The sequence below is a fragment of the Cyprinus carpio genome, chromosome B17 (genome assembly GCF_018340385.1).
Source record: "Cyprinus carpio isolate SPL01 chromosome B17, ASM1834038v1, whole genome shotgun sequence".
Classification (NCBI taxonomy): domain Eukaryota; kingdom Metazoa; phylum Chordata; class Actinopteri; order Cypriniformes; family Cyprinidae; genus Cyprinus; species Cyprinus carpio.
Genome location: NC_056613.1, coordinates 10,054,160 through 10,342,517, shown reverse-complemented (window position 1 = coordinate 10,342,517; position 288,358 = coordinate 10,054,160). Strand labels below are relative to the sequence as shown.

General features: G+C 36.4%; 11 protein-coding genes across 50 annotated transcripts; 8 read left to right on the top strand and 3 right to left on the bottom strand.

Moving 5' to 3' along the window:
• Positions 1–1,046: 1,046 nt before the first annotated feature.
• Positions 1,047–3,949, top strand: vsx1 (visual system homeobox 1 homolog, chx10-like). 2 transcript variants are annotated; one of them, XM_042742148.1, is made up of 5 exons: positions 1,047–1,501; positions 1,920–1,998; positions 2,090–2,213; positions 2,305–2,497; positions 2,715–3,949. In XM_042742148.1, exons 1-5 carry the CDS (start codon positions 1,117–1,119, stop codon positions 2,966–2,968), a joined length of 1,035 nt encoding a protein of 344 aa, XP_042598082.1. In that variant the 5' UTR covers positions 1,047–1,116; the 3' UTR covers positions 2,969–3,949. The 2 variants fall into 2 exon arrangements, with proteins under 2 accessions (XP_042598082.1, XP_042598083.1); XM_042742149.1 differs by having other exon boundaries at positions 2,305–2,485; positions 2,715–3,946.
• Positions 3,950–8,582: 4,633 nt separating this feature from the next.
• On the top strand, positions 8,583–11,074 carry LOC122140147 (ubiquitin-conjugating enzyme E2 D4-like). Its single transcript, XM_042742147.1, has 7 exons — positions 8,583–8,700; positions 9,670–9,733; positions 9,824–9,855; positions 9,937–10,014; positions 10,099–10,204; positions 10,337–10,430; positions 10,667–11,074. Exons 1-7 carry the CDS (start codon positions 8,614–8,616, stop codon positions 10,710–10,712), a joined length of 507 nt encoding a protein of 168 aa, XP_042598081.1. The 5' UTR covers positions 8,583–8,613; the 3' UTR covers positions 10,713–11,074.
• A 1,055-nt stretch (positions 11,075–12,129) lies between these two features.
• Positions 12,130–45,065, top strand: LOC109080364 (protein bicaudal C homolog 1-B-like). Its single transcript, XM_042743107.1, is given in 23 exon segments — positions 12,130–12,236; positions 12,455–12,605; positions 20,581–20,627; positions 27,246–27,315; positions 30,462–30,541; positions 32,427–32,585; positions 33,567–33,620; positions 34,444–34,485; positions 34,488–34,631; positions 35,614–35,925; positions 36,986–37,069; positions 37,145–37,346; positions 38,687–38,911; positions 38,988–39,148; positions 39,346–39,469; positions 40,836–40,989; positions 41,141–41,246; positions 41,340–41,379; positions 41,504–41,658; positions 41,773–41,947; positions 42,044–42,204; positions 42,374–42,473; positions 42,867–45,065. Coding segments are annotated over 23 exon segments (2,931 nt in total). The 5' UTR covers positions 12,130–12,182; the 3' UTR covers positions 42,998–45,065.
• Positions 45,066–46,621: 1,556 nt separating this feature from the next.
• phyhipla (phytanoyl-CoA 2-hydroxylase interacting protein-like a) lies at positions 46,622–57,993 on the top strand. Of its 2 annotated transcripts, none has more exons than XM_042742145.1 (5): positions 46,622–47,262; positions 54,476–54,666; positions 54,901–55,075; positions 55,407–55,524; positions 56,129–57,993. In XM_042742145.1, the coding sequence occupies exons 1-5, from the start codon at positions 47,157–47,159 to the stop codon at positions 56,664–56,666; spliced, it is 1,128 nt and encodes a 375-aa protein (XP_042598079.1). In that variant the 5' UTR covers positions 46,622–47,156; the 3' UTR covers positions 56,667–57,993. The 2 variants fall into 2 exon arrangements, with proteins under 2 accessions (XP_042598079.1, XP_042598080.1); XM_042742146.1 differs by lacking the exon at positions 46,622–47,262 and adding an exon at positions 52,947–53,207.
• Positions 57,994–60,680: 2,687 nt separating this feature from the next.
• LOC109074249 (transmembrane protein 26-like) lies at positions 60,681–69,915 on the top strand. The gene is made up of 6 exons (XM_019090309.2): positions 60,681–61,138; positions 61,635–61,731; positions 62,485–62,562; positions 65,670–65,878; positions 68,181–68,260; positions 69,365–69,915. The coding sequence occupies exons 1-6, from the start codon at positions 60,948–60,950 to the stop codon at positions 69,667–69,669; spliced, it is 960 nt and encodes a 319-aa protein (XP_018945854.2). The 5' UTR covers positions 60,681–60,947; the 3' UTR covers positions 69,670–69,915.
• A 3,607-nt stretch (positions 69,916–73,522) lies between these two features.
• On the bottom strand, positions 73,523–78,843 carry cdk1 (cyclin-dependent kinase 1). The gene is made up of 9 exons (XM_042742144.1): positions 78,694–78,843; positions 78,019–78,065; positions 77,701–77,857; positions 77,275–77,398; positions 75,698–75,868; positions 75,460–75,610; positions 74,522–74,537; positions 73,993–74,134; positions 73,523–73,892 (listed from the first exon to the last, which is right to left on the bottom strand). Exons 2-9 carry the CDS (start codon positions 78,053–78,055, stop codon positions 73,779–73,781), a joined length of 912 nt encoding a protein of 303 aa, XP_042598078.1. The 5' UTR covers positions 78,056–78,065; positions 78,694–78,843; the 3' UTR covers positions 73,523–73,778.
• Positions 78,844–95,256: 16,413 nt separating this feature from the next.
• Positions 95,257–197,684, top strand: LOC109053737 (ankyrin-3-like). 37 transcript variants are annotated; one of them, XM_042742106.1, is made up of 51 exons: positions 113,237–113,944; positions 132,319–132,420; positions 133,885–133,983; positions 134,327–134,425; positions 136,112–136,210; positions 136,886–137,071; positions 137,401–137,424; positions 139,557–139,655; positions 140,362–140,460; positions 141,637–141,735; positions 142,544–142,741; positions 143,184–143,282; positions 143,457–143,555; positions 144,280–144,378; positions 144,531–144,728; positions 146,297–146,395; positions 147,987–148,085; positions 149,119–149,316; positions 149,411–149,509; positions 149,621–149,719; positions 149,813–149,911; positions 150,250–150,345; positions 150,954–151,026; positions 151,377–151,415; positions 156,109–156,232; positions 160,140–160,151; positions 162,852–162,939; positions 164,699–164,743; positions 165,076–165,185; positions 166,981–167,013; positions 168,575–168,799; positions 169,048–169,202; positions 169,317–169,528; positions 170,315–170,522; positions 170,780–170,876; positions 171,665–171,893; positions 172,228–172,353; positions 174,485–174,607; positions 174,903–174,929; positions 175,522–175,600; positions 176,934–184,130; positions 184,835–184,909; positions 185,594–185,725; positions 185,857–186,000; positions 188,725–189,778; positions 191,632–191,812; positions 192,068–192,148; positions 192,584–192,667; positions 192,939–193,094; positions 195,120–195,206; positions 195,625–197,684. In XM_042742106.1, the coding sequence occupies exons 1-50, from the start codon at positions 113,828–113,830 to the stop codon at positions 195,180–195,182; spliced, it is 13,677 nt and encodes a 4,558-aa protein (XP_042598040.1). In that variant the 5' UTR covers positions 113,237–113,827; the 3' UTR covers positions 195,183–195,206; positions 195,625–197,684. The 37 variants fall into 37 exon arrangements, with proteins under 37 accessions (XP_042598052.1, XP_042598072.1, XP_042598073.1 ...); XM_042742118.1 differs by lacking the exons at positions 113,237–113,944; positions 160,140–160,151 and adding an exon at positions 95,257–95,523 and having other exon boundaries at positions 162,837–162,939; XM_042742132.1 differs by lacking the exon at positions 160,140–160,151 and having other exon boundaries at positions 113,233–113,944; positions 162,837–162,939; positions 176,934–182,816.
• Positions 197,685–199,239: 1,555 nt separating this feature from the next.
• On the top strand, positions 199,240–210,148 carry LOC109053731 (coiled-coil domain-containing protein 6-like). Its single transcript, XM_042742143.1, has 9 exons — positions 199,240–199,767; positions 200,764–200,913; positions 202,107–202,235; positions 202,545–202,648; positions 202,768–202,928; positions 203,566–203,722; positions 204,049–204,149; positions 205,224–205,345; positions 209,158–210,148. Exons 1-9 carry the CDS (start codon positions 199,468–199,470, stop codon positions 209,335–209,337), a joined length of 1,404 nt encoding a protein of 467 aa, XP_042598077.1. The 5' UTR covers positions 199,240–199,467; the 3' UTR covers positions 209,338–210,148.
• Positions 210,149–218,160: 8,012 nt separating this feature from the next.
• LOC109053642 (monocarboxylate transporter 9-like) lies at positions 218,161–225,646 on the top strand. 2 transcript variants are annotated; one of them, XM_042742103.1, is made up of 7 exons: positions 218,161–218,291; positions 218,400–218,756; positions 219,156–219,402; positions 221,653–221,796; positions 222,541–222,636; positions 222,871–223,749; positions 223,944–225,646. In XM_042742103.1, the coding sequence occupies exons 3-7, from the start codon at positions 219,198–219,200 to the stop codon at positions 224,147–224,149; spliced, it is 1,530 nt and encodes a 509-aa protein (XP_042598037.1). In that variant the 5' UTR covers positions 218,161–218,291; positions 218,400–218,756; positions 219,156–219,197; the 3' UTR covers positions 224,150–225,646. The 2 variants fall into 2 exon arrangements, with proteins under 2 accessions (XP_042598037.1, XP_042598038.1); XM_042742104.1 differs by having other exon boundaries at positions 218,266–218,756.
• A 3,932-nt stretch (positions 225,647–229,578) lies between these two features.
• On the bottom strand, positions 229,579–236,307 carry LOC109071330 (neuropeptide Y receptor type 1-like). Its single transcript, XM_019087790.2, has 2 exons — positions 235,773–236,307; positions 229,579–232,508 (listed from the first exon to the last, which is right to left on the bottom strand). The coding sequence occupies exon 2, from the start codon at positions 232,462–232,464 to the stop codon at positions 231,331–231,333; it is 1,134 nt and encodes a 377-aa protein (XP_018943335.1). The 5' UTR covers positions 232,465–232,508; positions 235,773–236,307; the 3' UTR covers positions 229,579–231,330.
• Positions 236,308–256,982: 20,675 nt separating this feature from the next.
• LOC109080526 (uncharacterized protein C6orf15 homolog) lies at positions 256,983–272,547 on the bottom strand. Its single transcript, XM_042743106.1, has 13 exons — positions 272,448–272,547; positions 271,972–272,068; positions 270,645–270,747; positions 267,164–267,190; positions 266,934–266,963; positions 266,703–266,729; positions 261,821–261,847; positions 260,256–260,282; positions 259,984–260,010; positions 259,628–259,654; positions 259,370–259,396; positions 257,365–257,412; positions 256,983–257,097 (listed from the first exon to the last, which is right to left on the bottom strand). Exons 1-13 carry the CDS (start codon positions 272,502–272,504, stop codon positions 256,983–256,985), a joined length of 639 nt encoding a protein of 212 aa, XP_042599040.1. The 5' UTR covers positions 272,505–272,547.
• Positions 272,548–288,358: the final 15,811 nt, after the last annotated feature.

Below are 288,358 nucleotides of genomic sequence, written 5' to 3'. Positions count from 1 at the left end.
AGCTCGAATACGTTATTGGTTTAAATTTCTCAATATTAAAACAACATTTAAGTTCAAATATAGCCTACTAAAATAGTCTAATTAAGTAAAAAATAAAGTAATAAGTTGATAGATGGTACATTATAGTTTATATTTTTATTATAGTAATTATAAGTCTTATATACATATAAAATAATTAATAAAAGTGTAGGCAATGTTATTATAAATATAATAATAATAATACTAGCCTACTACTACTACTACTAGGCAATACTACTACTACTACTACTAATTATTATTATTATAATTATTATTATTATTATTCACCAACCTAAATTCATGGTCTTTAATGTTGTTGTTGTTGTTGTTTTGCCTTATGAAAATAACTGGCTCGTTTTTAATGCATTTTTTAAGTAAATAATTTTAAGGAAATAATTTCTTCAAATAGCAAAGACGGCAAAATGAGAATAGTTTTTTTTTTATTATTTATTTTATTTTATTTACAAGTAAACTAGGCTAGACTAGTGCAAGCTTGGCAATAATAATTAGTTTTTTTAATGATTTAAATGAATAGTTATGGTTATATTTAGAGGAGAAATTACGTTTTTATTACCGAGAATATAATTTTCTGTCTCAAGTAGTAGCAAGTAGTAATTCAGACATTATTTAGAATTAGATTACGGCTATCGAATGATAAAGAAATAATCACGAAAGACTACATGGTAGCCTAAGTCACTAAAATTTTAAATATTGATCTCGTTCTGGTTTTTCGTTACTGATTAATTTAGCCTATATTCTGACTCCAAGTGAAATGTCACGCTTTAAACATTTTCAATAACCAACAACTCCTCGCGTAACAGTCGGCGCATGTGAGTGAAAATCTTCCATCCAAAGGGGAAAAAACTACTTAGGACCAATTCAAATAGAAAATCCTTATCGGATTAAAGGGAAAATTGGTGGCAATTAATCCTTTGTGATTGAAAAAGGGAAACGCCTCTTCATGGTAGACATATCTGACGTTGAATCTGATTGGACAGTGCTGGATTGGACAGACGGATAAATGGTCCCGCCAGAGCGCGTAACTGTCCCACTGGAACGACCTCCTCAGAGAGAAAGTGAATTAAACAAACTGCCACCATGACGGGTAGAGAAGAGGCTATAGACGAAAAACCTAAGGTTAAACTGTATCCCTCATTCGGAATCGACAAATCACGTCTAAATGGATCTGGATTTAGGTCCAAAGGGTTCGCGATCACAGACCTGCTCGGTCTGGAGTCGGATCTCCAGCCGCATCAGTCCGGTTCTGGTGCAGGGGCCAACGGAGAGGGGCAGAGCGCGGCGCTCGGAGGATTTGCTTTCCCGGGAGGCTCTTTGCCGCTCGGCTTGGGTTTTCTCTGCAGTTTGGCGGCTCAACAACCCCCCGGGGCCCCGTGTTTTCTCCCGAGCCACATCCCGCTCCTACAGCCACGGACAGAGAGCCACTTCATTCAGAATCTAGAACAGCAACGGGACGCCTATTCCGGTACGAATGACTTTATTTGATTATTGAATGAGCGGAAGAGCTGTTCACAGAAGTTGGTGCTGAAACTGATCCTCAAATCGGTTTTCTCTATTTGCAATGGAAACTTTTTAATTAACGGATAATTTTGTGATTTTATTTACTGATTTGATGGAAACAGAAATAATAGTATAATAGGCTACTCTTATAAATAGTATAAAAATAAGCTTTAGATTTAGTCGTATTATATTTGGACTTAAATAAAACCAGTTATTTTAATGTTTATTTTTTTTGTGTAGTTTTTGTTTCTTTTTGTTATTTTTTTATTTCTTACATATTTGTATTTATTAATTTGCATTGTGTTCCCTTGACCCAATTTATGAATTCTGTTTTAATCTCTCAAGGATTGTAATTTTTATTAACATACATTTTTTTATTACAGATGATGATTGTCTTTCTGGGGATCGCAATGATGGGAAAAACTCAGGGAACTCACAAAAGAGGAAGAAGCGAAGGCACAGGTATGTACTGAAATCAAATGTTACGTTAAATGTTTAATCTGTGGATTTAGTGATTTGTTTTATCAACCATACATCTCGTTTTGATTTTCAGGACAGTTTTTACCTCGCATCAGCTCGAGGAGCTGGAGAAAGCCTTCCATGAAGCACACTATCCAGATGTTTACGCAAGAGAAATGCTGGCCATGAAGACAGAGCTACCAGAGGACAGAATACAGGTTGGATAATTTTCACAGTTTTTCCCTCTCTTTTTCTTTCTTGGTCTTTCTTTCTTTCCAGTAGCTAATGCCCAGGTTTGTTTTTGTCCAGGTATGGTTTCAGAACCGCCGTGCTAAGTGGAGGAAAAGGGAGAAGTGCTGGGGCCGCAGCAGTGTCATGGCAGAATATGGGCTGTATGGTGCCATGGTCCGTCACTCCATTCCACTTCCAGAATCCATCATCAACTCGGCCAAGAATGGCATGATGGGCTCCTGCGCTCCCTGGCTTCTAGGTGAGCCAGCAGGTGGTTTTTCTATTTTGTACTCAAAGACTCAAATATGTATTTGATCACTTGAATACATAGCTGAGGTGTCTTGTGAATGTCTGTCGGCTGTTGCCCATATTTTACACTTAAAAGTATAGACTTAAATGTACACAAATTGGGCTGTTTTGTAATCCAGCTATAAATATTCAGCTGTTTAAGGTCAGTTTTTAATTGCATTTGCATTTTATTCTTTCAGGAATGCATAAAAAGTCTCTGGAAATTGCAAAAAAACCTCCTGGCACACCTGAATCAACACACTCTGATTCGTATTCGGAGGAACATAAGGTGAAAGACAGCGACACGACATGGTCGAGTGGAGCCAATGGAGCAGACGACTCAGAAGACATGGCAATAGATTTGTCCAGCACTTCAAAACAAGAGAGTAAAAGCACTTTGAAAAGATCACCACCTCGCACAGAAAACAGCAGTGATTCTGAGACTGAGAGTTAAATATGCAAATGAAAACGGACAATTTTAAAGACCACATATGGTATAAAGGACTATCGGTTTATACAGTATCACACCTTTTGACAATGGTTTTGTTTGTCAGCTTTCCTGTGGATTTTTTGTAGTGGTTTATCAAATATTTGAATACTAGAGACTGTTTTATTCTTAACTATTTATCTTTCATGTGTAAAAATGATTCATGTAAAAAGTGTTAAATAATGTTTTATGTTATATGTTCATGGGAATTATCCATAAATCTGATTCACAATAAGTTACCCTATTTTTCTTGAACATTTTCTTTCTTTTTCTCTGTTAAAATATCTGCAGGGTGACCTTGTTCACCACTATTGTGAATGTCATAATATTTCCCTATTGTAATACGGTATGTGTCTGGGGAACAGGAAGGATTCTAAAGCACTTTACCTGCTGTGATGATGAATGTTTTGCATTGATCAGTCTCATCAACAGAGCAATATAATACCAGCAAAAACAAACCCACATCATGACAAAAAAATAAAACATATTTTATGCTTTTGATTCCTGCCTTCTGTTTCTTTGTTTCAGCACTCCAGATCGAAAAATATGTCATTGAAAATTAACTTGACTTGTCACACAGAAGGAAGAAGTTTAAGAAATCGGCTCATTTCTTCACTGGTCCCAGTCTTCTTGCTGTCAAAGACATGAGAACAGTATACAGATGTCTTCTAGTTAAGATATTGCTGACCTGTTAGGTGGCCTGTTAACAATTCTACCATCTGGAAAAAAGGTGTATTTAAGCCAAACAACAACAAGGTTAAGCAGTTTGTTTCCCAGAAACTGTCACACTACTCAACAGCCCAATCATCTTTAATTCATGTCAGCCTGCTTTTATAATCCATGCCCAGACATTTTTATTTAAACAAGCTCAACAAAGGTTCTGCAGATATACACCATTGCAAGAACATCACCTGCAGATCTACAAAATCATGGTCGTTTTTTAAAATTCTATTCTAGACAGTTATTGCTTAGAAGGAAACCGACAAATGCAGTGTTTTATTACTATTTTGTTTATCATTATACATTATGAAATCACTTCATTATCCAATTGTTTACTGCAAAGGCTTAACTCTAATATCGTAGCATAATCATCATAATTCATATTCTATCATTTTACACAAATGTCTTTGTTTTAAAAGCAACCATTTACAAGTCAGCAAATCTGGAATAATCTATATAAACAGAAATAATTGTAAACAAACAAAAAAATATTTGTATTATTGTATTGACATTATTATTACATGCATTCACATGTATTGGCATGTTATAAAAGTATCCACCTTATTTTGCAACGCGGAAATAAGTTATTTTTCTATGAATGTGCGAGACTTCCGATTCAATATAGTCGCATAAATAACTGGAGGAAAAAGTGAAAGAAAGAAAGAAAGAAAGAAAGAAAGAAAGAAAGAAAGAACAAAAAAACTAAACGGTCTGTGATACAAACCAATGTGTTTATGATTACGATGATACATTTAAATAATATGATAATAAGTTAGCAATATAAAACAGCTTAACGGACTGTATTTGTACATAGATTTTATAGATATCTAGCCTATGTTTTTGTACAGTTAAAAATATGTTGGATAAAGTTTATATGAAATTTACTGTAATTTGGTAATGTGTACGCTATATAAACAATTTGATAGTATATATTGTTTTTTAAAGGTAATCTCAATAATATTACATTAGGAAAAGCAATTGTTTTGTTAGGGGTTTAAAGAGAATAATAGAAAAACAGATTAGCAGAGGAGAGGGGCATGAAAACAGAGATTAAAAACACTTCAGCCTGAGACAAGCTCAGGACTATAGGAATTAAATTATTAAAATATTATCAATCACTGCTGATCCCAATAATCTTTCGTGCCAACTGCCCTTAACAAAATAACAATTATAGATGATGGGTCCTTTTTAAACTATTATGCCCAGGGTTAAGATTATCCTGTTAAAAAATGGCCTTTAATGAAAAACAAAATTGAAAAACCTGATTTTAGGGAATACCAAAGAAGAGTTACATAAACATCTGTAAGCACAGGGTGTGACTTATGACAGGGTGTGATTGTTTGTTTTTTTCCTAACAGTAGCCCCCATTACTTTTTGAATAATTTTGTAAGTGCAACATCTGATAGACCGCTGAATGTCGCAATTGCCCAATCAGAGTCAAGTATTCCAGAAAGCCGCATAATAAATGACTAACAACATCCACGTTTTAGCATTCCAAGAGATCTACAGAATACAAAATAATAATAAAAATAATAATAAAAATCCAATCTCAACATCTGTTCTTGTTATAGGCTTAACCACACACAGGAGATTTTATGACGCTTCGGAGCCAAGCACCAGCTGTAAAAATTAGCCCTGTTTGTTGTAGCTACTTTCCGTGTGTGCATGTGTGTGTAAGCTGTGGTGTTATTGATAATGATGAAGAGAAAATATTATGTCCACTGCTAATTTGTAAGTAGCTTAGCGGTGCAGAGAGCTCCAAACATGCAGATGTGCATTTGGCACGCAGCAGTCGTTTGGCAAGCTCTGTGGAATCACTGAACAAAGCTGATTTGGTTCAGAGTTTCCTTGATGAAGTTGACATGATGAAGCGAGACCAGTTGGCATTTTAATGCAGAGGCTAACTAAAGCACCTGCTCACTGGCTGCTAACTTTCTCTAATGTCAGACAGAATCACCTCTGCATAGGCCACTCACCTCAACTGGTAAACAAATACACTCTATAGTAATATTGTTTTGTGTTTGCGATCAATGGGGTTACATATATTAGCCTATATATAACTTACTTTATATTGTTTTGGTGTCCTGAATCTTAAGGTGATAAAATACAAAATATCTATAAAGAGCTACAATGCAATAACAGGTGAACATGTTTTGTTCGTGTAGTGCTTCCATCTAGTGGCCATATGAAAGAAGGCTGCAAGCTGCAATAAATCCAATAAATCACACCTAAACCCTTTGCTTCATAATCTGAGAATGTTTGTATAATATATAATGTATTAAATACAATTTACAATAAAATTCTAATTTATATTATATATTAATAATATAATAATATATAATCATAATACATGTAAAAAGAATAATATTATATTATATATATATTGTAATTACAAACGATACATCATATTAAATAATATTTTAAATAAATAGTAAAAAAATGAAATTTGCTACAGAAACTATATAATATAATATAATATAATATAATATAATATAATATAATATAATATAATATAATATAATATAATATATATAATATAATATAATGATAATTTAACATGATCTTATTAGGAATAATTTATCACAAACAAAAATGTTTAAAATTATCCAGTCTCTCCCATATAACTGTGTGTGTATACAACATAATATTATAGTAATATAAATATAATATAAAATAAAAAATATGGAACAATTATGGTGTATGAATTATATGTGTCACATCAAAGTATATCTCAACAGGTGTGATATGAAAGATATGAACACAAAACCACAAACAAGCAGATTATTTTCAGCAAGTAAACATGTAACTCACACACCAGTGAAGTGGAGCCCACTGCAGATGATGCAGGCAGTAATTCTGTCTGATATGTTGTTTATTGGGATTAGCTCTAATTTGCGATTAGCACACAGAACATCTGCATCCTGCATCAAAAATGAATTACAGTAATCCCTCGGCACCCATCCACTAAACACTCTGCCCTTCCAGCCCCCTTCCCTTCCTGCTTAGTACATTTGGGGCTATGTTTACATGTATATTTACATTCATTCAGGTGCTTTTAATCACATCATTGAGTCTGTTTGGTTTGGCTCAGCTATCAAATCAGACATCAGGAGATTAGACGGACAGGACTGCTGAGAGGATTATTGGTGACCCCTGCCCAGCCTCCAAGATCTTTACAAAGTGAGGAAAAGGACTGGTAAAATCACTCTCTGGACCCCTCACACCCAGCACACTTCCTCTTTGAACTGTTCCTTCTGGCCAGCGCTACATCGCACTGAGCACCAAAACAGCCAGACACAAGAACAGTATTTCCCCCATATCTGAACAACACATAACACACCTCAGTACTGTAAATAACTCATCAAAATATATCTGTAAACAGCACATATACACATTCACAATTCTGTCTAATGACATTTTATTTTTCTCTATATTTTCATCGTCAATTCTCTTTATTATTAGTGTTTTTATTATCTTTTTTTCTCTATATTTTCATTGTCAATTCTCTTTATTGCTTTGTAAAAACTTCCTGTGTGGTAAACACTTGGACACTAAATTATATGTATGTCTGCTCTATGTTTGTACTTTCTGTACTGGAAGCTCCTGACACTTCTGATTCTGATTCATTCCATGAGAACATACAAGTTTCCAATGACCTTATTTCTTTGAGATAAGGGCACATTCACCTGAACTTCTTAATGAACAGACGTGTGTGTCTGTGCGTGTTCTCCGTTTAGAAGAGCATGAAACAATTGAACATTTATTTTTTTCTTGTCCAGTCACACTGCAGTTCTGGCAAGATCTTTACAGCTGGCTAAATATTGATATTGATACTGATATTCTGTCACTAAATTTATTTCAGGTTTTGGTTTATGCAGATCATCTTTCAAAAAAGATGTCATTGATGTTAAACATTATTATTAAATGGGTAAATATCATACACATGAAAGTGGAATTACACTAAACCCTCTTTAAATCTTTTTAAAAATAAATGCAAAAATTACTTAGAATCTTTAAAACACTTATCCAAAGATAATAAACCCCTTGGTGAATTGTACAAAACCATGTATGAGCCTCTTTCCTTTTAAGACTGGTAAGATTTTAATTTATTTTAACTTAATTTAATTTAATTTAATTTAATTTAATTTAATTTAATTTAATTTAATTTAATTTGATTTGATTTATTTTAACTTAATTTAAGAAGTTTTATTTCTAAATGGAATAAATGTCTAAAAAGTAGAATAGCATTACGGCTATCCAAATAAATAAAATCTAAAGATTATTTTTCTATTCTGTCTGTTTTATTTTTATTTATTATATTATTTAAAAAGCCCTTGCTATGTGTACTGCGTTAAGCTAACTGGGACTTGTTATAGCACTTATATATTGCTCTTTTGTTGATTTTGATTGCTTCCATTGTCATCATTTTTAAGTCGTTTTGGATGAAAGTGTCTGCTTAATGACTAAATGTAAATGTAAGATTTTGTACCTACTTTTTTTTTCTGGCAACCCCTTGAAATGTTTAAAGAATGTTATATGTGTGTGTGTGTGTGTGTGTGTGTGTGTGTGTGTGTGTGTGTTGTGTATGACTGAGTGTGATGGTGTGTGGTGTGTGTTACACATTTATGTATGACTGGAGATGATGATTATGATAAAAGTGATTATGTAATTATGATAAAAGTGTGTATATTTTACTGTGTGTTTTATTGTTAAATAACACAAAAAACAATTTATAAATTATTATTTAGAGTCATAGTGATCCTAAACAAAATCTAAATAATTCGCATCATGAACCTCACAGAACGAACCGTCCCACACATTGCTTTATTTTGCTATTTTGAGCACATGTTTATGACAGTGCAAAGACTTTTATTTTGAAATAAACTACCCTCATGTCCGCCCTTACATTGTTGTTCACTTCACATCCTCAGGCGGAGAAAAGAAGCGGAGATCTGATGGCTTTGAAAAGGATCCAGAAGGTAATATTTTTAATTTCTAAACAGAATAAATCTCTTGAAAGTAGAATAGCATTACGGCTATCCAAAAGATCTTCATATGGCTGATAGAGTGAGCCATCTCTCGGTCCACATTACTATATAAAGTCGGAAGGTTGGAAGAATTTATTTTTCGGCCAGATGAAAAGAGCTTGATGTCGAGAACAAAGCGGACTGAAGTCTTACAGGACATCAAAAATATGACATTATAATTGTAATAGGTATGCCATTGCATTGATTTAGATTGTCGACGAATGTTATAGCAGCTGTAGTTAAAAAGGTTATCCTTCTTTAAACAGAAGGTTCTTTATAAAATAATTCACAATATGTACAATATATAACGTTAATGTGAATGTCCTAAGAACATTGATTATATAGTATATAGTGTGCGTATATCTATACACGCACACACACACACACACACACACACACACACACACACACACACACACACACATACATACATACATACATACATATATATATGTATGTATGTATGTATGTATGTATGTGTGGGTGTGTGTGTTAGATTTAAATGTATAAAAATGTTTTCGTTAATTAAAATAAGGCTAGAATGAAATGTACATATGAAATAAAAAAATGCAATGTTGCCTAAATAAATTAAATATTTAAAGTAATTAAAATAAAAAAGTAACAAATATTTAAAAACAGCAACCAATAAAGATGACCAAAGCATGTAACAATGTTTACTAAAAAGGTATAACTGGAACATTTAAAAATGAAAATGAATAAACAATAAGCTATTAATAAATACTATAAAACACATTCTTTATGAGAAACCTTGCATTTATAAGTCACGGGTTTCAGCTCATGAACTTTTTTTATAATATATCAAAACTTGATATTGTGTTCTTTCACTCGGAATTTTCAGCAATATGCAAGTGTGTTTTTGGAGCAAAGAAATGTACATGTGCATTTATACTGTGTTTGTAGGAGCTACAGGACTTGCAACGGGATCCACCCTCGCAGTGCTCAGCTGGACCACTCGGAGAAGACTGTAAGTGTGTCTACTAACTGTGTACTTAATACTGGCCTTTTAATATTTTGACAGGATAGTTTACTTAACATATTATATTTACAATTTCAGTGTTTCACTGGCAGGCGACAATAATGGGCCCAGTAAGTACACATGAATAATTTCAGCTCAATTTTCTGAAATAAGTTATTGGCTCAGTAAAACAAAGGAATTATCTCCCCTAGAGTGATAGTCCATATCAGGGAGGGGTTTTCTTCCTCACAATCCATTTCCCGACTGATTATCCCTTTAAACCACCAAAGGTGAGTGGAGAATTACATCTGTTCTTACCTTTTCCATAAACGATTTGTTATTATTATAGATATTTGACTCCATTTTGCTGACAGGTTGCCTTCACAACAAAAATCTACCACCCGAATATCAACAGTAATGGAAGCATCTGTTTGGACATTCTGCGCTCCCAGTGGTCACCCGCCCTCACGGTGTCCAAAGGTTAGAGAGCACAAATATGGTCTTTTCATCATAAACATGACCTTAGCATTGTGGCACATGAAGTGACTTCAATATGGTACTTTTACAAACACCCCTAAAATGATTCAGCTGTTTTCTATTGCTGTTTTTCAGTTTTATTATCCATATGCTCCCTCCTTTGTGACCCGAATCCAGATGACCCTTTAGTTCCAGATATTGCACACATCTACAAATCGGACAAAGATAAGTAAGTGACCTTATGTAAATGTCTCTCTTTCGCTCTTTTATTTATAAAATAGCTACATCTGTATGAACCTTCTTCTTCAGTCTAGTGTAATCAAAGCTTCATTTCCATATATTTTCTACATTCTCTTCTTTTATTACTATCAAGCAATATTTAATATGTATGAGTATCAAATGACTCTGAATGCTTCATCAAAAGTGCTATTCTTTTGAATGAAAGTGTCTATTCTTGTCTTTTAGGTATAACAGACTGGCAAGGGAATGGACTCAGAAGTATGCAATGTAACTGGATGGCAAGATTTTGAAATGGTTGCACATGGACACTATTACTGCACACAACCCTGCAACACAACTGTACAGAGACAAGACGTTTACCAACAGATGAACCTCCCCCAACACAAGCACCCACACATATATACATATATACACGCACAACTTTACAGAAAAAAGAAAAACAAACTTGTTCAGGAGACTGAGTCACTTGTCCCTGTTCAAAGAGACATCCTGGAACAACCTGTCAGTTAACACATAACAAAAAAACATTGTTTTATTTTCCAATGAATTAGTTACATTTTAGTAATTTTATTGTATAGAAATAAATACAATACTGTATCATTTTTATTGTTTTTGCATTAAAAGGTGTTATTATAAATATGTGTCTCGCTGCAGCTGTTTTATGATATTGTTTGAGAATTATGGTTTCCATATCTGTGTGATTAGGGATGAAACTACTCGCTGTGCTCACATTTAATTTTGTGCCACTAGATGGCGATATTCATCCGTTTTATCCCCACCATAAGGTTTTTAGTACTCTGTACTAATACTAGTACTCAACACTGGTATTTAATACTTTGACAGGACGGTCTGCTCAGTATATTTTATTTGCATTTTAAGTGTTTCACTGGCAAGCGACAATAATGGGCAAAGTAAGTACACATTAATAATTCCAGGTTGATGTTTATTTCATGAAATTAGTTTTTGGCTCAATAATACAAAGGAACTCGCTTCTGTCATACACAAATTCTCTCTTCCCATCTTCCCACAACTAAAGTAAGGTTAGTAAAACTAAATATTTGGTTTAAAATAAACGTGAGAATTTCCTACAAATGTAAACATCTTTGTCAATGTTCATACATTTGGAAAGAACTTGTTTTCGACAAAAAGTTTGATTTGTTGACTTAAAATGTAAAGTAATGTCCTTATGAAATAAACAGTTTATCTTACATAAAATATCCTAAAAATACAAAGGAATTGAAGTCATTTTTTAAGTGAATTACCTTTTCTTAGCGTTTGCTCCATTTAATCAAGATAAAATGAGATCTTAAGAAAAAGGTTTTGCTGAATTTTCTGCGCTCTCTCTCGCTTTTTTAAGGTTTTCATGTCACATGACAACAAATGGCTCCCTGTATGATAGTTTCTAAGATCTATCTCTCTGTCTGTCAGTCTGTATGTATGTATGTATGTATGCATGTTTTCCTAGAGAGTTGCAGTAACTGGACATTTTTAACTGTAAGGTAAAAAAGTGAAGAAAAAAAAATTAAAGAAATAAATACATTTCTATAAAACACTTTTAGTTCCGGAGTTGAAAACGTGAATCACAGAAACAAAGAAAATGTGCATGCAAGTCGTTTTGTAAATTTTGTGGCGCGTGCAGGGTAAACTGAATATGATGATGAGAAAGTTTTGGGAGGAGAGTGGGCGGTGATCCTCCTGACACGTGAATGCTCCCGCAGGACCATAATCCATCCATGCATCCATGTCCTCCAACTATAGTGTGTTCTGGTCCTGGAGCCAGAGGAAAAGTGGAGGGGTGAGGAATCTAGGGGCAGATAGATTTTCTCGGGGGCAGTAACTGGCCGGAGGGGCTTCAAAGGCAGGATTGGAAAAACTTGCCTGGAAATCGGAATGTTTTTCTCCTAATGTTGACTTGCCGTTTGCCTCTTTCACACATAAACCCCGTTTAGTAAGTTTGAAACACTTTTAAGGCGCAAAATGGCTGAGCCGCTGAGTTTCATGCATCATGATCAGGGCTCCAGCAGCGAGCGGAGTGACGACTCACCGTCTGCCGTGTCTGAGGATGACTCTAGCGGCCACTGCGGCCACATCTCCCCGCCTGACCCAGACTGGACCGAGGAAAGGTTTCGAGTTGACCGCAAGAAACTAGAAACTATGTTACTGGGTATGTTAACATTTTCTTAAACATTTTTATAAAGAACTGGGAACACAATTTGATATCTTGACAATACTTTTAGCTAACCTCGCAGTGTTGTTTGGCGTCGAAAAGCATAAATAGTTATTTCTAAAAATATCACAATAATGTTTCCTCGAAGTCCATCTTGAAAGAGATGTGTTGAGGACACTGCTTGTTGTGTAGGACATGAAAACCAACACTGGGATGTTATTTAGTAGCCAAGTTCTTCAGGCATTCACATGAACTAGCAACAATTTTTGGGTAACTTTGCACTGAATCTAATAATAAGCTTAGGATGATGCGTGGACTCTGTATGTGAAATATTTAAGCTTCTTATGTTCATTTAGTACAAATATGTGGATGTTAGACATTCATAAACACACCATGGTTAAGAAAAAAAAGTTTATTATTGAAGTGTCATAAAAGTTTTACATGAATACCTGACAAATTTCAATCATTTCAATCCATTCAGCAGGATCACAATAAAATGTCAGATGTAAGTTATGAATATGAGATCAATATTACTGATCCATCAAAATCATCACTGTCACAGTTGCACACATACTGGTTTCACTATACCAGTGAGGAGATCTCATAGATGCCCTGGTTTTTATACAGAGGTGATCAAGTTTGCTCTACTCTAAATTTAAAGGGATAGTTCATGCAAAAATGAAAATTCTGGCATCGTTTACTCATCCTAATATCATACCAGAACTGTATGAATTTCTCCTGTGAAACACAAAATATATTTTTAAAAACCAAACAGCTTTGGTTACTATTGACTTAACATTGTATGGACAAAAAAAACAAAACAAAAAAAACAAACAAACAATGAGACATTTCTTAATATATGTTCTTTTATGTTCCACATAAAAAAAAGTCATACAGGTTTGGAATGACATGAGGGTGAATAAATTATGACTTTTAAGTTTTGGTTGAACTGTCCCTCATAAAACCTGTTTATTTCTTTAGATTTTGAAGCAATCAAAATTTCACTGTATTTGTAAGACTATTTTTAAATATTTGCATTCATACAAACAGTTATACTAGTGAGGAACTCTAGACACAGTGTTTTTCATACTAGGATAATGATATTTATTATCTAACCCTAAACCAAATCTTCATGCAAACCTTTCGACATTACATTTGTAAAATATAATTTACCTGATGTATGAGCATTTCAGATCATAAAGACCACTTCACAAGATGGTTTTTGCCATGTTTAACTAAATTTGTGAGGGCATTTTCACAAATTTGGCCTTCACAAGTACAGCCAAACCTGTACACAAACACACACAAACATTTTTTAAGCAACATCATCTGGTTAAAGCTTATAATTCAACACTTGCATCATATTTTACAGTCAGTCTGTCAGCAGTGGACAGTTTACTTCACTGCAGAATAATGTTCAGTTCGTTTTGTTTTTCTTTTGTTGTAACTTCAGCAGAGGAGAATTTTAAACAAGTTTAAATATTTCAAGTTGAGGTCAGTGGTTTGGTATGGGCATATTCTAAACATGTACAAAATGTTTGGTGTTTTATAGCAGGCCCTCTAGTTTACAAAGTCCCTGCCTTTGTTACCATACCTTCAAACCAACCAAAATCAAGATAGTTATATAGACATTGACTTCATAAATGGTATATACATGTAAATGCATTCCTTTGTGAGTATTTTATCAAAAGAATAAATGATGACAGAGTTTTCATTTTTGGATAAACTATCCCTCACAAAAACGGTTTATGTCTATAGATTCGAAGTAAAACAACTACTTAAAGTGCCCTCACAAGTCAAAAATATCACTGTATTTGTGTAAATATTTTCAAATCTCTCATCACACGTATATCCAAACCTGTACATGAATACAAACACAGACTTTTGAAGTTATGTAAGTAAGGACGTCTCATGAACGCAATGTTTTTTTTTGTACTAGCATAATGATATCTATTATATTCTAGTATTTTGTTTAGCATTTTACATAGATATGCATTGTAAAAATTGTAAAAGCTGAGACCCTCAGTCCCCTTCCACCACCTTTATGTCTTCATGCATGCGATTGAATGAGTGAAGGCTTCCTTGATATTTGGACCCCAAGGTCAAAGGTCAGTTCAGCATGAGAGAGCTTAAGAGCACCAGGAAAACTTCCATAACCAGGCTACCACATTTTCAAGACGAAGACAACATCTTTCACATCACACACACTCATATACTTACTCTACAATCATTGTTGTAGTGATGTGGGCATTTTTTCCCACACCTATGATTCAGTGACTCGTAATCATCTCTTTGCTCCAGATGACGTGCAACATCTGGAGGTGTTTTGAACGGCTGTTGTTTTGATTGGTCGGATACAGCAGTAGGCGTGATCATAAATCCAGCGACGTGTTTTTTGTGTGAAGGTTTATTGTGTGGCACAATTTTGCTCCCCTTTTCCAGGAAATGGGAGAGTGAGTGAGAGAAACGGAACCGAGAGAGTTACAATTAAAATCATTTTTCTTAAAAATAACTTTGAAGAACGTGGTGAGGGAGAGACAGAGGGGAGACCCACTCTTGTACTTTTCCCCTTCGGCCAGACCTTGACTAAGTCAGCTCATTTTTATAGGATTATTCAGAAAGACTAATGGAGAAAAGTGGATCACCTATGATTCATGTTCACGTAAGGGAATCTGAGCGGCTTTAGGGTTCCACTGGAAAGCACAAAAGTACTCATACTTTTACAGAGAAGTAATTATTAAAACAAGTGACGATTTGGAGGGAAAGGCTCGCAGACATACTGTAATACTGCATTGACTCTCTTGCACTATCTGTCTTTCTCACTAACTTTTATGGGAATAGTTTGTGTGTTAGGATTTAGTTTTTTCTTCATCCAAATGGCTGTTACATCATATGTCTGGTTTTGATTAAAAACAAAGGAATGTGTGCTGGCCTGACCCTATATTCCGTGTGATAAGAAATTCTGAAAAGAATGCGGTATTTGTTGAGCAGAGTTTATTCCGGTGCTTTATGGAAATCATATGTCCCCCAGTGGCTTTTTGATCAAGATGTGTATTTCTGTAGGTTTTTCTCTGTCGTGAAACTATATATTAAGATCTAAATCTCACACCTGCTAGTTAAAGGAATAGTTCACCCCTACCCCAAATATACCTATATACCCTCAGGCCATCCAAGATGAAGATGAGTTTGTTTCTTCACAGTTTTGGAGAATTTTTACATCACATGCTCACTGATGGTTCCTCTGGAGTGAATGGGTTCCATCAGAATGAGAGTCCAAACAGCTTATAAAACATCACAAGAACCATCACAACTCCAGTCCAACAATTAATGTGTCGTGAAGTGAAAACCTGTGTATTTGTAAGAAACAAGTCCATCATTAAGATATTTTCATTTTCAAACGGTTGATTCTGGCTAAAATACAAGTCCTCTGTTTATAATATTGCTTTCTCCAGTGAAAAGGTCTGAATCAGGAGAGAAATATGCACAGATCAAGCACTGTTTACAAGCAAAAACAATCCAATGTTGGTGGATTTTAATGTGAGAGGACAACAGAAGCTAGACTCTTTCACCAGAGGAAATGTTATGATTGATTATGGATTCTTATTTTGTCCAGAAGTCACAGTTTAATGTTAAAACACTTTAACGATGGATTTGTTTCTTATAAACACACAGCTTTTCACTTCACAAGACATTCATTGATGGACTGGAGTTGTGTGGATTACTTGTGTGTTATTGTGATGTTTTTATTAGCTGTTTGGATTGTCATGCTGACGGCACCCATTCACTGCAGAGTATTTACTGGTGAGCAAATGATGCAATGATACATTTCTCCAAATCTGTTCCAATTATGGACATAAACTCCTCAACAGCTTGGATGACCTGAGGTTGAGTAATTTTCCATTTCATTCTGTTTTTTGTGTGTGAATGTGTTTGTGGGTCAGGCTTGATACCAAGAAACGTGTGCGGTGTGTTTTATTAATTTTCTTACGCGTGCAGAGTGTTTTCTGACGTGGGTTTTATTTATTGACTAATTTAGTCTGGGTACATGTTCACTGCATGATTCTTAACGTGCTGCATGTGTCTGGGTTGGTGAGTGAAGCAACAGGAAGTGCGTTGTGTTTTGGGAATGTGCTCATGGCTCAGCACACTGTTGCCAGGGAAACACAGGTCTTTAGCCTTGGATTTAGATTTTTTATGTGCATACATGTACAGTTTGAATATTAAAGGCACACTTGTGTCTTAATTTAGAAATTTGAGCAATAAATCAATATATCAGATATAGATGTGTATTTACGAATTATAAATCACATGTTGTAGTATTAAAATTAATTTTGAAGTAGTGTTGTCTTGGTAACAAGAGTTTTATGGTTTGACAGATGCAACAACAATATGCTGATTTTTTATTTATTTTTATATTGTTTTATTCATTTTTGTCAGTTTCAACTGGCAGGCCATTTTTTACTAGTGCTATAAATGCCTACACTGCCAATATTGCTGCAGTTTTCTTCCAAGTAGACTTCTGTTTGTATGTTTACAAATATAAATCTATTTTTTGGGTTTAATACATCAGGTTTTACGTTGTTTTTACGAAATACTTCAGACTTGAGTAATAAATCTTAAAGAACTGATGTATTGGATTACTAAGATGAGTGTTTGGCAGACATACTCCAAATGTTGGGAGAGTTTTAGTTTGGCTGAAAACTCATCTGTGTTCATAACCTGTCAGACAGGGATACAGTTCCTTATTGTCATGGAGAGATGAGATTCACATTATTTAAATCACATTACAGACAAATCCTTTTCACTCAGTACCTTTGGAGAGGTCGTGAGTGTGTCTTCAGCACATCTGTAATTTATAATCCCAAATAGTTCTGCAGTTCATATTGCTTGATTATTGCCCTATTTTTCCATCGTATGTTAAATAGTTTCACAGACTTGTGCCGACCTTTTAGTGGTGGTAAGCATTGTTTTTGAGAGGCATTCGGGCCTAAGTGTTAGTTTCCCACAACCAGATGTTTCACTTGAGCTCTACATTTTGAGTTTCCTTTCATACAGACTGCTTGCTTTCAGAAGTTGCAAAAGAAAATGTTACAGGAGATTGTACAACCAGTCTGCCATAGATGTGTCAGCGGGATGTGTGTGTAATCTCAAGTTTTGACATGGCACATAAACTGTCTGAGAAGATAAAAGCTCTGAATCATTTGCACAAGTAGCTAAGTAATTTTGTTTGGGCATTGACAGGGTTGTGATTATGTGTAGCGTGATTTATTTTTCCTGTCATAAGAGGTTGATGTAACCAATCACATAACACCATGAACTACAAAAAGTTTGGTAAGATTTTTGAAAGAAGTCTCTTCTGCTCATCAAGGCTGCATTTATATGTTAAAAAAAAAATAATAATAAAGGAAGAATACACTGTGAAACGTTATTACATTTTAATATAGCTGATTTCAATTTTCATGTATTTTGAAATGCAATTTATTCCAGTGATAGCAACCCTGCATAGCAGCCTTTATTTTTTCAGTTTCACATGATACTTCAGAAATCATTCTATTATGCTGATTTGGTGATGAAGGAAATTAGTTTTTTTTTTTTGTCAATGTTAAAAACATTTGTGTTTTTGTGGAAGTCTTTGATAAATATAACATTTTAAAAAAGCGGCATCTTAGTTTAGGTTGTGACATCACTTCAGAACAGATGGCTTCAAATCTTAATAGTGAAGAATAAGATTTGAATCCAGATGCTGGTCATGGGTAAGTTTCTGTGATGTCTCGCCCACTCACTGAGCTCTGGAGTCGAAGGGAAGTTCCAGGATTATCCAGGAGAAATGCACTCAAATTATATAGTTTTGTTCTTACACTCGCTTATTCATCACATTCCTAACACACACATAGTTTACAGGAGCTGTGCTATAATCAAACATCTACTCTGGACGTGTGTGTGAAGCAGTATCTTTCAGAAACTCAAAAGCTGTGGAGTTTTTCTGACCCACATCCTAAATAGAGCACATGAAAAGCCTGAAATCAACACACACACACACACACACACGCTGCATTTAACATTCTGTCTGGTTTGAGGCTTGCTATTTTCATATTTGTCTCTGTGTGAGCTTGAGTATGTACATGTTTTCTACTGGATGTGTTTCAGTTGTTTTTGTGAGTATGAGAAAAAGAGTATCAAGAGTATTTTGAAGTAACATTTTTGAATTTAACAGAATTATAAGCATTTATGTGCTAGTGTGTGAGTAGCGGGGACAGGTTTAGTTCAGAGGTGTTAATCTGTTGCATGCTGTACTCATTACAGATGAATGAGCACATATGTATCCGTGCTACAGAGATACGACATCATCCAAACATCTCACGAAACTGTTGATTCAATTTACAGCATCTGATAGGAGAGATGTGAAGTGAGCTCTCACTGATTTCACAACTTCAGAGAGTGAACTCAGTCTTCCTCTGTCCTCACTTCACCCAAAATCAGACTTGTGTGAGCTACAGTGATGTGATTGGCAAGAAAAGTCAGTGATGTGACTAATCACATTTAAAGTGTGATTGATTGTGACTTAAATTGTGAAGTGGTTTTCTGACTATCTATCTATCTATCTATCTATCTATCTATCTATCTATCTATCTATTAAAGTTTTGTGTTTGGTTGATTGTGATTTAAAGTGTGAAGTGGTATCTGTCTATCTATCTAATTGATTTATTTATTTTTTATTGTGATAATAAAATCATAAGTGTTTCTGCTTAAATGCATATAAAATGTATCAAAGATGAAACCACTTCTCTGTCTATCAAATTTTAGTCTTTAAGAAGTTTTAGTAATTGTGTGTATATTTCTTTTTTTTTATTTTGAGAAATTGTGAGGATTTGTTTTGTTACCATTTTTTTTTTTTTTTTTTATGAGAATGACTTGTTGATAAGGGTTCAAATCAAACCAAACTTTGGTGTAATGAGATGGGCACTTCTTGTAATTGTAGCTCTTCCTCTCCTTGTTTGGATCTGGAAATGAAGTGAATTTCATGGAGAGATGGGTGGATGTGTTTTTTTTTTGTGATTTTAGGGTCATTAAAAAGTTTAGATGACAAGATTGTCCCATTTCCAAATCGTTTATTTCCTCCCATTTTGGGGTTTGTTGTTCTGACCTCTCAATGAAATCCATATTTCAACTTTAAAGGTAAAGCAGGAGAGGGCTTGGCTCTATTAGATGAATCGCCCTCTATGTATACACATATGCGAGAATGTTTCATTTTATGTGATAGGACAATCTCAACCAAACATCTGGAGACCCAGCGTCCCACCAAAGCAAACAAATTCTTAGATTTTCCTGTGAACCCAGTGTTTTCATCACACCTGATTGGGAGTCTTTGCATGTTTTCCTTTTTCAACGTCACACTTTAATTTCATATTTGAGTGATCTTAAGTCTGATAATGGCTGGAAAAATGATTTAGATCATTGTACTAGTTTAAATGGACCTTTTCTAGTGTCAAAGAGCTGTTTTGACACATGCTGTACATGTATAAGTCATATGCAAGCATCATACCCTGTGTGGGATTCTGTGAGTGTGTTTATTAAGATTTATGAACTGTTTTTTGTCATCTATAACTTAAGTGCATGAGTCTGAGCTTGCATACAGCTGCTTGCACGTGTAATAGACAAGCATGTGCCTGACATATGAAATGCATTTAGTTTCAGCAAGTTGTGAGAATGCTGTCTGATTCTTATATGTGTGTGTTTTGTGGTTGTCTTTAAATACATCTTGAGTATGTGAATCTGGCATTAAATCTTTAATATTGTCCCTGACAGCAACCTTAAAATGTTATCCATTCAAATATAGCATGGCTTCTCACACCTTATTGCTTAAATATCATTCGTTTAGGAAGTTAAACATTTTAGTGAACAGAAATAATTGTAAAATAAAAGTGTCTCTTGCTAATGGTAATGTAAATGTCTCTCTCTTTCTCTCACATAGCGGCCAGTGAGGGGAGGATAAATGGAGGAGAGGATTTTTTTCAGAAGGTAAGAATTTACATACTTTATATATTTATTTATTTATTGACTTTGGGGTCAGTAAGATTTCACTTTTTAAAAAGAAATCAATACTTTTATTAGAAATCATTTTTTAAAATATTTAAAATATTTTATTTAAAAGTGACAGTGACTGTGACACTAAAGACTGGAGTATAATTCAGCTTTGCCAGAAATAGATTACATTTGAAAACATGTTATAATAGAAAACAGTTATTTTAAATTGTAATAATATTTCACAGTATTAATGTTTTTACTTGATTTTTTAATCAGATAAATGCAGCCTTGGTGAGCGTAAGAGACATCTTTCAAACACATTTGAAAATCTCACTTACCCTAAAATTCTAAACAGTAGTTTTTGATGTCTTGATGTCCCACTTTATCTGTATATACATTGTTTGGTGCGCCAGCAGTTTAAGCTTCACTGTATTATTTTTAAATGATTAGAACTTGGTTGTTGTGAGCAATTTCAGCATTAGTTTCAAAGCAGGATGGAAGTAGATCTCCCATCTCCAGCATCACACTCTGTAGATTTTGAACACACAAACTCTTTCACATCTATCATCCATATTCCAGTAGCATGCTGCTCTCTCCAGCGTTGTGTGTGTGTGTGTGTGTGTGTGTGTGTGTGTGAGAGAGAGAGAGAGAGAGAGAGAGAGAGAGAGTTTGTGGTGTGTTCTTCAAACACACAGTAAATCTAACCAAAGATGCTAGATGAAGGAGCCAATTCAGAAGTTTGATTGATTTGATCCAAACAATTATCCCTGCTTAGGTTTCTAATAAACAGAGATAACAAGGGCCAGTGAAATTGTCAAAATGTCCTTGGTTTGGCTCAGATGATTGTGGTTTGTGTGTAGTCTATGAACAGCGCTTCTCTGGTTGCAGTATTGATATGATCACTGTTTTCTGTCCTCACTTGCACTATTGCTGTCTTTCCATGGTTGATCCAGAAGGCCTTTGTGGTTATCTTTTTTAGTGAATGCCAGTTCTCAGGCAGTTCAGAGTGGTACATTTAGACATTTTTATGCCTCTGAATATATTTTCTTGTATTCATCTTTGTTAAGAGATTAAATTACAGCAGATTTGATGATTCAGCCCTTCATGTATGATATATAAACAATACAGATGCAGAGCTCTCTGTCTTAGTTGTTTGCAGCTGTTTGCAGATTATTTTATGTGTATTTGACTTTTTTTTTAGTTTACATGAAATGGTAATGAAACTGGAGTAGCAACAGATCTTTTCTTCTTCACTAAACTATCAAGACATTTTGATAAAAAAATGATGAGCTTCCAAAAAAGTAACACATGTACAGATTTATTATTATTGTCATCATCATCATAATAATAATATATTGTATATATATATATATATATATATATATATATATATATATATATATATATATATATATATATATATATATATATATATATATATTTAGAAAATAGATAAGGAATTAATAGAATTTTAATTTCATGTTAACATTCAGTGTGTAAGAACTGGAATTTCTGTGTCTCATCTACTTTTGCCTAAATGATTGTGATGTCTTTTTTTTGTAATTTTGTACTGTTTTGTTCTGTCTGACACAGTCCATGTTTTAATCTTCTGAGAATCAGCCACTAGTAAAGATAAATGGAGAGAGAGAAAGACAAAAGTCTGATGGTTTTTTGATAGTGGTGACATGGGTTTTCTGGGAGGCAGGCAGTAGAGAGTCATCATTTCAGTGATTAAACCTTTTGCTGAGTTTTCCTTCCCTGCCGTGAAAGGGTTGGAATTATGCCTGTTGCTCATTCTTGCTTTTCAGCCATTCTTTTTGTCTCTGTTTCCATATCTTTATCATTATTATTATCTTGAACATCACCACAGCGGTAGTCTCTTCCAATTTCTTCACTGTTGTTTTACCATTGTTTCACACAATTCCTCAACATTTTCTCAAAAGTTACTCAAAAAAATTTAAAAATAAACAACATTATACTGCAGCCATAGTTTTTATTTCTTTTCTTTTGTTTTTTCTTTGTTTTTCACATATATATATATATATATATACACACAGTATAGTTAAAAACACATTATATATATGTGTGTAAAAATGAAATAACACAATTTTAAATAAATTAGTTAAAATAAAATAATGATAATAAAATAGATTTTTTTATTTTAGTATATTGTAAAAAGTAATTTATTCCTTTGATACAGTAATACTATTACAAATGGTAATTAAAAGTTTTTTATTTGTATATTTGTTTTTATGTAATATAATATGCTGATTTGCTGCTTATGTCTTATTATTATCAACGTTGAAAATAGTTGTGCTGCTTAATATATTTTTGTGGAAACTGTTTTAAATGTCTTCTGTCACTTTTGATCAATTTGAGTAAATGATGACAGAAGTTTCATTTTTGGGTGGCGTATCCCTTGAGTTCCTATCATCTCATATTATGGAGTAGTTAAAGGGGTCATATGATGCGATTTCAAATTTTCCTTTCTCTTTGGAGTGTTACAAGCTCTTGGTGAATGAAGAAGATATGTGAAGTTGCAAAGACTAAAGTCTCAAATCCAAAGAGATATTCTTACACAAGATAATGTTCTTTTTAGCAGCATCATATGACCCCTTTAATATACTATAGACAGAGTTTGTAATGGATTAATTTTATTGTTTCCCAGCCCTTTCTCCTTCCCTCGTTCCGTTTCCCTCCTTTTCTCCTCCTCACGCCTCTTTTCTTCGCTCGTTCTTCTAAGTGCTCCTCAGCTGAATCAACAAAGGAAACAGGAAGCAGATCTCTATACACATGCTCTTGCACATCCACTCTCTCATGCACATCATTTGTCAAGTATAAACACTCTGTTCTCCATCACGGTGCCCATTTTTAATGACTTAATGAAGATCACAGTTTGTGTGACTCCGGTACTTTGAAGTCACTGCCTTTTTAAACTTTCTCTCCTTTTAATGGTGAGTGTATACATTTCTGTGACAGGATGCTATTGGGTGTGGGGGAAAAGAAAAGGACATTTTCAAATGTATAGTTAACCCAATTTTTCTGAAATCGTCTGACCCATTTGAGAGGTATGTGCTGGTCCGTCACAAAAATAAACCACAAACCCCAAAACTGCTGTGTGGTCTGTCAGAAATCTCTCTCATCTGCAGATTGGAGCCAAAGAAAGCAGTCAAGAGAGAAAGTGAGAGCAGGTCGGGAATAAAGACCTATAGAACGCACAGCAGCACGGCAGCACAACGCAAACACACAGAATGGAAATGGGAACTGGCGCTCTGCCTGGACAAACTGTTCACCTTTTCATGCCATCTGAAATGTTCGGGTTTCCTTCAGGCATGTTTGATTGTGTCTTCGCTTGGTTCAAGGTCATCAGTGTAGAGTGCTCTGACATTAACATGTCTTAACAGAAACACCATATTAAAACTAAACTGAAGAGAATGTAGCAAATATTACAGAATTACTTTTCCTATTGCTGCTATAATAAAGTTACTTCGTGTTTAGCTTACAAGTCTTGTTTCTAGTGTGTGCAAGTGACTGATGTTTTGTGCAATAGATAGTAATACAGAGGATTTAAAAATTAAATTGTAAAATATATTAGAATAATTTTTTTTTATTTTAAATTGTAATTTTTTTTCACAATATTACTGTTTTTACTGTACGCACCTATATGTGTGTGCGTACATATAGGTGCCTCTTAAAATCACAAAATATTGGAAGATCGATCAAAAAAATATATATATATAAATTATATATTTAATTTATGCACTCAATACTTGGTCGGGGCTCTTTAAGCACAAATGACTCAGACTGAGGTGTGGCATGGGTGCGATCAGCCTGTGGCACTGCTGAGGCACTGTTTAGCCTTCAGCTTGTCTGTATTGTTGCATACTGTTTCTCATCTTCTCTTGAAAATATCCCATAGACTCCATTTGGGGTTCAGGTCACACAATCAAGCAACACATCATGGTCAGCAAACCACTGTGGGCAGGTGCTAAACACTGGAAAAGGAACTCAGCAAATAAAGCCTGTCAAAGATGACAGCAAAAGTGCTCCAAAAAGAAATTGCATTGACTTACAATTGATAAAATACAATAGACAAAACCAGCAGACGTCACAGCACCCCAAATATCACTGACTTCAGAAACTTCACACTGGACTTTCGAGCATGTGGATTGTTCCCTCTCCAGTCTGCCTCCAGACCTTGATTTCCAAATGAAATGCAAAATTTACTTTTATCTGCTAAGAGAACTTTGGGTCACTGAGCAACAGTCCAGTTCTTTTTCTCCTTAGCCCCCAGGTAAGATGCTTCTGATGTTGTTTGTGTTTCAGAAGTGGCTTAGTAGCCCTTTTCCTGAAGACGTCTGAGCGTGGTGACTCTTGATGCTCTGACTCCAGCTTTACTCCACTCCTTGTGAAGCTCTCCCAAGTGTTTAAATCGGCTTTGCTTGACAGTATTCTCAAGATTGCAGTCATCCCTGTTGCTTGTGCACCTTTTCCTATCCAGTTTCTTCCTTCCAGTCAACTTAATATGCTTTGATACAGCACTCTGTGAACAGCCACCCCTTTTAGTAATGACCTTCTGTGGAGGGTCAATGATTGTCTTCTGGACCATTGCCAAGTCAGTAGTCTTCCCCATTATCGTGGTTTCATAGAACAAGAGATATCCGGAATTTATATTACAGGGATGGTCATTTAATGAAACTCAAATGTAAATATTCTAATATTTTGAGATACTGGATTTTTGACTTTCATGAGCTGTAAGCTCTAATAATTTTTTTTTTTTTTTTTAAATGTTTTACTTTATATGTAATGAATCTAGAATATATGAAAGTTTCACTTTTTGAAATAAGTTTAAAAAAAAAGATTCACGGTATTCTATTTTTTTGAGATGCCAAAAATATGTGTATAGTTAATGCAATTTTGCTTGTTACATGTTGTGACATTGGTGTCATTCAAATCAGCAGAATGGTACAGTATGTGCAAAAAATTAAAATACTTATGTTTTCAGTACATAAAAACACAGTTCAGTAAACATAAAATGTAGTTTTTTAATCACATATGCAGAAGGATTGAGAACAAAGCATGAATTTTGGACTCTTTTAAAAAATGTGTAATTGCTGATGTGCATTTTGGGAAAGTTGTTTTTCCTTGTTTTAAAAGTTTGTAAAGTTTTGCTTGTTATAACATGGAAGGAAACTTGATTCAGGCTCACTGTAGAAAGGGTGTGTAGATTGTTGTTTTATTGTAGCCTTGCTAAACTTTGCTGTTTCCAAGCCATAATTTCACAAATCTAAATCACAGGATGCGTCACAGCTGTGCGTATGATTTACAGACTTAAGAAGATCTGGGGAGATTAATAAACATGTTCCCTAAAGTTAAAAAAAAAAATGTTCTCATGTTTTTTGTCCTTTAGGGTGTCAAAACAATATATAAACTGAAGCCCGCTGTTGAACCACAGATCCAAGACTAATGAAACCTGGAACCGTACGGGCCGTAAAATTTAGCAGAGCATGCGGGACTGAATGTTTCCAGTTTATGAACAAGCACGTGCAGCCTGGGCTGTAAACAAGCAATAAGTGAAATACTGAAGTATTTACACTGCATGACCATAACTGTCATGATCACTCACTGCTGGCCATCTTATCCAAGCTTCTCTGTAGAGATGACGCTAAATGACTACTTGTTTTATTCAGTCAATCTGTCAGACACAGGCAGGTGCAAATCTGTGTCATGTTTAACTAAAATAAATGTAATTCTAGTTAGTATTAGCCCAGAGGATGAAATTCTTCTAAAGGTCATATGGGATTTTTTTTTTTTTTTAATTTGCTGTAGTTTCATGCTCTGATATTTTTTTTCCTGAAAGAAATTGGGTTTGTTGCCAAAACTTCTCATGAGAACTTCTGTACAGTAAAGCCTCGCTGACCATGAAAGCCGAGAGGTTTTATAGGGAAGAAGATAGAAAGTGTGCCACAAAACGGGAACAGAAATCTGTTTTCTATAGAGACAAAGGAGTGTGTTGCCAAAGTTGTGGTTTGCTCTAAAAAATGAATTTACATGAAAGACAAAACCACTAAAAATAGTGAAGAGCTCTGCCTTCTTGCAGAGGAGGATTGAGCTCCAGGCAAAATCACGGCAGAGTTTTAATATACATTGAACCTGTGTATTCATGTAGCTGCAAATTACCATAAGTTTCTCTTTTGTGTATTTTATATGCACACAAAACACATTACCATTCTTGTTTTCTCTCTCTTTTCCTTCACATATGCTACTGGTTAGCAGACTAGGCCTGTCAAAGACTCTCTGCCAACTGGCTGTTACATGTTTCACGGGTTTTTGAGCCAGCTGTGTGTATATGTGTGTGAGAATGAGAAAGTGGGGCATGTTTTAGCCAGAGAGATGATTGTAAGACTTCTATTGAAACAGCCTGAACATTTCTATCAGTGAGAATATTTTAGCATAAGTGAAATATGAGTTCTTGTGTGTTTGTGTTTTGAGAACCAAATCGACCAAACATGGATTTGCTAATATTATTGTAGCAGGCTTATGTGTCTTTGAATTCATACTTGGATTAACATGCATTTGCATCCACTTATGCCAGTGGTTTTTGTGTTTAAGGTCATGGATGAAACCAACACTCAGATCGCCTGGCCGTCCAAACTGAAGATTGGAGCAAAGTCCAAAAAAGGTATACGCAACACACAAACAAGTTATGACTAGTTATGGCAGAAGTCACTGTGGTAGTGTACTATGCAAACCTACAGTCTGCTCACAAGCGGCTGCCTCTGATGGAAAATTGAGTTGTATGCTTTCTTTCTCAGTTTGTCTTTGTCTGTCTCACAGCTTTATAAAGGTAGTTCATGTTAAAGATGAAAATTCTGTCATTTACTCACGTTCATGTTGTTCCTAAACCTGTATGACTTTCTTTTATATGTGGAATACAGATATATTGACAAATACCTTTTTTTTTTGTTCAGTGAGTACATATTGGACCGCAATAGCTTTCCTAATATGGACAAAAAACTTTTTTAAAAATTATTTTTGTTTTATGTTCCACAGAAGAAAGAATTTCATACATACATTGATAATAAAATTGGTACCGTCAAACGATTAATCACATCCAAAATAAATGTTTTTGTTTACATAATATATGTGTGTGTACTGTATATAGTTATTATGTATGTATATATGTATGTATGTATATATGTATATGTATATATATGTATATATATATATATATATATATATATATATATATATATATATATATATATATATATATATATATATTATATATATATATAAATTGACAAATGAATAATAAATTGACAATATGCACACATAATGTAAACAAAAACTTATTTTGGATGTGATTAATCATGATTAATCATTTTGATAGCACTAATAAGAAATGTTTCTTGAATATCAAATCAGCATATTAGTTTGATTTCTGAAGGATCATGTGACACTGAAAACCAGTAATGACTGCTGAAAATTCAGCTTTGACATCAAAATATATTAAAATAGAAAACATATTTCAGTTTGTAATAATATTTCTTATAATCACAGTTCTACTATATTTTTGATCAAATAAATGCAGGCTTGGTGGGCCTAAGAGACTTCTTTCAGCAACATAAAAAAAATTCAGAGCCAAATGTTTAAATGGTGGTGTATATAAAACGGAAATGTTAATTAGCATCTGATTTTGTAGAGGAGATTAGGTGGAGCAAGTTTCTGTGGCAATAGTTCATACCAAAATGTTGGCTTTCAAAAGCCATAGAACATAATCAGGCCCTTAAGGCTTTTTCCTAAATGATTAATGTGAGAGGATCTGGCAACACTAAACACAACTGAATCTAGTGTGGGTGAAGAGTGACATGAAACTGGATGGATTAGTAGTCTTAAAAGAATTTAGTGTTTTTTGCTACCTTTAATGTTCCTTATGAGTTTAAAAGACAGAGGCCAGATTGCTGTAAATCTCATAAGTCTCTTTCAAAAGATGACAGGCTCTTAATTTGTGCTTTTCCATGTAACTGATGATGAATGTACATATGAATGTTCTTTTGAGGCTAATATTTCATGAATCTGTTTTTGTGCTTATCTATTTGACTGTAGATGTTTGCACATATTTTTGTGTATATGGCTCATTGCCCCGTGACTGAAAGACTCAAAGAGTGTGTTTTATGAGGTTCGGATCTCCTTACACTCAGTCATTTTTCTATTTAAAACCCCTAAAGAAATTAATCATAATAATAATCCTGCTTAAAATCACGTAACCCTCATAAGATGAAGACAGTCCTATCAGTAGGCTCATGCTGATTAAGTTCACAGGGTGCGGGTCACCCAGCCAAATCACTCATCTAAATTGATCATGGCTGACTTGTTTTCAACATTTCTAAAATGATATTGGTAACTGCAATTTTTCATTTTTGTCTGATGCAATATTCATGCCGGTAAGTCCAGCTGCCATATTGTCTAGTGCAACAAACAAACAAAAATACTGAGTGCATGCCTTGCACCTGCTAAAATCAGTTAATACAGATCTTTTTTTGGTAACTCGTTGTAAATTCAAAAAATTTAAATGTACATATCATTCTGTTTTTTTTTTTTTGTTTCTGACCTTAAAATACCATGTTGCTCAACAGTCATTTAGCACAGTTTATTCAGAATCAGTCAATCTTTTCCCTCTCATATGTTCTTCTTGATGGTGAGCCTAAGATCTCTCTTTTCTTTGTTTTTGTTTTTTTCATGCTTTCTGTATCTTCTTTAAAGTCCCCTCTTCATCTTGTTGTAAATAATGGTCAGTGTTTGTGACTCACATTCTAAACTATATTTTACTCTGCCTGGTCTCAAACGGTTTTCTCATTTTCTCTCTATTTGTTCCTTCTTTCGTTTTTCAGCCTCTGTAACAGATGTTATCAATCCGAGAGATTTCTGTTCCACTCTGTCCTGTGTGAGTCAGTAAAGCACTTTTAAATTAGGCTGTCTGTCGGACAAAAAAAATCACTCTCAACTGGTGTGCAGAAAGGCCAGACAGTTTGGTTGAGAACAGAAATAAATGACTTGATTGAAGCCGTGTACAAGATACTAACATTCATGATGCTTCATCAGCAAAAAACAAAAAAAATCCCTCTATGTGTGTGTATTTTATATGCATATACCAGCTCAGTCTCATCTATATGTTGGGCACTTCAAATGAAAGACAGACATTGGCCTTGATATCTTAACCTCATATATGCACGCATGAACTATTACATTCCTCAAAGACATGCATAGACGTTCTCCATTCATAAACATGCTGGCCACACATGCAACCCCACACACACACACGTGCTGGAGTTGATGACTACCACATGGCAGGAAGAGGATAGTGTTGTGGGCTGGACAAGGAGACCCCTACTGGTGTTACTCTAATACCTCCCCCGATAAAAATGTACTTTGTGTGTGTGTGTGTGTGTGTGACTAAGACAGTGATCCTTCCTGTTTGATTTCCCCTCTGCTCCTCTAGGCCCAATCCTGAAGTTCGTGGGAGTGTTTTAGGGAGAGTGAGACAGTCAGAGAATATGTGTAGAGAAAAACAGAATTCCAAGAAGCTACATTACACAAGCTATTTTTAGAGAGTAGCAGTAAAACAACTTTCTTTCTCATGATGTATGTAAGGGGGTTGTCTATGTGGTGAACTGACAGACAAAAGTGTTTGAAACTCTTGAAACCACTGGTGTTGAGACCGCAGTTGTAGTTGATTTCATCAAACTGAATGTAAGCATCTTTATTAATGTATGACTTTGTTCTCTTGTCCTGTACTCATCTGCTTTCTTCCTCTCCTTCTCACAGATCCACATATTAAGGTCAGCGGAAAAAGGGAAGATGTGCGAGAGGCAAAAGAGAAAATAATGTCTGTTCTTGACACAAAGGTAACTGTTAAGCTTATGAATGTCATGGAAAAGTCTGGTCTGTATGGGTTTGCTACAAAAACCTGCTCATCTAAACCAGTATATTTTATTTTTCAGAATAAAATCTAAACATCTTTAAAAGTTGAATTGTATAAGAATTTGTGAGAGAATGCTTATTTTTCTTACTCCACCGAGAAATATTCTTTTTCCTGTTTTAAGCATAAATATTTCTTGTTTTAAGAATAAATCTGGAAAAATGTCTAGAAAATATGCTATGAAATATGACACAGCCAATCAGTACATTATATGAAGAGTTTGGTTCCAAAACGTGATAAATGCCTTTTTTTTTTAAATTGAGTTTCCACCAAAATCAGTATTGTTTCTGGTGGTTATTGAAAAGTAAATTTTTAATTTTACGCAAAATGCGTTATTCGCATTTTATTATTAGGTCATGTTTCCTCCCTTTTTTTCCAAACTGCGACAAGCGCCAGTCTCCCTTTTTTGCAGAATGCGATACATCCGCTCAACCAATCAGAGCGCACCATTCCACGAACTGTAAACAGTATCAACCAATCACAGTGCACCATTCCATGCACTCTGGACAGTAATGGCGGCACTTTGAATACACTCCGTTTAGTTTTACTTCTCTACTTTGTACTTTGTTCTGTGATTAATAGTACCGGTAAATCTCCATCACGTGTTTTTAGATGGATCGACATTTATTACACAGAGCCATAGATCATCTATTATTGTTGTAATTAATTTATAGAAAACAAGATGACCCGTTGAATTCATTTTGGAAGCGATGACTGATGGATGTATATTTATTCCAGTGCCTGTGTATAAGTATTGATTATGATATAATATAATTAGTATTGACCAAGTTCAGAGGCTGTCATATGTGGATCAACTTACTATGTTGTGTATTTTCATCAGTTTCAATATGAAAAATAACTTTCATATTGATTCGGTGGATTTATTGCATTTTTGGACAAAAATAGTATAAAATTTTATAATAAATCTTTGAAAATAAAATCATGGATTTTATTTTTTTTTTTTATTTTATTATAAAGTTGAGATGCTATGTGAAAGTTTGAAACAGAAAATAGTTTTTTTCTTCTTGCTACTTTCTTGGTAAAGAAAACACATTTTACAAATTAATCAAAATGGATTAATTGCATTTTGGAACCAAACTCTTCATATGTAATGTTATAGTTACGTGGAGAGAAATGTTTGGCAAGTAAGATTTAAGGCAGAACTAACCAGGCTGTAGAAATTGAAAATACACATTTACATGGAAGATCTTAAGTCTTTGAAAAACCAGCCAAAGGTTTTTGAAGAAGTCTCTTCTGCTCACCAAGCCTGCATTTATTTGATTCAAAGTACTGCAAAAACAGTAACACTGTAAAATATTTTTACTATTTAAAATAACTGTTTTCTATTTGAAAATATTTAAAAATGTAATTTATTCCTGTGACTTCAAAGTTGTAATTTTAGCATCATTACTCCAGTCACATGATCCTTCAGAAATCATTCTAATATCCTGATTTGCTGCTCAAAAAACATTTATTAAAAACTTATGAATAGAAAATTCAGAAGAATGTCATTTATCTGAAATATAAATCTTTTGTAACATTATAAATCTCTTTATCATATTTTTTGATCAATGTAAAGCATCCTTGCTAAATAAAAGTATTAATTTCTATAACCCCCCCCCCACTCTTGATGAATTGAAGTAGTCATTTCTTTTATAAAAATCTTTCTGACCCCAAACTTTTAAGTGGTAGTGTATCTGAATGCAATCTTCTTAGAGTTTGTAGCAGGATTAAAGGATTTGAATTCAGCTGTAATAGATTTCCATGAATGCTCTGTTGTTTTTCTAAATTATGACCTTTGGCACCTATAGAGTAATCGTGTGACCCTGAAGATGGACGTATCACACACAGAGCACTCGCATGTTATTGGGAAAGGAGGGAATAACATCAAACGAGTGATGGAAGAGACGGGCTGTCACATACACTTTCCTGACTCCAATAGGCACAGCCTGGGGGAGAAGAGCAACCAGGTACAGACACATACACTTTACATCATATCTATTTTCTAGATGTTTGTTTTTATTTTAGCAAAAGTTCACCCTAAAATGAAAAATCTTTCTGTTGCTTTTGTTTTTCAAACTGGTTCTTGCATGTATTGAGACCAATCGTGATGCAGTTCCGGCAAATAATTACTTACATTTCCTCACAAAAAAGTAAAAGAAACATAGTGCACAAGTCATAACAATTTATAGCACTTTTTGGTGTTTTAATGTGCAAAAGTAATGGCTTTTATGTTCTATGGATGAAAGAAATTTAGGTTTTAAAAGACATGAGAGTGAATACATGACAGAATTTGTAATTTTGTGTGAATTATCCTTGCTATGGGAATATGTTTATTTTTTTTTGTGGAAATTTAGCGAAAAGCACAGCAAATCTCTTCCATTTACTATCCAGCAGTGGCTGAACTCTAGCTGAATCATTTTATTGGCTGAGGGACATGAAGCAGTTTGTATTGGCTGGAGGATGAGAACGGTTTGGAGTATGATGGATCTGATTGGCTGTTGGACGGCTCTCAGGTTTAAATAGACTGCTGAGTGGTCTGACGAGGCGTGCAGACAGTTTGGATTGTTAGTAACGTATACAAGCGCACGCATGGACAAACACGACTTCAGAGCCAAACCAGATGGACTCTCTGAACTGGGCCGAATCACCTGGTTCCAAACCAGGATTAATTCTCGCAGGGCGTGATTAAACGTGTGTGTGTCGGGATGAAATGATGGGAACAAAAAAAGAAAACTAGCTGGACTTTAATTAAGGTTTTTTGACTGGCACACTGCCACACACATACTACAATTTAACGTAATAAATCAGGTTTCTGGACCTGGCACTGTGTCTTATTTAAGCTTAACAAAAATTCTTACAGGATGAGAGAAAGGAATAAACATCTGCACATGTTATGAAGAAAGATCATGAAGTACAATCATTTCTTTGTTTCTGTATTTTTCTCTCAGGTGTCAATAGCAGGGCAGCCGACTGGCGTAGAAGCAGCGAGAGTTAAAATACGGGTGAGAATATGTTTACCTGTGCTTTACATGCTCTTTCTTCTTTTTCTGAGTGTATATTAGCGGTAGGCTATTTTAGTAAGGAGCATTATGGAAAAGAGGAATTAGGAAGAATCAATAAATGATGAATGATTCATTACTATTGTGTGAATAATATGAAATCATGTAATCAGTATAAAAGTAACTGTAGTCTGATTACGAGTATTTTAAAATGTAATTTAATCAAATTATCAGTACTTAATTTTTGGAATCTAATTACATAATCCAGATTACATGTATACAGTTGCTACCCAGCTCTGGCTACACTGTATATTTTCAGGTATAAATGACCATTGTTGCAGGGATTATATTATAAAAACAGTGTCTCCAATATTAAATAATTGTCTTTTATTTGTGCTTGTACTACATCCCACACAATTTAAAATATTATCTGTCAAATATTTACTTGTAAATATGCATTTCTTTTTCTAGATGTAAAACCTGAAGAGAAACTCTTTGTTAAATTTGAATTAAATTTTACTGAGAATTTTGCCTTAAACCTTCTTTTGAACAATATAAAGGCAAAAGATACACTTATAAAATACTTGAATATTTTCACAAACCTACAGTTTATAAATATATTAGGCTATTTAATTAAAAACCTTAACCCAGAATGCTTAAAATGCACTGTTTTTCCGCTAGCGCCCCTTTGTGGTCCAGTTTTAAGGAGCCAACCATAGATTAGGAGCTTTATGTGCTGCACCCTAGTGGTTGAAATGTCACCATCATTTGTTCTATGTGTTGTTTTTCCTCAAAAGCATCATTCTTCTTCCCATCCTCTCTGTAGGAGCTGTTTGTTTTGATTGTTGTTTTTGTTTGAATTGGTTTGTTTTGTGGAGTGTGTGGTGTGTATCTGGTGTAGTTCAGCATATCTCCCACACTTACAACGTCTCAATCTCCTTCAAACCTCCCTCCCGTCTCTATGGCAACACTGCCATCGTCCGTGGCAACCAGAACAATGCCAGTGGCATTAAGGTGAGGCATGAAGTGATAGACTTATAAATGAATACTGCTATTGAAAGAGCTGGATTGTTGTTTTTATTAGCATAATTTAAGCATTTTGTTTAATCTGTTTTATTAACATTTGTATTAATGTAACATTATACATGATTATGCTTGCATTATTTAAGCAGTGAACTATATATTATTACATATTAAAAACTTATTTAATTTTACAATTAAGTTAAAATTATTTAAATTTACAATTTTAAATAACTGTCTTCTATTTTGATATATTTTATCATTTATTTTATATCTGAATTTTAAGCAGCCATTACTCCAGTTTTCAGTGTCACATGATCCTTCAGAAATCATTCTTATATGATGATTTGCTGCTCAAGCAACATTATTATTATTATTATCAGTGTTGAAAACAGTTTTTGTGGATGCATATTTTTAAAGAATTCTTAGATGAATAAAAAGTTCAAAAGAACAACATAATATATAATTCAGAATTTACAATACTGTATATAATTTGATGACAATTTTAAGTCTTTGCTTTCACTTTTAGATCTTACTGAAACCAAACTTTGCAAACGATAGTGTGAAAACCATTTCAAGTGAAAAAATTACTTATAAATGCTTGGTAAAAAGTTAATATGATGATCTTCAAAATAAAATGGTAATTAAAAGTAATCTCCAAAGTGCATGTATTTGACCCAAAAACAATCAGAACCTCCTACTGAAGTTGCATTCATTAGCAGATATGAAATGAGTAGCAGAAGTACTGAAACTAGGTCATTTCATGAAATGGAGAGATTGAGTTTTCGTATGGAGCTGCCAGAAATTAAACCAAAAACAGCAGCCTCCACCACATAATGTAAGACGTTACAGGAGATGGGTGATGGTTTTATTAGTGTGTGTATGTGTAAGCTCACATGCTGGGATCCCTGTGTGTGTGTTTGTGCAACTGCAGATCTATATCAAGTGTGTGCTAACATATTTGTGTGTGTTTCAGCGTGGTACGGCTTTGTTATTGGAGCACCTCGCTGGGTCTTTGGCCAGCTCAGTGCTGGTCAGCACACAACTGGACATCGCACCCCAGCACCACAACTTCCTTCTGGGCCGCAACGGAGCCAATGTCAAGAACATCTCCCAGCGCACTGGAGCCCACATACACTTCCCCGAGCTCAACACTCACAACACACACACTAGCCGCTCAGCCGTCTACATACAGGGCAGCATTGATGCTGTATGTGCGGCTAGACAGCAGCTAATGGTATGTATGGCAACAGTTTGTCTGTATTTTCTCATTCAGGATTATGCTCTTTAATTTACTATCTCTCTCCATGTTTGTGGCCAATCTGTGAAACAGAACACGTTATGTTGAAAGAGATGAAACTGAGAGAGATGTTTGGATGAGAGTCTCTGTAAGTACTGACAGATGATGAGACTCATGCTGGGCTGTCTGAAGACATTGAGGCTTTAGCAACTTGCCCGACCAGAGGGATTTCTAGACACATGCCAAATTTATTTTTCTCCTCTGCTATTATTTTTTTCAAAACAGGAAATGTAGATTTAGCCACGCTGCCACTGCAGACTATAATCTAACCTTAGATAATAGACGTGCAAAATTACATATTTTTAAAATCAATTAGTCGGTGAATTGCTTCTAGCACTAGCAGACTAATCAGCATTTTATTTTAGTCTTATTTATATACTATTGTATAAAATTATATTCAGTTTTCATTTTAGTTTAAGTTTTAATTTTATTTTTTAAAGATTTTGATTTAATTTCTTTTTCTGTTTTAGTAATTTTAGTATTTGAGCTTAATGTTATTTCATTTAGTTGCCAGGTCAAATTTATAATTTCCATTTAAGCTTTTTTTTTTTAAATGTAATATTTATTTTTTATTTTACTGCAGCTTTATTTCAATTTATTAAAATGATTTAAAAGAATACTCTGATTTCAAAAGTTATGCTCAGTCAACAGTAATTGAAGACAAAATAATTCCCTCGTTCCCTTTATTGGAAAAGCAAAATAAATAAATTAATTAATTAATTAAATATAAAATTATATGTGTGTGTGTATGTCATTTAATATTATAAGTAATATTAATTTAAATAAAAATGTTATACATAATAATTATAATAGTCATAAATAATTATAGTGTATTAAATTATAACAATTATAAATAATATTACATTTAAAAAAAAAAAAAGCTACTGAATCTGGAACATACCTTTAAAGAAATTTGGTGTAATTAGGCTAGTTTTAGGTTTATAACATACAAAGATGTGTTTTGTGTGTTTGCTGTGTTTTTGTGTATGTATGTTTTTGTGTTTTTTTATATTTTATGTTTGTGTTTGATTTTTGTTGGTGTATGGAGGTGGCATCTCAGGTCGTCACTACACTTATGGAGCAGCTGGATGTCTTCATCAGTATTAAACCCAAACCAAAACAGCCCAGCAAGGTAATAAATACCCAGCTCTTTTGTGGATATGTGGTACATTTAGTCTCGGTCACTGACAGTATGTCTTTTTCTCAGTCTGTGATAGTTAAGAGTGTTGAAAGGAATGCTGGGAGTATGTATGAGGTACGCCGGATCCTGCTGGGACTGGAGTCCAGCTGTGTGCCTCCTCCCATCAACCATGTGGCTGTTAACGGACATGCTCCTGCCTCCCCTCCCCTGATTGGCTCCATTGGACTGGACACCCTAGCTTCAGCTGGACTGAGGCTAAGCACTCTGGGTAATGTAGTTGTATATTTAGATATTTTTTAGATATATTTTATGGCTTGTGTAAGGTACATTTATGATCTAAAAGTAATTCCTTGAATGTATATTCTAAGCAAGGCCCGTTTATATCAATACAACATACACAGTCCTGCTTTAGCTCTGCAGTCACTATAATTACTACTGTCTGTGTTGGTAGATTACAACTCACGCTGCCAAGCAGATCCATAATTAACTACAGCTGTGTGTGTGAGTGTGTGTGTATTCGTGTTTGCCTGTGTTCCACATTCACTCACACAGTATTAGTGTGACTTAAAACAGTCCCCTCTTTTGTTTTCAAGACTCAAGCCTTGTTGTTCTCATGCACAAATTGTGCATATTTGCAGTACTGTTATATTAAGGATTCATGCCATAATAGTGATTAAAAGCTAACAGTCTTGCTGGTAACAATAGCTTTGTTTCAAAACCTAGCAAGCTTTTTATCTAGGTAAATTTTAGGTATTGAAGGTTAAATTATGTTTCCTTGTAATAAATCTATTTTTAGCCTAATCAAGCTTGCATCACTATAAGATAAAACTTTTTTACAAAAAAAAGTTAAAATTAAAAATATAAAAAATAAATTGCATAATTGTTATTCTTTTAAATCAACCTGTGTGTATGTGTATGTGTATGTGTAAATGTGTGTATATGTGTGTGTTTTTGTGTTTAGAGCAAACTAGTCGTATCATATATATATATATATATATATATATATACTGTATATATATAATTTGTTTCATCCAACATTTGTGTTATACACTATTAAGAGTATCAAATTATTAACTTTTCAAAGCAATAATAAAGTCAGAAAACAATGGTATTTAGCTAAGTCATGTAACAATTTTTTTTTCAATCAGGTCCAATGAGACTTATCATTAAATAAAACCTAAAGAGCATTTTTTTGTTACTGGACATAAACATTAACTGAAATAAAATAAAATACCTTTCTGAAAAATGTAAAATTTCTCATTTTAGTTTAGTTTAGGGTTAGGCTTAAAATAAAAGTAAATAAACTAAAACAAATAAATAAAAATTAATATAGGCATATAAAAATGATTAAAAACACAACAAAATTACTAAACCATTACTTACTAAAAAAATTGAAATATTAGCAAAAAGTAAATCAATGATACTAAAATAACACTGGGTCTAACTGGTATGCTAATTGTTGGCTCTCGACATTTCTGGTGCTGTTTCATTTTTTGAAAGTTACATCGGAGCAAAACAATTGAATAATAACTGAATTGTAAACACATTATGGACAAAAATGTTTTTGGTATTTACGTTGCACTCTTTCTTTTCTCTCTCTTTCATCAGCTGGTCTTCTAAGGTCGTCTGTCAGCCCCATTCCTAATGGTTCCCCAAACCCAAACTGTGTTCATAATGGGCACGGCTCTGTGTTAAACATTCAGAACGGAGCAGGGAACAGCTCACAGCACATTTATACACCCTCACATACACCTGCTCACACACATTCACATGCTACTGGTCACACAGCTTCACTTTGGGCCAGTGCGCTCAGTTCAACAGCTAACACAGGAGGTGAGTGTGTGCTCTTTTCAACCACATATTTTATATATGTGTGTTACATAATCCTCTCTCTCTGTCCCTGGCTCAGGGTTTTCCACAGACTTGATGCTGCAGTCAGTGTCACAGTCGACTCTCAGTGGTCTTCTGCTCTCTGGGGTCCAGAGTCAAGCACACGTTCACACGCCATCCCCTCCACCTGGACTCGCACCAATACACAAACCAGCCAGTGCAGAACATCTCAACGGACATGTGAGAAACTTCATCAAAGTTACTAAACTGTATACGTAGGCAACATTTTTAGGCATTATAGATTGAAATATGCTGGCTTTTAAGATAAGTCTTTTTGGCCAAAATCAAGGCAGTATCATATGTGTCCCAAAATGAGTGCATCTGTTTTATTTTAAACTAATTATTCTTCCCTCGTGTGTTTCTGCTGGATGTTGCAGCTTGCCAGTTCTATGTACAGTCGAATCTCCTCTGTATCGCTGAACTCCGCCCACTGTGACACATCCCAGGAAGTCATTGGACACTCCCAATCAGAATCCATTTCCAATAAATCTGCAGATGAAGGTATAAAACAAACTTTGTATACATGATGTGGACAAAAGTATTGGCACACCTGACATTGCACCAACTTTAATGACATCACATTCTAAATACATAGATATTAATAATGTAGCGGCCATAATAAGGCCCTATGAAAACAGTTTTATTTTTTCCAAATTCTGCTTTTTCAGTTTTAATTTTTCTTTTATTCTGTGTTTTCGATTAATTTTCTGGATTCCATTTTAATGATTATATACATTTTTTTTTTCATAATCAAAAGCATATCTAAATAATTGATTTTATATTTCAATTTAAAATATATTTTTTTCTTTGTTTTCAGAAATATTATGTTGTGCATTTACATTTTGTGGTAAATATTTTTTCTGGTAAATATTCCTTTAAAATAATGTTTTAATAATATATTTTTTAGTAGTAGTAGTAGTAGTACTGTCATTACTTTAAATAATATATTTATGTCAGTTTCTTCAAGTTAAACCAAGCTTTTATTTTGACTGGTTGTTATGAAGACCTTCAAGTTTCTCAGTTTATATGATATGATGATAGTTTTTCTCGAAAGAAATGGTAAAATGCTCATGAAGTGACTCTCAGAGCAGTTCTAGAGATTATGTTTATGTGTTCATGAACTCATATACTGAGGCAGCAGAGGCTGAAAACACTGCAAGCGTCATGCACGCTTCAGTATGTGTGTAGTAAACAAAACCGCACATCTGCGCCATTCATTTACACAGAGACACGCAGAACATGCAGGATTCATATTTAAATAGTACTCTATGGCTTAATATTCACTAACACTAGTTCAGATCGCATTTTGATTTAAGTGTACTGACCTACTTTTGATTTATTTATCTTATATTTAGCAAAAACCCATGACATTCCCCATTATACAGTAAAATTCTGATTCTATAACTGGATTCTGTGATTTTTCCCCATCGCAGAAATCATAGGGCCTTAATATAACAGCTTCCACTTTTCCACTTAGAGTGTTTCTGTGGAAATTTTTGCCTATTCATCCAGCAGAGCTTTTGTGAGGTCAGACACAAGATGTCCTGGCTCACAGTGTTTAAAGGGGTTGAGGTCAGGGCTCTGTGTGGCCCAGTCAAGTTATTCCACATAAGACTCATCCAATAGTTTACGGCACAGTTCCCACAAAGTTGGAAGCATAGCATTGTCCAAAATGTTTTTTGAAATGTTCTGAAGCATTAACATTTCCTAGCACAACCCCTGAGAAACAGCCCCATACCATTATCCCTCCTCTATTAAACTTATAGTTGGCCCAGTACAGTATGTAATGACATTTTCTGCAACCCTAATTCTCTGTGCACAGTATTAGTGCATTATACTGTTATTCCACTATATATCTGTGTATCAGGCTCAGATACATTTGTTGAAGTGGGCATGCCCAGGAGCCCGTCTCACTCAGCCAATGGGAGTGAGCTGAAGCAGATGCTGGCCTCTTGCACCATGTCATCAGGAAAACGACAAACGGTGGAACTTCTGCAGAGAACCAAGAACTCACTTCTTCAGTATGTTTAATCATAAAATGACCTTACATCATCATGGCAATTCAGTTATGTTTTTTCATTTAAGGTTACATTGCAGCTGTAAATTGCTCCTTAAATTTCCTTTGTGTGTGTGTGTGTGTGTGTGTGTGTGTGTGTGTGTGTGTGTGTGCAGTGTTGAGTGTGTGTTGGCCGATTCTGATAGTGAGAATCCAGTGGCTGACAAAAGAGCACCAGGAAGCGAGAGAGCTGCAGAAAGACGACTTGCACCACATATGCAGGTTTATATACTCATACACACACGTTGCACTCACAGACAAGTGTACACAAACTAAAACATATTCACACCGTCATTGTTTATCAATGTTTTTCAGGCTTTTGACTATGAGAAAAAGAAGCTACTGGCCACTAAAGGTGAGCATAGACTTGATCTCTTAATTTAACATCATAATGTGAAAATAGTCATAAAATAACATCTGAATATACAGTGAGATCACTAGTTAGGTTGTGGTTAAACAGTTGTGTTGTTTTTGTATAGCCATGCTGAAGAAGCCAGTTGTGACGGAGATTCGGACCCCCACAAATACCTGGAGCGGGTTGGGTTTCTCTAAATCAATGCCAGCGGAGAGCATAAAAGAGCTGCGCAGGGCACACCATGTGCCGTATAAACCCAGCATAAGCACTACTTATGAGGTACAAACTCACCGGTGCAGTATAAATCTAGTTCAGTATATATGAAGCTGTTCTCTTCAAAAATGATTTGAAAAAGCAGGGTTTCAAAGTTGCTTTTTATGTATATGGTTTCAGAACTCTCATCTCTCTGTCTCACACTCTGGAAGTCAGGAGGGTTTGGGTAATGACACCAAATCCGGTAATTGGGGGGATTTGAATGGGAACATTAACATCAATGGAAACGGACTGCCAGGAAATTCTGAATTTTCCCCTGCTGTCAGCAGCCCAAAGAGAATCAAGAACAAATCTTGTAAGACTAAAGATTTTGCACTTCGAAACACAAAGCAATACATTTACTGCCAACTCATTAGTTGTGTCTTAAACTTTATCCGTGTGTTTGGCTCAGTAGGTGAGCAGTATCTCAGCAGCAGTAATTATATGGACAGTATCTCTATGTCTGGCAGCAATGGCTGCTCTCTCAGTTCATCTCTCAAAGGAACAGATCTCCCTGAGCTGTTCAGCAAACTCGGTCTCGGAAAATACACAGACATCTTCCAGCAGCAGGAGGTAATTCATTAATTCATTATTTGCATTGCATAAACATTTCAAATCTATAAGTAAGGAAATAAAGTAAGAGGCTTTGCTAGTTCACCTTACAAGCACTGTAATAGGAAAATTGTGGATGCTTATTGTAAATGTTGATTTATATGAGTATGTCTGTGTTATGGTTTAATAGATTGATCTGCAAACATTTGTCACACTAACGGATCCAGACCTAAAGGAACTGGGAATCACAACATTTGGTGCTCGTCGGAAAATGTTACTGGCGATCTCAGGTCAGTAAATTTTGTGTTTATATGTGAGCTACAGATCAACAGGAAAAAAGAGATAAACCAAAATAAAGGATGTGGAAAGAATAGGATGTGAAGTCACTGCTTTCTAAAGTAAGCAATTTCTTCCCCGATGACCTTTCATAGATTCAGAGTCTATATAAAATTGGAATACTAAATAGTATCTAGTGAGCAGCCTACCTAGACATCACTGTGTGTTGGTGACTGTTAAAAGAGTATCTACCTATGCAGAGTGTTTCAAATATTAACTTATATAGTTCCACTTTAGTTAGGATGCTGCATTAGAATACAGCTGCCTGTATGTAGGGAGAGAGGCAGCTCATTAGGTTTAGGAACAAAGCTCATGTGTTTACTGATGATATTTGAATGTCTCCTCAGAGCTGAATAAGAGCAGGAGGAAGCTCTTTGAAACACCCAACATTCGCTCCTCCTTCCTAGAAGGCGGGGCCAGCGGTCGTCTGTCGCGCCAGTTCCACTCGGACATGGCGAGCATCAGTGGTCGCTGGTAATGGGAATGTGGACCACAAACCACTTCATACTGGACTGGACTGATTGATACAGAAAGGCATAAAGCGATGCAGACTCTCGCATCTAAAAAAAAAATGTGGGGAGATGTTATTAAGTTTGCTTTTTATGCCTAAAATATATGGAAGGGAATTTATTCATTATTGTTAAGGCAGTAATTTTGTCTTGCATTTACCCTGGGTGAACAGGCAAAGCACAGAGTTAAAAACTAACCGTACTGTTAGCAAGAGCGCTTCAGTATTGGTGTCTTGCACTTTAATCTGTAAACTCTGCTGTTTTTGCCAGTAGGTTGTATGCAGTGTCTGTCTTTTGTAACATCGGACTGTCCAGTGTCAAAGCCAAACACATGCACTTATTTAGCAGGTATTTCCAGATCACACACAAAGGTCATCTGCTTGGTAATCACAACCAGCTGATGCTCATGTTGTTTACCAGACTGTTATATTCATCTTCAGTTTAATTACTCATTGGTCATTGTGGTATTGTCGTATTTTAAATCTATTTTATTTTATAGTGTCATTATGTTCTCATATTTTATGTTAATCTTTTAAAAGGCATTATCAGTTTACTTTTTTATTGTGTTGGTTCTTTTTTGATAACTTTTTTTTTTTTTTTTTTTTAATCTTTGGTCTGATTTGACAGAACGTGTAATAGTCATCTCAACTAGATGTCAGCCATTTTTTTGGTGTAAATGAAGTCTTTTCTGAAGGAATAGGTTTGGAAATATTATCTATAAAATTCCACTGATTTGTTTTGCAAAATCTGTTTAATCAGTATTTACATTTTATGTGTAGCACAGACATCAGATTTAAGCTGCATTAGGTACTTTTCTAGTCTAATGGGGGTGTTTGTTGAAAGTTTGATGTTTGCATGTACAGTATAATGGGATATGTTGCCTTCGTATGTGCAAATGTTATGTACCTGGCAGGTGTTTTTCAGGTTTGTGTGCATAAGTATGTATGTGTGTTTGTACTTATCCTTTACTCATAGCTCAAAGCCATAAATTAAACTCGAGGGCTACTGTTGATAAATTTCAGATTTTTCAAATACTTGTTTTTGACCAGCAATTACTTTTTTTAATCATTCTATACAGTTTTTTTTTTTGTTGTTGTTGTTCTTTTTCAACCTGACTGTGTATATCAATAGAAGCATTCACAGTAAATCAGTGTTACCTGGTCTTTCATTTGTTTACATTTATGTTAGATTTGTAGTGTATTCACGGTACAGCCATACTAAGAAGAATGTATAACGCATTGAAAGAGCTTTTTGAAACCATCTATTGGTAAATATATAAGAAACCATGCTAATCTCCTTTTTTGTTTGTTAGTTGTTTTTTTTTTTAATGGAAGGAAAATAATGACAGTTTCTGAAATATTGCACAGAATGCTGGTGGTACTCTTGTATTATTGCTCAGTGATATTATTAACTGTGTGATTGTAGGTCCGAAGTGAAAATCTCATAAGATTCATGTGCAAAATATGGACTTTTCAGAGATACATGGTACGGCGATAAAATTCCTCACCGCTGTGGAACCAGTGTATATGGTTAATGAGCTGTGTTTGTAATCAAGATTCATACTGTTTTCTTTGCATCTGTCAAATCATGTGTGTTCATTCAGTTATCGCCACACTTCACCTGAAATAACTTCACTGTTTAAAGAGTGTCATTCATTTTTTATTTTTTTTGTCTTTTCTGAGGGAACAACTGTGTTGTTCGGTCATTCTAATTGCGCTTCCTTCTGGAGTGGAGCATTATGGGAGAAATGTTTTTGTTTTGGATGTGACACTGGCATTTGTATCACATTTAAATCTTTGACAAAGGGAACAATGTTCATGTTTTTGCCTTGTAAGAATGTTCTGTAAATCCAAATCAGTGTCTCTTAAAATGGATAGAAACCATTTGCTGACTCTGATTTTGAGTGTTGCCAGAGTATTCCTCTCTGAAAGTAACAAAAAAGAAATTTAAAGTAAAAGTGAAAAAACAAAAATATTTGAAATGTTCGCCACTGATTTGTGGTTTTGTTCTAGAAAATAAAAATGTTTGCAAGCCAAATCAAATTTGTTTTATATTATGTATTATAAATCCATAGTAGTTTAACATAAGCTATAATTTCTTTAGGTACACAATCAAATCAAAGAGAGGGAGTAAATGTGTGGTTGTTGTCTGATGAATGCAGATAAAATGAGACTAACTGACTGTACGAGCACATTTAGGGTTGGTGATAATAGCAATCTACAGTTGCACTGTGAGACCGAAAATTCACTATACGTTTCACACATCTCAAAGGACACAGACAGGCACTTCTCTTTTGAAAGTAATAGCAAAGACATGGGTATTATGTGTGGTTTTATGGTGTGTTTTGCATATCAATGACCATCTGCGTCTAAATAGGGAAACCGCAGGAACTAAGTGTGTATGTGTGTGTGAGAGAGAAAGAGAGACCAGGGAGGGTGAAGCTGTCAGCATGATGAGAAAGAGTGCAATGCAAAAATAAAAGTGAGTAATTAACAAATAACAAAGCTTTGAACTGTCAAGCTGTACTATTTTTGAACTAGCTAATTTAGTGGCATGAGACATAAACGACCCTGACCTATTGAAACTGGTAGATCTGATGCATGTTCTATATTGTGTTGGTTAGTTTGAGTTTGAATTGTTTGTATCCAAGAAGAGAAATACATGGAGCCTTTTAATGTTAAAACAGAAAAATTCTGGTAGCAAATGTGAGTGCATTTTGGCAGTCATATCAAATGGCTGTAATATTTGTTATGTGTTTGTGGTACCTTCTATTTGGATTTGTACACAGTAGGGGGTGCCATTTGCTTTATTTCTAGCTAGATTATTGAATCGTACATTAATAAGATATGTAAATTTGGTAAAAGCCTTTTGGGAAAAAAATGTTAATGAATCTTAACCTTTGATTTGTATCTAAATCTTATTTAATGCAAAATACCAAACGTGACTTTAATTTCTAGCCCGCAGGACTACTACTGGGAAACATCTATTAATTAACATTTAATAATTATGTGGGTCCCCCTCCCCCCCAAAACTTTCCCACAAGTGGTCTAAGTAATCCATCAGTTTGTACAGTTTTAGCAAAACTGTGAAGCCGCCTAATAATAAGCAAAAGCAGTGCCGGGTTTTTGAACGAATCATCTAAGTGAATGACTTATTCTCGTGCACTTAAAATGCAGAGAGTAATATTTTTCTATGTAAAAATGACTGATGATAATACGCAATATAGAAAAGCATTTTAAGAAGGCTTCGGTCGTGATTCTTGAATTAGGGCTACAGGTATGAGTGAGTTATTGATTTACTCATAACACGCCACCTACTGGTGTAAATGACTAATACACAATTGTAAACGAATTTTAATCAAAGATAGGCCTAATAGAAGTTGTATCAGTCGTGAATGACACTCTCAGTGTTTTTTTTTTTTTTTTTATGGAATAATTTACTCGTTATCTGATGAAAAGGTCCACTGACTGGACGAACCACTGAAAGAATCTGAACGAATCTTTTTGGTGCACGAATTCAAAAGATTCGAATCACTGGGATGAATCAATATCCCCACCCTGTTCATGCAGGGGCTGGTTCGGTACCAAATAAGGACATGAGCTCGACCGTTTGAAGTGACGTCAGTGAGATGGCTGGCGGAATAAAGGAGTCTTTCGCTCAGAGGCGGGAGTAACGTTAGAGGTACAGGGGTACGCACAGAGTCTGCTGAAATTGAGAATTAACTGTAGTGTAGACCGTAATCTCGTTACATAACCCATCGCTGAACGCGCCGTTCGTCCGTTCACTCGCGTTAATCCGTTTCTCCTCAGAGCGAAAACACTTGTGGCGTTTGTCAGCGCGAGGGAACTCAGATAAATTTCTGTTTTCTCAAAATGAGGACAACCACATTAATGTTACAGAGCCACTAGAATAAAATAATCTTCCTTATAGTGTATATGCTTCTGTCCTTGTATCTATGTCCAGCAGTGTGGTGATGACGACCCGCTGACGCGGTTTCCACCACAGCGCCAAGGAAGAGAGAGAGAGAAAGAGAGACATCAAGGCGACAGACCACAAGACTCACCTTGTTTGGGTTTCAAAGCCGAAGCTGAAGAATATTTTCAAAGATATCCAAGCGCCTCTGCAGACATGGAGGCGGCGAGTTTGGCACACGGGGTCGCGAGCCCATTAAGCCCGCGCGAGGGCATGATCAAGAACGTGAGCCTGGAGTCGCTCCAGCTGTGCGAGAGAGACGGTAAGAAACCGCTGCAACACAGTGACTGACTATAAACTTGACAGGTTTTATCCACGCCTTTTCTCCCCTTAGCAAACCTTTTTAAAGGACCATGTTTATTTTGAAGTGTGTTGAGCGCTTAAAGACTGTAGTAAAAAGGGATTATTCATTGCTGCAGAAAAAAATCTCCTGTCACGTCCATGAAAAGCAGAAAATGAGACATGGCAGGCTGCCTTTGTGTGTGCTGGCTGTGGTTTCTGATAGTGAAATCTCTGCTGTCTGTGCGAGGCTTTCGTTTCAGCACCATGGACACTACCCTCTTCCAGTCAGCTACCTTTTTTCTTGCAGTCTCGTTTAATTGTCTTGCGGTCAGTTAAGATGAAACCAACAAACTGGTATTGTAAACCAGTAGAGAAAATAATATAAATATCAAAATAAAATAATCATAATTTCAAGAGCCCTAAAGCAGTAAAGGAGGCTGATGTAGCAGGGGGTGAGGCTTTTTGACAGTGAAAGAGCTTCTATATATATTTGTTCATTTTTATATTTTATAGACATGTATTATGCAAAATATGTAAACATATCTAAATAACTGTTAACTATAAGAATAACTCATAATATAAACATATCTGTCTATTGCACTCATATTTTGCAATAATATATGTTACTTTTTGTTTTTCCCATATATATATATATATATATATATATATATATATATATATATATATATATATATATATATATATATATAGATAGATAGATAGATAGATAGATAGTACAACATAACTCATAATATGTTTTGCAATATATATTATGGTTTGTATAGATAAATATATTTACAATACAATACATAAACACATTTCTTGAATCAGTACGGATTACTTAGTGTACACTAAATGTATTTAGATGTTCACAAGGAGCATCAGACATTTTTAACAGCTTCATGTTGGCAGAAGGTGAAGTCAGGTGCTTGCACACACACACACACACACACACACTGAGCAGGACACACATTGGGAGGAACCTGCTGTGGCTTTTAAAGGTATACAGGCTTTATGTAGAGGCTTACTTGAGGATACAGTGTTTACCTTTCACCTGTTTCCATCTCATTTTATTTGAGTGGAATTGTAGGCCTATAAATGCAAATCCATTTTAACTGGCGGAGTCACCTTTGTCTTTTTAATAAGCGTTACAACCATCAGTGTTTCAATAGTGAGTGTATGTTTGAAAATGTCAAAATGTGTCATCCTCTTTAAGAATGACTGAAGCAACAAACTGCAAATACGCAATTTGGCAGGCTTCAGAAGAATGCAGCATTCCTTAAGGCTAGCACAATGACTCACCAGGTTTTTGAGAGGGAGGCAGAGTTTTTTTATCTTCCCTACATGAATGTATTTGAATCAGCATTAAAGAGCCTGAATATATTGCTGTGCTGGCAGCAGAGTGCCTCTTATCTCTTTGAGTTACCACATTTAAACATCACTGCTCATTTCATTTTGTTTAATTGCAACAAACTGAGGGAGTGCATAATGCACTGTTTTTGAGGTACTAATTGAAGTCTCTAATTAGTTAGCATGAGTGTGCTTCTCAGACATGAAGGAAAACATTCTCTTTAAACTTGGACCAGACTTCTCATCTGTTCAGCTGTTCTAACAAGACACAGGTGTATCTGCTTTTTAACACCCTTATTTAAGATTTTTGCAAGATGATGTTTTGGATATTTTTGTCTAAAAACTGATTTCGGTTAAAGTGCATTCAGATGATGATTGAAACTGCTAGCGCTGGCTAATGCTAACCCATCAGCTGAGTGCCGGTGTAAATATCTACAGTAAATCAGATTAGCTAGAAACCTGAATCTGTTCCATGCAGGACTTTGAACAACCTTGGGGATTCCTGTCTGCGGCCTGTGACACCTCAACAAATATATTTAGAGAAATGTTGCACAAATAACATAAACGGTTTAAGATGTTGGAGTGAGCCTTTTTAGTAAGGACCTGGATTTGTAATGAAGCGGATGTAGATTTGATCCCAGTCAGAGGCAACCAGTGAACTGTAAACTTTCAGTGCCCTTGAGCAAGGGATATGAGTATACAGATACAATATGAAGGCTAGACTATGATGTATGCGATGAGTGAAAAATAAGAGAATTAGCAAATGTTAAACTCTATAAACAATTCACAACTATTTAAAAACAAAAAACTCACATTCCCAGCTAAGGAAAGACACTTGTTTTTAATTGATGTTGAATTACGGACAGCACATGCTTAATTAATAGTTAGACTGCTTGTATAATATCATCCCTAATTAAATGCAAATATTTCATTCTGTATGATTAAGTGCTGTAATGATTATATGTTGCTTGAGGCTTGACTTAAGTTAATTTTCCCTCCCCCTAGAGAAGCTGTGGGTTCATAAACTAGAAAACAGCAGCCTGCTGTACCATTTTATTATGTGCACAGTGCTCGTTGTGAGCTCTGCAGCTCATCTTAGCAAAACTTAATTGCAAAGTAAATGTGTTGTCTTATTGCAGGCGGAGAGAACCAGATTATGCTCTGAGCAAATTTTCCCACACACATTTGGAGCTCAGATGCCAAGAGAATCATGTAGAAATATGATTTGATTTGATTTTTTATTCTTATTAGGTAAATAAAATTGCATACAGTCTATAGCAGGCTTTTGTGGTAATTTTTGAATGGTTTGCTTTAGATTAACATTAATATCCTTTTAGGTTAAAAGTACAGTTATTTAGTGTAGATCGATATTTATAATAATAAATAACCAAGCTTGTTTGTGTTAGTTTGGTGGCAGGTTATGTCAATCTTGCAGTAGAGATCATAAAATGTATAAAGCCTGGCATATAAAATAAGTCAGAAAAAAATATTCAGAAAAATACATTTTTAAACCAAACTGCAATCTTCAATTCTATTGATTATGAATAACAATATAAATAAATAAATATGAAAGTCATTGTTATAGTGAAGATTTATCAGTGCTCAATATATAGATATATGCATATCTCTTTGATTTTTACTATAACCATGTTCTTGCTTCCATAATTTTTTTTACATATATAAAGTTTTAAACTATATATGACACCATAATTTGTAATTAGCCTGGGACTGAAAGCTGTTAAAAATGTAAATTTACTGTCATGCACAGCCTGTTGTTCTGCAAATGACAAAAATGTGTATTAATATGCAATTCTGTGTGCATTTTGGAGTGGATCCAGAGCTCATTAAACAAACTCTAAACCCTGCTAAACTAGCATTCTGCCACAATTCAGAGACCTTTGCAGTTTGAACCTGCAATCTCTCTCTGTTTTGGAGCTCATACAGAAGAAAAGTATTGTTTTCATGCACAGGGACCAATATTATTTTGTAGTCACATGTTGCAGTGCTGTTTGCCCACATAAAGACTTCACTGTAGTTTTGGATTTGTGAGTGTGTGGTTTGATTTGCAGTCTGTAGATTCTGTACAGTCTGGACATTTCTGTTTTTTTATGTTAAGTAATACTGCAGTTTTCTGGCAAAGCTGTTCCCCTAATGGATATTCTTGGTTGTTTAGGTGTTTGTGAAGGAAATATTTGGAATGGAGTTTATTTGAAATGTCTGATTTTTCAGTTGGTTCTTCTGTGTGTGCGTGGCTTTAAATAGACTGTGGTCCCACAGGAGGCTTTTAGCCATTATTAGAGTCGATATAGAACCAGACGCTCCATGCTTTTCCTTCTTCGACTCTTACCCTCCCTTGATTCAGCAGGTAGTTCTCTGTCTGTGCTTTCCGACATGTTTTGAGTCTCACATTGTCTATATACAGCGTGTAAAATAAGTATTGAACACATCACCGTTTTTCTCAGTAAATATATTTCTTAAGGTGCTGTTGACATGAAAGTTTCACCAGATGTCACTAACAACCCAAGTAATCCACACATAAAAAGAAAGCAAAACAAATAAGTTCAGAAATTAAGTTCTGTGTAATAAAGTAGAATCACACAGGGATGGAGTGTTGAAGGCATGAAGAAAGTGAGGTGCAAAAAGGCATGGAAAGCCAATACACCAGCTGAAATCTATCAGTAAATAGAAAACAATCCTGCCCTTTGTCAGTGGAAATTAATATTAGTTGGTTCAGTCCCAGCTGATGGCCCATAAAAAGGTGTCTCATGACCAACATGTCACACAGAAAACAAAGCAAAGAGCTTTTTCAAAACCTTTGCAACCTTATTGTTGCAAAACATAGCGATGGCATTGGTTACAAAAGGTTTTCTATACTTCTGAATGTTCCAGTGAGCACTGTTTGGGCCATAATCTGGAAGTGGAAAGAACATATTTTCACCATAAACCAGCCACGACCAGGTGCTCCTCGCAAGATTTCTGATAGAGGAGTGAAAATAATTATCATAAGGGTTGTCCAAGAGCCAAGGATCACTTGTGGAGAGCTTCAGAAAGACCTAGAATTAGCATGTACAATTGTTTCAAAGAAAATAATAAGTACAATAAGTAATGCACTCGACTGCAGTGTCCTGTATGCGCGCAAGGCTCTAATGCTGAAGAAAAAGCATGTTGAAGGTCATTTAAAGATTGCTGCACAACATTTAGACAAGCCTGTGAAATATTGGGAGAATATAGAAAAATCGTGTCATAATACATACCATGTTTGGAGGTCAAATGGCATTGCACTTCACCCCAAAACATCATGGTGTAGCACTGGCAAAATTCATATAATTGAAGGAAGGATGAATGGAAAAATGTACCAAGACATTCTTGATGAATATCTGCTGCCATCTACCAGGATGATGAAGATGAAATGAGGATGGACATTCCAGCGAGACAATGATCCCAAACACACAGCCAAGGACACTCTCATTTGGTTTCAGAGAAAGAAAGTAAAGCTGCTAGAATGGCCCAGCCAATCACCTGACTTGAATCCAATAGAAAATCTATGGAAAGAACTAAAGATTAGAGTTCATAGAAGAGGCCCATGGAACCTTCAAGATTTAAAGACCATTTGTGTGGAAAAACGGGCCAAAATCACACCTGAGCAATGCATATGACTAGTTTCTCCATACAGGAGGCATCTTGAAGCTATCATTACCAACAAAGGCTCTTGTACGAAGTATTGAATAAATTTCGGTGTTCAATATTTTTTTCCTTGGGTCATTCCATTTTATTACACAGAACTTAATTTCTGAACTTATTTGTATTGTTTTCTTTGTATGGATGGATTTCTTGGATTGTTACCGACATCTGGTGAAAATTTAATGTCAACAGCAACTTTAGAAATATATTTACTGAGAAAAATGGTGATGTGTGCAATACTTATTTTACCCGCTGTATACCCTTTGTGGTTGGTTCAATATTTGTCTTAAGGCTGCATATATTTGATTAACTGTTTCTCAAAACTTCCAACAGTAATGCACGATAAATAAAAGGTTTTATCTGTCAGCTTCTCTGAGAATCTTCCTCTTTAAATTACGCTTCATTGATTAATGGCCTTGATTTGTTTCCATGGAAACTGCCGTCTTTGTTAAAGCGTGTCGAAAGACCTGTGGGTGTGTTTTGAAGCTGGCACTTTAGTAGAGATGCATACTGCTGGTTTAGTACTTGTTTTTAGGTACAAATAAAGTAATCACATTTTTACAGACTTGCTTTATGATTTTGTTGATTTTTTTTTTTTAATGATTCTTTGACCAAAGCTTGGATAAGATTACATCAACATTTGCTGGAAGTACAACTTATTGTGTATGCTAAACGTATGCAGCATCAAACCAGTTTCTTAAAGCGTGAAGGAAAGCAGATTCTGTAGTGAGAATATATCAGAAAAAAGCAGAAGTTGGTAAACAGACATCTGTTGTTTGTGTAAGGGAGGCTGTTGGCAGAGGCGGGGTTCGGAGGGCTTCTTCTGCCAGACCCAGAGTTGTTGTGGGAGGGCTAGTGTTGCACAGGAATATATCTATAACTCAACTGAACGTTGTGAGTACTATTATTTTTCAATAAGACATTTTGCTGTTTTGTTTGTGCATTTACCTTCTTGTGCATTTGTCTTCTTTCTTTTTTTTATTTTATATTTCACAAGTGCAACTTTATTTCTTGTAATTGTCACTTTAATTTCTATAATTACGACTAAACTTACGACACAGTGTGACTTTTATTTACAAATTATGACTTTATTTCTCATAATATTGACTTTAATTTCTTATTTTGAACTTTATTTGTTGTAATTAAAACTATTTCCCATAATTGTGACACACTGTGACTTTCTCACAATTTTTTTTTTTTTTTTTTTTTTTTTTTTTTTTTTTACATTTTTTGTTTTATCTCACAATTACATTTTGTATTTTATATTCAAAGACAGAAACAGGCTTTCACGGATTGTTCTGTGGTAAATAAAGCAGAAGAGTTCTGTATCAAAAATACAATAAAATAGCAATATTGTAAAACTTTATTATAATTTAAAATATCTGTTTTCTATTTCAATATAGAAATTTTATTACAATTTATTTCTGTGATGGCAAAGCTGGCTTTTCTCTGTTACTCCAGTCTTCAGTTTCGCAGAATAAAAAGAATAATCTTTCAGAAATCATTTTATTATGCTGATTTGATGCTCAAGACACATTTCTTCTTATTATCAAAGTTTAAAACATTTGCTTATTCTTTTATGGAAACTGTGATAAACAGAAATAGAATTTGTTTTTGTTTTTGTTTTTTTATCAATTTAATGTCCAACCTTTTGAATTTTAGTATAACCTCCTGTTTACCTGTTCAGTAATTCATAATATTCAGATATTTATCCTCCAATAAACATGGATCTTTTGTGCTGATTTTTCAGTAATACTCTTAAGTCCATATTAGAGTAATTTCTTTCCAGAGGAATATATCAGCAGTAGTAATTCAAGAATTCAGTTTAGGAGAGAAAGGGCTCAGTGTTTAGTGAAATGTGAGCTGTGGGTGCTTATTGTACAGTAAAGCTTTATCATGACCCTATTCATGGTTTCAAGAGGCGGTTCAATGTTCACTGTGTTTTGTGTGTGTGTGTGTGTGTGTGCCATTCAGGAACCTCACATTCCTGTTGTTCATTTCTAGACACTAAGATAACACAGTCCCACACTGTAGCCAACAAAGCACATTTCCAACTCTGTGATTGTGTATGTGAGTCAGTGTAGCAGTGTTTATAGAGAAAAACTTAATATTTCAAACAAAACAAAGGATTTTTGACAGTATGCTTTCTTTCTTTCTTTCAGGTAAGGCTGAGGACCCCGGAGTGGTAGGAATGGAGTTACCCGTTGCTCGCAACATCAAGATCAGTAACATCACCTGCGACTCCTTTAAGATCTGCTGGGATATGGACCCTCATACCACAGAGAAGATCACACATTACTTCATTGACCTTAACAAGAAGGAGAACAAGAACTCCAACAAATTCAAACACAAGGTACTCAATGATTCAGTTCACAACACAAATTATTTAAATTATTCTGCATAGTCTTGAGTATTGCCTGGGGTTTCAAAGTTTGTAATAGGTTATAATACAAATGGGCTTTTTTGCCTATTTATGAGAGAGTGTTTTAGCGAAATTTCATTCTGTTGTTTGTCATCATAAAAAAGATTAAATTGATTAAATGTCATTAATTAGTATATTCATTCCTTGATGACTCTCTGTCTTTAGGATGTGCCTACAAAGCTTGTTGCTAAGGCAGTCCCGTTGCCCATGACAGTGCGAGGCCATTGGTTCCTGAGTCCACGGACAGAATACACAGTTGCTGTGCAAATAGCATCCAAACAGACTGATGGAGACTATGCTGTATCAGAATGGAGTGACATTGTTGAATTTTGTACAGCAGGTAAATAACCCAAACACACACATACAGATAAAAAAGAATGTAAGACAAGATTGTACAGCACATTTGATTCACACAGGTAATTAAAAAAGTTCTTTAAACTGGCATTAAATGAGAGAAAAAATACAATTTGAAAAAAAAAAAGTGATAAAAATAATATGTAAAATCGCATAGGAATATAAAATGATTGAGGAAAAATGCTTTAAATACCTAAATCCTAATAGGAGAATAAAGACATGGATCTTAATTGTTGTGCTGCTGATCAGCTTTATATGTGGTTAACAAGACTAAAGAAAATTGATGACAAATAAAAACATTTCCTTCAATTTTCTAGATTATTCCTCGGTGCATTTGACGCAGCTGTTGCAGAAGGCTGAAGTCATTGCTGGCAGGATGCTCAAGTTCTCTGTCTTTTACCGGAATCAGCATGAGGAATACTTCCAACACTGCAGGTGATTCAGAAAAAAAAAAAACCTCAGTAAAAAATGCTTAGTATATGAAATAGGGAGGAAAAAGAGAATGTAATGTTGGTTGAGGAAGATAATGACAATCTTTCTTTTCTTTCTAAAGTAAACTGCTCCCTCTTGTGGAATAATTTCCTCGTTAATTAGCTGGGTTTACTTTCTTCTTCTTGTGAACTGCATTTATATTTTCTCTTACATTAATGTTCAAAAATTTGGGGTCAGAATTCTCTGAGTTGGATTCTCATGCTAAACATGGCCAAAGTTTCAAAACAATTTGGACGTATAACTGAGTATTTCTGTGCCAAATGCACTCCTTCCGGGGTTCATAAAAGTTTCAGAAAGTTCATATTCAAATCATAAGAAATGTTTCTTGAGCACCAAATCATGTATAGAAAACATTTATTTTAAATTGTAGTAATATTTAACAATAATACTGTTTTACTGCATTTTTTAAACAAATACTGCCTTAGTGAGCATGAGACTTCTTTCAAAAAACGTTTAAAAATCTAATTTACCACAAATGTTTGAACAGTAGTATAATTAAAATATACATGTGATTAAAGGATTTTAGAAATGTCTTTTTCTCACACAGAGATGTTCTTGGCGGTCGAATGATGCCCTCGGTAAAGGATAACAGCGGTAGTCACGGCTCACCTCTCAGCGGTAAACTGGAGGGGATCTTCTTCAGCTGTAACACTGAGTTTAACACTGGTCAGCCGCCCCAGGATTCCCCATATGGCCGCTTCCGCATCCAGATACCCGCAGAGGTTCTGTTCGCCCCTGATACGCGCCTCTACTTCGGGGACTTCTACTGCATGTACACTGCCTATCATTATGTTATCCTCGTCCTGGCTCCCCGGGGCTCGCGCGGAGATCTTTACTGTAAAGATCGCCTTCCGGAGCTGGATGTGACGAACAACCGCTTCCTGACACGTGTCTGTGGGGAGGATGGGCAGGTGGTGTTTCAGCATGCACAGGATGTGATTCTGGAGCTGATTTATACTGAGCCGGTGCCACTGGCACAGGGGACTGTCTCTCAGATCAGCGGCCACCAGTTGATGAGCTTGTCAACTGTGAATGCTAAGAAAGACCCCAGCTGCAAGACCTGCAACATCAGCGTTGGGCGCTAACTTGGGCAAACATTCACACACAGACCCAATTGGGCATATGACAAGAAGACCTCCTGAACAACCTTTAAATGCTATGTAACAAAACAAGATACAGATGAACTCCAAGAAAAATGACCCCAGAATCCTTCAGATATGCCCATGTGGCACTCAAACCACTTTGGGGGGCCTCACAAACCCCCAGCTAATGCTAGAAAATTATATCTTTGCTCAATGAACTGAAAAGTGTTACAAAAAGTGCAACAGGAAAAATAGAAGAGTAAGACAAAAAAAAAAAAAAATCAAGATTTGAATTAAGAAAAAAATTGAGAACGAAGAGTAAAGCTAAATTTCCAAAACCTTCAATCCCACTGTGAATTTTTCATGTGTTTTTGGTGCTTTTACTGATTGATATTCAGACCCCAGCTCTGTTTATCTCCAAACCATTTGTGACTTTATTTTTTTTTTAAACACAGTGACTCAAACAGGGATGTCTTGCTCAGTTTCCGCTGAGGCTGTCAAGCTGCCCGTCTCTCTTATGTTGGACTTGTGCTGCATGAAGTTTGATCCTTTAAGCATCTACATACCACCTCAGCCTTTAAACCTTCTATATGGGGATTTTCTTCATTTACACAGATCCTGTGGTCTGCGTGTCCACTGAGCCTCTATTCACACTTGCCATTCGCCTCGGAGGACTTCTACTGCATGTATACTGGCTAGCATTACATTACCCAGATGGATGTGACAAAAAACAAATGCTTTAAGAGTTTTACGCCAACTGATCCTTTAAGCACCTACATGCCACCTCAGCCTTTTAAACCTTCTCCTTTACCCTTAGTCTTTTCATGTTCTACTCTGATCGCAGTTCTCCTTTAACCTTTCTTCCCATTAAACGTGGTTATTTTGATGTTCTTGTTTCATTGTTCTTGTTTTGTTTTTAGAGACTGTGTGATGCAGTATTGATGGTGTATGATGATTCCTGATAGAACATCAAGCAGTAAGTAGAAATGATTTGTATAAAACATATCCTAAACATATCCACTGGACATATGTCCAGGTTCTTGAGGAGTTTGCACTGTTTTATCAGAGACTGATGGTTTCGTACTTGCACTCTCTGGTGGTGAAAAAGTCAAATTTCACAGATGCATGCCTAGAAATTTGTGCTGTTCTGTATCTGAACTTGTTACTTACTCCTTAAGATCCAAAAATAGAAGCCAATCACAGCAGACATGGATGCACACTATTTATTTTTAATTTTTTTGAGAACTTTTAGCTGCCAGTATCCTAAAATCTAAAGTCAACATGTAGCTTTTGCTCAAAAAAAAAAAGAAAAAAAAAAAAAAATTGTTAACTATGATAAATTCTAGACTGTATGTACTCATACTGTTCAAACGTTTGGGGGCATACCAATGCTCTGTTTTATTAGATTGACAATACTGCAATATTGTAATACAGTAATATTATGAAACATTATTACAATTTAAAATCACAGTTTTTTTATCTGAATATATTTTAAAATGTAATTTATTCCTGTGATGGCAAAGTAGAATTTTCAGCATCCATTACTTCAGTTTTCAGTGTCACATGGTCTTTCAGAAATCAGAAGAAGCATTTATTATTATGATCAATGTTGAAAACAGTTGTGGAAACAGTGATGCATTTTTTTCAGGATTTTCAGAATTTTTCAGCATTTATTTGAAATAGAAATCTATTTAAAATTATCAGTTTAATTATTGTCATTTTAAAGTATTAATTTATTTTTAAAAAATTCTAACTAACCCAAACTTTTGAACAGTAGTGGAAAAAAGTAAAGCCCAGTCAGTGTGTTTTGTGTTTTCTAGGAGTTCTGATTATATATGAGGGTGTGTGATTGTGTTTCTCTGCATGTTTTGTCTGTATAAGTAAGTGTGTGAGCTGTTTAGATTCGAGTGTGGTGTGTCAGCTGGAAATATGACTGTTTGACTGATAAAGCAAGCACCTGTTTTCTCAGTTCTAAAATAGAGGAAGTCTGTCATACTTCTGTGCACTTCATTAGTGAAGAAGGGATGAAAAAAAATCTGTTTATTCCCTCTCTACACATTCATGACTTTTATTGCCTTACTCTAATACGCTGTAGAAAAATGTTAGTTCAAATTTGGACTTACGCACAGGACAGTATCCCAAATCAAGTTCTCGCTGTGTGAATGTGCCTCAGAATGACAGACATGTTGAGTAAATATTGTTTTTCTTGTTGCCATGTTTATGAATACCAAATGTGACTGTTCATTAAAGATCATTCAGATTGAGACTACTGTGTGTGTTTAGTGAGCCAGTCTTTGGGAAGTCTTTCTATAAAAATGATCATGTGTATGCTTTTATATTTTATAGGCTTTAAATATTTATAGATTGTAGTTTTTAGGTTTCCACTTTTATTTAGCTGATCAAATAAAAGCATTTTAAAAACTGGTTTTAAAGCAAAACAAAATATACAGACATATACAATTAAATGCAAAAAAAAAAAAAGACATTAAATAAATACCCCTAATCTCCATTATGGAATACTGTGTAAGTACATACACATATTCTTGTTAAACAAGCACAAAAATATACGAAATGACCAAGACCACCATTTTTATAAATTCCCTAAAAATATCTATACAGTTATTCATGCCTTTTTCTGTCCTTTCAGGTTTTGTGGATAAAATATTCAGACCAAAGAAAGATGATACTGTTGGCTATTACTGACATGAGTACTGATTTCTATGGGTGCCTACACACTGCAAAATTTGTTAGTGTCTTAGAAAAGATAATAATGAGAAGAGAATTTGAAAATCTTACAATGAAAATATTTTACATTTATTTTCTACTGTTTTGCTCTTGCCTTGTCAGCTATGAGGCAGCTAGCATGTGAAAGTGGTTCTGTGTTGAAGGTGAGTAGCAGAGGGGGAGTCTGGGAAAGTGGCTGAGAGGAGCAGAAAGTTGAGTAGCCTTCTTGATTTTAAGATGAACTTGATCCTTATTATAAACATCTAACTTGCTATCCCTTACGAAATATATATATATATATATATATATATATATATATATATAGTATATATATATAATATATATGGGAAATATATATATATATATATATATATATATGGGAATATATACTGCAAAATATAATGTTATATATTACATAACACATTTCCATATATGGGAAACTAGTGCTTATATTTTATACTGCAATATATCAATTGACCAATTATGACTATGATACATTAATAATTTAGAAATGAAGAAAAAATAGCATTACATGTAATATTCATAAAGCTTTATCCTTTATTGTATACATATATTGCACATACATGTTTCCACACACTCTGCACACATCACACACGCACACACATATTGTGATAAAAGTTCATATTTTCCACATCTATTTTAGATTCACACACACACACACACACACACACACACATCCGACCAATAAAAGAAAAGTGTTTATAATGTAATGTGTTTCTAAATTGCCACTGCTTTGTCGCTGTATAGCGGTAAGTAGTGTTGGGTATAATGTAATGTGTTCTAAATTGCCATTTTTTCTGTTTTGTTATATGAATAGTGATAATTTATAAATTTGCTGCATTCTTACTGTTCTCATTTAATTTTTGATATTATTTTAAAATGTTAATATTAATATTAAAGTAAACACACACACACACATACACACAAACAGCAAATTAGAATCAATTTGACGACTTATGGTTGAATAAAAGGTGTTATGTTTTTCCAGTGGTTGTGTATGTGATGGCCATCACCACAGACAAATGGACACAGTCTTTGGGGTGTATTTATTTAAATAACAGTAATAAACAGTGTAGAATTGAAACTATATTCTCGCTATCCTACACTCTGCTAAATGATATAGATCAATAATCGTATTTTACCATAATTTACAGAAAACGCAATATTTTTGTGATTTTTTTTGTAGGAATTGAGATATTTGTTAATTACGCTTTTTTTTGGCATACAGAGGTAATTTATGGTTTCTGACGTTTACTTTTTAATTGAAGTTACTTAAAAACGTTTTGCTAAGTTTTGCTAAACTGTAAAAAAAGAGTGTCCAGATATACAATAAACGTACGTTTAAACGGCACGGTCTTGTATATATAAGCTCTTTCAGGCTTCCTCCAGCTTTGTCTTCAGGACAAACATTTCACCTCTGTCAATGATTTCACACACTGACGCTGGTGGGAGGATTCAACAGGATTCAAACTGGGGACTTAACGGGACTCTACAAGCGCACTTTACACCGCTCAAACCCGGGACACCTTTGCCTCTACCATGAGTTTAGTTAAATTCGTGTGCGCCATCATAACCAGGTCGTTATTTTTTCTGGTCTCTCTCATCGGCGTCTGGAGAGTGAAAACAGTGAAAAATGACAACATGTACTGGTTACTGACTGTCCTTTACCTTCCTCTGGTCGTGGAGATGATCATCACTTTAACACGAAGGAAAGGTAAAGACTACAAATGGTGAGTGACACACTTTTCATTTACATTTCAACAAATGAATATACACGATTTACAGTATTGTCAGATTCACTGATTTTGACAGCAGCTGTTGATCATTTTATGCTGGATGACTCACTCTTCTTGGTCCAAAATAACTTGTATTCAGCATAATTTCGGTGTTTATGTGGCTTTTATTTGACTTCTTTAGTGGTAGCTTGTTCTTAGCTTTCAGTTACATTTTAAATTCAATTTTCCTAAGAAGTTATGGACATTCCTCTCTCCCCACCCCTCACCCCCTCACCCCCTCACCAACATCCTGCTAGACCTTTTGTTACTGCTGACACAGTAATACACAGGGTGTGTGAAAAATACTAGTGGTCTAGTATAATGTGAGTGGTCTCCAGCAGTGACCCTAAAGGTGGCCCCGAAAGGAACATTCAAAAAAATAACATTTATTATTTAGTTGTTCAGTGTATCTTCTATAAAAGTGATTTAACCATCTTCTGTCCTCTTTTAGGTTTTCTCCAGCCATCCTCTTCTTCCTCATCAGCATTATTCCATCCATATGGTTTCTGGAGTTACATCATCAAGAGAACAAAGCCAGTGATCCTCAGGTAGTATTCTGTATTCACTCTCATGTCATTCCAAACCTGTATGACCTTGCACTTTCTGTTTTTTTTTTTTATAGAAATATAATGGAAAATGTGTCTCAAGCTTACTACGGCTGCTTTTATTTGATCAAAAATACAGTAAAAAAAAAAAAAAAAAAACCAGTAATATTGTAATACTTTACCATTTGGAATATTATAATTATTTCTGAAGGATCATGTGACAGTGAAGACTGGAGTAATTGCTGCTGGAAATTTAGCTTTGCTATCACAAAAAAAAAATTACATTTTAAAATATATTTAAACAGAAATGGGTTATGTCAAAATTCTTGTTCTTACTATATTTTTTGATCAAATAAATGCAGCCTTGGTAAGCATAAGAGACTAAAAAAACGTAAATAAAAATGAATTGCTCTGGACTTTTGTCCTGCAGCTTTTATTGTTTATCGTTGTGTATATTGTTTTTATCTGTGTCTTCTTATTTTATTATTATTATTTTTTTCTCTGTACTGGGAGCTTCCCAAATACAAATTCATTGTGTGTGTAAGCATGCTTGTCAGAAAAATTCAGATTTATTTTAAGATGAGGACAGCCTTTTTAATGTCCCATGACTGTTATTTGTCAGCAAAATGTTGTGATTATGCATATGTTTTTCTGAAGTTAGTATAGCCCTGTTATGCTCTTATATAAGCTGATCTTCCTTCTCAGTGTCTTTTCCACTCATTAAGTTCTTCTCTGTGCTTTTTTTGTATCTGGCAGTGTAGGAAACTGGACTCTTGGGACAATGTCAAGAGCATATTGGCTACAAACGGCACAATGGGTGAGGAAACACTAAAGGTAATCTTGAAAATTATTATGTGTTTATTTTTAAGTTTTAATTTGTGATTCGGTGTGTTGCTGTACAAAAATGACTAATGCTCTGACTGTGATGCATCTGCTAAATACATATGCACAAATCACACATGCTTCCAATTTGTGATGTCATTCATTTCCTGTGCTCCTCCAACACAGACAGATTTCCTCATAATGTAGTATGCAGAAGGATAGACTTTTGGAGACTTTTGTCTTGCTTTCGTTTCCTCTTCAGATAGTCATATGGGATCATATGATGCGATTTCAATTTTTCCTTTCTTTTTGGAGTGTTACAAGCTCTTGGTGCATAATGAAGATCTGTAAAGTTGCAAAGACAAAAGCAGGGGTCTCCAACCTTTTTGTGAGTGAGGGCTCCCTGAAGGGATAAAATAGTCTTAAGGGCTACTTGTTTGATATATTCCCTATATATATATATATATATATATATATATATATATATATATATATATATATATATATATATATATATAATATCTTGCCATTAATAAACATTAATGATTTCTCACAAGCATTTTTTTTTTTTATCAATCCAGGAAAATATTCCAGATAAATTTATAAAAATAGGCTATCATACAATATTGTTATCATGATATTCATTTACTATTAATGGGAAAGTAAATGCTTTCCACATGTTTGTTAGACCAGGAGAATGAAGGTAAACATAACTAATAATTAAATTCCACAGAGGAACTACGTTTTTATTTAACGTTTTTTTTTTTTTTTAAAAAGGTGTCATAGAATGCATTGATACAATATTTTAAATTGTTCTCTGATGTCCCCAAAGTGTATATGTGAAGTTTTATCTCAAAATACCCCACAGATCATTTCTTATAGCTTGTTATAATTGCCACTTTTAGGGTATGAACCAAAACACGCTGTTTTTTGTGTTTGTTCCCTTTAAATGAAAATTAGCAGATGCTCCAGCCTCCCTTTTCAGAAGAGGGCAGAGCTTCAAGAGCTCATGCTCGCGGGCAATGCATACCGGTGTTATGGTTTAACTGGTGGTGACTGAGTTACTGACCTCACATTGCTTCCAAATGCAATTTTTAACTACCACATTCCTATTTACGATCATTCTGGTAGCACGTGAAGGCAGCATTAGTGAAAACAGGCAGAGACGATGGTAGCTTTAGCAACATTAGCCTTACAGAGAACCAAGAAGCTCTTTTGGAAAACAAAATATGACGCGTGATGCTTACAGTACTTTGTCTGAAGTCTGGACGTATGCACATGAAGCGTTGGTATTGATCCCTTTTTCAGAAGCAATCTTTGCACAACTCCAGCACTGAACTGAACCTCGTTTATGAGGCAGTCTGGTGTAAAATGTTAGCACAAACGTATAGGACTTTTCAATTTTTTTCAGGGACATTTCCTTCGAAAATGAAATTTAACCACTGTGTCCTCAGCAGTATATGGAGACTCCTATGTTCGTTGGGGCATCCCAACACACTACACTTTTAATGGCTCTTTGGCGCTGACATTGTACCTCCAGCTAGCTACAGCAAAAAAACAGTAATGGCGGACCGCAGCTTCTCACTCAGAGCTGTGTATATGCTAATAGGGCACAGAGCATCAAAAATCGGCGGGACTTTCCCCGACTGTGGCATCATAGTAGTGAGAAATCTGGAACTGCTAGTGTGGAGAGACTGTTTTTGATTTATTTGGATTATAAAACAGTGAGTGGGTGGATTTTTACCATTATAGGTTGGTTGTTTTCACACACTGCGGCCACACAACTTTATTAAGGCCCCATGGAATGCATTTTATTTTTCCCTAAATTCTGTGTTTTCCATTTGATTTCTTATAGATTCTATCTTTTATGATTCAGCGCAAATTTATCATAAAAAATGGTGTCTACTGAAATTATTTAATAAAACTTTAACAATTTAATTAATCTTTTAAAATGTAATCAACTGAAAATCAATTGCAAAACATTGCATTTTTATTTTTTTTATTTTATCAGACATGATGCTGCACAACAGAACTATATAAATGAATAATAATAAAAACTTGATTGTATTATATTCCTTAAAAATAATAATATTATTATTTCTTTGAGAATTGCATTGTAGTATAATATATTTACAGTATTAATATATTCAGTCATTATTTCAAATTAAACCACTTTTATTTTGACGGTTTGTTGTGAAGGTCTTTCAGCTTTAATTTCAGTGTGTATTTGACGGTACTTTTTCTCATAAAGCTGGTGAAGTCTCTCAGATGATGAAAACACAGCGAGTCATGTGTCTTTGAGTTTGTGTATCAGATGAAACTACTCCATGCATTCACACAGACGCACAGAACATGAAGACTTATTAGCTACATGCACTGACTGGTTGCTGTAACATTTATTTCTGTTGTGTGATAGGATGTTAGATTAATCCATATTGAGTAAAAATGTCCAGAGCTTATCATCATTAACATAAATTTTATCATAATCTCGATATGATATTTTTTGAACCTTAAACCACATAAACACATTGCATTACACCAAATACACCAAATAATGTTCTTTTTAGCAACGTCATATGACCCCTTTAAACAGAAGAAATCATGATATATCAGTAATATTTTGCTATTACACCCCAGCCATCCCATCACCCTCTGCTCTGGTTTTGGGGAAGGGGTTCTTTGAAACATTTCCATTGTTATGTTTCATGGAGGATGTCCAAGATGCATTTTGACACTCATAGGAATTCAAAGGTTCTAGCAAGAAGTCTTTATTATACTGCTTATTTCATTCAGCATCTATTTCTATGATGAGCTATTATTTTTAGACCTTATTTCCCACATTCTGTGGGTCTAGAAACCAGGAAAACATGATCTTTGCTTATTTATCTTCGTAAATTTGACCACTTTGAAGCTTTTATCCAAAGTATCTTGCAGTTCACTCATAACGGGCAGCCAAAAGTGCTGAATCTTTGTGGTAAATAAGATGATTGATGCTCTTGTGAATCTCATTCCTCATTCTCATTCTTGGGAATGAAGAGACTGTTCCTCTTTCTTGTCAGTGGTGTAATGTGTTCAACAAGTTATAAATATCTGTGTGTGTAAATTATTGTGTCTTTCAGCATTTGGAGCGCATGCTCACTTCCGTGTGTCCGAATGACTGGATCCTTGGTCTTCATCAGGTTCTGCTCATTCTTCTCATCCTCGGAAAGTGGCTCCTCCCATTAGGAGGAGGAGTGACACGTGACCAGCTGTCTCAGCTTTTACTCATCTTCGTTGGCACGGCAGCAGATATTCTGGAATTCACCAGTGAAACACTTTCTGATGTCAAGTGGGTACTTCCTGTTCTCAGCCATTAAACAAAAGCTTGACTCAATCAATGCCCGTTCATAAGCTTTTGTTGATGTACAATGCTGTATTTCTCAATTTGATTGATGATTATTGTTCGGCCCTCAGGTGCATTTTATGCCTGAAAAGATCAGCAATTTTTAATTGTTTTATTTTAAACGTTGTTACTGCTGAATGTTCAGCAAATTGTGCTCAAAATAAATTACAGAATACTAATAATGAATACTAAAAACCAATGACATTTCTCTTTCAGATTGTATTTTGTGTAATTAAATGTCAACCCTGTTACATTTAAAATGTGAGGTTAATGTTACTGGCATTTACTAGGAAATATCATCACACCACACAACATTATTCAATATTTTTGTACAGTACATTTCTGAGGGACCAAGAGAAAATTGGCTTTTTGTCAAAAATCTCTAAAGCATTTTAGAAAACAAACAAACACAAGGCACAAACAAAGCATATGAAGTATTTAAAAAGGCAGACTTTTTTTAATTTATTTATATTTAATCAACTAAAATTTATAATAAATGGTGAAGTGCAAATATGTGACCCTGGAGCACAAAACCAGTCATAAGTAACACGGGTATATTTGTAGCAACAGCCAACAACACATTGTATGGGTCAAAATTATAAATTTTTTTAATGCCAAAAATCATTAGGATATTAAAGGGATAGTTCACCCAAAAATTAAAATTTGATGTTTATCTTCTTATCCACAGGGCATCCAAGATGTAGGTGAATTTGTTTCTTCAGTAGAACACAAACAAAGATTTTTTACTCAAACTGTGCAGTCTGTCAGTCATGTAATGGAAGTGGATGGGAATTACGGCTTTAAGAGTCAAAAAAACATACACAAACAAAACCAAATTAAACCCTGCGGCTCGTAACGATACATTGATGTGTAAAGACACGAAACGATCGGTCGGTGCAAGAAACTGAATCTACACTCTATCTACAGTCTCAATTAGTAGTATCAATGGTCCATTTGAGAGATAGGTGGCAGTAATGCACCTATAAGTCTGCGGTCTGCCATAAAGCAAGAAGAAGAAGACGCGTCACGTGCCGGCTGTTGAGAATGCGCCCAGGACAGTTCAGACATTGTGGTAAATAAGAGGTTAAAAACTATATAAATACTGTTCAGTTTCTTGCACTATCCGATCGTTTCGTGTCTTTACACATCAATTTATCATCACAAAGCGCAGGGTTTAATTTGGTTTTGTTTGTGAATTTTTTGGGACTCTCAAATCCGTGATTCTCATTCACTTCCATTATATGACTGACAGACTGCAACGGTTTGAGTTAAAAATCCTCGTTTGTGATCTACTGAAGAAACAAAGTCACCTACATCTTGGATGGCATGGGGGTAAGCAGATAAACATAAAATTTTCATTTTTGGGTGAACTATCCCTTTATGTAAAGATCATGTTCCATGAAGATATTTTGTCAATTTCCTACCGTAAATATATCAAAACATTTTTTTTGTAATATGCATTGCTAAGAACTTAATTTGGACAACTTTAAAGGTGATTTTCTAAATATTTAGATTTTTTTTTTGCACCCTCAGATTTCCAGATTTTCAAATATCAGAATCAGAAAGAGGTTTATTGCCAAGTATGCTTGCGCATACAAGGAATTTGTTTTAGTGACATAAGCTTCCAGTAAACAGAGACAACAACACACAGACAAAAAAAAAAAAAAAAAAAATTGTATAAACAGTTGTGCTATAGATGATAATTGAATAGAATTGAGTAAGATGCAGTGATGTACTAGGATGGAGGGGTAACAAATAAATATAAGGATATTGCACATTTTTATTGCATAATTCCAAATATTGTCCTATCCTAACAAACCATACATGAATGGAAAGCTTATTTATTCAGTTTTCAATGTCAAAAAATTGACTGGTATGACTGATTTTGTGGTCCTGAGTCACAATTACACAATTACATTTTTTTATTTTTATTTTTTTTTTTTTTTATTAAATAATTACAGTCAAATAATTAATATTATGTTGTTACGTTAAGTTCATGTTTGGTTTTTCCTGTCAGTGATATCAGTAGTAACACAAATGGCCCCTTTCCTGAGAATGGGTCGTCAAGAGTGGATTTTTTTGTGTCGGTTGGTAAAAACAGACATAAGTATTGGTGTTTGAGAATCTGCTCTCCATTATGCCAGCCATAATGCCTTCCTGATTTTCAAATTCAGAAAGATTCATATATAAATTCTAATGCATTATTAGATGCAGATCTGCATAACAAGTTCTTTACTGTGTGTTATAGGGAGAGGAACAATAAACTGGTGTATGTAATCTTGGCAGTGTGGACATGGAGTATGTTGCAGTTTCCTTTTCACCTTTCAGGTTTGTGATCACCTATTTGTGTTTCTTTAACATCCCACCATCAAATGTCACAGATGTTGCTTTGAAAAGCAGCAAAATGATGTATAAAACAGTTCAGGCTCCCTCAAGTGACTGGAGGAGGACCCTGCTGTTCTGTGAAATTTCAGTTTGACGCTCAGATATCGTAAACGTTTCATCCTGCTCCATCAAAAGTATTATACTTACCCTTGGAGCTCACATAAACTAGAGGTTTGGGATACAACTCAATGTAGTATATCAGTGCTCCAGTCATTTGTAGATCAACAGCATGTGTTTTTGTTGCGTTATGCTCTATGCATGCTGTCCTTTGTGGAATGAGAGCTTTGGCAGCTGCATGAATTTAAACGTTACCAAACCCCATAGGAAGAGGAGAGGGGTGGATTTTTTGGGATCTTTTCAGCCATTTGCTGAAAGTTCAACTGACTGTTCACTTCTGCAAATCTACCCTGCTGACTGGTCTGTAAACTATGGAACCTTATTTCTGCCATGAAATAAAAAATTGAAAATGTAAATACAAATTTACATCTCACAATTCAGACTTTTTTAGATTTGTGAGTTTTGTAAGTCTTAAACTCAAGATTGCAAGTTCATATAGAGACATTTAATTCTGAATTGAGAAACTCGCAATTGCAAGGGAAAAAGTCAAAATTGTGAGATACTGTATACTCAGAATTCTGAGGGGGAAGAAGCAGCTCTTAGCTCAGATTTCTGAAGAAAAACAAAAAAAAAAAAAACACACACACATTTAGAGTCACTGATTTCCCCTAGTTTATGGAGCAAAGTGCAAAGTGCTCATAGTGGCCCTCTGCCAAAACTAAAGAGATCACCATTTAAACTCTAGTAAAACTCTTCAACTTCAACTTTATTAAAAACAAACACTTTTACAAATTAACCCTTTATTGAAACAATTAAAACACGATTTGAAACATAAAATTTCCTGCAAAATAAAAAAAGAAAACTGAACAGTTAGCTTTGTCTAAACTTGGCTAGTGTAACATGCAAATAGATTTTGTTTGGCTTGGAGTTATAATATTCATATCTCTGTGTCTGTGTTGTTTTTATTTCTCTCTTTCATGTATGTTACAGTTGTGACGTCCCAGCCGCAGAACTCAGATGAGCCGAAGGGTGGAGACGGCTGTTGTAACTTGGTCTTGTCAAGACACAGTACAGATATTTGGAACATCGTGGAGAGTTTGTTTATCCAGGATGGGCCCTTTCTCGTGGTACGTCTTATTGTGATGATAAACTTTGATGTGTTCCACCAGATGTTGGTCTTCTTCGCTATTAAGAACTTTCTAGTGGTCGTCCTCAACCTCTACAGGCTCATAGTTATCTGTCAAGACTTTAAACCACCATCATCACCACCACCATCTACATCTTTCCCAATATGAAGGAAGCAAAGAAAATAAGATTAAAATGAAAATTTAGCTTCTTCAATATAAATACATTCCATTAACTGTGCCAGATGGTTTACATCAAACTGGGCCGGGGATCTATCTATCGTTCATTACTTAGCTATTATTTTTTTATTTGGTTTTTAGTAAGTAGTTTTCAAATAAACAACAACTATTTAAAATAAGTTATATGGGGTCAGTGGAAAAGTTTATAAATAAAAACTGATAAAAATAAATTGTTTTAAAAATAGATTTAAACAAATAATAAAAAATAAATAAAATCTAATTATATTCTAAATATAATCTAAAATAAAAAATAATGAATCTAACAGTAGAGTACTATTTTATATCATAATAAAACTAAATATTTTCCAAATAACCTTTTGCACAAAACTGAATATTATTTATACATTAAAAATGTTAAGCTACATTTTAAATTTAGGATGGGGGGGGGTCAGGCTAGCACCAGGATGATTATATTTGAGGGTCAGTGGCATCTAAAATCTAAAAAAAATTGAAAACCCCTTGCTTGTACCGCTTAAAAACACATTTATGGGTGACAACAATTTTAGAAATGTATTCTGAATGTGTTTGAATATGTTATGTACAACCAAACTCGGACCAATAGTAGATGTTATATTACAGCATTCATTATTTGGTTCCTAATTTTAAAATATTACTTTTATTGAGCTTTTTTAATGTTTTACAATTCTTGTATGTCAGACAGTGTTGTGAAGCAAGATCAAACACAGTAGGAGAACTCTAGTTTTTTTTGTATTATGAAATGTCAGAGGCAAACACACATATATCTTTTGCGTGCATGTGTTAAAAGGGGTCTGCTCATGCATGATTACTCTCACAGTGCGCATTCAGATATGACTCTATGATATCTGACTATTTGAGTCACTCTGACATGCGAACAGGCTGAGAGGATCTGTAGCTGATCTACAGCAGTTCCTAGATCAGCCTTTTCAAAGGACCATGCATTTTAATCAGAAATATATACAGCTCCTGAACACAGCTGTAACCAGTATTTGTCTAGTAATCTCCTCTTGTGAACCTATTGAAATAAATGTTTTTGTCTAGTTTCTATCTATCTGGATTCTATGTATTTTTGTATAAGGGATGATCTATTCTTGTCATCTGACCTTTGGGTTTTCATTGCTATTTTAACATTGTGGAAAAAGATGAGAAATATCACCATGTCGTCTTTCTCTTCTTCTTGTTTTCTTTCATACTGTACATTCACACATTATCTCTCAGTTTCCTGCATGTCTTCAAAGTACAAACACTGGGTTGGTTGATTGGTTGTATCTGTTTATGTCTGTCCCCATCTGTTTCTGAAACACACACACATCCCTAAAGCAGGAAAACACACATGACTTCATTAAACATTTCATAAGAGATTTTCAAACTTTTGTGTTTTTACCCAGTAGATGAAACAGGAAATAGTCACACAGGAATAAACCGGGGTACCAACAAAGAAAGTTGGATTTAAATGGACAACATGTGCAGTTTGACTTACAGTACTACACATGCTTGCTTAGATCTGTACTGTGACCTTTGAGTTACAGTAGATCAACACCGTTTTGTTAGGTAAATATTAACCAATAGATGCAGTTTAACTAAACAACCTCCCCAATACATTGCATTAATACACTGATTAAATGGGACATGTTGATGAAGGTAATGCAAGATATTTTACACATTTTTAATGCTTTGATGATTTTCAGTGTTCTTAAATGGTTTCAATGGTTGATTGTTTTTGATAAACCATACTTCGATTTTTACATTTCTGCAAGTACCCTGCATTAAAGGAATAGTTCACCTAAAACTGAAAATTGTCCACGCAGACAAGCAATGATTGTCAGAGGTCAATTTTAGATGAAGGAATAACAAATTTATTAAGAAAGAAGGAGATGAAAGAGTAAAGGCAACCTCTTCACTGCAAAGTATGCATTGGTGAACAAGTGATGAAATGTTTTATTTCTCCAAATCTGATCTGATGAAGAAACGCACTCATTTACATCTTGAATGACCTGAGGCTGAGTACATTATCATTTTTGGGTGAACTGTTCCTTTTACAAGACGAGCATTTTCATAAAGTGCCTACGGGCTAATGATTTGTAATACAAAATTTTTTCCTTGTGCTGTAAACCAAAAAGGCAGTTTACAGTACAGTGTGCTCTCAATCTTATAAATATTCATGACTGTGTGAGAGTCTTATCTCTATAGCACCATTTGTGAAGTCATTATATTCCAGAACTCTTAGAAGTCAAAAATACTAGTAGGACTGACCAAAAAATATACAGATAATACACAAAATACATCAGTTTCATAGAGTATAACTGATGTTAAGATATGATAATAAACTTTGGTACTGTCGTGTACTGAAGAATAAATTGGTTAGTTAAAATAGTGAATCATTCTTTTTATTCTCAAAGTTTTTTTGTGTCCTGTGTTATTCAAAAAGAGGATAGGTTATGTATACACAGTCATTTAGAGCTTGCTGTGCAATTACATTTAGAGAGCTATCTTTGGAGTGAGTATAAAGCAAACTTACACACAATCAATCACTCGTTCACTGTTTAAACAAAGTAAGGATCTATTTCAGAAAAAAACATCATTAATATTATATTAAACATGATGTGATCTGCAAAGAAATCGTATTTAACTGTTTACAGAGTAGACATGGAGAAGGAAAAGAAATCATGAAGCAATAGTACCAAATGCCTTGGATGACATTTTCTTTGTATTTTTCTGGCAAACACTATGGGAAACTTACTGGAAAACACGGAAAGCAAGAGAATAGTATGCTTTCATGCTGAAAGAAGAATGAATGGGGTGACTGTTTGTTGTCCGACACTTTCTTTCACTGCAGTGCAGAATGCTAGTTTATTACTAATGATCAAACAGTGTTGGACATCAAACACTGAGCTCATTACATCAGATGAAGTTTTTTTTTTTATAAGACCAGACTCTCAAAGTTCGGACTTTTCTACATTTACAATAATTCAAGACACATACTTTGTTTTTTTTTATGGAAATAAATAAATTCTTTGTCCACAGAATTGTCTCACTTACTGGTTATTTTATGTTCCTGTAGCAGAAAAAAGTAAATCATGGTGCTAATAGCACCAAACTTATGGGTTCAATTCCAGTGAAATGCATGAACAAGTAAAATGTGCACATCAAAAGATTATTTTATCCAAAAATTAAAATTTGCTTTGAATTTACTGACCCTCAGGCCATCCAATCAAGATTACTTTCATCATCCCTTACTTACTACTGGGAGTGAATGGGTGCCGTCAGACTCCAGTCCATCAACTAACATCTCATAAACTGCATGTGTGTGATAAAGTTCATCATTAAGGCCTTTTAACTTTAAACTGTTGCTTCTGGTTAAAAATCCATCCATAATATTGCTTTATATTGTTTTATAAGTTGTATTTAGTCATCTTTGTCTGAATCAGGAGAAATAGGCACAGATCAACACGGTTTACAAGCAAAAAAAAAAAAATCATTCTTAAATTTCATTTGGATTTTGATGTGAAAGGAAAATAGGGGCAGATTTAATCACTGGAAGATGCGTTATTATGGACTAGTATTTTGGCCAGAAATTACAGTTTAGGAGTTAAAATGCCTTAATGGTATATTTGTTTTTTTTTTATAAACAGCATTTTACTTTAGAAAATGTTAATTGATGGACTGTCGTGTCAATTACGTGTGTATTATTGTGATGTTTTTATCAGCTGTTTGGACTCTCATTCTGGCGGCACCCATTCACTGCAGAGGATACAATTAATATAATGTATTAATGTACATGAAAACAGAAGACATCAGTCCATGATGGGATTCTACAAAGTGCTCTTTATTATGAACAGTTAATCTTTGTAATATGCCACTTCAGGTCCACAAAAAATATATACGTTTTATTTACAAACGGGTGTTTGATGTAACAAAACAGGATAGGAAAAAGACATACAAAAAGACAAAACAAAAGTAAAAAAAGTAGAAAAGTACAAAAGCCACCCAATAAACAAGTGAGCAAAAGGTTAATTATTGCGTGTCAAAAGACTAAGCTTCCACTGCTTTAGAACTGAAGTTTATATCTTCAGGTTACTGGCTGGAAGAGTGCTCTTGTCTAAATCATCAAAATATGGATGTGTCATTGCTTGCCGTGCTGAGATCCGCTTAGGAGGGTCATAAATCAGCATTTTCTAAACGAAAAGACACAATAAAAATAAATATGTGAGGAGAGGAAGAGAGACAAAACCAAACAGATAAGTAGGGCACCAGTATGTTAGGACGCTCTTTTACCGTGAGCAGGTCAATGCCGTTCTTGTCCAGGTTTTTCACAGTATTGGCCAGATTCCCAGATTTCCACTTTGGGAAGGTATTCTTATAATCTGGTAGCGACTCAACATCTGGCCAGACCTCATTGTTAGGGGTTCCAAGAGTCCTAGATATAAATAAAAAATAAAAATAAAAAAATCACAGAAAATGTCTCATTTGCTTGCAAGTAGCTGGTTGTAGCTTTCACAGTATTGTAGCAGTACACTTTATCTTGGGATTACTGATATTAATATTCTGAGTTATGCTGAAGTTTTTTATTTAGCAAGGACCCATTAAATTTACCAAAAGTGACAATGAAATTTATAATGTTACAAAAGACTTCTATTTCAAATCAGCATATCAGACTTATTTCTGAAGGATCATGTAACATCGATGACTAGAGTCATTTCTGTTTTGACATCACAGAAAAAAAAATGACATTTAGATACACTGAAATACAAAAGTTCTTTTTTAAAATTTTAAATAAATGCTGCCCTGGTGAGCACCACAGCACTTAAAAATGTAAAAACCTACCAACCACAAAACCTATGAACGGTAGTGTAGTTATTTTCATGTTATTGCCAATATTACAACATTTTAAATGGATCTACCCAATATACAGTATCAGAAGAATAGATGTCAATAGATCACAAAACAAACATCTATCAGTCCTCTTAAATTATAATTTTAGTGACTTAAAGTCAAATGGCAAATATAATTAAATAAAAGTAAAAATAGGGGAAAAGAACAAGCATAAGTATCTAATATTTATACATTAAGATGCCAATACAATAAAAAATCTTTAGGGATGCACCGAAATTAAAATTCTGGATGCACTTAGCTGAAAACCGAAAGTGAAAATGCTTTATAATGATTATTTATTATTTTATTAAATAAAAGTAATTTTGTAATACTTTTAAATTTAACTAAATTTTAATGATACTGAATATGCTAATCAATGCTTATACTGAATTAAAAAAACAACAACATACTTTTTACTGAAAGTAACAATAAAATTGGACAATTTATAATAACACATTACAATAGGGTTCGTTAGTTAACTACTTTAGTTAACATCTTAACTTCAACATTTACTATTAAAATCAACAATTGTGCTTGTTAACAGTTAATGCACTCTGAATTAACATGAACTAACAGTGAACAACTATTCTCATGAGCTAACATTAGGAAAGATGAATAAATACTGTAATAAATGTATTGTTCATGTTAGTTAATAGTTAACTAAATAATGGAACCTTATTGTAAAGTGTTACCTTAATATTAAATATCAATATATTATTTTTATTCAGTTCCATGCAACAAAATATAACTTTCTTTAAACTAATATTAAGATCCCTGAAAATCTTTAATACTGTCCAACAGCTGATGGAACCTATACATTATGGAAGTCTTAGGATACTTAGGATAGTCTTGTGTTGCTGATGTTAAAACTGTTCCGGTCTATTTCTGAGTCTCCATGGAAGAGCGGTTTCTTTGTAGCGAGTTCGGCAAAGATGGTACCAATACTCCAGACGTCTACGGGTGTGGAATAACGTGAGGCCCCCAGCAAGACTTCTGGAGCTCTGTACCAGAGAGTGACCACCTGTGCAATCAGACAGTGAGAATAAACACGTCAGCGTGATTGTTTACTGAACGCTTTGCGAAAGAAGGAGAAATTACTCTGATGTACCTCATGTGTGTACACTCTGACCGGGACTCCAAAGGCACGTGCCAGCCCAAAGTCTGCCAGCTTAATCACACCTTTATTATCAATCAGCAGGTTCTGGGGCTTTAGGTCACGATGCAGAACCCTGCGACAGTGGCAGAACAGAATCCCCTCAAGGATCTGATACAGGTAACTCTACAGAGAGGACACACAAAGCTACAGTTACTTCCAGGGAAAGACTCTATACTTGGGACCTACTGCACAATCCAGACGTAAATCAATACAAAACATCTGGTAAAGCAGTAGAATTTATACATTTGAACATAAAAAAGTAATCTGAATAGTGTTGTATGTACACTATCATTAAAAAAAATAAATTGTAAAAATATTATTACAACTGTTTCAGTCTTCAGTGTCACAAGATGATTTGGAAATCTTTCTAGTATGCCGATTTGGTGCTCAAGTAATTTCTTATTTTTTAAGTGTTAAAAAAAACACAGAAAAAGAGAAGGAATCTTTATTTTATGAATAGAACATTTAAACTAAAATGTAGAAACAAAATATTTGTAACATTATAAAAGTCTTTACTGTTATTTTTGATCAATTTAATGCATCCAAAAAAAAAAAAAAAAAAAAAAAAATTCAAACAGTAGTGCATTATAGAAACAGACCCATTAAGCACTACAAAGGTTTCAAAGGTCTAAGCTGGTAAAAAGGGAATTTAAAATAAGATTTGAATACTGAGGGTCTTTTTTAATTTTAAATGTTGTGATATAAATAAAGGAAATATTTAAAATTCTGCACCATTTATTAATCAAATAAGCTAAGGTTGTATGTTTTAATTTTTGAAAATAGGCTCATTTTCCAACTCCCCTAGAGTTAAACAGTTGAGTTTTACAGTTTTTGAATCCATTCAGCCGATCTCTGGGTCCGGCGGTAACACTTTTAGCATAGATCATTGAATCTGTTTAGACCGTTAGCATCTCACTCAAATATGACCAAAGAGTTTCTATATTTTTCCTATTTAAAACTTGACTCTTCTGCAGTTACATCGTGTACTAAGACCGACGGAAAATGAAAAGTTGCGATTTTCTAGGCCTATATGGCTAGGAACGATACTCTCATTCCAGCGTAATAATCAAGGAACTTTGCAATGATATTACGCAGCGCCTGAAAATAGGCTTATTAGAAGTTACCTAGCTGGGACTATTTTCAGGCGCTGCATAATATCATTGCAAAGTTCCTTGATTATTACGCTGGAATAAGAGTATCGTTCCTAGCCATACAGGCATAGAAAATCACAACTTTTCATTTTCCGTCGGTCTTAGTACACAATGTAACTACAGAAGTAAATAGGAAACTACAGTTTTAAATAGGAAAAATATAGAAACTCTTCGGTCATTTTTGAGCGAGATACTAACAGTCTAATCAGATTCAATGATCTATGCTAAAAGCTAAAAGTGTTACCGCCGGACCCAGAGATCGGCTGAATGGATTCGAAAACGGTAAAACAACTGTTTAACTCTAGGGGAGTTGGAAAATGAGCCTATTTTTTAAAAAAAGTGGAGTGTTCCTTTAATATTGTACAACATTTAATGCACCTTGACCAGCATGGGATCCATGAACTGGCCTGATGGGATGGAGTCCAAGTACTTCTTCAGATCCATGGACAGAAATTCAAACACCAGGTATAACTTTGACTCCTGCATCAATACATCCAGCAGGCTGTAAAAAGGGAACAGAGGAAAAAATACAGAGTTGAGTCCACACATAAAGCAGTAAGAAACCGGAAACCATCATTTCCCAAAGCAGCTGTTTGTTACATTTACATTTTAAAATATAGTAAAATAGAAAACAGTTATTATGAGATGTAATAATTTCACAATACTACTGTTTTTACCGCATTTAATAAATAAATGCAGCACCCGGTGAGCATAAGAAATGTCTTTTAAAAACATTACTACAAAAAAAACAACAACTATTGAACAGTAGTGTACATATGTCATTTTGATAAATGTGTCTCTTACCGAACAACGTTGGGATGCTGGAGCTCCTTGAGTAGTGAGATTTCTCTGACAGCGGTGCTGGGAACCCCCTCCTCCTCACTCTCCAGGCGGATCTTCTTCATAGCAACCACTTGTCCAGTGGTTTTATTCCTGCCCTTATATACCACACCATATGTACCTAAGGAACAGACATACATATAGATTTCCATTAGACATCGACAGAAAAAAACAAGGACTCTCATATTCTGTCTCGAAACAAACTCTAAGAGAGACACACTGAGAAAGAGGCCAGGAGACAACACTAGACAGCTGACTCTACACCAAGAAAATTCAACTTACCTTCACCAATTTTCTCTATCTTCAGATAGTCATCCATTTTCTCAATATTTTGAGGTGGAAAAAAGATTGAAAAAGAATATTTAGTACAGCTGAACATACTGATACTACAAAAAGAACATTATTTAAAAAATCTAGATGCGTCAAACAAACTTGTCTTTTTCTTTTCAACACACTCGCTCAGGTTTATGTTGTTTTGAACATAAGTTATTCTCTATGTAAGATGTGCTATGTATGTACTGTAAATTAAATACATAGACATGAGGTATGAAAGACTGAATATTTCTGACCTTTACAACTTTTAAGTCATCGCAAACATTATCATAAACAGAGTGAAATTTCTGATGATTCATAATTTTCTGCTTATAAAAACAGTCACATTTTTATATCCATGTTTTGCTAAAGAAACAATGTGGCCACTTTAAATCAAGACGCATCAGAAACGTGTTAACACCAAGGAAAAGCGATAAAGACACTGATCTGCTTTTATTCAGGACCTATGTTTGTAAATCATATTAATCAAGCGATTATTCTGAAATTTAGAATTCAGTATAAAGTACATGTTGAAGTTAAATGACTCAGGAGTTTTTTCCCAGTGGGGCCTGAGCAAACTGAAAACGTTCAACGATCAGAATCAGATTGGATAACAGTCAATCATTTCCATATATTAAAACTCACCTTCTCTGTAACTATATCGAATCTGGATGAATAACCAAACTCTTCTATTTTCCTCCAATATCTTGATGAAAGTCTTTGAGAACAGAGAGAGCGTGCGGATGTTGTGTATCTCGCTGAGCTGCGAGTTCCTTGATTCAAACTGGCCGCCGCAGACGTAATTCAAAAGCAGCCAATCGGAGTGCTCGGTGGACTTCAAACTAACCAATCAGATGATAGGTCGGTTAGAAAAGGGAGCATGGTGTCTGTTCGAGTGTGAGTGCGCCTGCGCGGTTTGTTCATTTAATATTGTACAGGTACAGTAATTTTTCACGTTTTTCCACTATGTTCATTGCTACAGAATCACTGGTAGTGTGTTCAAAAAACATTTTCTCGTTTCACTGTATATGTTGTCCTAAAAGACCCTACTGAAGCAGCCTTCCAGTTCATGATGTTCAGTGCTACTGACATGTGAGTGTTTTTAATTCCACAAACTTTCCAATATTCGACACATACAGTACGTATAATTACATTTGTATGTACCAAACGTGTTTATTTTGTGTGTGGTCTCCTGTCAGGGTCTGTAGACACGTGCACATACATAGATGCAATACTCTGTTTCACCACGTGTCTACGCTGTCGGACTGCTGTATATAGTGAGTGTAATTCAGATGTTCACCAGTGAGGGCGCTGTTGTGCACGTCAGTGTGGTGACGTCATTATTTTACTCGCCCTCCAGACATTATAAAGAGAGACAAAAGTGTGGTGTACAAAAAGTACCGTAATAGATGCTATTCAAATGCGCATATATTACTAGTCTCTTTAGCGTTGTCTGTAGAGAAAAATCTGATGTTCGATCACAAAGTGAAAACAAAAATTATTATAAAGTTTGTTTTTTTATTCAACTCAAAAGAACTATTAAAATAAAAGCTCTCAAAAGGCCAATGAAGCATAACCAGGCTGTCTAATTACAGAGAAATAAAGGAGGCCTAGCCCCCCGGATAAAATCTCAATTCTAACCCAAATCCTCAGAGGTAGACACTTTAATTAAAGAAGTGATTAGTGGCAAATTATTAAGATGCACATTTGAGCCGCCCTGATTGGGTGAAGGAATGAACACTTTAAGTTGAATGGAAGAACTCACATGGAAGAACTCTTGATGGTTGTTGTTGCCATTTTTCTTATATAATGTAAGTGTACATGTATATCTGTTACATATATATGTAAGTAATAATGTATCCTGTTTTAGTCCAGGTTTTTATCCTGTTGGGGTGTATTTTATGATAATGACCATCATCCCTCTTATTATATGGCTACTTAACAAATAAATAATAAATTGAGTTTAAATATTGATTTGAGTTTAAATTATTTTATTATAAGAGTGATATGACAAACATACATGTAGGATTATGTGGTCAATGATGCATTCTAGTGATAATTGTACATTGTGACTCATTTAGATACTGTTTAGATTGTTTTTATTATTATTTTGAAATGGATTTAATTTTTAAAATATTTTTTTCTATTTTTATTTTCATTTTAGCTCAAATGTCAATTTTTTTGTGTGGTTTTGTCATTTTATATGATTTTTGTTTTTAAATATGTATATAGTTATTATTAATTATTAGTACTGTGAAACGATTAATCACAATTAATCACATCCAAAATAAAAGTTTTGTTTGCATAATATATGTGTGTGTTTTGTGTATATTTATTATATATAATATAAATACACACACATACATATATATTTTGAAAATATTTACATGTCTATATTTATATTAACATAATTTTTATAATAAATAAATATATTGAAAATATAAACAAAATATTTTTCTGATATATACATGCATGTGTGTGTATTTATATATACATAATAAATGTACAAAGCACACAGACATATATTATGTAAACAAAAACTTATTTTGGATGCAATTAATCTAGATTAATCGTTTAATTATTAATGTATTTTAATTTTAGTACTTTTATTACATCAAGTTTATTACATCAAAACTAAAAAATTAAACTAGCTGAAATGAGATAGCTAAGTTTTCATTTGAAATATAAAAAAAAATTAATGTATATTTTATTTAAAATATCAAATAAAATCCTTGATTTGTTTTATTTTTTATTTTAGTTCAGTTAATGTTTATTTTATTTAAAGTAAAGTTTTTTTTTTTTATAGTTTTAGTTAACTTTAATAATAAGCCATAACACATTATTATCAATTTCTTTGTCTGTTAATACACTAGAGTCTAGTCTGATGTCTGTGAGAGAGACAGAGATATTGAAACACACACACACAGACACTGTCTTTCCAGTCCAGCTGTGAGAGACTCCTGCCTCTGAGCCATATACTCAGCAGGAGTCTTCAGGGAGGAAGATGAACCTTGTGTTACTGTGTGAGAGAGAGACAGGATGTGTTTGTGTGTGTATGTTTACATGAGTGTGTTTTTGAGAGAAAGGTGTGCTGAAAAAGAATGAGGTCATGATGAGGGGGGTTGAGAGTGGGGTACTGAACTAGAGACGGAGGAGTGGGCAAATGCTACAAATAGTTTTTAGGACACTGAGATTTTGGGGCAAGGGAGGGCTGTTGTGTGTCTGAGTGACTGTATTTGTGTGTGTGTCTGTGTGTATGTCATATGTAGGACAAATTCAGGACCAAAGAGGATTTCCTCACCTAGATTTCATGTTTCATTTGACCTTCATGTGTGATGTACAGCTGTCTGATTAAAATTGTCTGATTGATCAGATTATGTCAAAACCTTCACTTCAAAACATTTACATTAAACTGTTTATATGACTTATTGACCATTTCAAAAATACCAGTACATTCATTCCTTCAATTTACCAGTAATGGAAGTTGTAACATGACCGGTAAATTACCGGTATTATTTCGGTGTGTGAACGCCGAAAGAAGTTAACTGGTATGAGCATGTACGAGATCAGAACGCACTGACGTAAGACGTCTACCAAAGTCCCTTTCAAGGGTTGAGTCTGAAAGCCTAGCTGACTTGCTGCCTTGCTGCCTTATGAGGCAATGAGTTTGCAGGCAGTGTTTTTGCACGAAGACACCTCATGAAACTTATTTCGGACAGGCTTCTGAGGCAGCATAACGGTTTAATGATCTACAACAAAATAGAACAAGTTTTGGTGATAACTAAACAAATATGTAATTACTATATTACTGATTTTTTTCTAGAAATAACATCAAAAGTGCAAAAAGTCAGAAATATACATTTACACACAAACTGACCACCAAACGCAACTTTCAGATTCCATCTTTATTTTTTAGCTCAACCGTCACGGAATGGAACGCACAGGATTGTGGGATATCAAAGACAGCGAAGGATACAACTATGCTGTCTTTAAAATTAGTTCTGAAGAAGGTACGTCCGGAGACAGGAAGTGAAGCAGAATTTAGATTCGGATGTGCCTTGATGCCTTCCTGCCGGTATAGTTTCTCACATTCATAAGTAAAGGAGTGAACTTTCTTTGTATTTCTATAGTCTTTGCGTCTCGGCCAATCACAACATTTTGATGCAGATGACGCATTTACACTGTGTTGTGTAGTTCCGTTTGAAGTCGTCTGATATGATGTCTCTTTGCCAAAAGTGCTGCATGAATGTGAAAACATCAACAAAAACACTGACCGGGTATACCACTCAATGGTTACAAACACGACACCGGGAGGTACAGCCGTTTAGAGGTCATTTCTGGTTAATGATGTCACAGAATTTACCAGTATTTTGAAATGGATGTGAATGGTGCTTTACCAGTAAAAAAGATGGAACACTGTTTCTTGTGTGAACAGCAGATTTTCGTTTTTACGGCAATTTACTATTATTACTGTGCAAAATGCATTTTATGACTGAAAACATCATTATACATGTATAAATGTATATATAAATCCATCTCTCTCTCCCTTCGCTCAACAGACTCTCTGACATTAGCATTCCTACCCAGGCTTTGTTACCATGGTGAAAGCATGTGGTTTCCTGGCGTTGCCATGGGGATTTCCTCCTTGAACATTTCTTCAGCAATCATACGCTTGTCTTTTCATGATTTATTCCTTTTCTCTCTCTCATTCACTCTGCCTTCTTTCTTTCCCTGTGATTGTTGGTCTCCCCCGCTGAGGATCCTGGGTGACCGTGTGACTGTGTAAAGGACAGCTGATGAGTCTTGATTCCCTTGTAATGAGGATGAAGGTTTTCTCAGGGTGACCTTGAGCAAGTGTGACCTCAATGGCTTTCTGTTTCCTATCACATATGGATACAGATTTGCACAAATGAGCAAAAATGATCAGCTAACGGGCATATTATAGCACCCACTCTCTCTCCACCCCCACACACACATTATATGAGTTTCTGGTGCTTGCATTTATCAGCAGGTTCCCGAGGTAAACATGCTGTAGTGCTAACGAGCCTCATTATGGCAGCGGTCTTATTAAATGGCCTCTGGGTTAAACAACATGAGATTTGCTGTGATGTTTAATCTCTCTGCCGCTATTTCTTATTAAAGGGGTCCTATTATGCTCTTTTACAGTCTTGATTTTGTTTTGGGGGTGTACTAGAACAGGCTCTCATACTAGGTTGTTCGAAAAACACATTATCTTTCACATATTTTACATTATTACATCACCTCTCTCCCCAGTCTGGCATGAACGGCTCGAACAGTTTCTGTATCAAATGAAGGCCCGCCTTCTGAAAACTAAATGTGCTGTGATTGGTTAGCTGGGCCAGTGTGTGTTGCGATTGACAGCACTCGGTGCCTGGTCGGGAAATGTCATACCCATTATCATAGCCGCCTGCCAGTTTCAGTGTAAATATTGCATCAAAATCAAATCAATTTGAGCACAATTTAAACCTGGATTATTGTAACCACTCTAAGTTCGTCTGTCTTGGGAAAGCTAGCGTGTCTTTGACATAGTGATAACACTCGTTGCCTTCTCTAGTGCTAGTTGTTGTACAAATGATAAAATTTGTGCCGTGATTATTTTTGTGCTCTTCTTTTTTATTAAATAAAAATATTGTTTTTATTACCAAATGATCAATACACTCAAATTGAGTAATCTCTCATTTTATTTAATTTATGCATTTGATAGATGATTTTTCTGCATTTAAGGTCTTGTTCTAAACAATATTGTAATTTTCTTGATTTTTATTTATTTATGAGAATTTCAAAATCCGTTCCCTGCATGGAAAAACTAATTTTCTTATTGATTATTTTTGTCATGGAAAAAGTATTTTTTTTACTTTTATTATTATTTTGTCTTTTTTCCCCCAGTAAAATATTTAGACTGTGTAAATATTTTAGAAAATATGTAATGGTGTGTTTTTCTTTTTCTATTTGTTTTATTGGTAATTATTGAAAAATTTATTTTTGAAAATCTTAAATCTAATTTTTAAGTCAAGAAAATGGACTAATATTATTCAGAACAAGTTTATATACAGTAATTTGTAATTGGGCCAATATCACTGTAGGGTGCCTTTTGGTGTCCTGTACATAAATAACTAATTTGCCATGATAACTTAACAAAATATTGACTATGAAAGAGTGTGTTATATTAGGCTTGGTTTTTATATTCATAACAAAAGCATTATTTGGCTCTTTAGGTACATTTTCTAGATTTTGTTTTTAGTTTTGTGTAAGAGGATGCATGCTATTTTGCTATGTCCCATGCACTGATCACTAAATTTGAATGATAGTAGAATACTGTCAAATCATAAAATGTAAACATTTTGTTCTCCTATAAATATATTGTTAAATAAGAGATTACTCAATTTGAGTGTATTGATCATTTGGTAATAAAAACTCTTGTCCATGTCCCTTGAATGGTTGTCCACCCTGTCGTCCAGTAATATAGTAATATATATGTCCATGACAGAGTAGACATATCTTATGGTTTATGCTTCGAATAATGGCCCATAATTATCTAAAACAGGGGTGCCCAAACTCGGTCCTGGAGGGCTGGTGTCCTGCAGAGTTTAGCTTCAACACCAATTAGACACACCTGAACCAGCTAATCAAGCTCTTAGGCATACTAGAAACCTCTAGGCAGGTGTGTTGAGGCAGGTTGGAGCTAAACTCTCCAGGACCTTAAAAATCCTGCTTTATGGCTGTTGAAACATATAACATAATTTGAGTGAGCTATGTGTTAATTGGCTTTATAAATAATTTCTCAATGCCTGCAGATTCAATTTATACATTCTGAAAGACACTAGCAGGCAGACTCTGCTCTGGTAATTTCCAGCCCTGTAATTCTGTCCTTTAGCATGTATGTTTGTGTGTGTGATTTTTAAAGGCTCTTCACAGCAGGTGTTCTTACATAATATTGTTTCTATTGAGGAAACGCTATCATGCTTGGAACTAATTCATTAGTCTCTAAATCAGTGTTGTTTATCTTTTTTCAGCTCAACCAGATTCTTCTCGTGAGACAGTTTCTGTCACAAGACAGTTCAAGGTCTAAATGTGTTGACAAATACCTCTGATCATTGAACAGCCTTTCTAGTTGGTGTATATTTGTGTATTGAGTATGTTGTTTATGGTTTGGAGTATATGTGAAGCCCCTGACTATGCCAGATCAGCGGAAGTCCTTTCAACACCTCTATCAACACATTACTTTCTCTCCTCCTCTCTTTCTGTCTCGGTTTGTTTATTTGACCTCTAATAAAGGTCACTTCCTCTTCAGTAATCCCATAGTATGCAGTCTATGTGGGCTCAGGTTTTGTTTGCGTGTATGAGTGTTTCCCTGCTGTGTGTACATGTGTAAATATGCATTTGGAAACAGTGACTGTGAGAGTCAACAGTGAGGGCATAGATTTAAATTTGAAAAGGCAGGCAATGTATGTCATTTTCATGTATGTCTTAGAATGGCTTACGATGTCTACTGTATTATTTATTTAACGGATTGTTCTGGTAGTGTATGCTGATTGGTCAATATAGTGTTCATAGTAAAACAGACATTTTTAAATGGATGTTTTGACTTTAAATTTTGATTAGATGTTGATGAGATGACTCCTTCATTGTAAAATGACTATAAACACACAATGTATAATATGAAAAGTTGTTACTTTGGTTAGCATAATGAGCTAAGATATTTGGCAGAAGAATTGTTTATTGCAATACTTATTTAGAAAAATACACTGTTTTATTTATTTATTTATTTGTAAAGAAATAGATACTTATATCAATGCAAGGATGCACTCAACTGATCAAAGTGGCAGAAAAGACATTTAGAGTGTTACAAATTATAATACTTTTAAATAAATTGTTTTTTTTTTTACTTTATTGAGCAAAGAAAGCTAAATTTTAACACACAAAAAAGGAGAAAAAAAGAAAAGAAAGCATAACTGTTTCTTTGAACACCAAACCAAATCTGCACATTATTTCTAAAGGATCATGTGACACTGAAGACTGGAGCAATGGCTACTAAAAAATTAGCTTTGCCATCACAGAATTACATTATATTTTAAAGTATATTAAAAAAAGAAAGCTTATTTAAATTTTTCACAATAATACTGTTTTTTACTGTAGAGACTAAAAATTGTACCCAAACTTTTAGTACGTTATCCTTATTAATTGTGAATTTTAGAATACACAAACACTAGGAAACTATAAAACAGATTGCTTTCCTGTCTGTGACTATATCCTCAAGAATTGTACTAAATTAATTTGCTTAATAATTTTTTTTTCTAAAATCTTGTATTTTATTACTCCGTACCTCTCATATGTTAATGATTTTTTGCAAATAGGCTAACTAAGCATGCACTATAGATGAGAGATGTTGTCCCCTATTTTTCTCTATTTCATGTCTGTCTACTGTTTTGCATTCCTTTCCTCCTGCTAAACATTTGTCTGTGCATGTAGGCCTTAACCCTGCTCTCTGACCTGACCAAACACATTTGGCTAGCACACATTAATCAGACTTGCTTTAGCTGACTCTTTCTCTCTCTCCATCTCTCTCGCTCTCTGACAGAACAGACCAATGGATTTCATTCTGTGTTCTGCTGTGGTCAGCTGCTCTGTTTTATCTACCTGGCCGTTGTCATGCACACTTACACAGTCCTTTATTAGGTTGTTCGGAGCTGTGAGAGAGTTGTGTTGCATTAGCTTCGGGTCAGCAGGTTGGAAAGGCTTTGTTAGGGTTCTCATACTGACTTCCCACTCTTTCCCTTAAAGTGCCGCTCTGAAAACTTCCCTGCCCACAGAGAGTTGGCCAGCTTTATCATTTCTGCTCTGATTTTTGCACCTCATATTTATGATGAATTTAAAAGGGTTTAATTAGCCTGCTAAAAGAGAGAGGAACGGCTGAGGTAGCAGAATCCAGTGTTTGGACATTGATTATGAGAAATGCTTGAGCTAATAACATGCTAAGTATGGTAGCACAGAGGTCACTGCCACTGGAAACATTATTAGTTGCAACTTAACAAAATGGACATTAAAAAATAATGGGCTGCTCATCCCTAGTCTCATTTTAGAGACAATATAGAGTCAATCTCATTAAATGAATTGGATGTTGTGTTGAACATCTTAATGTATATGCATCAACACACTCTCATGGCAATTTGTAGCTATTTTACATTTTGGCCAAATGGTGTTATTTGTGCATTTTTTTTAAAGTCTAGGTTTAGGAGTGAACTAATTTTCGAGGCTTGTTCGAATTGCATCGGCACTGCACAGACCGATCTGCGTTGCATCAAAGTACCTCGAGAGCAATTCTGTCATACACAGATCGGTCTTGAACCATGCATCTCAAATGATGCATGTTTACAAAGATACTTGCAAAGACGGGCATTCTGACATATACAAGTATGTATTTAACTGTTTAAGGCAGCGTCAAAAATAACTCCGTCCAATACTCCCGCGCTCTACGGGCACCATCTTCACGTGCTCAGTGCACGCATATAGCAAAATTAATTCTCTTTCGATGATGATTGCATTTCAGCAGCTTAAAATCACTTGTTTTCAAACCGCAATACTTAAAAATGCATGCACTATGTGGGCAAGTAACCATGATAGAGACAATAGTCCAAAATCTCTACCAAATGACAAATTTCTACTGGTTAATCGTCTCTACTGGTATGACTCCGGTAAACTTTGGCTGTGCTTCAACAGGACTGTGGTGAATGGGATCAAAGTTGAAATTGTTGCGATTGATTGCATTGATTTCAGTGATTTAGGAAATGTTATTGTGAGTCATTAGAAAGGGTCTTAATAGCTAACGTTACCATGGTAGTGAACTATGTATATCATGGCATTTACACCAGTGTGGTTTTAGTATTATTTATATACAATTATAGTATTTATTGATATTTTGAGTTAGCATTTATACCATTGCTGAAACACCATGGTCATTTTATTAGTGCTTTCAGGGGGTCCCGAGGTTGCATTCTATATACAATCCCACAAAGACCTTTTATTTCACAGCAAAGCATCATACTACAGATCAGCATGTACACACCAAAAGTCTGTATGAACAAAAATAGTGATCACAGTGCTGGCTAAACCTGCTGACAGCATGAGCAGCAGCTCTGATGTGAGGCAACCAGTGGAACTAAAAAGAGCTTCTCACCACTGTCTATTAGTGATGTCTGTTGCCATGGTTACCCATGACATCTCTTTTCCTGGAAATGCACAAGCACAGTCACTGGTTTCTTTCTTTTTTAACTCTCTTTCTTGCAGCATCAGATCTTCCAAAGGAGGTAAGAGCCATCTCTTGTTCACCCTGACACTCTTTATGCGACTGTCTCTCTCTCTCTCTGTCTCTCTTACTGGCTGATGGTGCTAAGGGAGATTCACACATTATTCACAGGTTCCCAAAAGCGTACAAGTGGGCTGGCAAGAGAGTGTAACCATGGTGATCGGGTAATGGAGTGATCACTGTAGCAGCATGGCTTGACAGGTGGATGGAAGAATTAACAAGACTTGTGATTATGTCTCTCTCTCTTTCTTTCTCTCTCTGTCTGTAATTGGCCAATCCATGTCTCCCACTTAATCAGAGACTGCTATATTTTTAAACAAAATTAGCAGCACAAAAGGAAATGAGACCATCAGCACTGCTTATACCCTCAAGACACTACATGAATACGAAAGTACACTGTAATTTTGAACCCACGGTTATAGTCATCATAGCCCCACTATAACAGCTCATCGTACTTATGATATTTAATATAGTGGTATCCAAATTGCAGCTGTTATCACATAATAAAGATCTATAATATTCAGTGGTTGAATATTAGATATTTGCTGGAAAGATAAACAGAGAAATAGCAAGATTATAAGTAAAAGCGATATATATATATATATATATGTGTGTGTGTGTATGTGTTTGTGTGTGTGTGTGTGTGTGTGTGTGTGTGTGTGTGTGTTTGTGTGTTTTAGAGAGTCCGTGTGTTTCAGAGCTGACAGGGCACTTGAGCACTGAGGCAGAGCCAGACGGTCACTTTGGAAAATAAGCTCTGGATACCCACACTCCCAGAGAAGGAGTGATAAAAGCTGAATCAAATATAGACGTTCACCGGAAAAGAAGTGGGCAGTGCAGACAGACCCTGAGATCTGGTGCTTATTGGTGTAATGCAAATCTTGGACTCCCCATGGGAATCGTGAAGCAAGGCATCATGAAATATTGCTTATGAATTAGGACATTACTTTTTTTTTTTTTTTTTTGCTAAAATATTTTTATTGCAAGTTTGGTAGCACTTTAGTATAGAGACCAATTCTCACTATTAACTAGCTGCTTATTTGAATGCCTATTATTAACGTTTCTCAGTACTTATAAAGCACATGTTCTGCAGGATCATATTCTACATCCCTAATACTACCCAATACTTGAACTTAACTACCTTACTACAGTAACTATTAATATTAGTAGTTTATTCAGGCAAAATTTGTAGGTAATGGTTTGTTAATAGCGAGAATTGGACCTTAAAATGGGTGACCAGTTACTAAAAATGTTCTTGTATTTTTTTTTTTTTAAATGATGTATTTTTTATTTTCTTTTTAATTTAATATAATTAACATTGTCCATTTAGCAGTCATCCACCACAACATGAAAATAATTATTAGTTTTTTGGTGACAACTAGAATTTTAACTGGAGCTAGAATCACATCCCTTCTGCTTAGGTGGTCTTTTCAGAAGAAATAATTTTTTAATGTTTTAGAAAGAAGTCCATTATGCTCACCAAGTCTGCATTTATTAATCTAAAATACAGTAGAACTGTAATATTGTGAAGTATTAGAATTTCAAATAACTGTTTTCTGTTTGGAAATATTTTAAAATGTAATTTATTCCTGTGATGGCAAAGCAGAATTATTCTAATATGCTATTTTTTTTAGCTCAAGAATAATTAAATATTACTATCTCATTTGAAAACAGTTGTACTACATAAAGTGCACTCTTAAAAATAAAGGTTCTTTATTAGTACTGATAAAAAACTTTCCATTCCACAAAAGGTTCTTTACAGTGACCAAGGTTCTTTTTTGAACCGTTCACTGAAAGTTTTGTTGGGGAACCAAAACATGGTTCTTCTATAGCATCACTGCAAAACCCTATACTTTTTGAACCTTTACTTTCAAGTGTGTGCTATTTGTAGAAACCACAATACATTTTTGTTAAACTTAATTTAATTTAATGTGTCCTTGTTGAATAAAAGTAATAATTCTAATTTATAATAATAATAATAATAATAATAATAATAATAATAATAATATTTTTTTCTTCTTAAAAAAAACTGACTGGCATAGAAATTCTGTGTAAACACATGGTATATTTGCCACTTTAATGAAGCTTCTATGCAGTGTAAATCATTCCATAATATAACTAACCATAATGTAACTGAGAAATAGTGCCATGAGAGGGTCCTAAAAAAAGAAAAAAAAAGAAACCTCTTAACATTTGATCAAGAGGATCATTCCAGATCATGAGGCATGGAGATGTATCTGTAGACTGAAAAACTCAGAAACATTTAGATGTAGTCTAGTGTTCTGAAAAGCTACAGTAGTGTGCAGTTGTCAAGCACTATGATAGACTGGGCTTCTTTGTGTTGTGGCGTTATGCTTTTAAAAGCAGCTAAGCTGATTTATATCTGATGTTTTGCTTTGACCTCTATTGTTGGAGACAGGACCGAGACTCACTATGTCCCGATTTGCCATGGTGCCAATTAATTTTTCCTGTTTGAGCAAGATAATGTCACAAAGTTCATTTTAAATAAAGTTATTTCCAACTGTAATGAAATGTAATGGGACCTTTTCAGGACGCATGAGCTTTTTATGGCTTTGTACAATTGAATATGTTCAAAAATGCAATTACAGTATCTGGAGTCAAATTCAGTCCCAGTTTCATATATATTAGTCATATTTGTACTGACTCTTAAGGCCAGTGAACAACAGAAATAAGTGTCACTTATTTCTCTGATTAGTCACGTTGTCACGGCAACTGTCGATTGGGATGCCCAGGTGGCCGCACTGAGTGGGCTGAAATTCATGAAGCATTTACATACTGCAAAGCTTCCTAAGGTTGGTATGAAAAGATGTGAACAGGATTAGAGTGTCTAAATGAAGGTTTTATTTTAACAGAGCTCAGCCAACCACAGCACAAGCTATGCAAAAGCACACACTAAGTGTGCATAACTGGCTTGGCTATGTCAACACTTATGAATGACAGACAGGAGTGTAATACTTTTTAAACACCCCATGTTCATCCAGCTTGAGACTCTTTTGTGTGACTTTCACACGATGAGAACCACATGGATAAATACGAGTATTTTAACACACTGGTCACGTAATTATATTTACTTTCTTCCATTGGCCTCTTACAACTCCTGCTCCTTCTATTTGTTCTGTCCCTCTGTCTCATTTTATTCTCTCCTCTCCTCTCATTCTTTTTTTTCTTTCTTTTTTTGATCGCAGATGTTCACATTTGGTTCAACAGCACTGGGAATTTTCACTGTCAGTATCACTTTTTGCTTATTTGTGTATGAGGTGTATAAACAGAGTGCATTAGTGGGATTTTTCAGTGAATCTCTCTGTATTCCCTCATTATGCCAGTAGGTGGCAACATCTGACAGTCTTAGTAAGTGAGTAATAAATTCATTCATTCAACTGATTCGATCAACAACACTGATTCATTCTGGAATGTCTATGGAGTGTCAGAAAGATCTCAGATTTCATCATTTTAATCATTATCTCAACTGATTCGTGCAAAAACATTGATTAATTCAGGAATGAAAAAGTACTGTTTTTATGAGTGAGTCATTTAAATATTATTCATTCAACCGATTTGTTGATTAATTTATAATCGACTCATTGAATCATTTACTTAACCGAGTCATTGAATCATTTACTCAACTGATTCATTCAGAAACACATATTCATTCAGTAACAATGCACTGCTGCTGCTTTGCTAGAAGCAACTATTGTACTATTTTTGTTGGCTCTGCAAAAATAAACAAAATAATATTGTGTCTAAAATGTAAGTTGGACTTCTTATATTCTACATTAACTATTACCTTATTGTACTGTTGTGTAAAATCAATAGCACACATGCAATCATGTTGATCTGCATATCAGCGTGGCTGTGATAAGGCCAAATTACTCGTGATATTTCTTATTTTATAGTGTGTATTGTAAAATCATTATGTTAAATCATTCATTACAGGAACCATTTGATAGATTGTCATCTGGCTGGTCTAGAAAGTTCCTGAATGTTAATACTGTAATGGACTGGCAGAATGTCGCTACACCACACGTTTCAACAAAAGAAAAAATCAACTCACGTGATCATTAATTATACATTTAAGTTGCTGTTTGGGAGCTACACCCTGTAATTTGTGGCAGGTTTATTCAAAACCGCAGAGACACCTGAAGAGCAAATATTTGCATCTGCACACGGCAGTGTTTGTTCATGTATTGTCACATTTTTAATTAAAATGACATGTTTTGTCAGAAACGTATTGCATGTTACGGGAATGCATGACACTTTGACGCTGGTCACCATGATTCTGCACGTTCAGTCTTTAAGTCCTAAAACAACATTACTGTCAAACAAACCCTAATGATTTTTAGCCCTAAACCCCAGAACATAAACTAAACCTGACCCTTTCAATGTCCCTGATGTTTTTCATGTTCAGTTTCTCACTGTCAGATATGGCTTAGTTGGGATTGTAAATACATACCGAGATGATATTGTATTCTATCTTTGTTTATATTTTACAGTTACAATCCACAGATGGGATGTCTGGGTTTGAAGTCCATAAAACAGCTGGGGAGCTGTTGTAGACTGCAGATCAGTGCTTATACACTTGTGTCGACATAGAATGAAAGTCTCTGAAGCCATTTCAAGCTCCTCTACAGCTTGTCAAACTGTAGGACAGGTCAGTCTCAAAGAACACTTATTTTTAATGGTGCTTACCACTAGAAGGCAGAACAAAGAGACACCAAATTTGTGGGCGCTGAGTTTTTGAGAGCAGAATCGATCACTGCCGACTAGAGGTAGTCCCTCATGTCCCAGCAATAAGCTGTGTACAGTACAACACACACACAGATACAAAGACACGGAGACACACATACACACATTATGAATTATTCATGAGAAAGGTGTAAGTCAGTCACAGTGACATGCAAAATCACTGACTAATGCTAAGAGTCTTACAGAAAGACAGAGCTTGTTTTATTTGGATGGTGGCAATCATTGATGTGTGTGTGAAACTGTGGGTGGAGCGTCTGTGTGTGTGTGTTGAGTGTGTGTTGTCAGTGATGTACTGTATAGTGCTAGAAGCTTTTGCTTGGCCAAGCCCAGCAGTCTGTGACCAGATTACTGTCTCTCTCCTCATCCCCCTCCATTCCTCCCTCTTTTTTTCACACTCGCTTACTCTCTTCTTCAATTTCCCTCCTCCCGCTCCCTCTCTCTTCTCTTTCCCTGTATTCATCACTCTGTGTTGGTGATTCCGTTATCCAAATGGAGAGGAACAGAAAGAAAGCTGGCTGTGGGGCCGCCATGTCTGTGCGCTCTCATATCATACGCTGAAGAGCTTTATATCACAAACCCCTTGAGAAAGACACACGCCATCTGACGGCATTGCATGTTTTTCTAACAAATAAAACAGGGATGTAACCACCATCCACTAAATATTCCAATTCTTAGAGGGATAGTTTGTTCAATAATTAAAATTATGATGTTCCAGATAATTAAGCTCATGCTATTCCAACAATGTGAATGCTTCTGTTTTCTGTGGAACACAAAAGAAGATATTCTGCAGTATGTTCACGCTGCTCTTTTCATTGCAATGTAAGCGAATGGTGTCCAGGGACTGTCAATAAAGATAATAGTAATTTCCTTTATTAAACATGCTAGAGACTGAAACCTGTGTGAGTATGGTATATTTTTTATTTGAAAATAGTTGGATATGTGTTGCCAATATAAATACACACCTAAAAGTGAAAGAAAAAAGAATAATATTCTGTTAAATAATAAAAATAAAATTGAAACATTTAAAAGTGATTTCAAGTTTTTGGACCTCATTATACACAAATTTATGCACAAACACTACCTTTCAAAAGTTTGCTGTAAGACATTTTGTTTTTGAATTAATTTATCATAATTTCAGCAATTTGTTTTTTAAATTCTTATAATTAGAAATGTTTCTTGAGCACCAAATCAGCATATTAATGATCTGAATGGTAATGTAAAAATTGTATTTTAACATATGCTAAAAAATATATATTAAAACAGAAATAAGTTATTTGAAAATGTAATAATGTTTCAAAATATTACAGTCTTTACTGATTTTTTTATCAAATAAATGCAGTCTTGCTGACTTTAAACATTATTTTTACCAACCCAGAACTTTTGAACGATAGTATCTACAATAAAATAAAAAGATAATTCTATTAATAAATTAAACGTTAAACAGTTTATGTTTCACTACACAAATGTTTCCAATATCTCTCTCCCTCTCTGTTCCCTGTCTCTCTCCCTGTTAGTAAGCTGATCTCTTGGCACCGTGCTGGAGGAGTCTTCCTTTTCTGGAAGGACCTGATGCATGCTGGTCGAGCCCTGCACATACACACACGTACACACACAGCACAGAGGTGTCACATTTAATATTTCACTCTGTGCACACTTGCAAGCGCACACACATTCTCAGAGAGCATATGAGCAGAGTATTGGCAGCAATCTGAATATATCTCTGTTTACTGTGTGAGAATAAGAGTTTCTTTGTCATTTTACAGCTATTGTTCTTTCTTGTCATTTAATTGTTCCTCTACACCTCCTCGTTTTGTTTCACTCTTGTTTAACGTGTTCTCTCTACCATGTCTCTCTCTCTCTCTTTCTCTATGAATATTAGGATCATCTGTGTGGGTGTGCTTAACAGATCAAAGCAGGTAGGCTATTCAACAGGATTACGCTCCTCTGCTTTTCTCCTTTCTCTGTTTTAAATTAATCTGTCCATCAACATCTCATTTCTCTATCCCTGTCTCTCCGTGTCCCCTCCTTCTCTCTCTCTCTCTCTCTCTCTCTCTCTCTCTCTCTCTCTCTCTCTCTCTTTCGCTGCACTATCTCTCCACACCCTTTCTGGGGAACACCAGACAGAAGAAGGCGAGTCTTCTGGAACACAGAGGGAGAGAGTTCACACGAGAGAGCGTGTGCATGTCTCTCAGCATCTCTCCCATCAACAAACACCATCAGCGGAGCTTTAATGGACTTCTCTGTCTGGTCCACGTTGATCCGAGTGGATGTTGGAATAAGGAGGATCGCTCAGGGAGTCTGATTGGATCAGCTTTCCCAAAATGAGTGAAGAAGCCAAAGAAAAAAGTAGCTCCAAACCAGCGCACCGTAAAAAGAAAGGCAAGAAGGTAAGGTAGAATGTTGTGTTATAGTGGTTTTGGCTGTTGTTTGTTTGCTCAAGGGCTCGTGATGGATTGATGAAGATGCTTTAAAGCCACTGAGAGCTAGAAAAGCCAATAAGGGAGGTGTATGCCAGGCATTTGATTGGAAACTATGGGTTTTGATTTTTTTTGTATTGATCTGAAGGCTGCTATCCCAATGCATTGACTCTGATGTCATTTGTGTTGGCTGTCAATCACAGCATATTTCTAATTTAAATCCTTTAATAATAAAATATATATTTTATTTTTATTTAAATATTTTTCTAAACTTTACTTTTTGAAACTATTTTGCTTTGTAATAATAAAACATAATATTGAAAAAAAAATTGTGTGCGTGTTTAACCATGAGGCATATTTTGCTTGATGATTTCTTGGTATGTCAGAAGATGGTTTTTAGTGGGTGTGGTTTAGGTCAATAGGTCGATATGCCTTTTCTGACAGTTAAACAATTTGAACCAATTTTTTTGGAATTAATTTAAATGACTTTTTGGAGGCATGTGTGTGAGTGAGATGAAAAGAGGACGTGCAAACGGTCATGCATTCATGACCGCATGTCCATCTTATGAAGCTGTGTATGTGCTGAGCTGGATGCCGTGTTTTTGTTTATATGTGATTTTATCAGACTCATTTTGTTTGTGATGTTATCAGACTTTTAGAACACTTTTATTGTGTGTGTGACCGTGTGTGCTCTCCGCAGAAGTGTATGTTTAGGATTTTTGTGCATGTGTGTGTAAGCACAAGTTTGTGCATCTGTGCGGTTGTGTTTCTGAATTTGCATGTTGCGGAATGCTGAGTGATTGATAGGTCTTGTCATGCAGGTATTTGGGAATTTGCAGAAAAACAAAAACATCTATTTTGTCAAGAGTTATGTATGCCACATACACACAGAATGAAATATTGAAATGGAAAAAACATTTTAATATCATATACAAATCTGATTTTCAGCAGTGCCTGGCTGTTAGTATCAAATGTGTGTGAAGTCTGATGTTTGACACAAATACTATAAAGCAGTTGCTCTCCTTTGACTTTGAGGCTGATGGTATCTTTGAGCCCTCAAGGGACAAAATACCCCCTCCAACACACACCTAAACAATTAAAGGATTTTCACCTATTGCCAATGGCCCCTCCATTTTTGGCTGTGCTTCTGTGTGTGTGTGTGTGTGTGTGTGTGTGTGTGTGTGTGTGTGTGTGTGTGTGTGTGTGTGTGTGTGTGTTTGTGTGTGTATGAGTGTGTACCTGTTTTTTATGAGTCATGCCATGTGGTATGTAGAGATTCTTCTGTTGAACTAACTAACACACACACACATAATAATGTTCTTGGTACACAAACAAATGTTGAACGATATGTAGTCTTTGTAGTTGTAGTTTGGGTGAAGACCAAAATGAAGCTATCACACCACAAAAATATTTAGGTAATCAATGTTTTTGTCTTGTTTCCAATTTGCATCTTTAAAAGAAGATTTGAATTTCAGATATTAAAGATATTAACACTTATCTTGGATGTATTTGTGTATTTGTAATGTATTATTTTATTTTATTTTTATTTGATTATTTTTACCTTACTGGTAATAGATTTTTACGACTAACAAAATAGTTTTATTGTAGTGTAGTACGGGTTCCAAGGATATTTCATTACCCCTCAGGCAGGCATCATTTACCTCAGCCATTAGTAAAAGGTTTTGGCAAGGAAGGCATTTTGTCAGCATTTTAATGGTTTGCGCCTGTGCGTGCATGTGTCTTGGCTTGCTTTGTTACTACACTGTGAGATAACCATGTGTTAATGATTGTAGTCATGGAAACAAGAGAAAGAAGGAGAGATTTAGACAAGACAGACCAACACAAAAAAGTACAAAAGCTGTGATCAGAACTGTATCTTTAAATAACATACACTGACGTCATAGGAAACATTTTGCATTTGAAAATTCGAGATTGATCTCAGATACATTTTTTTTTCTTCATCGGCCCAATCAACAGACAGCATCACACGTGTAACAGCTCTCATGTCACTTGTCGCTATGGTGCTATCCAAGAGCATTGAGTGTCTAAAAGGGAGTGAGAGAGATGCTGTCTGCTGTCAAATCAAAATAAATATCATATACTTGAAATCTTTTCAAAAATATTTTTCTTTCCTCCGTTTGTGTGATTTCAATATGTATTACTACTAATTTCCTTAATGGATGGTTCCTGAGTTCCTCATTTGCTCTGACTCCATCTCTTTTGGTCACATACAACTTTTCTCACATGCTATGTTTGCTTTGACATTTGTGCGGCCATAGATGTGAATGTGTGTGTGTGATGCTGACATGGGGCGTGGTGCTCCATTATAGCCCCTCTGCCACCATCATGTCCTTCTGGCTGACACACACAGACACACATTTACAGGACTCATGAGCATTGCTGAAGAAATATCAGCAAGTAAAAGACATCCGACCACTTCGGCCAGAGAGATCAGACCTGTCAGTGGAGAGTTTGTTTGAAGAGTGGAAGGAAAGACAAATTAATTGTTGGTATTCTGAAAGGAAGAGAGAAAATGAAGGAGGAAGGAAAGATTGGTACTGGAAGAAAGGAAAAAACATAGAGGAAGTAAGAAAAAAGAAAGATTGCTGGTATACTAGATGGAGAGAAGTTAGGAAGGAAGGAAGAAAAAACATTCAGAAATGAAAGAACATTTTTGGAAACAAGGAAAAAAGAAAGATTATTGGTATGCAAGCAGGAAGAAATCAAGGTAGGAAGGAAGAAAAAACATTTTAGAAGGAAGGAAAGTAAAGAAGGAAAGATGAGCCCAGTGTGAGAGCAGAATGAGAGAGAAATAACAAGCATAGATTTCTGAAAGAGCGGGATCAAGAGAACAAGCTGCTTTTCTTTTGATGAAGGTAGAGAGAACCCAAAAGATCTTGACTTAAAGTGCTGGCAGAAGGCATGGGAACATAAACGTGTGAGAGCAGGAGATGATGTAAATAAACGAGCGAGGGAGGGTTAGTCTAAATGGAGAGACAGTGTATTTAAAGGGGCTGAGGGCACTAAATCATAACAGAGCTAGAGAAACCGTTGCCATGGAGCTTTTGGCAGAGGGGCAATCCATCAGTCTGCTCAACTGCACATGCGCAGACATATTATATGTTCACATGTAAACACAAACACAGAGATTTGTGCACACAGAAATATTCATTAGAGCTTCCTACCAAAACAGAACTGGGAAAACAAAACATCATTAACAAAAAATATTTTCCTTAAACTTAAAATCATTAAGTTGTTCCATTGTCTGTTTCATGTATCACATAGTTATTATAGGTATTACATAGTTAATATAGTTATAGGTAATATATAATATAGTTATAGGTAGTTAATATAGTCATAGTTATAGGTAGTACATAGGTATTACATAGTTAATATTAAGGAAGGAAGAAGTATTTTTTTTTCTTTATGGTCCTTAAAAGGATACTCTGCAAAAATAATTTGCTCACCCTCATGTTGATCCAAACCTGTATGATCTCATGTGGAAAAACACTGAACCCCACTGACTTTCAGTGTATGGACAAAAAAACAGTTTGGAACAACATGAAGGTAAGAAAATGATGAAGAATATTTAGGTGAACTGTCGCTTTAAGCTTCTGAACCTTATCGTATTTTAAGATTTGCAATGAAGGAATACATATTTAAAGCTAAAGGTATCAATAATACATTTCTAAAAGTGTGCTGGTGTTACTCGGCAAGGCTGGCAGAACATGTAGGTTAGAAAGGAAAATGTGACTGATACTCGAGCAAAACTTTATGTTGCTCTCTCTGTAATCTTAATCCCACTTCTGAGCAAACAGACAAATTTTCCCAGCCTCTCCGGTGTCTGCAGGAGAATCCAACACACAACCGGTTCCAAACGCCAGTGTGGGGAAATATTTAGCACGAGGAAGATCACCCTGAGACAGATCGGAGAGGAGCGAAACTGTACACCTGTCAGGGAGAGAGACAGAAGGAGAGCAGACCCCATGCTGACTAGAGTAGCATATGCAAGACAGGTCTTATACTAGAGGGGTAATGTATCTATAGGCTTTCAGGATACATTTTGACCTGACAGCAATTATTATTAATCACCATGATTGATTGGCAAATCCATATGAATAACCTTTGTTATTAACCCTGCGGTGTTAAAAGTGTTTACAGATTGATTGACAGTAGATCTAGATGTCCTAGATTGTCATAGTGATGTGTGAGTATGTGTGCAAGTGTAAATCCATGTGTTGTGTGTGTAAGTAACTGATAGAACTCTATCAGCAATGAATCCACAGCATTAGTGAGCTGTAACAGTCTGAAGTGCTGATGAGGCAGTCTGGGTACTAGTGTTGCTGGCCATTTGGCTCTGCAGCGATGAAGCTCTTTGGCCCATATCACACATTCTGGACCTCCGATCCTCCGATTGCACCGTCTGCCCCTTCTCTTCTGAGAACATATTTAAATACATATTTAAATATCAATCCGATGACGCCCTCTAGACTCAATATTGGGATGTATCCATGTATGCATGCATCCAGCACATGTATGCATATATCCTCTCTCTCTCTCTATGGACCAAAAATTATAGTAATAATACATATATTAAGCAATTACATGTATTCAGTGACAACAGTGCCAAAATGCCTTAAGTGATTTTTATGTATATGTATAAAAATATCATTCCATTGTTTTCAGTTTTATATTTCTTATTTATATTATTTAAGATTTTCCCATGTTCCTTTTTAAGTAGATAGGAGCTTTATTTGTAAATCTTTATTTTATGCTCCAGAAAAAGGTATGCCTTCATTTCCATTTATTCATGTAGGTCTCATGTAAAACATTTTACTGTGCACTACATTTACAACAGAAACAGTCCCTTCAGAGTAACTTGGGGTTAAATGCCTTGCCCAAGGGCACATGGGTAATAGGGAAGCCCTTATGGATGTTTAAACTAACAACCCTTGGCTTACTAGAATTAATCAATAAACACATAAGCAAGTTACCATCACGCAACATGTGACATGAGTTTGAAACAGATGATCTTGAACAGATAATTATAGGTGTGTAAATCGTCATCCAACAATGCATCAACACAACGGTTTCCATTCTTTTAATTCCATGCGGTTGCAATGACAGTAGTTATACACTCGAGCATAAGAGAGGAAGAACAATTTTACCTGGTTTTCCATTACACGCCCTGTTTACTGAAACTAGCACTAATAATTACAGGAATAGTTGTTTGTGCCTTTTTAATGAGTTGTTTTGATGTGCATTTGCTCCACCAGTGCGATGACTAACTCACATCTCACTTCAAATCAACAATGTCTCATTCACTAATTGTGCATGTAACCTCTATAAACATTTTTAATCAGGAATCGTGATTCATTAATAATTTGTACTAAAACGTTTTCTAAAGTGAGAGCAAACTAAGACCACATATGCAAACATCAGATATTCTCGGTGGCTTTATGGAATGTGTTAAGCTGGAATGTTACTTATACAGTTATTTATATTTGAGAATGGGTGAGGCAAAATGTGTGTTTATGAGTGTGAGTGTGGGTGTGTAGTGTGATATACTTCATTTATATCTACTATGATGGTGTGAACGTGTAAATGAAACACCATTGGAGACAACAGATACTCATAACAGCTACATTGTGCGTACCTAAGTAGTGCGGCAGAGGCTCTCAGCCAAGACAGTTGGAAAATCTGAGCCTTTAGTAGTGAAAGTTGTGACACTTAATGTTTTAACTACATTTTTTGTGACTTTTATGCATTGTTGCAATTATTGTAGTGAGTATGAAATCTTATAATCTTGACAATAATCTATTAAAAAAATATAGTTTATTACTATAATTAGTAATTTGTCTCTAACAGTCTTCATAATTAGATATGGAATGAACAAAATGTAGAAGCAGAACATAATGAATTCAAAATGTGATGGAGGCGAAATGTCCTGTGACAGTAAAGGGTCTAATGAGATTAATAAGAGAACCGGAGCAGAAAAAGACAAAATGATGTTGTTTGAAGATGTAGACATGATTGAAGGGTTTCTGCTGAGCGTGTGTTTAGAGGGCTCTATTTCAGAAACATCACCAGAGAGATCTGCCTACATTTGCCTGTTCCTCCCTCTCTCTGTTTCTCTCCCTCCATCTGTTGGCCATATTCCAGCACTCAGAAGCGCAGTTCAGAAATGCCCCTGAGACCAGCAATCACCCTCACAAAGAGAGCCGGAAGTTTAAGAGAAAGAAATGGCAGTGCTAATGGTGTATTATGTTGGACTAAATGAGGAACTCCCACATGACTGAAGAGAGTTATATAAACACGGCTTGTGGATCGGATTGTGTGTACTCACACACACACACACAAATGTGGACATATTTCCTTTTGCTCTCTTAAAGTAGTGTTCGGTATTACTGTATGGCTGTGCAGACAGAACTGGAGAAGTACAGTAATGTCAACTCACCCACACTGTCTTGTATTAGAAGTTTTAGGTGTGAAGTGCACCGGAAATCAATTGTATTGAAGTTTGTTGGTGTTTTTGTGAACTTGATAGTTGGTTTCCCAACATTTGAATGTTTAACATGTTTGAAATGTTGGTGTTTGTTACTTACAAGTAAACACTTTCTTTATTCCTACATAATCAGGTAGAATATGTAGTGAATTCTGCATCTTTAATGGGATTTTGTTTGTGCAGTAGTGCCAAAAGCTTATTACTGATGTTCTGCATCTTTAATGGGATTTTGTTTGTGCAGTAGTGCCAAAAGCTTATTACTGAGACAGTCTGCTTTTAGTGAATTAGGGTTTATTGAGCGAAATAGACGCGTGTAGAAAGCAAAAGTTGAAGCGAAATTGACGCGCGTCCGAGGCGAAATCCGCTTCTTGTGGGAGGGGCAAGTGCTAGGCGGTTTGTTTGTGTTATGATGGCTGATGTTGATCGAGCATTCGAGGCTTTTCCACTTTTTTCCTGCACAACGTCCTCTGAATAACACACATTATCTTGTTAGCGAAAAGTAGGGGGAAAATACTTGTAAAAAACGGCGGGAAGACCGCGGGTCGATAAACATGTACGTGACTCAAAAGTTAAATGTGTATTTACAACACACTCTTTCAGCGAGTTTCTTTTTATTCCTGTCTATAGAAATTGAACGTTTGTCATATAGCTCCGGGTACTGCTCACTGAATATCATTCGTTCCTCCATGTTGAATGAGTGACTCCTGAGCAGGCTCCTGATTGGTTAATGCGGCGCGAATTGACGCCAAAGTTCAAATTTTTCAACTCGCGTGGCAGACGCGAATTCGCGTCAAACACATAAAACACAAAAGCACACCTTACGCGTATACTATTCGCGTGAACGCGAACTAGACGCGCGAATGAGGCGCCTCTACCGCGCCGCCTAAACGCCTCTATGCATTCCAGACGCGCGTTCTTGAAGGACTTAACATTGAAATATATTGACGTCTATTCGCTTTGGTGTGAACACAGCATGAGACAGTCTGCTTGTGCAACTTAGGGTTAAGTTTTAGGGAGGTATGGCTAATCGGATTCACTTGTTACTTGCACCTTTGTGTTTTTTTGACTCTACACCACACTATGCATTTTCTTGAAGGACACACAATATATTGGTACTCCTTTGGTTATGTGCAAATTTTAGAGGTATTCTGATTCACTTGCTTTGGTCAATATTGGATATATTGCACATGTACGTTTTTTACATTTAGATTCGATCTAATATCATTTAATCTTTATCAAATCTCAAAACTAATATCCAGTTTTCATACTGTATATTATAATGCCGTGATGCCTAAATTTACTTGTAGCACTTGTAAATTTATTTTTCATTAGATTTTTATTTTTTATTTATTTAACTTGTGTAGACAAAATTATATAGAATTTAAATATTGTATCTTTATTATTAAATGAGAAAAAGCAAATAGCAAATTGCAAAAATAATGATTGTTTTCAAATACTTACTTTTCATTATTTGTTTGAAAAATAAGCAGTCCCACCCCTATTTAGGACCAAAAGAAACACAAATAATTTTGAAATTTAATTTTCCTCCACTTTTCTTTCTCTAATGAAGTATAGAAAACTCAGATCACAACCTTTGTGTCTCTCTATTTTTCTTTTGCAGACATATTGACATCTTTTCCTATATGACTGTCTGTCTAATCCATCAGTCACACACTCATTGTATGAACTCCTTTACACACACACAAATGAGATATTGAATTTTCGTTAAGAATATGTCAAAAACATCAGATTATGTCCTTCCATGTTCACTTCTGAACGGAAGTCGGGTCAGGTTTGGCCTTGAGCTTTGATACTTACTTGATCAGTGATTATAGGCTAAATTAATGCATAGAGAGAAGGATTGGTTATTAATCTGCAATTAATCATCAAAGGCTTATGTCAGAATCACCAAATGAAGCATAGCTTTTCATAAGGAATTATCAGGCCTGTGTGAAAGTGTATGGATGGAGCAGAGAGCTTGAAGCAGAAATGAGAACTGATGAAGAATTGCACTGATGGGAAGTAGCAGTAGATTAGCTCTGATGGGTGAGCATTTGTCTGCGTGTACCAGCACTTAATGTGGTTAATAACCGGCCTTTGCCTTCTGGTAATACTGTGGTTCAGACCTGGATGATCTGTCCTTTCTGGGGATGTCAACAAAAACAGTGTTCTTAAATCAATTTACTTCCATAATGTGATTTAGAGTGAAACAGGATTAAATAAATAAATAAATATATATAGGCTGGACTTGATTTTATCTAGAATTGATTGTATTGTGAAAAGTATTTAGGGGATTCAAGCAGCCAAGTAAAGACTGCTGTGATCAGCATCTGTGAAAAGATGCAGTATTTCTATTCATAATTTCATATTTCTGTATTCCTACTTTTTACAGTTAAAATGTTTCAAAGCATAAATTCTATAGGTGTTATTATTTTTTATTTTTATATTGTCAATTGTACTATGTTTTATAAAATATGTATATATATATATCCAGTAGATAGATAGATAGATAGATTTTATTTTTTGGTGGAGTATGTTATAAAGTCAAGCTATCAATGTGCATACTTGGCAATAATTTCAATTTTTTTTATTTTTCATAGACTGTTTAAGGTGAAAGCAATTAAATCACTTGAGGCCAGCAAATTGCTTATCAGTAATCACCATATTGCATCATGCTATCATGTCGCTCACATTCTGTTGCTCATGTTGTCACCTCAAACCACAGACTCGTGTTAAAAATGAATGACTTTTGGTACCTTTGTCGCTGACAATCACTGTCACTGTGAACGAGTCATTAATATTCATAGATCAAGCCTCCGCAAGGCTCTCGATTCCTTCTTTTCACAGTTCTATCTAACCCTGAGAACAGCCGTCCCAGAAATACACACTCATGCACAAATGCAGATGTGCACAGATGTGCAAACTCACATAGCTCACTCTGGCTTCAGATTCATCTTCTTGGCAGGTGGAAGGAACGGGATGCTTTGAAGTCGAACACGACTTGAACACGAAGACATACAGACACAGGCACTGAAACAAGCAGTCTGTCACACATGGCAGCACACTGGCAGCCATATTACAGGATTAGAAATGGGTGTGAGACGGGAATAAAAGGGCAAGTGTGTAAAGCGGGGACAGTTGTGACCTGTTTTTGAGTGCGTAGCCTGGGTGTGTGTTTGTGTCTAGATGATCTTGAGATGTCTGGGTAGTATAATGTTGTTGCCTAAGGTCAAAATAGAGTGAGAAAGAGGGTTGCATTGTGATCTGTGCTTTAAAGCTGTAATGAGTGTGTGAAATGTGCTTAGCTTATGGGAGGAGGGTGTGTATGTGTTGTGCTCTTTCTCAGAGTGAGGGTGTTTTTCATGGTGCTCTATTTGTGTCGCCATTGGTTACTCTCCTGTGTCCGTTGCCTTGACGACCCCAGGGCGGGGTTTCAGACTGAATATCAGCAGTCGCCCCTCTCCTTTGCTCTTTCTCTTCTCCGTCTTTCTCTCATATATGAACATACTCACATGCAAATAAATTCCTGAATTTAGTAACAAGAATACTAATGAATTGGTTTGTACGCATGCATGTGTTTACGTCCACTTTACTCACCCACATGAATTTCAGCAATTGTTAAATGTGTTTTTTACTAACTTTAAAATTAAATAGTGTGATACTATATATATATATATATATATATATATATATAAATTTATTTATGATAATAAATATAACTATATATATTATATATATATATATAGAGAGAGAGAGAGAGAGAGAGCGAGAGAGAGAGAGATGTCATTATTTGTCTGATAAAACAGTTTTTTATTAATCAATATGGTCAAAGTTGTTTTGTTTGTAAACTTTCGTTTTTCATATACATAAGAGAAACATGCCAACATAATGTTGCTTGCCACTAGTTTTAGCTGCTAAATTTTAAATTTTGTTAGACATAACTGATATCTAATAAAGCAAACAAATGTAACAAAATTAATTTTTCCCCAAGTTACCATGAAACAGAAATTCTTCTTTCTATTTACCATTTTCAAATTGCATGATTTTTATTTTATTGTAAAAATCCATGCATACATTTCATTTATTGTATTTTTTTTTTAATTATTTAGGTTTTATTTATTTATTTTTGACCCTGTAATCTTTATTAAAATGTCATTAATTGTCACTCCACTGTCCAGTCATTTTGTCCACTTAAAGGAATTGTTCACCCAAAATCAGTTTTTGGTCCCCATTGACTTTCATAGCAGTTAAAGGAATACTATCGAAGTCAATGAGGAGCATCAACTGTTTGATTACAAGAATTATTTAAAATATCTTCTTTTATGTTCAACATAAGAAAGAAACTCATAGAGGTTTGGAACGACATGCATGTACTTTTGTGTCTCTGCACTGACTACAGCAAGTGAAATTAATCCTCTGATCTCTTAAACTGATTAGCGATTAGCACGCTAACAGTGTCTGATCTCGCTCTGATTGCTGTTAACGTGTATGCTAACTCAGGCTCCAGCTGTCAGTGAGTCACTGCCAGTGTGCTTAATTAAGCAAACTAGATTGATCTGTGACACAGCAGAACACAAGATGACAGGATGGTAAGTCTGACTCACGAACTTGTTTAGCTATTCTTATAATTACAGCCTGGAAATATATTTGTGTGTGTTATGCAAGTGTGTTCATTGAAATGTTTTTCAGGATGAGTGGCCATCATAATAAAATTTTAAAATTTCAAGTTGGGACCATTAGGAAACATCAAAGTGATGTTCCAAAAAAATTAAACCCATTATTAGCTAAACAGGCAAATACAAAAGTACTCATTTGAAGCTGGGAAATTACAAAGAATTAAAAGCTAGGAAACAAAGGAACAGTCAGGTATATTCTCACACTTTTTTGTAAATTTGCACTGTAAATCAGTCTGTTTTTAAGATTTTGCATCTTTATTGTACAACAGTTCTGAATTGCGTAACCCGTAGGTGGTTTTCATATTTTGGAATTCAGAATAAATGTGACATATTTATGAACGTTTAAGTAACTTTTAAGAAATACGAACTTTTATGACTTCATGCATATAGAGTTTTAATAGTTCATATATATTGGCATATATATAAGATATATATCCATTATATAGATAGATACATAGATATACATGAATTATTTTGTTTTATAAGTTCTTTTATGATATACATGAATTGTAAGTGGCAAAGAAACTACATTTGTTGTACATTTGCTGTGGCATTAATTAAGCCAATTTTGAAGCAAATTTATTTTTTAATTTGCATATTACTTTTGCAAGGGATTTTTGCTCACTTTTCAATATTTATTTGTCATCTGAAATAAACAGTGAGATAAATTACAAGAGTTTTGTTAATGAAAGACATTTGTGCCCATGAAAATTTTTACAAAAAGCTTAAGCTTGAGTTTTGGGAGCTTGTTTGGGACTTGTGGGACATCAGATTCAACAGGAAGGAGAACTAACTGGTTTTCATATATTTATAATCCACCCTCCCTGGTCATATCTGTGTGTGACATGTCGGAATTCAGAAAATTGGCTGTAAACATTAACTGCCTGAGGTGTATCACTTTCAAGTTGTCGTCTTTGAAGTGGTGAAGGTGATTGACAGCACTAAGCTTAGGGTGTGTGTGTGTGTGTGTGTGTGTGTGTGTGTGTGTGTGTGTGTGTGTGTGTCTTTGTAATGTAATACTGGTTCAGTCCCCAAATGACATATAGAACATAAGTTACAAGTGACCTTACTCAAAACCTACCGAATATACACATATACATGTGCATACAATAACATGGAGCAGAGGTCATTTGTCAAACTTCTCTTAAAGTTTTTGAAGTTCATTTATAAAGCTTAGTCTGTGAAATAGGACCCATGTAAGTGTGTGGATCAAGGCTGTGAAATTGACAGCTTAGTGAAACTCCTGTGCTAGCACAAGCAAGCAGATGGCATACAGACCCACTGATGGGAACACACATATGGTCACACACAAAGATATGTCACATGCACACACACACACAGAAAAACTGCAGAATTGCATTCACAAATTCATTTTTATATTTACTATATACAGCATATATTTAGATTCAACATACTAGGACTGAAGCTGGGTTGCATTATACTTTGATTGTCATCAGCAACACAACTAAGTTCTGAATTTTATGTCATTCGAGTACCTCAGGCTTTTGCATTTCCTCCCTTACTGGATCTTTCCACAGACACTAACCCTTCTGAGTTCATCATTATGCACCGAAATATCCAGCTCCACCGGAGCGTAAAATCATTCCTTTTCCTCCTCCATTTTTCTTTTTGCTATAACAATTGTGGGAACTTTTCTCTTTCCACTTCTTGAGATTTTTTTTATCGGTATGGTCGGTGTGGAAAATTAAATCACAATCACTTTTACATGCCCAGCTGAGGTTGTAAATACTGAAGTAATAGGTTAAAAAAGATTAGGATAATTTTAATCTGTTTTTGTCCATGGGTCATCCTCATTTATATGAATGTTTTTCATGTTGTAAACATGGTTTGGTAGGACCCTCGAGCAAGGCTTTTGAAAGTTTCAAAATAAATAGTTTTGCTTAGCAAGGATGCCATTCTTTTAAACTTTCTATCCATCAAAGAATCCTGTAAAAAAAAATCATATCATATATCATGGTTTTCACAAAAATATTAAGCAGCACACCTGTTTTCAACCTTTATGATAATAATAAATGTTTCTTGAGCACCAAATCAGCTTATTAGAATGATTACAGAAGGATCACGCGATGGCTGCTGAAAAGTCAGATTCGCGATCACAGGAATAAATGACCTATTCAGATGTTTGAAAATAGTAAATCACAATATTACTGTTGTGAACATAAGAGACTTATCTCAAAGGCACTAACTATTTTCAACCCCAAACTTTTTAATGGTTGTGTAAATATGGTTGTTCCAAATTTTGCAGTGTTTACAGACAGTCCTGTCACTTTGACCTTAAGGTTAGCAAAAGTACCATTAGCATTTGAGTGGCATCACTATGGTGACACAAGTGTTTTGATTAACAGCTATGATCTGAAAGCCAGCCATTTGCAAGAATTACAGGGTCCACTTTACGATCGATCTGTTCCTCTTTATGTTGCGTAAGTGTTTTTCAGGAATCAGATTTATTTATACAGGTAACTTGAGCTAAAAGATGAATGCCATGGGCATGGTTACATTTACACAAGAGAGGATGAATTTAACTCACTTATGGATGTCTCTGTATATGGCAAGAAGGCTCTCACTGTCTTTTATGAAGTCACATATAAATGCTATTTAAAAAATTGAGCCTTTTAATTGTGAGGCCATGAAGGGTGTGTTATAATATTGCATGTAGTAACAGTGACATTTACCTTGTGTAACTCACTCTGTCCCCTTGTGGTGAAGTAAGGTAATGCAGTCCAGTTGAAACGTGTGTAAAGTGGGCTAACTAGGTTACTATACAGAGCCAGAGAGTTAATGTCACCTGTCATCTCTTCAGAGAGGAGAGGAAGCAATAGAGTGTGACCTGGATTCATTATTGAGAGAGAAGCATATAAAGAAAAGGAGAAAGAGGAGGAGAATATAAGACATCTCACAGGAGACACAGATTTCATGAATTTATGGATCTATATTTGAAGTGGCTGTCAAGTTCACATTAAATTTTATGAAACCTAAAAGGATATAAAGTCAGGATTTCAACAGGGGTTCCTGTTCCTGCTGACTGTCCTACAGAGTTTAGCTCCAACCCTAATTAAGTTCATATGAACCAGCTAATCATGGTTTTAGTGTTTAATATAAGAATTTGAACTGGCCAGCTCCAGTTACACATTAACACCAGTTGACCATTCACCTTTGAATGGATGGGATCTTAATTATAAAAGCTTGTTCTAGCAGGTTTTCAGATGATTGTCTGTGGGGTTTAGACAAATGCTGTGATTGGCTGGTGAGATTCAAAAGCATGCACACAACATTATATTACATGCTCTGAGAGCATTAGTTCTGTTTTATTTAATGATTTCATGCATTGAACATTACATCTGGGTTTTATCATCTGTCTGAAAGGTGGACATCTTCAAAATGTTTTTAAATATTCACATTAATGTTTTATTCTTTAGTAGGATGCCCAAAGTGCCATTTAGAGTAATTGTTGTCAGTTATTTCAAATAGGCCTTTATTTTCTTGTTATTAATATAAAAAGAGGCTATTGTACATTTGAATAACGCTGTATTGCTGTTGACTGCCTACAGCAACACACACATTTTTTTCTTTCTTTTTTTCATTTAGAGGAATCAGAGTATATTTATTTATATTTTTTCTTTATTCAGAGTAGAGTAAGTCTCATTTTTACATTGCTTCAGATTCTCTTTCAGACCACTAGAGGGCATTAGAGCACCAATTTAAAGTACTAGGATCAGGCGCATATGTGAATATTGCAGTATAAGCAGCTCAGGGAATTAACTTGCATGCATGTATGTGTTGTGCAGCATATAGGCAGTAGATGTATATGTTATTGTTCTCAGTGTTGAGATCTCAATATGAAGCTCTTAGTGAAATTTTTAAAGATCCTTACACTGACACTGCTTCATTGTGTCTAAATGTGGATTGAGGGCAGGATCACCACTGAAATCCACAGCAGCCAGGATAACATTTTATAGAAGGGCCATCTTTTCTCTGGGCCTAGAAAATGGGCAGTGCCATAAAGGACACAAATGCTTTGCAAATGCCAACCAGATGATACAAAAACTCAGGATAACGTTCCCGGATGTCCCCATCGACTGTGGCCCTAAGCCAGGGTTCAAAATAAACATTTTGGCAAGTACATTTGGCTTTGGCAAGTTTCTGACCATTGCCTGGTGGGTTTTTTGTAATTGCATGGTCTTATGTCCATAGCTCTTTAGTAGTGACTGTCCTCAGCTGTGTAGACAGGGAAAACAGTTCCACTAATAAATGAAAAAAACTGTGATTTTACACTACCGTTCAAACGTTTTTTTTTTTTTATTAATTTCTTTTTAGAAGGCATTAATACATTTATTCATCAAGGATGCATTCCATTAACCAAAAATGATGCTAGACACAATTACATTATTACAAAAGGCTTTTGGAGCTGGAGAACACAACTGAATTATCATATTAGAATGATTTTTGATATATCATGAGACACTGAAGACTGTAATGGCTACTGAAAATTCATCTTTGGCATCACAGAAATAATTTACATTTTAAAATACATTCAAGTAGAAAACAGTTAGGCTATTTTAAATTGTAATAATATATCACATCATATTGTGGTTTTTAATGTATTTCTATTTGCATCCTTGGTGAACATAAGTGACTTCTTACAAAAGTATTTAAAAATCTTACTGACCCTAACTTGGATATTAGATATTATATACACATCTGTGTTTGAATGGCCATCAGTGGAGAAAGTTGCTAACCCTTGATTTCAAAACACAACATGCACCTCATTCCTCTTCATAATCTGACAATATTATACTAAAAAAGTTTCATGGGAGTTTCATTACAGTATGTCTGCACTCTGATTAATCAGGACTTCCACACATGTATTGAAATTGATTTCAGTATTTTGTGGAAATAGTTTTTTAGACAGCTACTGTTTTGTCTGGTCTGATGGGTTCAGCTTGGTTATCTGATCTGACTGCTCCGGCTGTTTTGGCTATTATCTCTGGTCAGTTTGAATTGAAGGCTGGACTGGTCACTGTTGGTGGGGATGGAGGGTGTGTTTCTGCGTTTGCATGAATGGAGAGGTCACTGGGTGCAACAACTCAGCACAAATGCATCGTGGGTAATTCCCCAAGGTGTGATGTGGTGGAAATGGTCTCTTTGGTGATACGGGTGAGCTGGGAATGTGCACACTGTCCCGAGGGAGGAAGGAAACCGTGACTACATGAGCACAAGCTTTCCCCCAGTGTGCTAATGAATTATGAATCAGCTTTTCAGGAATCGTTTGGACTCTGATCTGCTGTGATCAGCTCTTTTGGTCTAGTAGTGCTGGCATCTGTACAAACAATCATTTGGTAATTCTCATAGTTTTGATGAATGTTTGGGTGGGATTTTGAAGGGTGGGGTAAAAAAGTTGCTGGGTTTGTGTGTGTGTTTTTAATGTACCTCTTTTGTTTTTATACAGTGTTCCTAGACAGAGGTAGTATATGTGTTTGGCTGTTTGCCCAGTCTGATGGGTAAATGGACCCTTTTGAGCTGTATTTGTGGCAGTAACAGTGGATCCAGAGTAAAGGGAACTGGGCCAGGCTGAAAGTGAGCAAAACAGACCACTCTCTCAGTCTAATTGGGACTTTAAGAAAATGTAGGCAAGTATTATAGACAAAGAGTTTGTCTGCACACCAAGCTTGTTTTTATCCGATGCTTTTTTTAAAAAAAAATATACATAGATCCAAATTAGTACAAATCACTAAATTTAAGATGATCATCACAAAAAATATTATAAATGAAGTACTATTTTTTTTTCAATAAATACCACTTTTAATTAATAGAAAGTTTTATATAAGATTTATGTAAGTTTTATAAATAAAATTATATAGTATATCTGTAATATTATTAATGTGCATGTGCTATTTGACTTTTAATTTATTTGGATTTGGATTTATGGATTGCTTTTTGTAAATTTTTTCATTCTCTGTTTTTGACACACACACACACACACAACATTAAGTACAGAGGTTTTTTTCTTACAGGCATTAACTGAGATAGTCTCAGAATTGCCGAGGACCCTGCTGCACTCAGGTGGCTGATATGCAGGAGAAACCAACATGGCTGCCGTCACTCCATACTACATAATGTCATTGACATGAGAGAGAAGCCGTGAGCTGTTGCGTGTGTGAACCACAATCATTTTTCTCTCCTGTTCATTCACCTCTCATGTTTCCCTATGGGAAACACATTGGGCTTTATGGCCTCACTGATTTTTGGTGTTCTTAAACATGAATTCACCCCAAATCCCAAATCCCCCAAAACATTATCTTAATATAATGATACATGATATATTGTGTTCATATCTAAGTTTGTATGCCCTAAAATATGCGTAAATATACCACCTCCTCTAAGTGTGGGTCAGCTGGTAACATAATGGGATTGGAGTAGTAATGGTACCCTCCCTCACATCAAATTGTGTGTGTGTGTGTGTGTGTGTGTGAACGAGAGATCGCACATGCATGAGCTAAATTGTGCGACACCCCTCCCCTACAACCACCATCCACACACACATGGTGCTAGTGGGGGGGCTACACATATGCGCATATATTCACACTCACACACACACACTGATGTTGGTTGTCGCGACACGTACACGGTTCAGGTAGGACCGTTTGAGGAACAGCTGAGGAGAGAACGTGGTTTCCGTAGTAACCACCCCGGCTGCCCTCCTCCACCCCTCTCTCTTTCTTTCTCTCCTTCAGTCGTTCACTTGTGCCTGGTGAAGATGGTGTCACCATCTATCTCTCTTTCTCTCTTCCACCCTCTTTCTCTGTATCTTCTTCGCTCTGGATATGGTTCCTTGAGCAGCCAATGACAAAGGCTGGAGGAGAGAGTAAGCGGAGTAGTCGATTTTTTTTCTTTTCTGGACGGAATCCCTCTCTTCCACTCTTTCTGGTGGAATTTTTTGGAATCTTTTAAGGAAATTGGAATTCTTGTTGCATATTCTGGACATTTGTCTGAGTGTGTTTGTGTGAGTGTGTGTGTGTGTGTGTGTGTGTGTGTGTGTGTATGGTTGCTGTGGGGACGTGGCTGATGCTTGATAATGGCTCATGCGGCGTCTCAGATTAAGAAGAATAAAGATGTGGATGTTATCGCACTGGAGGATGAAAAGGAAAGGAAAAGGAAGACCAGGAAACACTCAAAGGATCAAAAGAAAAAGGTACATGTGGAAACATACATGTTATTAGAGGGAGAGTGATTGGCTTTGTGGGACAGCAACATCTCGCCTGTTACTGCTAGTGAGTTCAGCGTGTGTGTGTGTGTGTGTGTTAAATCTGTGCTGCAGTGCCAAGGTTACACTTTACATTTACCGCTCTGCATTCTTCTCACATTATCACACACATACGTTCCATAAACAACCAGCCATGATGTGTGTCTGTGTGTCTCTTGTTCTGCGTTCAGGTTAAAAATGAGAGCATCACACTGCAGCATGTTCTGAGAGATTTTACTGTCCTCTGAAATGTGTGTGTGTGTGTGCACGCACGGAGACACTTGTGTATTATACATCACATACTGATTTATTGATGTTTGTTCTGTACTGAGTGATGGAAGGAAGCATGCAGATGTTAGCTGTGCTAACTGTCTATCATTTCATATCATAGAGACACACATACACACAGCCTATATCCACCACACCCAGACAGATCTTCTTCAGCGCTACCTCTGCGGTTCCTGTTTGTTCTTATGTTGCTGCTGTGATATTTTAAACCGGAGTGTGTTATGTGATGTGGTTTAAGATGGGAAGGATCCCTGTGGAAGTGATGGCTGGCTGGTTGGCTGGCTGCCTCCTGCCTCTCATTACATGTGTCTTACCTGTGATCAACACACTGAGCTATGATCATGTCTCTTGACCTTTGCTGTTTTATGATGAGTGTGTGAGAGTGTGTCAGAGAGAGTGAGTTTCACCCACTGCTAATGTACTATAATTTTTTTTATGCCAATAAAACATAAAAACACTTAAAATTTACATTCAGCAATATGAATGTTTTGCTTTGTTAGAAATATTTTTAAGTCTGATATATTTTATAGAAGTACTGACATTTTTTAAGTATTTGATTTTGTTATCTTTTTCGTTATAGTTACTGACACATTATTTTATCTGTTTCTTTTTTCTTTTCTTTCAGTTTTATTTTGTTATTTTGTATTTTATTTAGGGTTGTTAATTTTTGTTTATTTATTTATTTGTTCTTTTCTTTCAGTCTTTTTGTATTTATACTTTGGAAAAACTTATACCTATCAAATGCTTTGAATCCAAAATGACGAGAGAGAGATCATTTTATGGATATGTATGGATTACAGTACATAATGGTACAGGAAGTTTAACATATTTTCTTGAAATAAGAATATAAGAGGAGAAAGTGAGATTAAATGAACTTATGAGAGAAAACAGAGGGCAGGGTCTCTTTATACCTCTGAATGACAAACAGAGAGACATCATAAAAATGGAGGTTAATCTGTGCTGCACTCTTGTATGGAGGAGGTAATTGCCTTGGCATTGTGGGACAGAGACACACATGTTCCTTCTCACACACACACACACACACACACACACACACACCAGTACATCACATGCATCTAATAGGAGAGCAATTAGGAAGTCTCTTTTGCCAAAGAGAGTGTTTGTTTTATGTAGGGTTCTGAGTTGGTCATTTTGTCTGGGTTTCCCATCAGAGTATCCCAGTACTTCTGCTATAAAACATTCTCTTGTAATACCATGCATTTTAGGACATGTATCATGGTAATACCCAAAATTGGGAACCAGTCGTAATAGTTGAAGAACTGACTATTGAAATTCCTACTGATCAAGCTTTAACTTTAATATTCAGGAATACTTGTCCCTTGCGATGTCTATGGTGGATGTAACCCTGTGAATACCATGATATATAAATGTGGTATAATTTAGTTCAGTGGTATCAAAATGGTTCACTTTTTTCCTCATACAATAAGATTCTTTGTTTATGTCAGTGTTTGGCTCCTGTGAATTTTCTTGGTTTATTTTGCTGTACAGATCTCATGGTTTTAAAGCTATGTCACACGATGTAGATTTCTGCATCCCAGGTTACGCTGAGGGTTGCTGTGGGAACAGGGAACCATCTGTTGTGTTTTGGGAGTCAGGCCGTCTGAGTGTCACTGTCCTGATCTCAGATCAGTCCCCTGGGTGTTGTTGTGGTTTAATATTTAATGGCCTAATCTTTTGGGGCCAAAGTTGATGTCGGTTCATGAGGAGCGATAACGACTAATGAGAGTGTTTGTACATTCATTGATTATTCAGGTGTGTTTTGAGTGATTGTAGTAAAAAACAACAACAACAAAAAAAAAAAAAACAATTTGTTACACTTAAGAGACAGACAGGAAAATAAAAAAATCACTGAATTATGAAGCTGTGTCATTGTGGTCTTAGACCTTCATTCTCCTCTTTCACAGCTGGTATAATGTCTACATCTTTTATTACACAAATGGACTGAGCAAAGAAGAAAGTAAAAGAACAGAGAGAGGTAGAGGCAGAGAGACCAGCTGATTGCCATTGGCAGAGGTCATGTGTAGGTTAGCTGGCTTCACTTTTGCGCCTCAGGACAGTGTACAGAGCATGGAGAAGTGAAGCTGCTGGATCCTCCAGGACATTTGAATCAACTTGTTTTGTGAAAGATTTACAAATATATGGTTTGCTATTTCCTTTAAACTACATTATATTATAGTCTCATATATAATACTGTTTTAACATTGTGAGTCATAGTAAAAGCAAAAATATGTGGTCAAATTTAACTTATAATTTTAAATATGTTTAATGCAATCATTTTAATGTTTGTAATTATATTATAAATGTGTGAAAACTATAGTAAAATAATGCAAAATATAATTCATTTCTATTTTTATTTTAATTTACATTTTTCAAAGTTTATCAAAACAATTGTATACATATTTTATTAACTGCTGGTAATCTTGTGAATGGAACAGCCTGGGTTTTCTAATAGTGAACAGTACAAATAATTTTAAAAATATAGCTTGTTTTAGTTTTGATTTACGCTTTGCTTAAGATTATCAAAACTATTTCTTCCTCTTTGTCCCTCTGCCTTTGGATAAAAGTGTAAATGCATAAATGTAAAAATTATTTTTTTATAATTTTCATATCTGTTAACTGGATTTTCTCATACCTCGAACAGACTGGGCTTTCTAATGGTGTCTAACCATAATTTTACAGTTTTTGTGCACTGGGCAGTGAAAGGTCAGAGTGTTAAATGCTTTTTTGGGGTTTGTCCCTGGTGAGCACACATGCACCATGTAGCCCTATAGCAGAATTCACTGTCGCACATGCACGTATGTGATGAATGAGCTTTGCTCCACACCATTAATGAGGGAAGCCGTGTAATAATGTCTCCCTTTCTATTGCTCACACGCACAAACATGAAGAAGGAATGATGTGGGGGAGGGGAAAGGGGTGATGGAGAGAATGAGAGAGACATATCGAGGGGGAGATGAAGAGGGTGATTTTGTTAGAGAGGTGGAGAAGAGCCCATTATCCATCTATTCAGATGCTTTGTTCTGTATATATGTGATCATCATGGGATTGATCATCTCAGTCTTGCTTTCTAATAATATTAGCTTGCCTGCAAAAGCAAGTTTGTGTTCTGCATCTGTGGCAGTTGCAAGATTGTTTTTCATTCATTCAAAGCAGAAGCACATCAGCAAGTAACTGCATTCGTGATTGTAATTGAATAATGAATGATTCCAGGACTTTTGTCTATTATTCAGTGATACATGAGTAGCAGATGTTTAAGGTGTCCATGGTAGGAGAGAACAGGTGTAAACAAGTGTATTTATGTTAATAATTGTCTGTGTGTGTGTGTGTGTGTGTGTGTGTGTGTGTATGTATGCAGATCAGATTTTGCTTACATGCTGGGTACCGATTGTCTCCACAAGCAAGTAAAAACTGAAGTCCCAGTGAGGAAAATGGCCTTTATGAAACACAAATATATGTGAATATACTGGAAAATATAATGCAATATATTACATAATACAGTTTCATATAGGGGGAACTAGTTATATTTTTAGTAGACTGCGTGAACCATGTATGGCTATATATTAATACATATAAAAAAATATATATATATTTATACAAAAAACTGCTTTACATTTTTACATGTAATGTCTGTATTGAAACACTTAATTATTTCATTCACTTTCCTTGCGTAAGGGTGCATAGAGATTTGTGTGAGTGTTATATTTGGGGGATAAAAGTCAACAGAAAGCTCCTAATGTCCTAATGGGTTTTTTATGAAACGTATAGCTCTTTAAAGCTGTAAACAAATATCTTTTACATTTTTAGCATTTGACATTTCTCTGAGTGTGTTTATGAGCTGTATCGGTTGTCAGTTAAAGGTTGATACACGCTTGAGGCTCCATATAGAGCTTCAGTTCCCTGCTGAGAACACTGTGTGTCAGAGGACAGATCACACACTCTCGCACGACCATACCTCCTCACCTACAGCCATATTTCCACAAGAGTCAAATGTAAAGTAAGAATCAGTACACTGTAGGGCAGAGGACAGATCACACATTCAATTACAGCCGTATTTCCACAAGAGTTAAGCGTAAAGTAAAAATGAAAATGAGAATGGCATGGTGTTGATGTTGAATTCTTGACTCATACACCTACTCAGGGTCACAGAATCACAGCTACTGTAATAGCAGGCAGTAAACATGCTTCTATATGCATGTACAGTACATCTATGTCAATAAGTTAGGAGCGCATGGAAGCTTGATTGTGAATGTCTGTGATTATTTGGTCTTTGGTTATGTCCAATTTGCAAACAAATCATTATTTTTTCAAGATTCAGACAGTTGAACTGATTACCAAAAGCATGTGCCACTTTTCTTAAAACTGTGAGGTGGGTGACAGGTTGGAATCATAATGGTAATTTGATGCTATTAAGCAAAGACACATTGATTGAAAGTGTTCTTAAAGACTTTTACATTGTTAAAGAAGATTTTTATTTCAAATAAAAGCTGTTTATTTGAACTTTCAATTCATCAAAGAATCCTGAAAAGATTAATCACATTCCACAAAAATATTAAGCAGCACAACTGCTTGTTAAGTCCCAAATTATTAGAATTATTTCTGAAGGATCATGTGACACTGAAGACTGGAATAATTGCTGCTGACAGTTCAGCTTTAATAAATTACATTTTAACACAAATTATGTTTGTTAAATGTTTTCTTTCTTTCTTTCTTTCTTTCTTTCTTTCTTTCTTTCTTTCTTTCTTTCTTTCTTTCTTTCTTTCTTTCCTTACTCCCTCCCTCCCTCTATACTTCATGTCTATTTCACTGTCTGTTTTTTTTACCTATTATTCAGAAAATTCCCACATTTGCATTTTTTTTTTACTATTAACTGTTATGTCAAGTTCAATATACAGTAGATCATATTAAGGGTGTATGACATGAAGGTGTGTGCAAGTGTGTGTTTTCTTGGAACGTGTGTGTGTGTGTCTGTGCGCGTGCATGAGAGTCATGTGATCAGAAATGAGGTCGCCCTTCTCATAGTATATTATTGCTTCTACTTAGTCAGCAACACCATGAAAGTCTCCCTGTGTGTGTGTCTTTGAAAAGTCCATGACTCCACTTGTAAATGAGTTCACTGCTAATGGAATATGGGCAATATGGAAAAAATATCATATCAAGGTTTTTTATAGAAATATCACAATTCGCGATTTTATCACGATTCTTTTATGTTGGTTTTACTATTTTGCAAGTTGTCTGAGCATTATAGGCAAACTAATTTCCCTATTATAAAGGAAAAGCCTTTCAAGGTAACAAAAAAAAAAATGTCCCATATTTAGGCAAAAGAGGGCGAAGATAAAAATCTTTGTTCTTATTTTTTAATAACAAAGATAAAAGAATGACAAAGATAAACATTACAAATACACATAATATACATATAAAACAAACAGTGCTTTATTTTTAGGTACAATAGGTGTATTTAGCAGGAGCTTTCAAGAAATTGAATGAACAAATATAAAAATAAAACACTATATATACTGATTCCTTCCTAAATTTCTTCAGTCAAGAGCAGTGAGTGATTTTTCTCTTTGTATTTTGTTTTTTTTATATTAACATTTAAAGGAATAGTTCACCCAAAAATAAAAATTCTGTCAGCTGTCTTGTCAATTCTGTCATAGTGTTTTATTTTTACTCACTCAAAAGTTGTTTTAAACCTGAATGAGTTTCTTTCTTCTTCTGAACATAAATGCTATTTTGAGTGGAACGTGGAAAACCAAACAGTTGCTGGTCCAAAGTGACTTCCATAGTATTTTTTGCTTCTATCAAATTTAATGTGGACCAGCAACTGTTTGGTTACCCACATTCTTAAAAATATCTTCTATTGTGTTCTGCACACAAAAGAAATTAATACAGGTGTGGGACAACGTGACAGTGAGTAAATAATGACAAATGAAATTTTTGGGTGTTCTATCCCTTTAATGACAGTCACATGTTTAATAGGGTTACTGTCCCTTTAAGACCTGCATGCATCTAATATACAGGCACTTATACGGTTTTCTCTCAACTGTTTACTTTCATTTTAGACATAACCAACTGAGTCTACATGTAAACCTTGCGTGTTTTGACAGTATTAGCGCAAAAGATAACTTAGTTCAATAATCAGTTTGACAGACTTTAGCGCGCACGCTTCAGGTGTATGCGGCACTCAGAAAAAGCACAGGTCAGACCAGCGCGCGAATGAAACATTTAAAAGCACATGCAAATAATGAAAGAGTAACTCCTGTGAGAGTAACTCTACCACTAAGTCAACACTGATGTGAATGCATGTGGCGTTATACAGAAACAGAACTGCAACTGATAGAATGTGTGCTGTAGCATGATTCTACGATATTTCTTCAAAAGCAGATCGTGGAGACATTTTTATCGTCCATGATCAAAAATCGTCATATCGTACACCCCTGCTAACCTTGGAAATACGTTTCTTATGCACACCAAGGTTGCATTTATTGGATCAAAAATACAGTAAAAATGGAAATTTCATGAAATATTACTATTTAAAATGACTTAAAATGACTGTGTTTTAATATATTTTAAATGCCATTTATTCCTGTTCAGGAGCCAGCACTTTAGTCTTCGATATTACATGATCCTAATATGCTGATTTGATGCTAAAGAAACATTGATTATTTTTATCAGTGTTGAAAACAGTTGTGCTGCTGAACTTTTCATTATACCTTTTTTCAGGATTCTTTGATAAATACAAAGCTTAAAAGAAAAAAAATCCCACTGACCCAAACCATTAGAATTTTAGTCTGTGTAAATTGGCCTAAATGTTTTTATAAGAACTATTAGATTGCTCTATAGTCTTATTATGAACAGTTTATATTTTATCAGTTTTTTTTTAGCAGTCAGGACTGTAGTGAAGCTCTGCTATTCAGGAATCTGTTGATCAAATAACGACAAAGTGTTGCTATATATTTCTCACGCTCTTTCTGTCCGTTTTATTGTGTTCGTTCTTTCTGCACTGTAATTATTTGTGGCTCACATTTACTTCTGTCCTGTAAAAAGTGGTCACACTTTTTTAAATGCCAGTCAAAGGTACTCTGTCTGATAATGGTCTATTACCCAGCAGCTCTCTGTTGATCTTGTTCAGAGTGTTGATGTATCTCTCAGGGTAGCAGCCAGACTGTCTGCCCTTATAAAACTCCTTTACTGTAAACTCAACAGAGATGTGTGTATTTGTGCCTGTAACTTTGAAAGGCTACAATATAATGTCTGTTTAAATTTTGATGGTGTGCTGGCAGGTCCTCATAGCTTTAAGTTGAGCAATATTACTTGGAATGACAATATTGTTTAATAGTTTCTGGTTAGATTTGAAATTAAAGTTGAATTGTTTTTATGAATATAAATAATTATATTATATTATGTTATATTATATGAATAATCTGCATCATCTCTTGCAGTAATTTTGATTTGTCCCTCAGCTCTTTAACACAAAGGAAGAACATGTAAGTTGTGTAGATTCATATTTTACAGATCAGCCGTTAGCTTAAAGATTAAAGTGGATGACTGATGCAATATTTCGTTTCGTGGTCTACAAACAGCATGTGTGTACATTTGAGATATTTTGAGGTGTGTATAATGTGTGCGTGTTTAGGGGGTGTTTGAGGGCACAGGGGGGAGTTATAGAGGCAGATGGCCTTTCCCTCCTCTCTCATCTGCTACAGTCTGAGTGCCAGATAATATCTCACACACACATTTAAACAGAAGAGCATGTGACAGTCATTCATCGAGCATGTGGACTGATTTAATCCTGTATTCTGCATTAGAATTTGTTACAACCCAAGCTTATCTTTAAGTACAAGGCATGAGGTTTTTAGGGATTTTCGTCATAGCGTTTGGCTAAATCTTGGCACACAAACATACTCTGACTCTGCCAGAGCTTTTGTACTAGTTTAATCATTTTTTTTTTTTGGTGGTTGAGGCAGTAGTTCTGATTTTTACCCACATTTTTATCCACTCTGGCCCAACCACAAAAATTAGAGATTTATGTATGTATGTACAGTATGTACTATCGTACAAAAAGTCCTATTGTTCAGAAAGATTTTTAAATGTTTTTATAATACAGTAAGTCTCTCATGTTTAAAAATACAGTGATTAAAAATACATTAATATTGTTAGTATTATAGAATTATACATTACACAATTTAAAATATCTTTTTCTGTTTTAATTGTATTGAGCAGCTAATATGCTGATGTGTTGCTTAAGAAACTTATTATTATTATCAAGATATTTTGATAAATAGAACGTTACAAAAATGTATTTAATAAGTTCTGTCATTTGCATTATCAATTTAATGTGTACTTGCTGGATGGAGAGCATATTAATGTCTAAAAAAAAAAAATCTCTTTCTGATTCCAAAACTGCAAAAAGCTAAAAGATTAATGCAAAAAAAAATTAAAAGAGGCAGTGAACAGCCACCTACAGCTGAATGATCCAGCACCTAAACATTTCTTATGTTTGTTTGTATATGCAGTACTCCCCGTGGAACTGACTCTTATTTAAAATCAGTATTACAGTAAGCATTAAATCATGGCTATTGAATGCTGCACAGTGTTTCTGGACTTTTTCCCGACTTCTTGGACTGTTTGTTGGTATTCTCTTTTAGCCAACTTGTATCTTACAGGACAGTGATTAACTTGCACATGATACAGAAATTACACATGACTCTCTTTCACTGTATTATTCTCACTTGCCTCCTACATCTCTTACTGTCTCACTAATTCACAAATGATTAAACGCACCCTCATTACAGTATGGTCATGGTATTGTCATTATTTGGTTCCTTTATTACCTAAATAAATCCAGATTTACAGCACTTATAGTATGATACCTTAAGATACTTGTAAGCCTGAACAGCTCTTTTACCTCCAGATAACTTGTGGTTTTGCTGTTCTCTGAGACTCTCTCTGTTCTCTCTGACCTAATGACGGAGTTGAGATTATCCTTCTCACCTGTAAATTCTCAGTGAAATTATAATCCAGGAATTTAGCTACTCTTAGCCCCACAGCTGGATGAAGATTGTGCTGAAAATGTCAATCTGTATGTATTTTTAAGGTATCATCTGTATATCATACCATTAAACCAATTACAATTAATTCCAGGTGAAGTATGAATGAAGTATCTACAGAAACATGATAGACATAATAGTATGTTATTAATTATGTGAATGTTCCCAGTCACGTTTTTGTTATGAATATCCATTGAGTTATATAGGCTATTGTAGACAATCTCCTTAACGAAATTACAACATGTAAGATTTAAATATGTGCATGTTTATAATATCACATCCAACATCTGCAGACCGTCTGCACCTGGGTGCTGAGGCCACACACACATTTCAGAAAATTAATTTGTAACTTTTTTTTTCACACTGTGTGTGTCAGATATGGTTTATGGAGGATGGTGTGGGTCTGTAATGATAAATGCCTTGTAGAAGCATGATTCTGGGTCACACGCTGCTGTTCTGCCCCCAGAGATCCATAGACACACACACTCGCAAGTTCATGCATGCCGGCACACATTAACTGCTGCCCCTCAGAGAGAACATGAGAGTTTAAAGTGCTTCCAGCTGCCCAAACTCACATCAACTATTCACAACATGTTTTTTGAACTTTGATTGCTTTATTAATTGAATGATCTGTTGATTGGCTGATTGTAGACTTGGTGAAACATTAATACTACTGCTACTACTACTACTACTACTACTAATGATAATAATAATAATAAATATCATTATTATTAATTTAAATTATTATTAATTAATGAATTCTTGATTATTATTTTCATTTAATTAATAATAATAATAACAATTCTTATTAATTATTATTGTTATTATATACTTATTATTGTTGTTATTATTTAAAATATTATCCATAATTGCTATTATTGATAGTAGTAGTTAAAATATTAATACAAATAATATTAATTATTAATTAGTAGTAGTTGTTTAATAATTTTTATAAATTAAGTGTATTTTTTGATAATTTTTATTAATTATTAATAATATAATAATATAATAAAATAATAATTAATAATAATAATTATTATTATATTATATTATTATTGTTTTTTTTTTTTTTTTTTTTATTATTATTATTATTATATTATTGTTATTTTTTTTTGAGTCTGATTTTATTTTTGTTTTGTTGCATTTTTTATTATTTGGGGTGTTGAGTTTATGTTGTTATGGGGTTTGAATAATAATGTTACATTACATATATATACACAGACACTCTAAAAAATGCTGGGTTAAATACAACCCAGCGCTGGGTAAAATATGGACAAACCTAGCTACTGGGTTGTTTTGACCCAGTGGTTGGGTTACTACCCAGAAGGTTGGGTTAAGCATTTCATCCAACCGCTAGGTCAAAACAATTGTCCATACAATACTTCACCCAGTGCTGGGTTGTATTTAACCCAGAATTTTTATATATACACTGAACAAAATTATAAAACTGGGGGTCCGAAAACCTTGATGAAAGGTTTTGATCCACTTCAAATGTTGACTGGTGTGTGTGTGTGTGTGTGTGTGTGTGTGTGTATGTATACAGAATATATATTATTGCTCACAATATGACCAGTACCATACATTAGGAAAGTAAATAGGGTCAGTTTTGATTTCATGGTGAATAGCATTTTGCCACATCATATGTCACAAAAAAGAAGAGTGTGTGGATGTTTTTGTTGATCTGCTTCTATTACAGTAGGTCAACAGTAGTACTGAATCTCTCCACTAGGGCCCAGTGTGAGTCTGAATATCAGGCATATTCTGACGATGTCATGACTTCGAGGGTTTCTTTGCAGTCACTCTGTGTTTGTAGCACTGTTCATCTGATTTCCTTTGTGTCTGTCAAAGACCTTACATGTTAGAAAACTGTGCCGACGGGCACTAAATTTCACCTTCTCAGCAAACACAGCGAGCGCACACAAACACAACATCAATACAAACGATGCAAACTTAAATACTATGTATCGCTACATCCAGAATCTGTGTTGGTATTTCATCATGTAGGAGCAGAGCTCATTTGTCCTTCTAGAATGTAAAATTCTGCCCTATTTCTGAAAGCCTGGAAATCCTTCAGTGCCCATGAGTTTGAAGGAGGTGTAGACCTTGTGAACATCTCTGTGTGTCTGACTGTATTTGAGAGAGAGATAGAATGATGGCTCTCATACACTCTCCGTGATTGGCTGATGAGGTGGAGGTCATTGAGGGAAACCATCACCACAGTTACCGAACATCTTGAGTTCCTTGAGATCATATTCTCTCTCCCCTCCTCCTCTATTGCCATAGCAACGCCACCATCCCAGAACGAGGAGACCTGTGATGCACCCCAAAGCATCATGGGATGCCTCTCTGCATAATCAAAGCAAGTGTGTGAATGCCTGTATGTTCAAGAGCATCTCTATTTCTACATCTATGTTTTACAGAGCTTAACATGAAGCAGGATCAGTAGCATACATAAATAATTTTAGGGAAAAAGTGTTGCAGATGTGATGTGTATTAGTGTCTAAACATGTCTAAACAATATTTTAGGGGTTTAAAAAAGAAGCTCTTTGGTGAATCATACAAAACTGTTCAAAAACATGTCCAGATCATTTCACACAGAAAAAAAAAAAAAAAATTATCTATTACATGATACTTACTTTTATTACTATTAAGATTTTTAGTTCAGATTATTAATCTATTTTTCATTTTCATTATATTTCATTATATTTTATTATATATTATATTATGAATGACACTATCAATGTGACACTATAATTGGATAGTACGTCTATTGTTCTCAAAAAAATCTGCATTTATTTGATTAATATACAGTAAAAACAGTAATATTTTGAAATATTATTAAAATGTAAATGTAATTTATTCCTGTGATGGCAAAACTAAATTTTCAGCAGCCATTACTCCAGTATTCAGTGTCACATGATCCTTCAGAAAATATTCTAATATGCTGATTTGGTGTTCAAGAAACTTTGTCTCATTATTATCAATAACTCTACTTTCACTTTTAATCAATTTAATGCATCAGTGCTAAATAAAAGTATTATAAAAAAGATAAGTATGGTAGTATGTATTTGAATTAAATAAATATAATTTAAATAATTTAATACTATTATTTAAATTGTAAATGATCCATTCATGATGGTAATATTATTGCATTGCTTATTTGAAATTTTCTTTTTAAGTAATTTTCTTTGTACATTTTTTTTTAATTATCATAAAGAATGTTTTTTATGAGACTGACCTGTATTAGTTCTAAAAAGTTAGCGTCTTTAAAATAAATTTCTATATATTACTGTAAGTCTCTTAATGCAAGCTTTAAAATGTATACTGATAAACTTGCTGTTGAAAAGCAAGAGTTGGATCATTTTATAAATCATTTATTATAAAATCTAATTGTCAATGGCAGTTAGCTCTCCATATGTTCACACAGTATGCGTCTGTCTGACACACAGCTCTAGGCCACTCCCCCTTTCCATAAACACATGGACACAATACTGACGATACACAATGGAGTGAATTTATGACAGGGAGTTGATTTATACTGAACAGTATATTCAAACAGACACAAAGATACACAGAGCATGCACAGTATGTAAACAACACAGCCTTTTGTCACTGTATAATGGGTGACACACTTCATCCCTTTGTCAGAGCTACAGCTGGGGTGTGTTTTTACATGATGGGGCGGTGGCCCTAATACTGGGGGAAATGCCCCTAATCCTTTTTTGAGCTGCACCATGAACCCTGCATTCAACCTAATAAACCAACCCCCAGCAGTCCTAAACACACACACACACACACACACACACACACACACACACACACACACACACACACACTTTTTGTCCAAAAAGGGAGCAGATAAGCACTCAGACAATACAAACGCACACACACACACCCACACACACAAGGGTTTGCAGGGAGGAGGAGACTGCAGAACGGAGGGAAAGAGAGTCCTATTAGCAAATGTATTGGATTCAGCTGCTATATTTGGACCCCCTTGGCACCTCATATCACTATTCAAAAGACCTCCCACCCTCTGTGTTCAGTGTGTATGACAGAAAGAGAGAGAAAATCAGAGAGGAAAGCTCATAAAAGCATGGCAACGATGTAAATGATGCACATTTTCTCTGTGTTAAATGAAGATTGGTGCTGGTTCCTATTGAATAACAGAAAAGAGAGGGAGAATAGTACAAGGAAAGAAAGAGATTCTTTTGGCAGAAGTTATAAATGGCTGTGAACAGAGAAAGAAAACTAAAAAAGCCAATGTAGTTTGATACAGAAGGAGAGGTCAGGTTGTAAAAGGGAACAGACAAGCAGAAAAGGTTGGATTCAAAGTGACTTTGTGTTTACTGTAGTACCGGTGATCATCATATCCTTGTATCTGAACTCGCGCACACGTCAGGTGGAAGCGTGTCTTTGAGCATCCTGCTGCCTGGGCATTTTTTCCACACATCACATGACTGAATGGCACCTTGCTGGCCGCAGAGCTAGAGAAGTAAGTGATCGGGTTTCTGTGGGACTGCAGGAAAAATGGCGGTAGAAGAGACTGCTGACTATTTTTCACCCGTAAGTACTTTACAAACATGAATGGAAATGGTTGGGAATGACTGGGAATGGTGAATGTTGTTTTAAATAGGAGTTTTGGGAATGGTTGGGAAATGAAGGTTTTCGGTTGAGGATGCTTGGGATTATGAGATCCTGAAATGCTCTTGCTCTTCATCTGCTTCAACCTCAGTCAGATTTTGTCCTTCAAACCTTTTATTAACACATTTCTTGAATACATTATATATTTGACACTGCTGGGTAATTTTAAACTTCTCTGCGGGCTAAATGTTGCAAAGTCTGATCTGTTGCCCGTTGGTCTCACTGGGCTCAGATTTCTAGATTTTGTTTGCAGAATCCTGCAGAAATAAAGGTCCTCACAGATATCAGAGAACAACTGTTTATTTGAAGTGCGGCTCTATTGTCAAGGTTGAATCACATGCAAAATTAGATCTGCTTCATGTGTGCTGGTGTAATTACCACCATTTTGACATTCATGCTGGTCAGGCACTCCAACTCTACCTTTGCTCTAGTGCTTTTTTACTGACCTTGGTGTGTGTGTGTGCATGCATGGTAACACAAGTGAAGAGTGTCCTAGTGCTTAAAAGCTCTTTGCCAAGTTCACTGCTGGAGCACTTCATCTAATTTACCTAACAACGCTATATACAATCACGATTGTGTGAATCTACCTCTTGAAGATATTGTGACTATGGGGCTTCAATTTTATTGTGATGCTGAGGCTGGAGAAACTTGGATGTGTGTTTATAGGGTGTTTATCTTAATAACTAACGGTTTAACTTAACTGCAATAATGGCTAGTTTTCAAATTTAAAGGGAAAGCGATAGATTGCGGCAAGAATTTAACCCTTTAAACACTTGAAGAGTGCTTGCCCTTTAAGAATTGCTGTGCTCATGTAATGATTGTGTTTAGTTTCTTTTCTTTTTTTAAACAAAGTAGTATAGATTTATAATACTTATGGATTTGGCATAATTAAGAATTTCAACAACATTGTGGATTTGGCATAATTAAGAATTTCAACACTGTTGCATTTGTACTCTTTGAAGCCTATTGCATAGTGGTGTTTTGTTTTAATAATTTTTGTTTTGGGAATATGGATGTAAATGATTTAAAGGTGGGTATTTTAAAACTAAACAGCTTTTCTTGTCGAAATGAATGAACCAGGCAGTCTGAACTGACCAACTCCTCTGCAAAATCAACCACAGATATCTGTAAATGTTGCGATTTACAGACATTCTGACTGTAAATTTGTAACATGTTGTCGCTTACATCATTTTTAGGACTGTATCTGCATATAGTGGCATTGATGTTCAGAGGACTGGAATGTGTGTGTGTGTGTGTGTGTGTGTGTGTGTGTGTAGTCGCCTTGTCTGCAGCCACACTGACGGGTAGCTTTGTTTTTTTTTTTTTTGCCGATCATGCAGTATTTGAGCTCACTGCTTATCTAGGACCTGAAGAGACACTGAGACAGAGAGGCAGAGACTAGAGTATTATTGGGTCAGCTGTTTAACTGCTCTAATTCTTTTATGAACAACAACTGTACAGACATTAACATTTTGTTTTCATATGTAGTGTCGCATCATTTTTTATCAACTATGACCTTTTCTCTTCCCTTTCCTCATGTCTTTCTTTCAGTCCAGTATCTCTGATGTTTTAATAACAGCTGTACCCTAGAGAATGCCTTATGTAACTCCACTGGGTGTGTGTTTGTGTTTCCATAACTGTGTGTATGAGTTAGCACAGAGTTTTTCCACTCTACTGTGCGTACTGTACATGCATAGTGTTCACAAAATTTCCCACACTGAAATATTGATGCGTACTATTTTAAAACAGAGAGGCCTTTCACATCTCCATGCTTGAGATGAATTATACAGTGTGAGCATTTATAAAGATTCAGAGCTTGAGACTTGACACACAGGTTGTTAGCACTAGGGTTTTTCACAGTTAAAAGATTTTTAAAAATAAAGATGAAGAAACTGTAGGGGGGAAAAAATCCCATAGACAGATTAGGTGGTGGCTGATTGACCTTGGCAAGTGCATAGCAAGATAGAAACAATTGTTCTAAATACCTTATCAATGTCCTGGCAGTGTAGCAAAACTTGTGTTTAGTAAGTGCTCCACTGTGCATGTCTAAAACAGATACCTCAAATTCTCACAACCTCCCACAAAATCCACTTTTATATTTTACTTAGTGAGAAAAAGTTAATCTTCTGTGGTTTCTGAAGGATGTATGGGTTTTGTGTAATACTAAAGAGATACAGATGATAAAGTTGGGAATCTCAGAGTTTGAATGAACAGTGTTCAGGTATGGAGGTTTTTGTGTTCTCTGATACTGTTTTGTAGGTTGTATATGAATGTTTACATGTTGTGGTGTGTGTGCATTGTGTCAGTGCTTTAAGATAGCATTTGTTTAGCAGGTTTAGCATTAGTACATTGTTCAAATGTTTGAGGTCAGTAAGTTTTTTTTTTTTTTAAATAAATTAATGCTTTTATTCAGCAAGGGTGCATTAAAAAAGGCAGTAAAGACATTTAAAATGTTACCAAAGAATACTGTAAAATTTTATCATGGTTTTCACAAAAATATTAAGCAGCACAGCAGTTTCATCAGTGATAATAGTAAGAAATGCTTCTTGAACATTAAATCAGCATACTGTATTAAATCGATTTCTGAAGTATTATTTGACACTGAAGACTGGAGTACTGATGCTGAAAATTCAGCTTTGGAATAAATTACATTTTAAAATATATTTAAATAGAAAACAGTTATTTTAAATTGTAATAATATTTCACAATATGACTGTATTTTTGATCAATTATAACTCGACATAAGAGACTGAGCAGACATTTCATCTAGAGCTTTCATTATACTTATCGTACAGACACTTAATGAGGGGTTAAGAGTCTTGCTCAAGGGCACTATGATAACAGGACAGGAGGTCATTCTTATTCACTGGCAACCCATGCTTTGGATAAACCTACAACGTTTATGGTCGAAATCCAGATCTTATCCATTAGGACACAAACACCCACTTTATTTAATACAGATTTTCTTTGTGATTATATGTATATTTGAGTGGGTGTGGATATGAGTGGGTGTTATTTTCCCAGCTAGAATCCTCCAGGGAAGGAGTTATGGGTGACAAGCTGGAAAAACTCATTAACTCAGAGATAAGAGAGGAAAATCACAAAAAGACCGGCACACACATACAATATCTTTTCTCTCTCAGACTTTTTATTGTGTGTGTGAGGGGCAGAATTTGTTTACTGTACGCATTACCCTCTGAGCAAAGGCGTCTTTTGCCTTTCCTTTTAATCCATCATTTCATACAGCACAGACTGTAAGTGTCTGATGATACAAGCATACACGCACACACACAAAATAAAATGGAGGTTTTCCCAGTGGAACAGGTTGAGTAAATGACTAGCTAATGAGCTTAGAGTTCATTATGAGCCATGAATCTCATACTAAAATATAGAAGCATACACACCATCACAAAAATACACATTTGTCCTTTTCTGTGCGATGTGCTCTGGTCGCTAGATGAATATGCATGTCATTCATCTCCATAATACACCAGCATAGCCTCTTCTTGTCAAACTCAGTCGAGTTAGTTTTGGAAAGTGAGCCTTTCTTTCCAGATCTTCTTGCCAGCGCACACACATTGATGGTAGATATGGGGAGGAGTTTGTCCTGGGTTTAGTGAGGACTAAATATAGCCTCTCATTTAGAGGAATTCCCCATGTGAGCATGTCTCTGAGATAACCCTATCCTATTCTTTATAAAATTGTGTGTGTTTATGTGTGAGTGAGGTAAACTGTATTGAAATTTTGCTGTGTGTCCTCTTATGTCAAGTGCAGTGTCCCCGAATCAAACTGAGGCTGACAAAAGAAGACACATTCACGAGGCACACACACATACACTCGTCGTGTTTTCTCCCAAATCCTGTGCTCTTTCTCATATACGCATGAGAAGAGAAAACTCATTCTGAGTGAGAGACCAAAGGATCATGAGGGAAAGTGGGCGGAAACCTGTGTCAGAATAATAGCTATTATTTAGTGTTCTGTTCCGTATCCGTTGATGAGAGACAAGAGGTGTTTTTGGCTGGATCTTCAGCTGGAACGCTGGGATATCTGCTAAAAGAGATGGATTGCCAATGTTTTTAGGTGTTCTGTGCAGCTTTGATCCCCTGTCACGCTGCGATCGTAGTTTCACTGTTGGACGTCGATTGTTTGTGTGTGTGTGTATGTGTGTGTTTTTGGAGGCAAATGGCACTGAGTAAAGATGGAGTTGGTATGATTTTTTTAAACATTTCTTTGCCTTTTATTGATTTAATGAGCTGAAAGCTGGAAAGCTTTGACCTTGTCAATGGAATAATCGTCTTCTGCATTTTCTCTCATTACTTGCAGTCGGACAGCAATGCCAGTTACCTGCGGGCAGCGAGGGCAGGGAACCTTGAGAAGGTCCTCGACTACCTGAAGACTGGTGTCGACATCAACATCTGTAATCAGGTATGAATCATTTCTCTTACCATGTGACAGGATGTAAAAATATCATCATCATTACTGAGAATGATGGAAGTAAACACTGAAAAAATGTATGGTATGACAAAATGTAATTTTCATCAGTAGCTGTACTGTGTATCTGTACTGTGTTATAATACTGTTAAAAAGTTTGGGGTCATTAAGATTTTTTGGGGGGAAGAAATTAGTACTTTTATTCAGCAAGAATGCATTAAATTGATTAAAAGTGACAGTAAAGAGATTTTACAAATTAATTGTTTTAAATAAATGCTGTTTTTTTTTACATTATATTCAAATAACTTTCCATTCAAATTGTCCTGAGGCAGCACAAGTGTTTTTAACATTAATAATAGTGCTGTCAAACGATTAATCACGATTAATTGCATCCAAAATAAAAGTTTTTGTGTACATAATATATGTGTGTACTGTGTATATTTTTATGTATATATAAATACACACACACATACACAAATATATGTTGAAAATATTTACATTATATATTTTTGTTATATATAAATATATTTAATACATAAATGTAACATATTTTTATTAAATATATACATGCGTGTGTGTATTTATATATACATAATATCTCATAATATATACATAACTCAGTACATACACATTATGTAAACACAAACTTTTATTTTGTATGCGATTAATCGTGATTAATCGTTTGACAGCGCTAATTAATAATAATAAAACAAATCTTTCTTGAACATGAAATCAGCATATTTAAATGATTTCTAAAGGCTGGAAACTGGAATTATTGTAATAATATTACAATATTACTGTTTTTGTTGCATGTTTGATTAAATAAGTGCAGTCTTGGTGAGCCTATAACAGACTTATTTAAAAAGCATTAAAAAACTTACTGACGCCAATTTTTTGAACAGTATTGTATATGATGATTTTGTAATGGGATGTAGTGTTGCTGATATTAAGGATTTGAAAACTTTGATTATTAGAAAAGTAGTTTAAAAATAACTAAAATAATGTTGGAATCAGAGGAATCAGTCTTTCTGAAACCCTTCAACTTTTTGCCGTGGGAAAGTGTCACAGTTGTGTGATATCAGCCAGATCTCATGCTGTTCTGTGAGGTGTAAAAGAAAAGTAAAACGCTTGTGGTTTTATTAAAAACGAAAAAAATAACCTTTAATGAGTAGTTTCATTTAAATTATATTTTTTATATTAATATTAATTTAAAGGAATTGTTTAATATTAATTTTTCAAATATTTTTCCAAAATGTCTCATTTTGTGAAAAAAATAATAATAATTTGATCAAATTCTTTTAGGCGATTATCTGTGACAGTGTTTACATATGATATATGTGTATATATTTCCCTTCTGGTTCAGACTGGTTTATACTAGTCTGCTGCTTTGTAACAGTATGCCTGACAGACAACCACAACCATTCTGTTCACTAGCAGAACCTGCATTTTGTGTTTCAGAATGGGTTGAATGCATTGCACCTGGCATCCAAAGAGGGGCATGTGGACGTGGTGGCCGAGCTGCTCAAATTGGGCGCTAACGTAGATGCAGCAACCAAGGTCAGTTTGACACACACACAGAGCCTCCAGCTTGAGGAGATGTTTGTATCTGTGTCTGATATCACATGGTGTTCTCTGCTCCTGTGAGCATGTTCACACTGGGTATAAAAAGCCTCTAGTGCTGCATTCACTCCGCAGGAATGAAGTGTGTGTGTGTGGAGGTAAACTACAGGCCAGCGGAAACAACACTGCTCTGGCACAGGGGATGGAATGGTTGCTGGGGGGATGCCAGTGGGACAAAAGCGCTCATTAGATGGGGTGACACAAACAGGTGGTGGAGAGATTAATCGAGAGATGCCACTCATTCTCTCTCTCTGTTGTTTCTCCATCTACTCTAATCCAGAAAGGAAACACGGCGCTGCATATCGCCTCACTGGCGGGACAGGAGGAAGTGGTGAGAGAGCTAGTGACCAATGGGGCCAACGTCAATGCACAGAGCCAGGTACACATTTCAGACTCCACAAACTTTTATATACCCACACACACATAATCACTGAGTTGGATCTTCCAGCTTTTCTGCAAGGCAGCTCATGTACACTCTTAATCTGTTTCTATTTTAGATGACCAGCCAATGAACACACAGATATACACACATACACACACATACTGTACACACTGCTTTAAACTTGAGCTCAGTAAGTTATGAAGGCCACCTACATTATTGGAGTGCCAGTAATAAAAGTATTTCCTGCACTGAGCTCAACACAGTACACACAGATGTAAACTCTGGTTAAAAATTTTTTTTGTCTTTTTTTGTGGCAGCTCATATTCTTTTGTGCCAAATAAGTCATAATTGGGTTTTGCTTTAGCAGTCATATGTTAATGTGATCATGGTTGAAATGTCAATATCATGATCATGTCTGATTATGGAAAAAGAGGTATTTTTGCTTGGGAGTTTGTCTACATTATTTTTTTTTGTCAAAGGTGCAAGGAAGTTATGGTTTGCCATTACAGAACTAATGGCATTTGAATGAGACATTTACAAATAAAATGAAAGGAACCAGATTTTGAACTTAAAGATAAAGTGCTAAGAGATAAACATGATGATAAAGGGAGGCTGTGTCTGTCTCTGCTTGATGCTCCATCATCACAAAGTATTGCCGTCTCCTACCTGCACTGTCAGCATCTCTGTGTTGCGATGGGAACTGGGTCACTGAGGTTATGTATGGGGGGTGTAATGGAGGTCTGTCTTCTCTGGGGAAATCTCAGATGATTTCAGAAATATTAAGAATGACAGATTTTCCATGGCAACCTGGCTGTCTGGTTACCACAGCAAGGGTCCGTGCTTCATGCTTATGAAGTAATTCAAATAAAACTTTTCACTTCTGATTGATTTGTCTTTGCTGAGAGGAGGGGATGGGTTGCACAGCAGAGTCGAGCTGTGTCAGGTTAATAGAACAAATGAGACACTTTGAGTTTTGTGCATTTCAAATCAAGTCTCTGGTGTCTGTTTGATGGTTTACAGTTTATATATATTATAGGTCATCTTGAAATAGAACTTTTTCTGTATTAAAAAGGATAAAATGGGGGATGAAAAGGTAGGGGGGAGATCAGTTAATTAGCTGAGATATCCAGTTGTTGTTAACATGTTGTTAACATGTATTAAGTGCATGTTAGACAATTCTGATCAAATTGTGTAGGTCCCAATGTCCCATTTCTCTATCTGTGCAGTAGCAAAATAAAAGATATTATTTAAATGTATATACATTTTAAATGAATTAATGTCAAGTCAAGTCACCTTTGGTTATACAGCGCTTTTAACAATACAGATTGTGTCAAAGCAGCTTTACAGTGTCAAAATAGGAAAATAGTGTGTCAGTGCAAAAGGACAATAGTAAACACTCAATTTTCAGTTAAAGGCAGTTCATCATTGAATTCAGTGATGTCATCATTTAGCTCAGTTCAATTTAAATAGTATCTGTGCAATCAAGTCGACGATATTGCTGGAAATTAATTGTCCCCAACTAAGCAAGCCAGAGGCGACAGCGGCAAGGAACCAAAACTCCAGCGGTGACAGAATGGAGAAATAAACCTTGGGAGAAACCAGGCTCAATCGGGGGCCAGACGAACCAGCAGGTTGATCCATCCTGCAGCATGTATTGTAACATTAATGTAATGTTTGTTTCAGAATGGCTTTACCCCACTCTACATGGCTGCACAGGAAAACCATCTGGATGTGGTGCGCTTCCTCCTGGAGAACAACTCCAGCCAGAGCATAGCCACAGAGGTTTGTGTGTGTGTGCATGTGTGTGTGTGAGAGTATTTTATTGATTACTGAGGTGAGCCGGAGTGACCTTGAGCAGTACACAGATAAGTGCTTCCTACTCCTCACCTCCTTTTTTTCACACAACATACAGATTTATATAATGGTAAAAGTGTTGAGGTTATTAAGATTTTTAATGTTTTTGAATGTAGTCTCTTATGCTTACTTAGGCTGTGTTTATTTTAACAAAAATGAAGTGAAATGCAGTAATACTGTGAAATTTTAAAATCTAATTTATTCTTGTGATGGCAAAGCTGAATTTCAGCAGCCATTACTTCAGTGTTCAGTATTGCATGATCTTTCAGAAATCAATTTAATACAATGATTTGGAGCTCATTTCTTATTATTATCAATGTGGAAAACAGTTGCCCTGCTTAATATTTTTGTGGAAGCCATGATACTTTTTCAGGATTTTTTTTTTTAAAATAAAGGATATGTCTTTACTGGCACTTTTGATCAATTTAATGCATAACTGCTGAATATAAGTAATCTTTCAAAAAAGTCTTACAGACCCCAAACCTTTATTTCAGTTTAGTGTTTACAAATGGAATTTTATATATTGTAAAACAAAATACAGTAATTAATGTAAAATGAGGTATATGAATTAGTAATTAAGCCTGTTTGTCTTCCTCTCTTTAGGATGGCTTTACACCGTTAGCCGTAGCCCTGCAGCAAGGTCATGATCAGGTGGTTTCTCTGTTATTAGAGAATGACACAAAAGGTAAAGTCCGTCTGCCTGCACTCCACATCGCAGCCCGCAAGGATGACACCAAATCTGCAGCTCTGCTTCTTCAGAATGACCACAATGCGGATGTTGAGTCCAAGGTCTGTCTGAAAGTCCATTACTCACAATTTTTTCTCTCTGTCTATCACTAAATCTTACCAAAACAACATTTTGCTTTTCAAATACATGTATAAACACAGAAACACACACACTTTCCTTCGCCCACATCTTTTGACATATTTTAGAATGTAATCAAGAGCAGTTTTTCATATGCTCTATCCATATGTTTTGCTTTTAAATGTGATTTGTGTTATTTTTATCCTCTAACTCACTCACCCACACTTAGTCCTGTCTTTAGTTTCTTTGTTTTGGTTTACCTGTCAGTGTTCACTAACTGCCCATTCTCTCCTTTCCTCACATCTCAACGTAGATGATGGTGAATAGAATTACAGAGGTATACCCACGATAAACATTAAGCTGTTGACCCCCACCTCCACCCCTGCTTTGCCTAGAACACCCCCTTGTGTTGCTCCCACCCTTGTCGTACCATCTCTATTTCTGTATAATTTCCTGTTTTCTCTTCTCTTATTCGCTATGTGCCCTCCCTCTCTGGGGATGGAGGAATGAGACCATGCTTTGGGTGGAGGACTGAAGCATGTTTTGATTTCTGCAGCTACAGGCCGGGGTTCCCCATCTAAACATTCAGCTTTCTGATTGGTGAAAAGAGTTTTGTGTCAGTGGTGGTGTGTGGTTGCTAGCACTGATGTTAATATCGGTAAATAGAAACTATTAGTTTTTAGAGCCCGCTGATGAGATTTTGTTGTTTGTAGAGAGGTTTTCATCTCAACATGTGAAGTAAAATAGCACTAGATCTAGTCTACTTTTGCTGGACAATATGCAGATCAAACATGATTGTTATAGTTCACATTTAAGGGACACCATTATATCAAAACAGGCAATTTAATTTAATTTAATTTTTCTTTAAACAGGCCAAAAATATTTATCTTGTCCAATTAAATGCTCCCTTTCAATTATAATTGCCACCACCTTCATTTTTCACTAATCAATTGGTTGTGAAAGAAGCTAGAATTTAACAATTTGTCTATATCGCAGGAATTAAAATTCCATTTGTCAAACCATTTAATGACTCTAAAATTTTGAGTCTTAAAGACCTATAACAGTTTAAAATATAGTATAAAATATTCACAAACTTTTTGTTTTTGCAACAAAACTATTTACCATTTAACTATTATAAAAATATATGGCTTGATTTTCTTATGCCAAACAGGAATCATTGAAGTACAGTATTTTGGACGGTGTGAAAATGTTTAAAGTGTATGTGAAAGTTAATCTGGCCTTTTGAAGATGAAGAGAAGAGAATTCATTAGAATTAGAGTACTGCATAATGCAAAGGTCACTTCACTGGCACATCCTGCTACTGTAGAAGTGAGCAAATGGTACATTTTAAGTTTGACCTTTTAAACAGCTTTTATTACTAACTGGATGTAGCATGTTGTTCCTTTGAGCATTAGATGTTGTGAGACATCTATTCATTTGGTTTGGCTGTAAAAGAGGAACCCGGCTGGCCAGCTGCAGAGATGAGATGGTCTGGTAGTTTAGTCCTCCCTCTCTGGGGCTTGTGCATGGGCCTTTAGACAAATACCTCCCTCAGTTTCAGTTAAACAGCTGGAAATCTTGCCGTTTAGAATTGTTGCAATGCTACGAAAAGAATCTGCACATGTGCATGGTCGAGATTGCCAACATGGCAAGCAACAGCAGTTTGGCCGTGTAGATTTATAGTTCACACTTTTGCATGAAAGAGAACATTGCTAAATTGCAAACTAACAACCACATGTAAAGAGCAAAGCGCCATGTCCGTGAATTTGAAGCATTTAAAGGGTTTTCTGAGTCAATAGAAATGTGAATGCATTGATCATGATGACTGTATGGTGATAATCTATGAGAATGTTCATTCCGTTCTCCTCATAGGTGACCGTAAGTGTTGTCTCTTGTCTAGAGTTAGTTCTGTAAATATCATAGTCTATTCGTGTGCAGCTGGCAATGTTTTTCCATTCACGCCTGTGGCTAATAATTGCAATAATTCCCCTCAAAATTGGTGGAGCCCCGTTCCCTTGGAGATGAGAGAGCAAACAGAGGCGGGGAAGGGCTATGCTGAGCACCACCTGCTTTGTGTCGGATTATTGGCTAATTGAGATGGAAATCTACCATGACTGGAAGGCCTTTGCTGCAATGCAGCTTACCGGACACCTCCATCTCGCTTTGACAGCTGCCTTTCATATTCAAAATGTTCTTATATTATATAAAGGGTTTGTTTTTTATGTAACACACTCAGATCCATTGTCATTTACTTTTTATGTATTTATTGATGGAATGTAAAGAGTACAAATTAAATTATTTGTGATCATTTTTAATGGGGATATATAATTTTATTTAGCCATTAAAGAGAGGATCATAATTAGTAGCATGAGAACACAGATAATCCCAAGTCTAAGGAAGCACAGGTAGCTAAATGGACTCATAAATAATTGTTTTAACAATTCTGCTCTTTGTCTTTCTTGTCATCAGAGCGGTTTCACTCCTCTCCACATTGCTGCCCACTATGGAAACATCAACGTAGCAACACTGCTGTTAAACAGAGGAGCAGCAGTGGACTTCATGGCAAGGGTGAGATCACAGCACCATCTACTGCTTCATTGGACCAATTTTAACAGATTAAAGGGAAACGATTCTCCAAAATCTGTTAAAATCTTATCTTTGATCTTTTGCTAATTCTTTGTAATACACACTTTTGAATATTCCATTCAGGGGAACTGATTCCCATTCGAAATGCACCAAGTCTTGGTTTCAATATGACTGTGGTCATGCAGTTCCTCTGATTGTCAAATGGGGGCAGTATTGCATTAATGTTGTAGTATTGTCACCAGAACTGGAGCCTGAAATGCTCCATAAGTGTTTTGATGAATGAGCTAAATGATCTGCCTAAGGCTCTTTGTGAGCTCTCGTGTGTGTGTGTGTGTGTGTGTGTGTGTGTGTGTGTGTGTGTGTGTGTGTGTGTGTGTGTGTGTGTGTGTGTGTGTGTGTGTGTGTGTGTGTGTGTGCCAAATGCCCTCTCGGCTGAACTCTCTAAACTGTCATATGGCCGGCTCAGTCCAAACAACCTCATGTATGAATCTGCTGCAGCCTGAGGGTCACATGCACACGGTTGCAATGCATCTCATATGCCATTCAGAATATTTTGTATTTTTTCACAGAAATATATTATTGTTATTTCATACATAATTATTTTGATATAATATCTGTGGAGTGTGATTGTAACCATTTCTCTTGTATTTGCGGTGTGTCCTATGGTGTTTGTGTGGGTTGCATACAGAATGACATCACTCCACTGCATGTGGCGGCTAAGAGAGGGAATGGAAACATGGTTAAGTTGCTGCTGGACCGTGGAGCGAAAATTGATGCCAAGACCAAGGTAACACAGACACACACACACACACAAATGTATGCTATACTACAAATTACCACAAATTACACTATTTTTAAATGTGTGGGGCCATTAAGATTTTTTTAATGTTTTTGAAAGAATGTTGCATGAATTTAATAATAAAAATACAATAAAAACAGTAATATTGCAAAATATTTAAAATAACTGTTTTCTGTTTTAATATATATTTCATACAATGCATGTAATTTATATCTGATGGCAAAGCTTAATGTTCATTACTACAGTCTTCGGTGTCACATGACCCTTCAGATATTATTCAGATATGCTGTTTTGGAGCTTGAGAAACATTGCTTAATATGGTCAATGCTAATATTATTGTGGAAGCTTTTTTTCAGGATTCTTTGATTTTTCTTTTGAAATATAAAAAAAAACAGCATTTATTTGAAATAGAAATCTTTTTAACATTATAAATGTATTTATTGTCATGTCAATGAAACAAATTTCTGTCAATTTAATGCATCTATTTTGAATAAAATAATTAATTTCTTTCAAAAATCTAGTCTTACTGACCACAAACTTTTAAATGTGCAACTATGGAAATGGACATATAAAATATACTATTAGTATAGGAATAACAAGACAAGACTTTTGTCTAAATGAATCTGTGATTCAGCAAGCTTCACCTCTTAAGGAAAATGTCAGGCAGCTTCTTTGGATGTTCCTGCAGTTATACTGTATATAGTAGCTCACCCTTTGACCGTTAACCTCAGTGATATCACAGACGAGCGCAAGCTTCAGAGTACATTATGCACCTTGTAAATACTGTATGTCAACATTAGCTTAGAATTCCTGTAAGGGCACCCAATATAATTTGGTGACTAAAACTGTCAAAATAAAATAAAATTTAATTAATATCAATAAATATAGTTCAATAAATAAATAAAGTGTAGGTGCATTAGTAAAGGTAACTATCAGGCAAAATCCAAAGAAGTATTAACTTCAATACTTTATACTGCCTTAAGTTGAATAGCTTTGCAAGAAATATCAAGCAGGTCAGCATATATTGTCAGTGGAGCATCCGGAGGTGCTGATGTTTGTCTGTGATATCAGCTGGTCTTAAGAGTATGATCTCAGAGGGTACGTTTTTAATATTATGTAACATTTTATCTTTGTTTTTGCCTGTGTGTGTGTGTGTACGTAAAGGATGGTTTAACCCCTCTGCATTGTGGCGCACGCAGTGGACATGAGCAGGTTGTTGAGATGCTGCTGGACAGGGGAGCTCCCATCTTGTCCAAAACGAAAGTAAGACCTCTGCTTCTCTGACCCCAAGAATTACTTTGTGTGAGGGTATGTTTGATCGCTGATTTACCCATACTTTCTGCACATGCCTAAGACTGCCCTCGTGTGGCCATTATTTTTTACAGCTGTGACATGTTTATCAGGCCCTCTTTGCTATCAGATTTTCTCCTGACTGCAGGAATCTGATATGTGACCATAGATTGTGGTTTTAGGTGCCAAAGCATATATATCAGTTTTATTGATTTTTGTGTGTGTGTGTGCCAAATGCCCTCTCGGCTGAACTCTCTAAACTGTCATATGGCCGGCTCAGTCCAAACAACCTCATGTATGAATCTGCTGCAGCCTGAGGGTCACATGCACATGGTTGCAATGCATCTCATATGCCATTCAGAATATTTTGTATTTTTTCACAGAAATATATTATTGTTATTTCATACATAATTATTTTGATATAATATCTGTGGAGTGTGATTGTAACCATTTCTCTTGTATTTGCGGTGTGTCCTATGGTGTTTGTGTGGGTTGCATACAGAATGACATCACTCCACTGCATGTGGCGGCTAAGAGAGGGAATGGAAACATGGTTAAGTTGCTGCTGGACAAAATATTCTGTGGCCATTATTTTTTACAGCTGTGACATGTTTATCAGGCCCTCTTTGCTATCAGATTTTCTCCTGACTGCAGGAATCTGATATGTCACCATAGATTGTGGTTTTAGGTGCCAAAGCATATATATCAGTTTTATTGATTTTTCTCATCTATTAGCATTATTCTTGTTAAATGTCCATTGCTATTTTTTGGTTTGCTATAGAATGGTCTGTCTCCACTGCACATGGCGACCCAAGGGGATCACCTGAACTGTGTACAGCTGCTCCTTCAGCACAATGCTCCCGTGGATGATGTCACCAATGATTACCTGACGGCACTGCACGTGGCCGCTCACTGCGGACATTACAAAGTGGCCAAAGTCATTGTGGATAAGAAGGCCAACCCTAACGCTAAAGCCCTGGTGAGAGCAGAGAGAAAAAGAGAGCCATGCACATTCAAATTTAGAAAATATCCTCTCGCTGTTTCCTTTCTCACTGCATTTCTTTCTTGGAGTGACTGGGTTCATTTTCCTGTGTTGACAGATGCAGCTGTGTGGATGTTAAGCTCTCTCTTTACAATGTGTGAGACAAAAACAAAGTTGAGACATGGAGGATGACATAATGTGAGCATGTTGCCATAGTAATACTAAGACATGCTTATGACAGTTTTAAAATAAACCTGAACCTCAGAAATAACTTGATTGGCGTTTAAAACAGATAAAATGAACAGCAGCACACAGCTTTATTACAGAATACAGTGGGTTTGTTCAACAGCAGGAAGGTTTTTGTGGTTCCCCACTTTTGGTAAAGGTGGGTGTGGTGGCATCTCAGTCTAGCAGAGCATGTTTGTGTCTACATCAACAGAACGGTTTCACACCTCTTCATATTGCCTGTAAGAAGAACCGAATGAAGGTGATGGAACTGCTGCTGAAACATGGGGCATCACTGCAGGCAGTCACTGAGGTATGAGAGAAATTGGATGTTTATTAATAATTTATGTGATATGATATTGTACCAGAAAAGCACTAAAATGAGTTTAATGTTCACAGTTTTAGTGAATATGCTTGGAAAACATAATAGCACAAGCAGTTTTATATATGTTTCAGTGTTTGTTTGTGTTTTGTTTGAATGTTTTAGTCGGGGTTGACACCCATCCATGTTGCTGCATTTATGGGTCATGAGAACATAGTGAAACAGCTCACACATCATGGAGCCTCACCCAACACCACAAACGTGGTACGTTTCCTCTTTAAGTACAGTGTCGCTCACAGATACAGTATCTGTACCATCATTCTGTGAAACTTAACTTTTACTTTTGTAAATGCAGTTCTATCATTATAAACATTCTATCAGACATAGAATATCTTCATTTGTTAATACAGTATATGGCTTTGTGCAACTTAAGCTAAATGAACAAAACTGAAATTATATAAAATGATATATTATGTAAAAAAAATAAACAACATACAAAAATAAACTGATATTTTAAGTGACTGGTTGGACATATTTTTGTTTGATTAATTTTTTCAAACATGATAAAACAACAAATTATGAATGTTGAATGAGAGCCAACCTTTGAACTTGGCCCTGCAGAGACAAATGATTTCACTTCCTCTTCCCCATGTCATTCAAAATAACTGTTCTTTATAATTTTGAGTTGGATATTTTACATTATATTGCTTTAATAATAATAAAAAAAATTCTTAAGAGTGATTGTATTAGAAAATCAATACAAAATTTACTTGTTTTTGGTTAAAATGTATTAAAGAAAATATTATTTTCTTTATATTGAATATAAATTATAATGGCTATACTGAAATAATGAATAATAAAATTATTGTCCTTCTTTATTTTTTTCATTAAAAATATTACATCACAATATTATTATGTAAAATTAATTTTGAATTAATATATTAAAGCTTACAACTCACAAGCACTTCATTAAATATTTTGTTTGTAGAGAGGTGAAACAGCATTGCACATGGCAGCAAGAGCCGGCCAGGCTGATGTTGTCAGATACCTGCTACAGAATGGTGCTAAAGTGGACATCAAAGCCAAGGTGAGTCACACACCTTAGCTCAAATTTGAATAAACCACTGTCCACATCCCATCACACACATGATTAGAACATGACAGATGAGCTTTTCAGTTTTGCCTACCATTGCTCTGTCTCTCTCTTTCACTCTCTATTTCCATAATAACAATTTCTAGGATGACCAAACAGCCCTGCATATAGCTAGCCGGCTGGGAAAATTGGAGATTGTACAGCAGTTGCTGCAGAAGGGGGCGTTACCAAGTGCTGCCACCACCTCTGGCTACACCCCTCTCCACCTCGCCGCCCGTGAGGGTCATCAGGAGATAGCAGCACTCTTGCTGGAGCAGGGAACATCCCTCTCTGCAGCAACTAAGGTGTGTGTGTTTATGTGTGTACTGCGTAATCAGTGGGGGCAAAAGTCTGAGACCACACTGAACATTTAGAATTTAAATGTGGATATTAGTAAAGTTTTAGGACTTTGAAAAAGTAACCAAATAAAGTCACCATGTAAAATGAAGAAAACATACATCACCATTTGGTGTCACTACAAGTTTTTTTGGTAAGAAATGGATACTTTTATTTAGTGAGTATGCATTAAATTGAACAAAAGTAACACTAAAGACATTTGTGACAATGGACCACAAAACCAGTCTTAAGTGTCAATTTTTCAAATTTGAGATTTATACATCATCCAAAAGCTGAATAAATAAGCTTTCCATTGATGTATGGTTTATTAGGATCTGACAATATTTGACCGAGATACAACTATTTGAAAATCTGGAATCTGAGGGTGCAAAAAAAATCAAAATACTTAGAAAATTGCCTTTGAAGTTGTCCAAATGAATTCTTAACAATGCATATTACTAATCAAAAATTTTATTTTGATCTATTTATGGTAGGAAATTTACAAAATATCTTCATGGAACATGATCTTTACTTAATATCCTTATGATTTTTGGCATAAAAGTAAAATCGATAATTTTGACTCATACAATGTTTTTTTGGCTATTGCTACAAATATACCCCAGTGACTTAAGACTGGTTTTGTGGTCCAGGATCACATTTATAATTTTACAAAAGATTTCTGTTTCAAATAAATGACTTTCTATTTATCATATATATATATATTTTTTTTATATTTTTACAAAAGATTTCTGTTTCAAATAAATGACTTTCTCTGTCAAATGATTAATCACGATTAATCACATCCAAAATAAAAGTTTTGGTTTACATAATATATGTATGTGTACAGGGTATATTTATTATGTATATATAAATACACACACATAAATTATATATTTAGAAAATATTTACATGTATATACATTTATATATTTATATTCTTATATTTTATATTATATATAAATATATTTAATATATAAACATAACATATTCTTCTTAAATATATACATGCATGTGTGTGTATTTATATATACATAATAAATATACACAGTATACACACATATATTATGTAAACAAAACTTTTATTTTGGATGTGATTAATCGTGATTAATCATTGACAGCCCTATATATATATATATATATATATATATATATATATATATATATATATATATATTCTGTTTCAAATAAATGACTTTCTATTTATGATTTCTGAAGGATCGTGTGACACGAAAGACTGGCTGCTGATAATTCAGCTTTGCCATCACAGGAACACATTACATTGTAAAATATATTTAAATAGAAAACAGTTATTTTAAATAGTAATAATATTTCACAATATTACTGTTTTTACTGTATTTTTGATTAAATAAATATAGAGAAAAAGACATTACAGACTTCTGTCAAAAACATTTTCTGGACTCCACTATATGTGGTTTGTATGCACAGTGTTTTATTCCCCTTATTCTGTCATAATGAAAATAGCATAAATAAGCATCTTTTCTTTTCCTTTTTTTTCATTACCACATATACATCCACAGAAAGGATTCACTCCCCTGCATGTGGCTGCAAAGTATGGGCAGTTGGAAGTAGCCAATCTTCTGCTGCAGAAGAAAGCTGCGCCGGATGCAGCAGGAAAGGTTGGTGAACAAATGCAAACGTTATGCACACAGTTACATGCACAAGCACATCTAAAAATATGCCCATTTATGCATGGTGGTTTACATTTCTTTACATAACACAGCTTGGTTCTGTCCCAAAATTTGATGTGGACTCATGGTTGTTCGTGTGGTGTCCCATTTGTCATTATGATTCAAAAGTCTGAAAAAAAAATAAAATAGGGCATTGGTAAAACATTTACTATAAAGTAATGAAATACTTGTGTCTACTTAGAAAAACTGGTTGGAGAACATTATTTTATATAAAACAGATATTGTTGAATGGCCTTCGATGAAGAAACCTGATTTAATAGCCAGAGGGTGTAGTTACAACATCGACCAGCAGGGGCTAACTGGGCCAAGCTAACCAGCCAAACCATGACGCCTTAGACCACAAGGGCCAAGGGCATCATTTGGGACAGGGCCTTCATTTGCCGTCTGTTCATCTGTGTCAATCTTTCTCCAAATGGTTCCTCCTCACTGTTCTTGCACTACAAAGTATGACTGTCATAACTAGATTTATTGAGAGATATTTACAGAGCTGACAAATTTTGCAGATTTTCCTGTGTTAAGTCAGTGTTGTAATGAGGGTCTGGTTTCCTTAACATAGATTATGCTTTTTAATAAGTACAACAGTGCAGATATGAAAATACTACATAGAAGCTTAAAGGAATAGGTTACCCCAAAATAAATTTTTGCTGAAAATGTACATACTCTCAGACCTTTTGGCAAAAGATTTGGAGAAATTTAGCATTTGATCACTTGCTCCCCAGTGGATCCTCTGCAGTGAATGGTTGCCGTCAGAATTACAGTAGAGTCCAAACAACTGATAAATACATCATAATAATCTATAATTAATCCACACGACTACAGTCCATCAGTTAATGCCTTGTGAAGTGAAAAGCTTCATGTTTGTAAGAAACGAATCCATCAAAGTGTCTTTTAACTTAAAATTTTTGCTTACGGTTAAAATATGAGTTATTATGGATTATAGACTATTATTATTGTCCAGATCAAGGGTCTAAAGTTAAAATGTTTTAATGATGGATTTGTTACTTACAAACATGCAGCTTTTTGCTTAAGACATTAACTGATGGACTGGAGTTGTTTGGATTATTGTGATGTTTTTATCAGCTGTTTGGACTCTCATTCTGACGGCACCCATTCACTCCAGAGGATCCATTGGTGAGCAAGTGATGATTAAGGCTAAAAAAAACACATCTACATCTTGGATGGTCTGAGAGTGAGTAAATTTTCATAAAATTCATTTTTGGGTGAACTATTCCTTTTATTCTGTATTAAGGAAAGACACACTCATCCCGTGAAAATGTTTTTTCATGTCATACTATGTGTGAACTCATGCAGCTATCTTAATGTGGTTTGCTGGAATTTCTTCCCTCTAACTTTAACATGGTGTGTTTGTGTGTATGTGTGCGTGCTTGTGTGTGTACACCTACCATGTGCACACTCATGTACTGTATGTGCTGACATACATGCATGCGTCCTGTGTTTGTGTTTGTGTGTGTGCATGCTGGTGTTTGTGATCGTGCTTGGGTCTGTGTGTATATTATAGACTGGGTTAACACCGCTGCATGTGGCTGCTCACTATGATAATCAGAGAGTGGCTCTGTTACTGCTGGACCAGGGAGCATCTCCTCATTCTGCTGCGAAGGTACACACACGCTCTCCAACCCATCGAGGCTGGGTTGCTGGATTAACCCTTTCGTGCTGTTTGCCATTGAAATCTAGTGTAGCCATTACTGACCTTACACAATCACATCTCAAGAGTCACAATGTGCTGTTTGTGACTTTGTTGCCATGTACAGTACAAATCACATCTGTGGAGGAAGTCTTAGGCTGAAAAGTTGATGTTAAATTGCAGGAAATCTAATAAACTCGAAGTAAATTAAACTAAATTAACTCAAATTGACGCACAGCAGCACGGAAGAGTTGTTAAACAGGTTGTATTCTAACACTGAGCTCTGCAAAAATAAGTATTTAATCATTATTTTTATTTTGCGGTCCTGTAAAGAATGAATAAAAACAAGAAAATTTTACCTGAGAAACAACATTTTTAAAGAATGTTTCTTGTATAAAGTATGTTTTTCTTACCCTATTTTCAAATAGTTTTTATTCTTATTTTAAGCGAATCTCACTTAATTTCGTTTGGAGTTTGTAAATGGACATTGTAATGGGAAAAAATTGATTGGAGGAAAAACAAAGTTTCAATGATTCTTTTTTTTTTTATTAGTTTTTTTTTCTCAATGAGCCTCAAAAGGACTGCAATACTATTATTCGTGCAATCTCATATTTTTTTTTCCATCTTCGTGTCCTTTTAGTGACTCTGCATGCTTGAAAAAAATCTTGTTTTAGCCTTTTTAGATGTTTTTATAGAAACCAAGAAAAAAATAAGGATTAAGTATATGATTTTGCAATTCCAAAATTTCACGGCTTGCGTTTTCCCAGAGATATCTAGAGTAGTATTAAAATAGTCATCATGGTAACAAGCTAGGAATTTGAGGGGAGTGAAGTGCTTGGTTGCTTCTTACAATCTCTGTTTTGCTAAATTTGAGAAATCCTGATTGGCTTATGTACTCAAGAAAAGTACTAGGAAAAAGAAGAAAAGATTATTACATGCCTGCATAGTATTTCTGTTTAAAAAAATTCTGTATCTTTGCATCTTGTTTCTCTCTCATTCTCTCTAGAATGGCTACACACCTCTTCATATCGCAGCTAAGAAGAATCAGTTGGAGATTGGGACAACGTTGCTGGAATATGGGGCGGAGTGTAACACAGTGACCCGTCAGGGCATCAGCCCACTCCACCTCGCTGCACAGGAGGGCAATGTGGACCTCGTGTCCCTGCTGCTCACCAAACAGGCTAATGTTAATATGGGCAATAAGGTAAACATACTTAAACATGCATATTCCACATACACACAGCACACGGTTGAGAATAAGTATTAGTTTGACTCACAGTGTGTGTTTGTTAAAACAGAATGGTCTCACGCCTCTGCACCTGGCTGCACAGGATGACAGGTCAGGTGTTGTTGAAGTGCTGTTGAACCATGGAGCAGAAATTGATGCCCAAACCAAGGTCAGGGTTCAGGTTTTATGGTGTTTCCATAGATTACAGGTTCATTGTGGACTATACTGTGTGTCTGTATCAGTGTCTGATATTCTCTTGTTTGTCATATTCTCCTAATAGAGTGGTTACACTCCGTTGCATGTGGCTTGTCACTATGGCAACATGAAGATGGCCAACTTCCTGTTAGAGAATCAGGCCAAGCCTAATGCCAAAACAAAGGTGAGTCTGTTTGTAGCTTGTCAAAAGATATTTAGATATATTATCTTGTTTTGCATGTAAATTGACTCACCTTCTCTGTCGTTCTTTGCATAGAACGGTTATACACCTCTACACCAAGCAGCACAGCAAGGCCACACCCACATCATTAATATGCTGCTTCAGTATGGAGCTTCACCCAATGAGCTCACAGTGGTGAGTACTGAGGCATGCTGGGAATATCTGCTTCACTCAGCAAGCTGTCAACCTTGGTCAGCAGTGTATTGTAGCACACACTCACATATACAAACATACACTACTGTTCAAAAGTTTGGGGTGAGTATGCTTTTTTTTTAAGAAATAATACTTTTCTTAAACTAGGATGCATTAAATTAATCAAAAGTCACAGTAAAGGCATTTACAGTAGTGTACCTTTAATATAAACAAATCTCACTCTTTTATGCTTATAATACCTACAGTACATTTACATATGCTAAATATAAAATGCCTCATATACAGATGTAAAGTCTTTGTTTTGTGTTTGTGTGTTGCAGAATGGTAACACAGCTCTCTCCATCGCTCGACGACTGGGGTACATCTCCGTAGTGGACACCCTAAGAGGAGTTACAGATGAAAACCTCACTGCCACGGTAACATATTCAACCTGCGCCACCATCTGCATCCTGACCTACTTCCATCAACATCCTCTACCCTCAATGTCCACAGTTACCATAGAAATTAATACCAGGGAATTTGTATTTCATGCCATTTGCATTCTCAATCAAATCCACACCAACCAGCCACATCATGCTAATCACTTCTGAGCAAAGAATATTATTCTTACATTATTTTATAACTTCATTTCAAAACTGTAAGCCATGCTATGTTTTTTTTTTAAATTACACTTCAAATTGAATTTTGAATATACTATTTCAAGCGTTATTTGATATTTAGTCATTCAGTTTTTTTCTATTAAGATTAGTTTTGCCATCATCTAATGCCAAAGTTAAAGTTAACCTTTAAAAACAGTAATAATTCAATAACACTTTCTAATTTACTGAACATCTAATATAATATGATTGATTATTTTTATTTTTAATGTATTTTAACAAAATAGTATAATGTTTTTTATTGTATTTGTTTTTCAATTTTAATTTTTTTTTGTAATTTTATTTATTTTTATTGTGTCATATTGTTGTTTTTTTTATTGGATGTTTGTTTTTTTCTAATATTTTGCATATTTTCCATTTTTGACCAGCCTGTAACTGAGAAACACAAGATCAATGTCCCGGAGACCATGAATGAGTTCCTGGACATGTCTGATGATGAAGGTAAAGCTGACTAAGTGCTGATCTAAACACACACACATTCACACACAGAGTTTCACTCTTTTTTGGTGAATTATATTGGTTTATACTGAGGTAAAGAACTCTTTACTCTGCTGTGCACACTGAATTAGTGAAGTGGTTGTTAAAATATTATTTATATTTTATATTCTAATGGTTATTTTGACAGCTGTCCGCTAGCTTGCACCATGATCAATGGGCTAACACTATCTGCCTTCATTATTCTGTATGTGTGTGTGTGTGTGGGTGTGGGTGTGGGTGTGGGTGTGGGTGTGTGAGAGTGAGAGAGAGAGCGTGTACATTTAACCTATTGCTGTGTACTGTATGTTTGACAGCTGTGAAAGATCATGAAGCTCAGGCTGATGAGGAAGAAGGTACACACTTCTGCAGTTCTGTTTTTCTCCTCCCCTTTATAATCATCTCCGCTTGATGCATACATTCACTCAGCTTAGATGCGTTCCTCTAGCCTGGCTTTGCAGTGCGCTGTGTGTGTTTCGTCTGTATGCACAGCACATAACCAGAGTGTGATTGCTGTGATTTCCTGTCTAAACCAACTTGACACTCACACACAGTTTTTTTTCATAGTTATAAAAACATATTTACAAATGCTCTCACATAGAAACACAATAACAGATGCCCACAAAAGCCTGTATGTGACTCATACAGTTGCCTGGGATACAGTGAAGCTGGTGTCAGGAGGAGAAGAAAACACTCCACGTGTTGACTATGATGCCAAACTCCCTCTCTTGTCTCCTGGTGCAACGTTGAAATATTCATGAGCTTGATGTCCCTCATTGCACTCCTCTCCATGGTAACTTGGAGGGATGAGGGTATACGGTTACCGTGTATGTCAGCAGATACGCTCACAATGCCACAGGTGACACTGACTTGGCCCACAGGTGTCACCCCTCTACCTGAGAGTGAAAAAGACATGCAAAATGGAGAGGGATAGAGAGATAGTCTTGGAATATGACAAAGCAGTAAAATGCTGAAGTCTAGTGTTGAAACTGCTGTCTTAGCAGTACTGAGAGGTAAAGTGTGCATTAGTGCATGTGTGTGCGTGTATTAACAGCAGACGCCTCTAATAGATCCATAGGTTATCCTGGAAGTTATCTGTGTAATCCCATTAAGCTGTGCATGTAGGTCTTATGTCAGTCAGAAGCAATGAACACTGCACCTTTGATCCCTGATCTGATTTTGTAACTCATACACCTGTTTGTTGTCATATTATGGTGGAGTCTACTTACATGTATTGTTTTTATATTGCGCTAATTGTATTTGCTATAACCTAAACCTAGTCCTTCCTTGCAGAAACTTTTTGCATTTCTAGATTTGAATTAAGATTATTACATTTAAAGTGTTCCTAGACTTTCTTTGTTATTTTAGTATTATTCATATATATACATTTTATTTATATATTAATATTTTTGTTTTCAGTTTTCATTTTAATTTTAAGTTAATTTTTTGTTAATTTATTAGCTTTTGTTGTTTTAAAATATTACTATTTAGCTTTAATTTATCTTTATTTCGATTTGTCTTAGTTTAGTTTTAGTTTTTATTAGTAATTTTTGTGTATTACCTTAAACTTATTTCAGATAGTTTACCAAGACAACATTCTAATTTTCGTTAAATTTTTCAGCCAATGAACTTACATGTTTTTTCCGTGACTTTACCAGTTGTTTGTAATGACTGGATAGTGATAGTTTTCAAATCACTTTTATATAAAATCATAATTATTGAAAAGCTTAGCTTTTTAAATTGCCTATATCATTTTACTGTCATAAATATAACATTTATATTGACAATAGGAATTTTACCTTTTATTTATTTTTCCTTTATTTATTTATTTATTTATTTATTTTTTCAGTTATGTATTAAAATAGTTTTTACATTATTATTCCAGGTCTGGAAATTACACTTTTAAAATTTCGGGGGTGTGGGAACTCTGTATTTAATCTGTTTAGTAAGCTGTTTTCGTTATTTTATCATTTTATCACAGTGTAGTCAGTTTAATATCTTAATGGTGATATTTCATGTATTAAATATCAAAGCCTGATGCGTCCCACAAACATCCAAGAGCACAGTGCCTAGTTCAGCAAATTACACACGTTTAAAAGGAGATGTTGTGTGCATGCACTGTAAGTACAGTACTTAGAAGGGGTGAACTTCCTTACAGTTATGTAATGTTCTTTAGCACTTTTTAATGAGTTTCAGGATTGTTCTATAGTGACTGAGTGTCAGTGTCTGAGGATACCTTGACATTAGCTGATCAAAGACAACATTTATCAGTTTAAAGAACTATCCATACACACACTCTTATGTCTTATGATGCTATATTAAAGGGGACACTTTTTTATCATTTAGATTCAACCCTTACACACAGATTGCTTTTTTGTATACTCTAATTAGGCTATTTATTAATATTATAAATCTCATTTATATTTTCAGTTTTCATTTTAGTATTTTGTTGTATGCCTTTGTATTATTAGTTGTCAGAGTCTGTTAGTTGCCAAGGATGCACTTTAAATTTTGTTTAGATCATGTTTTGTTAACAATAACAACACTGGCACAGACCTGTTAACTTCATAAGATTCAAGCGTGGATTTCAGTCTGAAAGGCTGAATTTAATTAGTGTTTGTCAACACCTATGATTAGACATAATGTAAAGCATAACACGATTCAGATAAGAACATTTCAAACATTGAAGAAAGTGGTCCACACAGGTCAGTTATCAACAGGTTTCTTTGTATTTGTGAGGAGATTTTTTAAATATTTGACCCTCAAAAGTACAGCCAAACCAGAACACGCATATATTAGAAAAGTGCTTGCAGTGACTCCCTTCATTCTCTTGAGAGAACTATGTTGACAGTACTTGGTGTCTTATTACCACCTTGCACTTGCTGCTAGACCTGCAAAATCTTTAGCAACACACACACACACACACTGGAGCTGCTCTGTTTCTGCGCGCGCGCGAGGCTGGATTGGAACGAGAGCAGAGCTCCCCTGACATGTGAGAGTGCAGCTTTGGTAGAGCCCTCCTTCTCTTGACCCAGGCTGCCTGCCTTGTGATTTAACTTTTACCGGGCGAATGAACGGATGTAAATCTCGCACATCCAGTGCTACGAGAGTTCTGGTCGACTCGGGACGACCGACTCTCACATGAGCACCCCGAATAGAGTCCTCATCATCAGTCTTTTTCTCGGAGGATACAGGCTTCATCTGAGAGCTGAACAAATAATCCGAGGAATACGCTAATAACGGATATATCTGTGTCGGAGTGGGATATGGCAGCGCTTTTATGTGAGTGTTGATAGGACTGTCGCTGTGTCAGAATACTGCGGTGTTTTGGGGCTCTGCTGCATACAGCGTTCACCGGCTGGACGCTGCTCGGATATATTATTTTAATGTCCCCTTTTGAAACTCAGAATGGCGTCAAATACAGTGTCTTCTGTTTTTAGACAGGGTGATCTGTTAGTCTTTGTCATGAATGTTCGATGTCAAGTCGTTAATTCGGCACCGGGGTATAAAGGTATTAGCGAGCCGGTTAGGGAAACGGAGGAGTTCAGTAGCGGGAGGGGAGGGGCTGCAGCACGGAGAGAGAGGACAAGCGAGAGTCGCGTTCATGAGAGATACGAAAAAGATGTTGGCTGTGTCTCAAAACCGTCAGAGCTGCCTACCTAGACGTCATTTTATGCAACATAGGCGAGTCCTTAGCTCATAAAAATAACGACTGTCCGAAGCCTATCGAGCTGTCTACCTAGACGGAGGTATTTGTATAATGTCTAGGTGGACAGCTAACGCATCCGTTGCTTTCTATAAGTGTTTTATCGTAAAAACCGTTAAGTTACAACTGAATATTTTATTAAACTAGAAAAACAACAAAACTGTTTTGCTGGATTAAAAAGGTCGTCCAGCCTATCTTAAAAGTGCCCAAAAACCCATTTGTGACCCTGGACTACAAATCCAAACCCATTTGTGACCCTGGACTACAAATCCAATTTTTTTTATGTTTGGGTTTTTTCTGTTTATGTTCTTGTTTTTTAGGGTGTATAAGTAAGAATGAAGTTCTTGGTAATGCATATTACTACTCAGAAATTAAGTTTTGATATATTTACATTAGGAAATTTCCAAAAAAATTTATTGGAACATGATCTTTACTTAATATCCTAATGATTTTTGGCATAAAATAATTTTTTTTAAATTTTGACCTATACAATGTATTTTTTGGCTATTGCTACAAATATACCTGTGCTACTTATGACTGGTTTTCGGGTGATCGAGTCGCATTTTACTTTAACAGACTAGCAAACTGTCTTTGGTGGCTTTTAACTGTTAGTTTGTTATAATTAGACAATAACAACAGATATAGGCAGTCATATTTGTGAAAGTGTTATTTGAAAACGTAATTTATGAAATTCAATTGATATATATTATTTTCATTGTCATATTATTATTATTACATGTTATCTGCTGTGAAAAAACAGATTTAAAAATAATTTGCTGGTCTTACATGGTTTAAGCTGGTGTCCCAGTTTGACCTGCATGAAAGTGTCCCAAACCCCTTTAAAACTACTAAAAAAACAGATTTTTTTTTTTTTTTTGATCAGGTTTAAGAAACTCTTGGGGGTATGATTGAAACTTGCTTTATAGCAGGAGATGCAGTGGTGTCTGATGCAGCAGAACGTTTCCTCTATATGTCAGTGAAATATCGCCACCTAAGTTCCTGTTATTCACGGTGGGACAGAAAAACACCCAGGTGTTACGTGACATTGATTAATAATCTAGAAGCTGTGAGCTGGATGTTGCGTGATGTAAGAAGACCGTGTGGTCCGGTTGGTTCACCCCACAAGAGATGAGCTACAAATTATTACCATTGTGCATTTGAGAAAGACACTTAATCTCTAATTGCTCTAGCAGGACTGTCTTGGCAATAAGTGTACTATAAGTTGCTTTGGGTTTTATTTAATTAGAGCAACGTGGGGGGAACTAATTGCTGCAGCTGCTGATAGGTCACCTTATCAGTTCTCCTTCAAGTGAGCTCACCTTCGGCCTGTCTCATCCCTGCAGGTGAAGATGCAATGACCGGCGAGACTGAGAAGTATCTTCGGCCACAGGACCTGAGGGAGTTAGGGGATGACTCCCTGCCGCAGGAGGGGTACATGGGTTTCAGTATTGGAGCCCGCTCTGCCAGGTAATAGAACTCATTTACATTTTATGATGCTTGCTTGTTTGTGAAGCTGTTTGTACCTTATGCTGGTTCTCCATGAGTAGCAAATTTATATGGAGTTGCAAGTTATTATGGCATGAGCGGATGGCTTTTTGGTGGTGTTTAGATGGATGATCATTTGAATAGGTTTAGCTTGTGGTGTTCGGCTGGTCTTCTCTAAAGGCGTCACTACTTTCTTTGTGTATTGGCTTTTAGTCTGCATTAATAAAAATGCTTTAAGAAGAGAAGGATGGTAGAAAACAGATGAGGAATGAGGGATAGTTAAATCCCAGTGAGATTCATTGTGTATTCAGTGCGGTCAGTCTTCATATCCTCTTGTTTACTGGAAATAAATACTGGGATTTTAGTTCCCTGGAAACTGTTCCCACTACACAAATTCAGCTCACCATGTGTCTTTCAAGTTAAAGTGTGCATGACACAGGTGTTTTTAGGTGACAGATGAAACTATGAGAAATTGTTATGCAAATAATAACAGAAAAACACCTGTTGTACTTTTAGTGCAGACATTAATATTTTACAGTGTTTAATATTTAAAAAGAAGTTAAATCATGCAGCTATTCCACTTCAGCCAAAACTTATGTTCTACAGCTGTGCAACGTTTGCAGAATTTGTACCTCTGATTTTTAGCAAATACAAAACATTGAAATGTTTTAAAGTAACAAAGGAGTACTAAGTTGATGTTGAAACTGAGATATTAATACAATGCACATAATAAAAAATAAATGAAATATATTGTAAGATTATAGACTTTGTAAAAAGGGTTATGTCAATTTATTTTAGCTTTAAGAAAGAAGGCTTAGTCACTATGCTATGCATTTGGGTGTGTGAAAAGGTTGAAAATTTTTTCAAAATTTTACATTTTTATGTAAAGTTTATCCACACTGCGGTCATGTTTGCTGCATTAGAGCACACCTCTATTTGATCTCGTCACGTCATTGTTTGGTACAGTTTATTCTGTCTTTTTTCTTATTGCAATATTCGGAATTATTGAAATATTTTCATTTGCCGAACATTCGGTGCATCCCTAATGTCAACTTTTCAGCATTATTGGCATATGATTATTACTGATGACATCATAGACGCTGGCAGCTTTAATAGACTGCATTCACACTAATGCACAGATCTATTTCCACATATCAGATGTTTTGTCCTGTTCTGAAAACATAACTGACTGTGTTTACATCAATTTCGTATCATAAAAATAGATGCAGGTGCATTTAACTTCAGTCGCGAGCTTCAGGACAAACAAACACAAAGCGCACGTGAAAGTCTTGTCAGTATGTGAGTTTCATGCATCTAATACGTACAGCATTTCAAACGGCAGAAATGAAAAAAAAAGTGACGTGACATACAGCCAAGTATGGTGACCCATACTCAGAATTCGTGCTCTGCATTTAACCCATCCAAAGTGCACACAGCAGTGAACACACACACACACCCGGAGCAGTGAACAGCCATTTATGCTGCGGCGCCCGGGGAGCAGTTGGGGGTGCCTCAGTCGTGGTATTGCCGGCTCGAGACTCGAACCCACAACCTTAGGATTAGGAGTCATAGCCTACTCTGTAACCTCTAGGCCACGACTTCCCACTTTTTTTTTTTTAAGAAAATGAAATGAAAGCATATCTTTAGTAAAAGACTAAAATAACAGCGAGTGGAATCGCTGTCAAGCAATGCGCATGTGTCTCACACTGCATATTCTGTGCAGTGTAGCCTGCCGCATTTGTCTCTATATCACACATATGCGTGAAAAAGCCAAGCTCCGATTTAAAAATAGAGAGTGCGTTTTTAATACTCGCGTGACAAGCGCATATGTGAATGACATCATAGGCTATAATCGATTATGGTCTATCGATGCAACAATAATTTCGACACCCTCACACACATGCATGTATATATTTAAGAAAAATATGTTATGTTTATATATTAAATATATTTATGTATAATATAAATTATATGAATATAAAAATATACATGTAAATATTTTCAAAATAGTGGATCAAAAACTGTCATCAAAATTGTCCTAAAACCTTAGACAAAATGTGTTCTTGTCTTAGGACAACTTTGGTGAACTTTTTTGATCCACTTCAAATGTCGACTACTATACTGTATGTGTGTGTATTTATATAAACATAATAAATATACACAGCACACACACATTTATTATGTAAATATTTTTAATTAGGATGCAGTTAATCGTTTGACAGCACTAGTATTTTCATATCCTCTATTTATGTTCATATAGATATCTGATTAGGAAAAATACAAATGACCAAGTGTAAATACCTGCATAAAATATGCTCGGATGGTCTATTACAGGCTTAATGTATTGTTAATAAATCAGAATCAAATGGACCTTTCATTCATACCGAACATGATGTCCTTTTAAGTTCTATCATCCATATAACCATATGTCAAATCTAGTGCTGTCAAACGATTAATCGCGATTAATCGCATCCAAAATAAATGTTTTTTTACATAATATATGCGTGTGTACTGTGTACACACACATACAGTATATATTGAAAATATTTACATGTATATACATTTATATATTTATATTCTTATATTTTATATTATATATAAATATATTTAATATAGAAAAATAATATATTTTTCTTAAATATTTATTTACATGCATGTGTTTGTATTTATATATACATAATAAATATACACAGTACACCCATATGTAATGTAAACAAAAACTTTTATTTTGGATGCGATTAATCACTATTAATCGTTTGACAGCAATTTTTTTTTTTGTGTTTGTTTTTTTATTATTAATTGTTTGATTGTATTAGTTTGGTCTGAAAAATCTAAAATGCTGTTGTATTCCTAAAGGTACTCCAGTGCTTTTCTAAAATGGTACTCTGTAGTTCCTTATATTATAATTGTAAGTTGTAAGTTTATGAGACGAGTTTAAGGCAGAAGACGCACGTCTGTGGTGTTTTCTGCTGAAGTACATTCCGTTCTCTCATTTATAAGGTCATTATCTGTTTATCGTGGCTGATGGATGATGAGCATAGCAGGTGAGGGAGAGGTAGGACAGGATGGAAAGGTAACACTCTTGTCATGCGAGCATTATGTGGCACAATGGAGCCTGATTTGCTCTTGTTTTTACAGGACAGTGAGGTCTGATTGGCTAGCTTTTGTGTGCCAGTGGTTATGGCGTTTGAGGACAGGGAATAAATGACTGAAAAAAATTACATCATCACCGGGAAGCGAATGCTGAGTGACAAAGTCTGGAAAGTGCGTGACTGTGAAAGTAAAGATGTGATCTGATGGATGCAGACCTTCAGTCTCGTAACGCCTTTAGTTATGATTGATCATTTCAGTTTTGTGCTCAGAACTCTAGTGTAGCTCAAAGGGAAGAATTAGCTTTATGGTTTGCTGCATTTGGATATTGACACTACGGCTTGCTTGCACGAGGCATTAAACAGTCAAATATGAGTCAAATTAGCTGTATAGATTATTGATATAATTACGTCATTTGCAAAATACTCAGTATCCCAGCTGCTTACCCAAGGTAAGACACACTGTTTCATGTCTGAAATTAAGTTTTAATTTCTATAGAAATATTTTTGCTATTTGAATTGTTACTGTTGGAATCTAGATGATCTCATGGATAATATTCTACAGTACAGAGCTTCATATTTTCTGCCTCTTTGTTTTGATAACATCAGCCTGGCATTGTTTGCTCTTACATAGGGCTACTAATGTTGATTGTTATTACCAAACGCACACCCAGTCCTGTCTAGGAGCACAACACATGCTGTGGCAGAGCCTCAGTGCCATGCTTAACTCTCACTGCTTCTGCCACGTCCAGTACATTTTACTCTCTTTTCTCTTTCTTGGCTTCTCTCACTCTCTCTAGCCCCAGGATAAGGTAAGAGTGATGTCTTTCTGTCTGCCTTTCCCTCTCTGTGCCTTTCACCTTCTCTCTCTGTAGCTGTCGTTTCTGTCTCTGCCCCTTTCCATATGTACTACAACTCCCATCATGCCTCGCTCCACTATGTCATCTGGTGCAGTGCGTTTCTGTGGAGTCTCATCCCTATCATACACTGAGGCCTGAGCTCTTCGGCCTGATAGAACAAATTCATGCATCTCAACTGGAGTTTTTCTCTTTGCACTTCTCTTGCGTTGACATTTTATTTGTTCTATCTGGCTCCGAAGCTGAACATGCTTCTTATCGATCACACAAAAGTCATCGAACCTTTTTGAAGGCGGTTTATAAATGCAAAAGATGTGAGGAGTGTTTTAAAACAACAGGAAAAGTGGGCAGTAGTTGTGTGTTGTGAAATATTGTGGTTTTAGATGTTACTGATGTCTGAAATGTTAATGATTAATGTGCTAACTATTATGTTTTGGTTGCTTTGTCAGTTTTTGTTTATTGTGGCATGGATTGTGTTCATATATGTTGTGTTTTGCTGTTGTTTCAGTTGTGTGGTGCTCTATGTAACATCCAGGGACAAAAGCTTCAAGCTGATCAGTCAGCAGTTGAAGCCAATTACTTTGTCACATCAGTGACGGCACATTTAATTGGCCATTACTCACCACATTGATCACAGGGCAATTTTATTGCAAAAATGTAAAATAGATATGGTGTTCTAAGAATGTTTGATTATGATCGCGTCTGCTTTTGATAGAAAAGCACAGAGAGCATAGTTAATCCACATTATGTGTTTAAACACACACATTCACACAGCTTGGTTACAGAATGTTAGGTAGGAGGCACATGATTAGAATATAGCTTAGCCTGTAAGAGAACAAATATTCCTCATAATTTGTTGTTTGCTGTTGCACATGCATGCAAATGCACACAGAGCCATGATACGGCCTTGCTGGCTCTCTTCATAGTGAGATCATTTGAATGAAGTGCATAGCAAAGAAGTAGAATGATGAAGAAGGAAAGGAAAAAGAAATTAAATTAATGCAGAGGAGGGAAATGAGAAGAGTGTGTGTGCTGCAGAGAAGGGCGAGTCACCTGCTTTAATGCTACAGAACCATAAAAACAATGCAGATCAGGACGGATGAAGCTGAAGTGCAAGAAGACAAGAGGAAGGAATGGAAAGAGACTCATTCGTCCAAAAACTAGCTCACAAACCAACACTTTCTTTCATAAACACACTCTCGTGTGCAGTTCTGCTGTGGGTGCCTTCAGTACTGTACCTTTAAATCCTGCTGATTGCTGCAGAATTTTCAATCTCTCATACACACACCGTGCAGCCAACCCAAGACTGCTGTCCTGCAGAGATCCAGGTCTTTCTAATGCCACTGCAGAAGGGTGCACACACTCACACAGTCGTAAATTTGATCTGAGCTGAAAAATACTTATTCAAAGTCTCAGTTAATTAGTGGTCCTTGCTATAACTGTTCCTCACGGATTAGGGGTTTTTCAAAACCAGTCGCAATAGGTGTTAAACCTTGGCACACAGCAAAACCTGAAACTGTTTGTGTTGACATAAATGATACCTCAAATTGTACGATTGTGCGATTGCTATTACTTTTCAAGGAGTTAACAACCACAAATCAATGCATTAAAACACATTTAGAACAGCTTAGCAATCAGATAAGATTTACTCAAAAATGGAGTTACATGGAACTAGCACTGGTTTAACAAGAGAAAAACTTCTGTTCATTTAGATATAAATGAACACTACAGTTCAAATTTCCATTGTTTTGGGTCAGTAAGATTAAAAAAATATATACTAGTAATAAATTACAAAATAATACATTAAAATAATACATTAAAACAGAAAACAGGTATTTGAAATTGTAATATTATTTCACAATATTACTATTTTGCTGTACTTTTGGTAAAATGAATGCTGCCTTGGTGAGTATAAGAGACTTCTTTCCAAAAAAAAAAAAAAATACATTCTTACCGACCCCAAACTTTTGAATGATAATATACTTTTTACATTGTATCAGTAAAACTTTAGAATAGGGATCACATTTTTTACTATTAACTAAGAGTTTTCCCTGAACAAACTCCTTATTCACATTAATGGTTAGTAAGGTAGTGGTTAAGTTTAAGTATGGGGTAGGATAAACATATCTAAAATATTATCATGCAGAATAAGGCATTAAATATGTGCTTTATAAGTACTAATAAACAGCTAATATGCTAGTAATAGGTATGCTAATAAGAAAGTAGTTAATAGTGAGAATTGGTCCGTATCTGATTAAATCATTTAATAAATGTTACTGTTATAGTAATGTTGCCCATACAAAATCTTTTCTGTTTTCTTTGTACCTCCTCTCTGACCATCAGATATTCCCTTCTCCTCTTCTCTTCTCTTCTCTTCTCTTCTCTTCTCTTCTCTTCTCTTCTCTTCTCTTCTCTTCTCTTCTCTTCTCTTCTCTTCTCTTCTCTTCTCTTCTCTTCTCTTCTCTTCTCTTCTCTTCTCTTCTCTGAAGGGTTTAATTTTGTTCTCCCTGGATGTTGCATGTTGTAATATTTGTGTTTTTGTGTTTATGTTTGTTTGTCCTTTTGTGTGCGTCTTTCGCTTTGTGTTTGTGTGTGTCTGCTTGTGCGTGTGCACATGTGTGAACCTCTTACACACTCCAGTCTGCGCTCCTTCAGCTCAGACAGGTCCAACACTCTGAACAGAAGCTCCTTCGCTCGGGACAGCATGATGATTGAAGAGATGCTGGGGCCCACCAAAGACACGGTAAGAGCACCCACTCTGTGGTTTTCCCTGTCTTGTTTTCATTCAGGACTGTAGCCGCTTTTCCACTGTCCGGCCAAACCATTTTTGTAGCTCTACCGTTTTTATAGGCCCATACGGTACAGCAACCTGTCCTCCAACTAATACGCTCGTATAGGTCGTTTGTCCAAATCCCTGAAATACGACCCATCAGAGCGTATACTACAATTGCGCCCCTATCGGCAAAAGGTCGTTTTCATATTAATGTTTTGTACTCTTTTATTTGCACTGTGATTTGCGTTTCGTGTAGCTCAGTTGGTAGATTATTGCGTTATCCCTTGATATGCAATCATGCTATCATGGGTTCGATCCCAGAGAACGGACGTGCACGTAAAATGTATATGCTCAATAAATCATAATTTAGCATGATTTCTGTGAGGGTTAGGTTTAGGGGGGTGGGGTTAGGTGTGGTCATTCAAACGAATAAGCCAGCTAGTAAAATATGTACGAATTACTGTGAGATCGGTGTAAAAAGTCCACACATTGCATTTAAATAAACGTGCGTTTTGATTGGTAATGACGTTATACGTCATTTCATGACAACAGACGCAAGGCGATACTGTCATTATTTTTACGCCCGCTAGAGGCCGCTTAACTTTAATACGTAAATATAGGTCGTAATAAGGTGCTTGCACAAACGACCTATATGGTCGTTTTTTGTTGGAGGACAGGCTCCGGTACAGATACAGTATGATTCATTTTCCACTGTGGGGCTGATAACAGAGCTTGTAATACAAATGCATCAGTCGTTGCCTTGGTAATGCAAGTGTTTACAGATGGTATGAGATGTAAATAGCAGCTGCGTTATGGAGGATGACGTTTCTACAGATATTTCTGTTTACTTCGCTCAAATAGTGCACTTTGCCAGCTAAAGAGAGAAACTGGTAGCCAACAAACAAGTGACCAATCTCGAGTGTCGACGTCTCTGCACTCATTCTACCAATTCAGTTCAGCACTGTTAGCCAACCATACTGAGAATTTTGGGCTGAGAACTGTTTGCAATTTTGCCAGTCAGGACTTTCCACAACAGAGTGAAATGTTTTGGAATATTTGTTTTGGGTCCCATGGGGTTTATGAAAGCCTGGTCCCCTTCCACGCAATCACAAACACACTCTTCTGTGTCACATTCTCATTTCCAAATGTGCCTTTAAATAAATTCTTAGACTTGAGACTGTCAGTCTAATAAGAGTGTATTTAAAGGTACTTTTAGAAATCGAAAATCCTTGACCTCGATCTATCCTTAAACAGTTGGATAGACAGAAGGACAAAGAGAGAGAGAATGATGGAGAGTCAGACTTGGACTCTGTCAGGCTTTTCCATTTTGTGTTTTCCTGCTCTGTTCTGTTGCTCTTTCCAGTATTCAGGCTAGACTCCTGAAATTGTTCAATTCTTAAAGAATACAGAGATGAAGTTACTACTCCACTGATTTTATTTGATTCAATTTTGAATTGTTTTCATTTAGCATGTGTATCAAGCATGAAAGCCATTCCCCTTAACTAAAAATAACTAAGTATAACAAAGTATATGACCATGTTTCCTGTTTATGGGAACATAGAAAGAGAGAGAGTGCAGTACTGCATACTAAAGTGCTTTTATTTTTACTAAAGTGCTTTTTGGGCTTCATTCAAGTGTTCAATTCAGGTTTGATCAGGTAGACAGATCCCTAGGTTTTGAACAACATGAAACACTTCACATTATACCTATTTTCTCTCTTTGGCTTCAGGGTGTATTTAAAGATATTTCCTACATGGTGGACCCTCAGAATAAGGTACAGGTCCTTGATCGTGACCATGTTAGATCATCTCTCTCCATCTTTTCCATCCTTTCATTAGACAAAAATCCAAACACACTAGTTTTTTTCTCATTTATTCACTCATCTGTATTTGTGTGTTATTGTCTGTTTAGAAATACAAGCTCCACCTCCATCTGCAGTGTTTATTTTGTTGTCTTTCACTCATTGTTTTTTCTACTTTTTATTTTTCTTGTTGAGTGTCCTATTTGAAGCCATGTTTCATCCAGATGCATCATCATGATGTTTCCAAAGACATTCTGTTTCGTATATACAGTATATAAGTTTTTTATATATGGATGTGTTTACAGCATCTTGCAGTGACTCGTGAATACAACAGCGAGTGTATTCGGCGGTACAGTTGGACCCCTGATACAGTGGACCACTCACATAACACTGTCTGCAGTCCTGTGCATTCTGGGTAAGAATATGTTTTTGTGTTTAGGTTGTTTAACATTAAGTATGCAAACACATTAGTAACCAAAACATGAATATATTTTGATTATGTATATACAATGTATAAACACTGTTTTTCAAAAGTTTGGGGTTGGTAAGATTTTTGAATGTTTTCTAATATGCTGAAATGTTGCTAAAGGAAAAATTGTTATTATTATCAATGGTGAAAACAGTTGTGCTCCTTAATATTCTTATGAAAACATTGATACATTTATTTAGCATACTTAATAAATAGAACATCAAAAAGAACTTACCATTTTAAATGTCTTTATTATTACTTTTAATCAATAAAATGCATCCTTGCTGAATGAAAGTATTCATTATTTAAAAAAAAACCTTGCTGACCCCAAACTGTTGAATAGTAGTACTCAGTCCTCCTTATTTTACATAATTGACCCATCGGTAAGCCCCGCCCCCCTTAGTTACTGTTGCGAACTTGGACAAACAAACGGAGTTGCTAACTGTTATGTTAAATTTTGGACACAGAAGGACCACCATTCAAGTGGGACTTAAATATGCCATGGAGGGATATATAAAAGATTTTAAAATAAATACTGTGTGGGTATTAATTTTTGAAGCGAGGGTTTACAGATCACAATGCAAGTGGGAGAAGCCTCATGTTACATTCGTCATGATCGCAGATAACAACACCCCGGATCAACACTGTTCATGTATTGCAGGGTATGATTAAATTAGTTTACATTTAACCAGTTTAATATGAAGAGACGGTGAAATGTAGATCTTCGTTTGTGTGTTTTTGCCCTACACTGTACAAGACGTGAGAACAGACTGCTATTTAAGTTTGCTTGGACTCACTAACTTTAGCGTGAGCTAGTTTTATCCAGAGATACCTTGCTAAAGCATAAGATGACATTAACGTTCTGTTTGAGCAGATGAAAATTGTAACTTAATGAGAGTATGACAACCAGAAAACGAACCTTTTTGTCTTCATTGGGATTGGGGGTGAATGCTTTGGGGCATTTTGCTCCATTTTGTTTGGGTTTAGGAAATAGAATAAAATTAATTCCATTGCCTATCCTCTCAGGATACCTGGAATCACTGTTACAAGTACCCCAGGGACATTGTTTTTTCATTTCTGAAGCATAAACCCCATAAAAACAATGCAAGCTTTGGATCATCCAATGTTTCTCTATGGTGCTAAAAAAAGTACAGATGTCCGAGTTCTGCTCCTTTCCTTGTGCAACTGATACTCGACTGCCATTGGCTCATCTGCATTCCAGGGGAATGGCTTACCGATGGGTCAATTGTATTTACAGTTACAATTTTATTTTAGAAGAAAATAAATGTGTTGTTCTGTCTATTAGTTTCACCAAATTAATTGCAATTCTGTTAGAATACCCAATAATCTCAATGCTAGAACATATTGCTTTTAACCACCTAGATCTCCTAAGGGGGATTGAGTACCTCATTAGCACATTATAATGATACCATTTATGATTGGTGGAAGATGATTTAATCCAACAGTCTGCAAACATGATGCTGTTTTGGGCAAGCACGTGAAAAGCTTTTCATTGGCTTCATTGAGTTGTTTACATAAAGCACATTTTGATTTCCTTTAGTTTTCCCTCCACACTTTCTGCTACATTACACAGATCTGATTTTTGACATCAGCTTCATGTTTTTCTTACTTGTATGTCAGCTTTTTTACCATGACAACAACTGTAATAATGAATGTTGTTTATTTTTTTTTTACCTCCTGCTTTCTTCTTTTTTCTTGTCATTAATTTTTTCTTTTGCAGCCCTTCCTCCCCGCTTCCTCAGTATGACTCCAGGTGAAAACTGAGTCCGGTTACATCACTCTTTCTAAAGCTTTCTGTCCTGTCTTCTATTTTTCATCTGTCCTCTCCTGTTTTCTTAAACCCTTTATCTCTATCCTGCTCTCTGGAGTTTTATTCCCTGTTTTATATCCTCATCTGTGTAAGCGCTCCTCCACACTGTGTTTAGCCGGTCTTTGGGAAATGGACCTCATCTCATGCAGAAATCAGCAAATTCAGCACAGTCATAAAATAAATTCCAGATCACTTATTACACACACTAGTCCCACCATCAGCACATTAGGCATTTTGTGATGAAAGGGAGTTTTTTGTAATGTTCTTCATTTCACAGTTAGAAATTACTTGTTAAAGCTTCACCATTTCATCAGTAGGACTGGGCGATATATTGAAAATTAGCAGTATATTGTATTTAAATTGATTCACTACTCTAATTTAAGAAATTGATTATTGTTCGTGCCATCCATCAGTAATGTTCCTGCAAGTCTTGTGAATGGCATATCTGAAATATTTAAAAGTTTTATTAAAAATGTTATATTCTTTAAAAATAGTGTGGAAAAACATGGCATTATTATTTTTAAGATTTTTACCATTTTAGTTATTACATTAAACATTTTAAATGGATATTTTGTCAAAATGGTACCTTGGGGTCAGTATTTGAAAAGAAAATTAATTGATCGAATGACAGTGAAGACTTGGCATACCCAAAACTTCTATTCAAAATGAAAGATGTTATTATTAACTTTTTATTCATCAAAAATAGTACACTTAAAATATCATGCTTCAAATTTTAAGCAACATAACTATTTTCAACATTGATGATAATAATAAGAAATGTTTCTTCAGCACCACAACAGCATATTAGACACGGGAATGAATGACATTTTAAAATATATTAAAATAGAAAACAGATTTTTAAATGATAATATTATGTCTCACAACATTATTTTGGTTTATCGCCCAGCCCTTGTCATCAGTGTTAGGATCTCATGTAGATGAAACAAACACACAATGGCAGTCCACATTCAAATATAAATTGCATTTAGCTCACATTAACAGATAATGGGTGTTTTGGGTTTTCTGTCTACCTGTGGAGGTGTTTTTGGTCACACTGCTGATCACTGATCACTGCTTCGAAACAATTGATCTTGGCAGTAAACTTGATATTATTTTCAGCTTTGCACACCGAGTCATGAGTAAAGTGACTATGGTAATATTTTGGTAAGTCAATAGTGAAGGAATCCCTTGTGTTTCCAGCTGCTGTTGTATGAGGGACTAAATGCTGCCAGGTTTAACAGCTCGAAGCACTGTCACTCTTTTTAATTGTTTTTCCTCTGTTTTAACTAAACTCGCTTACTGTTTCTCCTCCTTTTGGTTTCTGCTTAGACCTTTCCCTACTCCCTCTCTCTCTCTTACCACGTGTGTTGGGTGTACAGTGATCACAGCATGGGAATCGTCTCTCACTCGTTCGTGTCTGTGTAGTGGGTTAGAGTGGTGTCCCTCTTTCTTTCTTCATCTCGGTTCCTCTTTCTCTTCCATTAATCCTTTATTCTCTTCTTAGGTTCCTAGTGAGTTTCATGGTGGACGCTCGGGGTGGGTCGATGAGAGGAAGTCGTCATGATGGGATGCGTATAATCATTCCACCCAGGAAGTGTCCAGCACCGACGCGAATCACCTGCCGCCTAGCAAAGAGGCACCGCCTGGCATACCCACCCCCTATGGTGGAGGGAGAGGGTCTTGTGAGCAGGCTAGTGGAGATGGGGCCAGCCGGGGCACAGTTTTTGGGGTAAGAGTTCCTCTGTGGTGGCTTAAATTATCTGTAGTTTCACAGTAAAAGCAAGTAAATCATGAACAACATAATCTTGGCCTAACTGCATTAGTTTTTAACTTTTTGACAAAAATGTCAATGGGGATTGAGTAATGTCAGGATTTCCTTCTTAAATTCTCAGCAGATTAGTGCTGAACGCAGTATGCATGGTGCACGTTCCCATCTATTTAATGAATTCTCCCCTTATTGTCTTCATTTCATTTTAGGCCTGTGATAGTTGAGATTCCTCATTTCGGCTCCATGCGGGGAAAGGAGAGGGAGCTGATCGTCCTACGCAGTGATAATGGAGAAACCTGGAAAGAACATCATTATGACTGTAAAGTGACAGAGCTCACCTCGATCCTCAATGGCATGGATGAGGGTAATGTACTAATGACATAACTAAAACTTATATGGTTTTCATTAAGTACCTCATGGGTAGTTTTCATTAAATCTTTATAATGTTGTTTGTTTGTATGTTCATATTTAATTACAGAGATGGACAGTCCAGCAGAGCTGGAGAAAAAACGTATTTGCCGCATCACCACAAAAGATTTCCCACAGTACTTTGCGGTGGTGTCACGCATCAAACAAGAAAGTGATTACATGGGACCAGAGGGCGGAGTCCTGAGCAGTGAGGCAGTTCCCATGGTGAAGGCTGCCTTTCCTCAGGGAGCGCTTACGAAGAAGATTCGTGTTGGACTACAGGTAGAAGAACTTATCAAGATGGTTGTTGTCAAATTATGTTTGGTCTAGCTTTTGTATTAAATTAATTTTATTTTTATTTTATTTTATGGAATACCTGGAAATATTAGGGAATTTTAAAATTGTGTTTTCTATAGAAAATTTCTGTTTATGGTTATTATCACTAATTATAAGCTATATATTGATCTTGTTGTAGAGTTTGTATAGATTAAAAACTGCGTGCAAACCATAATGATTTTTGTTTTTTCAGTAATTTCTTTCTTTCAAGTCAGTTTTTTTTTTTTTTTTTTTTTTTTTTTCAATAAATAAGTGTAATTGATTCGTAAGGGGAATTAATTGAAGCAATTTACATAAACCTGACCTGTCTTATCATCTCAAGGGGCTCTGGGAACATTCTTTCTCTCTATCACACACCTACACACACTATAGTCGAGTGTTTTCTCACAGAACACAGACATAATAGCAGAATAGCATCTATTCTTTGGACATTAACTTCCAGCAGTGGTCAGGATACATTTCTTGGTTAAGATATCATGACCATAGCATAGAAACTGAAAGTATATACATGTTACACAAGAAACAAGCCAGAAGACTATGGCTGTATACATTCCAAGGATGATTAATTAGTTGCACATGCCTAGTGGTTATGCAAACTGTCCATGGGACATGAACCAAAAAAAAAAAAAAAAAAAAAAAACAGCATTGGTGCAGAAAAATATGCACTGTAGGTGCTCTTCTGTTTTTTTTTCCTTCTGTTCATCATACCACTGTATTCTGTTTCTCTCTCAGGCTCAGCCTTTGCCAGAAGACATTGTGCGGACTATCACTGGTAACCGTGCATCCTTCAGCCCGATTGTAACCGTGGAACCCAGAAGGAGGAAATTCCACAAGCCCATCACAATGACAATCCCTGTGCCACCCAGAGCCAAAGAGGCTGTTGCTAATGGACGCAAAGGAGAACCTGCCCCCTGCCTTAGACTGCTCTGTAGCATTACAGGCACGTGAATATTTTTTTTTTGTATTTTTAATGAAAATGCAACAACAACTGCACGTTATTTGAGATGCCCAATCTGAATTTTAATTCAACATTTGTGTTTACTTTGGTGTACACAGAGTTAAAAATTCGGAAAATCTGAGATAAAACATGCATTTGCAAGTGACATGAAATTTCCTAAAAAATCATTACGCACCCAAACAAAGTATTGTGATAAAAATTATTTCCAACACCGGTGTTCAAAACTGTTTTGTTTTTAGGTGGAACATCCCCTGCACAGTGGGAAGACATCACTGGGACCACTCCACTCTCCTTTGTCACAGACTGTGTTTCCTTCACCACAAATGTGTCTGCCAGGTTCGTCTCAGCTGATGTTGGAGTCAGATGCAGATTCAAATCATGTGCTTTGGAGTGGGGGACGGTGGATGATCTCTGCCCTCGATTAAATTATATCATTATAATCATGTTGATCTGCACATCCACAATGTCAGATGTTGATTGAACTCAGATATGACTGCAGACTGTGGCTTAGAAAAAAAAGAGTTAGTGAGAAAAGCAAGGTTCACATAGGGTCATTCAAGAACAGACACCTTTTCTATAAACATTTTGAGGAATTTGCTTATGTTTCTGCTCTGTTTGTGAGTGTAAGTTCATTACAAAAATGTTCTTAAAATCAAACATTGAAATTAATGAACTGCATAAGCTCAGAAATATGCTAAAAGTAAACCATGTTTATTCTTGTTGCAAGTAAACAAAGTAAAATGCAATCCAAACTACATTAAATTTATGTGTTGTCTGCTCCATTTTGATAAGCATTTATTTCCTAAATATACATGCTTCTATAGAATTATTTTGCTTTTTGCATTTAACATTTTGTCTATGAACATATCAGAACAGATTTATGGCCCATTTTTGGGTTTCAACCAACCCGCTGAGCACCATTCGTATAAACATTCAGTGTTTGTTTCAGTGTTGAGGACAACTGACTAAAGATATTGTTTCCGTAACTTCTATCATGTAAACATCTTAGAACCAAAGTTTTCTGTCCCATGGAGTTATAACAGAGAAAGTAAATATTTTTGAAAATTTGAGAATTGTACAGGATTTTCCTTATTCAGTGTAAATTCTTTCCACTCCTTTTGTAGATTTTGGTTGGCAGACTGTCAGCAGATCAGCGAGACTGTGGGTTTAGCATCTCAGCTGTACAGAGAGCTGATCTGCGTTCCGTACCTGGCCAAGTTTGTGGTGTTTGCTAAAATGATCGACCACATAGAGACCCGCTTGCGTTGCTTCTGCATGACTGACGACAAAGTCGACAAAACTCTGGAGCAGCAGGAGAATTTTGAGGAGGTGGCAAGGAGCAAAGACATTGAGGTGTGCCACTGTAACTCACACCCTACCCTACACACATGCATGCACTATACACACATTCACATAAATAATTAATGTTGAACACACTCTTAGTGTTTGGAAACATTCACTCATGACTCACTATTCTTGTGTATATACACACAAAGGAAAATCCATTGAAAAAAAACACGACAGAACATTTACCAACAAACTTTTTTTCACTGTAATTCACAGGCCATTTTCATATAAACACCCACACGCTCATATTCTCCAGTAATCAAACACAATAACCTTACTGACATCATAGAGACATAAATATATAAATATGCTAATGATTTGACACTTGTTCCCTTGTCAGATTCTGGAGGGTAAGCCCATTCATGTTGAATGCTATGGCAACATCACTCCTCTGGCAAAGAGTGGTCAGCAACTCGTCTTCAACTTCTATGCCTTCAAAGAGAACCGACTCCCATTCAATGTCAAGGTTTGAGAGACAGTGGCCTAATTTTTACATTTACACATTCCATTTACATTTAGTCATTTAGCAGATGCTTTTATCCACTTACAAATGAGGACAATGGAAGCAATCAAAATCAACAAAAGAGCAATGATATGCAAGTGCTATAAAAAGTCTCAGTTAGCTCAACGCAGTACACATAGCAAGGTTTTTTTAAATTATATAATAAAAATGAAACAGAATAGAAAAAGAATAGTGTAAGCTAGTGTTAGAGGCCTTTTTGCTTTTGTTAATTGTATAATAAATAAAAAGAAAACCAATAGATAGAATACAAAAAGATTAGAAAAGCTAGTGTTAGTTTTTTTTTTTTTTTTTTTTAAAGAAAACAAGCAGTAAATGAATATACAGTAGTGCAAGTCTAAAAGGGACACGTTTTTTTTTTTTTTTTTTTTTTTTGAAGAATATAATTAGAATAGAGAGGCTAGAGTTAGAGGGTCAAATAAGATGGAGAGCTGTTTTTAGCCATTCTTATGGATTGAGTTGGGCAGGTCATTCCACCAGAAGGGAACATTTAATTTAAAAGTCTAAAAAAAGTGATCTAATTTAAAAGTGATTTTGTGCCTCTTTGGCAGGGCCGGCGCCACGGAGGGCGTGAGGGGGCATCATTTTATTTATGAAATATAATGGTTTATTTTAAAAAATACAGTTGCCAAATGCATAGGCTTTAATAGATTAATATGATGCTACTTTCATTTAGGAGTCCATTTCACAATTTTGCATTTTAATTGTTATTGTACATTGCAACTTCCATTCAAGTTGTTCTAAATAAGAGTGCAGCACTACTGATAAGCATATGTGAAATGGGTCTTTAATGTTTAATAGATGATCATCATGTTCATGATGCATCTGTTAAATGGGTCGTAAATTAATGTGTTGTAAAGCAGACAAATGGAAATTGAATTCAGCTTTACTTTACTGTTTATCACAACAAAGGGCTAAGCACCGACACTGACAAGGTATGCGATAGAGTACGAGACAGACGCAACTTCAGCACGTCTCGACACAGTAAGCAAAACAAGCATTTCCTAGCAACGACAACTGTGCTAAACACAAATGAAACAAATTTTTTAACTTTTTCATTTTTAACTTCCGTTGATTGATTGCTTCTCTCAAAGAGTATTTCTTTACACTGTCTTTTGCTAGTGCTTGAACACACTTTACTGTTTATCACAGCAAAGGGCTAAGCAAGCGCACGATACTGACAAGGTACAGCATGCGATAGAGATAGTATTTTTCCAGCTATTAAAGGAATAGTTCACCCAAAAATTCTAATTTTGTCATCAGTAATGCACCCTCATGTCATTCCAAACCTGTATAAGTTTCTTTCCTATGTTGAACACAAAAGAAGATATTTTGAAGAACTTTGAGAACCAAACAGTTGTTGGTCCCTGTTGACTTCCATAGTAGGGAAAGAAATACAAAAGAAGTCAATGGGGACCATCAACTGTTTGATTACCAGCATTCTTCAAAATATATTTTATTTATGGTCAACATAAGAAAGAAACTAATACAGGTTTGGAACGACATTAGGGTGAGTAAATGATGACAAAAATTTTATTTTTGCGTGAACAATTCCTTTAAGTATGCACATACAGCATTTCAGTAAACAGGTGTTTTCGAGTAAACCAGCTGTGAAGTTAAATCTGAATATTGAAATTAAATGCAAAAGTTATATTTACCCTATTGATCGAAGATATAAAGTAAATTATATGTGTTTTTTTTTTTTTTTTTTTTTTTCTGTGTTGCACTGACAGATGTAACAAATGTCTTGAACATTATATTGATACTTAGCAGTGTGGATGCAGCATCACGCAAATGTTTTAGGTTACCAGTGCCACTGAAGAATGCTCTGTTCATAGTCAGCCATAAATTATTTATTCCATGAGCAAAAGTGTCCTATAACAGGTATAGCAAAGGTATAGCAAAAGTGTCCTATAATTTGTATTTGGCTGGTCATGTGACCACAATATAGCAGACCCCATGAGGCAGCCCAGCTCAATGTAAAATAAAGCAGCTTTTATTAGACTACTGATATGACTGGAGATATATGTTAAGACTTTTTGTCGTTCTATGTTGTCTATGTGGATGTGTTTTGTAGGTCAGAGATATGGGCCAAGAGCCATGTGGGAGAATCTCATTCCTCAGAGAACCTAAAATCGCAAAAGGCCTGCCACAGACTGCAATCTGCAACCTTAACTTTTCACTGCCAACACACAGGAAGGTAAGAACAGACAAAAACATGATTGTGTGATATTTTCTCTAGTGTTATCTGGAGTCTGTTAAACATGTCACAGAGCTATTTGTGTTGCTGCTTTAGCTGTAACTTTGTTTTGCCTTGTCTTGCTCTCTTTTAATCTCTCTGCATCTGCATTTATAATCTTTTCTATTCCTTTACTGTCCTCTTTGCACTCTTTTTCTCTTACTCCTCTCTTTCCAATACCATCTTCGCCTACTCACCATCCTCGGCTGCTGCTGCTCCATTATGTATTGCTGCAATGCACCGTGGGAAATTTTAGGAAATGGAGTCGGATCCTGATGATGAGGTACTTATTTCATAACTTGTCCACCTTTGCCTTTAATGTGGTGCTTATGTGATCATTTGCTTATTTATGTGATTGGTCAAAAGCTTTTGTACCAGCTCCTGTCATTGGTCAGGCAAGTGCATGATTTCTTTTTGTGTTTATGAGTATATTTAAAGCGTTGTGTTATTTTGTGGCTTGGTGGAAACATTTTCCACATATCTCTTTTGCAGATTTAAGGTGTATTTAATTTTATTTCAAAGTTAAGCAATTAGGCAGTTTCACTGGAAAATACTAACCTTTCACATTGTTAGCAAATGGGCTGTGCTTGTCTAGTTGGCCTTCTCTCAGGAGACCACATTTCAAAGTAAAATGAAGCACAACATTCCTTGCAGAAACTGAAGCAACTGAAATATTTAACTGATATCCTAAATTAAGTTCACCGCATGAATTAATTTCTTCAAAAGATGCACTGGAAAAATCTGGACGAACATAGATACAGTGCTTTCAAAACAATCAAAAGGAAATTGTAGTAGTTAGTCACTTAAAAGTTCATTGCACTACGATTTTTGTCACTTTGTTCTTACATAGGATTTTTATTTTTGTGTTATTACAGAATGACAAAGATCGACGACATACCTTTGCTTCATTAGCATTGCGAAAGCGCTACAGCTATCTGGCCGATCCAGCATCCAGTGAGTCCTACATTTTCTTTATTCTTGAAACATCAGCATGACATAATCACACAGTCAAAGCTTTCTTGAAACATCAGCATGTCACAATAATCTCATATCTCACCATTTTCAAAAACAGAACTGCCAGTATATAATGTCTGTGTACATTAGTCATAAACAATTTCATTTGTTTGCTTGCTTTTTTGCCTTCTCTGTTTTTCTTTTGTCATGTGTATTGTTTTTTGTTCCATTGTTTCACATTTCATATGATTTGCTACCACATTGTCTATATAGGTTGTGTATTGCTTGATGTGTTTTTAAATAAACTCATTATTATTTCCTATTTGTTGTCGTTATTTGTTTAATTTTCAAAAGAATTTGCTTGGTTTGTAGGCACTTCTTATAATTGCTCATGATGAGAAACTGTGGACTCCATATCAATACTCAGTACTTGCTTTCTTATTCATTTATTAACATTTTATGCCTTGTAATTGGCCAATTTATTTGTTTTTTGCCATTTGAGGGCAAGTGAAAATAGTTTGTCTCAATACCAAAATGTCAGTAGTCAATACCAGTATTACTGAAATTTTGTTATTTCAAAACCACATCTAGAACTAAAAGGCTATTGAACATATTTAATTAAAAAGGTAAATTATTAAGGTAAATATTAATGATAAATTAAAATAACAGCATATAGTCTAACTAAACATTATATATGTTCCATAAATGGGGCTGACATTCAAACAATTTTTCCCTTGTAGGCCTAACTTGGTGTTTATGCTCGATTGTAGATTGTTTATTAAATGTGTTAAAGTTGCCCAGATGTGATCGGTGAGTGTTTTTTCCTTACCATTTTGTTTACCATATAATAGTGGCAGGCCTATTAGGCTACATTTACACTGCAAAACCTAATGCACAGATCTATATTGACAGGAATCTTATTGACTCAATATAAATTCACTCTACTCAGTACTACCAATACTGTAGGATTTCAAACCTAAACACTGGTACTTATGACATGCCTAAGCAGAAATTAATAGACAATTAAAACTTTATTTAAAAAATCATTTTATATTTGAACATATTTTCAGAACATTTTGAGCTTCTTGGCTTATTTAAGTGGCTGATATTTTTCCCATCATTTTGCATCTCCACCCATGTGCCACAGGCATGAGTTATGTTTTGTTTTTTTATTTTATTTGTTTCACTTTTCATTGTCAAAAGCCTCTTCAGTTTCAGTATTTCCAATGCTGTTTGTTTTTGGATGTATCCCCTGACTAAATCTTTTTTGTTTCTCTTTTCTCTCTTATTTAACTATTTCCGTTTACTTTGTTTATTAATTTGATTATGCTAGAAACAGCTGAAAGAGGCCATAACACCACTCCAAAAACCACGCCGCAGCCTTCTGGCTATGCTTACAAGCCTGTCTTTACGACGCGCTCATACCAGGCCTGGGCGACAAGCTCCCCCATCAACGTCCTCAGCCAGACCAAGTCTGGATTTGGCTCCCTCTCCAGCTCCTCATCCAACACCCCCTCAGCCTCCCCACTGAGATCGGTGTGGTCTGTGAACTCTGCTTCTCCTATCAAATCCATTATTGGAGGTTCACCAGCGTCTTCCATCAAATCTGCCAGTGACGTTGCATCACCCATACGATCCTACAGAACCATCTCCTCACCAATAAAAACTGTAGTTCAAGGTGCCCAGTATCCAGTCCAAGCCTCCCCCACCCTTCTGTCCTCTCCAGGCAAGAGTGCCCCTGATCCAGTTTCACTTAAAAGCCTCACAGGGCTCTCAGCCAGGACATCGCCTGTACCATCTGGCGGAACCTTGCTGGAAAGATCCTCCATTGCTATGACTCCTCCAGCCTCACCTAAGTCGTCACTAAACATGTACAGCTCAAGTTTGCCATATAAGTCTGTCGTAACCTCAAACCCTCCAGCAACCTGCTCCCCCATTAAAACTGTCCCGGGCTTCTCGTCTATCAGAACCAGCACTGATGCCTCTGCCAGAGGATTTCTGTCATCCCTCTCCTCACCATTGAAATCTGGCTCAGTCACTACAACCGCTGCGCTGATCAATGGGACAGTTTCCCCAACTAAATATCGCTCCTCCTCCCCAACAACCCATCTTACCAACACTCTGCAGGAAAGAATTCAAGCCACGACAAATGCAGCAACAACAAGTGTAAACGCTGCATTTGATGAAGTGGAAAAAACTTTTAATTCCTGCTCTGCTGGCTATGGCACACTAAAGTCAGTGTCCTCCACTCCCTCATCCTCTTACCAGTCTATCCGTTCATCTGCATCTAGCTCACTGTATGCCTCCCTCAGATCCCCTCCAAATTCTACCACATCTGTAACTTCCAGCACTATTACAGTCCCTGTCTATTCTGTCATAAATGTCTTACCAGAACACCAGTTTAAAAAGCTCCCTGAAGTCTCCATGCCAGCAGCTGCTCTCCTGTCCCCCAGAAAGGCCATTCCCCAAGAGGTTAATGCCCAGACTCAGTCCTCTTTTGCCAGAACTCTGTCTCCTGTCAAAACTCCAATGCACATGTCCCCAGGAACAATAAAAGCTGCCACCTCTTCATCCCATCTGTCCAACAGCCAGGAGATACTAAAAGATGTAGCTGAAATGAAGGAGGACTTGATCAGAATGTCTGCAATTTTGCAAACTGATACAAATTCAAGCTCCAAAGGTTATCATTCTGACTCTAAGGAACATAAAGTTGAAGATGAGGAGCCTTTCAAGATCGTAGAGAAGGTCAAACAGGACCTTGTCAAAGTCAGTGAAATTCTTAGCAAGGATGTTTTGAGAGAGAGTAAGGCGAATATTAAAAACACCAAAACAGAATATGTCCTAGAGGATGACATAGATGATAATGCACAAAATGAATGGAGATGCCCACCTCGATATGAAACATTAGCTCCTCAAGTTAAAACAAAACCAGTATCTGAGAGAGATTTTAATCTTGCTAAAGTTGTTGATTACCTAACCAACGACATTGGCACAAGTTCTCTTTCTAAAATAGCAGAGGCTAAACAAAGAACTGAGGAAGCAAGGAGAGAAGGAGAGGAAAAACAAAAACGTGTTCTGAAACCTGCAATGGCATTACAGGAGCACAAGCTCAAAATGCCTCCAACCAATATGCGCCCTTCACCTTCAGAAAAAGAACTATCAAAGCTTGCCGATGCATTGTTTGGCCCTGAAATAGCACTAGACTCTCCTGATGACGTCTCCCATGACCAAGACAAAAGTCCACTATCAGACAGTGGGTTTGAAACTCGCAGTGAGAGAACTCCCTCTGCCCCCCAAAGTGCAGAAGGAATGGGACCCAAAGGCCTGTTTCAGGAGATTCCTCCTGTCATCACTGAAACACGGACTGAGGTTGTTCATGTCATAAGGAGCTATGAGCCTCCAGAGAATTCCAAGGAGCCAGCACTGGAAGATGCTAGAATGACAAAGCCTCCACTGCGATGTACAGACACTGAGCCCCGATCACCTGGTGGGTCCATCAAAGAAAGAGTTAAAGCTTACCAAGCCAGAGTCAATGCAGAGGATGATGTGATGAGCAAAGGTATGCGGGTCAAAGAGGAAACTCACATAACAACAACTACAAGAATGGTATACCACAAACCCCCCATTAAAGAAGTTGCATCTGAGAGGATGGAGGAGACCGTGTCAGTACGAGACATAATGAAGGCCTTCCAATCTGGCAAGGATCCATCTAGAGAGTTAACAGGCCTGTTTGAGCACAAAACCAGCAGTGAAGGGGCAGATCCATCTATTAGACCTCTAGACCCAATGCCCAAAGTTGAGCGCATCATTGAGGTTCACATTGAGAAAGGCAACAAAGCTGAACCAACTGAAGTAATTATCAGAGAAACAAAAAATCACCCTGAGAAGGAAATGTACATATATCAGGGCAAAAGTGGCATGAAGGAACTGCAAAACAGATTGGGCAGTGAGCAACATGAGAGCATAGAACCTGAAGAATCTCTTCCTTGTTATCTAGACTCCAGAATACACATGCCTGTCTCTGTGGAGGATGATAAAACCTTGAAACTGCTTAGCCAGCAGTCAGTGGAGTACCATGATGATGAATCATCTGAAACAAGGGGAGAATCATACAAATTTGCAGAGAAAATGCTCCTGTCAGATAAATTTGACTCTTCCCATTCAGACTCTGATGAATCTGTGATTGACAGGTCTCGATACTATGGTGAGGGAACACAAGGTGGCTCAATTAGAGAATTCATGCTAAAGCCTGATAGGTCAGGTAGATCATCAGAAGATGACAATTATGACAAACTCACTTTGCTGCAGTATGCTTCTGATCCTGATAGTCCAAAAAAGTCTATTTGGATGAGAGTTTCTGAGGACGGGCAGAGTAAAAGCAGAGAGAATCACAAATATGAGGACAGAGTAGACAGAACTGTCAAAGAGGCTGAGGAAAAACTTAGTGAAGTTTCACAATTCTTTCGTGATAAAACTGAAAAACTGAATGATGAGCTTCAGTCCCCTGAAAAGAAGCATCGCAGACAAGACTCAAGGGAAACTCGTTCTGGGCCCAGCTCAACACGTAGTAGCCCAGAGAGGTCAGTGCACAGGACTGGAGGTACTGGAGAGGACTGGAGTAGAGACAGGTTTAGGGATAAGTATGATTCCCATGACAGAAAATGTGCCAGTCTACCAAGCAGTCCTGAAAGACGAGTCCTGCTTCGATACAATGATGACCCAAAAAAGGGAGACAGCTCATCTGCAAGCAGTGCAAGTGAATCATCTAAATATTTCCAGCCTTCAACATCTAAGGTTAGCTCGGTAAGGATGAAATTTGAATCAGAGGCCCAGAAACAAGATAAAGGTCCACAATGGGGACAAACTTCAGGATCGCCAGTGAGGAAGCTGCAGGAAAGTAAGCTGCCTGTTTATCAAGTTTTTGCAGGGGGTAATCTCCCAAAGTCGACAGAGTCTTCAGAAAGTGAGAGAAGCCCTAAAAAAGATAGTGAGGTTGGGCAGAGTTACAATATTCGAAAGGCTCAAGCATATGTCCAAAATCAGCACAGTGAAAGACAGAGAAATAGGTCAGATAACTCTTCACCAAAACATCACCAAGATGTTTACAGTAAGGAGCAAATTGCCAATGAAGACAGAAAAATATACAAAACATGGGAAAACCATGGCAATGGGCAACTGAAAGGCCAAAAGACAAAGCTTACTCATACTCTAGTGCATGATAGGCAAAAGGACGACTCACAGAATGAGCAGCACTCATTGAGAGATGAAAACACCACGAAAGAAGAAACTACTAAAAAGATCATTTACACAGAGCTTGTAATTCGAGAAGACCCTAGTAATGCTGAAAAATGCAATGGTGCTCTAAAAAAAAACTCGGAATCAAAAATTCCTGTTAGGGTTTCATCTAGTTTTATAGACCACCATCAAAGTAGTACTTTAAAGTTAGATTCCTCCATTAAATCTGAAAGAACAGGGTCTCACATAGCCAGAAATACACAGCACCCTAATTCTGGTGCTAGCAAATCACATAGTGATGTGTCATCTCTAGTGAACTCAGATTCTAGCAGGCAGATTGTTAATATAGTCTGTAATGGTGTGGATGATAACCAAGTTGAGTATATTGAAAAAGTGACCCCGGGTGTCACTGCGGACATTAAACCTCTTCCTGTGTATGTCAGCATTCAAGTAGGTAAACAATATGAGAAGGAAACTGCTACTGGACAGTTAAGTACTTACAAAAAAGTTGTAAGCCATGAGAGCAGGACAGTACATGAAACACGAGGAGCATTTTATTCTGTCAAACAGAAACAGCCGCCATCTCTCCAGGGAAGCCCTGAAGATGACACGTTAGAGCAGGTTACATTTATGGACAGTTCAGGAAAGACTCCGGTAACTCCTGAGATGCCTACCTCGGAGGAGGTCAGCTACGACCTGAACTCCAGAGCTCCTGAGCCTGTCATCGGTTCCATGGCTGGCATGCCTAGCCCAATCCCAGAGGAGTCAGAGGAAGAGGAGCAGCTGAAGACCTTCATTTTCAGAGAAGTATCAGCAGAGAAAGCCAAGTCTGCCACTCAAACATCAGAGCCTTCAAAAAGAAAACAAGACTCAAATGGAAAAAAGTCAAAAGACAAACGCATAGCTTACATCGAGTTCCCACCACCACCACCTTTAGAAACTGAACATGCTGACCCTGAAAAGAGGGGGTCATGTCCTTCCTCAGAAGCAGAAACAGAGATGATGGAGGTGAACCTTCAAGAGGAACATGACAGACATCTCCTCGCAGAGCCAGTAATCAGAGTGCAGCCCCCTTCCCCTCTTCCACCTGGAGCTGATAACAGTGATTCTAGTGATGATGAATCTGTTTTTCAGCCTGCCCCCCTTAAGAAGTACACCTTCAAAATGGCAGAGGAGTGTGAGAAATGTGTTAAGCCGAGGAAACCAGAGAGAAACAGCTCACAACACAAGGAATCAGGTATCAATGGCACTGTCAAAGGAGAAGAGATAGAATGTGAACAGAATGGAAATGATCAGTCTATCACAGATTGCTCAATAGCAACAACTGCTGAATTTTCCCATGATACAGATGCCACTGAGATAGATTCTCTTGATGGGTATGACCTACAAGATGAGGACGATGGACTGAGTGGCCCTAAAACATCCAGCCTGTCGATTGAGGGAAAAGCAGGAGATCGCTCTTTCAGCCAGAGCAAACTTGAAGTGATTGAAGAGGAGAGCACACCAAATGAGGAAACTGGGGAAAAGGCAAAAACAAAAAGGCCATCTGGGAAAAAATCAGACAATGGGAAAGAGGAAACAATCTATTCTTTGGAAGGAAGACACCCAGATAGACAAGGTTTTGCAGACAATTATTTCAAGAACCAACTAGAAGAGTGCATAAACACTACCTTTAAAACAGTGGCTACTAAAGGATTGGATTTTGATCCATGGTCTGGTAAAGTGGGAGAGGAGGGAGCTTTTGATGCTAAGAACAAAGATGAAGATCCGAAGCCCTGTGCTTTGTCAGTGGAAGACAAATCACAAGCAACCACGCCAGATACCACTCCAGCAAGAACCCCAACAGATGAGAGCACCCCAACTAGTGAGCCCAACCCTTTCCCCTTCCACGAGGGCAAGATGTTTGAGATGACCCGCAGTGGTGCTATTGACATGAGCAAGAGGGACTTTGTTGAAGAGAGACTCCAGTTTTTCCAGATTGGTGAGCATACATCAGATGGGCAGTCGGGGGACAAGGGGAAAGGGGGCAGGAATGCGGGGGTAGTCGCCTCTCACTCAAAGGCAGGGGAAAGAGCTGTAGAGGGGAAGGTAGAGGCAACCACAGATTTAACACCATCCAGAGGCAGCACAGTGCAAGGCAGTACTGACTGCCTGGACGCACCTACATTCGCTGACAGCACCTCATGCACTGTCACAGCCTCCAAGGTCGACCCCAAATTACGCACCCCCATTAAGATGGGCATCGCAGCTTCCATTACAATAAAGAAAGACACTGGCTCAGCTGAACTGACTGATGTTAAAACTGAGTCCTCAGACAGTCAGATGCTGGAATACATTAGCTTGGAGTCTCAATTAGCTGAAAGTCACTTTGATAGCAGACGCACTAACTCTTCCCTGGCTGGCAGAAAAGATTACCCATCAGAAAACTACAATAACAACAATAACTTAGAGTCCTCCAATGTACAGGCCAACTACATCCACTGTGGTAGTGTAGTCTTCAATTTACAGTCATCTTCTGAACCCACCTTACAGAAAGCTAGTAGAATAGAAGCTCAGTCCTGTAGGGAGTCTTTGGAGAAAGCAGAGAAAGCCAGTACTGAGAGTCCTCAAGCCAAAATAGTCTCAGAAAACAGGCAGCCCAAGTCTAGGCTCCCAGTCAAGGCAGCAGGGTTCAGTTTTGACACACTCAGTTCAGGGAAGCAGAAGCCTAAACAGGTTGTGAGACCAGAGGCAAGGAAAGTGGATCCTGCATCCATAATGCCTGAGCCCAAGTCTAGAATACCTGTCAAGGACATCAAAAGAAATGGTGCAGCTAACTCAGCTGTCACAGCTCAGGTAGTTCCAAGGTCAAGTAAGCTCCCAGAGTCAGAGAGATCAGTCAGACCAGTGGTTCCCTCTAAGCTGCCTTTCAAAGACAGGTCATGTGGTGTTACCGAGGCAAGTAAAGGCAACTTTAGCGAGGTGTGTAGGCAGTCAATTGAGTTCTTAAAGAATGTAAGCGGAGAAGCAATAAAGGTGGCCGAACGACTTTCAGACGAGGAGAAACAGACACAGGGAGAGCAGTCGCAATCGGAGGAGGACAGCAGCACATCACGAAGCACCTCACTATCGGACCCCTCTCAGTCCCAGCCCTCCCTCTCCGCTGGCTCCTCCCGAGGGGTCACACCCTCAAGGACAAAGGTCACAAGGGCGGCGGGCAGTGAGAGGAGGAGGAGTAAGCGGACTGGAGGAGGGAAGGAGGGCAGTAAGAATGAAGGGGCTCGCAGGTCGCCTCCCGTCGCGGAGATCAAGCCTAGTTTGTAAAACTTTATTGAAAACTTTACTTGATCCTTAGTTGCATGAGCCGTTGTGACTGATTGGATTGCCTGTGGCGTGAACAATAGCTGTCATTCTTGTCATTCTCTCATCACTGTGCTGTGTGACTGTACCGTACTGTATCTGTCCCTGTCAGATCTCCCCTTCTCTCTCCCCTACCTTCCACAAGATAATTTATCCTAATAATGAGGGGTGGGGCACTGAGCAGTCTGTCTGTGCTGGGTTGGTTAAAGGAACGTTGTTGATGAATATTTATCTGCTTCAGTGTTGTGAACTTTGTTAGAAAAACTGTACAGTACTATGTTGTCTGCATGCTTCATCTCAACAAAATCTCTTTTTTGTTAATGTTTTGTTTTCATTTTTTTATACAGTTGTATAAACTCATAGTTATTGCCTGCATAGATTCTGTTAAAAAATTTGTTTCACGTACACAATCAGAGCACCAGCTGTGTAGCTGAAACATTGTAGTTCACTCTGTCGGTTCTTCCTTTTCTAGCCAAACACAGTACTAAATTTCCCTAAGTATCCCTAAGTTTTTCTTTTCATTTTAATAGCTTCTGTAGGAGAAAAATCTTGTTAATTTTCCCTTGTTTTGGCCAGAAAAGGAAGTCATCTGGATTCTTCATTTGAAATGAATGAGTAGCATGTTTGTAATGTTTTTGTATGTCATGTATGTCATGACAGGTCCACAGAGTCCCTGTGAGAGAACAGACCTTCGCATGGCCATCGTTGCTGATCACCTGGGACTGAGCTGGACAGGTTAAGACTCCCTTTGCCCCACATGACTGACAAATTTAGAAGTTACATTTTACATGCCAGGCACTAATTGTTTACTACTGACTAGAGGGTGACACGTGAGTTTTTTTTTTTACCTTTATGTTAGCTATAGTGTAAAAGTGGATTTTTGTGTGTGGTTTTTATAATATGTAAAGTCTGGGGGAAGATAAAGTAACGTCCCAATGCCGCTGACATTTTTTCCTGTCCCGTCCCAATCGTGTGATTTATAGTGATTTTGTTTCCAATCCCGCGGGAATCCCAAAAAAATGTCAGCCTCTACTACTGACCTTCTGAAACCTAAAATATTTAAATACAGCATGCCAAATGTGCCATCTTGTGCCTGTGCTTGGTATTGCAGCACAGAACTGGATTTATTTTTTAAATAAAGAATTTTTTATTTAAATTCAAATTCATAATTCTTCACATGTGACAACACACTATGAAAGACTCACTGTATTTTCCCAAATATCTGATTCTGATTAGATTTTTAAATGTTTACTTAACTCAGAAACAGAAATTCTTAAACTCAGCACAGAGCAAATGATGGAAGGTTTAAAAATGTTGTAGCATTTTAAAATGTAATTGTCTTTACATCTGTTTTCTTTTATTAGCTGACTCTGCAGAAATGATGCTAGTTATAACATGATGTGTTTTTCTGTTTTATAGAACTGGCTCGAGAGATGAATTTTTCTGTGGATGAGATAAACCACATCCGCACAGAGAACCCAAACTCTCTCACAGCCCAGAGCTTTATGCTCCTTAAGAAGTGGGTCAGTCGGGATGGGAAAAACGCCACAAGTGAGAGTCATTTTCTATCCATCTTTCTTTTTTTATTAATATCTTTCTTTTTCTTTATTGCATATACTGTGAAGTTATAATATCTACCCAAAGCAAACAAATGTAAGTCACTTTAATTTATGTTTTCTTAGCGGATGCACTGACGACTGTCCTGACAAAAGTGAACCGGATGGATATTGTGACTCTGCTGGAAGGGCCCATATTTGACTATGGTAACATTTCAGGCACCAGAAGTTTTGCAGATGATAGCGCTGTGTGCCAGGAAAAGGCGGATGGTAAAGTTTAGCCCCATCTAGCTGACCCCCCCACCCCCTCTTCCCCAACTCATTCCTTTTTTATTGTCACCTTTGTTTTTTTCCTCTACAATCTCCCTGTGCAGTTTGCCAAAGTATTATTCACAGATGGGCCACCAATAATTATTATTTTGAACTTGAAGCCTCAGTGAGATTTATAGAAGCCACATTTATAGAAGATTAAGTCACAGGCCCCGATCACACACAGTCTTACTTAATCACTCTCTATTCTCTTATTTTAAATGCATACTGTATTCAAAGACTCTTCATTTCTGTTACCCTTTTCCCTTCCTCCCAACACCATATGCATGGACCTGGTTTGAACATGCATGTATATGGTCATGTGACGTGAAGCAATCACAGCATGATGCTTTGCCTCAACAATTGTAGGAAGGGCCACTCAAAAAAAATTTCCTGTTACACATGCACTTTTCTTTTGGTTTTAATGAAGGCCCTGCAGTATATTGCCAGTGGTACATGAAACAAACACTGTTCTCTACCATGAAATTAATTCTGTTATTGAAAGGTCAAGCAAAACGCATGATATTATCAGCTGTATCCTGATGAAGCTGTTTTGATATTAGTTGGTAGGAGTGTTACAGGCCAGCTGTTTTTTTACATAGTGGACCAGAGCGCATGGCCTCAGCTAAAAGACTCAGCTGTTCTCTGCCTCTCAAGCTGTTGATCTGCTTCCTCCTCCATCTATCCTTCTCTCCTCTCCTCCCCTGCACTGGAGCAAGGGATAAAAAGAGAGAGGGGGAAAAAGAAGAGAAAGAAGGAGATCATCCTTCTCTCCGTAGTCTCCTCCTCCTTACAGTCTCTTGTGCCTCCCTCTGTCAGATGCAAAATGAATTGCCCTCTCCTCTCCTCCAGTACAATCCCTCATTTCCCCTCCCAGACCCTAGAACCACATTCATCTCATTAATAGGTCATTGTCTTGTCTTTCTAACTTGCATGTTCTTTTGTATGTGTGTGTGTTTTTCCCCCAATACTCCACCTCAACACCTCATACAACTTCATCCTGATGTGGCCCAGACTCACTATCCAGTTCTCTATCGTCATCTGCTCCTCTTAAGTCTTCCTTCTCTCTCTCCTCTCTCTCTCCTTCTCCTGCTCTCAGCCTGTCACCTCCTATTTCCGCACGTAGAATTTGTCTCTCTCCCTCACCCTGCCCTTCTTCTCTTACTTCTTTCTCTCCCTGTGCATCACGTTGCATGAGTCCTGCCTCCTTCTCCCCACCGCCCACACCGTTGCCCCCTTGTGCATGCTGTCATTGCCCCTGCATGCCCCCAGGACCGCCCCTCATCACTCCATCCCTCTGTCTCAACTCCTCTACTATTGAGCTCCTCATCTGAACAGACATCATTATCCTCATTTTTATTTTGCCAGATTTTGAATCTCCCCATTCTAGTAGCAGCACACATCTCGACTATGCCTGTAAAATTAAGACTGCTTCTTATTAACATTTGTAATGGTGTCTAACTAACCAACTAAAGTGACCCTTTAGATTAGACAACACTATTCACTATTAACTAAGTGCATATTACTTGAATATTGGCTGTTTATTAGTATGTATAAAGCACATATTAATGCCTTATTCTGCATGACCATATTCTAGATCCCTGAACCTTACCCAATGCCTAAACATAACAACTACAACAGCTGCCTTACTAACAATCAATAAGGAGTAATTAGGAATTTACTGAAGGAAAACTACTAGTTATAAGTGAATATGTGCTCCCAAATCATAAGTGTTATTCTACTTTATTATTATAGACTCAAATGTTAACTCTAATGTAGCACTTTAGTTTTTTAAGTCAAAGTTAGACATGAACACACACAGCTCTTTGACTATAGGGAGATCACACATAGATATACACTACTGTTCAAATGTTTGGGGTTGGTAAGAATTTTGTAATGTTTTTGAAAGAAGTCTTTTATGCTCACCAAGGCTGCATTATTTGATCAAAAATACAGTAATATTGTGAAATATTCTATTTTAAAATAACTGTTTTCTAATATGATATATTTTAAAATGTAATTTATTCCTGTGATGGCAAAGCTGAATTTACACCTGCCATAACTCCAGTCTCCAGCATCACATGATCCTTCAGAAATTATTCTAATATGCTGATTTGGTGTTCAAGACGCATTTTTTTGTGGTAACCATTTTTCATTGATGAATAGTCACTTTTGATCAATTTAATGCATCCTTGCTGAACAAAAGCATTAATTTCTTCAAAAAATCATACTGAACCCAAACTTTTCATATGTATTGTACATGCTATCACAATCTCTCTGTTTTTGGAGATCTGAATCTGTTTCATTGTCATTGTGTATTAACTGTGTGTTTGTTGGCTTGTATGTCTGCTGAATCTCTGGGAAATACTGTCAAATACTGTGCTTTTGCTCTTCAGGGTGGGATTAGGTGATTGTCTGTGTCTATGTTTAAAAAAATTGTTTACCCAGAAATGAAATTGGCATTTACTCACTCTCATGTTGTTTCAAATAACTAAATAAATAAATAATACACTAACAAAATACAGGTTTGAAACTACACGAGGGTGAGTAAACTTTCATGACAGAACTTTTAATTTTTGGGTAAACTGTTTCTTTAAGCATGTATATATGTGTGTGCTTGTTTGTGTGTGATTGTAATTGTGTCCTGTCATGTCCATCCATTTGTGTGTGTATCATCTTACCCAGGTTTCCACAACATCCTGGCTCAACTGCAATCAACTTCCAACCCCACCCCCACCACACACCCTATCTGTCCCTCTATGTCTGATGATATCGAACCCATCTTAGATCTGCCCCTTGACCCTCCCCCATATTGCCCCTCCTGGGGACTAGAGCAGTACAATGAGCACGAGTCTGTCAGAATCACCCCAACCAGAACCTGCAACCTGCCCCTGTCCAAACCTGTAAACCAGCATCACACACTCTCTAAAACAACTGCTGAAATACACACACACATACTCTCCCCTGATTCTCAGCTCCCTTACGACAACCCCAAACTCACAACACAACTCTCAGCTGTCACATGTGACCCTGACTCACACCTTACCCCTGAGCTTTCTCCCCTAGACCATGATGAGCCTCCTCGAAACCCCTCTGTTTGCTCTGTACCACTCCAGTCTGTCCCAAAAACAGACCCACCCACAATGGATCGAAACAGGATCGAACAGAACCACCTTATACAGGGGAACCAGGGGACTCAACAAAAGGAACAGAGAGAAGAAAATGAGGAGAAAAAGTTTTTTCACTCCCAACAGAAAACGTCTCCTTCAGTGAAACCGACAGACCTAACACACGAGGAAAAAGAAGAGCATCCATCATCATCATTACTACCATCACCATTAAAAGAACCAAGCATTAACATGAGGGGACAGGAGAGAGTGATTCTGAAAGAGGTCAAAGATCATGATGAGTCCCCTTTGCGACCCTGGGCAGAGGTCCTGAGGGAGTCTGGCTCAGGAGGAGAGGAGGAGGAGGAGGAGGAGGAGGAGGAGGAAGAAGTCAAGAAAAGACAGGAGCGACCAGAGGTGTCAGGAAGCCACGTCAGAGAGAGGGAGAGGGAGAGGGAAGTGAATGAGGAGATGACTAAGGAGAAAGTGAGAGAGGTAGTGAGAGGTGTTGAACAAATTGAGTCTGAGTTGTGCTTGCTCTCCACAGGCTGGCTCAATGAGACATCGAACACAGAGCCGCCTGCTTCAGGGCGGAGTCACAGGTCAGACTACATGGACCGACAGGACAACAGGTACTGTACATAGTTACAATTATTATGCTGACATTACCCACATTTAGTCATATCATAAGAAATTCAATTTGAAATGTGTTTTTAGTATTAGAAGACATACTTTACATTTTAAAGCAGGGCTCTGAACCGGTTCAAAGAACGGAAACAAACTAAATTTTGACAGGAACAGAAACAGAAACAAAATCAAATTTTGTAGTACTGAACAGAATCGAAAATTTGAAATGGTCATTAACCGCTTAATAATGTTATTTTATCGTTCCATTTAATATTTGAAATTTGCTTTCAACCAATCACAAATTCAAGTAGTACGGCCTATGTAAAAAGGTTTTTTTTTCTACTCAAACCGGTTTTGGAACGATAATAATAGAGAGGAACGCAGGAACAGAAACGTTAAAATATAGATTCTGCTCGGAATGAACCTATTAAAATTTTTGTTTTAAAGCATGTGCCCCTTTACCAGAAATACCATCTACAGAAACTAAGCTGCTAAAACAGCTGAAAACTTTGGGTTTGTAAAGTCAGAAACTCTTAAAACATATTAAGTATGTAAACATAATTATTGTTGCATTTCAGTCATGTATTTCATTTTGATATTGTTACAGCTGGTGTTTCTAACTTCTTATGTATCACAGCTATAATTGCTTATAAATTAACATCCCTTTGAAATGCGCTACCATTCTAAAATTTGGGGTTAGCTTGATTTTTTAAAACAAAATTAGTACTTTTATTAATTAAGGATGCATTCAAATTATTTTTGGTCTATTTATCAATGAATCCTTAAAATATATGAACCCCAGTTTCTATAAAATTATTAAGCGGCACAGCTGTTTTCAACATTGATAATAATAAATGTTTCTTGAGCACCAAATGTGACACTGAAGATTGGAGTTATTCACATTTCACAGTATTACTGTGTTTTACTGTATTTTTATTACTGTATTTTGTCCTTGTTACACGTTACATGTACTTACTATTATAATAAGAATAAATTATGCATAATTACATGCAAGTAACAATAATCCTAACCCTAACCATATTATAAGTACATGTTGTTAAGTCATATTACTCAGAACTTAAATGTATAATTACACTGTAACAAAGACCCATTAAAATAAAGTGTAACCAAAAAATATTACCGACCCAAACCTTTTAACGATAGTGTATTAAAAAAGAAAAATCATGTTGGTGCACTGCCTACTAGGCTATCAGTGCCGACATACTTTTTAATTTTATATACACTGTTAGGGCTGTCAAAATGACTGAAAAACTAAATTCGAATTTTCTATTTAAATATAATTAAAATTATATTCAAATTTAAAAGGCATAATTTCAGTTAGGGGGAAAACAAGAGGGCGCATCGCGCAAAATATTATGCACGTTTCTTCAAAGCGTAATAAAATAACATGACTATCTTTGGGGGAAAAAAGTGCATAATGTTTAAAATAATGTTTATAAACTATATATATTTAATAAAGTTGCTTAAACCATTAAAAAAACAGCACCTTGCATGTATGTATAGTTTAATACAAAGGACCGAAAACCAGTCACAAAAAGTAGGCTACTTTCTTCATTTAAAGCATGAGATACAGTGGGATGGGGAAAAGCCACCATAAAGTCTTGAGACATGTTTTTTAAAAGTTGAACTTATATTAATTTTACATGGCTTTCTAAACATGCCACTCTTGTGAGACGCAAGTGCAACGCTGATAGATGTCCCTCTAGAAAATGTGATAAATATGCCTTCTGTGTGAACGGCTTGGTTTCAGTTTTGACGTGAACAACATTTTCTCCACACTGATGCTCTCGTTTTCCGCAATATTTTGGTTAAATGGTTAAATTTCAACCTCTTGCAGTCAAGAGAACTCCAGTGACTCCATGACATCATCATCCAGAGTGGATTCAGGAAAACCTCGATACAATGGCGAGCACTCCGATACTATGCCCCGCAGCTCAGCGTCTCAGGAATCAGCCAATGGTGTGAAGGCAGGTGCGGGCAAGCAAGAAGGAGCTCTGATCGCTGAGCACAAAGTCCAGGTGAGATAATCGCTAGAATCCCAGCATAAAATAACTGATTAGATAATGCTGCTACTTCCAGTTTAAAAACATCTCTTCTACTCTCCTTTTCTCAGCTCATATCATGACACTCTTAGCTTTTTTCAGTGAATCATTTGCATCCTAATACAGTTTACTTACTCCAGAGGAAGAAAACGGTGATGACCATTTACACTAATTAAATGAGAGAACTGAAATCACACACATTTTAAGAAGTATTTTATATGCATCCATTAGCAGCGGTTATCATCAGAGACCGGCCTGGACGAAGAGCGTACCATCACCACCAAAGTGTTTCGTAGACGTCTCATTCTCAAGGTATCTGCCTGCTAAACTGCAGGGTGGTCAGGTTAAGATCCGATTTTGTTCTGAGTCTGATTTTGGTGTAGCTAGTGAACTGAATCTAAATCATTCAATCAGAAACAGTGTGATCTGATTACATGTTTTTACATCACTTGGTTCTTGCTGTGTACTGTTTCCGGTTCCTTGTGCTTACAGGTGCTTGGTTTGGGGTTATTATGCATTGCTTGTGTGATAGATACACGTGCACATAGAGGAGTGTGTTTCTACTAATGTTTGTGTGATTTCTAAAGGTGGTGATGATGGGCATGAAGGCGTGTTAGCTCATATTTAAAGTTCCAGCTTTGCTTGCAGGTTCACATGACTGCTCTGGGTGTGTGGAAATGTGCTTGTAGGTGTGGTGTCCTGGATCTGTTGTGTTTGCATATTGAACTAAGTGCTGTCTTGCTTTAGGGAGAGGAGGCACGCAACATTCCTGGCGAGTCAGTTTCAGAGGAACAGTTTATTGATGAAGATGGAAACATCATCACCAGAAAAGTAACTCCATTGTTCCCTTTATGTTTTCTTTTTCTCTTACTCTTTTATCCGTTTTTGATTTTCTGACATATTTTACGTCCTTAGGTTGCTTGTAGTTTTGTGGCTTTGTCTTTTCAGAGCTGATTTAGGGACAAAGATTGAATACAACACATTTTCTTGCAGCTCACTCCTCCACTTCCTTAACTGATTCTTCCCAGTCTTTCCTCACTTTTCTTTGATTTCCCATGACAAGCATTCATGGTGACCTCTGACCTTCAATACCCATCTACAGGTCATTCGAAAGGTGATTTGCCGTGTGGACACTCCCACTCCTGAAAACCAGGGCTTGGGGAGTGGCATGGGGTCACAGGGAGACCCTGCCTCCCTGGGGAAGAGCCACGTCCCCCTGGTCCCTGATATCCAAAGCCATCTTGCTACACATGCTGAGGTTTGCACAGTCTGTGTGGAGTTTTTCCTCTTTCCTTAAAGGTCCCCCTGAAGTGCCTTGAAACACGCAGCATTATTCTATGTGGTGACGTAATTTCAACTGAAACAGGAAGAGAGGGCGGGACATATCTAGCAGCCCCGCCCCCTTTTTAAAAAAAAATAGCCAATAGTGTTTTGTTTATATCTGCTCAGGCCAGAACCGTTGAGCTCGGTAAAGCCACATTTGACAGCCACAGTCTATTAGATTACCCCTAGATTCAATATGAAACTCTTAATAAAACAAAATAGTGGTCATAACCATGCTGAGGCTGTGTAGTTATAAAAGTTTTTAATATATTCCGACTCGCGCATATGATCTGTTCCCTATCGCCTACATTGTGCACTACGAGCCATTCACTGTACAGGAAATACTACACTGTGAACAAGTTACCGATCTCAGCTGGCGCTTCAGCGTCTATTTATATCGTAAGGGGGCGGGCACTTCAGTTTCTAGACAATTTTTGGTTGGTCAGAAGATTTGATGAGTAGATGAAGTACAATGTGACGTCAAAAAAATCGTTGAGTCATTTTGGCCGAAGTGACTAACTGCAAGCTTTGAATGCTTATATCTTCTAAATGCAAATTTTGTCTGTTTTGGAGCACACTGCCTTATAGATAACCTTAAGAATACCATATTTATACTAACTAATATGATTTCATGCAGACTTTAAACTTATATTTTTGATTATATATGGGAAAATGGATCCAATGTTTGGCCAATAATTTTTTTTCTAATTAATATGATTTAATGTAGATCTCCCATGATTGTTTAGAAATACTGAAAATAAATATTTAAAATACTGTTAAAATGTTTGGGGTAGATACAATTTTTTTTTCAATGTTTTCGAAAGACGTCTCTTATGCTAACCAAGCCTGCATTTATTTGATCAGTAACACAGTAATATTTTTAAATATTATAATTTAAATAACTGTTTTCTATTTTAATATATTTTATTGAATTTCTGAATTTCTCCAGTCTTCAGTGTCACATGATCCTTCAGAAATCATTCTAATATGCTGATTTGGTGCTTAAGAAAAATCTCTGTTGAAAACAGTTGTTCTGCTTAATATAATTGAGGAAACGGTTCTACATTGTTTTTAGGATGTTTTGATAAATACAAAGTTCAAAACAGCAGCATTTATTTTTGATTTTTTAATAATACTTTTTTTTTTTTTTAAAAAATGTGTTTTTACCAAAGTTTTGAACTGAAGTATATGTTATCATAAAACAATAATGTTGTAGACCAGGGGAGCCCAACCCTGCTCCTGGCGATCGACTGTCCTGCATTGTTTAGCTTCAGCCCTAATCAAACTCACCTGCCTTTAATTTTTAAGTGAGCCTGAAGACCTTTAATTAGTTGCTTCAGGTGTGTTTGATTAGGGTTGGAGCTGAACTTTGCAGGACAGTCGATCGCCAGGAGCAGGGTTGGGCACCCCTGTTGTAGGTTGCTTCATGTTTGTTTGGTTATAGTTGTAAGGTTTTATATTCCAGAAATCCTCATTATATCCTCACAGACTGGAGACCAGAACTACAGTACCTAACATTGTTGTTGTTGTGAATTTCTGGGTTTATTACAATTCTTAAATTATTTATAAATGAAAAAATGTTTAGTAAGAAATCATGTATCACATAGGCATCTTTTCTGTTCATACAGAAGCTAATGTACATAATTCTTCAGCTGTCTTTCCTCTAACCTTCAACTTGTCTTCTCTTTCTTTTCCTCCCCTTTAATCCTTTTTTGTCTTCTTTCCAGTTTTATACACTGTGCCTCCCCTACAGCAACAAATAACATGAACTCAACTATACTTCTTGAACTGTTTAATATTAACTTCCTGTCACTGGTTACTAATAGGCTGTTATATAATGATGTGTCTGGCTATTTTCAGGGTGATGTGTGGATTCTAAACTATAATTCATTCCTTAAAGATTTGTAGAAAAAAAAAGTGTCTCTGATACAGATTGTTCTTCCTCTTTATGTGTAAACAGGGAGAAGTTTCCAAGGTGAGGAAGAAGGAAGAAAAGCGTTCAGAAAGAAAACATTATTCATAAATGTGGCTAAACGACTATAGACAGGTACAGCACTTCAAATAGCTCTCTGTTTATTATTGTTATTATTTATATTAATAATTATTCTCTGTACATTATTCAAAGGTCTGGGGCCAGTATAATGTTACAGAAGGTTTTATTTTATTATTTCGAATAAATGCTATTCTTTTGAACTTTCTGTCTCATCAAAGAATCCTGAAAAAGGATTGAGCATATTAGATTGATTTCTGAAGGATCTTGTAAAAACGTATTACAATAGAAAAGTAATTTTGAATTGTAACAATATTTCACAATATTACTGATTTTAATGAAGTTTCAATCAAATAATGCAGCCTTGGTTAACATAAGACACCCACATTTTAACATTACCATTAGACAATTTCCCAATACATTTTAATAGTTTTAACAATTACTTTCTTACATGGTCTGTTTTGTGTCTGTCAAGGTTTGCAGGTATATTTTCGATCTGTTTCCTGAGCGGCAGGGCCACAAGAGCTGAAAAGAGACATTTGGCCTGGAAAGACATCTACAGCTTCCACTCTGAAACGCATGGTCTTCAAAGAGACAGAACTTTGACCTATCTGCTTGCGCATGAGCATGCATTACACTGCTGTCATACTTCCTGTTCCAAGGGGGTCTTGATGAATTCTACTTCCTGAAATGGGTCCCGGTGAATTCTACTTCCTCTCTGTGTTGGGTCCTGTGTAATTCTACGTACTCTTTCTGGGGGACCTTTGAGATTACACTTCATTCTTCTTGATGGTTAATAACTGCGCTGACCTGGACCATCAGGAATTCAGAAACTGTTTTGTGTGCCATGAATATCAGATGAATAAATGCGAGGGGTATATTCAAAAGACCCCTTTAACTCCAAACCGTATACTCACACAAATTTCCCTATGACCAAAGATGGCACAAAAGCTCTTTTTCGTGTTTTAGGGGGAAAAAAAACAATAGATGCTGTTGAACCACACCTTACATTCGCCTTACACGTTACCGTGGACCCATGACGTCAGGAGGAGGATCCCTGTGTTTTACTTTTTTGAATTTATAAAACTAAAATAAATTATGTGGTGGACTTTTCTGTAAATAAATCACAATATGTAAAAAATTAAATAAAATTTAGTAGTTAGGTTTAGCGAGAGCACTGCAAACATACACTTTACAAGTGCTTTCAACATTTTAAAGACAGTGAAACTTCACGTGCTCTTGTATAATTAATTACTATAGCAGGTATGTTTGTATATGAGAAAAGTTGGTTCGGTTTTCAGGGGACGTTTCCTTAAAATCCTCTGCGAATTTCAACGATTCCCAAAATGGGAATTTATCGAATTCTGTGAAGAAGTCATACAGAGGACTAATATTTTGATGCATGCAGTTCACCTTATTTTAAGAACCTTTTTTCTAAGTTTGCAAAACACTGTATTTAAAGAGACAAATAAGAAAAGACTTTTTCTTGTGTACACATACAACACGTAACATGTCTCAACTTTTATATTCCAAAATGCCACCCTACAAGCATCCATCATGTAGAAATGGTTAAGTGTGACAAGCTCTAACCAGACTGCTTCCTTAGGAGTTCAGTGTAGTGTCTGTTATCTTTCATATGGAAGACATCATCTGCTGATGTTAGCCTGAGCGCTCCAAGTAAGATGTGTTCAGAATGTATATGCTAGTAAATCAGCATTTCTGTTCAACTATCACTGTATCATGTGTATTGGCTGTAAAATGTAGAGGTTTGTATTCATTATAAGAATGTCTTCATTTTTTCTTTGTTTTTGATCGCTGAGGTTTTAAAATAAAATTTTGGCATTTTGTTTTAGGTTAAGTGAACATTTAACATTTTCATCTGGAGTCACACATATTCGTATGGGATGTCTTTAGACCTTTATTACTTGTAGATTTAATAGCTTATGTATTACAAATGACACACACTGGACGGTCATTATAATTTTAAGTATTACAAGAAATCGTTTCCAGTTTCGGAATTGTGTGATATATTTTAGACCAGCGAGTCAATGTGTTGCAGTGTTCTGCATCAGTTTTGATAATATAGAATTTTTCTTTAGCGATTACTTTCTGTTTGTTTGTTTCGTTTTCCTCCAATAGAGTCTTTTTAGCTTGTGGTGTGTACAGTATGGTGTGAAAAATCCTTTAGTGTGCTGAATTTTGCTATGGCAATGAGATCTGAAAGACCTAGGAAACTAGGTCGTGATGGGGTGTGGTTCTGCTTCCCTGTTACATGTCAATCAAACTGTGGGAGGGGCCTGACACGGTCCAATCAGTTGATTTTGTTTAATATAATATGTTTTCACCTGAGCAACATTTTTGATGTACAATTCTTACAATGAGTGAAGCCATTTAAATGTAACTATAATAGCACTTTGGTTATTGGAGGTCTTCTCTTTTAGAAACTAGCAGCTATGATGCCACCATAATGTTTCAAATGTCTTACAAAAATCTGATTTAAAAAATAAAATAAATGCATTGATTTTGCAAACATTATATTTTATTCAGTTATTTCAGTGTGTTTATAATATTCATGTTTTTTTTCAGTTTGTGCATTACATCAGTTCAATGTATTATAAATAATATATCTACAGTATATACATAATGAGGTGTCATGACTATAAGGTGTCATGATTTATTTTTAATTGAATTTGAATATGGCAGCTGAGATATTTTACACTATTTATGTAACACTATAACAACTCTGTTTATAGCTGGATTCCTATCTATATTTTTAGCATCGAGAAAATGCCCTAATGATTTAATTTTCTCTTTTAATGGACTACGTATATGCTTCCTTTGTAGAATGAAGTAAGTTGCTCACTGTTCTTGGAAATTTGTGAAAAAAGGTTTTGCCTTTCTCTTGTAGTGCCTCAAATAGATGCTAACTTCTCTATAAACATTGCTTATATCATTACTGAAAGAAGCCCAGCCATGATTTGTCTGACATTTTGACACCGCATGAATTAAAACTAAAAATACTTACTTGCATACATAAGTTTATTGGTCAATTGTTTCTTTTCTCCTGTGTGACAGTAGGAAATGTGTCACAGTGCAGAACAAACTGTCTCCAAAATGCATTTGGACATTTAATAATGTATGAATTTTACTTCATTGCATTTGATAACAAAATGTAGAATTTGCAAAGAAATTAAGCTAGAACACATTTATAGTTTATCCCTTTAACTGGGCCCATGTCGACTGTTTTACAGCTGATAATTGTCCAAATACCATATTAATTTTGAACAGTATAGCTATTGTTTTATCATTCAATAACAAATGAATTTATGTTAAAAGTTTTGCACTACAAGTGTGCTTGTGTTTTAATTTTTACATACACATTACATTTACTTGGTTTAATATTTTGCTGTATTAAGCAATTACATTTATACATTCGTGTCAGTTTAAATGTCAGAATATTTTTCAGGGTCACTGTATAACACAAACATTACCATATATGTGGATGTGCTCTATATGAATCAAATGAAGCATACAAATAAAAAACATTACCTGAACATGCAAATCTTCACACATATCGTTTTAAAATGATTGACAACCATAAAATCACTGAAGGACATTGTTGAACTCTTCAGTTATTTGGGTTAGTTATTTTGGGTGTGATTTCTACATTTTAACGAGTCACAACGATCCATTAAGAAAACTGCTTGAAATGTGTTGTTATACATGGAGAAAATAATGTAACAATCTTTACAGAGTAGAAGAGGAAGACTTGTTTTGGTGGTGAATGAATTGGTTGAGTGAATTATTCAAACATTCACCTATAACAGGGGTCACCAAATATGATTCTGGAGGACCAGTGTCCTGAGGTGCCTAAAACACACCTGTCTGCAGTTTCAACTATAGCTAGCCAAACCTTGATCAGCTGGTTCAGGTGTGTTTAGTTAGGGCTGGAGCTAAACTCTGTAGGACACTGGACCTCCAGGACCGAGTCTGGTGACCCCGATATAAAACAAACAGGAAAACTCACTTGTCATCAACTGAACGATTCATCAAACGCTTTTGAACAAATCCTTCTGTATTCAAAAGATTCGAGTCACTTGGATGGATAAAAAAAAAAGCCCAAACGCACTATCCTCTCCACCACATGACGGCGCCACCCTCCCCGTTCGCCTGCACTTTCAGCACGCCCAGTCATTTCTTGGACCGTTCCCTCTCCAGCCTAGCCACACTCCATCCCTCTTTCCCCCTAGCCCCCTGAAATCCACGTCCACTCTATTCGAGGACCGTCGCGAGCCCTAGGCATCGAGCGCGGGACACCATGGCGGACAGCGCGAGCGAGAGCGACACGGATGGTGCGGGCAGCAGCAGCAGCTCCGCCACCCCGCAGTCCTCCTGCACCTCGGCGGCCGCCTCCAACACCACCACGACCACGACGAGCGCCGCCACCAAAGCCCAGGGCGTCGTGATCTCGCAGTCGCGCCTGGAGGAGCTGACAAACCGTCTTGCGTCGCTGCAGCAGGAGAACAAAGTGCTGAAGATCGAGCTGGAGACGTTCAAGCTGAAGTGCAAAGCGCTGCAGGAGGAGAACCGCGACCTGCGCAAAGCTAGCGTCACCATCGTGAGTCAGCCCGTGTTTCTATTATCGTTTTAATCCCCGCAGCACACCTGACAACACCATCACACCTTGCAAAGACGTCTGAGGAACATTACAAACCACATCGGGGTGCAACATTAACCCGTTTGGGTGGCAAAAAGAAGCGCTTGAGAGTATTTAGCTTGCTAGCATTGGAGCTAACTGTGATAACAGCCAACAACAAAAGCCTGATGGCACTTTAATAGCATTAGTGCTAATGTATATCTCAGGCCAACTGCGTTAAAATAGTTTAAATTTCCATATAGACTGGTATAACTCCCAACGAATGTGTCTTTCTATATGTTTATTATCTTAACGGTTTTTTACGCTCCGTAGCATTCCGGTGGTGTTGTGTGTGTGTGTGTGTGTGCTGACCACATAAGGCGTTTACTGATTTACCACATGCTTTATCATCATCATGGTTTTTAACGCAGAACGTGTTTTTGCACGTCTGATACTTTGCGTTACGCGAATGGGGTTGTCTTTATTCGTTTATATTTGAGGCCTGTGTCAGGGTGGGAAGTTGGCACTCTGAATATTTGGCTCTAATGCGTCAACATCCTGTACTCAGACCATCTGCATTTAGACCAAGAGCCAACACTCAAGTGTCAGTGGAGAAACACTGACACTGATATCCAGTGCGTTTGCATTTATGACAATCTTTAATGGTGGAAATTGATAATGGCAGTGTTTTGCTAGTTGGTTGTGCAGTTTCTTTACTGGGTAAAATGCATCTAATGCAGGATGTTGACATGCGTTTGAGTACTTCTGGTGGATTTTAAATGTTTTTTATATTGCATAATAGGTTTTTATATTCTCATTGTCAGTAATTAGGTCGTAATTGCCTGCAATTTCTTTGTACTTGGTATTTGTGATCTAAAATATAGTAGTTTCAAAATCATGTTTGAAGATTAAGTGTTAAAATCTCCAAGAATAATTACCTTTTTCAAATGCCAAGGTGTTTTGTTTATTTTTCTACAGCAAGCACGTGCAGAACAAGAAGAGGAGTTCATCTCCAACACTTTATTTAAGAAGATTCAGGCTCTGCAAAAGGAGAAAGAGACACTCGCCGTCAACTATGAGAAAGAAGAGGAGTTCCTTACCAATGACTTGTCCAGGAAGCTCATGCAGGTGAGAAACTCTAGAAGGAAAGATCCCATCAGTCGGTGTTTGAGGTCAGGGGTAGGAAATGTGATAGGCTACTCTTAGAATCATCCCTAAGGGTAACTTTCACATTGACGTACAGTACATATGTCATTACAAAGTTATTGTTCAATGGCTTTCTTATAATGCTGAATTTGGATTGCCACTGGAGGTAAGCAAAAAACAGTAGCTGATTAAAATTTATGAGAGACTGTTTTGGTGATGTGCTCATTACTGATTCTGGCTCTTCTGCTGAGACCAGATGACATTGTTTATGTTGCGTGTGTTTAGTAGGTGTGCTGTATTGTGTGGAGGAGTAGCAAGAGAGATTAGTGTGCATACTAATGAGTCATGCCAACTATATATTTACACTACTGTTCAAAAGTTTGGGGTCGGTAGGATTTTGCAATGGTTTTGAAAGAAGACTTGTCTGCTTACATGTAAAATATATTAATTTCCAGGGTAATTTTTTTAAAATGGCAAAGCTAAATTTTCAGCATCATTACGTAATCTACAGTGTCACATGATCCTTCAAAAATCATTCTGATATGCTGCTCAAGAAACATTTATTTTTGTCAAATTTGAAAACAGTCCTGTTGTGGAATGTTGTCAAAAATTCCTTAATGATTCTTTAATGAATAAAATGTTCTAAGGAACAGAATTTAGGCTATTTGAAATAGAAGTTATTAGTAATGACCCCTAACTTTTAAACAGTAGTGCTAAAATATGATACAGTATATGCAGGCAAAGCTCAACAATTAGTTTGGCCCAGGATAGTAGGGTTTTAGACCATTTGTAAGAATTGTCTCTAATCCTTTTACACTCATCTCTTGCTCATTGACTATATATATAAATATATACTATACTATACTATAAATGTGTATATATATTGTATGGCTTGCAAACATTTGTTTTTCTGTGATTCTGTTGAATTTTGAACATGGTTGCATATTCATCTTGTTAAAATACATTGCTATGGTAATGCGACACATGCAAATATGCATGAGCATTCAAAATGGTTACCATAAAGAATGAATTATCGTTTGTAAGGATACCAGGAAAAAAATGTGACACCAAAACGTTAGTTTGAATCACAGCTCATTTGGGGTGCCCATCGTGTTAAGATTTGGGTGTGTTGCATCTGTTTTACTTTTATTCTCTTATGTGCTTTTTCTTTTCAGCTTCAGCATGAAAAGGCAGAGTTGGAGCAGCATTTGGAGCAAGAGCAGGAATTCCAGGTCAATAAACTGATGAAGAAGATCAAAAAACTGGAGAATGACACTATCTCCAAACAGCTCACTCTGGAGCAGGTACCTTCTTTAAACATCGTGCTGTAGAACAGGATTGTTACTAAACCTCTCATTCTTGAATCAGATTTTCAAAGCAGTTGGTATCTCCAAGTACCTCGTCTTTTGTTTGTTTTGGGCATCTGCCAGTACCTGGCTCTGGAACACAGATTCAGCAAATTTCTCGGATTAGAACAGGTTATTCTTGAGCAAACATAATTTGTATTTGTGGAAACTCCTAGAGTTATTATTATGGCCCAACATTTTTCCCTAAGATCATGCATTATTTTAAAACCATGGCATTGTTTTATTAATTGCACAAAATATATGCAGCTCCGACGTGAGAAGATTGATCTGGAAAACACTCTGGAACAAGAGCAGGAGGCACTAGTCAACCGGCTTTGGAAGCGCATGGACAAACTCGAGGCAGAGAAAAGGTAATGTCCCTTGTGATCTGGTCTGTCTGTCTTAATGTGTTTTATGTCTTCTGCAAATCTTTGTACATGTCTACAAACACTTGATCAGATGTTATTTATCTTTTCGTTCTGATTGGCAGGATTCTGCAGGAGAAGCTTGACCAGCCAGTGTCAGCCCCGCCCTCTCCACGTGAAGTTTCCATGGAGATTGACTCTCCGGAGAACATGGTGCGGCACATCCGCTTCCTCAAGAGTGAAGTAGAGAGGCTCAAACGCAGCCTTCGCACTACAGAGCTCCATCGTGAGTCCTTGTCTCATTACGCAAGCATTCACTCCAGCACAGCACAGCCTCTCTATCATACTTCAGCCAGAGGCAAACAAACTGTACTGCAAATTGGAATACAGCCTTAGTATTTATCTTAACAGTAGCTCATGGTATCCGTACTATATACAATTCCAGATTAGGATTAGTACTTCCCAATTAGTAGTACATTGTACCAAAAGCTAATTTGGCTCCTTGAATAGTAAAGTACATGGTTTTAGCCATAGTTTGTAGCACAGTATAGTGAGTTACACAGTTGTATTCTTAGCTTGAATATTTTAAATTGTCATGGCCACTAGAGGGAGACATCTCCATTTACATTACAGTAAGATAACCACAGCTTTATTCTAGCTCATGGTATCCCTCTCATTAAAGCTTTTATCAGGGATTAACACAGCAGTGCATAAAGTCAGTGATAAGGTAGATATAAAAAGCAAACAAATTTTTTTTTGTAAAAAATGTATATATTTATAGTTATAAAAATCGATTTTTTAAAAAAAAAAAAAGATTTTTCTCAAAATCCTGACACATTGTTTATTTACAGGTTTAAATTACAGTTTATATGTCTTTGTTACATTTCCTGTGTATGTTTTCTAACATCTTTCTCTCCCTCCAGACACCGAGAAGCGGGCTCAATATATTGAGGAGGAGAGGCAGATGAGGGAAGAGAACATTCGTCTTCAGAGGAAACTCCAGAGAGAAATGGAGAGAAGGGAGGCACTGTGTAGACAGCTGTCAGAGAGTGAGAGCAGCCTTGAGATGGACGATGAGAGGTGCATTAATTACACACAAACACAAAAGATGACTGGACTCAGGACTCATGACCTTTTTTTTGTGTGTGTGTGTTTTTTTTTTTTTTTTGTGTGTGATATATATATATATATATATATATATATATATATATATATATATATATATATATATATATATATATATATATATATGATAGACATTGAAAATAACCAGGCACACTCATCTTAACATGATCAATGTAGGACTGACCTGGTTCATTTTACACCCTGGTTATAGCAACAATTATAATGAAAACATGCTTTGCCAGATTTTTTTCATATCTTTCTATCTTTCTCTATCTCTCTAGATATTTTAATGAGATGTCTGCTCAGGGACTGAGAGCTCGTACAGTGTCCAGCCCAATCCCCTACACCCCCTCTCCCTCATCCAGCCGCCCCATCTCCCCTGGTATGTGCCCACGCAGTTTGCTTTGAAGATTTATCACTCTTTTATAGCAGCAACTGTATTTAACAGCTATTTTAAATGGTAATTATTTCACTTTAACACATTTAACAAATGATTTACTGTATTTTTAATCAAAGGTGAGCATGTTTAACATTTCAAAAACCTAAAAATAGCTATAATAACTGTTGGACATTAGCATACATGATTAAAAAATTTGATGTGCTTTGTCTTCGGTTCACATATTCATTTTAACACTCAACACAGCTTTTCGGCACACAGCCTTTGGATCAGTTTATAGGGGGATGATTAGACAAATGTGTTTTTATGGAGTGTTCATTATTATGCAAGCTGTACTGTACAGTGATTTGAAGGTATATTAGGTCAGAGTTTTGTTTTCTCTCTCATTCTGAGATTAAACCGATAAATGAGGGCTAACCTTTGAGGTCTACAAACATAAATCTTCTAGTTTGATGATGATTGTAGATGTTTTATGGTTTTTAAATTAACATTAGGTATTGTAGGTTTTGATAAACACAAAATAGATAAACTAGGTAATAAACTAAAATAATCTTTAAAAAAAAAACTCATGAACAAGTATATTAAGTTATGCAATTCAAAAGTTTATGAAGTTCAAAGATTAATATTGATAAGGAGTGCTTAAATCAGAAAAAAGTCAACATTTTGTTTATGCTGGTTTTTAATAACAGCATTAATGGGTTGCATTATGTTAAAAACCTGTGCTGTCTTTTTTTTAAAATGACCTCAGAGAATTTAGATATGCATGATGAAATGAATAACACTGCACACCTGATGGTGTGAAAGTCACATTTTCTATTGTATTGCTGAGGAAGGCTGATTTATTATTTGTCTGAATTTGTTTTTTTATTTTTATTATTTTTCTGTTTTTTTAATTATTTTTATGTGTTTTGTCCAATTATTATACATTTTCTCATGATCTCAGAGGAGTGTTCTACTGAGCTATTTATTTTTTTTTTTAGTAATGTTATTGTGTTACAAAATAAACAGCATAAAGGACATCAATAAAACTGATTAGCAGATGCTCTGTTTTCATTCCAGGTTTGTCGTACGCTAGTCACACAGTTGGTTTCACCCCTCCAGCCACGCTGAGCCGAGCACCACTCCCCCACTACACATCTCCCGGGCTACACATCCACCCAGGACCCTCACATGCTGTACAGGTGCCAACACACTATACACACACATCCAGCATATATACATATATAACACACTCACTCTCTGCTCAAGCTCAGCTTGATGTTGAGCAAGATGTTTACATGCAGGAAGCAGTGTGTGTCATGGACAGCTTGTTTTCAGTTAAGATGCATTGTAACGCCATTCAGCTGAATTGAAAACAGCACATTTGATGACTCATCTGTGAGTCACCTGGTGACCCTCGACCTCAGAATGCTCTTCTTCATCCCCATTGTGTATCTAAGTTAATATAGACCAGTACTGTGAATCCTCAGCCATTCAAATAAGATAAAGCACAAAAGCTGCATCCTGACTTTCTGTGTACCTTGCAGTGTATTCTGACCTGTTAGATGGAGAGATGCACTCACTCCACCCAAAACAAACACAAAGGTGCCATGACTTGTACTGTGTAATGGAGAAATTAAATTATATTATAATGCAGAAACCCAGATAAGATAAACTCGCTGAACAGAAACATCCATCATGTATTTGTGCATACAGGTGAGGATGGCCAACATTTTTAAATTTAGTTGTAAAAACATGTTGCAAAAGTTTCACACTTTAAATGCACTTTTCCCAAGGAATGGTACTTTTAAAGAAAATTATGCTGATGAATTGACATGGTCTATTTTTTAATCTTGCCACTCTTTTGGGTGAGATTAAAGATTGACTGTTGATTGTAAAAACACACATTTATTTCTCTCACTCAGTATTAGGTAAGAAAAAAGTCAAATGGCAGTAATGGTTAGGAAAGTCAATGACAGTGGTTTAAAATTTACTTTAAGGATGTGTGTCAGGACCAGGTTCATGCCAGCTCAAACAAGACCTGGACAGTCTTTCATCACATTTCCTGTCATTCATGGCAGCTCTAGAGTAGTTGAGGTGACACTGTAGCTATTGATTTCCAAATGAAATTTCTACTTCCTGAATTTAAAGATTTCTTATCAATGTTGAAAACCGTTATGCTGCCTAATATTTTTGGGGGAAACTTGGAAACTTTTTTTTTTCATTCTTTTAGAAGAATGGTCATTTTAAAGGTGTTTTTTTTTTTTTACAAATCTTTTTAAAGCATCAAAAGTCTTTATCACTTTTGATTGATTTAATGAGTTATTTGCTAAATAAGTGTTAGTTTCTTTCTAAAAAGCTTAAAGACCCCAGACTTTTGAGTGGTAGTGTGTATTTCCTTTTCAAGCCATTTAGTACCGTTTGAGATAAATGGCGACTGCAACGTGGATTTAATGTCACATTATCAGGTTAATCTTAGCTAGCAGATAAATAAGTTAGCTATAAATGTACAGCGATGAAGTAATCATTTTCAACTGGTCTCAATTTCAGCGTATGTATGTTCCGCAACACCCTCTGGATATTGTCCAGTTGAGTTAAGGCCAAAAATGTTAAGTCTAGCTATGTTGCAGCAGCGATTAGTCCAGCCTCATGTTTATGTCTGTTGCACAAATATGACCCCTCTTTACCAGCAGAGACTTTTGATGAAGTGACTGACTAGATAAGCACATTACATAACCCTTGCTGGCCCATGGGATGGCTCATTGCATAGCGATCTAAATAACCAAAAACATCATCACAAATTTTGCAGCATCCAGTTGCTTGTTCAATTCACAAGATTGAGTTTGTAAGCAATTGAAATATTCTGTGCACACTTCTAAGGTAGTGTATTGAGACAAAGAAATCCAAATGTGTTTTAGTGTATGTTTTGATGTATGGGCACTAGGGCTGTCACGATATTAGATTTTTCATATCACGGTTATTGTGGCCATACAAATTCATGATATCGATATATCGTGATATCTATAGAAACGTTGGGGGGGAAAAGATATCGGTCAAATTATTTTTTACTTTGTTTATTGAGTAATTATTGAATATAAGAATACTGATAAACGCAGGGCACAAGACTCTGGCTTTCTCCATCTTCTTTGAAGCTCCTATGAAATATCAAGAGAGAAAATACTGTCAAGTTCAACAGTATGATGAATAAATATTAATGGTAACACTTTACAATAAGATTTCATTTGTTAACATTAATGTATTAACTAACATCATGAACGTCGTTCATGTTAGTTCACAGTGCATAAATTTTTTACAAACAGCTTGTGATTTTAATAATGCTTTAGTAAATGCTGAAATTAACATGAACTAAGATTAATAAATGCTGGGGAAATATTGTTCATTATTATTTGTTATTTATATATGTTAACTAATTTAATTAACTTACTCTGAAGAACACGGCTCTCCTCGGAGTAGCTGCGAGCGCTGCGTCGTCGTCTTCTGTGACAGGTGTCAGCGTAAAGGCACAATACTGCCACCTGGGGGCTTAACCAGGTACTGGTGCTGGAGTATTTACATGTGGTGTTCTCATAAGAGAACTGTTCATTTTAAATATTGCGGTATATCGTCACACACTAAATTAACATGATATTGATAATTGTTGCTTTGAATATCATGGTTATCGTCAATACCGGTATATCGCGACACCCCTATGGATCATCAAAGGGAAGTGGTATGACAAAAAAAAAACCTAGGAAATGCTTTTATGATCTTTTGTGGTAGTATTAGCAATTAGCAGATCCAGTGACTTGACCTCCGTTCCATGTACTTTAGGACAGATATGGCCTGATATAGCAGATGCGCTGATTTGATTATGTAATACAGAACTTCACCTTCTTACTACATTGGTGACCACTTCAGGCTTTCAAAGAATAATATTCTATGACAGGTTTGGATTAGTCGCTAATTCATGACACTCATTATTTTTGCCTCTTTTTGGTTTCCTAATACCCGTTTGAACGTTTTTGGATTATATGTTCCTGTTGGGGAGCTGTTGGCTATAGCAACAGTGATCTGTTTGTTTTAGCAAAGAGCTCACTTTCATGTCCCGCAGTGCCTTGAAAAAGTCAGCTTGTTTTGATAAACCAGGAGTGACAGCAGAGCCAGAGTCTTTCAACACACTCAAAGGGGTCACATTTGCACTTTCACACTCAGTTTGCACATGTAAACACACCTGTGTGTCAAATAAACTAGGGGAGATGATACCAATGACCATTTCATTTGTAAATTTTAGCATAGTTTTGTTTAGCAAAAGCATGATCAGTCAGAAAGTACAACTGTTAAATTGTTGAATCTTCTTTCACCAGACATGTCGTATTTGGGATTTCAAAATTGCCTAAAATGTCTGGGGTTTTGGCTTAGTTTTTCTGTTGACCTGTTTTCTACAGTCCTTATACATTACTGATGAAATCAAAACCACATACTAGCAGGCAATTTAGCAGAGGATGTTATAAATTACACATCCATTAAAAGGTTTGGGGTAATTTTTTTTATTAAATTTTTTTTATGTTTTTGAAAGAAATCTCTTATGCTCACCAAGACTAGATGTAATTTTTTTTTAAATGTAATTTATTTATTTGATGGTAAAGCTGAATGTTTTGTGGCTGTAACTTCAGTCTTCAGGGTTTCATGATTCTTTGGAAATCTTTCTAATATGCTGATTTAATGCAAAAAAAAAAAAAGAAACTTAAGCAGCACAAATGATTTCAGCCTCAATAATAACATTTTTGTAGAAACCATGATATTCTTTTATTTCAAAATGTTTTGATAAATAGAATGTTCAAAAGAACACTATTCATTTGAGATAGATGTATAACTTTAGAAGTCATAGCCAGACTCAATTAAAAGTGTAAAAAAAAAGTAAAAGTATAATTAAAAGTATAAAAAAAAAAGTCTTGCTGTCCCTCTATTGTATATCACATCATGAGCTTGTTTTGTATTTCCTCCTGTCATACAGAGGCCATCCCCAAGGAGAAGCACCAGCCCAGATAAGTTTAAGCGTCCGACGCCACCTCCCTCCCCAAACACACACTCTGGAGCACAGCACCCTCCACCACCACCACCACCCGCACAGCCGATGGTGCAGTCTGGCTCCTCCCACTCTGTGACATCACAGAACACCCCCTCTCAGCCTTAATGCATGCACTGTGCGCTACCTTAAGCTAGGCTGCTCCAAGCTAGGCTACACTACTACTACAATGACAACAACTCGGTGATCCTCCACTGGGCAAAGGTTGGAAGGGATTGGAGTGGATTTGGAATTAGAGGACCGTTGACCTGGGGAGTGGATGTGAAAAGGGAGGTGGTGTAGATGCATGGCCTACTGACAAATCCATAACCAGCCCCATGCCGTTAAATTTCGTTATTTTTACTGTTTTTTTTTTTTTTTTTTTTTTTTTTTTTCTGTAAAGTGATCAAGCTGGTTCAGGAAAAGATTAGGAAAGGATAGAAAGGTTGTTCAAGAGGGTTGTCAGCTGCATATGCCTGCTTTTTTTTTTTTTTTTTGGATGTTTTTTCCCTGTCCCCATTTAATCATTTGTTTTAACAGATTGACTGTTAATTGAAATTTTCCATTTAATAAACAACTCAACACTCAATTGGATAAATCTTTATGAGTGCATCTTCACAGAAGTTTAAAAGAAATCCCAACACATTTGTCGTGGGGTTGGAAGTAAAACTTTTTTCTTTGTTTTATTGTCTCTCGGTTCATTTTTGTTTGTAAAACAGACGTGTGTGTGTGTGTGTGTGTGGCTCGTTGGCAGCTTGTAGATGGTAAAGAAGACGGACTGAAATGTACTGAAACTGCACTTGTTGCCTCTCTGCGTGTGAATTATAGTGGGATTATAGTGTTTGTGTGTGCGGGTGTTTGTGTGTGTCTGCACAGCCATAGAGGTTTCCCACGACTGCTGGTCGGGGACCAGTCTCTCCCTGCTCGAATCCAAACATGACCCACTACGAAAACAAAGTCAGTACTGGTTTCTGATCAGCAGCTCAACCTCTCTCAGAGCCCTCACTGTAATGTGAGTGCCCTGAATGCTTATTCAGATGGGAATTTTGCTTAATGCCAGTGTCATATAACACCTAAACATGAACTGACATGTTGATGCAACAAAACAAGGTACTGTTGAACAATTAACTCAACATGATTAAATGCTTGTACAAAAAAACCTTGTGTGTGAGGGTTTTTTTTTTTTTTTTTTTTTTTTTGGTACCCGAAATATGTTATTAAACTTTAGCTAATAATGTTTTCCTCACTGAATATTTTAAGGATTGTTAAAGATACTGTGATTTTTGAAGGTTCTTATATTTTTAGTCTGGTCCTAGGGGAAGGATTCAGAAGTCATGAGTGACAGGTCACATTTCCTGCTCCTTTATTTATTTATTTTTTAAAAAGCAAGAAAAAATCTTATTGTAGTCAGGTCTCCTAAACCGATATCTTTCTGCAAAGTAATACTTCAGTATATTTCTATTTGATTTGTAGTGATTAAAAGGTGATGGGTTTATTTAAAATCTAAAATTTGAGAGATACCAGTGTAGTTAGTATAGCAAAATAAATAGCAGTTTTTATCGCATGCCCACATCCTCAAAAAATACGAACATTACAAACTGACACAGGCTGTTAAATAGTTACAACAAAGATACATTTTAGACCTAGCTAATGTTTTGTCTGACATGATAGTACAACCAAGGTTCAAGAGACATTTATGCATTAATACATTAATACAAATTTTTCCTATTCAGGAATGTCTTGTTAATAATGTTGCATATTATAGGGCGTACAGTTCCCTGAAAGAAAATGATTCATTGAATTTACTAAATTTTTATTAAAGTAAGTGGTTGCGATCCATTTATTTTAGCTACATTAAAATAAATGTATTTGACTAAAAAAAAAAAAAAAAGTTGAAAGTTAGTCAAATACATTTGTTTATTTTAATGTATCTAAAATAAATCGTTTGTAACCACTTACCTTAAAAATTTAGTATCATTTTCTTCAGTGTTCTTGGTAATATTAATGTGTTTCACTGCTTTTTATGTATGATACAAAGCATACGTTTTGGTACTGAGTTGGGTCACTGTCAAATGTGCGACCAAAAATAAATCAAGGTGAGAAACATTAGGCAAGGTGATACAAGAAAATCGAATTTCCCAATTTTTAAACTACCGTTCATGCTGTTCATGTGCTCCCTTGGCTTTTAAATGAAATTAAAAAAAATAAATATGATGATCTATTTCTCAGGGTGTGAAATTTAAAAATATGTCCTTCAGGCTTTAATCATTACCAAGATGTCTTAATTCATATGAAAGATCACATGCACGTGTCATTGTGTCAATATGAGTTATCTGTGAGCAGGATTATGTAATGTTTTACCTCTGTTATCTCTTCACGGAACTACAGAGGTGTGTGAATGGTAACCTGTAAAAAAAAAAAAAAGAAAAGTTTTAATTACATCTTGGCTAAAGCTGTTTTCGTTTGACCTCTTACCTTCCGTTGACATACAGACAGAAATACATTGTACGACCCTTCGTGACATCAGCTCTCTTGAGGTGTCAGTTAACATTACACACCTGTCTGGTACTGTACATCAATCCCCCATCACAGGTTTCCAGTCTAATTAGCAAACACCACTCTTATGTCTTAGCAAGTGCTCTTTCTCACACACACACACACTCATCAAGTCCTGTAGCTGTGTGGTAATCCCTGCACAAGTATTTCAGCATAAGCTGTCCTGTATGGAGTCAATATAATATCACATATATACGCAAAAAAATAAAGTTTTGCAAAGGAAAATAAAGTTTTGCAAACAAAAATTAAAGTATTGAGGAAAATAATTTTGCTTTTTGCAAACAAAAATAAAGAATTGCAAAAACATAAATGAAACCGCGCGAAAGCAATGATTTTGCGATACATATTTTACATGGTCATATCTATTGTTTTATTTGCAACACTGATTTTATTTTGGGTGTTAGTCTAGTTTGAGCTTGCGCTGCAGCTTTTCCTTTGCGCTTCATTTTTCTGCACGTCTCGCTTTGTGGCCCTGTTTTGACGTGGGGGTGGAGTCAAGGGGCAGGGGCGTGTACAAAATGCCTCCCTGGAAGTGACGTCATCGGCCCGAGACGCAGCTCACTGATCCAGGTACTGTCATGATGAGCAGATGCATGCGAGTGGATCGCTTCCTTTTATTCACTAGCATTAAAACATGCATGGTTTCGTTTTATTAACTTTATTAACAAATGTATATGTGTATTAGCAGCGTTTGCTCAAGTTAAAGAAGTTGTTACCATGCACATCTGTTGTTTATTTCTCTCGATGTGCACTCTTTTACTGGCATAAAGTTGGCTTGACGTTGGACGTTCGATATTCGCAAATCTAGGGACCGTCTCTAAAGTTACATGCGAAACTACTATACACTTCTCTAACGTCAATAGCATGCAAGGAGAATGACTAACAGTCATGAAAACAACTGTTAACTGTTCATCCAGGTGTCAACTATAATGCACACCTTTTATATTTTTTGATAATTATTAAAATAAACTGTAAATCATATGTAAAATATTGCTACTTTTCATTACCAAATGGACGTAAACACTAATTTAAAGCTCAAAAGCTCAAATGAAAAATAGCAATATTTTACATATGATTTACAGTTTATTTGAATAATTATTAAAAATATGAACGGTGTGCATTATAGTTGACACGAAGATGAACACTTTACAGTATGTTTTATGAAAGTGAGTCATTCTGTTCAAATGCTATTGAGCTTTAAATTTGTATTTAAGTGCATTCGGTAATGAAAAGTAGCAATATTTTACATATGATTTACAGTTTATTTGAATAATTATGAAAAATATGAATGGTGTGCATTATAGTTGACACCTAGATGAACACTTTATAGTATTTTTTATGAAAGTGAGTCATTCTGTTCAAATGCTATTGAGCTTCAAATTATGGCATATTTTAAATTTGAGCCCATTCGGTAATGAAAAGTAGCAATATTTTACATTTGATTTACAGTTTATTTTAATAATTATCAAAAAATATAAAAGGTGTGCATTATAGTTGACACCTGGATGAACAGTTAAAAGTTGTTTTCATGACTGTTAGTCATTCTCCTTGCATGCTATTGACGTTAGAGAAGTGTATAGTAGTTTCGCATGTAACTTTAGAGACGGTCCCTAGATTTGTGAATATCAAACGTCCAACGTCAAGCCAATTTTATGCCAGTCACACACTTTTATAGCATTAAATGTGTATTGTTTCATTTGGTTAACTGCATGTGTATTAACAGTGTTTGTTTAAGATCTAACCTGTGGGAGGACGCCAGCGCACAGAAGCGTTCTTTGTTCACATTAGTTCAGAGTTACTGCTAGTTTTAATGTAAAATTATGCAATTCACTTCATAAACTATAACGTACATCATTAAAGAGGTATACGACTCAAGTTTTATATCGATCTCGACTTCGTTTTTCATTTACATAACTCCTGGCATAAATTAATAAATGACTGTCTGTAAGATAAAAAAACAAAAATGAAGCTCGAATCTTTTTGGTTTAATTTTGCCACGAGTTTAATGCATAAACAAACCGGCGTGACCATAGCAACCTGAGATTATCAGAGATTGATCAAATATTTTTATCCATCCCACAGTCCGTTGATCGTGTCTTTTTATGTAATATATGTGCATATAAGGCTTTTGTTATTTTTATCATTATATATATATAATATATCCAAGTGGATGCTGCACACTGCTGGTGGTTGAGGAGAGACCCTCCCACATGATCGTACAGCGAATTGGGTGTACAACAATAGATTATAAAACGCTATATAAATGCATCATTCATTTATTCATATAGGCTAACCGTATATAATAATTGATAATAATATTATATTAAATAGGGCTATATTTTTATATTTATTGTTATGCTTATTTCCCCTTTTAATTCGTCTATTGCTTACCTAATTAACGTTCTTTGTTAAATTGGTGTTTTCATTTACAAATGAAACTAGCGAATTATTCATTTATAATTCTAGTATTTTATTATTATAGGGTTATTGTTATTACATCCTCTAAAGTGCACTTTAATGAAAAGTGTAATGAAAAGTAGCAATATTTTTACATATGATTTACAGTTTATTTTAATAATTATCAAAAAATATAAAAGGTGTGCATTATAGTTGACACCTGGATGAACAGTTAACAGTTGTTTTCATGACTGTTAGTCATTCTCCTTGCATGCTATTGACGTTAGAGAAGTGTATAGTAGTTTCGCATGTAACTTTAGAGACGGTCCCTAGATTTGCGAATATCGAACGTCCAACGTCAAGCCAACTTTATGCCAGTAAAAGAGCGCACATTGAGAGAAATAAACAACAGATGTGCATGGTAACAACTTCTTTAACTTGAGCAAACGCTGCTAATACACATATATATTTGTTAATAAAGTTAATAATACGAAACCATGCATGTTTTAATGCTAGTGAATAAAAGGAAGCGATCCACTCGCATGCATCTGCTCATCATGACAGTACCTGGATCAGTGAGCTGCGTCTCGTGCCGATGACGTCACTTCCAGGGAGGCATGTTGTACACGCCCCTGCCCCTTGACTCCACCCCCACGTCAAAACAGCGCCACAAAGCGAGACGTGCAGAAAAATGAAGCGCACAGGAAAAACTGCAGCGCAAGCTCAAACTAGACTGACGCGCAAAATAAAATCAGTGTTGCAAATAAAATTGTAGATATGACCATGGAAAATATGTATTGCAAAATCATTGCTTTCGCGCGGTATCATTTATGTTTTGCAATTCTTTATTTTTGTTTGCAAAAAGCAAAATAATTTTCCTCAATACTTTAATTTTTGTTTGCAAAACTTTATTTTCTTTTGCAAAACTTTATTTTTTTGCGTATATATGTGATATTATATTGACTCCATAGTCCTGTGCTGCTTTCTCTCCGGCAATGGCCACTCTTACCTGGTTCAGACCGGTTCTGTCAGGCTCGGGTGGTCAAAGGGGTAAAACCGACCCTCAAGTTCTAACTTTACGGACAGATTCGAAGAAAAGTTAAAGTCACACAGTTCAGTGTGTGTTCAGGTTCTAAAAAAGCTAACATAGATATACCCATGTGACCTAGCAACAGCTTGGGGTGCTTGTAACAATTTACAATTTCTTTTGGTAGATCTATAAAACAGAAATGACTGTACAATAAAATCAATATAATGATAATAGTAATAATTAGAAATTAGTATTAATAATGAAATGATCATTATTAGTAATAATATTAGGCTGAGAAAATGTCCTGATCTAAGTTTTGACTAGTTAAGTTACACTGATATGATGTTCTGTATATGTGTTGAGTAAGATGAAGCTGCTAAGCTGAAAGTTTCACTGCCCTGCGTCAGTCTTTGTAGAAGGCATGTCTTCTCTTACCTTTCCCTCAGCTGACTTAAGCTTGATTTGCTGCTGACCTGTTTAAAGGTATGAATGGAGTGGCAAAACATGAACATCAGGAGATGCCGTATGTGTAAGCAAGTCATTAACAGAGAACGAGAGGGAAAGGGAAGGGAGTGTCAGGCTATCACAGAGGTCACTCGAGGTCTGTGTTCTCCTGCAATGCTAGTTGAGTCAGCGTTCCTGAAAGAGGAAGCAAAATCTCATAGTAAACACGGAGATCATGTCACACTCACAGCTTTTGTTTTACAGATTTCCTGTAATTCCGCAGGAAAGATCTGATGGTCTGCTCTCATTACACTTCCTCTGAAATGGAATTCATCTTCTTTTTCCAAGAAAAGCTCCAAAAAAGCTCTTAATAAGTATGGTGATTACTTAACATTACAGCAAATCCAACCAAACTAAATTAAACCATAATCTATTTCTGCTAAGACATAACTCAATCTTGTCTCACTCTCACTCAAATTGAACATCAACATAGAGAGAAGATTAAAGCTATAGAGGAGAGATGTACAGTAGCTATCAGTCGAAAGTTTGGAGACATTTGATTAATGTATCTCATGATCTTTGAGACTGTTTATCTTGTTTTGTAGAAACCAACTTTTTAATTAAAATGAAAAAACATGAATTAGAGTGAAGAAAAACAACCAACATGTGCCCAGCATGCATGGGAACTCTAAACTGTTGGAAAAGCATCTGAAGTGGCTACTTGTGAAGTTTTGAGAGATCGCCAAGAGTGTGCAGCAGTGTTAGCAAATCAAACAGCAGCAATGTTTAAAATTTAAAAACATAAAACCATCTTTATTCACTGTTTAATATGCATACTTACTATTTATTTGATGACTGTTATTGTAAAAAAGTATAATAAAGCCTGAGGGTGTTTAAACTCTTGATGAACTTGCTCTGTCCATCATGTCAAGCGCTATGTTTTCTTATTAAGCAGACTTTTTTTAATCCAAATGTAATCTAGAGCCAAGGGTATGTTCCTTCCAGAAGTATCCCATTGGTTTCCCAGATCCCTGCGGGCTGCAGTCACGCCGCATAAGAACAGATGTTGTCCAAAAAGGTGATATGAGGCAAATGCAATTAACTGTTCTTTTCTTTCTGTCTTTCTTTTTATTCACTCTCTTTTCATGTCAGAGGGGATTACAGAGTCAGGGTGGGGGAGACCAAACCTCTTGTTTTATGTGTGTGTGGGAACCAGTACAAGCACAGGGCAGGAACAGGATCTCGGTGGGCTTAGAGCCCAAGCCGTCTGACCCTCATGCACTCAACCAGCACAAAAGTTCAGTCGACCACCCAGACAGAGACGAGAGATGTACAAGGGTGGGAAGAAGTCTACGAGGTTTGTTCTGTTGCAGAGTCTAAAACATGTTCTTCAACATCTTCAGTTCTGGCATTAAACAGATATTTATTTTTTATGCCCACATGCCTTTAATGTCATTTATTTTACTGCCTCCAAATAAGTGAATTATAGTAACATAGAGGTGAAAGCCTATTGTGATGTAAAACTCCAGCAGGTTTCCTTTATTATTTTTTTAATTAGCATATTACTTCAGAGATGCATGACCTGAGACAAACAACAGATTATTGCTTACATTACTGCTTATTGATAACTTATTGCTTTTAGTCATTAATTTGGTAATTTCATTAGACATAACTGTGGAAGCCCATTTCCGCCAAGTAAGAAAAAAAAATCATGCCTTAAAAAGTTTATGAGAAATTATGTCGAAATTATGACTTAAATCATAATTATGACTTAAAAAGTCGAAATTATGACTTGAGTCATTATGACTTTAAAAGTCGAAATTGACTTAATGACTTTATAAACACATTGGTCACATAATAGTGGTCTATGGTGATAAATGGGACATTCTGAAACGAGTTAATTTGGAAAACCAAGTTCAATACGTTAAGTTGCAAGTTAAGCGTTGTCTTGGGGTAGAACGTGAAATAAATAAATATACATATAGATAGGATGTATATGTGTGTGTGTGTGTGTGTGTGTGTGTGTGTGTGTGTGTGTTTGTGTGTGTGTGAAGAGTTGCAAAAGCCTCTAAGTGTCGTTTGAAATTTTCTTCTAAAATTAGCATTTTTATCAGGCTCATATGTGTAGGTTCAGTAATTTCACTTTAATTACTATTAGGTTCTTTTCATTGCAATTTTATTTTATTAAATGTTTATAAGCCAAATTAACTAGTTTCAGAATTTCCCGTTTATCATTAGGCTTTTATTGTGACCAATGTGTTTATAAATTCATTAACTCAATTTCGACTTTTCGTCATAATTATGATACTAATATATATATTAGTTTTAAAGTTTTTTTTTCTCCAGCATTTTAAAGCAACAGTAGGCCTATAGTTTTTCTTGGACGCAATATAAAAACCTAAAGAAACCAAAAGTAACAGAGACTCTTGGTTCTTTGCTTGGCCGGTTGATCTCTCCGTCACTCACAAGTCCGGCCGGTGAGAACAGCTTCAAACTGGTTCTTTATTTCACTTGATAGAGCGCATGCTGAGAAAAGTACATGAACGTGCACTGGCTGCAATGTCCAACCTCACATTGGTGCCTTATCAAATACAGCAGATTACAAATGGCGTTGTAATGTTGAAAACACCTCTCACTTCTCTCTGCTCCTCTTCTGGTAAGGCGCAACTATTAAAAGAAAAAAAATATTATCTAATAAGCATATACACAATAAAGCATTAACGTGAATGTTTTACTATGGAATAAAATAGCTGTTAATTATCAGGTGGCGAACTGCAGTTGAGGAGAAACTTAAGCGCGCTTCCGTTGCACCACTCTGCGCGCGCTGGAGTTGAAGATGCATCCGCGCGCTGCTAATGGCACCGGTTCTTCTCACGACTGCGGAATGTCATACATGAAATGGACAAATTTATATAAAACAGGGCCATAGGAAGGCAATCCGGTCAGCGCTCTCTCCACCTTCGAGGTGTGGTCTCTTTCCAAAAGCGTTCAAAACTAGGCGGCGCGCGATGTTGAGCGCGAGAAGGTATTCAGCAGAGAAGCGCGTGAGACTGGCCTGGTCTACCAGGCACGAGCGGTTCAGCGCACCGCGCTCTCCAAGCAAGAGCAACATCCACCTGCCGTAAGTATCAAAGTTTTTAAGTTTTGTGATTTAAGTTGTAATTTTCACATTTTATTTTGGTAGTTGATAAATACCATGCACGTAACCTATCATAGGTTTAGATTCGTTTAAATAAGAAAAAGTGGCTATTTTAGGTGTGCTAACATTTTAAGTTTTCACCGTTTTTAATCACCTGTTAAACTTTTTTCTAAAGTTTCTATTATATATTGACCTTTATGTATACAATGAAACCTAAAATGTTACTTATTTTTGTATAAAGTTTAAATATGGTATTGCAGATTATATATAAAATTACATATTGAATACATGTAAAAATTACAGTTTTGCATAAATGATAGCATGTCACAATGCCATGAAGTGTACACTATCAAACTGATGTTTCTCCCTTTCTTTCTGAAGGTCTGTGTGTCAAGTGAAGTCAGTGTAAGATCAGTGCTGAGAATGGGTGCTGTAAAGGGTGAAGGTGCTTTAGATGGTGGATGGGGATGGATGATTGTGGTGGCCTCTTTCATGGCCCAGTTCCTGTCCTTTGGATCCCCCCAGTCTGTTGGGGTGTTGTACCCCAAGTGGCTCAGTGCCTTCCAGGAGGGAAAAGGCATGACGGCTTGGGTCGGATCCATGGTGTCTGGTGTGGCGCTCATCACCAGTGAGTACTGATCATTTCTCTTGTGTGTGTGTGTGAGAGAGAGAGATAAAGAGAGTGTGCAGGTTTCCTAAAAAATCAGCCTGTGCAAACAGCAAAAGTTCTGATTATCACACATGCTGACAAATGGGTGTTCAACGTTCTGAAATAGTACAAGACAAAAATAAATAGCACTGAAAAATGTCTTAATCAGTTATAGACATATTGTGAACATGAATAATTAACTTTGCAAGCAAAATTGTATAATGTAAGTTTTACATCCATTGGATTTTGTTCGATTTATGCTATAAACAAGAAAAAAGCAATTGTGGCGACACTTTACAATGTCTCATTTCTTAACATTAGTTAAAATGAACTATGTGCAATATATTTTTTACAGCATTTATTAACCATTGTTCATGGTAATTAATAAAAATAATTGATTTTTTTTTTTTGTTTTTTTTTTTTTTTTGTTTTTGTAAATATTAACATTTACTAAGTTTAATAAATGCTGTAAAAATATGGTTTATCATTAGTTTATGTAAACTAACATAGTTAAACTAATGTTAACAAAGGAAACTTTACTGTAAAGTGTTACCACAATAATGTGCCAGATAAAATAATTTCAAGATAGTAATATCTCATGCAGTTATTTTTCTGAAGTAAAAATGTCCTGTTTTTGGGTGTTTACCTATTTATAATAGACAAAAATTCTAAGACGGACCTGTTTCTTTGTCCTAAGTGTCCTAAACATACTGCTGTTTTTCCCATAGAATGCTGCTGACTCAGTGTTCTCAAGCCCTCTTTTATGAAAAGACATGCTGACAAATAGAGAAATGATCTACTTGTTTACATAACAGTTGTATACTAGTCGGCCATTACTATCTGCATTGCTGGAGTCAAACTGACAAGTCCAAAAGAACATCCTCTAAACTTTACTTACAAGAGAGAGAAAGGGCAGAAATACAGAAACATAGTCACCTTTCATGAACTAGAATAAAGTTCACATAGGCTAAATGTGCGTGTAAACGTGTCTCTGTGTGAGTGTTTGAGTTACAGAGGTATCGGGTTTTGTTTACAGATATAGCTGTATAGTCCATCGTCACAGTAGGGAAAGTCATGACTGGATAGGACTGTCAGGGACATGGGTGTGTATGCGTGAGCATGAGTAGCATGTGTTTGTGTGCCCTGGTCATGCTAATTCAGAAGAAGAGGGATTTACTGAGTTGTTACAGAGCTGGCCTGTGAAACACACACTTATCTTATTCAGTACTGTCTAGAAGGAGATGTCTATAATGCTCCAGTTGATTCCTGGTCAGACACACCCTGTGAAAGGGCAACATAGCAGATAGTTATCTTCTTCACTGATTATATTGGCTACTTTATAAATTATTGTTTCATTTTGCTTGATAGAGTTCTAGTTGTTTTGGGTTGGATGATTTTTGTCAGTATATAGAGCTCTTGTTTGGAATAGTTTATATCGGTGTAGTGTAGTTCAACATTCAATAGGCTGGTGTTGAGTAATAGTAAGTTTGTTTGAGGGCATTTGGCAGTGATGTTAGATATAATGTATCCCATACCAGACAGTACAGAACCTAATGAGCCATCAAAATAAAGACAGTGAAATTATTTAGTCTGGATGGCACAAACACACACTGTTCCCACTAGATGCTCTCCAGAGTCCAGCCATTTAGGCCATATTAGGAGCAACTCAGTGCTGAGTCATTTGTTATTTCTAATGATAGATAGACAAACACATTCTCTTCACCACTATAGTATGACAGGGTCTATTTTTGTATCTGTTAAGACCGAGTTGGATGGAGGGTCCCTTTAATATTACAAAAGGGCTGTTGGTCCTGTGAGGGGACATATAACATGGTACCAATAATTTATTGTGTAATAAATCTTAATATAAGGGTCATCATACTATAGAACAATATGTATACTTAGCCTACATTTATATTATTCAGGATTTCAGGTTATGCTTATTGCCAAGACAAAAAATGTGCATTTTGTGTTGCCTTTGCATTGGTGCTTTAGAGTTCAGCACTGAAAATAACAGTGCAAGGTAAATAAACTAAGACACAATTATTCAGTTATTAAAGATCAAATGAAAAGATTCAAAATGAAAAGCAGCAAAAATTGTACTTAGGTACATAAGCAAAGATAACTTGAATGGGTTTTTTATTGTTTGGTAGGTTGTCAAATTTGTGGTGTGGATTATTTATTTATTTTGCATTCAGTAAAATATGGTTCCTGTTTCTCTCTCTGTAGGTCCGGTGTGCAGTGCTTGTGTGGATAATTTTGGTGCACGGCCAGTTACCGTCTTCAGTGGTGTGATGGTGGCTGGAGGTCTGATGCTGAGTGCTTTTGCTCCAAGCGTCTCTTTCCTCATCTTCTCCTATGGCATTGTTGTTGGTAAGATAATAAAAGCATTATTAGCATTGAATGAATAGCTGTTTTCCGGTAGAAACACATGCATTTTTTTATGAATATGCCTTATATTTATCTTCTCACATCATACTATTCATAGAGAGTGATGGTACTGTATGTGTTTATGTCCAGGATTTTCATTAAGTGCAGGAAGTGCTGAACAGTTTTTATAATTTCAGATTGTGTCAGGGTTGCTATTAATTATGTTTATACAACTTTCAGTGACAGTTTGAAATTTGAAGCCATGGTACCATCACTGTGTACAGTGCTGACCTTTGGTCATACTCACCAACTCTCTGAACACACACAGAAATGTGCTACCTACAAATACGATTGCATGATCAAGTTCAGTGGAGTTACTTTAGATGCACCAGAGTCATCCTAACCATTTCACTTCCTTTGTTGCCTCAATCAGAAGTACATAATATAGGACATTATTTAAAAATTTGCACTATTGAGTCTGGCTCGTCAACTTCATACATACTTCAAGGGACAGTTCACCCAAAAATGAAAATTCTGTCATTAATTACTCACCCTCATGTCGTTTCAAACCCATAAGACCTTCTTTCACCTATAATGTAGCCTATAATTACCTATAATATAATTTACATTAAGGTTTTTCAGACTGACATTAAATTTATAGGTACAGATATTTTAAATGTGTAAATACAGTTGTGAAATGCTACATTCATGTTGCATTCAAGAATATATTCATGTTCTGTGTTTAAGGCATTGGCTGTGGACTTGTTTATGCTGCCACACTGACCATCACCTGCCAGTATTTTGACAAGAGGCGTGGCCTAGCACTGGGCATTGTCACCACAGGTGTGGAATGGAATAAAATGTTTTGTTTTTTTATTTTGTTTTTGTTTTTTTTTTTGTTTTGTTTTTATATCATAAGCATTTTTGGCTTCATGAAAATTAAGTGAAACAAATAAATAAAATTAAAAAAATAATTCCCTTTCATTAGAAAACATAAAAAATAGTGCAGATAGCAAAAAAGCAGTGATTTCTTTTAATTACCTGGTTCTTAAGGTTAATTATGTTCATTCTTCTCAGGTACAAGTGTGGGCGGGTTCACTTATGCCACACTCCAGAATGAGCTAATTGAGATGTTTGGATTGGAGGGCTGCCTGCTTATCATTGGAGCGCTGGCGCTCAACTTGATGGCATGTGCTGGGCCAATGCGACCTTTGAACTTACCTGGTTACTACCTAAAACAGAGAGCTGTTCTACAGCGTACAGAGGAACCAGAAACACTCTACACCAAACCTACTGCCATTATCATTGACTCTGATCTCAAAACCACACCTAGCTCGGCCGATAACACAGCCACCATTAAGCTTTTGATCCTCAAGGAATCCACCGAGCTGCAAGACAGTGAAGGGGAAAGACAAGGTGGGATATTGTCCTGTTCAATAGTAGCACGAGCCATCAAGAAGCGAATGCGTCCCTATGGACGGTACCTGGTCGAGGCTGTAGAGCTCCTACAGGACCGTATCTTCATAGCTTTCTGCATCGCCATATTCCTGTTCAGCTTAGGGGCGTTCCCACCTGTGCTCTTCATGGAGGACGTAGCCCAGAGCGAGGGGCTTATCGACGGGATTGCACTAATACCCCTTGTCTCCATCGTTGCAATGACAGCAGGCATCGGTAAGCTGGTCCTGGGCGTCCTGGCAGACATGCAATGGGTGAACAGCTTGTACCTGTACGCCCTGACGCTGACAGGCACAGGAGCGGCTCTGCTTCTTATTCCTGTGGCTAAAAGCTACATGGGTCTGCAAGTTCTGTCGGCTGTGGTTGGATTTTTCTCAGGGAACTGGTCTCTCACATCCTATATCACTACTAAGATTGTGGGCCTTGAACGACTCAGTCAGGCTCACGGCATTCTCATGTGCTTCGGAGGGTTTGGAATCACCCTCGGGCCACCTGTTGTAGGTAAGAAGGAGCTAATGAACGCAAGCATGGTTTAAATTGAAGACAAAAGCTTGCATGAACAGAAAAGTATTAAAGAAAAAATACAGAAGAAAATATATATATTCCTTGTAGGTTCAGCTAATGGAGTGATGTCTCACTGTGCGGAGTTTTCGAACCCTTTTACTGATGGTGTCCCTGTTTTTCTTTCCTTACAGGTTGGTTCTTTGACTGGACTCAGTCATATGACTTGGCATTCTACTTCAGTGGCACTTGTGTTTTACTGTCTGGTTTGCTTCTGTTCTTGGCCACTCTGCCTTGCTGGAACAGGATGTCAGAGGAGGGAAATTCTGCTGCAAAAGAGGACATCAACACTTCTCAACAGCCCACTCTTGATTGTGACAAAGTAGCCTCTGTGGCTTGAACAATATCTTAAAGTTCTTTAACTGACCTTGGCCTTAACAATCTGGTGAACATGTAGAAGACTGTCTTCCTTTTCTTACGGTTTTCTTACCTGGTACGTTTTGCCAGGGGACTTCTCATGGTGCCAGACCTTTTCTTTTGTTTAATGCGAAAAGGTTTTATACATGGCCCACGAACCTTGATATTTTTGAGAGGGCATATTCATTTTTCTTAGATGCTTATATAAAGACTGCCTCATTTTTGAGGCTTATATATAGCAGAAGTTGTTTGTTAATATTATATTCAGTAGATTGTTTACTGGACACAGAAGCTGTTTTTTTTTCTTTTGTAGATCTTGATCACTTGAATTATGTAAACTTTACTTTCTTAGAGGGTCTCACTGTGTTGCACGTGGATATCACCAACCTGTGAACATATATTTCCATTAATGAGAACATTTCTGACCAAAAGCTTCAGAGAATTATATAATTTTTGAATAGTTTTTTTTTTTTTTTTACTGCACTTACAATGAAAAGCATTTTTAAAAAATCTGGGGTAACAATGACTTTGCATTGCAATAGTTTCCTGTGCATTATCTGCTTTTATTGTCTGTAATACCAAAATGACAACAAATTTCATTTAAGTGGTAGAGAGAGGCCTTGTTTTTAAATTGACTAGCTTTAGTCACATTTCATTTTAGGGGAAGTCGTGGCCTAGTGGTTAGAGAGTTGGACTCCTAATCCTAAGGTTGTGGGTTTGAGTCTTGGCCCGGAAATACCACGATTGAGGTGCCCTTGAGTAAGGCACTGAACCCCCAATTTCTTCCCTGGGCGCCGCAGCATAAATGGCTGCCCACTGCTCCGGGTGTGTGTTCACGGTGTGTGTGTGTTCACTGCTGTGTGTGTGCACTTTGGATGGGTTAAATGCAGAGCACGAATTCTGAGTATAGGTCACCATACTTGGCTGTAGTAACGTCACTTTCACTTTTTTTTTAAAGACATACATTTTTAAAGACATACATAAAGGCATGTTCTGCATCTCTAATTGTTAGTCATTTAGAAATATAAGAATATGCTGATGAAAAAAAGCACCCCCCCCCAAAAAAACAAACAAAAAAAACAAACCTACGGAGAGACAAGAATTTGATTCTGTGACCTGCAATGTGTTTGTATGTGTGCGCCTGATAATAGAGTCATCCTCCCCAGTTTTTCAGCAGGCTGGTCCCTGACAACACTCTTTTATTACTGTATATTTTGAAATGCCAGTGTCATTATTTCATGTCAGTATATGTTGTAGAATTGTAATGTATTATGTATAAATGAATGTTACGAAAAGGCCACTTTTGACCAAAGACTTGCTTTATGTCTTGAGTAAACATTTTGACAGGGTGCAAAATAATTCTATATAAAATGTAACACTGTCCCACTATATGATGTATCTGTCTTGTTCTTTTATTGCAGTGAGTTTGTTTTATACAATACTATGTTAATTTTTAGTGACAATAAAAAGATTTATGACATCCTTTTTGACTTTTTCTCATTGAGTGTCTCATTTACACTTCCTGGGAGATCTGAAAAGTCTGAGTTGTTGGTTTTTCAGCTTTGGAAAAGTGACTGTAATTAATGTCGCCTTATAACTGGACATTTGGTCTTCAGAGTATGAGAAACCCAAATCATCCACTGACAACTTTAAAATATCATTTCATCATTTACCTTTATAACCTTGAACTGTTCATTATTTCTTCTGCAAATGACACATACTGTACGTGTGTGTGAGGGTCAGGTTTTGTCTACATTGTGGAGAACAAATACCTTAAAAACTTGTTTAATAACCCTGCAAATGATTAGAATTGAGAAAAAAAAAAATCTTAATTTTGAAAAGTGCATCAAATTCCCCATAGCCAGCTGAATCTGATGAACTGGTGTAACATGGCAATGGTTTCTGGATTTTTCAGCACGCAGTCAGATATAATACTGTTAATATTAGATAATTTAATGACAGCTTCCTGGTTCCTTTGTTTAATCTGTAAATCTTATTGATAATTTGCATTATAAGACACACAAAAAGCTTGTTATAATCAGTGAAGATCTGTCACAGTAATGTAATATCTTTGAATTATGTTTATTTGTGGGATTTATTTACCAGTCCAAATATTTACCAGCTGTATATGCTGGTGTGTGTGCTGTTAGCGACAGGAAATTTACCTTTTCATGTTGTTGCATACAAGACATTACTATTGGCATGTTCCATTTGGAGCAGTGGAAAAATAACAGGAAGACAGACAGTGAGTGAATGAGCTAGTGTGTGTGTGTGTGTGTGAGAGAGAGAGAGAGAGAGAGAGAGAGAGAGAGAGAGAGAGATGCCCTTATGTATGTTTAATATGGACTGTCTGGTTGCTCAGTAAACAAACCTATAAATACTTCCATGCTATTAATACTGTGGCCTCTAATACACCCTCCCATAGCACAAGGCCAAAAACAGAAATTATTATTGTCTACCAATAACACACAGAAGTACATATACAAACTGATTAAGTTTGAACAGAAATACAGTTGAATTGTAAGGTCTGTTATGAGAAGATTTACAGGAATCATCCTGATACAATGTTCAAAACAAATCTGTATTATTAAATACAACAGAAAACACACCCATGAGAAAATCTGCATACATGTATATGCTATTTAAATAAATTAAAATATAAAAAAAAAAAATTAATTGAGCAATGGCACCCTCTTTAGGATAAATGTAGTATTAATTCAGGAGTGATGCCTAAACTTTAAAATAAAATAAGCCATTTGAAAGTTATTATTCACTTTAGCTGAAAAGTACAATCTTGACACAGACTAGGGCTTTATTATCGAGTGGTATGTTTGTACAGAATCTTGTAAAACGAGCTCAAAGTGTCCCACTGTTCCAATGGTGACCAGAAGAGGGAGACAGAGTGAATCAGTCAGCTCAGAGAGTTTCTAATGCGATTATTTGGGTGTTTTGTAAAGTTTATACGGTCAAAGTTAACATTCAGTAAAAGCATATATTCACATATATTTTTTAATAACTACTGCAATGATACAAAAACAAACATTTCAACTTAGTATGTTTTTACTATATTAAGTTCTTTTTTTTTTTTTTGCTATACTGATTACCATTTGTATAACCACAGTTTTATTACAAATACCATGGTTACAGTATGGTTAGTGTAACATGGTTAATTTGTGGTTACCATGGTTTAACTATTGTAACCATGGATTTTTGGTTTTATTTGTAGTAAAACCATGGTTAGTTTTCGTAAGGGATGTTTATTTAATGCTTTCAATAACAACTTGAGAATTTGAACGGCTTATACTCAGTTTCCTTTCAGTGTCTCTATTTCTATAATCTTATCAAGTAGACCAGGGGGTAGTCTCATTACAGTCTCATTAAAGAGTATTGTGCTTGAGCCTTCCATCACAGATCTCAAGCCAAAAAATGCTTACTTTTGTGTCACTTAAAGGTGCAGTGTGTAAATTTTAGCGTTATATGTGGGTTGTGTTGATTTTAGCGGCATCCAACCAACGGCTCAGTCCCCCGCTCACCCCTCCCTTTAGTAAAGCTACGGTGGCCGACACAGGTAAAGATGTCGTCGGTAAAGACAGCAGAGAGCAATGAGATTTCTTTACAAAGGTAAAGCAAGGAATTATATTTACTTAATTATTCAATAAATTGATGGCATTGTGAATGTTAATATACTTGTTCAGTGTTTTATTCACAAGAACAACAAAGTGACGAAATGTGCTCTGTAGAGCAGTTTGTCCGTTTAGGGCTACTGTAGAAACATGGTGACGACTTTCCACAAGTTGATATGATTCTTTAGGGTCTTAATGAAAAAACTGTAACATAGTTTGGTTAAAATTTCTCAATGGTAGTGTAAAAAACACATTTTCACCATGTCAAAAACAGCTCTTTATAGAGCAAGCCGTTTTGTAGCATTTTCCTTTAAATGTTAATGAGCTCTGCTGACCCCGCCCCTCTCTTACGAGCCACTCATTCATCGTGAAACTTGCTAATTAGCACATTATTAGGAAAGGTGATTTGCAAAGATTCACTTTTCTGTAGGTGAAGCTGGACCACGAATGATTCGCACAAAGAGAGACACATTTAGGTAGATCGGGGGTGCATTCACTTCAAAAACAAACGTAATCCATTGCATCTTCAGCAGCTCAGATGTCAGGAGTAAATGATGACTGCTATGTTCATTATTACATCCAACAACAAAACACCTCAATCGCTTAGGAGACATTCTTGTCTACATCTGCTCCGGCGGTGAAACAATGGCGGACTGATGACAGCTCACTCAGGGCGGGTCTAAGGTAAGAAGCCAGTCCAGTCTGTGCTGAAACGCTACTGTCAATCAAACTATCGTGGGAGGGGCTTGTCTGTGTGACTCACAAAGACAGGCATCTGAGATCGGCTCGATTTGAGAAAGGGGTAAAGATTTTAGTAGATTAAAAAAAAAACACTGGGTGGATTTAAATGTAGCTAAATAAATAAAAAATAAATAAAAACGTAGCTAAATTAAAACAGCCAATATTTTCCTTTCATTTATGTGCTTACTTTCTGACATATTTACAAAAACTAAACAGCATCACAACAATTTAGGTGTAGTGAAGAAATACATATAAACAGATGCATATAAGTGAGAACCTTATAGCATGAGCCATGTGTACAGTTCCAGGAAAATTCATATTAAACTCATCTATCCTCTCTTCTCTTTACTTCTCCCTCTAAATCTCTGCTTTCCTTTTTACAACATTTGGTATCATCCCAGTTGCCCATAAAAGAGATTTATTGATGTTCCACTCATGGATATGACATTACAAAGATATAAAACAGAACAGTAAACATTTATAATGTTTCACAAAACCTGAAAATATATAACACCAAAATAAGATGTAGTCACATTCAATTCAGGCATTACAATCTGTTTAGACGTTTGGGTAATTACAATCTTACTGGCTGCTGAATGAATTCAGATATTAAAAAGAGCATACTTACATATGATAAAAAAGGTAAGATTTTATAATGGAATTCTGTCAATCAGAAGAGTATAAATAAAGTATGACTGTATAAGGGAATAAGAGACTTGTGTTTGAATCTCACTATTACAGATAAAACAAACCATTTCCCAGACAATGACAAGAATAATGGAAAATCATTTTATGATTCTGTCCAAAAGAAAGAAAGAAAGAAAGAAAGAAATAAATAAAGAAAGAAAAAGATTATTGGATATTTTTCTTTTGTCGAAGGATCTGATCTGCCTGCAAGCACTCATTTGAATAATCTTAAAATGTGGATGCTCTTACCATTGATAATGCACTTGAAAAAAAAAAATTAAAATAATGGATTGTACCAGACCCCCATTTATCATACAAACATATTACACGTCTTTATGTAACAGACAGACAAGTCATAAAGCCTGAAATCAGATTAACAATCTTAACAGATTAGTTAACTACATATTTGATAGTACATTTCAGACAGTGTATCTTACAAAAATGCTTTGAGCAAATTTTATGTGTGTGTGTTTGTTTGGAAGGATGAGTCACAAAAAGAAGCCACAGCAGAAAGAAAAAAAAAAAAAAAAAAAAACTCCAGCCCAGTTTTGTTTGCCCAGTGGATGTTGTCAGTTTTCCCCTTTTTAGGCTGCAGCTTGACAATATGAGCTGATAGGTATATTCAGATTTATTGTGGGTTTTAGCTTGCATTATGCTTGGCATTAGGGTTAGCATTACGGCTTAGCTAACTGCAATTTCCAGGCATTTGTGCACTGCCAGTACCTCTAAACTTAACTCTGTGCCTCAAGGAAGAAGAGATAATGTTTCAAATGCAAGCGTTGCCCTCAACTAATTTATTCCTTATAGCTTTCATTGTATTTGAGTGGAAAAAAGTACATAGCTGAGAAATCACCTTCTGCTTCCTTGTCCATATATATTCCATGAGATTTAGCAAAGTAAAATGCTTTTGCAATCTAAAACTGTACAAAGAGACATAATCAGTGTGCATTAAATACTTTGATATTATGACACAGGGATTAGAAGGATTCAGTCCTGAGAAATCAAATGGGTTATAGTCACATCCTCCTGCCTGGACCAATCAGAATCCATACTAAGTAGAAGCTGTTCACATAAATATGTTTACTTTGTTACTTATAATATGTCCTCATAAATGTATATAAGTCTATTGACAATCTAATTAAATTGTCCAAAATATATTTTTAAGATTGCAGATGTATTTTCTTGCCCTTTAAAGAACATTTTGTAATATATTTTGTCATTCGAAGGTTTAGACAAATTATATTTTCAATTTGATGTTTACAACATGTATGTATACCATATATTTTAAATATATTTTGGCCAGAAAAAAAGTATTTTTTTACATATGGGTTAAAAGAGATAAAAGCTGGCATCTGTGTGAAAGTTTTGGCACTGGAGTGGAACGATTGATGTTGATCTAAGCCAGGGTCACCAAACTTGGTCCTGGAGGGCCGATGTCCTGCAGAGTTTAGCTCCAACCCTAATTAAACACCCCTGAACCAGCTAATCAAAGTCTTAACTTCCAGGCAGGTGTGTTGAAGCAAGTTGGAGTGAAGTTTGCAGGACAACGGACCTCCAGCACCAAGGGCCTGTCCACACGGAGACACATTTAGCTGTATACGTAAAAATTTTGCATCGTATCAGCATTTCGTCCAGACGGATCTGCCGTTTTTGGGAGCCTGAAACTGCAATTTTTTGAAACTGGGTCCCAGAGTGCATAAATCTGAAAACGACATCCTTGCGTTTTCGTGTGTACAGACAATCCGTATATTTTGTGATAGCGCTAGACGAACACTGCAGCGGGGAAACAAGACCTTGTGCTCGCACAGGACAATACTGGTGACATTTAGAGACTAGTTAAGGTTTGTCCAAAAAGTCACTAGATTTGTCAAGTTGGCAACTGGCCACATACTGGTCTGGCATGTATACTACATTGTTTTGTGTCAGTTTCAGTGGTTTTGTGTGTATGCAGATATTCTTGAGACGATGCTGTTTGCGGAAGAACGAGGAAAAAAAAGATTGGATAGGGAAAGCTTTGGCTTCGTGTGGATGAGGTCCAAGTTTGGTGACCGCTGATCTAAGCTAAACACTGGTTTTGATGTTAAGATTAATTAACATTAAGCGTTTAGCCTAATTACACAGAATTGTTTCTGAGTCTAAAAGATGTCCTTGACACATCAGTGTTAATTGTGGACATCGGAAAGTGTTCGTAGCTGTCCTCGAGTGACTGAAAATGGCAGTGTAGCACCACGGAGGCCACATCCTTGCGGAAGTTGCTGTTGAGGAAACCATAGATGATGGGGTTGACGCAGGTAGAGCTCATGGCCAGCAGATGGCAGAGTGAAAACAGCAGATTGTGGTAACACACGGGCAGCGCCTCCTGGTGCCAGTCTGCCACCACATTAAAGGCATTTAATGGCAGCCAGCACACAGCAAACACAGCCACCAAAGTGACAAGCATGACATTTATGCGTTTGCTGTGCATCATACGCCGATGTTCGTCCTCTCGGTTGCGGCTGCACTGGTGCTCCAGCATGCGCTGTCTGCGTCGCAGCCGCAGGAAGATGCGAAGATAACAAAGTAGCATGAGGAGCAGTGGGCAGCAGTACTGGAATAGTAACAGGCTGGTGGTGTAGGCTAGTTTGTGTTGCTGAGAGGGCCAGACTTCCAGACAAGCCTGCAGCTTGCTGAGTGGCTCAGGAAGCAGGCTGTATGGCTCACTGCTGAGCAAGTGAAATGCCAGGAAAGGTAATGATGTCACGCAGGCCAGCAGCCACACAATCAAGACGGCTATGTATGCCTGAGGGACGCTCGGCTTCCAGCCAGATGGATGCAGGATGAGCTGGTGCCTTTCAAGTGCGATCAAAACCATAGACAGAACTGAAACGGTCACCGACACACACTGCACGAATGGCATTAGGCGACATAGCAGCGCACCGAAGATCCAGTGGTCCATAAGTGTGTAAACCACTGTGAAGGGAAGGCAGAACACACTCACCAGGATATCAGAAACCGAAAGGTTGGCAATGAGGATGCTTGTGACGTTAGGAGGGTCCCGCTGGTGCATAATAATGCAAATGAGGAGGATGTTACCAAGCAAGCCCAAAATAAGCACCAGGCAGTAGCATAGCACTAATGTAAGCGTCATGGCGCTTGATTGCCAGCAGGGGACATCAAGCAGGAACAAACTACTGTTGCTTTGATTGAGACTGAGGGTGGAGTTTAAGAGCGCCTGCCACCACTGCATGTCAAAGAGACCCGACGACATTGGCCACCTCAGGATAGCGCCAAACAGCAAAGCATCTTGGGAGTCTGAAAATAACAAAGAGGTGCATCTAAATTAGACGTGCACACCCCTGGGGCACTCAGCATGCATTTCAGCAGCTATGACACTATAGAGGCTTTAACAGTTATTTTGGAAATCATGAGGACATAAATTGTGAAAAATTTTAAAGGTGATTTAAAGACAAGGGTTTTACTCAGTCCCAAACAGTGACTCTTATAGAACAATATCATGAGTTCCTCTGAGAACATAGCCCTTTACATCTATGTGCAAGAGAGAGTTGGGTTGACACCTTTGATTAAAAATAAAAAGGCGATCTCTATGTTACTTTTTCTGTGGAAATAATGGGAAAGAGATAAAAGAGAGGTGTGTGGGTGAAATGATACTGTGACCCTGCTGAGGGATTTGAAGTGCATCCAATTATAGATGTTCCTTTGGAGGTGGCCATTGATCAAGACCTGCAATGGCTCAAAATGTGAATGCAATCATTTTGTCTCAGCAACAAACATATCCACAGAGCATATTGGAGACTCTAGTGTTTTATTTGTGTGTCTTGGGTAGCAGGTTTGCAGAACGGTCTCATATTGATCCGAATGTTCTATGGATAATCTATAGATGCTCTGAATACACACGCTAACACACAAAGAGCTCACTGAATTCACTGCACAACAGTTCTTGATTTGTCTGAAAAGCTCCTCACATTCCATCCATCATTAAGAATCTAAATTCTTAAAGGGACAGTTAACCTTGAAAATGAAAAATCTATTATCAGTAACTCACCCTCATTACTTTTTTTTTTCAGTGGAACAAAAGGAGATGTTATACTGTCTTTTTGTGCTATAAAAAAAATACTACTTCCCATTTATAAAGTCAAGTACAAGGAGGACGCCAGGTTCATTCTTGCCTATTTCTTGGAGAAATTGTATATAAAGTGTAGAATAAATAAACAAAACTTAACAGTCACGACAACAATGGTTCTCTCTTCTGTCCACGGCAAATTCAAAACACTCTTATATCATTTTTTTTTTTTTTTTTTTTTTTTTTTTATTATGATGAATTTTTATGCTAATTCTAGCAGCACATGAATTAGGCAGAATGTTCACCCTGCTCTTTTCCATGCAGTGAAAGTGAATGGTGGCCAGGGGTTTTCAAGCTCCAAAAAAGGTTAAAATGTTTCATAACACTAGTCTATATGAATCATGGGCTATATTCCAAGTCCAAACAATAGCTTTCTGGAACAAAGAGAATGCCATTTAAGTTGCTATTCATTATATGGAAAGCAGTAGCATCAACATTCCCCTTTCGTGTTCCACGAAAGACATCATACAGGTTTGGAACAACATGAGGGTGAGTAACTGATTACAGCAGCACAGCCAATCATTACAATTTGCATGACATATCATTATGTGGGCAACAGCGCAAAAAAAATTAAAACAAGATGGCAGAGAGACTGATTGTTGAAGACCTGATGCAAATCATGTGAAAGAGGCATTAGCCTAGTTCATTATATCCAAGCTGATCTTAGAATAGGTTAGTCTTAAGTAAAAAGGCATACCTAGCTTTTGTAGGCTTTTCAGAGCTAGATATGCAACAATGAGCATAATCATCCTTTATTTACACAACAAATTACATTTTCATGCTTGGCTGTAGCCGTATCTATCTCTCTTTATCTCTATCTCTCTCTCTCATTCAGAGGATAGACATAATGAGATAACTTTGGACTTCCTGTTGTAATCAGTGTCCATCATTTAATTATATTATAAAATTAGAATTCTCTCATGACTAAACATATCTGCTACTTGGCAAACACAGAGCCAAGCAGAGTCTAAAATCAGTTTGTTACAGTCAAATGTGTGGTCGTTCACACCACAAACAATTAAACCATATTTTCACACTTTAGCATCATTTGCAAAGCAAAAATAAACTAATGCCTAAAACAGTTTCCAGAAAGTTTTAACATTACATCAGCTTAAAAAAAGTTGAAATCTATTAGTTTGAATTAAAATGACCTGATGTGACATAAAAGTTCCTGTAACACCTACACACGTGTTTTTATGTGACAAAGCAAGGAAAAAAGGAAGAGTGATCTCTACCCTGCCTTACAACTGATATCCTTTTTTTTAACATCATTAAATGTTATTTTTCACCTGTGATGGGACTTAGAGAGAGAAGATCACATTAACCTCCTGCACTCACTCTCTCTCTCTGTCAGTTTCATCCTCTTTCTCTCTCTTTCATAATCATCCCAATCTCACATCATCCACCCATTCTTCTCCTGCAGGTGTGGATATCCCCTAAGGCAGTTTGCATGTCACACTGACCAAACCGTAAAAATACTCACATCTGCTCAAACACACAGACATTCTGACTCAACTATAACACAAACCCTGAGCTCTAGATTACAATTTATATTAAAGCACGGTGCATTCTGGGATTCTAGATGGTTTTAGTCATTTACTTAAATACTACATGAATTTAATTTTCAAAACAATCACTGATGCTGTTGTGCTGACATCTGACCTCCTTTGGGTCAAGGGTAATTGTAAATTCTCTTTGAAAATCCTCTCTACATATAATGTTGTGCTCATATAGCCTACCCTATTTATGTGATGTGATTTAACAGATGCAGAACATCCCTAAAAATATATGAATTGAACCCTGAGCCAGCTTTTCATTCTAAGTCAAATACGGCACAAATAAAGCTATTAGTATCACTAAATCCTGTCGCCATACTGCCCACCTGCACAAACATACTCATCTGAGAAGATGTGCTTGCATTTATGTGTGCAAAGAAGAAAACTGCTTGTGTGTCCTCACTTCATGGCAACACATTAGCGCTGCAGTCTATGTCAACATTGGACCCTCTCCAACAGATGACTGGTTACTACAAGCTTTTTCAACCTTTCTGAACAAGTATGCATGTGTGCATCTATGGCTGATGTGCAATATCAATGTTTCCAAAATGGAAGAGCATTTATTTGGATATTAAATACTGACAAAGCACAACTTTTTATACTTAAAGACACAAAATCATCCACAGAGGCTTAATATCACCCAGTCACAGCGAATCAAACTTTAAAAACACATGAAGATGCTCCACAGAATAATGAAACTGTGTCACTGTTAAATTCATAAATTGTGCAAAGCACCTTGAATTTCAGTCATCTTTTGCAAAAAAGGAGTTTAAACAGTTACATATTCAAATTATTGTATACACATCATTTATTTTATAATCACTGAATATACAATGTAGAAACATGCATATCTGTGTGTGCAGCATTTCAAGAACTCACCTGTGTCTTCTACAGCAGATTGCTGTCAGGCAGTCAGAATTAAACACTCAGATTCAGCCAACTCCAGATGTTCTCTCTCTCTCATCCTGGGCTTCTTCTGAGCCCACATCCTTGCAATGTGCCGTCTCTGTAGTAACTATTGGCTGGGCTTCACACTGCATCAACCCCAATGTATTCCACTGTGTTTACTGCCCACGTGTGATATGAACGATGTACTACATCGGGAGCTTTGGAATACAGGTTATCAAACGCGTTCGGGTCCCTCTAACACATATTTTCTTAAAAACACACTAACAAACGCAAATGCATGCTCATAGAAACGATGTTCTGTACATTTAAGATGCGGAAGATCTGCTAAAGCTCTTTGCTTCGGATTAACAATAGTTGAGATGTAACATAAAGCCTATTTACATAAAAAAAAAAGGTTGGAAGATTTTACGTCGATGTCCTCAAATTAGTCAGTTGCCAAAAGCAGGTGTCATGAAATATGTAGTTACAAGCCAAGGGGATTCAGGTATGCACCAGAACAATTTTGGCGTCCATTGCGTCAGTGTTCCGCGTTCTGATTGGTTGGAATATGGGCGATTTCATGAGCGCGTTTAGCGGAATAATCGACGTAACATTCTGTTGCCATAATTGTTTTACGATTACACCGTGAAACTACTTTTTTTAAAAAATATAAAACTTATACTTTTTATACGTTTTGTTTCGCTTTTATTTTGAATGTTTCTTAATTAAGTTTGAAATATTGAATACGAAAGTCACATTACTTTTTGTGTATCATTAACAGTTCTCATGACAACCAAAAATTACAAATTATAAGATACAAGCTTATTATATGCATAAAAATTACATGATATATGGATAATACTGTAAATGTACGTTGGATGGTTCTGTAATGTTCCAGAAAGCATTAGAATATAACAAAATATCCCAGAATGAAGAGAAAATTCTAGAATGTTCCCATCCTTGCAAAATATCAATATCAATACATTAATATTAATACACCTTATTAATCGTACCTCTTTTTACTTTGAGATTGTTCTGAGGTTAAATACTGATTTAAAATCATATATAGTTTCATAACTATGATACTGTTTTTGAAATCAAATCCTTGCATAGCAGGAAACACTAAAATGTAAAAATAGTCAATCTTAAAAAATAAAGCATACATAAACCCAAATAGGAAATAAAACAGTATTCCAATAGTTCTATTCTGTGTCCTAAACTCCTGAAACATTGGTGTCATGTTTTAGACAAGTCAATGAAATTTGAGAAAAAAATCAATTTAATCTGTGGAAATATTCAGATGTAACCCCCTTTGTAAAACCACTCTGTGCTTCATTATTATTAAACAAAGCCTGCTTCGATTTCACATTTATAGACCAAATGAATTTCATGCATTCACTACTGAATATAACTGTAGCTGTCGCAGATAAAGTGTATTTTCTTACTGAATATTTTGGTCATTTCTTTAAAGATTTTTATTATTATTATTATTATTATTATTGTTATAAATGTTGTGTAATAATAGAATAGCCTACTTATTTGGATATGGTATATTTTATTTGCATGATAGTTGGCAATAGTGACACCTACAGGAGAAAATGAGTAGCGTTATACATACCGGTCATGTGATTTGATTAGTTGCTTGAACATAAAAAACAAAAACAAAAAAAACAACCAAACAACCAAACAAAAAACCTTAAGGTGATGACACGAATTGAGAGGCGTAAGATTGAGAAGAGATTTGATCAGATGTTGTCTCATAATGTCTCCTAAATCCTGATTGGAAAACTCACTCTATGTTTGCCTATATTTTGGTTATCGTGTGTTTATAATTTAAGGTAGCCTACTGTGTGTATTGATATGTGTATTGGTTTAATACGCTATGGGCTTAGTCGTCATGGCAAAATCACCTCAATACGAATTTGATTGTAATTGTTTTTCTTTTTTTTTCACGGACTCCATTTGATTTTTGTGATATTGACTGTCCTTACTCTTGAGAGGAAGACATGAAATATTTAAAGCATCGAAGGCATCAATTGAAGCATGGTTTTTCTGGTGACAGAAAAATTCAGGAGTCCATAATAACCAACACAATGATGACATGGTATTAGTTTTTCTTTGCTTCATTTTATTGCAAAAGCCCTTTAATACACTGCTTGCTGCCCTGTGGCAGGAAAGATGCACTGCACGTCATCTTGAGGTTCTTTTATCATAAAAGAATCGTACAACTGTATCTTTCTTTTATAAATATGATAAAACTAAAGACTTTTTGGAGATATGAAAGATGCAATACTACTCTTTAGGTAGGCTACTCAAGATTAACATGAGATTGGGTGAACCGGGTGTGTGTTATGTCTATTAAGCCTGCTGGAAACCAGGGGCTGGTTGTATAAAAGGTTTACACTAGTCTTAAAAGTTAGTCATATAGGCTACATAAAAACTTAGATTAGCCTAAGTTGAATCCAAAATGTAAGACTGATTACCCTTTGGTTTACTGCTAGTTGGTCAAGATAGTTCTTAAGTCACTGTCTTAACATCAGGGCTGCACAATTAATCGAAATTAAATCGCAAAGGCAATAAATCGCGATTTGGCAGAAGCTGTATCTTTCAGAGAAGCACGGTTCTGTGATCAGCAGTAAATCTCCATCCAAAGGCCAGAGGGAGCTCTCGCGCTGAAAATCCAAATATGCCCCGAAGAAGAAATCCAGGAAATGCCCATCTGCAGCTGAATAAACCCAGAAGATATAACTGCTTTCATTGAGTCAACGTGACTAATAAACACACGACTACCGCAATATACGGTTTATATGAGTTCTTATTATAATTTTCATCATAATAAAGTATATCTATAATGAAATGCTTATCGACATAGCCTTTATCACTGCTTAGAATGCAATGAAATATTGTGTGCCTTAATTATTCTTAACATAGAGGCTTAAGTTTACGCAACTGGCCCCAGGTCTAACATTAACGCACATTACATTGATTACAAATGCACAAACAAGCATAGATGCATGCTGTTAGGTATGTTTATTTAGAATGCTGTTTACATCAGCTCATTCTGCAGGGTTTAGCCTGGTCATTTATTTTAGTTTACTGGTTCAGTTTCGTCAGTAGGACTGTCGTCACCGTCATATCTGTAACACACAAATATACAAATTGAGTTGAATATGTTTTTTGTTAATTTTCTTTTAAAATTTATTCTAGACATTATATCTCATTTACACATGACAGCAAATGCTCTCATTATTATTGAGAAGAGAAAAAGAATGGAACTGACTGCTTATCGGCTCCGATGTCATAATTTTGGGTGTAGCCGTAAATATCCTCCCAACTGTCAGCTCTGTTCCAACAAACAAATACACAAATGGTTTGGTATATGTTTATATTGCTAAATGAAACTTGCTTTGTACAAAATCATCAGCCAAATGTGTAAATGTAAAAAAGAAATAAAGCAACTTATATAACATAATAAAGTCCATAGATGCATGATGTAAGGTATGTTTATTTAAAATGCTGTTTAAATCAGCTCATTCTGCAGGGTATAGCCTGGTCATTTATCTTACATTATTGTTTCAGTCACTTGGCCATCAGCAGTGGGCTGAGCAGTGGTGTCATATCTGTTCCAACACACAAATATACAAACTGAGTTGAATATATGTATTTTTTTAATTTATTGAGAAGAATTTTCTTGAGAAATGAAAAAGGATGGAACTGACAGCTCATTGCCTATGAAGTCATCATTCTGGTTGAAAAACTCATCCCCCGTCACATCTGTTCCAACAAACAAATACACAAATGGTTTGGTATATATTTATATTGCTAAATGTAACTTGATTTAGGCTATATAAAAGCATTTGCCAAATGTGTAAATGTAAAAAAAGAATAACTAAAAATAAAGCAACTTATATAACATAATAAAGCCCATAGAATGTAAATAAGTGGTTATTTTTCAGTTAAAATTTGAGTCAAATGAGCCAGTCCACTCTACAATATTCTGAGATCATGCTGAATGGTTGCTAGGGTACTCTATTTGGTTGCTAGTGGCTTGGCAGCTGCCCATGATGAATTCTAAAAGCTGCTTATCAATATGAATGATTTAAACCAACCCCCATGTAGGGCTGGGTGGTATATCGAGTTTGTATGATATATCTATATTTTCTTTATAAGCGATTCGATATGAGGCAATACCGTTTATATCGATATGATACAAGCGCATATGAAAATATAGCGGAGGACACAGACTGAGCTATTGTGAAGAAAGTGCATAATCCAATTTGTTCTAAACGTGACAAGCTTCATATTAAGGTGTTTAAAAACTGGTAAGACACAGTATAGTTATAGATTCATTTGGCATATTAGTTTAAGCGTCTCGGCCCGTCAGATGCTCTGACAGAAGGAAAGGCTGCATCTGCCGCTGACAGAGACACTAGGCTACTCGCGCTGTTTAATGTTTGAGATGTGCTGTCTTCCTGAATGCATAGCATTTCACAGGTATATTCTCTATCTGTAAATGTTAGAAAGCCATTGAAATATTTCCATTTTTCTGTCAGAAGTGCATGAGTCTTCTGCTTTGGGATTCTCCGCTAAACTTCACAGACTTCAGTGAACGAGCGCTGCCACGCGCATGCGCGCCAAACAACAGAGCTCAATTAAAAAGGAGCGCAATAATTCTGACTAAAATATGCATTTCGCTGAAATATTTGTAGTTGGACAATAAATGTGACGTAGAATTTTAAACCTAAAAGTAAGTCTATCTTTATGATGGCACTGACTCTAAAGTGACTGTAATGGGGTAATCAAAATAGCCTAACACAATCTGTGCTTTTGTTTTCATTTTTTTTTTCAGTTTAGTGAATTTAATTTCTGCTTTAAAAGTCTTATTTTTGTTTTTAGATTGCAATGTTAGAATATCTCTCCATATCACCGTATGCTGTGTATGCTCTTCTGTATCAGCCGTGCCACAAGGATGCGCTGTTTCTTACGTGTATTGGACTTTGATTTGAAAGAAAACAGCGCATCCTTGTGGCACAGATGATACAGAAGAGCATACGCAGCATACGGTGATATGGAGAGACACAGAGGAGACTGTTGGAATTGTTGAATAAAGTTGTTATTTTTGTTTTCTTCGCTTACAAAAAGTGTTCCCATTGCTTCATATAACCCAGATTGCATGTCTAATGGCAGATGGAGTATTCTGACGACGACTTTTATTCCTTTTATGGACCTTGACACTTTTATTTACTTGGTAGTCTATGAGATAGTCACAGGCCTCCCGGTTTTCATCCAACATATCTTAAATTGTGTTCCGAAGATGAACAGAGCTTTTACGGGTTTGGAACCACATGGGGGTAAGTGATTAATGGTGGAGTATCCCTTTAAACACAGATTTTTTATTCCAAATACAAAAACAAAAATAGTGAGATATATAGGCATACCGTTTATCACAAAACGGCCAATAAATACAGAGATATGAATTTTTGCCCCTATCACCCAGCCCTACTCCCGTGCCTGTATAACATTCAAATTCAGATTTTGGTTGCTAAGGCATGGCAAGGAAGTGACAAAGATGTCTTTTTGCTACCCTAAGTCAAATGAGTCCACCCCCATGTCTCTATGACACTGTGATCAAAATATATTCATATGGGTCTTTCATTATGGCAGTCTTTGGAATCATTGCTAGGGTGCTCTAAATTGTTGCTATGGGCGTGGCTTGATAGCTTCATGATTATCCCAAGAGACTGAGTTGACTATTTAAACAGCTGAATACCTTGGTAATTGCAGCACAGCACTACAACAACCCATAATGGCATCATATAGCTTATGCTACACTGAATGCGATCTACTGTAAGAGCTGTGAGAAATAAAATAGGTTAAGTAAGAAATCAGCATCTTTGGGTGGGTTTTAAATCCTTTAGGTTCTTGTCACTAAAAAGCCAAGCAAATGTTGAATATATAGATATATATATAGATATATAGAACGTGTCTGTGCGCGGCTCTGAATTATGCTTTTGTGGACGCGTTTTCACGCAACAACGTGCAGCAACACGGCAACTAAACTATACAAATTCACAGCGTTTTATTATAATAGTGTTCTCATTATAAAGTTATGTATATGACAGTCCCAGTCATTGTTATTAATATTATGCATTGTTGTTTGTCTTGCTCGCGTTGCAGAGATAATCACTGTATAGGTTACTACAATGAAGCGCTTTACTGCAGCGCAACAAGCCAAATGCATCTTATACGAGATAAATAATATACACGATATATATAAACCAGCTAAAATATTTTGAAATCACTTGTACCCAACCTTATCCAAAAAATCCAGTCTTTCACTCTGCTTGCATCAATTTCAGTCTTGTTAAAGATTTAAATCCCTGCCGCCAAGATGCTTCTCTGTCGGTCATGGGTTATGGAAAGTGAAACTTAAATCTATAGGGGTGGTTGGATTTATTCACGTACGCTATAATATTTATTTGAAAGCGTCTTTCTTTTCAGGTTATTATTAACAGCATTATCTTAATTGGCTGTATATTAACTTTGGCATAGTTAAGTTTTCCCAATAGACCAAGTAGCAACATCACCTTGTGGGCTGTCTGTGGTATCTCCAGTGTGCAGTACTTTTCCCCAGGCTTCATTACAGCAGACCACTGCTGTAAGCAACACAAACAGTCTCAGCTGAAAGACAGGACAAATATAAACAAAGACATTAACATGGATTGATTTTACATTACATTTGTTGTAGCCAGAGTACTGTATATGCTGCAAAGTATACATAAAATCAGCATAAAAGGCAATCTAAAAATATAGCATTGCATATAACAATAAAAAATAACTGAAGACATAAGACGTAAATGTAACATAAAAACTCTACCAAAACACATTCCAAGTACAATAAATTGCACCCATTTTGTACCCAATAAATAAAATACTATTTCTGACACGTATAGCCTAGGTTCCTTGCATGTTGTAAAAATACAGAATATTCATTATAAGAAGAGACCCCATAAAACTATTTTAGGATAAAAATTGTACAGTACCATGTCGTGGTGAGATGGTGAGCAATACAAGTTCAATCAAACACCAACAGGCAGTTCTGCAACTCTCTTCAAATGCTACAATAAATACTACCTCTAAATTAACATATGTGACTGATACCTGATACAAATTATTTACATTGGTGGGGTCAGAGTAGATATTAGATATCTGAAGTTTAATTTTATGCTTGAATTTTAAATAAACAGTTGTGTCATATTGCTCATTGGTAAATATTCTTAAGAACTGGCCGAGTTTGTGAATGAAAAATAATTAGTTGATTTTATATATATTTTTTGCTGACTTTAGAAATAATCAAAAGGTTTCTCTTCAGTTGTATTTTGTTTAAAAAAATACTATTGATTTAACCTGAACAGTTGAAGAAACATAAAATAGCAAGTTAAGTTATTCCAGGAACTGAGATTACAAAAATTATAAAAACATCTGTGTTAAATTTTATTATTTTATTTTATTTCAGGAAACTTTCACATTTTAAATATACTTGCAAAGCTTGAAATATATTTTACCAGCTATAAAAATATTCAATAATGTGCACCCCTTAAATAAACATAGATATTTCAGTCTAACATGATTGATAATCTGCATATTTGATTATAAAGGGTTCAGTACCCTTGAATAAATTTTCACTCATCACAGCAATGTTTCCTATTATTTATCTCTCTATTTTCATCAATAACATGTCAAAAAAAGCAAATATTGAACATAATTACCTACATGCATCATTGTAAGTGTGTTAAATTTATCTCACTGAATGGTAGGATAAAACTATGCAACCATCCACAATAAAGATTCAAATGTGCTCGATAAATGAGAAATGTTTGTAAAAGTCTCAACTAAAAGAGAGGAAAAAGAGACATCAGAAACATTCAATATTTAGTGCAAACAATTAGTATGACATGCTGCAAGGTAAAAACCAACATATTTTGACCTGTCCAATACTGCAAAAGAGACCCCAAAACAGCACTGAAGCAATTTCTTCAACCAAAAGTTTATGTGTAGGCTACTAACATTTAAAGGAGTCATCGGATGCCCATTTTTCACAAGCTGATATGATTCTTTAGGGTCTTAATGAAAAGTCTATAATATACTTTGGTTAAAATTTCTCAATGGTAGTGTAAAACAACACCCTTTTTACCTTGTCAAAAAGTACCTGAAAGCCATACTCAAGTAAAAGTACAGATATCTTACCAGATTTTGGTAGAAGTTGAAGTCACCATTTAGAATATCACTTGAGTAAAAGTCTTAAAGTATGTGATATTTATTGTACTTAATTAAGAAAAGTACTTTTTTTAAAAAATATTAAACATACTAAAGTATTGAAAGTAAAATTACAAGTAAATGCAAAATGGAAATAAATATAGGCCTATATAAAAAATGTTTATACACCGTTTGAGTAACAAGATAGGGCTGTGCGATTAATCCAAATCGTCATAAAAAAAAATCACGATTTGAGCGTGTGCAATTTATAAATTGCTACCTTTTTCTTGCGTAAAAATGGGCGTGGACATTTATCAATTCTATGGGTCTTGAAATTTGTGTGATTGTTTTGGTGTATGTATTAATTTATGTTTTTAAGTTTTGTTTTAAATTTATGATTAATTGTGAATGTTTTTTTAAATATACAATTTAGAATGCCTTGGATTTTGAATTTTAATAGACTAATAAATCATGTGCGTGGTTCGAACGACGAAGATGCGACCATGCAGTCGTGACTAACTGGTTTGTTTCCAAAACAATGCATCATGTGCGTGCACTCTCTGTGTGTGACTTGGTGATATACTCAATATTGTCAGATCGCACATCATTACAACAACATTCTGTATATCGCAGACCCCAGCATCGACTTGAGTGGAAAATGAAATCATCTGCGGTTGTGTAAACACTTGTTTTTAGGAGTCTAACTTACAAGCACCAGTACACTGATTCATCAAAACTGCTTTCTTGCAGTCTGTGTTCTTCTGATTTTATTTTGTAGTAAGTAACGAATATGTTTCGGGGAAATGTATCGGAGTAAAAGTATACATTTTAGTTAGGAAATGTAGTGGAGTAAAAGTGAAAGCTGACAGAAATATAAAAACTCAAGTAAAGTACAGATACTCCCAAAAATACTTAAGTACTGTAATGAAGTATTATTACCTCCTTACATTACACCACGTGTTTTGTTGCATGTCTCTTTAAATGCTAATGAGCTCTGCTTACCCCGCCCCTCTCTTCCTTGGGGTAAAAAAAGTCATATTGTTTACTTTAGCTGCATTTAGCCACGAAACTTGCTAACTAGCACATAATCAGGAAAGGCGATTTGCAAAGATTCATAAAAAAACCTTATACTCACTTCTTCTGTAGGTGAGGCTGGAACACGATTGATTTGCGAGAACATAGACACATTTAGATAGATCGGGGCGCATTCACTTCAAAAACAAATGTAAACCACTGCGTCTTCAGCATAGATGTCAGGAGTAAATTATGACTGCTATGTTCATTATTACATCCAACATCAGAACACCTCAGTCGCTTAGGAGCCATTTATGTCTACACCTGCTCTAGCGTCGAAACAAAGGCGGACAGATGACAGCACACTCAGGGCGGGTCTAAGGTAAAACGCCACTGTCAATAAACAATTGTGGGAGCGGTTTTGGTCTGTGTGACGTCACACAGCCAAGCAGCTGAGAACGGCTTGATTTGAGAAAGGGATCAAGATTTGTGTGAATTATATACGTATATAAAAAACACACTGGGTGGATTTTTATCTTTATAAGGTGGATGTGTACACACACTGCCAACACACATTTATGTTCAAACAACATGTAAAAGTGAATTTTGCATCCGATAACCCCTTTAATTATTTGATACAATGTACTTCATGTGTAGATACATGTATTTGCATTGTACTTTGCATTGTACACCTGCATGTAATTACATCTTTAATTAATTTCTGATGTCTTACACTACTCCATAACCCACCCTTAAACCATATCACCAAACGTCTGTATTCCACCTCAACAGCAAGATACACTGAAGTAAAATACAATGCCGTATATAACAGTTTGGATTGATACATTATTTAAGAGATTTAAGTATTGTATAAAATTGGTAGCTCTCAGCCACTTTCATCTGTAAAAAGTAGCTCTCAAATAAAATTAGGTTGCTCCAACTTAGCTCCAACTCAGGCCTCCAAACCCAGGACTCCACCTCAGTTTGTGGACCCATCGGCTCCCCCACGGCTCCTCACTCCCTCATCTACTGGAAGGTCATCCCATGCTCTCCCTAGTCTGGCTCTGCCTTGGTCAGATATCACCCTGGTGTTACCATGGGCTTCCAGGCATCCAGATCCCACACTTGTATTATCCTTTAATAATCAGAAAAACTGCCACAAAGGCATTATTTCTAGCTTATTTGTATTTTTGTATGTTTTTTTTTTATTTACTTTTTTTACATGAAATATTTTTGCACTCCTTTGCAGACTGTACTGTAAATAGAATTTTACATTTTAAATAGGCTACTTATTTTTGTCATTAAACACAACTTTTGAAATGTGACTGAATTTGTTATTTTAAGTGCATTACATTTGATATGTACATACATACATAGGCCACATACATTTGGAAAATGTTATATATTTTCTGGGGAAAAAAAGTTGAATGTTCAAATTTTTTAATGCATCTATGCTGGTGTGTCAGTTGTTATCTGTTCTATTGAAATTATGTGTTGAATTATTTGTTATGACTGTTAAGTATCTGTAAATATTAGAAATGGGCAGGACAGTGCACATTTATTTGTTGTTCTCTTTAATCAGATAGGGATAGGGATTCTGAGAATCTAACGAATTTCAATCACATGGTAATGTGCATGCAGAAGAAAGAGTTCATATTTTTTTTCATATTTCTTTATTCATATATATATATATATATATACACACACACACACACACACACACACACACTGTGTGTATATATATATATGTGTGTGTGTGTGTGTGTGTGTGTGTGTATATATATGTGTGTATTGTTTTTGTGTGGTATATTTTTATTTTTTTATATTTATATTATAGTAATATTAAAATAGTTATTATACATAAATAAAATTATTGTGTCACACCTATGCGGATCGGAGGAGCTTCATAATAAATAAAAAATGCTGTGTTATTTTTTTTTTAACCCAAATGCTGTGTTCAGCCCGTTGGGTCATTTTATTGGGTTGTTTTGAATATTTTTACCCAAGTCCTGGGTAGTTTTTCTGTAACTAAGTTGTTGGGTAATTTTTGACGCTGGGTTATTATTATTATTATTATTTTTTATACCCAGCCACTGGGTTAAGTTTGTCTCCGATGAAACAACCCAGATGCTGAGTTTGCAGCTGTGTCCCAAAGTTGAGTGTGCACACTTCGAAGGCTACGGACTTTGAAGGCCAGGCCTCCAAAGTGCATGAAGGACGCTCCGACACCAGAGGTTCCTGATTAGTGCTCTGTTGCATAGCAACAGTGTGAGAGTAGAAATGAGAAGAGGACCATCCTGCCAGGATAGGTGAAGCCAGAATTGCTAATTTTTGTTTTATGTCATAATGGAGGAGACGGTGATGTACCTCAGGCTTAGCCAAGACCGAGGCCAGGTAAGTTACACTGGTTTGCTGCGTCCAGGACACTTGCTCTCCTGTGCTCTTCTCTCCTCTGTCTCTCTCTGGAGATTGATGTCCTCCCTGAGTAGCTCCACCAGCTTCCACTCACTCCCTCACCTGTCCCAGCACACTTGCAATCCTAAGGCAGAGCAAATAAACCATGCCTGTTAACAACAACAGCACAATGAATTTCAGCAAAACTGTGTCTATTAACTTGCTTACTTTGTAAGTTTTAAGTCCTTTCCCCAGCAGGCTCATTTTCTCCAGAATAGTCTAGTGTAGGGGAGAGCGGATCATCGTAGCCTGTATCTTGGCGACACATTTCTTGCAGAATCCTCTTGCCATTGAGAACATATGGAGCTACAAAGCCTAAAGGATCATATATGGAGGCAACAGTTGACAGTATGCCACGGTGTGTTGTAGGCTGACCTTTTAGTGTAATGTGAAATTTAAAGCTATCACTCTGTATGTTCCAATGAATACCCAACGCTCTCTCAAGTGGCATGCCAATTAAGGTGAGATCTTTTGTTTCAAAGTTTACAGCACGTTCTGATGCTGGTATACTCTGCAAAACAGTGTCGTCATTTGATACGAACTTATGAAGTCGAAGACCACCCTTTGCACACAGATCCCATGCTTCTTTTGTCTCTGCACTTGTAACTCCATCATCGACATAAAAATCTCTCATGATGAACTGAGTGCCTAATGCATTTGACTGACTGTACTCATTGACTAGATATCTTAATCCATAGTTCGCACAACCGGGCGAAGACACTGCACCGAATAGATGCACTTTCATTCAGTAATCTTGAAGCACTGAATTTGGGTCCCCATCTTTCCACCATAAAAAGCGCAGATTATCACGATCCTTTTCTTGGACGTGGAACTGGTGGAACATTTTCTCAATGTCACAATTTACTGCTATAGGATGCCTTCTGAACCTCACAAGTACTCCTGTTAGATTGTTTATCATGTCTGGTCCTGTTAACAAATGTTCATTGAGACTTGTACCTTTAAATTTTGTGGAGCAGTCAAAAACAACCTGTAGCTTATCTGGCTTCTTTGGATGATAGATGCCATGATGTGGTATGTACCACTTTTCACCATTGGTTGCATCATTGTTCACTGTTTCTACGTCACCTCTGTCAATGACGTCATTCATGGAAGTAACGTAGTCTGTCTTGTATTTCTCATCTTTATAGAATTTCTTGTTCAAATGACTGAATCTGACTACTGTAAGTTCTCTGTTGTCAGGCAAGTATGGTCGCTGCTTAAATGGAAGATGCATTTCATAATGTCCTTGAGCATTTTTCTTTATTCCTTCTTTGAGTTTGTCTAGGAACATGATATCCTTTTGAGAGACTGTCTTGTCATCTGCTGTGACGTCCTTAAAGTCTGACTCGAGTATACGAACTGCATTTGGCTAACTGCTTTGTGGCTATTCTGTGAAAAAGACTGAATCCTATTGATTCATTGATACTTGGTGCGGAGCAGCCCACAATACTCCAACCTAAGTCTGTTAGAATAGCATATGGTTCCTCATCCTTACCTAGTATGACTTGCCTCGGCACTAGCACTCTGGGGCAGTTATAGCCGATCAGTAAACCTACTTCACAACTGAGAAGTGGTGGCATTTTGTCTGTGATTACCTTCAGATGATTCCAGGTATCTGCTGTATCCTGCGTTGGTATGTGATCACGATTACCAGGAATACACTCCTTTGTGTAAACTGGAGGAGGACTGATATGTACTGATGAACTGTAACCTCTTACACGAAGATCAGATTCTTTTACATTTACATTTACATTTATGCATTTAGCAGACGCTTTTATCCAAAGCGACTTACACTGCATTCAGGCTATACATTTTTTACCAGTATTTTTTACTCTTAATGATCACATTGTCTCCTATCATGGTGGTTAGTTTGAGTTTTACTGGGTGACTGGCCACTTGCAGTGCATTACTAATTTCTTCGTCAATGAAAGTAGTGTCACTCTGTGTGTCTAGCAAAGCATACACAAGCTGTTCATTGGAAGGATTTTTAACTGACGGCACCCATACAGGTACGATCATAGATGTAATGACTGACTGACCTTTACTTGTGATCTTATATTCAGTCTCTTTTGCAGCCAGCTCTGCTGCAGCATCTGCACATTTGCTTGCTGTACAAGATGATCCAGAATGGCTGCTGACACTAATTTTTGAAGCACTGGAACCATATATAAAGCGAGCATAACTATTTGCTAAAAGTTCATGCAGCCTGCCCCTTTCTGTTTCTGCATCAAACTCGCCATCTACAGCTGCCATTCTTTCAAGCACTATTTTGACGATATCATCGGTAACAGCTTCACATGCATCAATTTAACATCTTAAATCTGCAGTAGGTGTAACATATTCCCTTATGTCACTGAAGAGTTTCAGAAAATAATTCCTTTTGTCCTCAAGAGAGTCAGCCATTTCAGCCAGCTGTTTATCAGTTATGTCAGTTTTTAAGTTCTGTCTTGCTTTACGAGCTTCTAACTTCCATTGCTCATACAAAGTGGTTAATCTTTTTTCTTTCTTACAGCATTCATCTTACTGATAAGCAAGCATTTTCTCTGTGGGCATATGTGGACATTCTGAACGTTGAGGGAGTTCTGTACTGTCTTGCATTTGACGCTGAAATTCAGGTGTATCTTTATCTTTACGTTTAACTGCTCCATTTTTATCCTTTTCACCTTCAATTTCCGTCTGAAGCAGGCTTTCAGATTCTTGTTCGTCCGTATCCATTTCCATAGTGAACTCATTGACTACAGCAATTGAGCATGCATGTGCATCAGGGATCTGAACCAGCAAAGGTGAAGCTCTTACTGTAGCGGACCCCGTCAGAATGATGGCCGAAACTTTACTGATGATTTGAAGTTTTATTACTTCTCCATTTAGTTTAGAATTCACCGTAAGAGCTGAATGAAGCGATAAAAAAATGTATTCAGCGATTTTTACAAATAGACAAAATATATCAAAGGGAACACAAAACAAATAGAGAAATTAAGGATAACTCTTATTAAAGTCTGTTACACAATCTTACAATTAGAAAATATGACACAGCAGGACATGCATACAAAATACTGAAGTACTAAAGTTTGATTAAAACATTTGTAGACGTATCTTGAATGACAGCACTACAAAAACACAACAAAGGGAAAGACTAATGCCTTAGTGGTTGTCTTATTGTTTGTGGACTTTGTGTAAAAAAAAAAAACTCTTTCGCTAGCTATTTGAGTAAATGAATACACAATACTTTAATTTCAATGTGAATTCCCCCACAGAACTCTCACCCGCCATGTTCTTTGAATATAAACACCGTCATCATCTGCACGCAAGTGATTCTGGGATATGGTAGGGTGCGAAGTGTCCATCAGATGTACACTTAATTTTTCTGGGAAATGGAGGGTGCATTTGAAGTAGTGATGGGAAGTCCGGTTTCTTTTTTTGTCAAAGAAACTTAGGTTTGGGGTGGGTGTTGACTTTAATAAAACACAATCTAATAGGCAGAAAAAATATTTATTGTTGGTTTCCTGTAGCCATATCCCTTCTAGCTACAGCCGCGAATATAACACATAATTACTGTATTTGAATTACTGTAAGGGTAGGTTTAGGGTTGTGGTAGGTGTAGACGGTAATAAACCATAACTTTACAGGTAGCATTTTTCGTTGTCGAATTGTACTACCCAGTGTTTTAATGGGAGGTAGCAAAATCTGACAGGGTAGAACAAATCGACAGAGCACCGGGATGAAAATACACATTCAAATATATAAAGTCAGTAATCATAACTTACGTCAGTTAAAACATCATAATCATGATCTGAAAAGTTTACAGTTAAGTTTTGCAACTGTAACGGCACTAGGTGATTGACAGCAGTGTTTACCTATATATTTTTGGTCTGTTATGGGTGGCTTGACCATCTCTTTTCATTTGTATAAGAGATAAAAACTGACCCCTGTCTTTGTTTTTCTTTGATTTAAACCATTTAATCTTTTATGTTTTCTTTTATTCTGTGGAAGTAAAGTTTGTTTGGTTTGGTTGATTTTCTTTTCTTTTCTTTATGCGTGTAAAATGTGTTTAAAGTTTTGTGGTTGTAGTTTCTGTTGCACGTAATCAGCCATCGATTAGTGCAACTGTATTTGTATATGATCATTTACTGAGTTTGAGTGTTTTGTAATAATCTCAGGTTTCTAACTATTCAATTCTAAGGTTTTATTGTTTTCTCTTTAATTCTGTCTTGTATGGATGCCCCTTTTGTGAGGAGTTGCTTCATTAAGTGATGTCCATACTGCATTGTGTCTTACGTCCACTTCTATAGTTTATCCCTTTTTGATTTATTGCAGGAGCTGGGGTCCCACAGGGTGGATTGATCTTCCTTGTGGTGGTGGTGGTTCTTCTTTATCGTAAACAAAGTCACCTACATCTTGGATGCCCTGGGGGTAAGCAGATAAACATAAAATTTTCATTTTTGGGTGAGTTGGGTGAGTTTGTGCCAAACTACTCAACCTGAATGGCACACAAACACCTGGACAGAGTATGAGTGACAACAGGACTTCATATCAGCTTCCGAGTCATCATGTGGTTTACACATCCCACAAGGACCCTGATAACACCATGCAAACAAAACAAGTACTGCTCACGGACACCATCCCGGCTGAGCCCTTCCCACAGAGCTCATCACAGACAGACTGACATATAAGAACAGCTCCAAGACTCAGCGTTCAAGGATGACTTTCTGGAAAACAGCCAGGCAAGCCAGGACAACATATTCAGGCCCACTCACCAGACCCATTATCCTTCTTTCCAGCATCTCCACTTCTAAGCTTCTCACAGAAAATGGAGGAACTGGTTTATGTTGGGACCAAACTCTCCCTCTGCTGTAAGTGAACCAAAAACAACTGATAGCAGCTCTCAGTGATATGTGTCGGGCCCCCGCTAATAGCATCAACATTCACAAATGTTTACAGAACAAGCGGGTACCCAGTGTGCCTGTAGTTTTCTCTATTTCTGTTTTATCATGTGATAGAAAGTCTAAGACCTTCTCAAGCCGTACGGCTGATGCAACTAATCTGTGGCATATTATGCATCAAACAAATATTGCTGTTGAGACAAAAAGACAAAAAAAAAAAAAAAAAAAATTCTAATAAATGACTTTACCACAAACAACCTTGATTTTATGTTTCTAAATGAAACATGGCTGGAAGACAGCCCATTGTGCAATGGTCCTCAATGACAGACAGGCTTTTAATGTGAAACTACAGTAGCCACAGCTAGACAGACCTTCTTCTCAAACCTTATAAACAGTAACTTAAACAACACTCGCACTCTTTTTGCTACTGTTGAGAGACTGACAAACCCCCCAAGTCAGATTGCCAGTGAAATGCTCTCCAACAGCAAATGCAATGAGTTTGCTTCATTTTTTACTGAGAAGATCAATAATATCAGGAAGGCAATTAGCACATCCCCAAGTTATGCAGAGGTCAGTCAGATTTGACCGCAATATCAAAAAGAAGATACTATGTCTGCTTTTGAAGAAATTGAAAGCAACATTTTGGAAGAAATAAAACAGCACCTTATATTGTCAACCTGCTATCTTGACACACTTCCCACATACTTTTTTTTCAAAAGGGTGCTTAACTGTTAAGAAGCAGATTTCTTAGAAGTGGTGAACGCCTCACTTCTTTCTGGTACTTCTGCAGTTGTTAAGCCTACTAAGGTACTACTAGATCTCATTGCTGCGTTTGACACTGTCGATCACAACTACTACTAGAAAGAATGGAAAACTTGTTCGGGCTTTCTGGGATGGTAATCAAATGGTTCAGGTCATACTTACAAGGGAGAGGTTATTATGTATAGGAGTATAGGAGAGCATAAGTCTAAGTGGACATCCATGACATGTGGAGTCCCACAAGGCTCAATTCTTGCACCACTCTTGTTTAGCCTGTATATGCTCCCACTAAGTCAGATAATGAAAAAGAACCAAACTGCCTATCACAGCTATGCTGATGATACCCAGATTTATAGCCTTATCTCCAAATGACTGCAGCCCCAATGCATTGATAAAAATGAACAGTTGGATGTGCCAGAACTTTCTTCAGTTAAACAAGGAAAAACATTTGGAAACAAATATGAAGTTCTCAAGGTGAATGCATACCTTGACTCTAGGGGTCTAACAACTAAAAATCAGGTCAGGAATCTTGGTGTGATTCTGGAGACAGACCTTAGTTTCAGTAGTCATGTCAAAGCAGTAACTAAATCAGCATACTATCATCTAAAAAACATTGCAAGAATTAGATGTTTTGTTTCCAGTTAAGACTTGGAGAAACTTGTTCATGCCTTTATCAACAGCAGGGTGGACTATTGTAATAGTCTTCTCACTGGCCTTCCCAAGAAGACAATTAGACAGCTGCAGCTCATCCAGAATGCTGCTGCCAGGATTCTGACTAGAACCAGAAAATCTGAGCATATCACACCAGTCCTCAGGTCCTTACACTGGCTTCCAGTTATATTTAGGATTTATTTTAAAGTACTTTTACTCTTTTATAAATCACTCAATGGCATAGGACCTAATTAAATATCAGATATGTTCACTGAGTTTATATTTAGGATTTATTTTGGATTGATTTTTTTATTTTTTAAAAGGGTTCACACCAAACAAGGGGAGTCTGCTTTTAGTAATTATGCCACCCACAGTTGGAATCAGCGTCCAGAAGAGATCAAATGTGCTAAAACAATAGTCACATTTAAATGCAGACTCAAAACTCATCTGTTTAGCTGTGCATTTATTGAATGAGCACTGTGCAATGTCAAAACTGATTGCACTATATTTTATGTATAATCATTTTCTATTCTTAACGGTTTTAAATAAATTTTAAACCTCTTAAATAAATTTTTAAATCATTTTCAAAGTTTTTAAATTCCCTGTTTTATTGTTGTGATTATATTTATTATTATTATTATTATTTTTTTTTTTTTTTTATTATTTTTTTTTTTTTTTTTTTTTGATGTTTGGCTTTTTGTTTTGTATTTGTTTTTGTGTTTTGATGTATTTGTATTGTCTTGCCTAAAGAGACATATTTATAACAACACTGTTATTCCACATATGTTTTGTCATAAGGGATTAAATACCCTTAGGCCTACAAGAATTTTAATTTCTGTAATTTCTCTCACAATAAAAAAACCTTACACTGAAAAAATTGGTGTAGAAACAATTTTTACTCAGAAATTGATAGCAAGTTGCACAAGCAATTACAAAGAAACAACAATTTCTTGTAAAACAACAGTGTAATGAATGTTTTACAATGTAATGAATAAGGTTTAATTTAAACCTTTATATATAAGTTAAATTTAAAGTTTAAATACACAAACTACATTCAAAAGAAGAACAATAATAAAATATTACTCCGTGAATATACAAAAAGCAAAGTAAGCATAAGACAGACACCCACTCCTCTTGCACCACTGCAGCCACCTGCAGAAGGCAGTGATGCACAGAAAAAGAGACTGGAAACCCACAGCAAATTAAAAAATCTGTTGTGTGGATCTACAAACTTCTACCAACAAACTAAGACAATTAATTTTAACTATAATTACTTAAGGTTGGTCACATCCTGTGACTGTAGCTCAGATCTTTTCCATGCTTTTGTATGTTCAGACCAGGAAAGTTATTCTCCTTTGAATGGCAGTGTTGCCCGGCCACAACTTCACCCGCACATGCACTGCATGGCATGGAAATCACGCGGCTTTGGCAAAAGTCAAACAATTAAACGCTTTAAATATTAACATTTTTTTTAAGTCACGCAATAGCCCATAGAAACAGCTTGGGAAAATTAGCTACTCTAGTTACTTTCTTTTTAATTTTACTGTGTAGTTTTACTTTATGACTTTCTTTGGAACATAAAAGAAGATAATTTGAGAAATGTTTCAATGTTTTTTTTTTTTTCATACAGTGAAATTCAATGGTAATCAAAACATTTTGGTTACCAACATTCTTCAAAGTACCAAACATTCTTCTTTTATTACCACAAAAGGAAATCACAGGTTTGAAACAACATGAGGGTGATAGCCTATATGATGACAGAATTTTCATTTTGGGGTAAATTATCTCTCTTTTTATATATATATTTTAATTAAAATAGAATAATATAAAAAATTATTTTAATTTAATAAAATGATAGGCCTACTCTAAATAAGAAACTAAAACTGGCAATAGGTGGCAGTAAATGTCTTGTAAGCTTGATTCTTTCGAAAGGCTGATTCTTTCAGGAATTACTGTAAAGCGGATAAATTCAGGACCAAAACACCCTGTGTGCCACTCGGAGAGGCACAATATTTCTGCTGTGAGTTTATAGGTAATATTAATAAAAACAATATTGTGTCACAAATATTAACATTATTAAATTATTTACTAAACTGTTGTATAAAATCAGTATCACTTTGCACTCGTGCTATTAATAAGCTATTTTATCACTAATTATGATTATGATAATGAACTCTTTAGCTTTAATAAAATCCCTTGATTCTAGTTCTCATATCTTATTCACACTTCTGCATGTTCAGATTTGGTGAAAAGGCAACTTCTCTTGAATATGCACTCCATCAAAAATGTGAATCAAGAATCAAGATTTAAAGTAAATAACTAGTTAAATTTCAGTCTCTGTCTAACACAAAACTATTAAATTGCTTTAAAGGACCTCAGAATCAGAAAGTTGCATGGTCTCCATTTATGGTATTTGTATGTCATTTGGAGCTTGACAGACCAAAAATATATTTTTTTGTTGGACAATATAATTACTTCTGAGCTCTGTGGGATTAATAATAATAATAATAATAATAATAATAATAATAATAATAATAATAATAATAACAATAATGTGTTTTAAAACACAAAGGCTTACAGCACCTTTAAGTTGTAGTCTAACAGGTTTCATTAAAAAGAACCACTATTGTAACTCACTTGGAGTGGTGTTGTATTCTTCCAGTATTATATTTTATTTTGTTCTATTCTATATTATTCTAGTCTGCTCTATTCTTTTGAGCCCATATAACAGTGTATTGTCTCTATATAAACCACTCTGTGCTTCATTTTGCTGTATTAGCAAAACCCCTGTAATACACCGTTTGCTGCCCACCTGTGGCAGGAAAGATGCACTACATGTCATCTTGAGGTTCTATTCAGCCTGCTGGAAACCTATTCAAGTCTTACATTAAAACACATTACACTGTTTAGAAATGCACAAACACACATAGATGGATGCTCTTAGGTATGTTTATTTAAACTGCTGTTAAAAGCAGCTCATTCAGCAGGGTTTAGCCTGGTCATTTATTTTACTTTACTGGTTCAGTGTTGTCAGTCACATGGTCATCGGCAGTGGGCTGAGCAGTGGTGTCATATCTGTTCCAACACACAAATATACAAACTGAGTTGAATATATATATATTTGTAATTTATTTTTATTTAATGTGAGTTGATATATATATATATATATATATATATATATATCACACTAACTAGCGGAAGTGTTTGTGCACAGGTCAGAGTGTTCGTATTTCCCAGGAAGGTGGTTGCATATGTTGTTTTTATGTTTTTTGTGTCCGTAAAGATCCTCCCAACTGTCACCTCTGTTCCAACAAACAAATACACAAATGGTTTGGTATATGTTTATATTGCTAAATGTAACTTACTTTGTATAAAAGCATCTGCCAAATGTGTAAATGTAAAAAAGAAATAAAGCAACTTATATACCATAATAAAGCCCACAGACTGTCAATAAGTGGATATTTATAAGTAAAAATTTAACTACTGAATAAGAATTGCTTGCTCTTTCTCATTATACTTCTCTCTTGATAAACTGTAAAAAGTTGCAATGTTAATTTTAAATGGCTTACTGTCCATAATATTCAGCTGGTCCAGAGGGCCCATGACCTCCATCACCTCTACAACACACACAAACACAAAGGCATCACAATGGTCCTATGTCATTTTTAATGACGTTAACAAAATAGTCCAAAAGTCCAAGAATAAACATACTGGAGGAAGTGTTATTATGGACTCATAGTTTGGCCGGAAGAGTCAGTCCAAAGTTAAAACGCCTTAAGGGGCACCTACGGTATTATGTATTATGTACATCTTTCTCTGAATATGACAGCCAGGAACAGTAAAACATTGGCTTGTGTTTCACATATTCTAACTTTATTACACAAAATATAAAGAGCAGATCATATGGTTTTTTATATTAATGTTGTTGCTGTTATTATTATATAATCTACTACTAATACATTGAGAACATTCTACTGTACAGTCCTGATATTCTTGCCAATTTTCTTGCCATATAGCTCACAGGTGGGTCGGGCATGGGGCCTTTTTTTAGGCCTTTTCTTTTAAAAAACACTAAACATGGGGCATGGGGCCTTTTTTTAGGCTTCTCCTTTTAAAAAACACTAAACACTTCTTAGAGTTTAGTGTCCCTGCCAGCGGCAGTAGAAGCGAGCATGCCCTCAGTGCAGCTGGAAGAGTTATAGAAGAAAGGAAAACTGGGGCTGCCCCGTTAATAGATAGCTAGCCTATTCTGCATTTAAGTGCAAGCATAAAGCTTGGCATAAAGCACCAGCAAAATTAATGACTATGAGTGTGTCAGGAAAAAAACAGTAAAGAGATATTTATTATTATTTATTAATAAACTAGTGTTCTACGCTGAGAGTAAGTGTCAGCTTCATCTTTGCAGCCGGCTCTGACTCGCTATCTCAGCAGTACAGACAACAGTGGAAATAGCCTACCTTTTATACAAATTACATAATGATACAGTTTTTGTTTAGATTTTAATTCTTTCTTTTTAAAGTAGACATTTCAATCTTTCTATAGTTATATTTCTCATGTCTGTTAGGCAAGTAGCTCACTGAGTTTAGTTTCAATTTTGTAAAGTGCTCCAGACAAGGAGACCGAGACAGCGCATCCTGTTTGTTTTCTTTATTTTAGAAAAGTACAACATTTTTTTAATATTGTGAGTGTACATAAATAAAAGTAGACCCTTTACAGTGTAGAATGTTATATTACTCCTATCTATCTGAGCAAAAAATGACAGTGTATTTTAAGTTGTTTCCACTGTTATTAAGGGAACAATGCCTTCATGCCCTGCAATAAGCGCGCTTTAGCTTCCATGCTTCGCACAAACACCCGGATATGCACCTAACTGCACACATTTAGGTTAAACGTTTTAACTAACATTGTGATATGCTTTAAGTCTTTTATATCTATGCGTTTGTATTGTAGGCAAGTCAAGTGTTGATTTGGGAAGGCTAAATTCATCAAACATACGGTCAACTTGCTGTTGGCCACTTTAAAAAACAAAAACATGAATTTAAAAAAACAAAAAATGCTCCAAACATTTTTTTTCTTAATTAACTTCCATTTTGACTGGTTTCCCTAAATCCCTCTGCATTTTTGTGCATCACAAAATCATAAGCCTAAATTGACCCCACTTTGAGAACCCCTGATGTAAACACACTAACTAGCGGAAGTGTTTGTGCGCAGGTCAGAGTGTTCATATTTCCCAGGCAGGCGGGGATTATTCAAATGTATTATCTAGTGTAACAGGCAGAGGATTCGAAAATATGACGACTCATTTAGGCAGTTCAGAGTCAACTCTTTCTTTTGAGAGACAATATCTTTATTTATCATGCACTTTTTTGATTAACAACCTTGCAAACTGTTTACATTTAAGGAAAACTACGTTACAAACTGCAAAACAAATATTTTTAAGAGATCATTCATAAACAAATGTTTTATCTTTGTCACCAAATGTTTTATCTTTTTATCACCTTATTAAGTACTGAATAAGCATTGTTCTCTCAAAACATTGTAAACTTTTGCAATGCTAATATTAGAATGACTTACTGTCCATAGGGCCCATAACCTCCATATCTGTTACAACACACACAAACACAAAGGCATCATAATATAATAATAATAATAATAAGAAGAAGAAGAAGAAGAAGAAGAATGAATGAATGCTGTCAGAATTACAGTCCAGGCAGCTAATAAACATGTCATAATAATCCACAAGTAATGCATAAGCAATACTCTCTCTTTCTCACTATCCTTCTCTCTTAATTAACCATAAACTTTTGCAATGTTAATTTTAGAAGGACTTACTGTCCATAGGGCCCATAACCTCCATATCTGTTACAACAAAAGGCACACACACAAACACAAAGGCATCATAAATATACATAGTAATAAAATAATAATAATAATAATATACTTTTGAATATAATAATAATAATAATAATAATTAATAATAATAATAATAATAATAATAATAATAATAATAATAAAAAGAAGAAGAAGAAGAAGAAGAATGAATGAATGCTGTCAGAATTACAGTCCAGGCAGCTAATAAATGTCATAATAATCCAAAAGTAATGCATAAGCAATACTCTCTCTTTCTCACTATCCTTCTCTCTTAATTAACCATAAACTTTTGCAATGTTAATTTTGGAATGACTTACTGTCCATAGGGCCCATAACCTCCATATCTGTTACAACACACACAAACACAAAGGCATCATAATAGAAGAAGAAGAAGAAGAAGAAGAAGAAGAAGAAGAAGAAGAAGAAGAAGAAGAAGAAGAAGGAATGCTGTCAGAATGACAGTCCAGACAACTAATAAACATGTCACAATAATCCACAAGTTATCCATAAGCATTACTCTCTCTTTCTCACTATCCTTCTCTCTTAATTAACCATAAACATTTGCAATGTTTATTTTAGAATGACTTACTTTTGAAAGGGCCCATAACTTCCAAAGCTGTTACAACACACACAAACACAAAGGCATCATAATATAATAAAATAATAATAATAACTAGATATGTAAATTTTCTGAAGAAAATGTGAGTGGTGCTTGCCGTGGCAAAACTCAGCACTAGGCAGTCACTAAACCTGATCATGTTTTAATAGTTAGGTAAGATTTATAGCATGTTTTAGCACTTAGCCATCCATTATTATCATGTATTCACTGCTAGCATGAGTAACATATTGGAATTTTTGTTTGCTAGAATGAGTCAAATGAGCCAATCCACTCAATATTCTGAGATAGTTCCTGCTAAATGGTTGCTAAAGTGCTCTATTTTGTTGCTTGCTAGGGGGTGGCTTGCCCATGATAACATTCTAAAGGCTGCTTACCTATATATGATTTAATCCAACCACATGCCTGTATGACATTCAGATTTCCCTCTTTAGATTTTGGTTGCTAGGGCATGGCTAGGAAGTGACAAAGATGGCTTTTTGCTACCCTGAGTCAAACGAGCACACCCCCATGTCTCTATGACACTGTGATCAAAATATATTCATATGGGTCTTTCATAATGGCAGTCTTTGGAATCATTGCTAGGGTGCTCTAAATGGTTGCTCTGAGCGCAGCTTGATAGCTTCATGATTATCCTGAGAGACTGATTGGTTGCCTAGGTAAAACAAGCCCACCCCCATGTCTCTCTGACACTGTGATCCAGTGAGTGTAATTTCACCAAGTACAACATTTTCCTGTTGATTAACATCCTTGTTGATTCTGGAACAACATTCCAATCAACCAATCAGAATTGAGATATAACTTTTCAGGAAATATCTGTTTTAGGCTTACAATCAGGGTTAAGTGCTTCTACATCCTTGTTAATAATCCATCATTTCCCACTGATTTTAGAAATAAATTATGGGTAGGGAGGGGTTTAGGAGTAGGGATTGGGTTAAGTCTATATTTTTGGACAATAATGTTGATCCAGGATCATCAAAAGATGTTGATCCAGGAACATGTCTTACTTGGCAGAATTATGGTGACCTTGTGATCCAGAGTTATGTTCAATACAAAATTACTATACAAGTTACCACAGTAGGAAAAACATGTGCTCAGATCCTTCACCATAGTATGTCTATAGGAAACTTTAGGGGGCTCTTGCACGTCAGGGGTACAACTTACACCCCACTGTGGGGTATGTTCTCGCACAGCTTGACAGCCTCTTCAAATGTGGTGACCCACATGTTTCTACAAAATTCTTGCTCGGCACTACGACCTGTCAAATTTGGCCGCAATGCAAAGTCTATGGGATTTTTCACCCGCTTTGCAAACATTGTATGTCCGATGAGTTATAAGCTGCTTAGCTGCACAATTTGATGCCTCTTTCAGGGGTCTGTATATAATAATAATATAATAATATGTAATAATAATAATAATAATAATAAATGCTGTGAGAGTGAGAGTCCAGATAGCTGATAAGCATTACTTTCTTTCTCACTATACTTATCCCTTAATTAACTGTAAACTTTTGCAATGTTAATTTTAGAATGACTTACTGTTCATAGGGCCCATAACCTCCAAATCTGTTACAAAACACACAAACACCAAGGCATCATATTATATTTATAATAATAATAAAATATTTATAATAATAATAATATAATAATGGCATCATATTAATTGTAGTAATAATGAGTGTTGTGAGATTTGGTGTAAAGAGTTATGATAATCAAGTAGTAATAATTAAGCATTACGTCTCGGTTACCTATGTAACCCTCGTTCCCTGAAGGAGGGAACGGAGACGTTACGTCAGTGACTTACGAATTGGGATCTCACCTGAGAGCCCAATCACCTTTGAGTGTTAAAACAAGCCAATGAATGTTGGCGTGCAAGCTTTGCATCGCGTACCCCGCCCCGCAGCGTGGGTATATAAGGAGAGCGTGTGCAGTCGCACCTTCAGTTTTTGCTGAGGAGCCGAGACTATGTGCCTCGGCCGTATAGTGGTGGTACAGCAACTGTGGCGATGTAACGGAATGTCTCCATTCCCTCCTTCAGGGAACGAGGGTTACATACATAACCGAGACGTTCCCTTTCAGTCAGTCACGTTCGACGTTATGTCAGTGACGCTACGGAAGCCACATCCTACATAAGGAGGTATAATGCGGAAGTTACACATATGGACTGGCCATAGGGCAGTGCTACATATGGACGTCCCTGCGGTAGACTCAGCCCGCCTGGGGTGAGATCACTACGCAGCAGAGACAGCAGAGAAATCTCTGCCAGGGAAAGACACGTGCTTACCATGAGGGAAGCCATACTGTGGATGAATACACATGTGGGATCACCCGTAGGGGGAATCATTACACACGGGCACCTAGCCCAGCGTAAGCGCTGACCTTGGGCATACACATGAGTGCTGGACCTGGCGTCTGGCGCTCCACCATGCCTGACTGCCGAGGGTGCAGGAGGAACTTCAACAGAGTTCACCAAAAGGGAAACTAAACTGCAGCAAGTGTGATCGACACGAGCGGGTCCAGCATTACGAACCATCTGAGGCAAGTACAAGAGAGGACACAGGCTCTACACAGAGATATAGAATCTCGCAAACGTGTTAGGTGTCGCCCAGCTGGCAGCTCTAAAGATGTCTGCTATCGAGGCAGCCTGCGCCAGTGCCCAGGAAGATGCTACTCCTCTCGCAGAGTGTGCTCTCACTCCGAGGGGGCACAGTAAACGTTTGGCATGGTATGCCAAGACTATAGCCTCCACTATCCAGTGGGCAAGTCTTTGTGTGGAGACAGCCTTTACCTTCTGATGTCCCAAAAGCAGACAAAGAGCTGGTCTGAGGTCCTGAAGCGTGGGCGTTTGGAGTGGTGTAACGGCTGGGTCTGCGTACTTGTGGGTTAGGAATTTGATGTTTGAAAGGTGTTGTGTGAAGTGTATTTTTGGAGTTATAGTTGTAAGGTGTGAGTTCGGGGGGACGTATCGTCGACCGAAAATGCCTGCAGGTCCCCAAACCTCTTGACCAAAGCCAATGCAGTGAGGAGCACTGTCTTTAGTGACAGAACTTAAGCTCTACTGACTGCAGAGGTTCAAAGGGCTACACCTTCAAGGCCGTCAGGGCCGAGGGGAGATCCCAAGAGGGTACCAGATGAGGGCGCAGAGGATTCAGCCTCCTCGTCCCCTAAGGAACTTGATGATCAGGTCATGCTTCCCAACGGACTTGCAATCTACTGCATTGTGATGTGCGGCAATAGCGGCAATATACACTTTGAGAGTGGAGGGAGACAGCCTTCACTCCAGCCCATCTTGCAGAAAGGAGAGCACGACCACGATCGGGCCTCTACGGGGGTCTTTCCAGCGGGAAGAACACCAATCGACGAACAGGTTCCACTTCAGGACGTAGTCCGACTGGGCCAGTATGGCGCTACTAAGAGGACTTGCTCCTCGTCCTCCTTGACCTTGCACAGTGATGTGAACGGCACATAGTGACCTCAGATGCTTCTGACTCCAAAGGAGGAGATGGCGGCCGAGTTGCGACATGCGACGGGAGCATAGACCGCCCTGGTGGTTGATGTACACAACGGTCGCAGTATTGTCCATCCGGACCAGTACGTGTTTGTCGTGTAGCAGCGATTTGAAGCGGATCAGAGAAGCCATACTGCTAGCAACTTGAGGCAATTGATATGCCACTGCAGATGAGGCCCTGTCCAGGTGCCTGATGCTGCATGCCCGTTGCACATGGCACCCCAGCCCGTGGCAGAGGCATCTGTTGAGACAACAACATGCCTGGACACTTGCACTAAGGGAACCCCTGCCCATAGAAAAGCAAGGTCTGACCACGGCCTAAAGGTTTGGCGGCAGGATGGGGTAACTAAGACCCGGTGCATGCCGCATTGCCATGCCCATCTCAGGACTCGATCGTGAAGCCAACGCTGAATCGGTCTCATATGAAGCAATCCGAGCAGCATGACAGTGGCAGCCGATGTCATATGCCCCAGGAGCCTCTGAAATTGTTTCAATGGAACCGCCCTCCTGCCCTGAAATGACTCCAGGCAGTTCAGCATTGACTGAGAGAGTGCTCTATCGAGAAACGCGCTGTCAGGTTGACCGAGTCCAACTCCATACCGAAAAAAAGAGATCCTCTGCACAGGGGAGAGTTTGCTCTTTTCCCAGTTGACCCAAAGCCTCAACCGGCTGAGGTGGCTGAGGACCACGTCCCTGTGTTCACATTACTGAGCTTGGCACTGGGCCAATATGAGCCAGTAGTCAAGGTAGTTGAGAACGCGAATGCCTCCTTCCCTCAATGGGACAAGGGCTGCCTCCACGACCTTGGTGAAGACACGAGGCGACAGGGACAGCCCAAAGGGGAGGACCTTGTACTGATATGAAACGGCCTGTGTCGGGGGAGAATCAAGACATGAAAGTACACGTCCTTCAGGTCGCTCGCTGCAAACCAATCTTGTGGATGAATGCACTGAAAGATATGTTTCTGCATTAATATTCTGAACGGGGGCTTGTGAAGGGCCCGGTTCAGAACACGCAGGTCCAGGATTGGTCGTAACCCACCGCCTTTCTTGGGCACAATGAAGTAGGGGCTGTAAAACCCTGACTTGGATGTAGGGACCGGCTGTATTGCGTCTTTTGCCAGAAGGACTACAATATTTGCCCCGAGGCCAAGAGCTCAAGCCTGGGGGGACGCCAGGCGCCAGTCTGATGGTCCAATGAGCCAGCAAGGTTGCCCGAGAGGCACTCCACTCTACCTGGCTCCACGCTGGGCAGGGGGTGTGTGAGAAGGCATAGCGTCCTCGAACTGGGCCCTGCTGCCCGCTGGCGAAATAAGAGGGGGATGAGAGTGGCAAGGCCTTGCGTCACACACTGTCAACCATGTCCCCTTGCGACTCAGAGATAGAGGAAACCGCTACTACTGCACTTGCCATAAAGTCTGTGGTGGAACAGAAATTAACTTAAAGTTTCCTACCCAGCCCTCCTCCGGGGGAAGAGCAGCTCCCTCCATCTCTGGGTTACCCATCTCAGGAGTGGTTTTGCCCACTGTTTGGAGGATTTAACAGTGGCTGAGATGAGTGCCGTCGTCTCCCTGCGGGGGGCTCGATATTACGGTTGAGCTGGCCGTGCTGGAGCATTTTTTATTTTTTTTTTGCTGCAGAGGACAGACGCCCTTGGCGATGAGCAGGCTGAGGGGCTGCCCCTAACAGCTGGTAGCACACTGGGGCATGCTCTTGATAACCTTAGCCTGCTTCTGAACTGCGAGGAACTGCTGGGCACAGTCCTCAACAGTGTCAGCGAAAAGGCCACCTTGTGAGATGGGAGAATCAAGTAAGCACACTTTGGTGACAACTCACACCTCTGCAAGGTTTAGTCAAGGGGGCTTCTGGACCAAGTGGACATTGTCTGGCCGAAGGCCTGCGCTGTGACTTTCATCATGGTCAGTCATTGTGCACAGTTGCTGCATCAACCCCGGCTCAGAACTACCCTTTTGCATTTTGAGTGCTTTGGCGTGGTAAATAGCAGGGTGGCCACCGCATACAGGGCAGAGACAGCCTGTCCAGTGACACTGCAAGCCTTAGCAACCAGAACTGCTGTTATCTTACAGGTGCTGGACTGCATCCAGAACACACAGACAAAGAGGCATCTTCAAAAAGACGCTCGCTGCCCACTAACTCTTAAGGAAAATGCTCTTTTAGCGCTGAAGCATCCAGGGGAACGGTTGCTGTACGGCGTGCAGGGTTATTGGACAAGCCTGCATCATGCACAATGCAGAAAAAAAGCTCTTTCAGTAGCGACCATCGCTGACGTGCCGTCACACCAACGCTCTCTGGAGAGCTTTCACCTGGTTCGTTGCTTACACTTGAACAACGATTGCAGAGCAGAATCGTGAGAAACGCTCGGCTCCGAAGCAAAAAGCTGAATTTGCGACTGCACACACTGTCCTTATATACCCATGCTGCGGGGCAGGGTGCACAATGCAAAGCTCGCACGGCAATATTCATTGGCTTGTTTTGTTAACACTCGAAGGTGATTGGGCTCTCAGGCGAGATCCCAATTCATCAGTCACTGACGTAACGTTGAACGTGACTGAAAGGGAACTCTATTTCTCACTATACTTCTCCCTTAATTAACTGTAAACATTTGCAATGTTAATTTTAGAATGACTTACTGTCCATAGGGCCCCATAACCTAAATTTTTGTTACAAAACACACAAAGGCATCATATAATAATAATAATAATAATAATAATAATAATAATAATAATAATAATAATAATAATAATAATAATTTCTGTAGGGATGGGAGTCCAGACATCTGATAAAACGCGTCACAATAATCCACAAGTAATCCATAAGCATTACTCTATTTCTCACTATACTTCTCCCTTAATTAACTGTAAACATTTGCAATGTTAATTTTAGAATGACTTACTGTCCATAGGGCCCATAACCTCCATATCTGTTACAAAACACACAAAGACAAAGGCATCATATAATAATAATAATAATAATAATAATAAATGCTGTCAGAATGAGAGTCCAGACATCTGATAAACACGTCACAATAATCCACAAGTAATCCATAAGCATTACTCTATTTCTCACTATACTTCTCTCTTAATTAACTGTAAACTTTTACAGTGTTAATTTTAGAATGACTTACTGTTGTAAGGGCCCATAACCTCCAAATCTGCTACAATACACACAAACACAAAGGCATAATAATAATAATAATAATAATAATAATAATAATAATAATGAATGCTGTCAGCTGATAAAAACATCACAGTAAACTCACATGTAATCCATAAGTATTGCTCTCTTTTTTTCCACTATACTTCTATTTTAATTAACTTAATAAACATGTGCAATGTTAATTTTAGAATCACTTACTGTCCATAGGGGCCATAACCTTCAAGGCTGTTACAACACACACAAACACAGAGATATAATAATGATCCTATGTATTTTTTATAATCATGTCAACACATTACAAGACCTAAAATCAATGTGTCTTTCTCTTATGCTGCATGTGTAATGATGGCAGCTAGTGTTGAAGCGCACTTTTTTAGAAGTGCCCCTATTATGCCATTTCCAATTTTTCCCTTAATGCGGTTTGTAATGTAGCTGTATGTGAATGTAAACGATCTGCAAAGTTGTAAAGCTGAAAGTACACGATAAATAAAGTTATTGTCTCCGAAAATAAAGAATCGACTCTGTGCAGCCTAGACAAGTCATTAGTAATTTGAATCCAACTTCTGTGACGGCTACACATCACGAGGTAACACTTTTGCATAATGCGCGCCTATGTTTTATGTTTTGGAGAGGTGTGAAAATTTTGACCGCGCACAAAAACGTGTTTTTATTGTGGAGTGTTTTTTTTATATTCGTTGGGTTGTTAAGAGGGGTTTTCAAAAAGCTTTTTGTTGAAAGATGGATCAGTATCCTGTTTATTTGGACCAGCTGCTCCACTGAATCACAACCTGTAAGTATGATAAATAATAGATGTTTATATTTCCTATAGAGCATTCAAAATACAGAACTATTGAAACTGATAGTTTTCACGTGATGTCACACCCTTATAGGAACACCCATCTGGAGGCCAAAAAGAAGCTTTGCTCCACTGATTAACAGTTATTTTTATGCAGTTTGCATTAAGTAGTAATGTACATGTAGTAAAATGCAGATATTAAAAGGTGAAATTCAGTAAACACCTTACTGATGATGTACATTTTGTAAAGGCAAGCATATGAACCCAGAATATAAACACAGTGTGCAAAGTTTCACGTTAAATGGTTTCCCATTATAACCATTATAAGGACAACACTGAACCATTAAGCGGATATTCCAACCTCATCTGCTTGCCTATGTAAACTATGCATCATTAATATAGGGATTACTGAATTTGATCTTTTAATTTTACTGTTTCAAATATTAAGGCACTTTAAGTGTTCAATGTTTGTCGCACTTTTTTTTTTTTTTTCCTTTTTTTTTTTTTTTTAATATGGATTGCAAATTACCAAAACTTGCATTTTGTTCACATACCTTTGTTTTATTCTTTTGAGAGGTGATCTAAATATTTGCGGCTGTGAAACAGAGGAAAATTGACAGGCATGTGCTGCAGTTCTATGGATGTTTTGCCCATAGATATGTATGGAAAGGAGGGGTTTAGAGAGACTGAATCTTTGAACTGCTTCGAACGTATCGTTTGAGAATCGCTGGAAAATGAGGTGATATTAAATGCTTATTTTGAGAAAACTAAAGCATTTTTTACCTTGCATGCATGTAATCCTACTGTAGGAGACTCCCAAATCAATATTAGCAACCGTAAAAATGGCATAATAGGGGCACTTTAAATCAATCAGGTTAAGGGTAATAGATCATATAGCATTTGGCATTTTAAGAACTCATTCAATAAGCATTTAGTACATTTAGTCCGATCTGTGCACTTATAATGAATAGTGGATGCGAGGCCCCTTTCAGTCAGTTCATTTCTGCAGAGTATTTCAGGTATATGAGTCCACCAGGAGGCTTTTTAAATTTTAGCTTATATTAATAATACTGTAAAATATAATTTATATCTGCAAATTATAGAAAGTGATCAGTGAAAGTGAACTTGCTGTCCCATCACTTCAAAATACAGTACGCATAACTTTAACAACACAAAGAAGAACATGGATGGAAAATTTCACTAGCATGCACCAAAGTGAAAAAATAAAGCCATGAAGAGGGGGATATATTACATTACAGATATTGGGTGTTTGGGTCAGAATTAATATTTGTGATGTTTCCAGTAACAGAAGGACATAGTATTTATACTAATGTGGACAGCATCAGTGAGGATGCTACAATGTATTTTATTTTTTTGGGCGTCTTGGCCATGTAAAGAATGAGGTTTGTCTATATACAGTAGTGTCTATAAGACTGGTTAAAATTGCAGCTAAGCAATGATCATATTATTCCAATTGTGTTTTTATTATTCCATTTGTTATTCCAAGCTTGTTGCGGTGTTCAGACGCTTTTATATGTTTGCTGTTTCTCTAATTTTACTGCCTTCTGCAATGCAATGTCTTCTTTAAAATAAGAATGGCAACTGTTGTTAAGTATGACGTTTTTGTGATAGAGATTTAAAGTTAACAGTTAAACTGTTGCAATGTTAATTTTACAACGACATAAATATGTTGCAACACAAATACAAAGGCATAATAATGGTCCTTTGTCATTTTTAATAATACCTTTAATAATACCTTCAGATACATGTTTTCATTTAGGCTAAATTTAACCAATCACCCAATCAATCTTAGATTGATAGTTCACCCAAAAATGAAGACAGTACCCAAGAACATTATCAGTGTAATCAGCATTACGATATGAGGGTGAGTAATTAATGACAGAATTTTCATTTTTGGGTGAACTAACCCTTTTATAGTCATATTGACTGTTACCTATTGGCTACAATAAACATCTACAAAATTCATCTTTACACTGCAAAGTTACAAAAAAGGCATTTATGCTTATATTTATTTACACAGACTGTAACGATTGCCTAGTCTAATTAATTTAATGTAATTTCAAAATGGTGTAATTGTAAATATTTATGTAAAACTGACGGATGAGTCAAGTGCAAGTTATGTTCTCGCCAAACACTTCCATTACAGTCACTGAAGCTGTTTACACTGCAGAATAAATGTGACCATGGACCACAAAACCAGTCATAAGGGTCAATTTTTTGAAATTGAGATTTATACATCATTTGAAAGCTGAATAAATAAGCTTTCGATTGATGTATGGTTTGTTAGGATAGGATAATATTTTGATATTACTAATCAAAAATTAAATTTTAATATATTTACAGTAGGAAATTTACAAAATATCTTCATGGAACATGATCTCTACTTAATATCCTACAGTAAGAAATGTACAAAATCTATTCATGGAATTTTACCCATACAATGTATTTTTAGCTATTGCTACAAATATACCCCAGCGACTTAAGACTGGTTTTGTGGTCCAGGGTTACAAATCTCTTATTAGCTTACATCATATCTGCATTTTATTCTTTATGACAAGAGAATTGGCGAGACTTCAGAATTCAGACAGTGCGCGCACACCCACTGAAGTAGTTTTTCAGCACCTCTGATTGGCCATTGCATTCATAAACTCAACAGAAACATGTGTAATTAGTTGTAAAGTCGTCAGTAGCTACACCCATAGTATATTTAGCTAAATGAATTGTGCAAGAGGAAAGATAACACGGGTATAAACAGCCATGTTAATATCACAGCAAAATTCCCACAATCATTACAATAGAATCCTTGATATAAAAAATTAAACAACCAGAAATGAGGTGTGTGCAAAATGGAAATGTTGCTACCTTAAACAACAGATGATTCCAGAATTCCCACAGACACATTTTTCATATCCGTTCACCCATTCAGAGTTAAGTTCATGGAGATCTCCATCAGAACCAGGACAACCTGAATGAATAATAGAAATGTATTTGAAATAGGCAATTATTACTTTGTTTTTACCAGGATTGTAAATTCACACAAACACGTAACATTTTTTTTTATTATTTATCTTGAACTGAGACTGAACTGAGAAAAACGTTATTTAAAAAAAGTAATCTGAGCAGGTAAGTCTTGCTGTTGTTTAATGTAATTGGAAACAACGTTATTAAATTAATGACGTCCCTTAGTCTGCTCTGAACCTCTGTGAATGATACTCAATTTCAAGTTGTGCTCTACAAACCCAAAACACAGGCTCCAGAGATATCAGGGGTTATGCCGAATTCTGACCCCTGCCAGATTATTATCCCCCTATTGATAGGTTTAGGATTAGATGTGTGGGCTTGCACATCCAGGGGGCCCAATTACAATGAAGATAAATAATTATTTATTCTACAGGCTACCTACAACAGCAAGGAACCAAAACTCAAAAAGACGCTGAACAAGCAAATAAATATTACATACAATGGCATAAACATTAAACTATTTCCATGTCTTCTCCCTGAAATTGTTTTATTATTTAAGAAAAGTAAGAATTTTTTTTTTACGTTTTTTTCTGATACAAACACACACACACACACATACAATACAGACTCACAGTCGCACACATGTCCACAGAAACTTTTCATCGCTGCCCTGCGACTTTAACAATAAAGTTGGTAATTGCAGTACAGCACTACAACAACCCATAATGGCATCATATAGCTTATGCTCATTGTGACAACTAATTTTCAGCTTCTTGCTGCTTTCACACCATCCACAATCAGAGCTACTTCTCTGTTTATGGATATGAGGAGACATGAACAGGTAAATGACATGTCCCACACATTAAACATATTAATATTTACAAAATATTAATATATAATATTATTAATATACATTATTTAAACTTCTTTAATTTTAGATAGGGATAATAGAGCGTAGCCATGCACAGGTTTGAACTCAGTGGGCATTTAGGCTTACCCAGTGATCAGAAAAACACATTTACAGCATTATAAAAAATCTGGTAAAAATAAATTAATAAACAAACAGAAGACCATAGTGGAGATGGACAGTTCTGATGCTGAAACACATGTAGTCATGTTGTAGCACCAGTCTTAGGACATTTCACTTGGAAACTGCAGCTATATATTTAACATTTTGCAAAAATATGCATAGTTAAGTTTTTCCCAATAAACCAAGTAGCAACATCACCTTGTGGGCTGTCTGTGGTATCTTGAGTGGGCATTATTTCTTTTCTGCAGGATGCATTACAGCAGACCACTGCTGTAAGCAACACAAACAGTCTCAGCTGAAAGACAGGACAAATATATACAGACATTAACATGGATTGATTTTACACATTTGTTGTAGCCCAAGTACTGTATATGCTGCAAAGTATACATAAAAATCAGCATAAAAGGCAGTCAAAAAATATAGCATTGCATATAACAATATAAAAATAACCGAAGACATAAGACGTAAATGTAACATAAAAACTCTACTAAAACACAATTCAAGTACATATAATAAATACATATAATAAACTGCACCCATTTTGTACCCAATAAATAAAATACTATTTCTGACATATAGCCTTGGTTCCTTGCATGTTATAGAAAATACAGAATATTCAATATAAGAAGAGACCCCATAAAATTGCATTTTAGGATAAAAATTGTATACAGTACCATGTTGTGGTGAGATGTGGTGAGCAATACAAGTTCAATCAAACACCAACAGGCCATTCTGGAACTCTCTTCAAATGCTACAATAAATACTACCTCTAAATTAACATATGTGACTTGATGCCCTTTTTCTGACCCAATACAAATAATTTACATTGGTGGGGTCGGAGTAGATATTAGATATCTGAAGTTTAATTTTATGCTTGAATTTCAAATAACAGGTGTTTCATATTGCTCATTGGTAAATATTCTTAAGAACTGGCAGAGTTTGTGAATGCAAAATAATTAGTTATATATATAATATATATATTTAAATTAGATTTTGTGTTAGTTTTGATAATTTGTAAATTTTGTTTAAAAAAGGAATGGAACAATTTACAAATCTCATAAACTTATATTTTATTCACAATAGAATAAAGATAACATATCAAATATTGAAAGTGAGACATTTTGAAATGTCATGCCAAATATTGGCTCATTTTGGATTTCATGAGCGCTACACATTCCAAAAAAGTTAGGACAGGTAGCAATAAGAGGCCGGAAAAGTTAAATGTACATATAAGGAACAGCTGGAGGACCAATTTGCAACTTATTAGGTCAATTGGCAACATGATTGGGTATAAAAAGAGCCTCTCAGAGTGGCAGTGTCTCTCAGAAGTCAAGATGGGCAGAGGATCACCAATTCCCCCCAATGCTGCGGTGAAAAATAGTGGAGCAATATCAGAAAGGAGTTTCTCAGAGAAAAAATTGCAAAGAGTTTGAAGTTATCATCATCTACAGTGCACAATATCATCCAAAGATTCAGAGAATCTGGAACAATCTCTGTGCGTAAGGGTCAAGGCCGGAAAACCATACTGGATCCCCGTGATCTTTGGGCCCTTAGACGGCACTGCATCACATACAGGAATGCTACTGAAATGGAGACCACAACATGGGCTCAGGAATACTTCCTGAAAACGTTGTCGGTGAACACAATCCACCGTGCCATTCGCCGTTGCCAGCTAAGACTCTATAGGTCAAAAAAGAAGCCATATCTAAACATGAAGTGCAGGCGTTTTCTCTGGGCCAAGGCTCATTTAAAATGGACTGTGGCAAAGTGGAAAACTGTTCTGTGGTCAGACGAATCAAAATTTGAAGTTCTTTTTGGAAAACTGGGACCCATGTCATCCGGGCTAAAGAGGACAAGGACAACCCAGTTTGTTATCACACTCAGTTCAGAAGCCTGCAACTCTGATGGTATGGGGTTTACATGAGTGTGTGTGGCATGGGCAGCTTACACATCTGGAAAGGCACCACCAATGCTGAATAAAGGTATATCCAAGTTCTAGAACAACATATGCTCCCATCCAGACGTCGTCTCTTTCAGGGAAGACCTTGCATTTTCCAACATGACAATGCCAGACCACATACTGCATCAATTACAACATCATGGCTGTGTAGAAGAAGGGTCCGGGTACTGAAATGGCCAGCCTGCAGTCCAGATCTTTCACCCATAGAAAACATTTGGCGCATCATAATGAGGAAGATGCGACAAAGAAGACCTAAGACAGTTGAGCAACTAGAAGCCTGTATTCCTATTCCTAAACTTGAGCAACTTGTCTCCTCAGTCCCCAGACGTTTGCAGACTGTTATAAAAAGAAGAGGGGATGCCACACAGTGGTAAACATGGCCTTGTCCCAACTTTTTTTGAGATGTGTTGATGCCATGAAATTTAAAATCAACTTCATTTTCCCTTAAAATGATACATTTTCTCAGTTTAAACATTTGATAAGTCATCTATGTTGTATTCTGAATAAAATATTGAAATTTGAAAGTTCCACATCATTGCATTCTGTTTTTATTCACAATTTGTACAGTGTCCCAACTTTTTTGGAATCAGGTTTGTATTTCTACGTATATTATATATATATACTATATATATATATATAATATATACTATATATATATATTTGCTGACTTTAAAACATTACATAAGGTTTCTCTTCAGTTGTATTTTGTTTAAAAAAATACTTTTGAGTTAACCTTAACAGTTAACATAAAATAGCATGGTAAATCATTCTAGGAACTGAAATTAGATTACAAAAATTACAAAAACATCTTTGTTAAATGTTATTCTTTTTTTTTTCATTTCAGGAAACTTTTACATTTTAAATATACTTGCAAAGCTTGAAATATATTTTACCAGCTATAAAACTACTTCAATAATGTGCACACCTTAATCATATATTTCATTTTAATCATATATTTCATTGATAATCTGCATATTTGATTATAAAGGGTTCAATACCCTTGAAGAAATTTTCACTCGTCACAGCAATGCTTCCTGTTATTTGTCTCTCTAATTTCATCAATAACATGTCAAAAAAGCTAATATTGAACATAATTACCAATTTGCATCATTGTAAGTGTGTTAAATTTATCTCACTGAAAGGTAGGATAAAATTATGCAACCATCCACAATAAAGAGTCAAATGTGCTCGATAAATGAGAAATGTTTGTAAACGTCTCAACTAAAAGAGAGGACAAAGAGATATCAGAAACAATCAATATTTAGTTCAAATAATTTGTATGACAAAACCAACATATTTTGACCTGTCCAATACTGCAAAAGAAACCCCAAAACAGCACTGAAGCCGTTTCTTCGACCGAAAGTTTCTTTAACTACTGACAAGCACATCTGGTCTCCATCAGATGTAAATAAAAAAATGCAGCAGCTCTCTACAACACCTATTTTTTGTTTAATCCAATATGTGTCGATATGTCAGAAATATTCTGCAGCAGTAACAGTTTGCAAGCTCTGGCGCTAAAGTTAGCATGGAATTCCCGCTTTTTTTTTTTTTTTTCAGAAAATATATAACGTTAACATTAATGCACATCATCAACTCACCAGGAACACCAACAATCTCAGACACCTTGGTCCACGCATCATTTTTTAAAATTTATGTGTCCTGTACTAATGTCCCTGTACGCAAACAGGGACACGTCGTAGATTATTGGGAAACCCGCCACAGCAATAATCAATCTCTCCTCCATTTTGCTTGGGAACTAATGTGGTCGGAACCAAAGTTTACTGGACTGCATTCTCTGGAATCCTCTCTAGCGGTGGACTTCTACGTTCCAATTGGTTGCCGCCCAACCGCGTCATAGCTCATTACCATAAAGTTGCCCTGATTTCAACTCTCCTCAATGCTCTCAACGGCCAAGTCGCGCCTCGCCGCTGCTCGATGCCGGCTCACATTGAAAATGAATGACTTCCGGCCACTTTGACGCTCTCGATGGTGGCGGTGTCATCTTAATTACTGTCCAACTTCCCTGACAAACCCCTTTGGCCTATAAACTAATAGAATCTTCAACTGAACAAAGTACAGATGTAAGGTCCACACACTCGGTCCAAGGAAGGTATCCGGTGCTGGCTGAAGGTTTCCTGCGTGTTTGGTCTTTGCAGCGCATAGAGTTATTCAATTTAGGTTAAACTCAAATCTGACTCCATTTTAGTATCTAATCTGACTCCATTTTAGTATGACCTCGAATCTAGGTCGAAAGGAAAATTGGTTGTTTGCCTGTCTCTAATTATTATTATTCTGAGATTTGATTATTCTATTTATTCTCTCATATTATTATACTCGATCATTCGGAAACCTATAACCTTTTGAGTCTCCCACAAATCGGGAATACGATCTCTTAATCACAAACTTGTCAGTCTTGGTCATTAGACAGAGGCAACTGACTGATACTTTTAGACGCCGCACCATGCTTGCTTATTTCTAAAAGTATGTTATTCAGTCCCCATAGATCTGTACACACTTAATTAAAGTAAGACTATATCTATCCAGAGGTCATGACCATTACCATAGAACCAAGCTGATCAATTTAACTTCCTCTAATGGTAACGTTACATAATCATGCTGTGGTTTCCCACGTACATTTAGTTAGAATAATATTACAATAATCAGAGGTTGAGGCTCACCCTATTCAGATTGATCTAACAACACTCTGTTGTTCTGAACGGAAAACCCATTATTAGCCTCTACAGTCTAAGTACACATGACTTATGCCAATGTGTTAGTCGGAGCTCTAAAACTTCAGTCAACGTGCCCCGATGTTCCACAAACTGAGTTTTATTCCGTTACTAACCTGAGCATAGATTTGTGGTTATTACTGACTTAACGTAATCTACTAGAATCAATAATTACAGAGTAAAACAGAATAGAATAAAATGTAACAATTTATTAACAGTCAGGTAAATATGTATTATGCCAATTACTTAGCCAATTCAAAGATATCAAATCAATACAAATACAAAATCAAATTCTCAAAGATGAATCTAAGTCAAGTCAAGTCAAGACGGTCCGACTCCAGCCTTACACAGATTAGATACATTCATCTTTTTAAAAAAAGTAAAATAAAATATATTTATATTATCACACTGATGTTTAACAAAATACTTGGATAACATGCTTTTCATCCTCTTGAAAAATTCCACGCATGCGCAGTATTATCAGATCATCGGTTTTCAAACCAGGTGTGTCCAAAATAAACGGTTTAATATATGTTGTTTTGGTTATGTGTAATGGTGTTCAGAAGGTTGTTGAATCGGGTTCTTTTTTCGATTATATTTTTGTATTTTCTGTATATGTGTAATGTTTGACAATAAAGCAGACTTGACTTGACTTGACTTGACTTGACATGCTAAGCTACGCAGTGTTGGTGTAATTCTGTTCTCTTTCAGATATCTATCTTCCATGTAAAGTGCTTTGAGTACCTAGGAAAGTGCTATATAAATGTAACAATTAATTATTATTATTATCAATGAAAAAATAGAATATATTTCTATTGCAAAGTTTTTGGTAATATTAAACAATGTTATAATATGTTTTATTGTTTGCAGTGGTTGGGGATTGTTTGACTCACTTGGTACGTTCATGTACTGGTGCACAACAGTTCCTTGTGTGGGCTAAATAACCCTTGACTACTGTTTGCAGTTGTGGGTTTTATTTTGGATCTTCAGAGTACGTTCGCTTACTAGTGAAATGTGTGGATAAACCAACCACTGCTCCACCAACAGAAAGTACAAATGTACATCTTAAGATTCTGACTACTCTTCAGAGTTTATCTCAGAGAATGGACAGATTTGAGGCTCAATATTCCTTTTCCTGATCCATTTCTTCACCCGGCCAGGAAAGCATTCCGCCACCTGTGCCTCAGGGAGAAGAGGCTGTAGATGAAGATGTGCTGCCTATTTTTGCCCCAAACTCACTGTTCAATAGTGGGCATAAATCAGAATCGGGAGACTCCCATTCAGATGCTGCAGAGGTAAGGAATCACCAGGGGCCTCATGTGTAAACATTGCATATGCATAAAATATAAATGTGTGTACGCTGTTTTCCATGCACGTATCTGGATTTATAAAAATACTCGTTAACCAGTAGACACTGGACTTAGGCATATGCCACCAGATGAGCAGGCGATAGCATCATGGACAGCTTTGGGACTGGCCCCTGTCTTTGCTAATCCATGCTGTCCTGGCAAGGAGTGTACGAAGGCTGACTGCCTGATTTCTCACTGTTTATGCTGCTGCACATGCGGCTCATATGGGTAATGCTTTGGCTATTCTCCTGGCGGCCTTATAGAAAACAGTGTGTGTGGAAGATGGTAGCACATTCACAACAAACACGTGATGTAAGTAAGGTAATATCAACAGCTGTCTTATGTCACAGGCAGATATGGCTGGCTCAGACTTCTTTGCCATAAGGAGCAAACTGAATTTACCAGTAATGACTGCACATGTCTTTCATCCAGATTCTCAGGAGTTGTTGGACAGACCTGAACCTTCATTCATTAAAGAACACTGTTCAAAGGGCTTGCGGCAATTCCCTGGCCTTTAAACAAAGGATAAAAAACCCCTCAAAGAACGCAATGGCCTGCTTGATATTGACATGATGTGGTGGCCCTGCTGGTGTCCAAGAACGTAGCTTTCAAGTCAACAGTCAGATTCCCACCTCACTTCCCCCAAGGGTTGTCCATGGTAACTTATGGGTACCAACTGCAGTTTTACCTCCCTTTTCAGGGGTCTAAATGACTATTGTCAAGGATACCCTTTTTTTAGCCAGTATTGGTTGAGGAAGTTCAAAGTGTGTTGAAAAAAAGGAGCCATTTTAGAGGTGCCTCCCAGCACACAGCAAAATGGTGTTACTCCACAATTGGAAAACATGGGTGGTTATCGGCCCATTCCCAACTTCATGAGTCTCAAATAATACTTAAAGGTACTCTCATTCAAAATGATTCACCGAGAGTATTACTCAAATGGTCTCAGGCCTTAGCCCCCCTTCAATTACAGGGTATCAAAATTCTTCCATATCTAGACTATTGGCTGATCTGCATCCCCACTCTAAATCAAGGAGTAATGGACACAGAGAAAGTACTGGCCCATATTCAATCCCTTGGTTCCACTGTAAACTGGAAGAACAGCAGTCTCCAGCCTCAACAACAAGTGAACTTTCTGGGGATCCATTTTGATTCTGTGACAATGAATGCATGTCTCACCTCAGAGGGCCAACAGTTTGGGAAAGTTGTTGAGATGTGGAAGTTGAAGTTGTGGTCAAATCTTGTTTCTTTAAGATCAATAGCAAAGGTTAAACCGTTTCTGTCTACCGATTTTAGCGTCACTTCAATGGTTGCCAGTGCAGTACAGAATTGATTTTAAACTTTTGATTGTTGTATATAAAGCATTGCATAATTTGGCCCCACCATATTTAGTGGATCTCATTCATATATACAAACCACCCAGTTCAATCAGGACCACTTCCGTCAATTATATTTATGACAATTATATTGCATACAGTTAGTGTTGGTGGTATGGTTATGATCTGGGCAACACTCCACACGCCTGTCCATGCAGCCATGCTTGGACAGAACGGGGAGAGCAGCAAGACAAACCCCCCTGGGGTACAGAACAGAACCATTATATGCATACATTATTACAATTCACAATTACATGAGTTGTAAACCAAACGTGATAGAGAATGCTTCCAATGAAGTGACTGTAAAGGAAGAAACAAAAGTTAGATCGGATTACAGGTTCAGTTGGTGGAGTTGGGGTTGGAGGAGGGAGTTAATTGCAAGCAGCGATGCAATGGAAGAGACGCTGAAGAATGGGAATTTAAATAGACCGCATGTGATAGTTGTCAACACTTCACCACCGTGGTACACGTCAGGAAAAGCTGACTGTTGGCTGATGCAAGCTTGACTAACGTGGCCTGCCTGAACTAACGCGATGCTGAATTTCAATCAGGACCACTTCCGTCAAGTATATTTATGACAATTATATTGCATACAGTTAGTGTTGGCGGTATGGTTATGTTCTGGGCAACACTCCACACACCTGTCCATGCAGCCATGGTTGGACAGAGCGGGGAGAGCAGCAAGACAAACCCCCAAAACAATATGCCAAAACTCCCCAACACAACTGATGCAATTTGAATGGCCAGCGATGGGAAATGTTGGCTTAATACTATATTTATGGGGGAAGCATCACCCCAACTCAGAAAGGGAGCATACAACAAGCATGTTGCTTAAGCTTCTTATGCAAATATTTGAATGTACAGGGGGACGCATACACCCCTAGCAGCAGCAGTCTAATACGACGGCAGTTTGTATATTATCCAATTTTAAGTGTCTAACATGCTGTAAAATCACTTTAAGGGGGAAGCGTCACCCCAAGTTAAGCAATCGAGGATGTGCAACAAGCATGTTGCTTAAAATGCTTAAAGCAAATGTGTAATTGTAAAGGGGGAAGCATAATTGTGGGTGGTCGTCCAGCAGGGGAAGCATACGCCCTTCGGAAAAACTTAAAATGACAGTCCAATCTGAATGAAAAACACCATATAAACACCTCAGTCGGAATAAAATTACCAAAACCGAAATGGTAATCGGTTTGAGAGGAGTGGGATAACCTTCTATAAACCGAACAAAATTAAAATCCTGCCATGTAAACGTGTTAAACCGATTACTTTGTATCTATGTAATCACATCAAAAAGTTGTGGTTGTCAGAATGGGAATGTGATGTCGGCAACCCTGTACTTTCTGTGATTTGTAGACACCGACACTACAGTAGAGACTGGGTAATAGTGGATGTAGAAGTTAAAATTTCAATTATACAATTAACACGCATTAGAATGGAGAACACTTGCTGTGTTATGAACTGTCATATCTGCACTCATGACCGGAGCCAGGGGCGTTGCACAAGATAGTGTGTAGCTACTGTATGTGATCGTGTTCTGGTCACATGACTGAGCGCACGAATCAACACTAGGGGTTCAAATATTAGTCTGTTTATTCCAAGCAGTTATTAAAAATATTAGTGCAAATGCGGGGGGGAGGTTCCTCTGTTGATTTGTATTTGATGTCATCGTAGGCCACTTAGCATGTCCCAAAATCGAAAGCACGGGCACATGTAAACACTATATTGGATTAGATAACGTCTCATGTAAACAGTCCACCGAATCTTTAAATCTGACAAAAAAAAGTGTACATGTAAACGTGGCTATTGATATCACGGTCAACCGCACACTCACACAGCTAATGTAACATAAACCTTAGAAATAAACAACCGTGACATTGAGATTACGCCGCTAAATACAGCGAACACCAGTTGAAACGCCTACACGAGAATGCTTGTCTCATGTAACCCTGTTCTCATGGCCTTATCGGTGTGTCCTCAGAGCGATTACATGCTTTAGGCTGCGTATTGCTCCATGTGTATACACAAATCCGCCGCAAACTCTATGGGCGCCGCCATCTTGCCTGCCGCCATTACTGCGTGCCTGCGAAGTGTGACGGTGTGACACTTGCCGGTGCCCTCTAATGACATTTCAATTAAAGCGGATCCTGCTCATTAAAGAAAATGTCTGGTGAAAGGGAAAATTGGGTAGATGATGTCAGTCAGTGGCCAAAACTTACTGATAAAGGTAATTTATTGACAACATAATGTAATAATGTATAAATATGTAATGTATTGTAATTAAGAAGTGTATTAATTGATGACAACAATAAAACCGAACGCTGTCATTACTAGCTGTGTTGTTAATATGTTCACAAGCTTCACAAGTTTCAAATAACTATTAGGCCATCCTTTAAAATATTCTTGTTTGCCATAACTGACCGACCATGTCAATTTAGGACCAACCCAATTAATTATTTTTTTTTTCCCTTTGAGTCCGACTGACTTGCCGATTGTAATTGCGTTAAGACCCACAGATTTTTTTTTACTCTTCAAACTAATACAAATGCAATAAAATGTGAGACACACGCAATTGACGCTTTTCACACGCTCTCACACCACACATCCATGTTCTCACGCACAGAAAAATCGCGAAGCAAAGAGGACACGGAGACCGACAATCTCAGCTCTCAGACTCTGTCAATTTTATTATGAAATTCAAACAATGAATACCGTTTTGGTGCTTGTAAACGTGACGTGACAGATCCCTAGTGGCACCTGAACTGATCATCTCTAGCTAATAGTAAAGAACTCTGTGTAATCCGTATGGCCGTGAACATGGGCAAGTCAATGTGCAACAAAGGTTCGTGGATTTCACAAACGGGTTTATTCCATGCCTGTAGTTTTGTGCTGTTGTTCAAACAGCCAACCACACAACACACTCTTCTCGGCATCACTGGACAGCATACGTACTAAAAAAAACTAAATAAAAATAACTTTTCGTACAGCTATAATCTGCTACCAGCCGCCTACGGGACTAACGCTACTTCTGCTACTTCCTTAGCAGCAAGGCACGCAGTAATGGCGGCGCTGCTTTACTTCCGTGTTTCGCCGGATTTGTCTATAAACACAGATAGAGTCCTGCAACGGGTCGGGTACCCGCATTAAAGTGGCCAAAACGGGTGGATTGTGACATTCCTAACATTCACGGGCGGGGATGCGGACGGATAATTAACTCCTTGCCGGTGTTACGGTTTAACTTTGCGGGTACGGGTGGGGGCGGGTTACCAAAAATGGACCCGTTCAGGACTCTGAACACAGATGTGTAAATGCTGCTCCTGCAACCGATGCAAAACGATGTTACCCAGGCAATATACACAGCGATATGGATTAAAAGAGCATTCACTTATTTTAGATGTGGATTTCGGAGGTTTTGAAACACGCTGCAACAGTTTGATTTGCAAGCAGCGATGCAATGGCAGAGACGCTGAAGAATGGGAATTTAAATAGACCGCATGTGATAGGTGTCAACACTGATGCAAGCACGTGGGCTCACTGAACTAACGCGATGCTTAATGTCTCTCAGATCAGCAAATCAAACGATCTTAGACATTTCAAGGACTAGATTGAAATTGAGTGGTGACTGGGCATTTGCAGTAGCAGCTCCGAAGCACTGGAATAAGATACTTCTACAGAGTAGAGACTGGCTCCATCACTAGGTTATTTTAAAACAAAAATTTAAAGTGCATTAACTTGAACTAGCATTTGGTGCTGCAGACTAATTATCAAAAGGCTTTTTTTTATAACATTTGTGGTCATTGTTAAAGGGATACTCCACCCCAAAATGAACATTTTGTCATTAATCACTTACCCCCATGTTGTTCCAAATCTGTAGTAGTAGTACTTTATTGTTCAGCCTAAGCTGAAAATTGATCTTTGGTCTCGCCATACAATCACAAAGCAATTAACAATACACAACATCCAATAAATACATCCACAATGACAAAATTAAAATATACATTTCCTACCTCTTATTCAAAAGACTTATTGCATTTGGTACGAAGGTTTGTTTATATATTGCTTTCGTTGCTTTTGGTGTTCTATAACGATGGCGTGATGGTAATAATTCAAAAACATGATTCAAGGGGTGTGTTGTGTCTCTCGTTATAATCAAAGCTTTTCTCTGAACAGCAATTTGGTATAACTGAGCGACTGACTTTTGCTTTAATCCTATAATTTTCCCAGCTACTCTTATAATTCTGTCTAATTTAACTTTATTCGCAGAAGTAACTCGTCCGAACCACACAGTTATATTATACCCTAAAACACTCTCAATTAAACCTGCATAAACTCTTTGCAACACAGCTTTGCTCACACAAAATTCTTTCAGTTTCCTTAGCAAGAATAGCCTTTGATTTGCTTACTTACAAATAAAAGCCACATTATCAGAGAAGTTCAATTTACAGTCAATCATGATTCCTAAATACTTAAAAGTCTTCACAATTTCAACAGTTTGATCACATAACATTATTTCTGTTAGAGGCTCTGAATGATTTAAAATCAACTCTTTTGTTTACTTACATTTATCAATAAAGAACTTTCTTCACACCATTTTTCTAGTTTTAAAACCTGCTCCTCGTACTCAAAATGTACACAGTCTTTCCATAAAAGTGCCACAAGTGCCATATCATCTGGATATTTATATAGTTTGTAATTCTCATGCTGCACTCTTATACCCCTTAAACAGAAAATAAAAGAGGTGACAGGACGCATCCTTGGGGTGCCCCCGTGTTTAAAGATATAATATCTGATTTGAACCCCCGAGCTAAATTTTGATGTTTTCGATTTGTTAAAAAATTCTTTATCTAATGAACTATTCCCCCATTCACACCTAGAACCAAGAGACATTCCAAGAGTAAATGTATCTGCATGGTATTAAAGGCAGAGGTGTAATCAATAAAAAGAACACGCACATAAGCCTTTGCTTGTTGTAAATGGCTAGCAATTGTATCGACCAAAGTGAGCGTTGCGTCCTCTGTTCCTCTTTGCGATTTATATGCAAATTGCAGTACATCTAATTGTTCTGATATGTATGGTTTTAGATGATAACTAACTACTCTTTCCATGCATTTATAATATTGAGGTTAACGCCTAAGGACGAAAGTCCTCTAGATCTTTTGCTCTCACTTTTTTCGGAAGGGGTCGTATAAATGATAACTTCTACGTACTAGGTATCGTCTGTAAGTCTAATAAAACCTGAAATAATTTTGTTAGGGGGTCAGTTAGTTCATTTACACATATCTTTAAAACTCTGCCCTTAAGGCCATCTGGACCCGGCGCTTTATAGGGCTTAATGCATTTAAGGGACCTTCTAATTTGGTCCCCTGTCAATCAAATGGGTGGCCCCACTGGAATCTTATCACTTATTTCTTCAATCTTATTCCAGTTGTTGGTTGCATCATATCTTCCATAAAACAAATTCAAATCATTAACCCATTCAAAAACATCCATCTCTATAGTGATATCATTATTTACATTTCTTGAGTCACGCCCCATCATCTTATTCAAGCCTTGGCAAGCACTCCTTACATCTTGATTCGTTAACTGATCCTCTACCTTATGTTTGAAATCAATTTTTGCTTTCAGTATCATAGCTCTCAGTTTCTTCCTTTTAATTTTAACCCCCTCATGATTATTTTCACGAAATGCCCAATTCTTTTCATTAAGGAGTTTCTTTAAATCTTTAGAGAGCCATGGCTTATTATTTGAGTAGATTTTAACCATTTTAGTATCAATAACTGTTTCTTCACAAAATTGAATATAAGAGGTAATACAGTCAGTTAGTTCGTGAGGGTCTCTGCATGAATCAAAAAAGACATCCCAGTTTGTAGTGCAAAAACAGTCCTTTAACATGTCTTCTTTGTCCTTACTCCAAACCTGAATTCTCTTTTCCACTGGTTTATCCCTTCTAACAAGTTGTCTGTATTTTGGCAGTAGAGGAATAACATTGTGATCCAATCTGGCAATCGTGATCGACATACTGCCTTGTATGCATCGTCAATGTTGCCATAACACAAATCCAGTGTGCGTGCGAAACGGGTTGGACAATCAATATATCGTTGCAAGTGTGGAAGAGTCTCTGTTAATAAAAGTGTATTGAAATCCCCTAGTATGAAGACTGGTTGATCTGCCGACTTTGTTAGGATCCTAGTAAAGCACTCTGCAATATGCTCCGCTGCCTCGTTATTATTAGGACCTGGTACATATACTAGGAATATGGTTATTCGACCAAATTCCCGCGGCAGATAGAAGGGTCTAAAAGATACAACCAAAGTCTTATAGTACAGGGTACAAGTCTGTTCAATTATAGTATACTGTGATGCAGGGGCGTCAGTTTGTGTTGAAAAGTGGTGGGGACAAAAAACCCGCCCAATATGGCAACACTGCACAGGATAATCAATTGTAGAAAATGCAGTAACTTAGCTAGCTAAACATTAACCCTTTCACACGTAAGTTTAAAATATTCTGGCTGACCCCCCAGCGTGAGTTTTTCAAGGCAACCTTATTTAGAATGTGTCACTTTATGGTTTCCATGGTGACGCGTCATTGCTTGTCACGTGACACACCGCAGCAACAACAGAGCTGAATGATGATCTGCTTTTATGTCATTTTTCCTTTTTTATTCAAAATATTCACATATTTTTTAGATATGGTATGAAATAACTGATATTCCGATTGTTAAATATATGCAAGCTGAAGTGTTTTGCTGTTTAAACACCTTTATAACGATCGCGTTAGTTGAGCTGTATGCGCAGTTCAGAGAATCGGGTCTGTTGGATTTACAACACGTGAATTCATCCACTTCTCCCGAAATACATAAAAGTAAGTGGCTGGTGAACTGGGAGAAGAATAGAGTAAACTTTAAAGTTACTTACACGATGTGTATCTGATATGAATAAAACGTGTCTAATTATAATTGAAAGGATTATTATTGCCTCTTCCTTTCACATCAGTGTGTATTTTACAAACTCTAAATGTATATTTTTTAGTACTTATATGTCTGAAACCTAAAATAAACATTATGTGGTTGAAAACACTGAAAAGTTGTGATATATGACAGCTCTGAGCGCGCCTGTCTCTGGCTCAGCGCCAGCCAACGCGCGAGAGCACATTTGAATTCAGCAGTTGATCACGTCATGCACTGACCGTTCTGACCGTTCCGGTGTGATCGACTGCAGTAGCCTAATTTACAGCAACCCAAACTCACAATGTCCAAGAGGAAGAAGGGAGGAGACATTAGAAACTACTTTAGCAAACAGCGCTATACTGTAAGTGATGATCTTATTATGGAGGCCTACTGTAAAATCCAGCAATAAGAAATATGTTTGCAAAAGTAGCTATTCTAGCTGGCTAGCTAGTTAATCAGTCCATCTAATCAACGTTACTTTATGATTTACCAGTAGGCCTGCTGATTACCTCTATTATCTAATGAACAATAACAGTTTTCCTAAACACGTTGTAGACTGTTGCTTAGCTGTAGTTGATAGTCAGGGGCGCCCCCAAGGGGTGGCCACCCCTAGGATGATCACCCAATTAAACAGTCTTTAAAATGGACCAGATGCATCCAACCTAGGATGATTTGCAGTGGGTACTATTAATTTAAATGCAGAATGTAAATTCACAATCGTGTAAGAAGTGAAAAAAAAAATAAAAAAAATTGCAGCACCGGCTGCAGCCACCAAAAAATATTGCAGATTGGCGCCACCATAGTTGCTGCCCTTCGCCCTCGCTCTCCCCAGTCAAACAAAACGTTTTGTGGAGTATTTTGTTATGTGTTTGAAGTATATTTGGAGTATATTGCGAGTGTGTCGCGACCCCCCGGGGGGTCGTGGGACCCCGGCGCAGGGGTCGCGAGATGATTTCTAAAAAAAAAAGTGGAAAAAGTTATATAGGCCCTATATATTTTTGTTGCAATTATTTTAACCCCTTTCGCACGTACGATCACACCGGTGTGATCAGTCTAGGCTGGTCCCTGGAGTGTAAAATCACACCGGTCAGTGCATGACGTGAAATTCAAATGTGCTCTCGCGCGTTGGCTGGCGATGAGCCAGAGACAGGCGCGCTCAGAGCTGTCATCAGAACTTTTCAGTGTTTCACAACCACATAATGTTTATTTTAGGTTTCAGACATTATAAGTACTAAAAAAAACAATACATTTATAGTTTGTAAAATACACACTGATGTCAAAGGAAGAGGCAATAATAATCCTTTTCCATTATAATTAGACACGGTTTTATGCATATTAGATACACATTGTGGAAGTAACTTTAAAGTTTACTCTATTATTCTCCCAGTTCACCATCCCCTTACTTTTTTGTATTTCGGGAGAAGTGGATGAATTCACGTGTTGCAAATCCAACAGATCCGATTCTCTGAACTGCGTCTGCGGCACCAAACTAACACGGCGGCGCCCATCGCGCATACAGCTCAACTAACGCGATCGTTATAAAGGCGTTTAAACAACAAAACACTTCCACTTGCATATATTTGAAAATCGTAATATCAGCTATTTCATGCCATATCTAACAAATTTGTGAATATTTTGGAATAAAAAAGGAAAAAATGACATAAAAAAGCAGATCATCATTCATTCAGCTCTGTTGTTTCTGCGGTGTGTCACGTGGACAAGCAATGACGCATCACCATGGAAACCATAAAGTGACACATCTAAATAACGATCGCCTTGAAAAACTCACGCTGGGGGGTCAGCCAGAATATTTTAAACTTACGTGTGAAAGGGTTTATTCAATACTTGTTAAATGGTGTTTGCAGAAAAGTCTGATACAAATAAAAAAATATAATATATTATGTATATAATATATATATAATATATAATATATCGCGGGGCAGCAGGGCATTTATCATGGGGGTCGCGGGCTTAAAAGTTTGGGAACCCCTGTTCTAGATATATAATATATAATATATCGCGTGGAGGGAGAGTGTTTTTCATGGTTTTGGTGGGCTTAAAAGTAAAACACACCTGAACAAGGCAATCAGTGTTTTCGGGATTTACTAGATAGATACAGGCAGGTGAGTTTTTATGAGGGCTGAAGCTAAACTCTGCAGGATAGTGGCCCTCCAGGACCGGAGTTGCCTATCCCTGGTCTAGAGTCTAGCTCGCATATGCATTTTTAG

Bases quoted from the DNA above. Each gene is read 5' to 3' on its own strand.
- vsx1 (XM_042742148.1), top strand. From the start codon at position 1,117: ATGACGGGTAGAGAAGAGGCTATAGACGAAAAACCTAAGGTTAAACTG. The intron at 1,502-1,919 runs GTACGAATGACT...TTTTTATTACAG, and splicing joins GCAACGGGACGCCTATTCCG to ATGATGATTGTCTTTCTGGG. The intron at 2,498-2,714 runs GTGGTTTTTCTA...TTATTCTTTCAG, and splicing joins GCTTCTAGGTGAGCCAGCAG to GAATGCATAAAAAGTCTCTG.
- LOC122140147 (XM_042742147.1), top strand. From the start codon at position 8,614: ATGTCCGCCCTTACATTGTTGTTCACTTCACATCCTCAGGCGGAGAAA. The intron at 8,701-9,669 runs GTAATATTTTTA...CTGTGTTTGTAG, and splicing joins CTTTGAAAAGGATCCAGAAG to GAGCTACAGGACTTGCAACG. The intron at 10,205-10,336 runs GTTAGAGAGCAC...GCTGTTTTTCAG, and splicing joins CGCCCTCACGGTGTCCAAAG to TTTTATTATCCATATGCTCC.
- phyhipla (XM_042742145.1), top strand. From the start codon at position 47,157: ATGGAGGCGGCGAGTTTGGCACACGGGGTCGCGAGCCCATTAAGCCCG. The intron at 47,263-54,475 runs GTAAGAAACCGC...TCTTTCTTTCAG, and splicing joins CCAGCTGTGCGAGAGAGACG to GTAAGGCTGAGGACCCCGGA. The intron at 54,667-54,900 runs GTACTCAATGAT...CTCTGTCTTTAG, and splicing joins CCAACAAATTCAAACACAAG to GATGTGCCTACAAAGCTTGT.
- LOC109074249 (XM_019090309.2), top strand. From the start codon at position 60,948: ATGAGTTTAGTTAAATTCGTGTGCGCCATCATAACCAGGTCGTTATTT. The intron at 65,879-68,180 runs GTGGGTACTTCC...TGTGTGTTATAG, and splicing joins GAAACACTTTCTGATGTCAA to GGAGAGGAACAATAAACTGG. The intron at 68,261-69,364 runs GTTTGTGATCAC...TGTATGTTACAG, and splicing joins GTTTCCTTTTCACCTTTCAG to TTGTGACGTCCCAGCCGCAG.
- cdk1 (XM_042742144.1), bottom strand. From the start codon at position 78,055: ATGGATGACTATCTGAAGATAGAGAAAATTGGTGAAG. The intron at 77,858-78,018 runs GTAAGTTGAATT...TCTGTTCCTTAG, and splicing joins GATAGAGAAAATTGGTGAAG to GTACATATGGTGTGGTATAT. The intron at 73,893-73,992 runs GTAAAAGAGCGT...CTTTTCGTTTAG, and splicing joins ACGGCATTGACCTGCTCACG to AAAATGCTGATTTATGACCC.
- LOC109053737 (XM_042742105.1), top strand. From the start codon at position 113,828: ATGGCTCATGCGGCGTCTCAGATTAAGAAGAATAAAGATGTGGATGTT. The intron at 169,203-169,316 runs GTAATGTACTAA...ATTTAATTACAG, and splicing joins CCTCAATGGCATGGATGAGG to AGATGGACAGTCCAGCAGAG. The intron at 193,095-195,119 runs GTTTGCACAGTC...ATGTGTAAACAG, and splicing joins ATCTTGCTACACATGCTGAG to GGAGAAGTTTCCAAGGTGAG.
- LOC109053731 (XM_042742143.1), top strand. From the start codon at position 199,468: ATGGCGGACAGCGCGAGCGAGAGCGACACGGATGGTGCGGGCAGCAGC. The intron at 203,723-204,048 runs GTGCATTAATTA...CTATCTCTCTAG, and splicing joins CTTGAGATGGACGATGAGAG to ATATTTTAATGAGATGTCTG. The intron at 204,150-205,223 runs GTATGTGCCCAC...TTTTCATTCCAG, and splicing joins CAGCCGCCCCATCTCCCCTG to GTTTGTCGTACGCTAGTCAC.
- LOC109053642 (XM_042742103.1), top strand. From the start codon at position 219,198: ATGGGTGCTGTAAAGGGTGAAGGTGCTTTAGATGGTGGATGGGGATGG. The intron at 222,637-222,870 runs GTGTGGAATGGA...CATTCTTCTCAG, and splicing joins ACTGGGCATTGTCACCACAG to GTACAAGTGTGGGCGGGTTC. The intron at 223,750-223,943 runs GTAAGAAGGAGC...CTTTCCTTACAG, and splicing joins CCTCGGGCCACCTGTTGTAG to GTTGGTTCTTTGACTGGACT.
- LOC109071330 (XM_019087790.2), bottom strand. From the start codon at position 232,464: ATGTCGTCGGGTCTCTTTGACATGCAGTGGTGGCAGGCGCTCTTAAAC.
- LOC109080526 (XM_042743106.1), bottom strand. From the start codon at position 272,504: ATGGCCTGTTGGTGTTTGATTGAACTTGTATTGCTCACCACATCTCAC. The intron at 266,964-267,163 runs GTAAGTGATTCT...TGTGTATTGTAG, and splicing joins GGTTATGGCCCCTATGGACA to CAGATTTGGAGGTTATGGGC. The intron at 257,413-259,369 runs GTAAGTCATTCT...TGTGTGTTGTAG, and splicing joins GGTTATGGGCCCTATGGACA to AGGTGATGGAGGTCATGGGC.